The 238,241-nt window shown below is 42.5% G+C and overlaps 23 protein-coding genes across 27 annotated transcripts; 3 read left to right on the top strand and 20 right to left on the bottom strand.

Moving 5' to 3' along the window:
* Nucleotides 1-4,113: 4,113 nt before the first annotated feature.
* Nucleotides 4,114-6,267, bottom strand: LOC128757779 (amine sulfotransferase-like). The gene is made up of 6 exons (XM_053863305.1): nucleotides 6,126-6,267; nucleotides 5,858-6,063; nucleotides 5,324-5,450; nucleotides 4,535-4,629; nucleotides 4,286-4,457; nucleotides 4,114-4,223 (listed from the first exon to the last, which is right to left on the bottom strand). Exons 1-6 carry the CDS (start codon nucleotides 6,265-6,267, stop codon nucleotides 4,114-4,116), a joined length of 852 nt encoding a protein of 283 aa, XP_053719280.1.
* An 8,293-nt stretch (nucleotides 6,268-14,560) lies between these two features.
* Nucleotides 14,561-16,931, bottom strand: LOC128757762 (amine sulfotransferase-like). Its single transcript, XM_053863282.1, has 6 exons — nucleotides 16,790-16,931; nucleotides 16,522-16,727; nucleotides 15,982-16,108; nucleotides 14,998-15,092; nucleotides 14,749-14,920; nucleotides 14,561-14,670 (listed from the first exon to the last, which is right to left on the bottom strand). Exons 1-6 carry the CDS (start codon nucleotides 16,929-16,931, stop codon nucleotides 14,561-14,563), a joined length of 852 nt encoding a protein of 283 aa, XP_053719257.1.
* A 3,111-nt stretch (nucleotides 16,932-20,042) lies between these two features.
* On the bottom strand, nucleotides 20,043-23,611 carry LOC128757846 (amine sulfotransferase-like). The gene is made up of 6 exons (XM_053863425.1): nucleotides 22,775-23,611; nucleotides 22,507-22,712; nucleotides 21,828-21,954; nucleotides 20,496-20,590; nucleotides 20,247-20,418; nucleotides 20,043-20,186 (listed from the first exon to the last, which is right to left on the bottom strand). Exons 1-6 carry the CDS (start codon nucleotides 22,914-22,916, stop codon nucleotides 20,077-20,079), a joined length of 852 nt encoding a protein of 283 aa, XP_053719400.1. The 5' UTR covers nucleotides 22,917-23,611; the 3' UTR covers nucleotides 20,043-20,076.
* Nucleotides 23,612-26,331: 2,720 nt separating this feature from the next.
* LOC128757848 (amine sulfotransferase-like) lies at nucleotides 26,332-27,607 on the bottom strand. The gene is made up of 4 exons (XM_053863427.1): nucleotides 27,481-27,607; nucleotides 26,751-26,845; nucleotides 26,502-26,673; nucleotides 26,332-26,441 (listed from the first exon to the last, which is right to left on the bottom strand). The coding sequence occupies exons 1-4, from the start codon at nucleotides 27,605-27,607 to the stop codon at nucleotides 26,332-26,334; spliced, it is 504 nt and encodes a 167-aa protein (XP_053719402.1).
* Nucleotides 27,608-28,680: 1,073 nt separating this feature from the next.
* On the bottom strand, nucleotides 28,681-30,944 carry LOC128757844 (amine sulfotransferase-like). Its single transcript, XM_053863422.1, has 6 exons — nucleotides 30,801-30,944; nucleotides 30,533-30,738; nucleotides 29,986-30,112; nucleotides 29,111-29,205; nucleotides 28,862-29,033; nucleotides 28,681-28,799 (listed from the first exon to the last, which is right to left on the bottom strand). The coding sequence occupies exons 1-6, from the start codon at nucleotides 30,940-30,942 to the stop codon at nucleotides 28,690-28,692; spliced, it is 852 nt and encodes a 283-aa protein (XP_053719397.1). The 5' UTR covers nucleotides 30,943-30,944; the 3' UTR covers nucleotides 28,681-28,689.
* A 2,050-nt stretch (nucleotides 30,945-32,994) lies between these two features.
* LOC128757195 (amine sulfotransferase-like) lies at nucleotides 32,995-34,399 on the bottom strand. The gene is made up of 4 exons (XM_053862300.1): nucleotides 34,322-34,399; nucleotides 33,875-34,001; nucleotides 33,165-33,259; nucleotides 32,995-33,087 (listed from the first exon to the last, which is right to left on the bottom strand). The coding sequence occupies exons 1-4, from the start codon at nucleotides 34,397-34,399 to the stop codon at nucleotides 32,995-32,997; spliced, it is 393 nt and encodes a 130-aa protein (XP_053718275.1).
* A 177-nt stretch (nucleotides 34,400-34,576) lies between these two features.
* LOC128757845 (amine sulfotransferase-like) lies at nucleotides 34,577-36,916 on the bottom strand. Its single transcript, XM_053863423.1, has 6 exons — nucleotides 36,773-36,916; nucleotides 36,503-36,708; nucleotides 35,845-35,971; nucleotides 35,001-35,095; nucleotides 34,752-34,923; nucleotides 34,577-34,686 (listed from the first exon to the last, which is right to left on the bottom strand). Exons 1-6 carry the CDS (start codon nucleotides 36,912-36,914, stop codon nucleotides 34,577-34,579), a joined length of 852 nt encoding a protein of 283 aa, XP_053719398.1. The 5' UTR covers nucleotides 36,915-36,916.
* Nucleotides 36,917-39,400: 2,484 nt separating this feature from the next.
* LOC128757847 (amine sulfotransferase-like) lies at nucleotides 39,401-41,558 on the bottom strand. Its single transcript, XM_053863426.1, has 6 exons — nucleotides 41,417-41,558; nucleotides 41,149-41,354; nucleotides 40,588-40,714; nucleotides 39,822-39,916; nucleotides 39,573-39,744; nucleotides 39,401-39,510 (listed from the first exon to the last, which is right to left on the bottom strand). Exons 1-6 carry the CDS (start codon nucleotides 41,556-41,558, stop codon nucleotides 39,401-39,403), a joined length of 852 nt encoding a protein of 283 aa, XP_053719401.1.
* A 1,843-nt stretch (nucleotides 41,559-43,401) lies between these two features.
* On the bottom strand, nucleotides 43,402-45,754 carry LOC128757766 (amine sulfotransferase-like). Its single transcript, XM_053863287.1, has 6 exons — nucleotides 45,613-45,754; nucleotides 45,345-45,550; nucleotides 44,822-44,948; nucleotides 43,826-43,920; nucleotides 43,577-43,748; nucleotides 43,402-43,511 (listed from the first exon to the last, which is right to left on the bottom strand). Exons 1-6 carry the CDS (start codon nucleotides 45,752-45,754, stop codon nucleotides 43,402-43,404), a joined length of 852 nt encoding a protein of 283 aa, XP_053719262.1.
* Nucleotides 45,755-53,130: 7,376 nt separating this feature from the next.
* Nucleotides 53,131-56,247, bottom strand: LOC128757761 (amine sulfotransferase-like). Its single transcript, XM_053863281.1, has 6 exons — nucleotides 56,106-56,247; nucleotides 55,838-56,043; nucleotides 54,555-54,681; nucleotides 53,552-53,646; nucleotides 53,303-53,474; nucleotides 53,131-53,240 (listed from the first exon to the last, which is right to left on the bottom strand). Exons 1-6 carry the CDS (start codon nucleotides 56,245-56,247, stop codon nucleotides 53,131-53,133), a joined length of 852 nt encoding a protein of 283 aa, XP_053719256.1.
* A 1,120-nt stretch (nucleotides 56,248-57,367) lies between these two features.
* On the bottom strand, nucleotides 57,368-59,274 carry LOC128757745 (amine sulfotransferase-like). Its single transcript, XM_053863259.1, has 6 exons — nucleotides 59,133-59,274; nucleotides 58,865-59,070; nucleotides 58,499-58,625; nucleotides 57,787-57,881; nucleotides 57,538-57,709; nucleotides 57,368-57,477 (listed from the first exon to the last, which is right to left on the bottom strand). The coding sequence occupies exons 1-6, from the start codon at nucleotides 59,272-59,274 to the stop codon at nucleotides 57,368-57,370; spliced, it is 852 nt and encodes a 283-aa protein (XP_053719234.1).
* Nucleotides 59,275-62,010: 2,736 nt separating this feature from the next.
* On the bottom strand, nucleotides 62,011-64,477 carry LOC128757028 (amine sulfotransferase-like). The gene is made up of 6 exons (XM_053862005.1): nucleotides 64,311-64,477; nucleotides 64,043-64,248; nucleotides 63,279-63,405; nucleotides 62,480-62,574; nucleotides 62,231-62,402; nucleotides 62,011-62,165 (listed from the first exon to the last, which is right to left on the bottom strand). Exons 1-6 carry the CDS (start codon nucleotides 64,468-64,470, stop codon nucleotides 62,056-62,058), a joined length of 870 nt encoding a protein of 289 aa, XP_053717980.1. The 5' UTR covers nucleotides 64,471-64,477; the 3' UTR covers nucleotides 62,011-62,055.
* A 1,570-nt stretch (nucleotides 64,478-66,047) lies between these two features.
* Nucleotides 66,048-68,007, bottom strand: LOC128757026 (amine sulfotransferase-like). The gene is made up of 6 exons (XM_053862004.1): nucleotides 67,866-68,007; nucleotides 67,596-67,801; nucleotides 66,913-67,039; nucleotides 66,467-66,561; nucleotides 66,218-66,389; nucleotides 66,048-66,157 (listed from the first exon to the last, which is right to left on the bottom strand). The coding sequence occupies exons 1-6, from the start codon at nucleotides 68,005-68,007 to the stop codon at nucleotides 66,048-66,050; spliced, it is 852 nt and encodes a 283-aa protein (XP_053717979.1).
* Nucleotides 68,008-74,451: 6,444 nt separating this feature from the next.
* On the bottom strand, nucleotides 74,452-76,543 carry LOC128757029 (amine sulfotransferase-like). The gene is made up of 6 exons (XM_053862006.1): nucleotides 76,400-76,543; nucleotides 76,132-76,337; nucleotides 75,667-75,793; nucleotides 74,898-74,992; nucleotides 74,649-74,820; nucleotides 74,452-74,588 (listed from the first exon to the last, which is right to left on the bottom strand). Exons 1-6 carry the CDS (start codon nucleotides 76,539-76,541, stop codon nucleotides 74,479-74,481), a joined length of 852 nt encoding a protein of 283 aa, XP_053717981.1. The 5' UTR covers nucleotides 76,542-76,543; the 3' UTR covers nucleotides 74,452-74,478.
* A 3,957-nt stretch (nucleotides 76,544-80,500) lies between these two features.
* LOC128757025 (amine sulfotransferase-like) lies at nucleotides 80,501-82,733 on the bottom strand. The gene is made up of 6 exons (XM_053862003.1): nucleotides 82,585-82,733; nucleotides 82,317-82,522; nucleotides 81,719-81,845; nucleotides 80,920-81,014; nucleotides 80,671-80,842; nucleotides 80,501-80,610 (listed from the first exon to the last, which is right to left on the bottom strand). Exons 1-6 carry the CDS (start codon nucleotides 82,724-82,726, stop codon nucleotides 80,501-80,503), a joined length of 852 nt encoding a protein of 283 aa, XP_053717978.1. The 5' UTR covers nucleotides 82,727-82,733.
* Nucleotides 82,734-83,859: 1,126 nt separating this feature from the next.
* On the bottom strand, nucleotides 83,860-86,294 carry LOC128757754 (amine sulfotransferase-like). Its single transcript, XM_053863270.1, has 6 exons — nucleotides 86,152-86,294; nucleotides 85,884-86,089; nucleotides 85,056-85,182; nucleotides 84,279-84,373; nucleotides 84,030-84,201; nucleotides 83,860-83,969 (listed from the first exon to the last, which is right to left on the bottom strand). Exons 1-6 carry the CDS (start codon nucleotides 86,291-86,293, stop codon nucleotides 83,860-83,862), a joined length of 852 nt encoding a protein of 283 aa, XP_053719245.1. The 5' UTR covers nucleotide 86,294.
* Nucleotides 86,295-87,291: 997 nt separating this feature from the next.
* LOC128757740 (amine sulfotransferase-like) lies at nucleotides 87,292-89,628 on the bottom strand. The gene is made up of 6 exons (XM_053863247.1): nucleotides 89,487-89,628; nucleotides 89,219-89,424; nucleotides 88,491-88,617; nucleotides 87,713-87,807; nucleotides 87,464-87,635; nucleotides 87,292-87,401 (listed from the first exon to the last, which is right to left on the bottom strand). Exons 1-6 carry the CDS (start codon nucleotides 89,626-89,628, stop codon nucleotides 87,292-87,294), a joined length of 852 nt encoding a protein of 283 aa, XP_053719222.1.
* A 1,575-nt stretch (nucleotides 89,629-91,203) lies between these two features.
* Nucleotides 91,204-101,299, bottom strand: LOC128757394 (amine sulfotransferase-like). 3 transcript variants are annotated; one of them, XM_053862645.1, is made up of 6 exons: nucleotides 101,158-101,232; nucleotides 93,167-93,372; nucleotides 92,504-92,630; nucleotides 91,636-91,730; nucleotides 91,387-91,558; nucleotides 91,204-91,326 (listed from the first exon to the last, which is right to left on the bottom strand). In XM_053862645.1, exons 2-6 carry the CDS (start codon nucleotides 93,335-93,337, stop codon nucleotides 91,217-91,219), a joined length of 675 nt encoding a protein of 224 aa, XP_053718620.1. In that variant the 5' UTR covers nucleotides 93,338-93,372; nucleotides 101,158-101,232; the 3' UTR covers nucleotides 91,204-91,216. The 3 variants fall into 3 exon arrangements, with proteins under 3 accessions (XP_053718620.1, XP_053718618.1, XP_053718619.1); XM_053862643.1 differs by lacking the exon at nucleotides 101,158-101,232 and adding an exon at nucleotides 93,432-93,708; XM_053862644.1 differs by lacking the exons at nucleotides 91,204-91,326; nucleotides 91,387-91,558; nucleotides 91,636-91,730; nucleotides 92,504-92,630; nucleotides 93,167-93,372 and adding exons at nucleotides 98,985-99,094; nucleotides 99,155-99,326; nucleotides 99,404-99,498; nucleotides 100,345-100,471; nucleotides 100,890-101,095 and having other exon boundaries at nucleotides 101,158-101,299.
* A 3,160-nt stretch (nucleotides 101,300-104,459) lies between these two features.
* LOC128757067 (beta-2-microglobulin-like) lies at nucleotides 104,460-105,939 on the top strand. Its single transcript, XM_053862089.1, has 4 exons — nucleotides 104,460-104,612; nucleotides 104,750-105,022; nucleotides 105,601-105,637; nucleotides 105,720-105,939. The coding sequence occupies exons 1-3, from the start codon at nucleotides 104,546-104,548 to the stop codon at nucleotides 105,612-105,614; spliced, it is 354 nt and encodes a 117-aa protein (XP_053718064.1). The 5' UTR covers nucleotides 104,460-104,545; the 3' UTR covers nucleotides 105,615-105,637; nucleotides 105,720-105,939.
* Nucleotides 105,940-108,160: 2,221 nt separating this feature from the next.
* On the top strand, nucleotides 108,161-115,529 carry irak3 (interleukin-1 receptor-associated kinase 3). Its single transcript, XM_053863843.1, has 12 exons — nucleotides 108,161-108,306; nucleotides 108,562-108,765; nucleotides 109,825-109,886; nucleotides 109,973-110,024; nucleotides 110,124-110,284; nucleotides 110,358-110,422; nucleotides 110,499-110,613; nucleotides 111,475-111,593; nucleotides 111,919-112,117; nucleotides 113,205-113,267; nucleotides 113,340-113,507; nucleotides 113,669-115,529. Exons 1-12 carry the CDS (start codon nucleotides 108,204-108,206, stop codon nucleotides 114,017-114,019), a joined length of 1,662 nt encoding a protein of 553 aa, XP_053719818.1. The 5' UTR covers nucleotides 108,161-108,203; the 3' UTR covers nucleotides 114,020-115,529.
* Nucleotides 114,171-116,440, bottom strand: nopchap1 (NOP protein chaperone 1). The gene is made up of 4 exons (XM_053863844.1): nucleotides 116,329-116,440; nucleotides 115,138-115,212; nucleotides 114,644-114,777; nucleotides 114,171-114,566 (listed from the first exon to the last, which is right to left on the bottom strand). The coding sequence occupies exons 1-4, from the start codon at nucleotides 116,387-116,389 to the stop codon at nucleotides 114,402-114,404; spliced, it is 435 nt and encodes a 144-aa protein (XP_053719819.1). The 5' UTR covers nucleotides 116,390-116,440; the 3' UTR covers nucleotides 114,171-114,401.
* A 393-nt stretch (nucleotides 116,441-116,833) lies between these two features.
* slc41a2b (solute carrier family 41 member 2b) lies at nucleotides 116,834-149,557 on the top strand. The gene is made up of 11 exons (XM_053862185.1): nucleotides 116,834-116,986; nucleotides 118,277-118,931; nucleotides 120,208-120,315; nucleotides 123,118-123,189; nucleotides 123,445-123,589; nucleotides 125,808-125,954; nucleotides 131,952-132,099; nucleotides 133,273-133,352; nucleotides 144,304-144,435; nucleotides 144,628-144,776; nucleotides 148,660-149,557. The coding sequence occupies exons 2-11, from the start codon at nucleotides 118,398-118,400 to the stop codon at nucleotides 148,843-148,845; spliced, it is 1,701 nt and encodes a 566-aa protein (XP_053718160.1). The 5' UTR covers nucleotides 116,834-116,986; nucleotides 118,277-118,397; the 3' UTR covers nucleotides 148,846-149,557.
* A 13,233-nt stretch (nucleotides 149,558-162,790) lies between these two features.
* Nucleotides 162,791-236,181, bottom strand: chst11 (carbohydrate (chondroitin 4) sulfotransferase 11). 3 transcript variants are annotated; one of them, XM_053862406.1, is made up of 4 exons: nucleotides 236,030-236,181; nucleotides 187,291-187,376; nucleotides 165,325-165,554; nucleotides 162,791-164,467 (listed from the first exon to the last, which is right to left on the bottom strand). In XM_053862406.1, exons 1-4 carry the CDS (start codon nucleotides 236,130-236,132, stop codon nucleotides 163,843-163,845), a joined length of 1,044 nt encoding a protein of 347 aa, XP_053718381.1. In that variant the 5' UTR covers nucleotides 236,133-236,181; the 3' UTR covers nucleotides 162,791-163,842. The 3 variants fall into 3 exon arrangements, with proteins under 3 accessions (XP_053718381.1, XP_053718382.1, XP_053718380.1); XM_053862407.1 differs by lacking the exon at nucleotides 236,030-236,181 and adding an exon at nucleotides 235,442-236,005 and having other exon boundaries at nucleotides 162,793-164,467; XM_053862405.1 differs by having other exon boundaries at nucleotides 162,795-164,467; nucleotides 236,015-236,181.
* Nucleotides 236,182-238,241: the final 2,060 nt, after the last annotated feature.

Raw genomic sequence — 238,241 nt, 5'->3', positions numbered from 1 at the left:
ACACACATATATATATATATATATATATATATATCCATCTAGAGTGTTTTTAACCACTCTTTGTTGCCCTCTGCAGAACCAGACGAATAACGGCTTCCGCTTCTTCCTCTTCTGGTGCGTATTTTTAAGTGTTTTAAAATAATAATTGCACTTGTCTGTGAAGTGTACTGACATGATTTCCTGCATTTGTTTCAACAGGTTCCTTAAGAATTGGAATCACTGTGTGAAAGCAGACTGACTTTAACTACTATGAAAGTGACTGTCATTTGCAATGCAAGGCACTGTACTCCAGCTCGCTTTCGGGGTCTTCATTCAACATCCATCAGTCAAATGTCTCCTGTACTGGGGGATATGAATTCTTATTATTTGAATTGAAGTTGAATTTGTTTCTGCTATGTAATATATATAACTAGAAGCTCTATATTCTCATAGATGATTGACAGCAAACCAAAGTGTGAATTATCTGCTCTTTTTGCACCAAGGTCTGTTTCCCACCTGTCGACACGTTATTCAACATGACAGATATATTAGTTAGATATTGTTCACGGGAGTCTCAGCCAAGAAGATGGTCAATGCTGCGTGACATCTTGTACTGGTCAAAGTGAACTTTCACTGTGTGAGTTAATAAACATCTTGTAGTTGACCTCTGTCTACTTGTCATCCTTCAGTTCCACGAATCCACAAACACAAGATGGGAAGAGTTCTTTGTCCCTATCAAGAGTAGTAGTGAAAACAATCGTTGAAATAACAGCAGGATGAAAGTGCAGTTTGGAGGCACACAACTGTGAAGTATATTTGTAGTAGCAGTTGAGCAGTAATGGCCAAGATGGAACCATGTCGTGCATATTTTTGCAGATTAAACCTAAATCATAAAATGGCCTCTTTCTGGTTAGGTGTCAGCTAGAGTTAAAGGGGACACGACAGCCGTGAGTTTAGAGTTGGGGCCTGAAAGTTCAGCAAAAAGTTACAGCAGCCATATTCGCTTGTTTGTTGTTTGTTTTGCACAGTTCTTCACTATTCTTCTATACTGCACGACCTTCGAATTCATTTTGTATGATACCTTCTGTGTATGATTCTTTCAGTGAGTCAGTGATGTGAACAACACGTTGAACACATTGAATATCATTGAATAAATCCCCCCAAATAAATGACAATGTATGATGGACACATTTGGAAACAAGAAAGATAAAATGGCTGGTGGGGAAAAGGGCTTTTGAGTGTGATTCTGCTCCCTCAGGGTTCATTTCTTTGATGTGTAAACATTTCCTGTAAGTCAGAAACTAAGTCTTAAATGAAGCAGCCGAACGTGTTTTACCTCAGCTGACCTCGTGTTGCTGGAAGCACTGCGCCACCTGCTGCTCAACTATAGCACCGACTCATAACAAATCATTCATTTTCACCTCCATTCTACCATCTCCTAGCTCACTTTCAGTGGGAATACTGATATCTGGGCGAAATGAATACGCTCCTGAAATGTTCATCAGGTACTGAGGAGATCCTCTAAAGCTCCTCCAGGAACAGTGACTCTCCTCAGGAAGCTCAGATCATTGGGTGGAAACACAGATCTTCCTCTATCACTCATTCATAGAGGTGATTCTTGCACATCTGTTTATTCGTCTCCTGTTTTCATTCCATTACAGGACAAGACAGAATACGCTCACTTAACACCAGAGATGTCTGGTCCAAAATCCTTGGATGCCCTGTTAGATCCCTGGCTTCTTGTTCTGACCAAACAAACAGCAGGTCCACTCAGAGGATTCTACAGGAGCCCTCACACAAATTACATTTGAGTAGCTCCTTTAACATCTGTTCCGTGAGAAGTTCAGCTCAAAAACTATGATCCCTTCCAGTCTCATCTTCAATGTCCCCTGGTTAATAATGTCTAATGCTGGGTCAGATGACAATGATTGTGTGGTTCACCTATTTTGCAAAGAGAATTGGTGTTTTGCTTTTTGATACATGAAAGAAACAGCCTTTATCCATTCACTTTTTTTGGTTAAAGCACATTTCTAGCAAGCGTATTTGAGGTTTGTCAGAGAGAATATTAAGGACATTTTTGTTCATGGGTTTTTATAGAAATACTGAGAGAACAACATTGATGAAAGGTGAAATCATCTTGTGAATACACTGCAGGGAGCCGTCGTCAGAAATCTTGATCAGAAGCAGTCAGCTTTGCACAACATCAACTTGGCGTCATCAGCTTGAGATGAAGGAAAGTCAGTTGCAGTTGCAGCAGTGGACAGGCGGTGGCAGGAGCAGACAGACAGAGCTCGGAGTGAAACCACATGCACGCTGTCTTTTGCTCATTGTTTTCTCTGACTGAGTTCACCGTTCTGGCCTTGTGCCTGAGAAAGATTGTTTTACCACACGTGTATATATATATATATATATATATATATATATATATACAGGACTGTCTCAGAAAATTAGAATATTGTGATAAAGTTCTTTATTTTCTGTAATGCAATTTAAAAAACTAAAATGTCATACATTCTGGATTCATTACAAATCAAAAGCCACCAGTCACTGGGGTACTGACCATGGCATTACTGTCCTGGATTGGCCTGCCAATTCCCCTGACCTGAACCCCATTGAGAATTTGTGGAGTATTGTGAAGAAGAAGCTGAAAGACATCAGACCCAACAGTGCAATTGAGCTAAAGGCCGCTATTGAAGCATCCTGGGCATCCATAACACCTCAGCAATGCCACAGGCTGGTTGCCTCCATGCCATGCTGCATTGATGCAGTAATCCAGGCAAAAGGATTCCCAACCAAGTACTGAGTGCATTAATGGGCATTTTCAAATGATTGAATTTGGGTTTTTTTGCTGTTTTACATTTTTTCACTTGGTCTGAGGAAATATTCTAATATTTTGAGATAGGATTTTTTTGTTCTCTTAAGCTGGAAGCCATAATCAGCAATATTAAAATAATAAAAGACTTGCAATATTTCAGTTGATTTGTAATGAATCCAGAATGTATCACATTTTAGTTTTTTAAATTGCATTACAGAAAATAAAGAACTTTATCACAATATTCTAATTTTCTGAGACAGTCCTGTATATATGTATATATATATATATATATAAAACCAAGGAAGAATAGACATAAGAATGTTCCACTTTTTGGTGGCCAGGCCTGTGAAATTATACCATGGGCCAATAAAACCCGGATTAAAATGCAAAATCTTGCGTTTGATCCCTGCCATACGTTTATGTGTTGTTGTTTTTTGTTGTTGTTGTTGTTTTTTTATCAGCACATAACTCAAAATCACTCATGTGCACTTTGTTCCTCTGTATCATCATGAACTGGTTCATTAACCTGCTGCGTTTGACCTGCTGTTGCATGTACCTTACCCTGTGAGGCAGTTCATGAGATGGAGTTAATGATTTGCCTTTATTGGCTTTTGTCTCGCTGGCAGTGTCTTACTGACTGGCTTTTGTTGCTCCTCTTAGTCTTCTGCCATCATTGACACGCACGTTACATCTAAGAAGTCACCTTCGGCACACTACCTTATCACATGGAACAAAGATATCACAAAAAACATTACGCATCATTGTATTATAAAAGCAGAAATAAAATAAAGCGGCAACAATCTCCACTCAGCAGTCGGAACTGACACCATGCCAGGTCCCAGCCCGTCAGCTTGGTGGTGCTACCGATAGACTTCCTGAGTCCCCAGGGAAAGTTGCAAAAGACACCAACCATTCTATGAACCACACCACTCCAATCGATGAGTTGAATAGATTTTTAGTTTCAGACATTGTCTGATAGCGCACTCTTGTGACATGAAAATGCACAACAATATTTTGGACTGGCTCGTCTTTGCCTGCATCAATCAGATTCACCCTGTCACCCCAGTGACGGCTGGGAATCAAGATTTTTAGAAAATTTCTGCAATTGCTGCAGTGGACTATTAACATGAAGAGTTGTTTGAGAGTGTTTTCTGGCCCCCTACTTGACTTCAATGTTTAGTGTGCGTTTGGTCTTGGTGCTGTCCAGTGAATAGCAACAAAGATGAAGTACACAGAGTAAAAACACATGTCTGTTGATTCATTTTGCTTTATTTAACAGACGCTCTGGAGGACCCTGCTACTACAGAATAATCCCAGCATCACTCCCAGATGATCTTCAGTGGCACGTCACTGAGTCGTTCCTGAAGTAGACGATCGACTCGCTCACTCTGGGCCACAGTGAGAGTGGTCTTCCAGTCGCCGATTTTACCTGCAACACATTGGCTACAGTGAGACTCAATGTCTTTGAATGTGACTGTGTTGCAGTTCTACCTTTGCGCATGAAGTCGCCACTGATTTTGTCTTCTGGAAGAAACTTGTAGTTGGCTCGTTCATCCTTCTTCATGTTCTTGAACGTGGACTGATGGACGACCTGTTGGATCTGAGCATCACTCAGGTTCCTCCCCAGAAACTTGCAGATCTTCCTCACAGCTGCTTCCAGATCCTAGAGTAGAACCAGAAGAGTCCTGCTTCACTGGGACAGATGCATGTCCATCATAGTGTCGAGAGACCACCTCTTACCAACACCATGTCCTCGTAGCTCAACATCAGGATGTTGTAGTTGTCCTTCTCCTGTTGCCACGCTCTGATGTGGTCGAACCAGGATGAACAGACCACTGTCAAATCAGTGATCAGCCAATGAATATGTATTTAAGAGGCACTGTGCTTATTTGGTCTTTGGACTCTTTTGAGACTTCATGCCCAGTACACGGTTCTGATAATAATAATAGTGTTATGCAAAGATAAATTGCAGCTAAAAGTGTTGCCATAGTTTGCTTGAAAACATGACCATGCTATGATTTAGGATGTGACGTAGCTGAGATATAGTGGTCAGCCTGTGACTGAGAGGTGGCTGGTTTAATGGCTGGTTCCTTGAGCAAAACGCTCAACCTTGGTTGGCCTGACAGTTCGGAAGGCGCTCTGCGTCGCAGCCTACTGCCGTCTGTGTGTGAATGGGTGACCAAGTGTCAAGCGCTTTAGCTAACCTAACCTTATATCTACGGCCTTCCTCAAAAGCAAAGCCAGATGTTTTCATTTATAGGAGAAAAAGTGACTCGCTGATATGATACATCACGTCACACCCTGAGTTGCAATAGAGAAAAGCCAATGTATACGTTGGCAAGGGAAGTGATAAAAAAATTACAATGCACACTCGTTCTGTATCTTGCAATTCCAACCTTGATCGAAGCATCTGGCCTGTTCCTTTAATTTGTTTTCAGTAGACATCAAAGACATGCAGAACCAGCCTGGGTCTCACGACATGAACTGGCTCCATGATCACATTGAGATGAAGGAACGACAAGTTCTCACCATTCCCCTCTAAGAAGTCCTCCAAGAATCGGTCGAAGTTCTGAGGCGTTTCCAGGTCAGTCATGATTTTGGAGAAGTGGTAGAAGGACACAGCAACATCCTTTGGGTTTCGCATCACGTAAATGATCTGATGGGAAATCATTATCATACCAGCAAATAAGAAACATTGCTTTGCTTTTTTAAACAAGTTCAGTGGTTTTGGGAGTGGTTTTATTAAATGAAAAAAAAATGTACTCTGGATATAACTCTGGTTCTATAAGTCTGTGAGCGGGCGGAGCATGTTTGACAAAATATTACCAGAAAATAATGTAAAGAAGCCAAACACCAAGAAAATTAAATCTCAAAAGAATGAGTATGTTTATATACACTGAATGGAAGTATTTAGTGAAAAAAAACACACACACATATATATGTTGATTCATTAAACCTGCAGACATTAGTCTAAATATTGGAAACAGAATTTAACTTTGAAGTGAATTCATCGATTTAAGAATGTTTTTGTGGCCATATTAAAGCTCCCTTGTGTGCTCTGACCTTTGCCTTCTTCTCCTTCAGCCCTGGTGGCATGAGAGCTGGCGTCAGGTGAGAGCTGAAGAGCCTGGGTGATGGACGCAGGGAGTAAGGCTCCCTCTGCACCACGAACTCCAGCCATGGCATCTCTTCAGAGTTGTTGGGATATTCTTTTTTCTCACCATCGAAATTGATGATCGAGATTACGATCTGCTGAGTCCAGATTGTTCCTGGGTGACAACACAAACATCATCCAGCCTCTGCAGAAGGAGAAAACAACCTAAGATCTTACCTGATTTCGGATACGTCACCAGATATATGTCACTGTCTCGTATCTCAAAGTTCTGCAGCCCATCAATGTACTCTGCTGTCGTGAAACTGACCTGAAAATTGTAGTTTTTGTGCTTGAAGAGCTTCTCAGATGCCTGCTCCATATTGAAACCTGGCTTCACATGGAGACAGAAATCTGCAGACTTCAGCAAATGGCATCTTTTTGGGTGTGAGGGGTCAACAAAAAAAACTGTTACTCACTGTTTGCTATACCTCTCGAGGAACACCTTGACTCTTTCGTGCTTCCAGATGTAGCAGGTGAGTGACTCCGCTATCATTTGACTGGTGGTTTGGCATGGTGCTGCTCTGTATTATGGGGCCGCCCACCCAGGAAGTGGTGTCATAGAGCGATCATGATTTCAAGCTGTTGCTGGATCTGAGCACATTTGCGTTCACTCTCCTGCTGTGGTTTTATGTTTTTATCATCGGAGCAGTCCTCCACCAGGTCTGTAGCTGGCTCACCTCTCTGATCATTATGCCAGTCTGGCCGCTCCCGCACTGGTGCGGCTGTGTTCTGCAGGGCATATGTACAAGGCTGATGTGGAGACCAGTATTTCTCCCAGTAGACTTGTGCTTGCTCAAGTAGTTGTGGGGCTTCACTGAATGTTTTATTTTAGCAACCGCTGGCCTGTTTTAAGTGCCGTTGACTTGCCATTTGCTCCTCCTCCTGCCAGGTATTTATGATTTTATTCTGGTGATCAGGTGATCTACTCTCTTCTTTTACGGTTTATCTATCAAATTATACGAAAATGAAATAGAGATTACATTTTGAAATGATATATGCACATATCTCTGAAGAAGCAGAGAGGAAGAAAAAAACAAAAACACATTACATACAAAAATCAAACATTCTCCATAATGTTTAAGGATCACTTTGCTCCATTTTGTCCATCATTTTCACCCATCCCAGCTTTCATCCTTAAAGTATGTTTGAACTTTTTATTATTCTCTGCAGGCGTGTCAAGGCCTGAGCATGGTGTTGCAACCGGTGTTGGACTTCAGTGTCCAGTTGCCGGGAGTTTGTTCACCTGGATGAGCTCTAAATATGAGGCAGCACTAACTAGCATTTGACCACACTGAGATTAATTGGACATATTTCACTTGTGCGATTATGTTTATTTGCATCTTTATTTTACCACCTTTTGTGGTGGTCTTTATTGTTACCTAGTCTCTATATCACTTTTACCTCGTCTCAATTGAGGTTTTTGCTGTGCGTATGAGCCTTCATACCATGCCAGCTGTTGTCTGAGACTCTCCAGGACTGTAGCACTAGGTGGCACTAGTGGTGGTTTCACCCGCACCTCTGGTTTAATGGTGAGCTCACATGGGGTGTAGTGCGAACTATGGTACTTTCTCTCTGATAATGAAATTATGTCAGACTCATAAAATATTTATTTATGGTAATCGTGTGTGTTGTCTTATTTTGTACGGCTGGACTTGCAAATACTTTTATTTCCCAGGGTGAAATTCCCCTGGTGGCGTCATTGGCCTGTCAGTCATTGTAAATTTTATTACCCTCCCTGCTTGCCACACAGGCATTCTATTGCATGGCGTATTCAGAGGTGGGGAGGACTGTATTATGTGAATATTTATTGCAAAGAGAATGAGAGCACAAGTCCTCAGAGTCCATAGAGTTGATACTGATAGTGAGTCTGCTTTGTGATTCTGTCCCACCACTGATGAAGAAGGGCATTTTCCAAGCCAGAGATCACATGCGATTCGCGTCACTGGAAAACAGAACGCGTATCATAGACGTGGTCACGATGATGGTGTTTTCATGATTTTAAATGGAAAATCCTGAGTGAAACATCATAATAGCAACATGACTGGTTGCTATATCACGTCAGAGCGATGAGTGCAAATGACTTTACTGGAGGACGTTCTTGGGGTTCCTGCTTCACAATTTTATAAAATACATGAATTATATCGAATATGAAACTGACAGTCCAGAGTGACTTCCATGATCATTGATTTTCTGTCTTTGCAGTTTGCCGTATTGCATCCATCCACTTCACACAAGAATTGGAGACGCTGCAACAGTCTTGATAAGCAGAGAAAAACAAAGTACCTTCAATGAATTGAAGATGCCGTTTAATTGACTTACAATGAAAAAATGAAGAGATGAAGCTAGGTGAGGGAACAAACCGGAACTCTCAATGGTCCGGGTAACAACTGTCTGTCTTTTACTTTTTTACTTCACATGATAAACATACAGCGTCATTTTCCAAAATGTGTGCACAAATTGACGTATCTACCAAGCAAATGTTTGAGCAAAACCAAAGTTTACATTTACAAGATAAAGATGCAGAGAAAGTGACGTTACACCATGAGTCACAATTGAAGAAAGCAAATATATATATTTGGGGAAGGGAAAATGCCGCCGCTATGACGTCAGTATCTTGCAGCTGCAACTTTGACCTAAGCATCGGACTAAAGTCCTCTCATTTTGTTTTCTGTGGACATCAGTAAAGGTTTGTCACGCACACTAAGACAATAAAAGTCAGTTAAAATGTAGACTGACTTAGTTTCTCCATTTTAGAACGTGTCCTAAAATTTACAACCCACTTTTCAATCTTTGTCAGGCTTCCAGATAGAGTGATGAAATGTCCACCATGCATGGGCTTGAGCCTGTGCTTCAATATAAAAAGACGTTTTTGTGCACTTTTTTGTGCTGCCACTGCATTAACATCTTTTGGATTGCTCATTTTGGATCAGCTCGTAAGAGTCACTGCTCATCCCTTTGACACATGAAAATGCTCTATCACAAACACTTAAGATAACGATAAGGTACATGAGTACTTTAATGAACAACATTATCTGTATTGTTCAGTTTGTTTCCAAGGTCACTTTGACTCTCAGTTGTGATGTCAGCAGAAAAGCAAGACGCCATTAGCAAACTTCTAAAAGTTTCATTTATATTTTTGTGTGTACTGTATATGTAGTGAGAATTGTATTGTGTCCTAATGTGATTGCCGTAGCGACTGGTGACGTGTGTGTCAGTTTAGACACCGGAGCGGATTTTCCATTAGGGAGAAATCCACGTGTGCTACCTGTGAACTGTTGTGACTCAAATAAATCATTGAAAACCAACACGGCACGTCTCTTCTCATGACATGGTGTCAGAAGTAAAGTCGACACGGGAATATTGAACAGAAGATGGCAGTTTGGTCCTCCAGAGCCGTTTGATTTTTCCGTTCCGGTGGACTGGCCGATTTGGAGATTTCGTGTTGCCTCGAAATTGGACCGTGAGAGTGGGGAAGTCCAAGTTAATTCACTTCTTTATTCGATGGGAAGAGATGTGGAGCCTCGACGGTGTTTCCGGCTGCTTCCGAGGCAATGCCACATCCGGAGTATGACTTTAAAACGGTGGTGGAGAAGTTCGACGAGCACTTCGTCCCAAGGCGGAACGTCATCCACGACCGCGCGTGTTTCCATCGAAGAACACAGAAGACGGAGGAGACAGTGGAAGCCTTCGTGCGGAGCCTGTATGAGGTCGCGCAACACTGTGAGTTTGGCAACGCTAAGGATGAGCATATCCGGGATCGGATTGTCATCGGAATACGGGACAAGGAGGTGTCACAAAAACTCCAACTGGAACCGGATTTAACGTTGGAACGAGCAATTCAGCTTGCACGGCAGAACGAGCAAATTAAACAACAGAGTGCGGAGCATGTGGAGAGTGGATTGAATGAGGTGAGACACAAACAGTTCAGCAGAGCGAGGCGGAACTGCGACGTGACACAACAGGCGCCGGCACAAGCACGAGGACAGAGGTTCGAGGAGAGTAGGCGCTGCCCACGGTGCAATAGAGGCCATAGTAAAAGTGAGCAGTGTCCCGCTTATAATAAGAAGGCTATTGATGCGCCTCATGCGCTTTAACATTGTGGCTGAGCATGTTCCTGGGAAACAGCTGATCGTTGCAGACACATTGTCCAGACACCCACTGGAGGGAAACGACCAGTCAGACACAGAGAGTCATGTGGAAGCCTACATCAACAATGTTGTCAAACATAAGCCAGTCAAGTCAAGTAAACTGGAAGAAATACGGGAAGCTACAAGGGATGATGAGGAACTCCAACTGGTGATCTCACACATAAGAAAGGGGTGGCCACAGAGGATGCCTGAGTTTGCACCACTGCGTGCGTTCCATTCTGCCAGAGCTCACCTATCAGAACTGAGTGGCCTGGTACTTTACGATGATCGGATCGTTATTCCTAAAGCACTCAGAACAAATGTTCTAAAACAATTGCATGAGGGTCATCAGGGACTGACTAAGTGTAGGGCAGGGGTGGGCAATTAATTTTTATCAGGGGCCGCATGAGAAACCTGAATTGTGTCAGAGGGCCACCAACTTTCTTTCAATGTAAAATGCTCAAATTAAATATTTTGAATAGCTGATACTGATAATCAGAAGAATATAGCACTCTGTAAATATTTATATTAGGTTATGTGAAATTGTGGTGTATTGGTTAAATAAGAAAAACAATCATTGAACCAGTGCAATTTATTTTTAACTTGTTAATTTCCACAAACAATAACTTGTAATGTTCTCCACCTCCTGTTACCTCTTCAGTGAGAATAATCCAGTCTGTTCTGGGCTTGAACAAGGGCATTGAAATCTGGCGGAATGTCTGAAGTGGCTATGCGAAGGACAGCTGAGAGGTGGTCATCAGTCATAGAGGATCTATGTTTGGATTTGTTAAACTTCATAACTGAGAATGTCTGTTCACAATGATAGGTAGATCCAAAGAGGACTAGGATCCTCTGAGCATGCTTCCTCAGGTGTGGAAAGTTCTCCTCTTTGAGGGAGGAGTAAAAATCCAGCAGTGAGACTGACTTGAAGTGATCTGCCAGAAGTGTGTCAGACTGCAGATCTATGAGTTCCATCTGAATTTCACTTGGCGCATCATCCACACTGCAGTTGAAGGGAGAAGAGACCATGTGCATTTCACTCTCAAGAGTTTTGAAATCTTGAAATCGCCTTGAAAACTCTGCATGCAATGTTTCTAACATGGTTGAGTACTTTTGGAGGTGATCGCCTGATCTTTTGGCTTCCTTAAGTGTTGGCAAGTGGGTCAGAATGTTGTCCTTCACTTGGCTTGAGAGAAGCTGCAGTTTTCTCATAAAAGCCTTCACTGCACTGTACATCTCATGCACAAAAAGGCCCTTGCTCTGCAGTTTGACATTAAGTTCGTTCATTAGTGCAGTCACATCCACAGTGAATCCGAGGTCTGCCAACCAGTCTTCATCTGAAAGTTCTGAGACGTCATGACCTTTCTGAACACATAACTCCTGAATCTGGTCTCTCAGGTCCCAGACACTTTTCAGAATTTTGCCAAGGCTGAGCCACCTAACAGTGCAGTGATAGCTTATGTCACCATGTTCAGCCTCATTTTCTTCCAACAAAGCAACAAACTGTCTGTGATTTAAAGCTCTCGCTTTGATGAAGTTAACTATTTTAGTGACAGAATCAACAACATGTTTCATTTTTAACACTGTCTTACACAACACTTCCTGATGTATGATACAATGCAAAAATGTCAATTTCTGATCAGGGTTCATTTCTGTCACTTTATCCTGCATTCTCTTTAAAAGTCCAACATTTTTCCCGGTCAGATTTGGACAACCATCTGTTGTCACACCTGCAAGCTTGTCCCATTTCAGTCCTAACATGTCCATACATGCATTTACCTCTCTGAACAAGTCATTACCTGTGGTTGTCCCTTTTATTGACTGCATGGCTGCCAACTCCTCCGTGATTTGAAAGTCTGCGGTTATCCCACGTAAGAAGATGAGCAGCTGGGCGGTGTCACGTACATTGCAGCTCTCATCCAAAGCCAGAGAAAAAAAGTCAAAGTCGGCCGCTCTTTTCTTCAGCTGAAGCTCTAAATTTCCCGCGATGTCCTCAATCCGCCTCGTTACAGTGCGTCGGGAGAGTGAAACGTTCTCAAACGCGCCCTTTTTTTCTGGGCACATCAGCTCAGCAGAGTCCAATAAACACTCCTTAATAAACTCTCCGTCGGAAAATGCCTTACTTTTTCTGGCGATTTTATGAGAAATTACATAACTTGTCCTGACGGCTGCATCTCTGGAAGTGTGAAGTTTAGTGAAAAATCCTTGTTGGGTTTGTAGTTTTGCAAGCAATGCATCAGACTCCCTTGCACGCTCTTCACCAGACAGGTTTCTGTATTTATCTTCATGCTTGGTCGTGTAGTGGCAATTCAAATTATATTCTTTAAACACAGCAACCTGTGTACCACAGACTAAGCACACTGCTTTACCTTTAATTTCTGTAAAGAAATATTTGGCAGTCCATGTCTTGTTGAAAATACGGCATTCGTTATCAACTTTTCTTTTCTTGGGGTGTGCCGACATCTTGAGGGTACCCTGGCGAACAGTATCACCTTCACTCACTCAGGTGTATACGCGCGTGAAGGCGCTACGTCTACGACGTGTATATGTAGTCAAAATAAAATTTCAAAATAAAAGTTAAAAAAAAAATGTTTAATTTATGGTGTTTATGATTGGTCTTACGCGGGCCGGACAGGGACGTACAAAGGGCCGGATGTGGCCCGCGGGCCGTAATTTGCCCAGGTCTGGTGTAGGGAGAGAGCTAAGGCCTGGTGGCCAGGTATTGGAGCTCAGATAACAAAACAAGTAACATCACGTGACTTTTGTCTCAAGCACAAGCCAAGGCAGAGACGCGAGCCACTGGTGACAACTCCCTTACCTGAGGGTCCATGGCAGAGAGTTGGAGCTGACTTATGTGAGCTAATGGGAAAAACTACCTCATTGTGGTGGACTATTATTCAAGAGACATTGAAATAGCATCTCTCACCACCACATCAAGCAAACAGGTCATCGGCAAGATGAAACATATGTTCGTGAGGTGGGGAATTCCTCTAGAACGAGTCAGCGATAATGCAACTCAGTTCACATCAGCAGAGTTCCAGGATTTCAGAAAGAAGTATGGATTTACTCACATTACTTCAAGCCCTCACTACCCCCAAGCAAATGGAGCTGCAGAGCGGGCCGTTCAAACTGCTAAACGCACATTGAAACAGCCAGACCCCTGCTTAGCTTTGATGAGCTATCGCTCTACACCTACTGCTGCACCTGGTGCGAGCCCAGCGCAGCTAATGACTGGACGACAGATCCGCACCACAGTGCCAGCACTTGAAAAGACTTTACTCCCTCAACCAGTAGACAAAGATCTGGTCTCCCGGAAGGATACAGCTGCAAAGGAGGGTTACAGATTTTTCTATAACAGACGACATTCAGCCCGTCCCCTGACTGAGCTGCTTCCTGGCCAAAGTGTACGGGTGAGACGTGATGGACTGTTTGGTTAAAAAAGTTAAAAAAAAATAAAAAAAAATGGGCAGAATAATCCCTTTCAGACTGGGGGTAGTCTACCCCAATGATGTCTGATGTTCGAAAAGCACTATAGTTTAGTTGATGAGCATTTTAGGTTTGGTTTGAGTGAGTGAGTTCCTAATGTGATTGCCGTAGCGACTGGTGACGTGTGTGTCAGTTTATAGACACCGGAGCGGGTTTTCTATTAGGGAGAAATCCACGTGTGCTACCTGTGAACTGTTGGGACTCAAATAAATCATTGAAACCAACACGGCACGTCTCTTCTCGTGACAGTATATTACACCCCAAAAATCCACGGTGAGTAGACACTGTAAACTACAACATAATATGTTATTATTATGCAGTACAGGACGTACTTCCGTTTACTCTGATGACTTTGTTTTGCCTGAGACAATTTTCTGAGGCTGTTTGGTCTGTCAATTGACAGACGTTTTCCAGAAACCTGATGCTTTACTCTGAGACCTGAGGATGTCCGAAAATGTACACTGGACAGTGAGCAAAGACAAGCTAGCCAGCATGGGGCAGTGAGGCATGCACCATGAGCGCCATGTTTTCAGCTCCTAAGTCCCCATAGCTAGTATGAAGACGGGCATTGTTTGACTCATTAGTCAATCCTTTTTTTCGAGCCATCTCACACACTAGACTGGGTCCTGCTTAACAGCTTGTCTTTCAAGGTGGCTTTTCACTTGGCTTTGGCTCTGTGGGACACACAAGGGTTCGGCAGTGCCACCACAGGATACATACAAATGGGCTTTCCAGAAGACAGAACACGATGAATATGTTTCTTGCTTTCAGGCCATGTGGGAGCATTTCTTGAGGCTTTGACAGGCAGGTTCAGCTTGTCAAACACCAAACAAAATTGCGTGTTGTATTTCACTCACGGCAAGAGCTGGGGTGCATCTATAAGGTGGGTAGAATGGATGGCGCTATCCATGTCTGCAAATGTCTGGTAATTCATTGTACTTTATTTCACCGAAACCCTGGAGTACCTTGCTACTATAGCATTTTGAATTTAGCGCAGCATCACTCCCAGATGATCTTCAGTGGCACGTCACTGAGTCGTTCCTGAAGTAGACGATCGACTCGCTCACTCTGGGCCACAGTGAAAGTGTTCTTCCAGTCGCCGATTTTACCTGCAACACATCGGATTATAGGTTGACTCCTGATATGGGAGTCATGGGAATCATACAGCTGCTGTGTTTCAATGCTACCTTTTCGCATGAAGTCGCCACCTTTCTTCCCTTTAGTAATAAACTTGTAGTTGGCTCGTTCATCTTCCTTCATGTTCTTAAACGTGGACTTGTGGACGACCTGTTGGATCTGAGCATCACTCAGGTTCCTCCCCAGAAACTTGCAGATCTTCCTCACAGCTGCTTCCAGATCCTAGAGTAGAACCAGAAGAGTCCTGCTTCACTGGGACAGATGCATGTCCATCATAGTGTCGAGAGACCACCTCTTACCAACACCATGTCCTCATAGCTCAACATCAGGATATTGTAGTTGTCCTTCTCCTGTTGCCAAGCTCTGATGTGGCCGAACCAGGATGAGCAGAACACTGTCAAATCAGCGATGAGAAATTTAATATGTACGTAAGAGTCACTTGGTTTGTTGGGTCTTTTGGTTTTTGTTTTGACTACCTCACTTTAAAGCATTCAGCAGTGGCTACACAGCGGTGGGAACATCAGAGCCAGGAAGGCCACCACACCTGGACTAACATAACCAAAAATTCTGGTCTTTTTACTTTTCCTAAATTTATCAAGTTATTGTTTATCAATCGCTGATCAAGACATTAAAGGCGCTGCAACGTGTGTCAGCCTGTTTCAGCTGCTCCTGTCTTCAATGAGTTTTTTTGTGCTTCATTGTTTTCTTTTGTAAGTTTTTTGTCTTGTTTATTTTATTGTAAAATACTGGATTAAATATGGACCATAACACCTTTGAGTCTGGAGACCCTGTTCATCACTGCGATCCTGTGGTGTACACTCCTCATCATTATCAACTGCATCATTTGTTTGTTGTTGTGGGTCAGCTGATCGGTCCGCGCGCGTGATGTTTTTTCCGGCTTTTTTCGGGGGTGTTCGTGTTCTGGATTTTCGTTCGAAATCAGAAGCAAAAAAATCTCAAAATTTTTGTTCAAACTCCGATTTGTTCGAAGTCCGGGACGACAACCGATCATGAGATTTGTCTATATACTATGGGTATTTGTCTTGTGTTATTTGACAGCTTGTGACTTCACTTGTTTGTTGTATATGTTTAATGTCTTTGATATGTGTCAGGGACTTTGTTGCTTTGTCATTGGCTGCTGTGACCTGTTGATTATCCCCACTGTCCATTCTTTCCAGTGTAGATAGCTGCAATAACCAATCTGCTCATGAGCAGAACCAACCTGGGTCTCACAACTTGAACAGGCTCCAGAATCAGATTGAGATGAAAGAACAAGTTCTCACCATTTCCTTGTAAGAAGTCCTCCAAGAATAGATCAAAGCTCTGAGGCGTTTCCAGGTAGCTGACGATTTTGCCGAAGTGGTAAAAGGACACAACAGCGTCCTTTGGGTTTCGCATCACGTAAATGATCTGATGCAAAAAGACAACAAATATAAAAGAAAATCGAATGTAAAGACACATGTCACAAAAAAACAAGTATATTTATCATTATTGAGATGTAACTAAAATACGAAAATGTACTGTTACTGAGCAACATATTTTGAGGACAAAAAATATATTAAGAGAATGTAATATTTTCACAAATGTAAAAACAGATTAAATGTTTAGGCGATATATTTCTTGATATCAAAAGGTGTTTCATATGACTATTTATTTCTGCGTATGGCTATCACAATCTTTTTATTACATGCACCATTTCAAATATTTATCAAGTAAATATACAAACATAAAAATAACTGAACTTCTTTGCACAAAATTCATCAATTTGAGATATTTTTTTTTCCTTTCTGTGGTCAGAATAATGCATTGTTTTGAGCTCTGACCTTTGCCTTCTTCTCCTTCAGCCCTGGTGGCATGAAAACTGGCGTCAGGTGAGAGCTGAAGAGCCTCGGTGATGGACGCAGGCAGAGATGTTGACAATTTGCCAAGTACTCCAGCCATGGCATCTCTTCAGAGTTGTTGGGATATTCTTTTTTCTCACCATCGAAGTTGAGGATTGAGATTATGATCTGCTGAGTCCAGATTGTTCCTGGGTGACAACACAAACATCATCCAGCCTCTGTAGAGGGAGAAAACAACCTAAGATCTTACCTGATTTTGGATACGTCACCAGATATATGTCACTGTCCCTTATCTCAAAGTTCTGCAGCCCATCGATGTACTCTGCTGTCGTGAGGCCTGCAAGAAAATTGAAGTTTTTGTACTTGAAGAGCTTCTCAGAGACCTGCTCCATGTTGACGCCTGGCTTGAGATGAAGTCAGAGATACGGCAAATGGCATCTTGTCTGTGTGCAAAAGGTCAACAAAAAAACAAAGAAACTATTTTTCGCTGTTTACTGAAGCTCTAACACCTATGTCATGCTTCCAGGTATTGGGTCTACATGCAGTTGAACTTGCTAGTAGTTTTACTACATTCTTGTTTTGTGTCACTTACCAGAGGACCACATGCACTCTGGTCCTCGCCATTTACAGACGACCAAAACCTAGCTCAGAGATTTCTGAGATCATGTCACTTTTCACTTCATATTTTGAGAAAATACTCATGCTAGGCGACTTTAACTTTCATGTATGACTATAATGATGTCAGTAACTTCACACCCATCTCTAAACTTTCGTTCTTTGCTAAGGTCTTTTAGATCTGGATGCCGCACAGAGACCGTGCTTCTGTCACGCCTCCAGCTGGTTGCAGAACTTAGCAGCAAAGCTTCTAACAGTCGGCCGCACATCATTCCTGTTTTAGCCTCTCTGCACTGGCTCCTGTCCACTACAGAATCTATGTTGAGATTCCATTGACAACTTTTAAAGCTTGTCTTGGCCTGGTCCCTTACTACATTGTAGAATTCCTGAGCCCCTACGAGCCAGATCCTGCAGGTCTCTGCAAGTTGTCCTTAAGTCTAGTTTTCAATATACAGGCGACACAGCCTTTTTTGTCAGGGCTCCTCAACTGTGGAACAGCCTGACAGAAGAGATCCCAAACCCAACTTCAATCTCCACCCTTGAAACTCTGGTAAAACTCACATTTATATACTTTATGAAGTATTTTATGCTTTTATGAAATATCCTATCAAGTTTAACATGGTTATACATCACTGAGATATTATCCATCAAGCAAGTCCAAATATTCGATGCTGTTCTACCTGTATAGCACTTTGTGAACTGTGTGAATGTTCGGAAAAGAACATTTATTAAATTATTAAATGACTCTTTCTGTCTTTTGTACAAATAAGCACCTGGACTCCAGCAACGTGTGTCAGATCGACTTCATTTGTCTCTTGTGGTAAATTGACTCTGGCTAGTTCTCGTGCATTGACTTGTTTATTCGCTCTTTGCTTATTTTGATTACTCTTTCGGAAACCCTGGTGCCTGAGTTTGTGTTTTGTTCTTCTGTTTCCGCGTGCTTCCCAGTTTGTTCTGTGATTTACCACTTCTGTTCATTGTGTTTCCTCTCGGTTTGATCGATTTCTGCCTTGATTCTCCCGGTCAGGTGACGCTTTCTGTTGGACTCTTATTCTTGTTTATGGACTTCTCCCGGGTTGGTGATGCTTTGATTTTGGACATTTAGACTTTACTTTGTTTCTCCCGGTTCGGGGACGCTTTCTGTTCTGGTTTTATTGTTGTGAATTATCGAATATTGTACCTTGCTCCGCACCTTAACTCCTGTAAGTTACACATCACTGCACCGTGTTCCGAGCCATAACAGAGAGCCCCCAAATGACACACTTGCTACTCCCTAGTGCATGGTGGCTCTACATCTGCACCCTGCCTCGGCCACCGAGCCAAGACAATGTACTCGCCACCAGTTATGCACCGAAATATCGATATTCAAGCGACGAACTAAAGCCTGTCTAAAAGCAGTCTCCCTCCCCAAAACCCTGCTGCAATTGTGAAAGACGCCACACGAAGGTGCCACTTGGCATGATTCACATGACCGCTGCAGTAGAGCACTGTTTGTGGTGTTCTAGTCACCACTTTGTCTATGTTGTGTCGGTGTGTTTCACAATGGTAAAGCCAGAAACAGACAATTCGAGTTTTATATATAGCTGTTGTCACTCTACTGACAGTTCAGTTGGAAGGATTCAAGCGCTCACAGCAGCGTACTACGGTGGCCTGGAAGTTCAAAACACATTTACAAACTCTGAAACAAATTTACAGACTTCAAAGTTCGTGAATTAGTTTCTGAAGTCTGTAAATTTGTTTCAGAGTTTGTAAATGTGCTTTTGCACTTCCAGGCCACCGTACTACCCACCAATTACTGCATAATATGGATGTGTGTTAGGAATTACATTTGAATGTTCAAACATTGAAGTAATAGAGAGATAATGCCTTTAGTAGATCATTATAGTATGCTGGTGAGAATTCAGGTGTCAAAGAGCATCACAGAACAAGAAAGAAAGAGGTACAAGTGAGGGAACAGTTGAAGAGCATCTCACTGATGTTACAACTAACTTCATGTTCTCAGAGATATTTAACAGCAAACTAAAGACAGTTATCACAGTAATAGTCATAACAATAGTAGAAATAAAAACAGGATGAAAGGAACACAAATATGTAAAGTGTATTTGTAGTAGCAGTTGTAAAAGGCAGGATGAAACCCTGTCATTAATATTTGTATGGATGCTGAAAATCCACCTGAAATATAAAGCATTGCAAAATGATCAGCAAGAGTCCAAGGGACTCTTCATAGGACAGTCATGGAAACTGTCTTGATGTATGGTATAGAAATGACACAACTTTCTAATGTTGTGTCGTATTCTTTCAACAATAAAGACCATGTAATCTAATCAATAATCTAATCTAATAAGAGTAAAGTGGAAAGTAAATTATCATATTTGATTGAGCTGACCAGAATTCCTCCTGAATATGAAATTGGATGCCACAAAAAGGGCTACAGAAGTTGGAAACTATATGTATGAAAATTAAGATGTTGGTGAATGCCTTATTTTTACACTGTCCTTTAGCAAATGAAACAAATGTACTAAAGTCTGAATCTGGTGGATAATGCTGAACCACAAAAAGAAATCGAGGTGCAACCTCTTTTAAGTGTGAGTTCGTGTACTCCTCATTAATTTTAAGTCGACATGATTGCTGTGTGTCAGACATGACCTGCGCAGTTTTAAATGAAAGCAGCCGAACCGGTTTCTCCTCAGGTGACCTCGCTTTTGTTGGCAGCACTGCGCCCCCTGCTGCTCAAATACAACACCGACTAGTAGTCATAACACTGATTTACTCATCATTCTTTTTCATCTTCCTCTTATTTCTGCAGTAGTAAAACTATCCGTAGTAAAGTGTACTGACACAAAGTGGAAGTATGCAGAATAAAAACACATCTGGTCATTAATTTACTTTATTAACTCTTGCTACTACAGAATAATCCCAGCATCACTCCCAGATGATCTTCAGTGGCAGGTCACTGAGTCGTTCCTGAAGTAGACGATCGACTCGCTCACTCTGGGCCACAGTGAAAGTGTTCTTCCAGTCGCCGATTTTACCTGCAACACATCAGATGTAGTTTGACTCCAAATCATATGGCTGTTGTGTTTCAGTTCTACCTTTGCGCATGAAGTCGCCGCTGAGTCTTTCTTCTGGAATAAACTTGTAGTTGGCTCGTTCATCCTTCTTCATGTTCTTGAACGTGGACTGATGGACGACCTGTTGGATCTGAGCATCACTCAGGTTCCTCCCCAGAAACTTGCAGATCTTCCTCACAGCTGCTTCCAGATCCTAGAGTAGAACCAGAAGAGTCCTGCTTCACTGGGACAGATGCATGTCCATCATAGTGTCGAGAGACCACCTCTTACCAACACCATGTCCTCGTAGCTCAACATCAGGATGTTGTAGTTGTCCTTCTCCTGTTGCCAAGCTCTGATGTGGTCGAACCAGGATGAACACAACACTGTCAAATTAGCGATGAGAAATGTAATATGCTGTTTGTTGGGTCTTTCTGTTTTTGTTTATTCTGTGGAGACTTCTCAATATTTACGATACACGATATGACCAAAAGCATTTGCTCACCCATCCAAATCATCAGAATCAGGTGTCCTACTCACTTGGCCTGGCCACAGGTGTATCAAACCAAGCACCGAGGCCTGCAGTCTGTTCTGACAAACATTGGAGAAAGAATGGGCCGCTCTTAGGAGCACAGTGAATTCCAGTCATAGAATGCCACCTGTGTGGCCAGTCGTGAAACCTCCTCCCGTCTAAATATTCCACGGTCAACTGTCTTTGTGGACAGCCTTCCTGGAAGAGATGAAGCAGTAATAGCTGCAGAAGGTGAACCAACTGAACACTGTGGGTTAGGAATTGGATGGCACTTAAGTTCATATGCGAGTCAAGGCAGGTGAGCAAATACTTTTGGTCATATCGTGAAGGAACGCGGTTTCGATTGGTTTTTAAGGGGGTGTGGTTCATCTATTTTGCAAAGAGAATTGGAGCTAAATACGCTTTCAGTGTTGCAATGGTTAAGGTTTATGGTTATGGTTTTTGATTCCAAAAATATATCAAATTATTGTTTATCGATCGCTGGTCATGACATTAAAGGCACTGTGGTCGCTTCAGCTGCTCCTGTCGTCTGAGTCTTTTTTTTCCTTGTTTATTTTATTGTAACATACTGGACTGACGACAGACCGTAACACCTTTGAGTCTGGAGACCCTGTTCACCGCTGTGGTCCTGCTGTGTACACTCCTCATCATTATCAACTCCATCATTTGGTTATTTAGTATCTATTGATTATCTATTGATTTTATTTACTATTTACTTAGGTTTGCTTATAGTTTCTTTATTTTGCCAGGATATTTGTTTATATATTATGGGTATATATTTGTCTTATGTTTCGTCTTGTGATTTCACTTTTTTTCTTTTTGCTGATGCTTTGTGGACGTCTTTGATGTTTGTTGAGTTCCTTTAATAACTTTGATATTTGCCAGTGTCATTGTTGTCATAGGCTGCTGTGACATGTTGATTTTCCCACTGTGGGACTAATAAATACCATGTAATCTGATCTAATCTTATTCTTGTCATGTCATATTATGCCCGTTCCAGTGTAGATAGGCGCTCACGAGCAGAACCAACCTGGGTCTCACAACTTGAACTGGCTCCAGAATCAGATTGAGATGAAAGAACAAGTTCTCACCATTTCCTTGTAAGAAGTCCTCCAAGAATAGATCAAAGCTCTGAGGCGTTTCCAGGTAGCTGACGATGTTGGAGAAGTGGTAAAAAGACACAGCAACATCCTTTGGGTTTCGCATCACGTAAATGATCTGATGCAAAAAAAAAAAAAAAAAAAAAAAAAAACATTATTACCATAGAAACCATTTTTTAAGGGTGTGAAAAGTGGCTTTAAAACTTGGGTTCAGCAGTATGTAACTCTGGTTCTATGAGTGTGGTCAAAGGCTAAGGGATGGCACACTATGTTTGACAGAATATTACATAGATAAATAGAAGGTAAAGAAGACGATGTCATAAAAGGAGTATATTAATTGAATGGAAATATTGTGATGCAACGAAAGTACTAAAATGAAAACTTTGTTACGAGAGAAAATGTTTTGAGGACAAAAATTGCAATCTTGTGAAAATTTATAATTTTCACTAAAGTAAAAAACAGATTAAATGTTTAGGCGATATGTTTCTTGATATCAAAAGGCGTTTCATATGACCATTTATTTCCGCTTATGGCTATCACAATCTTTTTATTACATGAAGTAAATGTACAAGCATAAAAATAACTGAACTTCTTTGCACAAAATTCATCAATTGAGATTTTTTTTTTCCCTTTTCTGTGGTCAGAATAATGCATTGTTTTGAGCTCTGACCTTTGCCTTCTTCTCCTTCAGCCCTGGTGGCATGAAAGCTGGCGTCAGGTGAGAGCAGAAGAGCCTCGGTGACGGACGCAGGGAGTAAGGTTCTCGCCCCTCCGAGTACTCCAGCCATGGCATCTCTTCATAGTTGTTGGCATATTCTTTTTTCTCACCATCGAAGTTGAGGATTGAGATTATGATCTGCTGAGTCCAGATTGTTCCTGGGTGACAACACAAAGATCATCTCTCCTTTCTAGTGACAGAAAACAACCTAAGATCTTACCTGACTTTGGATACGTCACCAGATATATGTCACTGTCTCGTATCTCAAAGTTCTGCAGCCCATCGATGTACTCTGCTGTCGTGAAACCTGCTAGAAAATTGTAGTTTCTGTACTTGAAGAGCTTCTCAGAGACCTGCTCCATGTTGACGCCTGGCTTCAGATGAAGGCAGAAATACGTCAAATGGCATCGTGTTTGTGTGTGAAGGGTCAACAAAAAACAAAGAAACTGTTACTCGCTGTTAACTGTATTGTAGTTGAACTTGATAGTAGTTTCACTACATTCATGTTCTGTGTCAAGTAACTTAATCCTGGCCATTTACAGACGACCAATACCCAGCTCGGAATTTATTGAGTTTTATGAGCTCATGTCACTTTTTACTTCATATTTTGAGAAGGTCCTCATCCTCAGTGACTTAAACTTTCATGGCTGCTGACTGACACATGAGACAACCTCAGACAGGCAATACAAGAACCTACTCTCTCCATAGGTCATATCCTGGATCTAGTTTTCTTCTCTGGGATCAGCCTCACTGAAATCATAGTCAAGGCATGTGTGTCACCACGAAGCAATGAGGGCTTTTACAGTCTTTTAGATCTGGACACAGCAGGGAGACTGTGCTTTTAAAAGTAAACCACGACTTTCTCTTAGCAGCTGACACAGGTGAAAGGTATGTTTTAAATTCTCTTGCTGTGGTGTGCCACAAGGTTCTACTATTGGTCCCATTCTATTTTCATCGACATGCTACCTCTTGGACAAATCATCCAGCGTCACCATGTGTCTTTCCACTGCAATGCCAATGACACCCAGATTTATCTACACGCAAAGAATTCTCAAGGCATGGCTGCTGTACTGGCATGTCTTCATGATGTTACCAATTGGGTGGCACAACAATTCCCTCATATTATAGCTTACAGCTGATGGCTGCCTCTGTCACTAGCCCAGAAACATAACTCCTATTTGAAACTGCTCCTTCTTTGAAACTGTTTCTTTTGATCCTCTCATTAAAAAAGAGTCCAGACCCGTCGCATACAGTTGAAAATGATCTCTAAAATCAAACCCATGCTTTCACAGCCCCACTTGCAAAAAACTTGTAACTGTAACTCCTCACTGGTGTCAACAAGAAATCGCCAGCTGGTTCAGAACTCAGCAGCGAGCCTTCTAACTGGCTCTAACAGTCATCCCGCACATCACATCACTCCTGTGTTAGCCTCTCTGTACTCGCTCCTGTCCACTTTAGAATCCATGTTAATATTTCATTGATAACTTGATAAAGTTCTCTTGGCCTGGCCCCATACTACTGTAAATTGTAGAACTTCTCAGCCCCTCTGAGCCAGATCCTCAGGTGGGTCTCTACAAGTTGTCCTTAAGTCTACATTAGTTTTAAATAAGACACAGCCTTTTTTGTCAGGGCTCCTCAACTCTGGAACAGCCTGAGATCCCAAACCCAACTTGCATCTCCACCTCTGAAACTGTGATATAATAATAACAACAACATAACTACAACAACAACAACAACAACAACATAATAATAATAATTATTGTTGTTGTTGTTGTTGTTGTTGTTATATTTCCTGAATATGAAATTGGACGCTATGAAAGGGCTACAGAAGTTGGAAACTACATGTATTAAGATTAAGATGTTGGTGAATGCCTTATTTTTACACTCCCCCTTTAGCTAATGAAACAAATGTACAAAAATCTAAATCTGGTGGATAATGCTGAACCACATAAAGAAATCAAGGTGAAACGGCTTTTGAGTGTGAGTTCATGTACTCCTCATTCATTTTAACTGTGTGTCAGACATGACCTGCGCAGTTTTAAATGAAAGCAGCCAAACCGGTTTCACCTCAGGTGACCTCGCTTTTGTTGGCAGCATCATATAATGTCATCATCATAAACCTGCTGGTTGAACTGCAGCTGGCTGGTACCTTTCCTTGGGAGGCAATTCATGACATTCGATTAATGATTTCCCTTCATGGACTTCTGTCTCACTTGCTGTGTTTCATTGACCTCCTTCTGTTGCTCTTCTTAGGTTTCGACCATCTTTAAGACACGTGTAACAATGTAGCCAGGATTCACAAATGGAACACAAACATTGTCATGTGAAAAGAATGTCACAAAAATGTATTACCTCAAACAAGAAAGGGTTCTCCCCAGCACTTTAGCAGCGTCAGGGCCCCCAAGTTGAAAGTTCTCAGCTATTTTTGGCAAAATGTAGTGAAATAAGACTCCAATGTTAATGCTCCCATCGGTGGAGTAGGACTCTGCCTTTTAAGGTAGGAACTTAAGGAGGACTGTGGCGAACGTAAACTGCAAGGCACTCTGCTTTTGGTTGGTCCTGTTGGTCCTCTTTGTTTTCTACCATCAACACACAGGTAACAATAACTAGTCAGGATTCGCTGTAGTATTCAACCATTCTCATGTGGAAAGAGAAAATGTTACACATACAAGAACAACCCATGACTGGTTACCAAAGTGTTTTTGGTTCTGCCCTGGTTCTCATCGAACAGCCTTTGCTCTTACATGCAAATGTTTTCTGCTTTGTTTTGGTGTGAGGTTCAATAGACGTTTGATCGTGTGTTTGATTGAGTTTTTGAAGAAAGAAAGCAAAGTCTACTTCAGCAGAAAGTCTGAGACCGGTTCAGCTGCTTTACATTTACACTTAAAATGAATGAATGAATGAATCACACTTAAAAGGCTTTCCACCTCGATCTCTTCATGTTGTTTCGCATGAGCCACCAGATGTTGACATTAAATCCTGCAGCCAAGACCACACACTGATCATTTTAAAAATCCATAGTACTGTATAGTTGAGTTAAAGGTGCTTTCCCTGCACTGTTTCTGTTGAGTTTCAGTGTGTTCCTTGGACGTCTATTTGCCTGGAATCACAAGTGGTAGTTCATTTGGGGACGTCATGCAAATCATATTTTCTTCCTGAGTCATTCCTTGCCAGTCCCATTTGTACCACGCATTTTGTTGAGCTAGGCTCCACAGTTTATCTTTGAATCATTTGAAACACTGGCCTCGTGGTTTATACATGCTCTCCTTATTTCGATCTCCATAATCTACTTTATATGAGTGCTCACCATCATACTCAGTAACAGTAAGTGAGTACACTTTATTTGTATTACACCTTTCTCTGAGAGGACTGGCACAGCGTTTCACCGCTTAAAATGACGATGCAAAAACATAACTAGCAGAATCAAACTGACTTAAAATGAGTTATTTTCCATAGAGCTCGTATTTAGCGCTAGCTGTATGGCACGGAGGGCTACTGTTGGAATCCAGATGAAAGTGGGGTGTGGGCAGCTGGGGGGGCAGGATGAAATGTCACGTGATGTGGACTGAATGTTTGCTGCTAATTACATTTCAGTCCCCACTAGTGCTGGGGTTCCTCCACCAGGTGTGCTGACTCTGGGAGGCTGTGTGTCTGCTGTGTTGATGCTATCTATGTTGGCAAAGTGAATGGCAGCAAAAGGAAGTCAAAACTACTCTCGAGTCAATTCATTTAATTTGATCTCACAGAAACCCTGGAGTATTGAGGATAATCCCAGCATCACTCCCAGGTGATCTTCAGCGGCAGGTCACTGAGTCGTTCCTGAAGTAGACGATCGACTCGCTCACTCTGGGCCACAGTGAAAGTGTTCTTCCAGTCACCGATTTTACCTGCAACACATCAGATGTAGTTTGACTCCTAATCATATGGCTGTTGTGTTTCAGTTCTACCTTTGCGCATGAAGTCACCACTGAGTCTTTCTTCTGGAATAAACTTGTAGTTGGCTCGTTCATCCTTCTTCATGTTCTTAAACGTGGACTTGTGGACGACCTGTTGGATCTGAGCATCACTCAGGTTCCTCCCCAGAAACTTGCAGATCTTCCTCACAGCTGCTTCCAGATCCTAGAGTAGAACCAGAAGAGTCCTGCTTCACTGGGACAGATGCATGTCCATCATAGTGTCGAGAGACCACCTCTTACCAACATCATGTCCTCATAGCTCAACATCAGGATGTTGTAGTTGTCCTTCTCCTGTTGCCAAGCTCTGATGTGGTCGAACCAGGATGAACAGAACACTGTCAAATCAGTGAACCGCAAATGAATATGTGCCAAAGAGACAGTAGGATTGTTGGATCTCTGGGTTTTTTTACGTGACTTCAAAAGATTCATGACTAATAAAAGGGTAGTGATCGTGTGGTTCATCTATTATTAACAGTAACTGATAATGTTATATCATACCCAGAGTCGCTATAGATGACAGCAAATTGATACTTTGGGATACGAAATTTACAGAAATGGTAAAGCATTGTGACTTGGTCTGTATGTTGCTGTTTTCAACCAAGTAAGTGCGTCCTCTCTGAGTCAAACATTAACCAGGGTGCAAACTCTGACCTCAGCACCTCAGTGAAGTCACATCTGTTGGTTATATGAGGACATCAGTGAAGGTTTCACCCATCTTATCTAAGACAATAAAAGTCAATTAAAACACAGATTAACACAGTTAAAATTGTTCACCACATATCAGCTTCACTCTGTGCCTTCATTCAAACCCATTTTAGTGAAGTGCCTTTTTGGTGCCACTGCTGACTATTACGTCTTCTTACGCATTCTTTATCACCACAGAAAGTTCTATCACCTTGTAAACCATTAACATTGTGGGGTGTCAGAAGCCTCGAGCAGAAGCAGCCAGGGTTTCACAACAAGTTCTCACCATTTCCATGTAAGAAGTCCTCCAAGAATGGGTGGAAGTTCTGAGGCGTTTCCACGTCAGAGAGGATTTTGGAGAAGTGATAAAATGACACAGCAACATCCTTTGGGTTTTGCATCACGTAAAGCATCTGATGAAAATAAAACATTATTATTTTAGCAAATGAAAAAAAAACTTTAAAAGGTGAACAAACAGAAGTTTCTAACATGCAAGCTGTCTCATGTCGAAGCTCCGCCTGGGTAAATCTGTCAGCGTAGCTGCTCTAGCAGGTGGATTCCTGCACCACCACTAGGTGTGGGCCGGAGTCAGAAAGCAGGTGTCTTCTTCTGGTTGTTTGGCAGCTCTGTGGTCAAAGCCGTGCAGTGTGCGAGAGGTGCAACCACCACTACTGTGTATCAGTCTTGATGGCGATCTTCCTCACAGTGGCGTGAGGACCAGACCCACGACTGCTTTGGTAGTGGACATTTTGTGGGCCAGTCATTCACAGTGTACCTTTTGTTGGATTAATCCTCTGCCATACAGTTCCATGAGTGGTGCATGCCTTCTTTTGGAGTTGAGTATTCATCTGTCACCTTTTGGCCGTATTCAGCCTTCTGTCCAAATGTTCACTCCTCCTCCCTCAGTTCTCGAGTGATACTAGAATCCACTCTCCATTCATGGCTTGGCAGCATCTACAGAGCTCCTTCATGGTCTCTCTCCCGTGGACCTTTGCAGTGCCGCTGTTGAGCACAGCCTCGGCCTAACGTCAGGATCGTGGGCACTTGCTGTGTCAGACAGTTGCCCTGGGAGGCCATGGTGCATCGGGTCTGTGTTCAGCTGGGTGTACATATTTCAATAAGTCTTCGCGTGGTCATTATCCATACAAAGTCGATTGGAGCATGAAGTACAATCTCCAGGTCACAGAATGCAACCATGACTCTACGAATATGTGTGTGACGGCCTCTAAGCGTGCTGTCCATCGACAAAAATTCTATGAAAAATCATAGAATTTTTGTAGATTAATTTTGAACTCATGAAAATAAAAAAAAAAACTGAGTCTTTATTGTTTGAATGTAATGAACAATTATATTCAACAGGATGTTCAAGTGATCCATGCACTGTACAGGTACTTACAGAGAGGAAAAACACATTGATATAGGTGGATTCATTTTATTGTACTTCACAGAAACCCTGCAGGACTCTGCTACTAGAAGCTTTGGGTGAATCGCAGCATCACTCCCAGATGATCTTCAGTGGCACGTCACTGAGTCGTTCCTGAACTAGACGATCGACTCGCTCACTCTGGGCCACAGTGAAAGTGTTCTTCCAGTCGCCGATTTTACCTGCAACGCATTGGCTACAGTGAGACTCAATGTCTTTGAATGTGGCTGTGTTGCAGTTCTACCTTTGCGCATGAAGTCGCCACTGAGTCTGTCATCAGAAGCAAACTTGTAGTTGGCTCGTTCATCCTTCTTCATGTTCTTGAACGTAGACTGATGGACGACCTGTTGGATCTGAGCATCACTCAGGCTCCTCCCCAGAAACTTGCAGATCTTCCTCACAGCTGCTTCCAGATCCTAGAGTAGAACCAGAAGAGTCCTGCTTCACTGGGACAGATGCATGTCCATCATAGTGTCGAGAGACCACCTCTTACCAACACCATGTCCTCATAGCTCAACATCAGGATGTTGTAGTTGTCCTTCTCCTGTTGCCAAGCTCTGATGTGGTCGAACCAGGACGAACTGAGCACTGGCAAATCAGCAAATTAATATGCACTGAAGAGTCACTGGGTTTGTTGGGTCTTCGTGCTTTTTTTTTTGAGACTTCAAAGGTTTCATGACCAGTACATGGCTTTGATAACAGTTTTTGTGTGGTTCATCTATTTTGCAAAGAGAATTGCAGAAACAAAGATCTTTTGTCACAGTCCGCTTGAAAATGTGCTCTTACCACTGATTACAATCTTGTAAAGCAACTGAGTTATTCATGATTGAACACTTGATTTTAAAAGTAACTAATATAGATAGGTAGTTACATTCAACAGCTGCTGACAGCCTCCTCCTCCACCTAGACATATGAACGACCACCAGTATTGCCACTTCCATAGTTGCAGGTAAAATGTTCTTGGCACGTGAGCTGTCATGCCGAAAGAGTGACCCATCCCTCACGTGACATCATGCCCTCCATTGCCTAAGGTTTAGCAAGTTGTAGCTTCATCATTTTAAAATATATTTTAAGATTTACAAATTGCTTTTCTATCGCATCTTTGCCAGCAAATGGTCAAAAATGTTCACCACATACTGTATGGGCTTGAGTCTGTGCTTTCCTTCGAACGCACATTTTTGTGACCTAGCTTTCTGGTACTGCCACTGATTTTAGGGTCTTTCTGCTTATTTGTTAGCATCACTGCTGATCTGACTGAGACATTAGAGCACTTTCACCTTGACAAACAAAATTGAGGGGAGGCAGAAGCCTCAAGCAGAACCAGCCTGGCATCATCAGACCGGGATGAAGCAAAGACCAAGTTCTCACCATTTCCTTGTAAGAAGTTCTCCAAGAATTGGTCGAAGCTCTGAGGCGTTTCCAGGTCACGGGCGATTTTGGAGAAGTGGTAAAAGGACACAGCAACATCCTTTGGGTTTCGCATCACGTAAATAATCTGACAGAGAAAAATTATAAAATGAGCGAATAAGAAGTGCAGTGTTAAAAGGGAGTGAAAGAAAAGAGCTTTGCAACAACTGCTGGATGTAACCATGTTTGACGAAATAATATAAGAACTTAAAGAAGAACAAGGCCAAACGTCAAGAAAATGATGTCATAAAAGAAGTAGTGTCTTCATATTGACATTTGATGTTAACATTGACTGGTAATATCAGATTTCACAAACATAAAAAAAGAACGTAATTTAAGAAAACAAGATGTTTTTGTTTGTTTGTTTTTTGCCATTACATTTTACGGATTTACTACACGTATCATTTTATATGCTCATTCATTAACATGCAAAACTAAATATTAAAAACAGAAATTAACTTCTTAGGATTACATTTGACAATTTATTGTGATCTTTTTTAGCTCTGACCTTTGCCTTCTTCTGTTTCAGCCCTGGTGGCATGAGAGCTGGCGTCAGGTGAGAGCTGAAGAGCCTCGGTGACGGACGCGTGGAATAAGGTTCTCGCTCCTCCAAGTACTCTAGCCACGGCATCTCTTCATAGTTGTTGGGATATTCTTTTTTCTCACCATCGAAATTCATGATCGAGACTGTGATCTGCTGAGTCCAAATTGTTCCTGGGTGCCAGCACAAACATCATCTCTCCTCTCTAGTGACAGAAAACAACCTAAGATCTTACCTGACTTTGGATACGTCACCAGATATATGTCACTGTCCCGTATCTCAAAGTTCTGCAGCCCATCGATGTACTCTGCTGTCGTGAAACCTGCTGGAAAATTGTAGTTTTTGTACCTGAAGAGCTTCTCAGAGACCTGCTCCATGTTGATGCTTGTCATCTAATGGAAATTAAGCTTCAGACTTTGATTTATATGGCATCTTGTCTGTGTGTGAAAGGTCAACAGTAAAAATCCAGTGTCAATGTCCAACCCTTTTTGGGAATTGCGAGAGTTGAATGATGAGCAATGTGGTGCACCAAATAGGTGTATCATTAAAAGCATTCATCACAGTTACTTGTAGCATGTGGAGTAACATTAACAAAAATTAAATTATTGTTATTATTTAATGCAAGAGAAAAAAATTAATGAATTAATGCATCCAGAGAGGCAGTTCTTCAAAATTTAAAAAGAAAAAAAAATTATTAGCGGAATATAATGAGCACTTGTATTCAAGGAGGACTATGGCCAACCACCTCCCATACAGTCTATGGCATGTCGAAGAGCAGTGTTTCACTTTATTTCAAACTCGAGTGCGTCCTGCCGTTTGCTGGCGTCAGGCAGCATCCACTGAATCAAGCGATAGCCCCGTCCACCCAACCAAGCCTTAGGCCAGGCCTTGACAGGCTGTGATTGGTCAGAGCAGACTCCCGCCTCCAGTATAAATACCATCACTGCCTGTGACACATACTCTTGTTTATTCAACTCACCACTGGATGAGCAGCCTGACCACTTTCCATTCATCAGTTATGGATGACTTCCAGCAATGTGTGGATTGCTGTGCCTCTACAACAAAGAAGGATTCCCACTCCTGCTGTGTTCTCCAAAGGACCTGTTTTTTTGCACCGACTGCTCTTCTCTGCTGCAGACACAGAGCGGCTCTGTTCACTCCCGACACTGGTTCCACTTGTATTGCTTCTAAGCCTACAAGAAGGGACGTGAGTCAGTAAGTCCTTTGGGCAACAACAACATGGCGAAGGGAGCGGCTCAAGAAGCGGGACGGGTGACAGGTTTCTTGGTGGTAACTCATTGCCATTTGTGGCTGAATCTGACGCAGATGTCAGAGAAAGAGAGGAACAGGCTTCTCGATGCGCCTGTAACAACCTCTGGATTGTTTGGACCAGTGGTGGACGAAACCATGAAAGACTAGGAGCCAAGGCACGACTCCCGAAGCCTGAGAAGGGCAACAGCGACCCCCAGGTGGCGCTATGAGGTGCGGGTCAAAGCATCCCTTTTGTGCACATCCATGAGGGGACGGACGCAACAGAGCACCTGAGAATTTTCAGGGAGACACACTGTTGGTCAGTTGCTGCCAGCCAAAGCCACATGTTGAGTACACCACTCACAAGTACTACATGTCCCGAAGCTCCAAGTGGAGCCGGGACAAAAACACACACCTGACCAGTCACCCATGTGACTCTGGGTCCCAACAACAATCATATGACCCTAAAGCCTCCCAACAGTCAGTGCTCTCAGGGGTGGAGCACAAGAGTGAACACTACCTGTCTGTCTTCGCGTCTCAACCACTAGACCACTTCTCTGAAAAGCAGTGTGTGTCACTGCAGGTATTTTCTCGTTGCTCACTCCATCCAACACTGGACCTGAGAGAAGTCAACCAGAAGCTGAAAAAGCTTCCTCTCCCCATGTTAACTCACCATCGTCTGTTCAGGTCTGTACAGAGAGGAGATTGGTTCAAGTCAGTCGATCTAAAGGATCCTCACTTCCACATCCAGATCATGGAGAAGCACAGAAAATACCTGAGGTTTGCTGTGGAGCGGAAGTTTTGTGTTCTCCCATTCTGTCTCTCCCTCGACCGAAGATTTTTTTCAGTGATTGTAGAAGCGTCAGTTGCTCCTCGACATACTCAGGGCATCAGAGTCATGTTGTATCCAGGCGACCTGCTCCAGATCGCATACTCAAGAGAGTCATCGCTGGCTCAAACTAATGTTCTAAACACTCACCTTCACAAACTGTCTGGTGAGCTGGGAAAAAAGCAGAATGATTCCCACCCAAGAAACTGTATATTTGGACCTCATGCTGAATTTTGTGTCTATGAGAGTGTGCCTTACTCAGGAGAGACAGATAAGGATTATTACTGTTGCCCAGGTGCTATTTCAAAAGTACACCGTCAAGGCACATCAGATACAGTAATGACTCTACTCAGGTTGACAGTGGACAGCGACAGTGGATCTGAGCATCACTCAGGTTCCTCCCCAGAAACTTGCAGATCTTCCTCACAGCTGCTTCCAGATCCTAGAGTAGAACCAGAAGAGTCCTGCTTCACTGGGACAGATGCATGTCCATCATAGTGTCGAGAGACCACCTCTTACCAACACCATGTCCTCATAGCTCAACATCAGGATGTTGTAGTTGTCCTTCTCCTGTTGCCAAGCTCTGATGTGGTCGAACCAGGATGAACCGAGCACTGTCAAATCAGTGAACAGCAAATGAATATGTGCCAAAGAGACAGTAGGTTTGTTGGATCACTGGGATTTTTTATGCAGAGACTTCAAAAGATTCATGACTAATAAAAGGGTAGTGATCGTGTGGTTCATCTATTATTAACAGTAACTGATAATGTTATATCATACCCAGAGTCAAATTTATACTTTGGGATACGAAATTTACAGAAATGGTAAAGTATTGTGACTTGGTCTGTATGTTGCTGTTTTCAACCTAGTAGTGCGTCCTCTCTGAGACAAACATTAACCAGGGTGCAAAGTCTGACCTCAGCACCTCAGTGAAGTCATATCTGTTGGTTATATGAGGACATCAGTGAAGGTTTCACCTATCTTATCTAAGACAATAAAAGTCAATTAAAACACAGATAATAATGTTCACCACATATCGGCCTCACTCTGTGCCTTCATTCAAAAAACCCATTTTAGTGAAGTGCCTTTTTGGTGCTACTGCTGACTATAACGTCTTCTTACTCATTCTTTATCACCACAGAAAGTTCTATCATCTTGTAAACCATTAACATTGTGGGGAGTCAGAAGCCTCGAGCAGAAGCAGCCAGGGTTTCACAACAAGTTCTCACCATTTCCATGTAAGAAGTCCTCCAAGAAATGATCGAAGTTCTGAGGCGTTTCCACGTCAGAGAGGATTTTGGAGAAGTGATAAAATGACACAGCAACATTCTTTGGGTTTCGCATCACGTAAATAATCTGATGAAAATAAAACATTATTATTTCAGCAAATAAGAAATATTGGATGTTTTTCTTCAAACGGTTAACCAACAGAAGTTTCTAACATGCAAGCTGTCTCATGCTGAAGCTCCGCCTGGGTAAATCTGTCAGCGTAGCTGCTCTCGCAGGTGGATTCCTGCACCACCACTAGGTGTGGGCCGGAGTCAGAAAGCAGGTTTCTTCCTCTGGTTGTTTGGCAGCTCTGTGGTCAAAGCCGTGCAGTGTGCGAGAGGTGCGACCACCACTACTGTGTATCAGTCTTGATGGCGATCTTCCTCACAGTGGCGTGAGGACCAGACCCACGACTGCTTTGGTAGTGGACATTTTGTGGGGCAGTCCTTCACGGTGTTCCTCTTGCTGGCTTCATCCTCCGCCATGTAAGAGTCTTTATGGTTTGAATGTAATGAACAATTATATTCAACAGGATGTTCAAGTGATCCATGCACTGTACTTACAGAGAGGAAAAACACATTGATATAGGTGGATTCATTTTACTGTACTTCACAGAAACCCTGCAGTACTCTACTACAAGAAGCTTTGGGTGAATCGCAGCATCAATCCATGATGATCTTTAGTTGCACATCACTGAGTCGTTCCTGAAGTAGACGATCGACTCGCTCACTCTGGGCCACAGTGAAAGTGTTCTTCCAGTCGCCGATTTTACCTGCAACACATTGGCTACAGTGAGACTCAATGTCTTTGAATGTGGTTGCTGTGTTTCACTGCTACCTTTGCGCATGAAGTCGCCACTGATTCTTTCTACAGGCACAAACTTGTAGTTGGCTCGTTCATCCTTCTTCATGTTCTTGAACGTGGACTGATGGACGACCTTTTGGATCTGAGCATCACTCAGGTTCCTCCCCAGAAACTTGCAGATCTTCCTCACAGCTGCTTCCAGATCCTAGAGTAGAACCAGAAGAGTCCTGCTTCACTGGGACAGATGCATGTCCATCATAGTGTCGAGAGACCACCTCTTACCAACACCATGTCCTCATAGCTCAACATCAGGATGTTGTAGTTGTCCTTCTCCTGTTGCCACGCTCTGATGTGGTCGAACCAGGATGCACCGACCACTGGCAAATCAGCAAATGAATATGTACTTAAGAGTCACTGGGTTTGTGGGGTCTTTTGTGTTTTTTTTGTGCAGAGACTTCAAAGGTTTCATGACCAGCACATGGTTTTGATCGCAATTTTTGCAGAAATAAATTTCGCAGAGAATTGCTGGTAAAAACAAAGATATTTTGTCACAGTTGGCTTGAAAAAGCGCTCTTACTACTGTTACTACTACTAAGTAACTGAGTAAGTAAGTAACTAATATAGGTAGGTAGTTACATTCAACAGCTGCCGACAGTGTCCTCCTCCACCTTAACATGTGGAAAAAATGCAATTATTGAAAATTGTATTCAAGGTAGACTATGGCCAACCACCTCCCATACAGTCTATGGCATGTTGAAGACCAGCGTTTCACTTTATTTCTTATTCAAGTTCGTCCTGCCGTTTGCTGGCGTCAGGCAGCATCCACTGAATCAAGCGATAGCCCCGTCCACCCAACCAAGCCTTAGGCCAGGCCTTAACAGGCTGTGATTGTTGTTGATGTTGGTGTTGTCGGCAGCTTGGCACGTGAGCTGTCATGCTGAAAGAGTGACTCGTCCCTCACGTGACATCATGCCCTCCGTTGCATAAGATTTAGCAAGTTGTACCTTCATCATTTTAAAACTTATTTTAAGATTTACAAATTGCTTCTCTATTTCTTTATCAGCCCCTCGCTCAAAAATGTTCACCACATACTGTATGGGCTTGAGTCTGCGCTTTCAAGTCTCACCATTTCCTTGTAAGAAGTTCTCCAAGAATTGGTCGAAGCTCTGAGGTGTTTCCAGGTCATAGACGATTTTAGAGAAGTGGTAAAACGACACAGCAACATCTTTTGGGTTTCGCATCACGTAAATGATCTGACAGAGAAACATTACGATATGAGCAAATAAGAAGTACGGAACTAAAAATGATTAGTTCGATGATTAAAAAAAAGCAAATAAACAATAACTTCTTAAAAGGGAGTGAAAGAAAAGTCCTTTAAAATATATTTAAAAAAAAACTGCTGGATTTAACTCTGGTTCTATGAGTATGTACTGACCATGTTTGACAGAATAATATAAGAAATTAAAGTAGAACAAGGCCAAACGTCAAGAAAATGATGTCATAAAAGAAGTAGTGTCTTCATATTGACATTTGATGTTAACATTGACTGGTAATATCAGATTTCACAAACATAAAAAAGAGCGGAATCTAAAAAACAAGATGTTTTTTGTTTGTTTGTTTTATGCCATCACATTTTACACACGTTTACACATTTACGACACGTGTCATTTTATATGCTCATTCATTAACATGCAAAACTAAATATTAAAAACAGAAATTGACTTCTGATGATTAAATTTGACAATTTATTGTGATTATATCACTGTTTCATTTTGAGCTCTGACCTTTGCCTTCTTCTGTTTCAGCCCTGGTGGCATGAGAGCTGGCGTCAGGTGAGAGCAGAAGAGCCTCGGTGATGGACGCAGGGAGTAAGGTTCTCGCCCCTCCAAGTACTCCAGCCACGGCATCTCCTCCCAGTTGTTGGGATATTCATTTTTCTCACCATCGAAGTTGAGGATTGAGATTATGATCTGCTGAGTCCAGATTGTTCCTGGGTGACAACACAAACATCATCTCTCCTCTCTTATGCCACATTAAACAACGGAAAATCTTACCTGATTTTGGATACGTCACCAGATATATGTCACTGTCTCGTATCTCAAAGTTCTGCAGCTCATCAATGTAGTCTGGTGTTATGAAACCCATTGGAAAACTGTAGTTTTTGTACCTGAAGAGCTTCTCAGAGACCTGCTCCATGTTGATGCCTGTCGTCAGATGGAAATTAATCTTCGGACTTTGATTTATATGGCATCTTGTCTGTGTGTGAAAGGTCAACAGGAAACATCTACTGCCAATGTACAACCCCTTTTGGAACTTGAGAGTGTTGAAAATAATGATGTGCAGCGTGGTGCGCCAAATAAGTGTATGATAAAAATCATCACTGTTATTTGTACCATGTGGAGTGACATAAACAACAAAACATTAAATCATTTTTTGTTATTATTTAGTGCAAGATAAAAAAAATTGAAATAATGCGTCCACAAATGCAATTCTTGAAAATTGTATTCAAGGAGGACTATGGCCAACCACCTCCCATCCAGTCTATGGCATGTTGAAGAGCAGCGTTTCACTTTATTTCAAACTCGAGTTCGTCCTGCCGTTTGCTGGCGTCAGGCAGCATCCACTGAATCAAGCGATAGCCCCGTCCACCCAACCAAGCCTTAGGCCAGGCCTTGACAGGCTGTGATTGGTCAGAGCAGACTCCCGCCTCCAGTATAAATACCATCACTGCCTGTGACACATACTCTTGTTTATTCAACTCACCACTGGATTAGCAGCCTGACCACTTTCCATTCATCAGTTATGGATGACTTCCAGCAATGTGTGGATTGCTGTGCCTCTACAACAAAGAGGGATTCCCACTCCTGCTGTGTTCTCCGAAGGACCTGTTTTTTTACACCGACTGCTCTTCTCTGCTGCAGACACAGAGCGGCTCTGTTCAGTCACCTTCACAAACGTGCAGTTTCTGGTGAACTGGAAGAAAAGCCTGTTCAGTCCCACCTATAACACAATGTATTTGGGCCTCATGCTGAACTCTGTGTCTATGAGAGTGTGCCTTACTCAGGAGAGACAGATAAGGATTATTACTGTTGCCCAGGTGCTATTTCAAAAGTACACTGTCATGGTACGTCAGATACAGTAATGACTCTACTCAGGTTGACAGTGGACAGCGACAGTGCATCTGAGCATCACTCAGGTTCCTCCCCAGAAACTTGCAGATCTTCCTCACAGCTGCTTCCAGATCCTAGAGTAGAACCAGAAGAGTCCTGCTTCACTGGGACAGATGCATGTCCATCATAGTGTCGAGAGACCACCTCTTACCAACACCATGTCCTCATAGCTCAACATCAGGATGTTGTAGTTGTCCTTCTCCTGTTGCCAAGCTCTGATGTGGTCGAACCAGGATGAACAGACCACTGGCAAATCAGTGAACAGCAAATGAATATGTGCCAAAGAGACAGTAGGACTGTTGGATCACTGGGATTTTTTATGCAGAGACTTCAAAAGATTCATGACTAATAAAAGGGTAGTGATCGTGTGGTTCATCTATTATCAACAGTAACTGATAATGTTATATCATACCCAGAGTCGCTATAGATGACAGCAAATTGATACGAAATTTACAGAAATGGTAAAGTATTGTGACTTGGTCTGTATGTTGCTGTTTTCAACCTAGTAGTGCGTCCTCTCTGAGTCAAACATTAACCAGGGTGCAAAGTCTGACCTCAGCACCTCAGTGAAGTCATATCTGTTGGTTATATGAGGACATCAGTGAAGGTTTCACCCATCTTATCTAAGACAATAAAAGTCAATTAAAACACAGATAAAAATGTTCACCACATATCGGCTTCACTCTGTGCCTTCATTCAAAAAACCCATTTTAGTGAAGTGCCTTTTTGGTGCTGCTGCTGACTATAACGTCTTCTTACTCATTCTTTATCACCACAGAAAGTTCTATCACCTTGTAAACCATTAACATTGTGGGGAGTCAGAAGCCTCGAGCAGAAGCAGCCAGGGTTTCACAACAAGTTCTCACCATTTCCATGTAAGAAGTCCTCTAAGAAATGATCGAGGTTCTGAGGTGTTTCCACGTCAGAGAGGATTTTGGAGAAGTGATGAAATGACACAGCAACATCCTTTGGGTTTCGCATCACGGAAAGCATCTGATGAAAATAAAACATTATTATTTTAGCAAATGAAAAAAAAAATCTTTAAAAGGTTAACCAACAGAAGTTTCTAACATGCAAGCTGTCTCAAGCCGAAGCTCCGCCTGGGTAAATCTGTCAGTATAGCTGTTTAGCAGGTGGATTCCTGCACCACCACTAGGTGTGGGCCGGAGTCAGAAAGCAGGTGTCTTCTTCTGGTTGTTTGGCAGCTCTGTGGTCAAAGCCGTGCAGTGTGCGAGAGGTGCGACCACCACTACTGTGTATCAGTCTTGATGGCGATCTTCCTCACAGTGGCGTGAGGACCAGACCCACGACTGCTTTGGTAGTGGACATTTTGTGGGCCAGTCATTATGGTTTGAATGTAATGAACAATTATATTCAACAGGATGTTCAAGTGGTCCATGCACTGTACATACAGAGAGGAAAAACACATTGATAAAGGTGGATTCATTTTACTGTACTTCACAGAAACCCTGCAGTACTCTACTACTGGAGAATTTGAGGATAATCCCAGCATCACTCCCAGATGATCTTCAGCGGCACGTCACTGAGTCGTTCCTGAAGTAGACGATCGACTCGCTCACTCTGGGCCACAGTGAAAGTGTTCTTCCAGTCACCGATTTTACCTGCAACACATTCTCTACAGTGAAACTCAAACTCTTTGAACATGGCTGTGTTTCAGTGCTACCTTTGCGCATGAAGTCACCACTGAGTCTGTCATCAGGAAAAAACTTATAGTTGGCTTGTTCATCCTTCTTCATGTTCTTGAACGTGGACTGATGAACGACCTGTTGGATCTGAGCATCACTCAGGTTCCTCCCCAGAAACTTGCAGATCTTCCTCACAGCTGCTTCCAGATCCTAGAGTAGAACCAGAAGAGTCCTGCTTCACTGGGACAGATGCATGTCCATCATAGTGTCGAGAGACCACCTCTTACCAACACCATGTCCTCGTAGCTCAACATCAGGATGTTGTAGTTGTCCTTCTCCTGTTGCCAAGCTCTGATGTGGTCGAACCAGGACGAACTGGCCACTGTCATATGAGGAAATGAATGCACATGGTTTTGATCACAATGATTGGGGGGTTCATCTATTTCACAAAGAGAATTGCTGGTAGAAACAAAGACATTTTGTCACAGCTTGAAAAAGCGATCTTACTACTGATTACAATCCTGAAAAGCCACTTACTACTGAATACTTGATTTTAAGAGTAACTCCTCCACCTTGACATGTGAATGACCACCAGAAACTGAAAATGGTGACTCATCTAGGAAATGTGTGTCTCTCTCCTCCCTCCATTGTTGTTGATGTTGGTGTTGCTGGCAGCTTGGCACGTGGGCTGCTGAAAGAGAGACTCGTCCCTCACGTGACATCATGTTCTCTGCTTCATAAGGTTTAGCACATTCATCATTTAAAAATTTATTTTAAGATTTACAAATTGCTTTTCTATCGCATCTTTGCCAGCAAATGTTACTGTATGGGCTTGAGTCTGTGCTTTCCTTCGAACGCACATTTTTGTGACCTAACTTTCTGGTACTGCCACTGATTTTAGGGTCTTTTTGCTTATTTGTTAGCATCACTGCTGATCTGACTGAGACATTAGAGCGCTTTCACCTTGACAAACAAAATTGAGGGGAGGCAGAAGCCTCAAGCAGAACCAGCCTGGCATCATCAGACCGGGATGAAGCAAAGACCAAGTCTCACCATTTCCTTGTAAGAAGTTCTCCAAGAATTGGTCGAAGCTCTGAGGCGTTTCCAGGTCACGGGCGATTTTGGAGAAGTGGTAAAACGACACAGCAACATCCTTTGGGTTTCGCATCACGTAAATAATCTGACAGATAAACATTACGATATGAGCAAATAAGAATTGCAGAGTGGTTAAATGATGTGTTCGATGATTTAAAAAAAACTAATGAACAAGATCTTCTTAAAAGGGAGTGAAAGAAAAGTGAGGATGTAACAGGTTAAGACTGCGAGAGGGCGGGCTATGTTTGACAGAATAATACAAGAAAATAAAGTATTATACTCTTTCGAGATTTGATGTTCACATTGACTAGAAAAAAAACAACAACACAATTTAAGAGAACAAGACGTTTTTTGTTTGTTTTTTTCCCCCTGACATTTTATGAACTACCGGTGTCATTTTATATGTTCATTCATTAACATGCTAAAATAAATTTAAATATTAAAACCAGAAATCAACATCTTCTGATTAAATTTGTCTATTTATTGGGATTATATCACAGTTTCATTTTGAACTCTGACCTTTGCCTTCTTCTCCTTCAGCCCTGGTGGCATGAGAGCTGGCGTCAGGTGAGAGCAGAAGAGCCTCGGTGATGGACGTAGGAAGTAAGGCTCCCGCTCCTCCAAGTACTCCAGCCATGGCATCTCTTCATAGTTATTGGGATATTCTTTTTTGTCACTATCGAAATTGACAATCGAGACTGTGATCTGCTGAGTCCAGATTGTTCCTGGGTGACAACACAAAGATCATCTCTCCTCTCTAGTGACAGAAAACAACCTAAGATCTTACCTGATTTTGGATACGTCACCAGATATATGTCACTGTCTCGTATCTCGAAGTTCTGCAGCCCATCGATGTACCCTGCTGTTGTGAAACCTGCTAGAAAATTGTAGTTTTTGTACTTGAAGAGCTTCTCAGAGACCTGCTCCATGTTGATGCTTGTCATCTAATGGAAATTAAGCTTCGGACTTTGATTTATATGGCATCTTGTCTGTGTGTGAAAGGTCAACAGGAAACATCCACTGCCAATGTACAACCCCTTTTGGAACTTGAAAGAGTTGAAAATAATGATGAGCAATGTGGTGCACCAAATATGTGAATGATATAAATCATCCCAGTTACATGCACCATGCGCAGTCACATAAACAAACAAAAAAAAAACAATAATTGAATAATTGTTATTATTTAATGCAAGAGAAAAAATATTTTTGAAATTATGCGTCCAGAAAATTGGAAAAGAAAAAATGTTGATCAGCTGCTGCCAGCCAAATCCTCATGTCTAGTACACCACTCACATGTACTACATGCCCTACTTGTTCACACATGACCCCGAAGCTCCAAGTGGAGCCGGGACAAAAACACACACCTGACCAGTCACCCATGTGACTCTGGGTCCCAACAACAATCATATGACCCTAAAGCCTCCCAACAGTCAGTGCTGTCAGGGGTGGAGCACAAGAGTGAACACTGCCTGTCTGTCGTCATGTCTCCACCATTGGAAGAGCACGTCTTCCCTGAAAAGCCTGAAGCAGGGTGTGCGTTGCAGTTCAACCAGTCACCTCCAGGGTTCACTGGTGCCATTCAGATGGCTCAGCCAACTCAGACAAAAGAGGTCACTACTTCGTTGGAGAAGGGCACCATTCGCCAAGTAAGAGGTGAAGAGGATAACAGTGTGTTTTACTCCTCGTTCCCAAGAATGACAGTTGCTCACTCCATCCAACACTGGACCTGAGAGAAGTCAACCATAAGCTGAACAAGCTTCCTCTTCCATGTTAACTCACCATCGTCTGTTCAGGTCCGTACAGAGAGGAGATTGGTTCAAGTCAGTCGATCTAAAGGATCCTCACTTCCACATCCAGATCATGGAGAGGCACAGAAAATACCTGAGGTTTGCTGTGGAGCGGAAAAACAACAACTTTTGTGTTCCAACATTTGGTCTCTCCCAAGCACTGAAGATTTTTTTCAGTGATTGTAGAAGAGTCAGTTGCTCCTCGACATACTCAGGGCATCAGAGTCACGTTGTATCCAGGCGAGCTGCTCCAGATCGCAGACTCAAGAGGCTCAAACTAATCAGTCAACTTCACAAACGTGCAGTTTCTGGTGAACTGGAAGAAAAGCCTGTTCAGTCCCACCTATAACACAATGTATTTGGGCCTCATGCTATTTCAAAAGCGCTCCATCAAGGCACGTCAGATAATGACTCGGGTTGACAGCGGCTGTGTCACCCGTGGTTCCACTAGGTCTGCTAAAAATGTGACTGATGCAACATTGGTTTATAAATCAGCATGTCAATCTGAAAAAGGAGCTGTCCCGAGTTCTGACAATCTCAATCCCATGCCGCGAGACTTTTGTTTTCTGGTGCAATGCATTCACTCGAGGAATAGGTGACTAGAACTCCACCACAACAATGTCCTGGAGCTGGAGGCTGTGTGGCTGATGCTGAGACATTTTGCTCGCCTGGTGGGACGGAGACATGCTGTGATGTTTTTCTCTACACAATGGCCAGGGTTTCCATGACACTGAATGTACTTGAAATTCTTATAAAATTGAAATTCTTCTTATGTGATATATATCTGTCGCCACTAGTGCTGGGGTGTTTCTACGAGGTGGGCAGACTGTGGGTGGCTGGAAACAGTCAGTCTGCTCTCTTGGTGATATCCAGTGTATGGCAGTTAAAGGATGTAAAAATAATACTTTTCTGTTGATTTATTTTACTGTACTTCACAGAAACCCTGCAGTACTCTGCTACTAGAAGCTTTGGGTGAATCGCAGCATCACTCCCAGATGATCTTCAGTGGCACGTCACTGAGTCGTTCCTGAACTAGACGATCGACTCGCTCACTCTGGGCCACAGTGAAAGTGTTCTTCCAGTCACCGATTTTACCTGCAACACATTGGGTACAGTGAGATTCAAAGTATTTGAATGTGGCTGCTGTATTTCAGTTCTACCTTTGCGCATGAAGTCGCCACTGAGTCTTTCTTCTGGAAGAAACTTGTAGTTGGCTCGTTCATCCTTCTTCATGTTCTTGAACGTGGACTGATGGACGACCTGTTGGATCTGAGCATCACTCAGGTTCCTCCCCAGAAACTTGCAGATCTTCCTCACAGCTGCTTCCAGATCCTAGAGTAGAACCAGAAGAGTCCTGCTTCACTGGGACAGATGCATGTCCATCATAGTGTCGAGAGACCACCTCTTACCAACACCATGTCCTCGTAGCTCAACATCAGGATGTTGTAGTTGTCCTTCTCCTGTTGCCAAGCTCTGATGTGGTCGAACCAGGACGAACTGGCCACTGTCATATGAATGATAACAAGTTATTAAGTGGAAAGGAGACAGGTTTATTGAGTATTTCTGTGTTTTTTCATCCAGGCTTCAAGAGAGTCATGACCAGTACAGGGATAACGATCGTGACATGAATCTGTTATTGCTTGATTTAAAAAGTAACTAAGTTAGATTACAAGTTCCCTTGTAAGTGACAGGTAGCTGTTGCTGACAACACCCCCTTCTGCCCTGACATAAAAATGACAGTCAGTTTTATCAACATTTCTCATGTTCATTTTGGCTTCAGGTTTGGTCTCACACCTCCCACATTGCTCATGGTCTCGACTTGGTCTCAGGACACAAGTCGACATAACCACCAAGTTATACGTATATAGCCATAAATATGGAAATGCTAGAGATGACCAAATCACTTTATGCATAACTTTTTACAAAACATTATAAATACATACATTTGGAATATGAAAATGACAGAAATAGTAAAGCATGGTCACTCATCCTAGTAATGTGTACTTTTCTCTGAGTCAAACATTCACCAAGGTTTAAACTTTGACTGAAGCATTTCAGTCAAGTCATATCTCTTAGTTATCAGTGAAGGTTTCACCCATTTTATCTGAGACAACAAAAGTCATGTAAAACACAGATTAACGCAGAAAAAAATGCTCACCACATATCAGCTTCACTCTGTGCCTTCATTGAAAAACATATGTCAGTGAAGTGTCTTTATGGTGCTACTGCTGACTATGACATTTTAACCGTTCCTTATCACCATCCATAAAAAGATGAAAGTTCCATCACCTTTACAAACAATTAACATTGTGGGGAGGCAGAAGTCTCGAGCAGAACCGGCCTGGGTTTCACAACTCTAACTGGCATCATGCTGAGATTGAGATGAAGGAACGACAAGTTCTCACCATTCCCTTCTAAGAAGTCCTCCAAGAATCGGTCGAAGTTCTGAGGCGTTTCCAGGTCAGTCATGATTTTGGAGAAGTGGTAGAAGGACACAGCAACATCCTTTGGGTTTCGCATCACGTAAATGATCTGATGGGAAATCATTATCATACCAGCAAATAAGAAACATTGCTTTGCTTTTTTAAACAAGTTGAGTGGTTTTGGGAGTGGTTTTATTAAATGAAAAAAAAAAGTACTCTGGATATAACTCTGGTTCTATAAGTCTGTGAGCGGGCGGAGCATGTTTGACAAAATATTACCAGAAAATAATGTAAAGAAGCCAAACACCAAGAAAATTAAAAAGAATGAGTATGTTTATATGCACTGATTGGAAGTATTTAGTGAAAAAAAAACACGCACATATGTTGATTCATTAAACCTGCAGACATTAGTCTAAATATTGGAAACAGAATTTAACTTTGAAGTGAATTCATCGATGTAAGAATGTTTTTGTGGCCATATTAAAGCTCCCTCGTGAGCTCTGACCTTTGCCTTCTTCTGTTTCAGCCCTGGTGGCATGAGAGCTGGCGTCAGATGAGAGCAGAAGAGCCTCGGTGACGGACGCAGGGAGTAAGGCTCCCTCTGCACCAAGTACTCCAGCCATGGCATCTCTTCAGAGTTGTTGGGATATTCTTTTTTCTCACCATCGAAATTGACAATCGAGATTACGATCTGCTGAGTCCAGATTGTTCCTGGGTGACAACACAAACATCATCCAGCCTCTGCAGAAGGAGAAAACAACCTAAAATCTTACCTGATTTTGGATATGTCACCAGATATATGTCACTGTCTCGTATCTCAAAGTTCTGCAGCCCATCAATGTACTCTGCTGTCGTGATACTGACATGAAAATTGTAGTTTTTGTGCTTGAAGAGCTTCTCAGATGCCTGCTCCATCAAACAACTGTTACTCACTGTTTGCTATACCTCTCGAGGAACACCTTGACTCTTACGTGCTTCCAGATGTAGCAGGTGAGTGACTCCGCTATCATTTGACTGGTGGTTTGGCATGGTGCTGCTCTATATTATGGGGCCGCCCACCCAGGAAGTAGGTGTCATATGTTTTTATCATCGGAGCAGTCCTCCACCAGGTCTGTAGCTGGCTCACCTCTCTGATCATTATGCCAGTCTGGCCGCTCCCGCACTGGTGCGGCTGTGTTCTGCAGGGCATATGTACGAGGCTGATGTGGAGACCAGTATTTCTCCCAGTAGACTTGTGCTTGCTCAAGTAGTTGTGGGGCTTCACTGAATGTTTTATTTTCGCCACCGCTGGCCTGTTTTAAGTGCCGTTGACTTGCCATTTGCTCCTCCTCCTGCCAGGTATTTATGATTTTATTCTGGTGATCAGGTGATCTACTCTCTTCTTTTACGGTTTATCTATCAAATTATACAAAAATGAAATAGAGATTACATTTTGAAATGATATATGCACATATCTCTGAAGAAGCAGAGAGGAAGAAAAAAACAAAAACACATATACATACAAAAATCAAACATTCTCCATAATGTTTAAGGATCACTTTGCTCCATTTTGTCCACAATTTTCACCCATCCCAGCTTTCATCCTTAAAGTATGTTTGAACTTTTTATTATTCTCTGCAGGCGTGTCAAGGCCTTGAGCATAGTGCAGTAACCGGTGTTGGACTTCAGTGTCCAGTTGCCGGGAGTTTGTTCACCTGGATGAGCTCTAAATATGAGGCAGCGCTAACTAGCATTTGACCACACTGAGATTAATTGGACATATTTCACTTGTGCGATTATGTTTATTTGCATCTTTATTTTACCACCTTTTGTGGTGGTCTTTATTGTTACCTAGTCTCTATATCACTTTTACCTCGTCTCAATTGAGGTTTTTTCTGTGCGTATGAGCCTTCATACCATGCCAGCTGTTGTCTGAGACGCTCCAGGACTGTAGCGCTAGGTGGCGCTAGTGGTGGTTTCACCCGCACCGCTGGTTTAATGGTGAGCTCACGTGGGGTGTAGTACGAACCATGGTAATTTCTCTCTGATAATGAAATTATGTCAGACTCATAAAATATTTATTTATGGTAATCGTGTGTGTTGTCTTATTTTGTACGGCTGGACTTGCAAATACTTTTATTTCCCAGGGTGAAATTCCCCTGGTGGCGTCATTGGCCTGTCAGTCAATGTAAATTTTATTACCCGCCCTGCTTGCCACACAGGCATTCTATTGCATGGCGTATTCAGAGGTGGGGAGGACTGTATTATGTGAATATTTATTGCAAAGAGAATGAGAGCACAAGTCCTCAGAGTCCATAGAGTTGATACTGATAGTGAGTCTGCTTTGTGATTCTGTCCCACCACTGATGAAGAAGGGCATTTTCCAAGCCAGAAATCACATGCGATTCGCGTCACTGAAAAACAGAACGCGTATCATAGACGTGGTCACGATGGTGGTGTTTATTGACAACACAAATTTTCCATTTCTCTCCTGGCTGGTCAATTTGTCGTGCAAATTTTGAGAGCATGCCCCCCTTCAACTGTAGCAGTGTTTGAGGCCACTACGTCCAAAGTAGTATATGCGTGTTGTCTCGTGGTTCTTCAAAAAGAAAAGAAAGTAGATGAGGAATGATGGGGTTTTAAGCACCATTTTGGATCCCTCATAGCAAAATTGAAACCTCAAACCTCCATGATCATTGATTCGGAACTCTCAATGGTCCGGGTAACAACTGTCCGTCTTTTACTTTTTTACTTCAAATGACAAACATACAGCGTCATTTTCCAAAATGTGTGCACAAATTGACGTATCTACCAAGCAAATGTTTGAGCAAAACCAAAGTTTACATTTACAAGATAAAGATGCAGAGAAAGTGACGTTACACCATGAGTCACAATTGAAGAAAGCAAATATATATATTTGGGGAAGGGAAAATGCCGCCGCTATGACGTCAGTATCTTGCAGCTGCAACTTTGACCTAAGCATCGGACTAAAGTCCTCTCATTTTGTTTTCTGTGGACATCAGTAAAGGTTTGTCACGCACACTAAGACAATAAAAGTCAGTTAAAATGTAGACTGACTTAGTTTCTCCATTTTAGAACGTGTCCTAAAATTTACAACCCACTTTTCAATCTTTGTCAGGCTTCCAGATAGAGTGATGAAATGTCCACCATGCATGGGCTTGAGCCTGTGCTTCAATATAAAAAGACGTTTTTGTGCACTTTTTTGTGCTGCCACTGCATTAACATCTTTTGGATTGCTCATTTTGGATCAGCTCGTAAGAGTCACTGCTCATCCCTTTGGCACATGAAAGCTCTATCACAAACACTTAAGATAACAATAAGGTACATGAGTACTTTAATGAACAACATTATCTGTTTGTTTCCAAGGTCACTTTGACTCTCAGTTGTGATGTCAGCAGAAAAGCAAGACGCCATTAGCAAACTTCTAAAAGTTTTATTTATATTTTTGTGTATACTGTATATGTAGTGAGAATTGTATTGTGTCCTAATGTGATTGCCGTAGCGACTGGTGACGTGTGTGTCAGTTTATAGACACCGGAGCGGGTTTTCCATTAGGGAGAAATCCACGTGTGCTACCTGTGAACTGTTGTGACTCAAATAAATCATTGAAACCAACACGGCACGTCTCTTCTCATGACATGGTGTCAGAAGTAAAGTCGACACAGGAATATTGAACAGAAGATGGCAAAGTTTAGTCCTCCAGAGCCATTTGATTTTTCCGTTCCGGCGGAGTGGCCGATTTGGAGATTTCGTGTTGCCTCAAAAATTGGACCGTGAGAGTGTCCAAGTTAATTCACTTCTTTATTCGATGGGAAGAGATGCAGAGCCAATATATGCCTCGTTCGTGTTTCCGGCTGCTTCAGAGGCAATGCCACATCCGGAGTATGACTTTAAAACGGTGGTGGAGAAGTTCGACGAGCACTTCGTCCCAAGGCGGAACGTCATCCACGACCGCCCGTGTTTCCATCGAAGAACACAGAAGACGGAGGAGACAGTGGAAGCTTTCGTGCGGAGCCTGTATGAGGTCGCGCAACACTGTGAGTTTGGCAACGCTAAGGATGAGCATATCCGGGATCAGATTGTCATCGGAATACGGGACAAGGAGGTGTCACAAAAACTCCAACTGGAACCGGATTTAACGTTGGAACGAGCAATTCAGCTTGCACGGCAGAACGAGCAAATTAAACAACAGCGTGCGGAGCGTGTGGAGAATGGATTGAATGAGGTGAGACACAAACAGTTCAGCAGAGCGAGGCAGAACTGCGACGTGACACAGCAGGCGCCGGCACAAGCACGAGGACAGAGGTTCGAGGAGAGTAGGTGCTGCCCACGGTGCAATAGAGGCCATAGTAAAAGTGAGCAGTGTCCCGCTTATAATAAGAAGTGCAATAAGTGCCATAAGAAAGGACATTTTGCTGTGGTGTGTAGGATAGGATGATAAAAGAAGTCAGAGCAGAGTCGGTAATGGATTCTGACGAAGAGACATTTTTCATTGGCGGACTTTTCCAAGGAGGCGTGGCAAATTAAAACCCCACAATCATAGAAGAGTCAGGGTCAGATACTGATTGGGACGTTGAGCTGCAAGTGAATGGCTGCATGGTCGATTTTAAAATAGATACAGGGGCAGACACTACAGTTATATCAGAGAGGGCATATAACAAGCTACAGCCCAAACCGGAAAAAGTGCGGTCTAGGCAGTTGGTGTACAGTCCAGGTGGAAAAGTCACTTGTGTGGGGAAGTTCAGAGCTGAGACAAAGTATAAAGGAGGAAAATACACACATTGGATAACAGTCATCAAAGGGCCATTTGCTAGCAACCTGCTAGGGAAAACAGTGGCGAAGCAGGTGGGACTGGTGGCGAGAGTTAACGAAATAAAAAAATGTCTGACTGGAGATTTGTTTGGAGAAATGGGACTACTGAACAGTTAAGATAGAGCTGACCAGCGATGCTGTACCCTACAGCGTCAATACACCACGCAGGGTCCCCTTTCCGCTTCTCCCCAAAGTTGAAAAAGAATTGAAGCGCATGTTAGATTTGGGGATCATAGAGGAAGTGACTGAGCCCACAGACTGGTGCGCCCCAATGGTCCCAGCCCCAAAACGCAACAAAGACGAAGTCAGAGTGTGTGTGGACCTGAAGCACCTGAACAAAGTCGTGAAACGGGAGCGCTACATATTACCCACACTGGACGATATTACTCCAAAACTAATCGGAGCCAAAGTGTTCGCGACTCCGGATGCATCAAGCGGTTTCTGGCAGATTCCGTTGGATCCCAGCTGCTGGAAGTTAACCACATTTATCACGCCCATGGGTAGGTTTTGTTTTAAACGTCTTCCATTTGGGATTACTTCCACACCCGAAATATTTCAGAGACTAATGAGCACATTGTCAAAAGACCTGGATGGTGTGGTTGTTGTGATGGATGATGTGCTAGTCTTTGGCTCAAGTGAGGATGAGCATGACCGCCGCATGGATGCAGTGTTACAGAGAATTATGGCATCAGGACTCAAGCTCAACAAAGCTAAGTGTCATTTTAAAAGGAGTGAGCGACAGTTCTTTGGACATGCCATAAGCGCGGACGGTGTCAAACCAGACAAAAGCAAAGTGGAGGCTATTATCAGGATGCCCAACCCCACAAATGTAGAACAGTTACAACAAGTGTTGGGATTGATAAATTATGTTGGAAAATTCCTTCCAGGACTGTCCACAGGGGTGAGCCTCAACAGCAGGCATTCGATAAAGCAAAGGCAACGTTCGTCAGCGCGCCTGCACTTTGTTACTACAATGCAGCCCGGCCAACGGTGGTCAGTGCAGATGCGAGTCGCTATGGGCTGGGAGCTGCGCTGCTACAAGACCACGATGGAGAACTGCGTCCTGTTGCCTTCTGATCCCGCACCCTCACAGACGCAGATATTCCCAAATTGAAAAGGAGTGCTTGGCTTCGGTGTGGGCATGTGAACGTTTCGCCAGATATATGGGGAGTGTGCGACTGCAAACCGATCACAAACCTTTGGTGCCACTGATTAACACTTATGATATCGACAAGACACCACTTAGATGTCAGAGGCTATTGATGCGCCTCATGCGCTTTAACATTGTGGCTGAGCATGTTCCTGGGAAACAGCTGATCGTTGCAGACACATTGTCCAGACACCCACTGGAGGGAAACGACCAGTCAGACACAGAGAGTCATGTGGAAGCCTACATCAACAATGTTGTCAAACATAAGCCAGTCAAGTCAAGTAAACTGGAAGAAATACGGGAAGCTACAAGGGATGATGAGGAACTCCAACTGGTGATCTCACACATGAGAAAGGGGTGGCCACAGAGGATGCCTGAGTTTGCACCACTGCGTGCGTTCCATTCTGCCAGAGCTCACCTATCAGAACTGAGTGGCCTGGTACTTTACGATGATCGGATCGTTATTCCTAAAGCACTCAGAACAAATGTTCTAAAACAATTGCATGAGGGTCATCAGGGACTGACTAAGTGTAGGGAGAGAGCTAAGGTGACGGTCTGGTGGCCAGGTATTGGAGCTCAGATAACAAAACAAGTAACATCATGTGACTTTTGTCTCAAGCACAAGCCAAGGCAGAGACGCGAGCCACTGGTGACAACTCCCTTACCTGAGGGTCCATGGCAGAGAGTCGGAGCTGACTTCTGTGAGCTGAATGGGAAAAACTACCTCATTGTGGTGGGCTATTATTCAAGAGACATTGAAATAGCATCTCTCACCACCACATCAAGCAAACAGGTCATCGGCAAGATGAAACATATGTTCGTGAGGTGGGGAATTCCTCTAGAACGAGTCAGCGATAATGCAACTCAGTTCACATCAGCAGAGTTCCAGGATTTCAGAAAGAAGTATGGATTTACTCACATTACTTCAAGCCCTCACTACCCCCAAGCAAATGGAGCTGCAGAGCGGGCCGTTCAAACTGTTAAACGCATATTAAAACAGCCAGACCCCTGCTTAGCTTTGATGAGCTATCGCTCTACACCTACTGCTGCACCTGGTGCGAGCCCAGCGCAGCTAATGACTGGACGACAGATCCGCACCACAGTGCCAGCACTTGAAAAGACTTTACTCCTTCAACCAGTAGACAAAGATCTGGTCTCCCGGAAGGATACAGCTGCAAAGGAGGGTTACAGATTTTTCTATAACAGACGACATTCAGCCCGTCCCCTGACTGAGCTGCTTCCTGGCCAAAGTGGACGGGTGAGACATGATGGACTGTTTGGTTAAAAAAAAAAAAAAAAAAAAAGGGCAGAATAATCCCTTTCAGACTGGGGGGTAGTCTACCCTGATGATGTCTGATGTTCGAAAAGCACTATAGTTTAGTTGATGAGCATTTTAGGTTTGGTTTGAGTGAGTGAGTTCCTAATGTGATTGCCGTAGCGACTGGTGACGTGTGTGTCAGTTTATAGACACCGGAGCGGGTTTTCTATTAGGGAGAAATCCACGTGTGCTACCTGTGAACTGTTGTGACTCAAATAAATCATTGAAACCAACACGGCATGTCTCTTCTCGTGACAGTATATTACACCCCAAAAATCCACGGTGAGTAGACACTGTAAACTACAACATAATATGTTATTATTATGCAGTACAGGACGTACTTCCGTTTACTCTGATGACTTTGTTTTGAAGCCTGAGACAATTTTCTGAGGCTGTTTGGTCTGTCAATTGACAGACGTTTTCCAGAAACCTGATGCTTTACTCTGAGACCTGAGGATGTCCTAAAATGTACACTGGACAGTGAGCAAAGACAAGCTAGCCAGCATGGGGCAGTGAGGCATGCACCATGAGCGCCATGTTTTCAGCTCCTAAGTCCCCATAGCTAGTATGAAGACGGGCATTGTTTGACTCATTAGTCAATCCTTTTTTTCGAGCCATCTCACACACTAGACTGGGTCCTGCTTAACAGCTTGTCTTTCAAGGTGGCTTTTCACTTGGCTTTGGCTCTGTGGGACACACAAGGGTTCGGCAGTGCCACCACAGGATACATACAAATGGGCTTTCCAGAAGACAGAACACGATGAATATGTTTCTCGCTTTCAGGCCATGTGGGAGCATTTCTTGAGGCTTTGACAGGCAGGTTCAGCTTGTCAAACACCAAACAAAATTGCGTGTTGTATTTCACTCACGGCAAGAGCTGGGGTGCATCTATAAGGTGGGTAGAATGGATGGCGCTATCCATGTCTGCAAATGTCTGGTAATTCATTGTACTTTATTTCACCGAGACCCTGGAGTACCCTGCTACTATAGCATTTTGAATTTAGCGCAGCATCACTCCCAGATGATCTTCAGCGGCACGTCACTGAGTCGTTCCTGAAGTAGACGATCGACTCGCTCACTCTGGGCCACAGTGAAAGTGTTCTTCCAGTCGCCGATTTTACCTGCAACACATTGGGTACAGTGAGATTCAAAGTATTTGAATGTGGCTGTTTTTCAGTTCCACCTTTGCGCATGAAGTCGCCACTGAGTCTTTCTTCTGGAAGAAACTTGTAGTTGGCTCGTTCATCCTTCTTCATGTTCTTGAACGTAGACTTATGGACAACCTGTTGGATCTGAGCATCACTCAGGTTCTTCCCCAGAAACTTGCAGATCTTCCTCACAGCTGCTTCCAGATCCTGGAGTAGAACCAGAAGAGTCCTGCTTCACTGGGACAGATGCATGTCCATCATGGTGTCGAGAGACCACCTCTTACCAACACCATGTCCTCGTAGCTCAACATCATGATGTTGTAGTTGTCCTTCTCCTGTTGCCAAGCTCTGATGTGGTCGAACCAGGACGAACTGGCCACTGTCATATGAATGATAGCAAGTTATTAAGTGGAAAGGAGACAGGTTTATTGAGTATTTGTGTGTTTTTTCATCCAGGCTTCAAGAGAGTCATGACCAGTACAGGGATAACGATCGTGACATGAATCTGTTATTGCTGATCGCTTGATTTAAAAAGTAACTAAGTTAGATTACAAGTTCCCTTGTATGTGACAGGTAGCTGTTGCTGACAACACCCCCTTCTGCCCTGATATAAAAATGACAGTCAGTTTTATCAACATTTCTCATGTTCATTTTGGCTTCAGGTTTGGTCTCACACCTCCCACACTGGTCATGGTCTCGACTTGGTCTCAGGACACAAGTCGACATAACCACCAAGTTATACGTATATAGCCATAAATATGGAAATGCTAGAGATGACCAAATCACTTTATGCATAACTTTTTACAAAACATTATAAATACATACATTTGGAATATGAAAATGACAGAAATAGTAAAGCATGGTCACTCATCCTAGTAATGTGTACTTTTCTCTGAGTCAAACATTCACCAAGGTTTAAACTTTGACTGAAGCATTTCAGTCAAGTCATATCTCTTAGTTATCAGTGAAGGTTTCACCCATTTTATCTGAGACAACAAAAGTCATTTAAAACACAGATTAACGCAGAAAAAAATGTTCACCACATATCAGCTTCACTCTGTGCCTTCATTGAAAAACATATGTCAGTGAAGTGTCTTTTTGGTGCGACTGCTGGCTATGACATTTTAACCGTTCCTTATCACCATCGATAAAAAGATGAAAGTTCCATCACCTTTGCAAACAATTAACATTGTGGGGAGGCAGAAGTCTCGAGCAGAACCGGCCTGGGTTTCACAACTCTAACTGGCATCATGCTGAGATTGAGATGAAGGAACGACAAGTTCTCACCATTTCCAAGTAAGAAGTCTTCAATAAATTGATCAAAGGTCTGAGGCGTTTCCACGTCAGAAAAGATTTTGGAGAAGTGGTAAAATGACACAGCAACATCCTTTGGGTTTCGCATCACGTAAATGATCTGACGAAAAAACAAAAACATCATTAAATTCAGAAATATTGGATGTTTTGCTTGAAACACGTCCTAAAAACAATGCCTTAAAAGGGAGTAAGTTTCTGAAAAGACATTTGCTTTTCAAGATTAAAAATTATTCTCAGCTGGACATAACTGGTTCTATGTGCATGTGCTGTGAGAGAAATGGAATGTGATAAAAGAGGAAGTACCATCATCGTATTTATTGCATGGAAATGTTATTCACATGTAACAAGCCAACAGTCTCACTGGGACAATATGTCAGCAAGGCTGCTCTAACAGGTGGATTCCTGCACTGCCACAATCAGGTTTCTTCTTCTGGTTGTTTAGCAGCTCTGTGGTCAACAGTGTGTTGGGTGCGAGTGGTGCACCCACCATTACTGCGTGTAATTCTTGATGGTGATCTTTCTCGCAGTGCTGTGAGGAGCAGTTGGGCAGACCCAAGACTGCTTTGGTAGTCGACATTTTGTGCCGGGTTTTGTTTGCCTTTTACAGATCTCTTCGTAGGTCATTGCAGATTGTTTTTCTGGGTTTGGCCAGTTTTTGCCCAAGAGTCACCTGTTGGTCATAAGTATTTTGCACAGAGACTCCGTCCACCAAAAGATCATTATGTCTTTTTAACGTCTTATACGGAGGCCCTATTGCCAGCCTTGGCCTCCGCAAAGCGGTTTGGCGAGCAATACACACTTTTATTCAGGACTTTTACAGTTCGACGTCCTAGTCTTCCATGCTCTTCCATTTTCCTAAGACCTGCACCCCGACTGAGGCTCAACACGTGGGTCATGTCTGCGTTCAGCTGAGAATACGTTTATTCTCTACCCTTGATTTTAACCCATAGTAAAGTCGGTTAGAGGGCAGAGCACACATGAAGCAGAAACTCCAGGTTACAGAATGCAACCATGATTCCACGAATATGTGTGTGACGGTCTCTGAGCGTGCTGTCCATCTGACCAGCTTTCTCTGAATCAGTTAAACTGGAGATTATAAGAGGTGGACCCCTTTTATTGCGGAGGGTTATGCTGCCCCTGCTGGGTGACGTGAGCTTTCTCACTGCCAAAGCATTGTTTTGGAAGTAACACCCATAGCAAAGCCCATGAGATGGTGTCACACATTCATGTATCACTGTTTCATTTTGAGCTCTGACCTTTGCCTTCTTCTCCTTCAGCCCTGGTGGCATGAAAACTGGCACAAGGTGAGAGCTGAAGAGCCTCGGTGATGGACGCAGGGAATAAGGTTCTCGCCCCTCCAAGTACTCCAGCCATGGCATTGCGTCAAAGTTGTGGGGATATTCTTTTTTCTCACCATCGAAACTGACGATCGAGATGATGATCTGCTGAGTCCAGATTGTTCCTGCGTGACAACACAAAGATCATCTCTCCTCTCCAGTGGGAGAAAACAGCCTAATATCTTACCTGATTTTGGATACGTCACCAGATATATGTCACTGTCCCGTATCTCAAAGTTGTGTAGCCCATCAATGTACTCTACTGACATGGGACCTGCAAGAAAATTGTAGTTCTTGTACTTGAAGAGCTTCTCAGAGACCTGCTCCATGTTGACGCCTGGCTTCATGCAGAGATCAAACTTCGGACCTTCATTTATGTGGCATCTTCTCTCTGTGTGAACGGTTAACAGGAAAAACATACTGTCAATGTACAAACCTAATGTAACCGCAGTTCTATGAATATGTACATGGCCCCAGAATGGCCTTCGCTATTGATCAATCCATCTGGAGGCACTGACCTCGGAACAGCGCTGTCTTGCAGTCCACAAGGAGGTGGATGGCGGCAAGCAGAACCCAAGGGTTTCCCCTAGCAGTGGGAGCCCCTTGGTGTCGTCCACACCCACCACAGTGGAGTACTGCCATATGCTCTGGAAGACGCACAGATGGAGAGAGGAGACTCCAAGTCCTTGGCCCGAGTGTCTCCAGAGCTGCACTATTTTGGGACACACAAAAACAGGCTTGAGGCCTTCTTCTGTGTCTTCATGTAAATTGAAGACGAAAAATCCTCCTCCTCCATGGCATCTCATCCACAGGGAAGGCTGTCGGTGCCGACTCCACTTGGCCAACGTATGGTCAGATGATGTGACCAGATGATATTTGGGAAAAACTCAGCGAATCCACACGACGATCCATGACTACGAACCAAAAGCACTGATGGTGATCAAGACTGTGTGGAAAAGGAGCAAAGTGGTGGGGGAGAAAGGGGCTTATATGTGGTGGGAGGTGCCTTCCTGGATGGACAGCCAATCAATCAAAGTCTGAAGCCAAGGCCAGTGGCTCGAGGTAACCAACAGTGAAGGTCATGAGAGGAGCACATGTGGCATAGAACCCTGTTTGGGACAACAACTTGAGAAAATGATGAATTATTTGGGAGATTAAAATGATCCCAATACTTTTCACTGAATTTAAAATAAGAGTCATGGTGCCTTTGATCGTAGAAGAAAAGATGAACGCTGGAAATTTGTGTGTATTTGTGAGCGAATAAGGGAGAAAAATAGCAAGTTGAAGTAAAAACATAATGAACTCGTTTCAGAATTCTACTCAGCGAGCTGTTCAGTTGGACAATGTAATCACAGAAAGAAGAATCACATTTCTCTTGATACAGTTGACTTTATTTCACAGAAACCCTGCAGGACTCTACTACTGGAGAATTTGAGGTAAATCCCAGCATCACTCCCAGATGATCTTCAGTGGCACGTCACTGAGTCGTTCCTGAAGTAGACGATCGACTCGCTCACTCTGGGCCACAGTGAAAGTGTTCTTCCAGTCACCGATTTTACCTGCAACACGTCAGATGTAGTTTGACTCCAAATCATATGGCTTTTGTGTTTCAGTTCTACCTTTGCGCATGAAGTCACCACTGAGTCTTTCTTCTGGAATAAACTTGTAGTTGGCTCGTTCATCCTTCTTCATGTTCTTGAACGTAGACTTATGGACAACCTGTTGGATCTGAGCATCACTCAGGTTCCTCCCCAGAAACTTGCAGATCTTCCTCACAGCTGCTTCCAGATCCTAGAGTAGAACCAGAAGAGTCCTGCTTCACTGGGACAGATGCATGTCCATCATAGTGTCGAGAGACCACCTCTTACCAACACCATGTCCTCATAGCTCAACATCAGGATGTTGTAGTTGTCCTTCTCCTGTTGCCAAGCTCTGATGTGGTCGAACCAGGATGAACCGAGCACTGGCAAATCAGCAAATGAATATAGAATCAACCCCCCAACCTCCACACACCCCTCCTGCCTGACATGTTACACTTAAATGGAGGTTAGGCTTTTGAAACTGTTACTGTCCCACCAGAAGAAACTGACCAGCTACAGACACAGTGCCACACATGCCTGACATTTTCAAGGTGGGTCACTTCTCATGTTGTTTCCTGACTTAACACTGCACTCATCCCCTTTCCAGCAGATGGTGTGTGAATTTGTAGGGAAACCTTCTCTGCTCTGCGTGTCAGAAACCCTTCCCTCCCCTCCTGGAAATCAGGAAAAGTCTAGATGGCTTAGATTATTACTATTTTAGATTTTACTTTGCAAGATAAGTCCTTATATTGTCCCAATTTTGTCACCTGTCACGACACAAGCCCAGAATATTGACTGTAAATGATCAAATTACCTTTCTCAGTTTTTTGGAGCTACGGATTTTAGGGCCTTTTTGCTTATTCGATAGCATCACAGCTGATACATTTAACTGAGTCATGGAAGCTCGATCACCTTCACAAACAATTAAAAAAGCCTTGAGCAGAACCAACTCGAACTAAAGACATGCTGAGATTGAGAGGAAGGAACGACAAGTTCTCACCATTTCCTTGTAAGAAGTCCTCAAAGAATTGATCAAAGGTCTGAGGCGTTTCCAGGTCAGAAAGGATTTTGCAGAAGTGATAAAATGACACAGCAACATCCTTTGGGTTTCGCATCACGTAAATGATCTGACAAAAAACATTATTACATTAGCCAATAAGAAATATAGAATATTGTGGTTTAAAAAAAAGCTAATAAACAACAACTTCTAAAAAGGGAGTGAAAGTAAAGTGGTTTTAATGAAGAAAGAACAATTGTACTCTGTTTTTGTTTTTTGCTTTCACATTTTGTGAACTACATGTCTGACGATGTTCATTCATTAAACATGCAGAAAATAAGAATCTTTTTCTTTATTTTGAGCTCTGACCTTTGCCTTCTTCTCCTTCAGCCCTGGTGGCATGAGAGCTGGCGTCAGGTGAGAGCTGAAGAGCCTCGGTGATGGACGCAGGGAGTAAGGTTCTCGCCCCTCCAAGAACTCCAGCCACGGCATCTCATCATAGTTGTTGGGATATTCTTTTTTCTCACCATCGAAATTGATGATCGAGACTGTGATCTGCTGAGTCCAGATTGTTCCTGGGTGCCAGCACAAACATCATCTCTCTTCTCTAGTGGCAGAAAAGAACTGAAAATCTTACCTGATTTTGGATACGTCACCAGATATATGTCACTGTCCCGTATCTCAAAGTTCTGCAGCCCATCCATGTACTCTGCTGTCGTGAGGCCTGCAGGAAAATTGTAGTTTTTGTACTTAAAGAGCTTCTCAGAGACCTGCTCCATGTTGAAACCGGGCTTCAGAAGGAGACCAAACTTTGACCTGAACTTATATGGGATCTTGTCTGTGTAGGGGTAAGGGTCAACAATGAAATACACAGTCAGTGAAAAACCCTTTTTGGGAAAAAGTTGAAATAATTATGTGGAATGAGGTGCACATACATATATATATATATATATATATATATATATATATATATATATATATATATATATATATATATATATATATATATATATGCAATTTTTTTTTATTTTTATTTTTTTTTTGCTTGATTGGAGAAGTTTCCTTACTTGCAGTGCAATAGAAAAACCTTGAGTTTTATTGTTTTAATGTTGAAATGTATTCAATTGAACAAATTGACACAAAACAGGCACGTGGTCTTCAAGGGCTTCGGCACAGACCTTTTGTTTAAATCAAAGGATAGTCAGCCAATGAAGCAGCCATTCACTCATGCAATACCGCGCCTGCACTCTCTTCTTCACCTGTCCACTTCTCTGAATATTGGCCCTAAATACTCTTCACCGCCGCTATTCCCTCATCTTCAATCTCCATTCTGCTTCTCCCTCCTGCAGCACTGCGCCCTCTGCTGCTCAAATACAACAAGGACTAAGAGTAACAACAGTGATTTACTCATCGTTCTTTTTCGTCTTCCTTTTATTTCTGCAGCCGTAAAACTAGTTGTAGTAGTTGGACGCAACAATATCTTCCTGACAAATCTGAGGAGCAGTGATGGACTGGTCTCATGGTCAAGAACACAAGCAAAATACAAGTAAAGATTATTTGTGCCAATACATATTCAAAAAAAAGACCTGTGATGAAGGCCTTGCAGACCATGTGCCTATTCTGTGTCAATCTTTACAGCAAAAAAAAAACATTTCAACAGCAGTAAAAGCTCTAGCATCTGTTAAGCATTTTCATCTACCCTCATCAGGACACGAGATTCACTTTGGTATTCAATCATTTTCATATGAAAAGAGGACGTCACAAAAATGTTATACCACATACAAGAACAACTCATGACTGGTTACCAAAGTGTTTTTGGTTCCGCCCTGGTTCTCATCGAACAGCCTCAGGTCTTGCAAATGCTTTCTGCTTTGTTTTGGCATGTCCTTTCTTTATCCTGGTTTGTAGTATAATAGAAGTTTGATCATATGCAAAGTGGGAATTTTTGAAGAAAGAAAGCAATGCCTACTTCAGTACTTCAATACGACTGCATGCATATCATATGTCAAGCTATATGTCCATGGCGCTGTCAGGAATGTTAAAAGTCAATTTGAATTTAGAAATGTTGTGTGCATATTTGTGATATTTGGGTCATTTATTCCCAGTAATGTAGGGCTCCTCAAGACTTTTTAAAGCAAAAATTCAGCCAAAATAACAACTAACAAAAGAGTCCTCGTCGCAACCAAACTGCTTGGACTCTGAGAACATCTGACAGCTGAGAACATTGTGTCACCTGAGGTGAAACCGATTCACCTGCGTTACATTTACACTTAAAATGAAGGCAGAGTACAGGAAATCACACTTAAAAGCCTTTTCACCTGCATTTCTTTTTGTTGTTTCGCATGAGCCACCAGATGTTGGCATTAAATCCTGCAGCCAAGACCACACACTGATCATTTTAAAAATCCATAGTACTGTATAGTTGAGTTAAAGGTGCTTTCCCTGCACTGTTTCTGTTGAGTTTCAGTGTGTTCCTTGGACGTCTATTTCCCTGGAATCACAAGTGGGAGTTCTTTTGGGCACGTCATGCAAATCATATATTCTTCCTGAGTCATTCCTCGCTAGTCCCATTTGTACCACGCATTTTGTTGAGCTAGACTCCACAGTTTATCTTTGAATCATTTAAAACACTGGCCTCGTGGTTTATACATGCTCTCCTTATTTCCATCTCCATAATCTACTTTATATGAGTGCTCACCATCATACTCAACATCAGTGAGTGAGTACACTTTATTTGTATTGCACCTTTCTGTGAGAGAAGCGGCACAGTGCTTCACCGCTTAAAATGACGATGCAAAAATATAACTAGCAGAATTGTATTCCTCCCCTCCACAAAATAGGGAAACCCCCCATTCAATGGGGTGTTTACATCCACATAGGGTGTGAATAGCCGCCCTGCCTTGCTTGAGGGGTGTGAGTACCCGTCCAGTATGACGGACAGTATCAGTTGAGACCCCACGTAAGTTGTATTGTATGAACTGAACAATGAACCACTCCAAACCGTCGATGCTCAAGGAAGAAAGTGGAGGATGGAGGGAAAATAATGTGAATAGAAATGTATTTATTGATGAGCATTGCTCAAAACTGTGTTACCGTGCTAAGCGGCAGGCCAGGTTGAGCACCTGGTGGCAGGGCATGTATCAGGTGCTGTGGAGGAGTCCTGCCACAGGATACATACACATGATCTTGTCAGAATACACTGAGAACTTGGAACACAAATGATGACCACGTTTTTTGCTTTGAGAGAGGACAAGAACTATAAGTCACTCAAAGATCTTCATGACTCGCTGTAGTTAAGTTCACGCCGGGACATTTCTGGAGGTTAGCCACGGAAGTCCCGCTCGTTGATCACCAAATAAAATAATGTAATACAGTACATTTCAGTCCCCACTAGTGCTGGGGTTCCTCCACCAGGTGTGCAGACTCTGGGGGGCTGTGTGTCTGCTATGTTGATGCTATCTATGTTGGCAAAGTGAATGGCAGCAAAAGGAAATCAAAACTACTCTCAAGTCAATTCATTTAATTTGATCTCACAAAAAGAATTGAGGATAATCCCAGCATCACTCCCAGATGATCTTCAGTGGCACGTCACTGAGTCGTTCCTGAAGTACACGATCGACTCGCTCACTCTGGGCCACAGTGAAAGTGTTCTTCCAGTCACCGATTTTACCTGCAACACATTGGCTACAGTGAGACTCAATGTCTTTGAATGTGGTTGCTGTGTTTCACTGTTACCTTTGCGCATGAAGTCGCCACTGATTCTTTCTTCTGGAATAAACTTGTAGTTGGCTCGTTCATCCTTCTTCATGTTCTTAAACGTGGACTTGTGGACGACCTGTTGGATCTGAGCATCACTCAGGTTCCTCCCCAGAAACTTGCAGATCTTCCTCACAGCTGCTTCCAGATCCTAGAGTAGAACCAGAAGAGTCCTGCTTCACTGGGACAGATGCATGTCCATCATAGTGTCGAGAGACCACCTCTTACCAACACCATGTCCTCATAGCTCAACATCAGGATGTTGTAGTTGTCCTTCTCTTGTTGCCAAGCTCTGATGTGGTCGAACCAGGATGAGGCGCCCACTGTCAAATCGGTGGTCAGCAAGTTAATAAGTAGGTTTGTTTGGATCTGTGTGTTTTTTTGTCCAGACGTCTTTGTTTGCTATGGTCTAGGTCTCGACTCTGTTTTGGACGAGGTGGTCTCAACTACAACACTAAGACCGACTTTAATGGAATGGTGCATTTAAAAGTCAACAGTGTCTGCTGACATGACACACAAATTTAGGTCAGGTTTTTGAAGCAAGGGAACACAACAAACCTGTACTCTCTTCAGTCCAGTTACCTACAGTACATGACAACCAAGTTATATGTGCAGTATATAGCAATTAATATGGAAATGCTAGAGATGCCAAAAGCACTTAGTGCGGCTCTTTTTACAAAACATTTTAGGTACATATATTTGGGGAAACGAGAATTACAGAAACAGTAAAGCATGGTGACTTGGTCTGTATCTTGCATTTTTCATCCTAGTCGTGTGGACTCCTCTCTGAGTGAAATGTTCGCCAAGGTTCAAACTTTGACCTAAGCACGTCAGTCAAGTCATATCTGTTGGTTATATGAGGACATCTTATCTAAGACAATAAAAGCAAATTGAAACACAGGTAAAAAAAAATAAAATGTTCACCACCTCTCAGCTACGGTCTGTGCCTTCATTTAAAAACACATTTCAGTGAAGCGCCTTTTTGGTGCTGCTGCTGATTGTAACATCAACAACAAGAAGTTCTCACCATTTCCTTGTAAGAAGTCCTCAAAAAATTGATCAAAGTTCTGAGGCGTTTCCACGTCAGAGAGGATTTTGGAGAAGTGGTAAAATGACACAGCAACATCCTTTGGGTTTCGCATCACGTAAATGATCTGAGGAAAAAAAACATCAATATATTCAAAAATATTGTAAGAAATTTGCCAAAAGGAAGTAGATTTCTCAAAGGAAATGTGCTCTAAAAGATAAATCGGGGTTTGGCCGGTTTTCACTCAAGAGTCACCTGTTGGGGAAACATTGCTCTGGCACCGTTGTGCATGGTTACACCAACTATTATATTTTTCCTTGACATGATGTCAGGACCACTGGAGCTCATCCAGTTAGGTGCCTGATTTCCTCAGACCTACACCCTGACTGATGTGCCACGTGTGGGTCTTGCAGTGTTCAGCTAAGAATACATTTACCAACAAGTCTTTGCTTGGTCTTAACCCATCGCAAAGTCGGTTAGAGGGCAAAGCGCATAGAACCTCTGGGATACAGAATGCGCCCTTGATTCTTCGAATGTGTGTGACGGCCTCTGAGCGTGCTGTCCATCTGACCAGCTTTCTCTGAATCATTTGAACTGGAGACTATAAGAGGTGGACCCCTTTTATTGCGGAGGGTTATGCTGCCCCTGCTGGGTGACATATGCTTTTTCAGGGCCAAGACATTGCCTTGGAAGTAATACCCATAGCAAAGCCCATGAGATGGTGTCACACATTCATGTATCACAGTTTCATCTTGAGCTCTGACCTTTGCCTTCTTCTCCTTCAGCCCTGGTGGCATGAAAGCTGGCACGAGGTGAGAGCTGAAGAGCCTCGGTGATGGACGCGTGGAGTAAGGTTCTCGCCCCTCCAAGTACTCCAGCCATGGCATCGCGTCAAAGTTGTTGGGATATTCTTTTTTCTCACTATCGAAATTGATGATCGAGACTGTGATCTGCTGAGTCCAGATTGTTCCTGGGTGACAACACAAAGATCATCTCTCCTCTCTAGTGACAGAAAACAACCTAAGATCTTACCTGACTTTGGATACGTCACCAGATATATGTCACTGTCCCGTATCTCGAAGTTCTGCAGCCCATCGATGTACTCTGCTGTCGTGAAACCTGCTAGAAAATTGAAGTTTTTGTACTTGAAGAGCTTCTCAGAGACCTGCTCCATGTTGACGCCTGGCTTCATACAGAGACCAAACTTTGGACTTTGATTTATATGGCATCTTACCTGTGTGTGAAGGGTCAACAGGAAAAACACACTTTCAATCTGCAAACCTAATGTAACTGTCCCTTTAAGAAGCTGCGTCATGATGTCACCAGGGTTTTTTTGCTCAATTTTGCGGCTGTATCCAGTGTTCAATGCCAGAGGGAATTGCATGCCAATGGGCATCCACATAAAGGTTTTGCAAAACGTGAAAAATTTATGAAAGTGCAATATGTATACAATGTTCTTTTTTTGTGTTTTGCATTGGCTAGTAGATACTGGAGTTGCGCTGGGGTTTAGCTTTTTGGTGTCATCAGTGTTTATTTTACAATTTACTTTACAATTCAAGACACGTGTCTAGAATTGTAAATGCTGATTTACATGTTTTCCCGTGTGTGTTCATCTGTAGTTATTAGTCAGGCGCTGTATCTAAATGTGTATTGCTTCACTGTAGAACTGGCCTGGAATTATCATGTGTGTGATTTTGCTTATTTTTGTGTTTTGATGGAGCATCCACGCATTCTTACACACGGCATCAGTGATGAATATCAGGGCTATGACTTACTACCAGTATTTTTGGTGTCAGTTTCGAAGTGTGGAAGAGACTGAGAAGGAGAGGGAAACGTGCGCTTGTTTGCCTTCCTGGGATAATCCTCTCCAACGTCCGCCCACTCAGTAATAAGATGGATGAACTGGCGCTGATGTTGAGAAGGACCAGGGACTTTCCACCCTCTTGTGTTTTGTGTTTCACGGAGACATGGTTGGGCGATTTCATGCCGGACACTGCGTTTCATCTGGAGGGATTCCAGCTTCACCGCACGGACCGGGTTCCGGAGCTCACAAGAACCAAAACCAAAGGTGGAGGAGTGTGCTTCTACATCAATGATCGCTGGTTAATGGACGTGACGGTGATTTTTCAGCACTGCTCTCCGTCTCTGGAATGTCTTATAGTGAAGGACGTCTATGAAGCTCAGTAGGTGCTCCCGGATCAGGTCATGCATGTGGAGTGATTTTTCCCGGACTCCACTGTGATTGTGCTTGGTGACTTCAACAAGGCGAATCTGAGCGAGGAGCTTCCCAAGTACAAGCAGGTTGTAAAATGCCCCACCAGAGAGCAGAGGGAGCTGAAGTAAGCTAAAGCTGTATACTTGACAAACCAACAGCCAAGGCCATGAGAGGAGCACATATGACATAGAACCCTGTTCTGGACAACAACTGAAGAAAATGGTGAGGACTATGCAACAAATTATTTGGGTGATCAAAATGATCCCAATCTTTTTCACTGAATTTAAAATAAGAGTCATGGTGCCTTTGATCATAGAGGAAAAAATGCATGCTGAAAATTTGCATCTTCAATATTCTCCAGTGTATGAAGGGAGATAAATAGCAAGAGGAAGTAAAAGCATAATGAACTAGTGCAGGAATTATATCCAGCGAGCTGTTCAGTTGGACCATGTAATCACAGAAAGAAGAATCACATTTCTCTTGATACAGTTGACTTTATTTCACAGAAACCCTGCAGGACTCTACTACTGGAGAATTTGAGGTAAATCCCAGCATCACTCCCAGATGATCTTCAGTGGCAGGTCACTGAGTCGTTCCTGAAGTAGACGATCGACTTGCTCACTCTGGGCCACAGTGAAAGTGTTCTTCCAGTCACCGATTTTACCTGCAACACATCAGATGAAGTTTGACTCCAAATCATATGGCTGTTGTGTTTCAGTTCTACCTTTGCGCATGAAGTCGCCACTGAGTCTTTCTTCTGGAATAAACTTGTAGTTGGCTCGTTCATCTTCCTGCATGTTCTTAAACGTGGACTTGTGGACGACCTGTTGGATCTGAGCATCACTCAGGTTCCTCCCCAGAAACTTGCAGATCTTCCTCACAGCTGCTTCCAGATCCTAGAGTAGAACCAGAAGAGTCCTGCTTCACTGGGACAGATGCATGTCCATCATAGTGTCGAGAGACCACCTCTTACCAACACCATGTCCTCATAGCTCAACATCAGGATGTTGTAGTTGTCCTTCTCCTGTTGCCAAGCTCTGATGTGGTCGAACCAGGACGAACAGAGCACTGGCAAATCAGCAAATTAATATCGACTCAACCCCCAAGCCTCACACCCCTCTCCACTCCAACATGTACACTTAAATGGAGGTGGGGCTTTTGAAATCTTTAGAATCTACTTTAAAATGAACATATTACTTTTCTGTCAGAGTTTTGTATCCAACTTTTTGAAACTGCGGATTTTAGGGTATTTATTCGATAGCATCACAATTGATCCCTTTGACTGACACACAAAAGCTCGATCATCTTGACAAACTATTAAAAACAAAGGGAAACAGACACCTCGAGCACAACCAGCCTGGGTCTCACAACTTGAAAGCGCACCATGATCAGATTGAGAGGAAGGAAAGACAAACTCACCATTTCCATGTAAGAAGTCCTCCAATAATTGGTTGAAATTCTTGGGCGTCTCCAGGTCGCAGAAGATTTTGGAGAAGTGGTAAAATGACACAGCAACATCCTTTGGGTTTCTCATCACATAAATCATCTGACAGAAAAAAAACAGTACTACATTAGCAAATAGGAAAATGTAGTTTAAAAGTCAAAATACTCAGAAACAACAACTTCTGAAAAGGGAGTAAAAGAAAAGGGCTTTTAATGGAGAAAGAATAATTGTAGTCAGATAGATGTAACCCTGGTTCTCTGTGTTATGTTTTGGGTTTTGTGTGCTTTTATTTTGTTATTTCCTGCTTTCCTGTGTGTTGTTTCCTTTTCCTTCGCTCTGTTCAGCTTCACAGCACAGAAGACTGGAACTCAGGCATAGAAATCAGTAAGGCTTGATCAGTGGATGGGATCCAGCTGCGCTGCTGTGATGCTGAACAGAACAAAGGAAAACAAAAACCGAAACATAACACTGAGTTTTTGCACATTCACCAAGTAAATGTCATAAAAGAAGTAGTACCTTTATATTCATTTTTGCCATCACATTTTGTTAAAATGTCTGATGAGGCAGAAAATTTAAAAAAAAAAAAAAAACGTTTAAATATTGGAAACTCTTTGAGAATGTTATGTGGTCCTATTCCATCTTCATTTTGAGCTCTGACCTTTGCCTTCTTCTCCTTCAGCCCTGGTGGCATGAAAACTGGCACGAGGTGAGAGCTGAAGAGCCTCGGTGATGGACGCGTGGAGTAAGGTTCTCGCCCCTCCAAGTACTCCAGCCATGGCATCTCTTCAGAGTTGTTGGGATATTCTTTTTTCTCACCATCGAAATTCATGATCAAGATTATGATCTGCTGAGTCCAAATTGTTCCTGGGTGACAACACAAAAATCATCTCTCCTCTCTTATGCCACATTAAACAACGGAAAATCTTACCTGACTTTGGATACGTCACCAGATATATGTCACTGTCCCGTATCTCAAAGTTCTGCAGCCCATCAATGTACTCTGCTGTCGTGTAACTTACAGGAAAATTGTAGTTTTTGTACTTAAAGAGCTTCTCAGAGACCTGCTCCATGTTGTCACCAGGCTTCAGAAGGAGACCAAACTTTGACCTGAACTTATTTGGCATCTTGAATGTGTGTGAAGGGTCAACAATAAAAAATACACAGTCAGTGAAAAACCCCTTTTGGGACTTGAAAAAGTTGAAAAAATGATGCAGAATGAGGTGCGTCAAATGGAAATTGGATTATAAATGTATACTTTTTTTAAACTTTTTTTAAAAATACTTTTTTGCTTGATTGGAGAAGTTTCCTTGCACTTTCATAGTGTGCTCTACTTGTGGTGTGATAGAAAAAGTTTGAGTTTTATTATTTTAATGTTGTTGAAATGTATTCAATTGAACAAGTTGACACAAAACAGGCACATGGTCTTCAAGGGCTTCGCACAGACCTTTTGTTTAAATCAAAGGATAGTCAGCCAATGAAGCAGCCATTCACTCATGCAATACCGCGCCTGCACTCTCTTCTTCACCTGTCCACTTCTCTGAATATTGGCCCTAAATACTCTTCACCGCCGCTATTCCCTCATCTTCAATCTCCATTCTGCTTCTCCCTCCTGCAGCACTGCGCCCTCTGCTGCTCAAATACAACAAGGACTAAGAGTAACAACACTGATTTACTCATCGTTCTTTTTCGTCTTCCTTTTATTTCTGCAGCCGTAAAACTAGCTGTAGACCACATGCCTATTAAATGTGCATGGCTGGCATCAACACAGCAGACACACAGCCCCCCAGAGTCTGCACACAAGGTGGAGGAACCCCAGCACTAGTGGGGACTGAAATGTACTGTATCACATTATTTTATTTGGTGTTCGACAAGCAGGACCTACTTGACTAACCTCAAGAAATGTCCCTACGTGACCTTAACTACAGCGAGTCATGAGGATCTTTGAGTGACTTATCATTCTTGTCCTCTCTCAAAGCAAAAATCATGTTCATTATTTGTGTTCCAAGTTCTCAGTGTATTCTGACAAGGTCATGTGTATGTATCCTGTGGCAGGACTCCTCCACAGCACCTGATACATGCCCTGCCACCAGGTGCTCACGCTGGCCTGCTGCTGAGCAAGAGTGACATCATCCAGGTCCTGTTCAAGCCCATGAGTCATTGCTCTCCTTCCCAAGAAAGCTTGCTAGCTACACCACACTTTGCAGAGCAACAGACAATCACTTATGACCAGTTACATCATTAAAAACAACACAATTCTGAGCAATGCGCATGAACAAACATAGACATCTATATAGGGCTTTTCCCTCTTACTCCTTACTGCTTTCTTCCTTGAGCACTAGACGGTTTGGAGCGCTTGACTTTTCAGTTCATACAATGCACCTTGCATTCAATCACATCAATTACCTCTCCAGACATATCACAAAATCATGTTACCTCTTGACCACCAGTCGTCGGTACATTTTGCTCAGTCATTTCTGGAATCTCTAGGCAACATACTGTTGCACCAGGGGTCTTAAGGTACTCAAACCCCTCAAGCAAGGCAAAGGTGGCTATTCACTCGCTGTATGGATGTAAATATGGGTGGTTTTCTTATTTGAGGAGGGGAGCTGACCTCCATTGTAGTCTGAAACTGTTCCGAAATGTGCAACTAGTAGTATTCTTCTCTTTGTCTTTTTTCATTTTCATTCTTAGATTCATTTCATCCATCTTCTTTAATGTAATTAAACCTTCAACAGGTGCTTTTCTCCAGAATGCGGCTGTAGCTGTGCCTTTGATGTTTGTGTCCACTCCACAGTCAGGTGGCCAGAATGACTCTATCATCTCAGAGGTTTGAGGTTCCATTCCTGCTGTGGTGTCTAACCGTGCTCCAGTCTTCCTATAAATGGAACGAGCTTGTTATTACCCGCTGCTGAGGGAATCAAAGCATGAATTATGACATCATCATCTGGAGCCGTACTGATTATACATAATTGACGTAACGTTTTAACAGATGTCAGGTTCAGCATGGAATGTGTGGATGTTCCAAACTGACTTTCACATCTGTGTTTACAACGTTGTTTAATGAAAGAGTAGCTGAAGATTTGGCATTAATATTTATCATGGACAGAACAGCTGGAGTTGAATGAGTTGCATTCTGTAGTTTGATGTTATTGCTGTGATATGACAACTTTTGTGAGAAAGTCAAGACACACGGACAGTGATGTCATTGTTTCATGTACGTTGCTGATCTGGCTTAAGTTGTGTGCAGCGAACATGTTTTTTGTTTTTTTTTTTTCTCGTACGAACAAGATAATATATAAATAAATTACCATGACAGTTCAGAGCATCTGTATATTTGTACTGTATGTAGCAATTAATATGGAAAAGTTAGAGATGCCAAAAGCACTTAGTGTGGCTCTTTTTACAAAACATTTTAGGTACATATATTTGGGGATACCAGAATTACAGAAACAGTAAAGCATTGTGACTTGGTCTGTATGTTGCTGTTTTCAACCTAGTAGTGCGTCCTCTCTGAGTCAAACATTAACCAGGGTGCAAACTCTGACCTCAGCACCTCAGTGAAGTCATATCTGTTGGTTATATGAGGACATCAGTGAAGGTTTCGCCCATCTTATCAGAGACAATAAAAGCAAATTGAAACACAAAACGCATTTTAGTGGAGAGCCGTTCTGGTGCCACTTTTTAATTGTTCTTTTACACCGCAGACAAAAACATGAACGTTCGACTTGACAAACAATTAACATCGTGGTGAGGCAGAAATCGGCCTGGGATTCATAACTTGAACTGGCAGCGTGAGATTCATCTCATGGGATTGAGATGAAGGTGTCATGATTAATTCTCACGGTTTGGTTATGCATTATGTTGGACTCTTCCCTGTTCAGTGAGGCTTTGGAATTGATTTTCTGTTCACTTCTCTTGGTTCAGTGACGTCTTTTGTTGTGTCGTTTGCATTATTTATTAAACCATTGTATTTGACTCGCTTTCTGCCTCCTGTGACTCTTGCATTGCTGCAACTAGGTTACGATCCGCATCTCGAACATAACAGAAGGAACGGCAGCTTCTCACCATTTCCAAGTGAGAAGTCCTCAAAGAACTGATCAAAGGTCTGAGGTGTTACACTCCACTCCAGAAAAGATTTTGGAGATTTTGGAGAAGTGGTAAACGTTCAACGGTTGTGTTTTTCTATTTCCTGTCCTGCTTCGCACCCCTCCTCCAGCTTCACAGCAACACAGTTGACCAACAGACTTAAGAACTCCTTTGTACACCACGCCATCGTACTCTACAACTCCTCACTTGGGGGGAGGAAGTAGTAGGGTACACCACGCTTTACCACATAGAAATGGACACCTGCTCTTACAATGTGCAATACCCATCTCAATGTGCAATAACCATCCCTACGGTGCAATAACCCTTTTTAACCTAGTTTAATTTTTAACTTTTTTATTTTATTTTATTTTATTTTATTTTATTTTATTTTATTTTATTTTATTTTATTTTTATTATATATATATATATATATATATATATATATATATATATATATATATATATATATATATATTTTTTTTTTTTTTTTATCTTATTTTATTTTCAATTGTATTTTTACTTCCAGGTTATTAGTATTATTATTTTTATTTCATTTGTATTTTCTTTCTTATTCTCTGTGTGATGCTCTTCCTAACTGCATGCCCTTCCTTGCCTCTATTGTCACTGGAAACGTAAATTTCCTGGAGGGAGTCATCGCAAAGGGATCAATAAAGTCAAGTCTAAGTCTAAGTCTCTAAGTCTAAGTCACAGCAGGGACCACTTCCGCAATCAAGCCTTGCTGGGCAAGCCTAACACCTTGGTTCCAGACTGTGTTGCCAGGTGGTCACTTCGTGTCCACTGGAAAAGTTCTTCCTCTCGTGCCATTGTTTTCCGTGTGATTGATATATTTGGATTGTGCGTGCATGTTTGTTATCTGCCACCTTCTTAGTTCATTCCTCGTTTTGTTTACTGCTGTTTGCTGTGTATCGCGTGTGAGTGTTTTTGCTGCTCACCTTGTCATGATGGCGGAGGACTGAACCCAAGTGCAGTCAGTGTTGGTCGACAGATGACACAGGACATGTGATTAAACTCCAAGATTTAATCGATACAAATAAATAGACAAATAACTAACAACTAAGAGCGCCAGGCACCAAAACGCGGACCGGGATGAACACACAGAGACTCGGGTAGAATCTGGAAAACAAGAGAGGCGGATTAGAATCTCAAGCCTGACAACTGGGACAACAGAAAGCACAACCAGAGTTAAGCTCAACGAGGTGGCGATAAACTGAAAGCCCTCAGTGGTGGTGGCTACTCACGCACACGCACACGAGGGATAAACTAGACAAATATATAACTAAAAAGTGAGACTAAATAACTGCTCACAAGCGGAATGAATGGAAGTTGGGAGGTTAACGTAAGCGGAATGAGGAACAAAAGTTGCGGGCAGAATTGGAATTCGTGCGTGGAAGGAATTTAGAAAATGTGAGGGTCCTACTTCAAACCACTTCACAACACCTGGCACTCGGGCCTACGACGGCAGCGAGGGAGCCAGTCAACACACTACTGCAGGTCTCTGTGGTACCTTTTACTCTTGGCTTGGTGGCTTCTACAGAGCTCCTCACTGTTGCACTGGTACACAATACGATTTTTTTCCTTGACATGTCAGGACCACTGGAGCTCACCCAGTAAGACGCTTAATTTCCTGAGACCTGCACCCTGACGGAGGCTCAACATGTGGGTCATGTCTGTGTTCAGCTGAGAATACATTTATCTACAAGTCTGCGCTTGGTTGTAACCCACAGCAAAGTCGGTTAGAGGGCAGAGTACACATGAAGCAGAAACTCCAGGTTACAGAATGCAACCATGATTCCACGAATATGTGTGTGACGGCCTCTGAGCGTGCTGTCCATCTGACCTGCTTTCTCTGAATCAGTTAAACTGGAGATTATAAGAGGTGGACCCCTTTTATTGCGGAGGGTTATGCTGCCCCTGCTGGGTGACGTGAGCTTTCTCACTGCCAAAGCATTGTTTTGGAAGTAACACCCATAGCAAAGCCCATGAGATGGTGTCACACATTCATGTATCACAGTTTCATCTTGAGCTCTGACCTTTGCCTTCTTCTCCTTCAGCCCTGGTGGCATGAAAACTGGCACGAGGTGAGAGCTGAAGAGCCTCGGTGATGGACGCGTGGAGTAAGGTTCTCGCCCCTCCAAGTACTCCAGCCATGGCATCTCGTCAAAGTTGTGGGCATAATCTTTTTTCTCACCATCGAAACTGACGATCAAGATGATGATCTGCTGAGTCCAGATTGTTCCTGCGTGACAACACAAAGATCATCTCTCCTCTCCAGTGGGAGAAAACAGCCTAAGATCTTACCTGATTTTGGATACGTCACCAGATATACGTCACTGTCTCGTATCTCAAAGTTGTGTAGCCCATCAATGTACTCTACTGACATGGGACCTGCAAGAAAATTGTAGTTCTTGTACTTGAAGAGCTTCTCAGAGACCTGCTCCATGTTGACGCCTGGCTTCATGCAGAGATCAAACTTCGGACCTTCATTTATGTGGCATCTTCTCTCTGTGTGAACGGTTAACAGGAAAAACATACTGTCAATGTACAAACCTAATGTAACCGCAGTTCTATGAATATGTACATGGCCCCAGAATGGCCTTCGCTATTGATCAATCCATCTGGAGGCACTGACCTCGGAACAGCGCTGTCTTGCAGTCCACAAGGAGGTGGATGGCGGCAAGCAGAACCCAAGGGTTTCCCCTAGCAGTGGGAGCCCCTTGGTGTCGTCCACACCCACCACAGTGGAGTACTGCCATATGCTCTGGAAGACGCACAGATGGAGAGAGGAGACTCCAAGTCCTTGGCCCGAGTGTCTCCAAAGCTGTACCATTTTGGGACACACAAAAACAGGCTTGAGGCCTTCTTCTGTGTCTTCATGTAAATTGAAGACGAAAAATCCTCCTCCTCCATGGCATCTCATCCACAGGGAAGGCTGTCGGTGCCGACTCCACTTGGCCAACGTATGGTCAGATGATGTGATCAGATGATATTTGGGAAAAACTCACCGAATCCACACGACGATCCATGACTACGAACCAAAAGCACTGATGGTGATCAAGACTGTGTGGAAAAGGAGCAAAGTGGTGGGGGGGAAAGGGGCTTATATGTGGTGGGAGGTGCCTTCCTGGATGGACAGCCAATCAATCAAAGTCTGAAGCCAAGGCCAGTGGCTCGAGGTAACCAACAGTGAAGGTCATGAGAGGAGCACATGTGGCATAGAACCCTGTTTGGGACAACAACTTGAGAAAATGATGATTGTGCACCATATTATTTGGGTGGTCAATTCAAGAAGCAATGAACAATTCTACTCAGCGAGCTGTTCAGTTGGACCATGTAATCACAGAAAGAAGAATCACATTTCTCTTGATACAGTTAACTTTATTTCACAGAAACCCTGCAGGACTCTACTACTGGAGAATTTGAGGTAAATCCCAGCATCACTCCCAGATGATCTTCAGTGGCACGTCACTGAGTCGTTCCTGAAGTACACGATCGACTCGCTCACTCTGGGCCACAGTGAACATGTTCTTCCAGTCACCGATTTTACCTGCAACACGTCAGATGTAGTTTGACTCCAAATCATATGGCTGTTGTGTTTCAGTTCTACCTTTGCGCATGAAGTCACCACTGAGTCTTTCTTCAGGCACAAACTTGTAGTTGGCTCGTTCATCCTTCTTCATGTTCTTGAACGTAGACTTATGGACGACCTGTTGGATCTGAGCATCACTCAGGTTCCTCCCCAGAAACTTGCAGATCTTCCTCACAGCTGCTTCCAGATCCTAGAGTAGAACCAGAAGAGTCCTGCTTCACTGGGACAGATGCATGTCCATCATAGTGTCGAGAGACCACCTCTTACCAACACCATGTCCTCATAGCTCAACATCAGGATGTTGTAGTTGTCCTTCTCCTGTTGCCAAGCTCTGATGTGGTCGAACCAGGATGAACCGAGCACTGGCAAATCAGCAAATGAATATAGAATCAACCCCCCAACCTCCACACACCCCTCCTGCCTGACATGTTACACTTAAATGGAGGTTAGGCTTTTGAAACTGTTACTGTCCCACCAGAAGAAACTGACCAGCTACAGACACAGTGCCACACATGCCTGACATTTTCAAGGTGGGTCACGTTTCCTGACTTAACACTGCACAACCTTTTGCTCATCTTCATCACCTTTCCAGCAGATGGTGTGTGAATTTGTAGGGAAACCTTCTCTTCTTCTGCGTGTCAGAAACCCTTCCCTCCCCTCCTGGAAATCAGGAAAAGTCTAGATGGCTTAGATTATTACTATTTTAGATTTTACTTTGCAAGATAAGTCCTTATATTGTCCCAAATTTGTCACCTGTCACGACACAAGCCCAGAATATTGACTGTAAAAGATCAAATTACCTTTCTCATTTTTTGCTAATAAATTTTTTTTTTTTTTGCTAACAGTTTTTTGGAGCTACGGATTTTAGGGTCTTCTTGCTTTTTCGATAGCATCACAGCTGATACATTTAACTGAGTCATGAAAGCTCGATCACCTTAATAAACAATTAAAATAGAGGCGAGGCAAAAGCCTAGAGCAGAACCAACTTGAACTAAAGACATGCTGAGATTGAGAGGAAGGAACGACAAGTTCTCACCATTTCCTTGTAAGAAGTCCTCAAAGAATTGATCAAAGGTCTGAGGCGTTTCCAGGTCTCTGACGATTTTGCAGAAGTGATAAAATGACACAGCAATATCCTTTGGGTTTCGCATCACGTAAATGATCTGACAAAAAACATTATTACATTAGCTAACAAGAAATATAGAATATTGTGGTTTAAAAAAAAGCTAATAAACAACAACTTCTAAAAAGGGAGTGAAAGTAAAGCGGTTTTAATGAAGAAAGAACAATTGTACTCAGTCTAAGTTTTTGCAAACGCTTCGAGAGGGTTGAGCGTGTTTGACAGATTGTTACAGGGAAATTTTGTAGAAAGAACCTTAATAGTATCTTTATATTTGTTTTTTGTTTTTTGCTTTCACATTTTGTGAACTACATGTCTGACGATGTTCATTCGTTAAACATGCAGAAAATAAAAATCTTTTTCTTTATTTTGAGCTCTGACCTTTGCCTTCTTCTCCTTCAGCCCTGGTGGCATGAGAGCTGGCGTCAGGTGAGAGCTGAAGAGCCTCGGTGATGGACGCGTGGAGTAAGGTTCTCGCCCCTCCAAGTACTCCAGCCATGGCATCTCATCCCAGTTGTTGGGATATTCATTTTTCTCACCATCGAAGTTGATGATCGAGACTGTGATCTGCTGAGTCCAGATTGTTCCTGGGTGCCAGCACAAAGAGCATCTCTCTTCTCTAGTGGCAGAAAAGAACTGAAAATCTTACCTGATTTTGGATACGTCACCAGATATATGTCACTGTCCCGTATCTCAAAGTTCTGCAGCCCATCGATGTACTCTGCTGTCGTGAGGCCTGCAGGAAAATTGTAGTTTTTGTACTTCAAGAGCTTCTCAGAGACCTGCTCCATGTTGAAACCGGGCTTCAGAAGGAGACCGAACTTTGACCTGAACTTATATGGGATGTTGTTTGTGTAGGGTTAAGGGTCAACAATGAAATACACAGTCAGTGAAAAACCCTTTTTGGGAAAAAGTTGAAATAATTATGTGGAATGAGGTGCACACACACACACACACACACACACATATATATATATATATATATATATACAATTTTTATTTTTTATTTTGCTTGATTGGAGAAGTTTCCTTACTTGCAGTGCAATAGAAAAAGTTTGAGTTTTATTATTTTAATGTTGTTGAAATGTATTCAATTGAACAAATTCACACAAAACAGGCACGTGGTCTTCAAGGGCTTCGGCACAGACCTTTTGTTTAAATCAAAGGATAGTCAGCCAATGAAGCAGCCATTCACTCATGCAATACCGCGCCTGCACTCTCTTCTTCACCTGTCCACTTCTCTGAATATTGGCCCTAAATACTCTTCACCGCCGCTATTCCCTCATCTTCAATCTCCATTCTGCTTCTCCCTCCTGCAGCACTGCGCCCTCTGCTGCTCAAATACAACAAGGACTAAGAGTAACAACACTGATTTACTCATCGTTCTTTTTCGTCTTCCTTTTATTTCTGCAGCCGTAAAACTAGCTGTAGTAGTTGGACGTAACAAGATCTTCCTGACAAATCTGAGGAGCAGTGATGGACTGGTCTCATGGTCAAGAACACAAGCAAAATACAAGTAAAGATTATTTGTGCCAATACATATTTAAAGAAATGACCTGTGATGAAGGCCTTGCAGACCATGTGCCTATTCTGTGTCAATTTTTACAGCAAAAAAAAAAACATTTCGACAGCAGTAAAAGGTCTAGCATCTGTTAAGCATTTTCACCTACCATCATCAGGACACGAGATTCACTTTGGCATTCAATCATTTTCATATGAAAAGAGGACGTCACAAAAATGTTATACCACATACAAGAACAACTCATGACTGGTTACCAAAGTGTTTTTGGTTCCGCCCTGGTTCTCATCGAACAGCCTCAGGTCTTGCAAATGCTTTCTGCTTTGTTTTGGCGTGTCCTTTCTTTATCCTGGTTTGAAGTATAATAGAAGTTTGATCATATGCAAAGTGGGAATTTTTGAAGAAAGAAAGCAATGCCTACTTCAGTACTTCAATACGACTGCATGCATATCATATGTCAAGCTATATGTCCATGGCGCTGTCAGGAATGTTAAAAGTCAATTTGAATTTAGAAATGTTGTGTGCATATTTGTGATATTTGGGTCATTTATATCCAGTAATGTAGGGCTCCTCAAGACTTTTTAAAGCAAAAATTCAGCCAAAATAACAACTAACAAAAGAGTCCTCGTCGCAACCAAACTACTTGGACTCTGAGAACATATGACAGCTGAGAACATTGTGTCACCTGAGGTGAAACCGATTCACCTGCATTACATTTACACTTAAAATGAAGGCAGAGTACAGGAAATCACACTTAAAAGCCTTTTCACCTGCATTTCTTTTTGTTGTTTCGCATGAGCCACCAGATGTTGGCATTAAATCCTGCAGCCAAGACCACACACTGATCATTTTAAAAATCCATAGTACTGTATATTTGAGTTAAAGGTGCTTTCCCTGCACTGTTTCTGTTGAGTTTCAGTGTGTTCCTTGGACGTCTATTTGCCTGGAATCACAAGTGGGAGTTCATTTGGGGACATCATGCAAATCATATTTTCTTCCTGAGTCCTTCCTTGCCAGTCCCATTTGTACCACACATTTTGTTGAGCTAGACTCCACAGTTTATCTTTGAATCATTTGAAACACTGGCCTCGTGGTTTATACATGCTCTCCTTATTTCGATCTCCATAATCTACTTTATATGAGTGCTCACCATCATACTCAACATCAGTGAGTGAGTACACTTTATTTGTATTGCACCTTTCTGTGAGAGAAGCGGCACAGTGCTTCACCGCTTAAAATGACGATGCAAAAATATAACTAGCAGAATTGTATTCCTCCCCTCCACAAAATAGGGAAACCCCCCATTCAATGGGGTGTTTACATCCACATAGGGTGTGAATAGCCGCCCTGCCTTGCTTGAGGGGTGTGAGTACCCGTCCAGTATGACGGACAGTATCAGTTGAGACCCCACGTAAGTTGTATTGTATGAACTGAAAAATGAAGCACTCCAAACCGTCGATGCTCAAGGAAGAAAGTGGAGGATGGAGGGAAAATAATGTGAATAGAAATGTATTTATTGATGAGCATTGCTCAAAACTGTGTTACCGTGCTAAGCGGCAGGCCAGCGTGAGCACCTGGTGGCAGGGCATGTATCAGGTGCTATGGAGGAGTCCTGCCACAGGATACATACACATGACCTTGTCAGAATACACTGAGAACTTGGAACACAAATAATGAACATGATTATTGCTTTTAGAGAGGACAAGAACTATAAGTCACTCAAAGATCTTCATGACTCGCTGTAGTTAAGGTCACGTAGGGACATTTCTGGAGGTTAGCCACGCAAGTCCCGCTCGTCGATCACCAAATAAAATAATGTGATACAGTACATTTCAGTCCCCACTAGTGCTGGGGTTCCTCCACCAGGTGTGCAGACTCTGGGGGGCTGTGTGTCTGCTGTGTTGTCATCAACATTTTGACTATCTAAATCATTGACTTCACTGCCCTGTTTTCTTTCCTGTTTGGTAGTGGGGCCTTGTGCCTTTGTGCAATGGCTCAGATGGTACCAAGTGGCGCTGCCTTCGACTTGGACAGCTGTTGGTGGTCGCCGGGTACCACCAAATGCCCGACCTCACGATCGGCCTCAAGCTCCCGTTTTCTCTCCTGCAGATAGATAGTCTTATGGATAGAAGTTAATTGCTTCATATAACTTCTAAGTTCAGATTGTAGTTGCTCAAGTGGAGGCCCCTTGTAGGGTCCCCTCAAATGTGGTGCTGGCATCGGCCGTCCCGTCAACATCTCATGTGGTGTCAAATGTGTGCTTCGATGAGTTTGCATGCGATAACTCATCAGTGCTAATGGTAACGCATCAACCCAATTTAGCTTCGTGCTTGCACAGATCTTGTTCAGTTTCGCTTTCAGAGTTCCATTTATCCTCTCAACCATTCCCTGACTCTGGGGGTGATAAACGGCACCCAATCGTTGTTTGATTCGAAGTTGCTGCAAGATGCCCTTCACAACCTTTTGTACAAATGCAGCACCGTTGTCTGAGCTTATTTCTGATGGAATGCCAAATCGAGGAATGATTTCTCTGGTCAGGAATTTGATTACTGTTTCAGCACTCAAGTCTTTGGATGGTGCTGCTTCAACCCAGCGGCTAAACCGATCAACTACCACCAACATGTAGCGTTTCCCTTGAACCGTTTTTATCATGTCAACGTAATCGATCACAAGATCTTTAAATGGACCTTCTGGGATTGGAATATGACCTATTGGTGTCTTGATGTTTTTTCGTACATTGTTTTCTGCACAAATCTCACATTGATTCAGCACTTCATCTGTTGTTGTCTGCAAAAATGGGGACCAATATCCCTGCTGTCTGATTTTCTTCACCACTTCCCCCCTTGCACAGTGATCTGCACTGTGCACCTCAGAAATCAAGATGGTCAAAAGTGCAGCTGGAGCTACGAGCAGGCCTTCATGTGATCGCCAGAGACCTTTATTGTCCACAGTAGCTCCTCTTTGTTTCCACAAAACCTTTTCATTTTCGTCTGCATTTTCTTGGATCAAGATTATGTCTTCAGGTGTGACTGTGGGTTCTAATGTCACCATAGGTGACAAAATGGCTGTTTTGCACCTTGACACTTCTTTTGCTGCCTCGTCTGCCGCATTGCCTTGTTGTTGATGCTATCTATGTTGGCAAAGTGAATGGCAGCAAAAGGAAATCAAAACTACTCTCAAGTCAATTCATTTAATTTGATCTCACAGAAAGAATTGAGGATAATCCCAGCATCACTCCCAGATGATCTTCAGCGGCACGTCACTGAGTCGTTCCTGAAGTAGACGATCGACTCGCTCACTCTGGGCCACAGTGAACATGTTCTTCCAGTCACCGATTTTACCTGCAACACATCAGATGAAGTTTGACTCCAAATCATGTGGCTGCTGTATTTCAGTTCTACCTTTGCGCATGAAGTCGCCACTGAGTCTTTCTTCTGGAATAAACTTGTAGTTGGCTCGTTCATCCTTCTTCATGTTCTTAAACGTGGACTTGTGGACGACCTGTTGGATCTGAGCATCACTCAGGTTCCTCCCCAGAAACTTGCAGATCTTCCTCACAGCTGCTTCCAGATCCTAGAGTAGAACCAGAAGAGTCCTGCTTCACTGGGACAGATGCATGTCCATCATAGTGTCGAGAGACCACCTCTTACCAACACCATGTCCTCATAGCTCAACATCAGGATGTTGTAGTTGTCCTTCTCCTGTTGCCAAGCTCTGATGTGGTCGAACCAGGATGAGGCGCCCACTGTCAAATCGGTGGTCAGCAAGTTAATAAGTAGGTTTGTTTGGATCTCTGTGTTTTTTTGTCCAGACGTCTTTGTTTGCTATGGTCTAGGTCTCGACTCTGTTTTGGACGAGGTGGTCTCAACTACAACACTAAGACCGACTTTAATGGAATGGTGCATTTAAAAGTCAACAGTGTCTGCTGACATGACACACAAATTTAGGTCAGGTTTTTGAAGCAAGGGAACACAACAAACCTGTACTCTCTTCAGTCCAGTTACCTACAGTACATGACAACCAAGTTATATGTACAGTATATAGCAATTAATATGGAAATGCTAGAGATGCCAAAAGCACTTAGTGCGGCTCTTTTTACAAAACATTTTAGGTACATATATTTGGGGAAACGAGAATTACAGAAACAGTAAAGCATGGTGACTTGGTCTGTATCTTGCAGTTTTCATCCTAGTCGTGTGGACTTCTGTCTGCGTGAAATGTTCGCCAAGGTTCAAACTTTGACCTAAGCACGTCAGTCAAGTCATATCTGTTGGTTATATGAGGACATCTTATCTAAGACAATAAAAGCAAATTGAAACACAGGTTAAAAAAAATAAAATGTTCACCACATCTCAGCTACGGTCTGTGCCTTCATTTAAAAACACATTTCAGTGAAGCGCCTTTTTGGTGCTGCTGCTGATTGTAACATCAACAACAAGAAGTTCTCACCATTTCCAAGTAAGAAGTCCTCAAAGAATTGATCAAAGTTCTGAGGCGTTTCCACATCAGAGAGGATTTTGGAGAAGTGGTAAAATGACACAGCAACATCCTTTGGGTTTCGCATCACGTAAATGATCTGAGGAAAAAAAACATCAATATATTCAAAAATATTGTAAGAAATTTGCCAAAAGAAAGTAGATTTCTCAAAGGAAATGTGCTTTAAAACATAAATCGGGGTTTGGCCGGTTTTCACTCAAGAGTCACCTGTTGGGGAAACGTTGCACTGGCACCGTTGTGCATGGTTACACCAACTATTCTATTTTTCCTTGACATGATGTCAGGACCACTGGAGCTCATCCAGTTAGGTGCTTGATTTCCTCAGACCTACACCCTGACTGATGTGCCACGTGTGGGTCTTGCAGTGTTCAGCTAAGAATATATTTACCAACAAGTCTTTGCTTGGTCTTAACCCATCGCAAAGTCGGTTAGAGGGCAAAGCGCATAGAACCTCTGGGATACAGAATGCGCCCTTGATTCTTCGAATAGCGAAGCCTGTTTGAAGGTGATGCAAACATTCATGTATCACAGTTTCATCTTGAGCTCTGACCTTTGCCTTCTTCTCCTTCAGCCCCGGTGGCATGAGAGCTGGCGTCAGGTGAGAGCAGAAGAGCCTCGGTGACGGACGCGTGGAGTAAGGTTCTCGCCCCTCCAAGAACTCCAGCCATGGCATCTCATCCAAATTGTTGGGATATTCTTTTTTGTCACTATCAAAATTGACGATCGAGACTGTGATCTGCTGAGTCCAGATTGTTCCTGGGTGACAACACAAAGATCATCTCTCCTCTCTAGTGACAGAAAACAACCTAAGATCTTACCTGACTTTGGATATGTCACCAGATATATGTCACTGTCTCGTATCTCGAAGTTCTGCAGCTCGTCGATGTACTCTGGTGTTGTGAAACCTGTCGGAAAATTGAAGTTTTTGTACTTGAAGAGCTTCTCAGAGACCTGCTCCATGTTGACGCCTGGCTTCATACAGAGACCAAACTTTGGACTTTGATTTATATGGCATCTTACCTGTGTGTGAAGGGTCAACAGGAAAAACACACTTTCAATCTGCAAACCTAATGTAACTGCAGTTCTATGAATGTATGTAGTCCTCTAAAGGCCTTTGCTATTGGTTAATCCACCTGCAGGCATTGCCCTCGTGACAGCGCTGTTGAGAAGAAATATAATGTCCTTGTCAATCTAATGTTGCAGTTCAATGTAACTGTCCCTTTAAGAAGCTGCGTCATGATGTCACCAGGGTTTTTTTGCTCAATTTTGCGGCTCTATTGTGTGTTCAATGACAGAGGGAATTGCATGTCAATGGGCATCCACATAAAGGTTTTGCAAAACGTGAAAAATTTGTGAAAGTGCAATATGTATACAATGTTCTTTTTTTGTGTTTTGCATTGGCTAGTAGATACTGGAGTTGCGCTGGGGTTTAGCTTTTTGGTGTCATCAGTGTTTATTTTACAATTTACTTTACAATTCAAGACACGTGTCTTGAATTGTAAATGCTGATTTACATGTGTGTTCATCTGTAGTTATTAGTCAGACGCTGTATCTAAATGTGTATTGCTTCACTGTAGAACTGGCCTGGAATTATCATGTGTGTGATTTTGCTTATTTTTGTGTTTTGATGGAGCATCCACGCATTCTTACACACAGCATCAGTTGATGAATATCAGGGCTATGACTTACTACCAGTATTTTTGGTGGCAGTTTCAAAGTTCGTTCACCTTTCGGCTGAGTGGAAGAGACTGAGACAGAACCCTGTTTGCGTTCTATGTCATATTATTTGGGTGATCAAAATGATACCAATCTTTTTCATTGAATTTAAAATAAGAGTAATCCAGGTGCCTTTGATCACAGAGGAAAAGATGCATGCTGAAAATTTGCATTTTCAATATTCTCCAGTGTATGAAGGGAGATAAATAGCAAGAGGAAGTAAAAACATGATGAACTAGTGCAGGAATTATATCCAGCGAGCTGTTCAGTTGGACCATATAATCACAAAAAGAAAAATCACATTTCTCTTGATACAGTTAACTTTATTTCACAGAAACCCTGCAGGACTACTGGAGAATTTGAGGTAAATCCCAGCATCACTCCCAGATGATCTTCAGTGGCACGTCACTGAGTCGTTCCTGAAGTAGACGATCGATTCGCTCACTCTGGGCCACAGTGAACATGTTCTTCCAGTCACCGATTTTACCTGCAACACATCAGATGTAGTTTGACTCCAAATCATATGGCTGTTGTGTTTCAGTGCTACCTTTGCGCATGAAGTCACCACTAAGTCTTTCTTCTGGAATAAACTTGTAGTTGGCTCGTTCATCCTTCTTCATGTTCTTAAACGTGGACTTGTGGACGACCTGTTGGATCTGAGCATCACTCAGGTTCCTCCCCAGAAACTTGCAGATCTTCCTCACAGCTGCTTCCAGATCCTAGAGTAGAACCAGAAGAGTCCTGCTTCACTGGGACAGATGCATGTCCATCATGGTGTCGAGAGACCACCTCTTACCAACACCATCTCCTCATAGCTCAACATCAGGATGTTGTAGTTGTCCTTCTCCTGTTGCCAAGCTCTGATGTGGTCGAACCAGGATGAGGCGCCCACTGTCAAATCGGTGGTCAGCAGGTTAATAAGTGCCAAGGGGACAGTAGGTCTCTGTGCTATGGTCTAGGTCTCGACTCTGTTTTGGACGAGGTGGTCTCAACTACAACACTAAGACCGACTTTAATGGAATGGTGCATTTAAAAGTCAACAGTGTCTGCTGACATGACACACAAATTTAGGTCAGGTTTTTGAAGCAAGGGAACACAACAAACCTGTACTCTCTTCAGTCCAGTTACCTACAGTACATGACAACCAAGTTATATGTGCAGTATATAGCAATTAATATGGAAATGCTAGAGATGCCAAAAGCACTTAGTGCGGCTCTTTTTACAAAACATTTTAGGTACATATATTTGGGGAAACGAGAATTACAGAAACAGTAAAGCATGGTGACTTGGTCTGTATCTTGCAGTTTTCATCCTAGTCGTGTGGACTTCTGTCTGCGTGAAATGTTCGCCAAGGTTCAAACTTTGACCTAAGCATGTCAGTCAAGTCATATCTGTTGGTTATATGAGGACATCTTATCTAAGACAATAAAAACAAATTGAAACACAGGTAAAAAAAAATAAAATGTTCACCACATCTCAGCTACGGTCTGTGCCTTCATTTAAAAACACATTTCAGTGAAGCGCCTTTTTGGTGCTGCTGCTGATTGTAACATCAACAACAAGAAGTTCTCACCATTTCCAAGTAAGAAGTCCTCAAAGAATTGATCAAAGTTCTGAGGCGTTTCCACGTCAGAAAGGATTTTGGAGAAGTGATAATATGACACAGCAACATCCTTTGGGTTTCGCATCACGTAAATGATCTGAGGAAAAAAAAACATCAATATATTCAAAAATATTGTAAGAAATTTGCCAAAAGGAAGTAGATTTCTCAAAGGAAATGTGCTCTAAAAGATAATCAGGGTTTGGCCGGTTTTCACCCAAGAGTCACCTGTTGGTGAAACGTATTTTACCCAGAGACTCTGTCCACCAAAAGGCCGTTGTGTCTTCTCGAGCAGGTCCTGCTTTTGCTCTGGCACCGTTGTGCATGGTTACACCAACTATTCTATTTTTCCTTGACATGATGTCAGGACCACTGGAGCTCACCCAGTTAGGTGCCTGATTTCCTCAGACCTACACCCTGACTGATGTGCCACGTGTGGGTCTTGCAGTGTTCAGCTAAGAATACATTTACCAACAAGTCTTTGCTTGGTCTTAACCCATAGCAAAGTCTGTTAGAGGGCAAAGCGCATAGAACCTCTGGGATACAGAATGCAACCTTGATTCTTCTAATGTGTGTGACGGCCTCTGAGCGTGCTGTCCATCTGACCTGCTGTCTCTGAATCATTTGAACTGGAGACTATAAGAGGTGGACCCCTTTTATTGCAGAGGGTTATGCTGGCCTTGCAGGGTGACATATGCTTTTTCAGGGCCAAGACATTGCCTTGGAAGTAATACCCATAGGGAAGCCTGTTTGAAGGTGACGCAAACATTCATGTATCACAGTTTCATCTTGAGCTCTGACCTTTGCCTTCTTCTCCTTCAGCCCTGGTGGCATGAGAGCCGGCGTCAGGTGAGAGCTGAAGAGCCTCGGTGACGGACGCGTGGAGTAAGGTTCTCGCCCCTCCGAGTACTCCAGCCATGGCATCTCATCCAAATTGTTGGGATATTCTTTTTTCTCACTGTCGAAATTAACGATCGAGACTGTGATCTGCTGAGTCCAGATTGTTCCTGGGTGACAACACAAAGATCATCTCTCCTCTCTAGTGGGAGAAAACAACCTAAGATCTTACCTGACTTTGGATATGTCACCAGATATATGTCACTGTCTCGTATCTCGAAGTTCTGCAGCCCATCGATGTACTCTGCTGTTGTGAAACCTGCTAGAAAATTGAAGTTTTTGTACTTGAAGAGCTTCTCAGAGACCTGCTCCATGTTGACGCCTGGCTTCATACAGAGACCAAACTTTGGACTTTGATTTATATGGCATCTTACCTGTGTGTGAAGGGTCAACAGGAAAAACACACTTTCAATCTGCAAACCTAATGTAACTGTCCCTTTAAGAAGCTGCGTCATGATGTCACCAGGGTTTTTTTGCTCAATTTTGCGGCTCTATCGTGTGTTCAATGCCAGAGGGAATTGCATGTCAATGGGCATCCACATAAAGGTTTTGCAAAACGTGAAAAATTTGTGAAAGTGCAATATGTATACAATGTTCTTTTTTTGTGTTTTGCATTGGCTAGTAGATACTGGAGTTGCGCTGGGGTTTAGCTTTTTGGTGTCATCAGTGTTTATTTTACAGCATTTACAATTCAAGACACGTGTCTTGAATTGTAAATGCTGATTTCCATGTGTGATCATCTGTAGTTATTAGTCACGCGCTGTATCTAAATGTGTATTGCGTCACTGTAGAACTGGCCTGGACTTATTATGTGTGTGATTTTGCTTATTTTTGTGTTTTGATGGAGCATCCATGCATTCTTACACACGGCATCAGTTGATGAATATCAGGGCTATGACTTATTACCAGTATTTTTGGTGGCAGTTTCGAAGTTCGTTCACCTTTCGGCTGAGTGGAAGAGACTGAGACAGAACCCTGTTTGCGTTCTATGTCATATTATTTGGGTGATCAAAATGATACCAATCTTTTTCATTGAATTTAAAATAAGAGTAATCCAGGTGCCTTTGATCACAGGGGAAAAGATGCATGCTGAAAATTTGCATTTTCAATATTCTCCAGTGTATGAAGGGAGATAAATAGCAAGAGGAAGTAAAAACATGATGAACTAGTGCAGGAATTATATCCAGCGAGCTGTTCAGTTGGACCATGTAATCACAGAAAGAAGAATCACATTTCTCTTGATACAGTTAACTTTATTTCACAGAAACCCTGCAGGACTCTACTACTGGAGAATTTGAGGTAAATCCCAGCATCACTCCCAGATGATCTTCAGTGGCACGTCACTGAGTCGTTCCTGAAGTAGACGATCGATTCGCTCACTCTGGGCCACAGTGAACATGTTCTTCCAGTCACCGATTTTACCTGCAACACATTGGCTACAGTGAGATTCAAAGTATTTGAATGTGGCTGTTTTTCAGTTCTACCTTTGCGCATGAAGTCGCCGCTGAGTCTTTCTTCTGGAAGAAACTTGTAGTTGGCTCGTTCATCCTTCTTCATGTTCTTAAACGTGGACTTGTGGACGACCTGTTGGATCTGAGCATCACTCAGGTTCCTCCCCAGAAACTTGCAGATCTTCCTCACAGCTGCTTCCAGATCCTAGAGTAGAACCAGAAGAGTCCTGCTTCACTGGGACAGATGCATGTCCATCATAGTGTCGAGAGACCACCTCTTACCAACACCATGTCCTCATAGCTCAACATCAGGATGTTGTAGTTGTCCTTCTCCTGTTGCCAAGCTCTGATGTGGTCGAACCAGGATGAGGCGCCCACTGTCAAATCGGTGGTCAGCAGGTTAATAAGTGCCAAGGGGACAGTAGGTCTCTGTGCTATGGTCTAGGTCTCGACTCTGTTTTGGACGAGGTGGTCTCAACTACAACACTAAGACCGACTTTAATGGAATGGTGCATTTAAAAGTTAACAGTGTCTGCTGACATGACACACAAACTTAGGTCAGGTTTTTGAAGCAAGGGAACACAACAAACCTGTACTCTCTTCAGTCCAGTTACCTACAGTACATGACAACCAAGTTATATGTGCAGTATATATCAATTAATATGGAAATGCTAGAGATGCCAAAAGCACTTAGTGTGGCTCTTTTTACAAAACATTTTAGGTACATATATTTGGGGAAACGAGAATTACAGAAACAGTAAAGCATGGTGACATGGTCTGTATCTTGCAGTTTTCATCCTAGTCGTGTGGACTTCTGTCTGCGTGAAATGTTCGCCAAGGTTCAAACTTTGACCTAAGCACGTCAGTCAAGTCATATCTGTTGGTTATATGAGGACATCTTATCTAAGACAATAAAAGCAAATTGAAACACAGGTAAAAAAAAAAAAAAATGTTCACCACATCTCAGCTAAGGTCTGTGCCTTCATTTAAAAACACATTTCAGTGAAGCGCCTTTTTGGTGCTGCTGCTGATTGTAACATCAACAACAAGAAGTTCTCACCATTTCCAAGTAAGAAGTCCTCAAAGAATTGATCAAAGTTCTGAGGCGTTTCCACTTCAGAAAGGATTTTGGAGAAGTGATAATATGACACAACAACATCCTTTGGGTTTCGCATCACGTAAATGATCTGAGGAAAAAAAACATCAATATATTCAAAAATATTGTAAGAAATTTGCCAAAAGGAAGTAGATTTCTCAAAGGCCGTTGTGTCTTCTCGAGCAGGTCCTGCTTTTGCACTGGCACCGTTGTGCATGGTTACACCAACTATTCTATTTTTCCTTGACATGATGTCAGGACCACTGGAGCTCACCCAGTTAGGTGCCTGATTTCCTCAGACCTACACCCTGACTGATGTGCCACGTGTGGGTCTTGCAGTGTTCAGCTAAGAATATATTTACCAACAAGTCTTTGTTTGGTCTTAACCCATAGCAAAGTCTGTTAGAGGGCAAAGCGCATAGAACCTCTGGGATACAGAATGCAACCTTGATTCATCGAATGTGTGTGACGGCCTCTGAGCGTGCTGTCCATCTGACCTGCTTTCTCTGAATCATTTGAACTGGAGACCATAAGAGGTGGACCCCTTTCATTGCGGAGGGTTATGCTGACCTTGCAGGGTGACATATGCTTTTTCAGGGCCAAGACATTGCCTTGGAAGTAATACCCATAGCAAAGCCTGTTTGAAGGTGATGCAAACATTCATGTATCACAGTTTCATCTTGAGCTCTGACCTTTGCCTTCTTCTCCTTCAGCCCTGGTGGCATGAAAGCTGGCGTCAGGTGAGAGCTGAAGAGCCTCGGTGATGGACGCGTGGAGTAAGGTTCTAGCCCCCCCGAGTACTCCAGCCATGGCATCTCATCCAAATTGTTGGGATATTCTTTTTTGTCACCATCGAAACTGACGATCGAGACTGTGATCTGCTGAGTCCAGATTGTTCCTGGGTGACAACACAAAGATCATCTCTCCTCTCTAGTGACAGAAAACAACCTAAGATCTTACCTGACTTTGGATATGTCACCAGATATATGTCACTGTCTCGTATCTCGAAGTTCTGCAGCCCATCGATGTACTCTGCTGTTGTGAAACCTGCTAGAAAATTGAAGTTTTTGTACTTGAAGAGCTTCTCAGAGACCTGCTCCATGTTGATGCCTGGCTTCATGCAGAGACCAAACTTTGGACTTTGATTTATATGGCATCTTACCTGTGTGTGAAGGGTCAACAGGAAAAACACACTTTCAATCTGCAAACCTAATGTAACTGTCCCTTTAAGAAGCTGCGTCATGATGTCACTAGGGTTTTTTTGCTCAATTTTGTGGCTTTATTGTGTGTTCAATGACAGAGGGAATTGCATGTCAATGGGCATCCACATAAAGGTTTTGCAAAACGTGAAAAAATTTATGAAAGTGCAATATGTATACAATGTTCTTTTTTTGTGTTTTGCATTGGCTAGTAGATACTGGAGTTGCGCTGGGGTTTAGCTTTTTGGTGTCATCAGTGTTTATTTTACAATTTACTTTACAATTCAAGACACATGTCTTGAATTGTAAATGCTGATTTACATGTGTGATCATCTGTAGTTATTAGTCAGACGCTGTATCTAAATGTGTATTGCTTCACTGTAGAACTGGCCTGGAATTATCATGTGTGTGATTTTGCTTATTTTTGTGTTTTGATGGAGCATCCACGCATTCTTACGTACGGCATCAGTGATGAATATCAGGGCTATGACTTACTACCAGTATTTTTGGTGTCAGTTTCGAAGTGTGGAAGAGACTGAGAAGGAGAGGGAAACGTGCGCTTGTTTGCCTTCCTGGGATAATCCTCTCCAACGTCCGCCCGCTCAGTAATAAGATGGATGAACTGGCGCTGATGTTGAGAAGGACCAGGGACTTTCCACCCACTTGTGTTTTGTGTTTCACGGAGACATGGTTGGGCGATTTCATGCTGGACACTGCATTTCATCTGGAGGGATTCCAGCTTCACCGCACGAACCGGGTTCCGGAGCTCACAAGAACCAAAACCAAAGGTGGAGGAGTGTGCTTCTACATCAATGATCGCTGGTTAATGGACGTGACGGTGATTTTTCAGCACTGCTCTCCGTCTCTGGAATGTCTTATAGTGAGGACGTCTATGAAGCTCAGTAGGTGCTCCCGGATCAGGTCATGCATGTGGAGTGAATTTTCCCGGACTCCACTGTGATTGTGCTTGGTGACTTCAACAAGGCGAATCTGAGCGAGGAGCATCCCAAGTACAAGCAGGTTGTAAAATGTCCCACCAGAGAGCAGAGGGAGCTGAAGTAAGCTAAAGCTGCATACTTGCCAAACCAACAGCCAAGGCCATGAGAGGAGCACATATGACATAGAACCCTGTTCTGGACAACAACTGAAGAAAATGGTGAGGACTGTGCAACAAATTATTTGGGTGATCAAAATGATACCAATCTTTTTCATTGAATTTAAAATAAGAGTAATCCAGGTGCCTTTGATCATAGAGGAAAAGATGCATGCTGAAAACTTGCATTTTCAATATTCTCCAGTGTATGAAGGGAGATAAATAGCAAGAGGAAGTAAAAACATGATGAACTAGTGAAGGAATTATATTCAGCGAGCTGTTCAGTTGGACCATGTAATCACAGAAAGAAAAATCACATTTCTCTTGATACAGTTGACTTTATTTCACAGAAACCCTGCAGGACTCTACTACTGGAGAATTTGAGGTAAATCCCAGCATCACTCCCAGATGATCTTCAGTGGCACGTCACTGAGTCGTTCCTGAAGTAGACGATCGATTCGCTCACTCTGGGCCACAGTGAAAGTGTTCTTCCAGTCGCCGATTTTACCTGCAACACATCAGATGTAGTTTGACTCCAAATCATGTGGCTGTTGTGTTTCAGTGTTACCTTTGCGCATGAAGTCGCCACTGATTCTGTCTTCAAGAAGAAACTTGTAGTTGGCCCGTTCATCCTTCTTCATGTTCTTAAACGTGGACTTGTGGACGACCTGTTGGATCTGAGCATCACTCAGGTTCCTCCCCAGAAACTTGCAGATCTTCCTCACAGCTGCTTCCAGATCCTAGAGTAGAACCAGAAGAGTCCTGCTTCACTGGGACAGATGCATGTCCATCACAGTGTCGAGAGACCACCTCTTACCAACACCATGTCCTCATAGCTCAACATCAGGATGTTGTAGTTGTCCTTCTCCTGTTGCCACGCTCTGATGTGGTCGAACCAGGACGAACAGAACACTGTCAAATCAGCATATTAATATGGACTCAACCCCCAAGCCCCACACCCCCCTCCACTCCAACATGTACACTTAAATGGAGGTGGGGCTTTTGAAACTGTAACTAACCCACCAGAAGCAGACATTTTCAAGGTGGGTCACTTCTCATGTTGTTTCCTGACTTAACACTGCACAACCTTTTGCTCATCTTCATCACCTTTCCAGCAGATGATGTCTGAATTTATAGAGAAAGCTTGTCTGCTCTGCTCTGCAGAAACCCTTCCCTCCCCTCCTGGAAATCAGGAAAAGTCTAGATGGTTTAGATTATTACTATTTTAGATTTTAGTTTGCAAGATAAGTCCTTAATATTGTCATCTGTCGTTAAACTCAGAATAGTGACTGTATTTTCAGCTCCCTCCATTGCTGTTGATGTTGGTGTTGCTGGCAGCTTGGCATGTGAGCTGTCGTGCTGAAAGAGTGACTCGTTCCTTACGTGACATCATGTTCTCCATTGCATGAAGTTTAGCAAGTTGTGGCTTCGTCATTTTAGAATCTACTTTAAAATGAACAAATTACTTTTCTGTCACATTTTTGTATCCAACTTTTTGAAGCTGCGGATTTTAGCGTATTTATTCGATAGCATCACAATTGATCCCTTTGACTGAGTCATGAAAGCTCGATCACCTTGACAAATTAAAAACAAAGGGAAACAGACACCTCGAGCACAACCAGCCTGGGTCTCACAACTTGAAAGCGCACCATGATCAAATTGAGAGGAAGGAAAGACAAACTCACCATTTCCTTGTAAGAAGTCCTCCAATAATTGGTTGAAATTCTTGGGCATCTCCAGGTCGCAGAAGATTTTGGAGAAATGGTAAAATGACAGAGCAACATCCTTTGGGTTTCTCATCACATAAATCATCTGACAGAAAATAGCAAATAGGAAAATGTAGTTTAAAAGTCAAAATGCTCATAAACAACAACCTCTGAAAATGGAGTAAAAGAAAAGGGCATTTAATGGAGAAAGAATAATTGTAGTCAGATGGATGTAACCCTGGTTCTCTGTGTTATGATCTGGCTTTGTGTGCTTTTATTTTGTTATTTCCTGCTTTCCTGTGTGTTGTTTCCTTTTCCTTCGCTCTGTTCAGCTTCACAGCACAGAAGACTGGAACTCAGGCATAGAAATCAGCAAGGCTTGATCAGTGGATGGGATCCAGCTGCGCTGCTGTGATGCTGAACAGAACGAAGGAAAACAAAAACCGAAACATAACACTGAGTTTTTGCACATTCACCAAGTAAATGTCATAAAAGAAGTAGTACCTTTATATTCATTTTTGCCATCACATTTTGTTAACATGTCTGATGAGGCAGAAAATAAAAAAAAATAAAACGTTTAAATATTGGAAACTCTTTGAGAATGTTATGTGGTCCTATTCCATCTTCATTTTGAGCTCTGACCTTTGCCTTCTTCTCCTTCAGCCCTGGTGGCATGAGAGCTGGCGTCAGGTGAGAGCTGAAGAGCCTCGGTGACGGACGCGTGGAGTAAGGTTCTCGCCCCTCCAAGAACTCCAGCCATGGCATCTCTTCATAGTTGTTGGGATATTCTTTTTTCTCACCATCGAAATTCATGATCAAGATTATGATCTGCTGAGTCCAGGTTGTTCCTGGGTGACAGCACAAACATCATCTCTCTCTAGTGGCAGAAAAGAACTGAAAATCTTACCTGATTTTGGATATGTCACCAGATATATGTCACTGTCCCGTATCTCAAAGTTCTGCAGCCCATCAATGTACTCTGCTGTCGTGTAACTTACAGGAAAATTGTAGTTTTTGTACTTAAAGAGCTTCTCAGAGACCTGCTCCATGTTGTCACCAGGCTTCAGAAGGAGACCAAACTTTGACCTGAACTTATTTGGCATCTTGAATGTGTGTGAAGGGTCAACAATAAAAAATACACAGTCAGTGAAAAACCCCTTTTGGGACTTGAAAAAGTTGAAAAAATGATGCAGAATGAGGTGCGTCAAATGGAAATTGGATTATAAATGTATACTTTTTTAAAACTTTTTTTTTTAATACTTTTTTGCTTCATTGGAGAAGTTTCCTTGCACTTTCATAGTGTGCTCTACTTGTGGTGTGATAGAAAAAGTTTGAGTTTTATTATTTTAATGTTGTTGAAATGTATTCAATTGAACAAATTGACACAAAACAGGCACGTGGTCTTCAAGGGCTTCGGCACAGACCTTTTGTTTAAATCAAAGGATAGTCAGCCAATGAAGCAGCCATTCACTCATGCAATACCGCGCCTGCACTCTCGTCTTCACCTGTCCACTTCTCTGAATATTGGCCCTAAATACTCTTCACCGCCGCTATTCCCTCATCTTCAATCTCCATTCTGCTTCTCCCTCCTGCAGCACTGCGCCCTCTGCTGCTCAAATACAACAAGGACTAAGAGTAACAACACTGATTTACTCATCGTTCTTTTTCATCTTCCTTTTATTTCTGCAGCAGTTAAACAATTTGTGGTAGTGGAATATAACAATATCTGTCTGAGGGGCAGGACATGACCAGAGGACTGGTCCCATGGTCAAGAACACAAGCAAAATACAAGTAAAGATTATTTGTGCCAATACATATTTAAAAAAAGACCTGTTACATAGGCCTTAAAGACCACGTGCCTATTAAATGTGCATGGATGGCATCAACACAGCAGACACACAGCCTCCCAGAGTCTGTACACCTGGTAGAGGTCATGTGTATGTATCCTGTGGCAGGACTCCTCCACAGCACCTGATCCATGCCCTGCCACCAGGTGCTCACGCTGGCCTGCTGCTGAGCAAGAGTGACATCATACAGGTCCTGTTGGAGCCCATGAGTCATCGCTCTACTTCCCAAGCGAGCTAGCTAGCTACACCACACTTTGCAGAGCAACAGACAATCACTTATGACCAGTTACATCATTAAAAACAACACAATTCTGAGCAATGCGCATGAACAAACATAGACATCTATATAGGGCTTTTCCCTCTTACTCCTTACTGCTTTCTTCCTTGAGCACTAGACGGTTTGGAGCGCTTGACTTTTCAGTTCATACAATGCACCTTGCATTCAATCACATCAATTACCTCTCCAGACATATCACAAAATCATGTTACCTCTTGACCACCAGTCGTCGGTACATTTTGCTCAGTCATTTCTGGAATCTCTAGGCAACATACTGTTGCACCAGGGGTCTTAAGGTACTCAAACCCCTCAAGCAAGGCAAAGGTGGCTATTCACTCGCTGTATGGATGTAAATATGGGTGGTTTTCTTATTTGAGGAGGGGAGCTGACCTCCATTGTAGTCTGAAACTGTTCCTAAATGTGCAATTAGTAGTATTCTTCTCTTTATCTTTTTTCATTTTCATTCTTAGACAACTAAATGAAGACGTGATCAAATTCTCCTCGGTCATCTTCTTTAATGTTGTTAAACCTTCAACAGGTGCTTTTCTCCAGAATGTGGCTGTAGCTGTGCCTTTGATGTTTGTGTCCACTCCACAGTCAGGTGGCCAGAATGACTCTATCATCTCAGAGGTTTGAGGTTCCGTTCCTGCTGTGGTGTCTAACCGTGCTCCAGTCTTCCTATAAATGGAACGTGCTTGTTATTACCCGCTGCTGAGGGAATCAAAGCATGAATTATGACATCATCATCTGGAGCCGTACTGATTATACATAATTAACCATTTAACAGATGTCAGGTTCAGCATGGAATGTGTGGATGTTCCAAACTGACTTTCACATCTGTGTTTACAACGTTGTTTAATGAAAGAGTAGCTGAAGATTTGGCATTAATATTTATCATGGCCAGAACAGCTGGAGTTGAATGAGTTGCATTCTGTAGTTTGATGTTATTGCTGTGATATGACAACTTTTGTGAGAAAGTCAAGACACACGGACAGTGATGTCATTGTTTCATGTACGTTGCTGATCTGGCTTAAGTTGTGTGCAGCGAACATGTTTTTTGTTTTTTGTTTTTCTCGTACGAACAAGATAATATATAAATAAATTACCATGACAGTTCAGAGCATCTGTATATTTGTACTGTATGTAGCAATTAATATGGAAAAGTTAGAGATGCTAAAAGCACTTAATGTACACCTTTTTACAAAACATTTTAGGTACATATATTTGGGGATACCAGAATTACAGAAACAGTAAAGCATGGTGACTTGGTCTCTATCTTGCATTTTTCATCCTTGTCGTGTGGACTTCTCTCTGAGTGAAATGTTCGCCAAGGTTCAAACTTTGACCTGAGCATGTCAGTCAAGTCATATCTGTTGGTTATATGAGGACATCAGTGAAGGTTTCGCCCATCTTATCAAAGACAATAAAAGCAAATTGAAACACAAAACGCATTTTAGTGGAGAGCCGTTCTGGTGCCACTTTTTAATTGTTCTTTTACACCGCAGACAAAAACATGAACGTTCGACTTGACAAACAATTAACATCATGGTGAGGCAGAAATCGGCCTGGGATTCATAACTTGAACTGGCAGCGTGAGATTCATCTCATGGGATTGAGATGAAGGTGTCATGATTCATTCTCACGGTTTGGTTATGCATTATGTTGGACTCTTCCCTGTTCAGTGAGGCTTTGGAATTGATTTTTGTCTTTTGTTGTGTCGTTTGCATTATTTATTAAACCATTGTATTTGACTCGCTTTCTGCCTCCTGTGACTCTTGCATTGCTGCAACTGGGTTACGATCTGCGTCTCGAACATAACAGAAGGAACGACAGCTTCTCACCATTTCCAAGTGAGAAGTCCTGAAAGAACTGATCAAAGGTCTGAGGTGTTACACTCCACTCCAGAAAAGATTTTGGAGATTTTGGAGAAGTGGTAAACGTTCAACGGTTGTGTTTTTCTATTTCCTGTCCTGCTTCGCACCCCTCCTCCAGCTTCACAGCAACACAGCAGGGACCACTTCCGCAATCAAGCCTTGCTGGGCAAGCCTAACACCTTGGTTCCAGACTGTGTTGCCAGGTGGTCACTTCGTGTCCACTGGAAAAGTTCTTCCTATCATGCCATTGTTTTCCGTTTGTTATCTGCCACCTTCTTAGTTCATTCCTCGTTTTGTTTACTGCTGTTTGCTGTGTATCCCGTGTGAGTGTTTTTGCTGCTCACCTTGTCATGATGGCGGAGGAATGAACCCAAGTGCAGTCAGTGTTGGTCGACAGATGACACAGGACATGTGATTAAATTCCAAGATTTAATCGATACAAGTAAATAACAACTAAGAGCGCCAGGCACCAAAACACGGACCGGTATGAACACACAGAGACTCAGGTAGAATCTGGAAAACAAGAGAGGCGGATTAGAATCTCAAGCCTGACAACTGGGAGAACAGAAAGCACACCCAGAGTTAAGCTCAACGAGGTGGCGATAAACTGAAAGCCCTCAGTGGTGGTGGCTACTCACACACACGCACACGAGGAATAAACTAGACAAATATATAACTAAAAAGTGAAACTAAATAACTGCTCACAAGCAGAATGAATGGAAGTTGGGAGGTTAACATAAGCGGAATGAGGAACAAAGGTTGCGGGCAGAATTGGAATTCGTGCGTGGAAGGAATTTAGAAAATGTCAGGGTCCTACTTCAAACCACTTCACAACACCTGGCACTCGGGCCTACGACGGCAGCGAGGGAGCCAGTCAACACACTACTGCAGGTCTCTGTGGTACCTTTTACTCTTGGCTTGGTGGCTTCTACAGAGCTCCTCACTGTTGCACTGGTACACAATACGATTTTTTTCCTTGACATGTCAGGACCACTGGAGCTCACCCAGTTAGACGCTTAATTTCCTGAGACCTGCACCCTGACGGAGGCTCAACATGTGGGTCATGTCTGTGTTCAGCTGAGAATACATTTATTTACAAGTCTGCGCTTGGTTGTAACCCACAGCAAAGTCGGTGAGAGGGCAGAGTACACATGAAGCAGAAACTCCAGGTTACAGAATGCAACCATGATTCCACGAATATGTGTGTGACGGCCTCTGAGCGTGCTGTCCATCTGACCAGCTTTCTCTGAATCAGTTAAACTGGAGATTATAAGAGGTGGACCCCTTTTATTGCGGAGGGTTATACTGCCCCTGCTGGGTGATGTGAGCTTTCTCACTGCCAAAGCATTGTTTTGGAAGTAACACCCATAGCAAAGCCCATGAGATGGTGTCACACATTCATGTATCACTGTTTCATTTTGAGCTCTGACCTTTGCCTTCTCCTCCTTCAGCCCTGGTGGCATAAATACTGACACGTGGTGAGAGCTGAAGAGCCTCAGTGATGGACGCGTGTATTGGGACACAGGATTTGAGGCCTTCTTCTGTGTCTTCATGTACACTGAAGATGAAAAATCCTCCTCCTCCGGTTCAATGTGTCTCCCCCACCGACTTGAACAAGCATCTCATTCACAGGGAAGGCCGTCTCTGCTGACTCCACTGGGCCATACTCACCTTCCAACACTGAACGCATGGTGTCGGCGACGTCTTCGTGAAACACTGAGGGCAACCTCCTTTTCATGGAAGTGCTGGCCATCTTCCCCTGTCAAGTCAGCCCAAAGGAGCTGGTTCTGGAGCTGGAGAACCGGACTCAGCCACTGTGGGGGAAGTGCCAAATAGGAGTTAAGTAGCTGCAAGTGAGCTGCACCAAGACGTGTGCTGTTCAGCGACATCAAACAAACCCTCTCCCAATCCACACGACGATCCATGACTACGAACCAAAAGCACTGATGGTGATCAAGACTGTGTGGAAAAGGAGCAAAGTGGTGGGGGGGAAAGGGGCTTATATGTGGTGGGAGGTGCCTTCCTGGATGGACAGCCAATCAATCAAAGTCTGAAGCCAAGGCCAGTGGCTCGAGGTAACCAACAGTGAAGGTCATGAGAGGAGCACATGTGGCATAGAACCCTGTTTGGGACAACAACTTGAGAAAATGATGAATTATTTGGGAAATTAAAATGATCCCAATACTTTTCACTGAATTTAAAATAAGAGTCATGGTGCCTTTGATCGTAGAAGAAAAGATGTACGCTGGAAATTTGTGTGTATTTGTGAGCGAATAAGGGAGAAAAATAGCAAGTTGAAGTAAAAACATAATGAACTCGTTTCAGAATTCTACTCATCGAGCTGTTCAGTTGGACAATGTAATCACAGAAAGAAGAATCACATTTCTCTTGATACAGTTAACTTTATTTCACAGAAACCCTGCAGGACTCTACTACTGGAGAATTTGAGGTAAATCCCAGCATCACTCCCAGATAATCTTCAGCGGCACGTCACTGAGTCGTTCCTGAAGTAGACGATCGACTCGCTCACTCTGGGCCACAGTGAAAGTGTTCTTCCAGTCACCGATTTTACCTGCAACACGTCAGATGTAGTTTGACTCCAAATCATGTGGTTGCTGTGTTTCACTGCTACCTTTGCGCATGAAGTCGCCACTGACTTTGTCTTCTGGAAGAAACTTGTAGTTGGCTCGTTCATCCTTCTTCATGTTCTTGAACGTGGACTGATGGACGACATGTTGGATCTGAGCATCACTCAGGTTCCTCCCCAGAAACTTGCAGATCTTCCTCACAGCTGCTTCCAGATCCTAGAGTAGAACCAGAAGAGTCCTGCTTCACTGGGACAGATGCATGTCCATCATAGTGTCGAGAGACCACCTCTTACCAACACCATGTCCTCGTAGCTCAACATCAGGATGTTGTAGTTGTCCTTCTCCTGTTGCCAAGCTCTGATGTGGTCGAACCAGGATGAACCGAGCACTGGCAAATTAGCAAATGAATATAGAATCAACCCCCCAACCTCCACACACCCCTCCTGCCTGACATGTTACACTTAAATGGAGGTTAGGCTTTTGAAACTGTTACTGTCCCACCAGAAGAAACTGACCAGCTACAGACACAGTGCCACACATGCCTGACATTTTCAAGGTGGGTCACTTCTCATGTTGTTTCCTGACTTAACACTGCACTCATCCCCTTTCCAGCAGATGGTGTGTGAATTTGTAGGGAAACCTTCTCTGCTCTGCGTGTCAGAAACCCTTCCCTCCCCTCCTGGAAATCAGGAAAAGTCTAGATGGTTTAGATTAATACTATTTTAGATTTTAGTTTGCAAGATCAGTCCTTATATTGTCCCAATATTGTCATCTGTCACTACACAAACTCAGAATAGTGACTGTATTTTCATCTAGGAAATGTGTGTCTCTCTCCTCCCTCCATTGTTGTTGATGTTGGTGTTGTTGGCAGCTTGGCACGTGAGCTGTCGTGCTGAAAGAGAGACTCGTCCCTCACGTGACATCGTGTTCTCTGTTGCATAAGGTTGAGCAAGTTAGACCTTAATCATTTTAGAACCTATTTTAAAATGAACCTATTTTCTATCTCATTTTTTGCTAACACATTTTGTAAACAGCATTTTAGAGCTGCGAATGTTGCTGCTTATTCGATAGCATCACTATCACTGATCCGTTTGACTGAGTCATGAAAGCTTGATCACCTTGACAAACAATTAAAATCGAGGGGAGGCAGAAGCCTTGAGCAGAACCAGCCTGCGTCTCACATCTTGAAATGGCTCCATGATCAGACTCAGATGAAGGAAAGACAAACTCTCACCATTTCCTTGTAAGAAGTCCTCCAAGAATTGGTCGAAGCTCTGAGGCGTCTCCAGGTCACAGACGATTTTAGAGAAGTGGTAAAAGGACACAGCAACATCCTTTGGGTTTCGCATCACGTAAATGATCTGACAGACAAAACATGATACATTAGCAAATAAGAAATATAGAATATTTTGGTTTAAAAAAAACATAAACAACAACTCCTAAAAAGGGAATGAGAGAGAAGTGGTTTTAATGGAGAAAGAACAATTGTACTCAGTCTAAGTTTTTGCAAACGCTTCGAGAGGCTCGAGCGTGTTTGACAGATTGTTACAGGGAAATTTTGTAGAAAGAACCCAGACATCAAGAAAATTATCTCATAAAAGAAGTAATATCTTTGTACTGATTTTTGTTTTTTTGCCATCACTTTTTGTGAACTACATGTCTGATGATGTTGAGTCATAAAACATGCAGAAAATAACAATAGGTTTCAATATTAAAAACTGATCGTATCTCTCTGAGAATGTTATGTGGTCCTATTCCATCTTCATCTTGAGCTCTGACCTTTGCCTTCTTCTCCTTCAGCCCTGGTGGCATGAGAGCTGGCGTCAGGTGAGAGCTGAAGAGCCTTGGTGATGGACGTGTGGAGTAAGGTTCTCGCCCATCCAAGTACTCCAGCCACGGCATCTCATCGTAGTTGTTGGGATATTCTTTTTTCTCACCATCGAAACTGACAATCGAGACTGTGATCTGCTGAGTCCAGATTGTTCCTGGGTGCCAGCACAAACATCATCTCTCTTCTCTAGTGGCAGAAAAGAACTGAAAATCTTACCTGATTTTGGATACGTCACCAGATATATGTCACTGTCTCGTATCTCAAAGTTCTGCAGCCCATCGATGTACTCTGCTGTCGTGAGGCCTGCAGGAAAATTGTAGTTTTTGTACTTGTAGAGCTTCTCAGAGACCTGCTCCATGTTGATACCTGTCGTCACGTAGAATCTTAGTCGTTGGACTTTGATTTATATGGCATCTTGTCTGTGAGTTAAAGGTCAACAATAAAAATACAAGTCCAGTGTACAACCCTCTTGGGACTTGAAAAAGTTGAAAAAATAATTATGCAGAATGAATGCAGAGTGTGCTCTACTTGTGGTGTGATAGAAAAACTTGGAGTTTTATTATTTTACTGCTGTTAAAAGGTTTTCAACTGAACTGGCACAAACCTTGTGTTTAAATCAAAGGATATATATTGGCCACATTTCCCATTAGGGCTTTCCACAGCCAGTCAGCCAATGAAGCTACACTCGTTTTCTAAAATCAAAATCTGGTTGATAAAAGAAATAAAAATAAAAATAAAGAAATCGAGATCAAAAGGCTTTTAAGTGAGATTCTGTGTGCTCTGCATTCGTTTATTTTAAGTGTCAACTTTTCCTGTGTGTCAGACACGACCTGCGCAGTTTTAAATGAAATGAAAGCACCTCAGGTGACCTCGCTTTTGTTGGCAGCACTGCGCCCCCTGCTGCTCCAATACAACACCGACTAGTAGTCATAACATTGATTTACTCATCATTCTTTTTCATCTTCCTCTTATTTCTGCAGTAGTAAAACTATCCGTAGTGGTGGGACCACACATATCAGGAGCACTAGTGATGGAATGGAGGCATTTTAACTGTGGACATAGATTTGCATTATGGTCAATACTCCAGACATGCAGCAAGTGCTGTAGGTCCCACGTTCATCTGGAGTTTAAGCCAATGCTCAGTCAGAGGCAAACCTGGACATAGATGTTTGCTGGTAATATGGTGATTCCCTGGGACAGTAAAGAGGAGGAGGAGGAGGGGAAGCAAAGAAGAGGAGAGAAGAGGAATGAAAATCAGTAGAGAACTAGACAAAATACATGAGTGTGAACAAGAGAGGGGCAGGAGGGAGATTGAAGATGAGGGAACAGAGAGAGGGAACAGGGAAGAGATTTAAACAAAGGGTCTGAGACGAAGGCCTTGAAGACCGTGTGCCTGTTTGCTGTCCATTTGTTCAATCGAAAACTTTTCAACAACAGTAAAAGTGCTAGCATCTGTTGAGCATTTTGATCTGCCATCATCAGGACACATGTAACAACAACTAGCCAAGATTCACTTTGGCATTCAACAATTTTCAAGTGAAAAGAAGGCATCACAAAAATGCATTACCTCATACAAGACCAATTCATGACTGGTTAGTAGTGTTTTGACTACGCCCTTGATCTTGCAGAACAGGTTCACAACTTACTTGCGCTCACAAACTAGGAAGTTGGAGACAAATATTTACAAATATGTTTGCCTTTGTTTCGCTGTGTCTTTTATATTTTCTGGTGACATTTAGAGAGAAGCTTTGAATGAATGAATGTTTATTTAAATCTCACATGATATGTTTGTGTGTGTGTGTGTGTGTGTGTGTGTGTGTGTGTGTGTGTGTGTGTGTGTGTGTGTGTGTGTGTGTGTGTGTGTGTGTGTGTGTCTGTGTGTTATAGTCCTTGTGTTGCCAACCTTCATTTACTTTGAAACTTTATAGTCTCTTCTCCAGAGAAACCATGCAGTTTCTGTTTCAGATACATCTTTTAAAAAAAACCTCATGTTATTTTCAGAGTTTCAGATTTTCACTCCCACTATTGTAGTGCACATTTACCTGATTTTGGATACATCACTAGATATATGTCACTGTTGTGTCTTGAAGTTCTACAGCCCATCTGCTGTCGTGCAACCTGCAAAAAAATTACAGTTTTTGAGGAGCTTCTCAGAGACCTGCTCCAAGTTGACACCTGGCTTCAGATGGAGACATGAACTTTGATATATATCTTGTCTGTGTGTGAAGGGTTGACAGTAAAAGAGACTGTAAGTGTAAAACCCTTTTTGGGACATTTTGAAAAAAAATATAAGGAATGAGCAACATGAGAGGCACCATCTCCATTTGACATACAACATTAAAAGACAAACAAACAACAATTACACACTGATCTGCTCAGTAAGGCCTTCTGTTAAGGGCTGCCATGGCAGTGGTGAAAAAGCTTTACCCAAATCAGGCTCTTCTGCACCAGTGGAGTGGGACGAGGCAAGTATTTAGTGGATGTGTGATGCACTGTTCAGTTGAGGTTGCAATACGTGTAATGGCCCTGTTGTTTAAATCTGGGGGGTTTGGTGATGGTAGACTAGAGTTTGGATGGGTTGAACCATGTTTTGATATAGCAGCACGAGGCGATAGGGGGCAACATAAAGTCCTTTCAGTTTGCGGATGGCTGACCGTCTTTGATGGCTTCTTTTTTGGATGTCACAGGTGCGATGGTGGAAAGAGAGTTTGTTGTCCAATGTAACTCCAAGGTATTTAAAACTGTCAACTGTTTCCACTGCTTGGTAATTGATGAAAATGGAGTGCTGTGGTGGGAGGGCACTAAATGACGTCAGTGTGGTGTAAAGGAATGGGCTCATGCACACAGCCTTGCGGTGCTCCAGTGTTGGTTGCCGTGAGTGGTGATGTGGTTTTGTCTACCCATATTGATGGCAGCCTGTTGCTGAAGAAATAGTGGATGAGATGGATCAGACAGAAAGGGGATGATGAGCTGGTGTAACCTGTGGATCATCAGATGTTTTTGAATTGTATTAAAAGCAGAACTGAAGTCCATGATGAGGATCCTAACAAAGTGACCTGGAGAGTCCAAGTGTTAGGGAGTTCAGTTCAGTGGGGTCTGTTTTTATTTTTTTGGTTTGTTTTTTGGCTATGGATTATGGTAGAAGTTATGCAGAGAGTGAGCATAGTTGCAGTCCCGTAATAGTCACTAGTAAGTTGATGAAATTAGGAGCAAGAAGCCACAGGATCAATTCCAGTAGGGATGTTCCTGTGTTCTGACGTGGGTTTTCTTGCAGCACTCTGGTCCACACACTTATGATCCTACTGAAGGAATCAGTGGAAGAAAGTAAATGGTAAGTATAACACACACGTTTCGTGTAGCTATAAAGACAAGGTTTATACATGTTTGCGTTCAGTGAGTTTTTATTTGATAAGACGTTAGTGAAGCCAAGCTGATAGTGCTTCTGCCAGAACTCGTTCGGATCAAAATGGGTCGGGCGTCCTGCTTGAAATTGAACAACAAGAGGAGTTTACTTTCAGTTTCAGATTGACGCGCTCCAGAGCGGACGCGTCTGTGCGTCGTCGTCTTTCTTGTCCGTATCAACGGCTTAAAGCAGGCTGGAATCATGAAGACCTTCCTTGCTGCCGTCCTCTTCTTCGATCTCTGTCTCGTGTGTCTCTCTACAAGACCTAGTGAGTATTATTAAACTCGTTTTGTTTTCTGAAAACACGGAAGTGAGGCCCGGAATGGCGCACGTGTCCGACAAAGAGGAGCACATTAGGGGATAGTCGTCCTTTTGTTTCACTCATTTTGTTGATCATCTTCACAGACGGCCCCATGGTTCAGGTGTACAGTCGGGGCCCGGGTTGGATGGATAAGAAGAACGTCCTGATCTGCCATGTCAGCAACTTCCACCCACCAGAGATCAGAATCGACCTTTTGAAAAACGGTGAAGTGATTTCTGAAGCCGAGCAGTCGGACCTTTCCTTCGAGGACAACTGGCAGTATCACCTCATCAAGCACGCAGACTTCACCCCCACCTCGAGTGACAAGTTCGCCTGCCGGGTGACTCATGAGAAGACAACAAAAGAGCACACCTGGGGTCAGTATTCACAAGGGAACTATTCCACTCGAGTTTATACAAACTGGATTTTCCTATGTGTTTTATACAGTGCGTGGCCGAAATAACCATCATCAGCATATGTGCTGACCTTTGATACCAAGTCAGCGATAAAATCTTTTTTATCTTATTATGGAGGCATTAGCTTGAATACGTTTTTTTCCACTTAGCTTTTACATGTATATACAGTTGTTAAACCTGACCTTGCATTTTACTTAATTTTTTTAACCGTATACATCAAAAGTAAACAATAAAGAACAAGTATTATGCAGACACCTTTTTTGCTTGAATGAAGAAGGGAGTCATTCTGAATTGGAGTAATAATTATCCCTGAAAATGGAAGAGAATGTTTGAATTATTGGCGCATTCCTGGTGGGTGCACTACTTCTGGTATGATAAAACAATATGGTCGTATTGTTGGATAATTTGATATGTCATAAACATTTTTAAAAAAGTGGTATAAATTTGAGAAATTGATCACCAGTGAAACAGATGCGAATCAATGTTGAGCCACTTGAAAGCGTTTAAGCACTAATTTAACTCTTTGTCACCTTCTGCAGAACCAGACGAGTAACTTCTTCCTCATCCTTCTCCGTGGTGCGTATTTGAATAAAAAAAAAAAAAAAGACTTGTCTGTCAAGTGTGCTGACATGACTCATCGCTTTTTTTTTTTTGACAGATTGATCAAGAAATGAAAACCAATCTGTGCTGAAGTGAATGAACAAAATGACTGTTGTGTATACAGAGGGAAGAGCCTCATTCAGTCTTCATTCAAAATGCTTTGCTAAAAATCTCTCCAGTACTGTGGGACTCTAATTGTCACTCTTAGTACGCTCTTAAAATGCAGGGCTGTGGTGTGCAAGATCAATTTTGGGACTAATAAAATGTTGGGAAAATAATGTTTGTTTCATTATTTATATAAAATGACAGTTTTACAAAATCACAGTAAATCCAATTTGACATTGTCAGAATCCACAGTGGCTGATGGTTTTCTTAGATTATTTTAGATTGGCATTATTCTTCCCACAATCTGGAACTTGTACTTGGGTCAACAAGATGAAGGTTGCATGATAGTTTCCAGCTTGAGGCCCCTTCAGGTCCTAGTGGAATTGACCAAGTGCTCCGCCCATGTCCCTCATGAGGGAAAACACATCAGAAGATGTATACATTTTTAGGAAGATGTTGGCAATCCCATTACTATTGTTTACACTCACAGCTCAAATTGAAACATATTAACCCATTTCTCAGTATGAGTTTTTCCTAAAGGCTGGGTCAAGGTCACACTTGAATGTATCTGAACTGAAATCAAGTTCATATCTGCAGCTGCACTGTGTGGTTAAATTAAATCATTTTATATTGCTTCCTTGTGTTGTTATTATTAGCTGTGAATTAAGTTTATCAGAGCACAATTCTGCTAATGTTTACAACTGTTTTCTAGCCTGTGATCAGTTCCTGTCCAAAATGTCCCAGACACAGGAAACAGGTTCACATGAAGATGGTAATATTTATACCTGTGATATCAACTAACTGGACTACTACCGTGCAATATGGAGGTGTAGTGGGGTTTACATTAGGATATTCAAAAATGGATCAGGTAATTGTGATGAATCCAAAAGTTAAATAGCATCACAGAACAAGAAAAAAGAATTGATGGCACAGTTCAAGAGCATGTTATAGAATCACGTTGAGAACAAGGTGGTGTTAAGTGGCTAAAAATTAAGCAATTAAAGACAATGAAAAACTGAAGAAGCAAACATGAACTTAAGTGAAACACAACAAGCCACAAAAACATTAACATGAAACGAAACTGAAGCTATGGTGATGAAATGACTCATAATCCCTGCGATGTTCTTGGACAAACGCCAAAATAGGAATTGTTGGTTGGTGAGACAATGTCACAATGCACCAAAAATTGAGCGTCTGAAATAAAAAAAATGTTAAACAACATGGAGAAATAGAGGTAAAAGGCGTCTGGAGCTTGAAATTGTTTGCTCTCCATTGATTTCATTTAAATGTAATTATTTCCCGTCAGTCAGAACCTGCGCTGTCGCTGTCTTACAAAAAGCAGCCGAACCCATTTTACCTCCGATGACCTCGTTTTTTTATTTATTTTTATTTATTTTTTTGCTGCTCAACTTTAGCAACGTCTGGTACGTATATATACAGCTCTCAATATTTCAATATCAAAATTGTATTTTTCATGAGATCAATTAAAACGGATGTATTTTAAACACAAATGGTTGAGGATGTTCAGCCTTGCACTCCGTACATGTTGGGCCTCCTTTTGCACAAATCAGTGCATCAAGTCATAGTTGTTGTCATAGTTGAAATACTCTGGTAGTTGAAATAGTTGCAATAGAAGTTTAAATTGTGTTAGTGAACTGCTAGTAGCAGCAGCTATAATAGAAGCAGTGAAAGCAGTAATACCAGCAGGGGCAGCATAGAGGTGCTAGAAGGAAGTTACAACAGAAGGAGAAGAATTCAGTTATAGTAAGTGGAGTTGCAGTTGCAGTTGGAGTTTGAGTATAAATGAGACAGATGGGAAGCAGTTCTACAGTAGTTGAATATAATATGAAATAGGAGAATTGAAGTTGTTGAAGTGCAGTAGCAGTGCAGCCAGAAATTGGGGCACTATTAAGGGTTCTCAAGTGCTCGAGCACTGGATCTAGACCGTCCACCGTCGAGTCAACCACTAACGTCAGTAGTTGTACAGATAGATGCAGTGAAATAGTGAGAAGTACTTCAAATGCTGGCGTGCTTCCTCTCTGTGATAACACTGACATCTGCTGTCCGTGAATGGAATTGCATTGATCCCTAATTTAATTCACAACTGGAGAGAAATTGAATGTATAATAATGTATAAACTAAATTCCCTCGTTTGTGGACTGTTGACATACGGAATACATACATCAGGGCTGTGGTTATTTTGTTGGGTGCGAGCTTAACACTGTTATTAATGTGGCGTCAACTTTATTTTCCCTATACCATTACGCATCGATGATGTCACAAACCGTGTCTTTAACATCGGAGCATTAGTTTCCAGAGGTGAAAACCCCAGGATGAAGACATCCGCCACTGAGGATGTGGGCGAGACTCAGGGAATTTCCGCGTTTGCGCTGATAATCTCGACACCATAGTGCGCGCTGCTGCCTCAGAAGCACGGATGGACTCCTCCACCAAGCTCTACGATGTTCCTCCCGTCTTCATGGAGAGCTTGTGCCGCATCTTGGACAGCGGCGGCGAGCGCTTCGGCTGGCGAGGACTCGGTAAGTCTAACTTGTTATTTTGGGCAGGAAGTTCCGAGGCTTACGAAACCGTTATAGAACCAAACGGACTCACGCGTCTGATCCCTGCACTTGAACACATAAGTAACGGTGAAACGATGTGACATCCCACCAACTCCCGGCCGACACGCTGGATGAGGAGCGCTCCATCCCTCTCTTCCATCTCTCCCCATTCGTACTGCTCGCGGACAACAGTTTTCTGGCAAAACTAATACATAAATAACCCCTTGTCTCCAGCGGTCAGAATCTTCCCGACTATATCAGAAGTGCGGTTGTTGGAGCGCACTGAGGCGGTGGGTCGAAGTCCAACTCGGGAGCTCTTGTGGTCCTGGGCACAGCAGAACCCACGCGTGCAGGATCTAGTCAAGGTCCTGCAGGATATGGATCATCAAAGAGCCATTCAGCTTGTCCAGGATCATCTTCAAGCACCGTCAAATGCAGGTACAGGGGCGCATTAAGACCCAACAAAGCGGGGGTCAGGACAGGTCGAGGTCTCCAATATTGGAGACAGGTGCATTTGTCCCACCCCCAAAAAATTATCTGGTATGTTCTCAACACGAGATTTTATTTTAAAAGATCAAAACAGAGTCCTGTCTCCCCTAAAGTTGTCAGTGAAGGCACTATGTTTGTCTATTAAATGTGCCAGTATTACTTTTTCATTTATTTTTTGACCAAGCCGTTGCCGTGGTTAATAGACGCACTGTAGTTGTGTAGGCCAAACTGCTGTATTCAGTTTCAAACTGAGTTGCCCAACTGTTAACATTATAACATTAAGGACAACACATTTCTTTGTGTTTTAAACTGTTATTAAGAGGTGCATCATTTGTTTTTGACGTTACTTGTGTTGTTGTTTTCCACATCAGAACGTTTTTCAAGAACCAGTTCAATTGCCAGTCAACCTAAGGAACTAATATCAAATTGATTTTGGCCAATAAGCATGATAAACCATGTGTACAGTCCTGGAATAACAGAACCACTGTGCTTTGATTAAGGACTCGAGCCATGTTGTCCAACAGGAATGGGGAGGAATAGTTTTTCTGTTTGGTTTGACCACATTGTAAAATCAGAAAGCATATACGTACAGTTATGCGGATGTTTCCAATTTTGAAGAAAAAAAAGAACAGTAAAGAGCAAAGGATCACTCAGAATTTTGTGAATGTTTTGCGACGTAGTTAACTTGACATATTATTTTTATTTCCAATTTGTGTTCCGCCCAATGTTAAACCCGTTCCCACACCATTGCCTTTGCCTTTCATGTGCATCCTCACTGGCCACGTGATCAACATGAACAACCAGAGTGAATCTGTCACGCAGTATGACACACGAGTGTGTGAATCTTGTTTTAGAGATGAGTGATCTCTCTTTTTTTATTTGACTTTGATCGATTGCGTTTCATGTTGATTGCGTCATGAATTTAGAAGCTGTGTCAGTACGGAAGTGCTGAATCATAAATATTAGAGGAAGCTGTTCTTCTGTATCCACGCTGGTTTTTATTTTCAGAACCACGCTTGTCCTCGAACGCCCCACACACCTTTGATCAGAAGACGTCCTCCCCTGTTAAGGTGAAATGTTTACTTCTGTTTTACATGAATCTAAAGTATAAAAGTAAGACAGACATCCAATATTGCTCCCGGTCCACCTAATTTAGGAGAACTCCATCCAATTTGAGGTCATCTCCTCAAGTCCACACACAAGATCTTGTGAGTAAATCCTATGAGTGTATCAATGCAAAGCAGGAACCACACTCTTAACAGCAGAAACACTGTGTCAACTCAAAACTGTTTTTCGTCTTCTGAAAGTGTATCCAGCGGAGAGTGTCCTCCCAGTGGTGTCGTACCAGGACGTCATTGAGGGAACCAAAGATTTTCATCAAGAAACCAAAATATCAGAGGGGAACTTTGCAGACATCTACAGAGCACACATCAGAGATCAAGCATTTGCAGTGAAACTTTTTAAGCAGGTGATTCATATGTGACTCACACGGCCAGTAGAATGGAATAGTAGAGCAGAACTAACTCCCCGCTATTCTCCAGACCGAGAGGGCATCGTGGAAGAAGCTCTGGGAATTCTTCAGAAAAGAAATGGAAATTCATCACTTGTACTCAACACTTTCATTTTATCTGATCATACTACAGTTTCACTTTGACACACTTTGTCATTCTTACTTGTTTCAGGTACAAACATCCTAACATTATAGACTTGGTGGGATGTTTTTCGGATGAAATCCGCTACTGTCTGGTCTACCCATATTTCCCCAACGGATCTCTGTACAACAGACTTCATCATCTGGTAATGGAAAGTAGATCGAATTAGAGAAACATTTCACACGAGGAAGCTAATGTTTAAACTCAGACACTTGTTTCAGGGAGGAAGTAAAGTGAATTCTCAATGAAATTTGTTTCAATGCAAATGATTGGTCATGTCCGAATACATCCATTTTGGTCTACACTATTGTGTGGAAGCAGGGATTACAATAGGCTTAATCGAACATGCGGTTTGCAACATGACATTACATGTACATTAGAGGAACAATTGATCCGACAATGGGGAAATTCTCCTGTTTCAAGAAGTGAAAAGGTTACAGCTAAGTCATTGGCAGTTCTCTGAAACCATTCTGATTGATGTTTGGCAGTTTTGTCTGAAATTCATTACGTTTGAGTCTAAAACTGCGGTTGATACAAGAGACAAGAGACAAAGACGAAACTGAAAACAGAACAAACTACTAGTTGGTTCCAATGAATGCATTTGAGTTCCTCATATATATATATATATATATATATATATATATATATATATATATATATATATATATAATGGTCTTGTTGTTGGTCTCTCTGACACAGTCTTGACCCATTTGCAGACATAACGCAGCGGAAGTGGTTCGTAGTTTCAGGATATGTTCCTTTGAAGATCAAAGGTTTAGAATGCCAAGTACTGTATCTCAGGTTGTTGCGTGGTTGGTTGTCTCACCCATTATCTTAACCACACACTAAGGTGTAAAATCTTCGGTTAAGTGAAGTAGAACACTGACTGTTGTGCAGGTCATATTTTTTGTCCCACAGTGTAAGTTTTCACAAATTATGTTGTCTTTCAAAGGTTCATATCAAACATTCAGTACGATGTTCTTCTGTTTTTCACTCTGCTGGAAAGGATGGCGAGCGCCCCCTCGCCTGGCAGGACCGTCTGGCCATCTTGAAGGGCATTGCCAGAGCCCTCCATCACCTCCACTCAGCACAGCCGTGTGCAGTCATCTGTGGAAACCTTTCCAGGTGCAAAATCCGCTTTTTATTTTGACTTTCTTTGGTCTACCATAGAGCTGGGGTTTCCAAGGAAGGGTGGGGATGAAAATAAAAGAGCAACGTGCTAATTCAGTGGTTAACATGTTTGGTATAAAGCAGGAAGTGAGAAGGTTGGTGTCACTTTTTACTCTTTGACATGCATTGTGTCTTTCCTTGATAAATTGACGTAAACATGATCAAATAAACCGCACTGGAAACTACATGCCCAACAGCCCAACACTGTTTGATGTATGTTACAGTGAAAAGAAGTAGCTGTAATGACTAATGTATTTCCTCATCTCTTCTGTCTGCTCAGCACTAACATCCTCCTCGACGAACATCTGCAACCCAAACTGTCTGACTTTGGTCTGGCCCGGCTTCGCCCTCATTCTGCCAACCACAACTGCACCATCACCATAAACACTGGTTGTCATAGCAACCGGGCTTACCTCCCCGAGGAGTACACCAGGGATGGCAAACTCTCCCTCAGTGTGGACGTCTACAGCTTTGGAATGGTGACGTGAATGTTGACTAGTGCATAATGTGCAGTGTGTAACTGCGTGTAATGTATGGAGAAAGGTTTTCGGACACCCTATGCATTCTACTATGTGCTAATGGCACGACAATAATTCATTTTTTTAGGTGATTTTTTTTTGTTTTAAACACAGTATCTGTTACCCGTTGACCTAGATGCCAACCTAATTGAGTAGTGACATTGAAACTAGGGACAAGAATCTTTTACTATCTCACGATTCAGGTTGCAAATGTTTGTGCACGGGAGTATGTGGCTGACTGCTGCGTGCCTGTGGTGAGGCTTCGCTATACAAGCCCGGTCATGTTGTGTCATCGACGATTGTTTGCATACTGTCGTCCAGCTTGTTTTTCTCTCATTCCCAAAATGATGCCAAACTCTAGCCCCTAGCAAAGATGGAGCTGGTAGGATCTCCTCATCCGCCATATTTGTTCTGGTATTGTTCATCCAGAACAAAGTGGTACATTTTTAAAAGCTTTTTTTAAAATCGATTTTAGGACTTTTTAAACCGATTCTGAATGGTAGCAGTTGAGAATTCCGATTCTTATGTCTCAAGAGTATAGTCTATCTTTGAAACCAAAAAATATTATTGATATATTTGTATTTTTTTGTGTTGAACAATGCAGTCATACTTTCTGAAACCCAAGAGAACGTTTGTGATAAATTTACCTCGACCGTACTTGTGCTGCCTGAAGCATTCATCTATTTATTTTACTTTGTGCTATTCGTTTCATGTCACACGTATGAAAATATCCAGATATTAATCCAGAAATGTATTAAATTCAGCAACATTTACACATGTAACAAAAATGTTCTGGAAATTCTCTTATCTGTCATTTATTTAAATAATGTTTGTTTTCTATTTTAGGTTAGCTTTGTGGATGACAACATGAATAACTAGTGAATTAGTTCACTAATTTATAACTTAACTATTGAGTATTATTATTATTATTGTTAAGGACAATTATTGTTCTTATATGGTTCTATGAAACTTATTTAATAATAATAATAATAATAATAATATAATGGTACTTTTAATTCAATCAAAAAGCATTGTCTCTTAATTGCAGGTTATGATGGAAACTGTAACAGGTCGAAAGGTGATGGAGGATTCACCAAAGCCAACCTGTCTGGTGAGTGACAGTCACATTTTAAGACTTATTTACCACCTGTTTGGCCTTCATGCCTGTTTCACCTGGTGTCAGAGAGAGGTGCTGCTCTGCGAGGTGGAGGACAGCAACGGTGTGGATTCCTGTCTGAAGTTTGTGGACGCTGCGGCCGGACGCTGGGTGACCACTGTGGCCCTCAGTCTCCTGCGTCTGTGTATGGAGTGCACCAGCAGGAGGTATAACACCAGGCCCAGTATGGAGAAGGTACAGTCATGATTGCGTCAGATGCTTGTGTCTGTGACTTGGTTCTTTTAGTTCAGTGCAGTTTTTGGGTTTGGTGACCTCAAGGTCAAGTGTAGCTGGAGCTAGCATCTGCTATACAACGTGGGATGTTCCTATTTAAAAACACGCATCTCTGCCTGCAGGTTGTGCAGGAGTTGAGTCAGCTACTCCCGACTCCTCGCTGTCCTTCCCTTGAACATCCACGCAGTCTGGACGACGGCCTCACCGTGGGGATTGACAGAAGTTTGTCGTCCCTCCCAGAGGAACACGAGTTCCAGCGCAGCATCTCGGGTCCGTGCGAGTGCAGTCAGTCTGAGGTGACCTACCTGAGCGAGGTCATGGCGACTGAAGTCAAGGAGGTAGCGGAGGGGCCGGTCAGAAGTTGGCCAGTCCAGTGCAGCTGCCATGGCGAGACTCAAGCTTTATCCTGTGAGGACTGCAGAGCCAACGGCTTCAGCTTCAGCCACACCGACACGGTGGAGAGTGAACGTTAGATGAACCGTCTCCATATGTCAATGCATTATCTCAGTTTTTTTTAAACCGAACTATGAAAAGTGTACATGCTTAGCCGCTAAAATGTGGATTGATGGTGCTAAAGAAAAAAATTCAAGCGACAAGGGGTCAGTAAATATCATTTTTCTACACAACATCATGCTGTGGAAACATGCAGTAAACAAGTATTTAAGCTTTATTATTTACAAAACAGATTATAGTTCCTGTCATCTTTCAAATCTTATTAGACAGCATAGTGACAACAAATAGGAAAAAACAAAATGAGTTGTTCCAGCACATTCAAGTTGGACTTTAAATCCTCAAGTTGTGGTAGATGGGACGTTTTCTCTAAATTGTCTTTTTAAAAAATAGGTCCTGCTCGTTCTACTTGTTCTCTAGGTCCACGACCTGGATGCTAGGTTTGTTCTTCGACCTTTTGTGTCCAGGCAGCTTTAGGTTCTGCTCTGTGATGCTGCTCTCATCCTCAGAAGACTCTGTTGAATCTTCATAGTCACTTTCTGATCCACTCAGCTCCACCAATGCTACATCCTGGAGACATTCACAAAGTCATGAAGCTATGAGCAACTTTGAATTTAAAAACAGAATCCAAAGGAAACACAACTCACCATCTCAATTACCCTCTTTGCATCTTCAACACACTCTATGTCAAACTGTCCGTTGGGACATTCTGCAATCTGCTGCTTTAGTCTCTCGTTGGCCTCCGCCATTTGTGGAAGGAAACTCTGCAGCCGGCTGAGAACTAAAACACAAACAACACAGTGGTTCTTTCCTCGCTCAAATTTATGCCAGATACCACAAGGAGGAACTGAAAGACTGTGCAAGAGTCTCGTGCTTTCACTTCATGACAGACTTCTGCAAAGAAATGAACCTAATGCAGCCGAGTCTCAACTTATCAGCTCTTTTAATCTCCATTAGTTACGCAAGACATATTTGTTCATCAGTGTTGGTGTTAGAAATATTCAATAGAACACATCTGATACACATAAGAGGCTGAAGCACCATGGATGTGTGCGGTCCTGTTTTTTTGCCTTTTTTTTAAACAACAACAAAAAGTATTGTTAAACAGAACCAGGAAAACAAAACAGAAGTCGGAGCTTACCACTGCTCTGAGGGATTCTTTCAGTCTGTAATGTTTTGGCTGTAGCAGGCTTCAATAGCAGTTTATCTTTGAGACCTAGCAAGAATAAACAACACTAAGGTCATTTCCTGACAAAACTGCAGTAGAGTTTCACAACGGAAACATCCAGATCTACCAAACCCTATGAGAGATGAAGCAAAGGTGTCAAACTGAATCCCAAAAGGGCTTAGTGGGTGCAGGTTTTCGTTGCAACCGATCAGGAACACACACCACAACCAGTCAGGTGTGTAATCGGTTGTTAGTCAGTTTGTTTCAGCTGACACCTGATTGGTCAACCTATATGTTGAAAAATGTCATTGAGAATGGGAGACAGAAACACTCGATGATACAAAAAAAAAAAAAAAAACTCAAAATAGCCTTTTATGTAGTCTCATTATTCTTTCCGGGTTTTTTTTTTTTTTTTTAAGTTTTCCTTTTTTCCTCTGTCTTCATTGTCAATTTGATGCGGTTGCTCAAACTGTACAAAGTTTTATGTTAACTGTACTTTTCTTATTCTTTTCCTATCGCCAATGCATAATGCAAAATTAAATATGTATATATATGTGCTGCATATTCACCAGCTGTTTCCAGACTGCTCAGGTCCATGTGCGTGAGATGTCCGTGGGCCGATTTGCCAAATATTTGATGTTAAAACTTCAGAAACGTTTCCTCTGTTATTTAACATTCGGACAAATCAGTAGCAGTCAACGCGATCGTCCTTGGCTGTTTCTTTGACACGTGACACACATTCACATGATCTGAAACTGTCATGACGTCACTGCTCACCTGTAGAGTTGATGTGCACCGTCAGACCCAGTGATGCTGGGAGCTGCAGCTTCACCCTCACCAGTGATACAAAACTATTCAAACACTTGCATATTCTTGGGGGTTTTTTTTCAACGGATAAAACGTTGTTAAATTATTTCAGAGAGCGTCTCGTCGCACCTCCACTGAGAAAACTTGATGCAAAAATGTACATAATTTCAGTCTGCTATTATATTATTGTCATTATCACTATTAAATACGTCAGAAATATTGGATCAAACACGTCTTATTCTCACAATAAATGGCGCAAAATGTGCTTACACACTTTAACTACCGACTTTTAAACGATGATTTCTCTTTATCTTTATCTCGATATCTTTTCTGTCGACGGTACACAGTGAAACAAACCTGCACCACTGCCACATGTCAGTAAATCCTGCGAAGTCGTTCTTTTGGAGTTAGATTCCATATCACACTGTTGCAACAAACGTGTAGACCTCTCAGACTTTCGGGACAAACATCCGGTTCAGAGAACTAAATGCGGTCAACATTTGTTTGCGCCCCCTACAGGTTGGAGGTCTACTCGATTGCGCGGTTGGACACAAAATATTTTAATGGGTTTGCATGATTTACACTGACAGTTGGTGCAAGGAAAAATACAAATATCACACTTTTAAAAATAATTTTGACAAATAAAAGGGGTTTGAGACCGTGTTTGCGCATGTGCACTTTGATCAAAACGATGTTGGACTTACAGAGGTCTCACTTGTGTTTAAATTCACGCGCTGACATCCGGTGTTCGCAACCCGCGACTTTGAAACCACATGGTTCCCCCGCCTCTCACCCCGTGCAGCTGGGAGGGACTCCAAGCTCCTGCAAAGGCGATTGGCAAGGCAAAATTACCCGCACCTGATCACTTTTCGGCACCCGATAGTATTTTGATGTATTTACGTGACAGAGTGGTACGTCTTCTCAGACTAGACTATCGCCAGTGGCAGGCTGCGCTGTGACGCGGCGCTCCGGCTGGAGGTTGTCAGGGAGGAACACTCGCATCTCTAACCGAGCCGTAAGTTCAGAAAAAAAACACACACTCGCATATTTTCACTCAAAGCAGCCATCATTGTATATCAGGAAAATCACTTTATTGAGCTGATATGTGAGTCTTTGACGCGGGCGCTGGCATCCGAGTGTCCCACCGTTTTGACTGACACTGCTAGCTTACGTAGCTTCTCCTAAAATACAGTCTCATCCTTATAGCGGTTAATTCCGAGAGCTAAACTCCACCGTGAATGTGTTTTGCTCATCACAAAAATGATGTGTGGGTTAAAGGTGTCGGACTGAAGACCCTAAACAGCGTGATGCTTCTTGAAGTGGTGTATTGAAACATACCACATGAATGTTTGCTCCAGTCTGAGAAGTCAGCTCATTCTCTTTACATTTCTATCTTCACGCGACCTTTATGGTTGAACTGGAACTCGATGAACCTAAAAGATATCACGTTATCTATCTCTATTTTTTCCGGCTTAATTTCGCCCCAAACAACCACTGATCATACAGGAAATGTAAGTTAGTGAACTCTGTTTACGTTCGTTTTCAAATTCGACGAGTCGGTTCATGCCTGACTTGTATGAAACGGTCATGGCGCCAAAGAGTATTATTCTAGACCGAAAAACAGTAATGCAGAAGCGCAAAGTATTGTAGTATTATTATGTGCCTTAGGGTGGAATTGGAAGGACGTAGATTTCATATCATAATTTTGCTTTTTATTATCTGAGTTTACCTAAAAGTACCCAAGGAACTTTGCCCTTAACTTGTAGTAGAAACGGCAAAAGAACCATCACCCCGATGTTTATATTTGAAAACTTTAGACCTGTAATAGTTTGAAATCCTGCCTTTAGCTGAGGATAATAGGTTATTATCTTCAGCTAAAGTCATTGTCAGTGTGTTTTAATGTATTTTCAATCCCGTCACAAATGTGTTTTGAAACAAAAATCATACTCATTCAAACTACTTCATATTTTCAAATTACTGCGATGACCAGTTTGCAGCTCGCCAATTTCATTTTTTATGAAAAAAGTACAATTATTTGTTGAAGGCATTCAATTCCAGTTTAACTGCAAGGACGCACAGTCCTTGGACATCAACAAAAACAAACAGTTTGTGAATGTCATGCATCCTTTTCCTCAATATTTGGTTTGTCAATGATAATTATTTGCTTTCAGGAAGAGCTTAGCTCCTGGATGGTGCATTTGTGCACCACAAATGTTAAAACTATGTTTCAGCTGCTGGCTAGTTAAACAGACACTTAATATTTAATGATGTTTAATAATTTGGCTTCTTTTTGTTGCTGAACCAGGTGTATGGCTCTCCAGCCAATGATGGATTCCTCACCTGAGCCGATGTAAACAGATTAAGTTGTTGACATCAGCCTCAGACTGGAGGACAGGAGATGAAACAGTGCGGTTTCAGACAACAACATGAGTATTCAGAGTCTAGGGGGAGCGATAGGCGAGTCCCTGGGCTCTAGCCTGTCAGTGCGTATGAGCGGAGGTGGCGGCTGGAGTTCCCTCGCTCTCAAGTCTTCTGGACGGATCACCTCTCTGCTCAACACCATGGTCCCCACTGGCTACATGAAGCTGCAGGAGGAGCGGCTGTCAATGGTGGATCTCGGACCTAAACCGGAGTCCAACCTGCACCAGAATGGCTACAGACAAGAGACTACCCACATAGACAGCCGCCGGATCCTGGACCGGGCCTCTAGATCCTCACTGTCATTATCAGACTGTGGGGATGGAGCTTATTCTGAACTGGAGCCCATGTTGGCAGAGAGGAGGCTCTCTGGGGAGGAAGCGGATGAAGAGGCAAAGGAAGATGAGGAGCAAGGGCTGGCGACCTCGGAGCCCAACATGCCAAAGGAGTCTCCACTTGCCATGGCTTTGCAAATATTGGTGCCTTTTCTACTGGCTGGATTTGGGACTGTCTCTGCTGGGATGGTGCTGGATGTAGTTCAGGTAAATATTGATCGCTTAAATATGTTTTTCACTTTTAGCGCTCGGTTTTTCACGAGTGTAAAATCTTAAGTTACATCAGTGTACTGGTAAGTACTTAAGCGACTATATCAAGAGACATATACGTATGTGTTAGGGTTTGGTAATAATCGTGGAAAATCTCTTGACTCAGACTGTATTGATCTTGACTGCCAGAAGTCACCATGTTCTGAACATGACTGATGATGGTGATGACGTGCCTGTCCAAATTATAGTGTGTATTTACAGTTTCACAAGAGCATCATCTAAGTTCTTGTCTTGCGTGCGTGTGCACATGACTATTTGAGGGGTCTGATGCTAACTTTCGTTTTCATCTGATTTCACAAGTTTTCTGCTGAGTGTCCGCTTTGGAGTGTGTTGAATGTATGGTGTAGTTGACCATGAGTGTTGGGGTGGCGACATGAGGGCTCCGGGACAGACGACTGTGTAAATAATTGTGGACCTGTGGGAATGAATGGGACAATTCATGTCGATGTCAGTGACCATGTGTAACTTGCGTTCAAGTCTGGTGGGTTTTTAGAGAAATCTCGTTGGACCGGGCCCAGATGTCCGATAATGCGCCCAAACCAGCAACCGCAGCCAACAGATCAACAAAGCAGTGAATGTGATCACCGTCTCAAAGTCTGAAGTGCAGTTTACTCTACGGCAGCGTCATCGCACTGTCGCCCACAGCATCGCGTCATCCTTGTATCATCTGACACATTTGAAGTTCCATTTAATATATATGTACATGAACTATGTTGTTGGTATTTCCGTCTAACAGCAGTAGCTATTTGTTTCCTGGAGTCCCACAATTATCACAGCATTTATGGTCCAGTCTGCCCAATGATCAGTGACATCCACGACAGGATTGTGTTTTTTAAAAAATAGGAATTTTATTAAGGGTAGCCTTTTACAAATTGTAGAGTTTCTATTTTATTTACGAACTTTATTCTATTTTGCTAATATTTGTCCATAAACAAATTACACAAAGGGCATTTTTCGCCCCAAGAAAATTGAAATAAGTCAACATTGTGATACATTTTGAGAATCATCATCCCCTGCCGCCTTGTCTAAACAACCCCCTGTATTGAAAAAAATTCCTGGGGAGAATCCTGGGGTGATGTTTAATTATTTTTTATGCGGTACAATGATTGGATTAATTTTTAATAAGAGGATGTTGCAGCTGTAATTATCAGAGGGGAGTATATGTAACTCACACTGAATGTATAATCATTATATCAATGTGTGGTTTGTGCAGCACTGGGAAGCGTTTCAGTACATCACCGAAATCTTCATCCTGGTTCCGGCGCTGCTCGGCCTGAAGGGAAACCTCGAGATGACTCTGGCATCCAGACTCTCAACAGCGGTTAGTAATGTTCTTATATGAATCACAACCACTTCAGCTCAGAGATATGACACTCTGTTTAGCGCAACAGAAAGTAGTTGAGATGAAGGACATGTACACAATGAAACTCTTTATCTCACGTCGCCGATTGTACGTATGAAAGCCTTTTTTTTTCTTCATTTGAGTCACTCTTTAGCTTTCATGCTCAGCCACCGGGGTCATGCATTGGCACCGTTACAGGATAGGTGATACGATACATTGCAATATATTGTGACACCATATGCTCAGAAATATATTGTAATAATTTGTGAACAAGATCCATCATTTTAAGGGGGAAAACATCAGATAATGCAGTACAACATTGTGTGCATGAAAAGTTAATAGCAGTAAGTCTGTCCAAGTACTGCAATATCTCAGCATATCACTGTTTTCTTACACCCCTTACAGCCGCACTACTGTCTCTCCAAATGATTGACATGGATATTCAAGTCAGACTCACACATGTACACACAGGGTCTTGACAACATGAACTAAATACAAATTATACAAAAACCTTATAATAGTAAACAAGCAGTACCATCAGCGCACACGCAAGTGCTCCATTTCCTACACAAACATCTGACGATACGAATAAACTGAAGTGAACCATCTCTGTTATCACAGACATACACGCACGCACTAGATACAACATGGTGTGTCAACAGCCATGCATTGGATTGCACAAAAATACTAGAACACAGAGTCTTCTTTTTGGTGACAATCTGCATGATTGCGAAAAAGGAAAGGAAAAACAAACAGACAAAATAAACTCATACTTGTTTCTTGCCTAGCCTCTAACCCTTAACCTAAGCATCAAAAACAAATGTCTAATCTAACCATGACTCTTAACCAAGCTTGAACCCAATTATAATGACGTTTCGTCCCTCATAACCTTATGAGGACAAGCCAAAATGTCCTCACAAGATTGGTCTCTTGTCAAAGATCGGTCCTTATAAGAATATTAATACACACACACGCACACACCAACACGTGGCTGTCATCTTGCAGCGTCTACACATGCTTGCTGCTCGTCCACATTTCTCTCCAGATGACATGTTTCATTCTGCTGTAATGAGATGGCTGGAGTCCAGCTCTCTGCTGCATCGACCGCTCCATTCTGATTGCTTCTTTCTTTCCTTTTCCACCTATCCATTCTAATTTACACCCGGCTGCAGCTGCATGGACTTTGTTTTGCTGTATTGTTGAAAAGTTTGTCTGCGCTTTGATTGAAAGTCTTCTCGTCGCTCTCCTCATCCTGAAGTGACCCGTGCTGTGTGGATGTGTATGTATGTTGTTCTGGACTTGAGTAATTTCATGGGCCGCCATAGTCTAAAAGGAAGTAATAGTTTTCACTCAGGGCATAACATTATGAACAAGTGTTCAAATGGTGTGTCAAAGATTTGCAGTTTTTTCCAGTCTGCTGTGGTCAGTAAGCAACTGAAGGTAATATGTACACAACATTACTGATTGCCAACCTTTAGGTTTCAAAGAAGGGTTTGAGTACAGGTCGGTGCGGCTGTTCTCTGCTCTCTATAACCGCAGGATGGTTCCGCACGCAAAACTCACAGATATAACGATGTGCGAGGGACCTATAATATAGCTGTCCAGCCTGCATTGAACAGTATAGGATCGTAGGGCATCATCGCTCGGGACTCGTGTGCAAGTGTCAGTAGACACTGGGGTCCTTCCAGCAAAACTCCTTTTTCACTTATGAAGCACCTTGTGCCGAACAACGTCATTTAAAGTTCTTTAAATGGGTTTTAACAGACAGTAATCTGGGGGCCGCACCCCTGCTATAGTCGTGGGGCCATTGCGTTGAGTCCTGTGGGCCGCAAGTTTGAGACCCCTGATATAGAGGAGTACAGATGTATGACATACCTACAGACCTTTGGTGTTGTGGTCTGTGTGCAGGTTGTCACAAATGGTGTCAGTCGTGGGATGGTCATATGAGGTCATCAGAAGCTTATGAAAGAAAGAGATGATCTTGATGATGATCTTGTATGATGGGCTTATGATGTGAAGGATTAAGGAAGTTCTTTTCAGGACACTGTTACAGTAGTGGCTTTTAGACGTTTAGATCTGAGTACTGAAAGTAAAGTGGCAACGGTAGGAGGTAGGTTTCAAAATACACTTGGTGTTAGAAAAGGGGTAAATGCTGCTGCACACATGAAATAATGCCCGTTAAAAACATGTCTTAATGTTCTTAATCCTTACATTAACAGTAAGGTTAACTGTGGTGTCGGCACAGATATTTGTTATGCTCCAGCGGAGCTCAGCAAGAGGGAAAAGAAGCAGAAAAGGGATGAAGGCGAGTTTGTTTTGGCTCCTCCCTTCAGTCTTTTTACAAGTCTACTCCACATTCCCGACTCTGTGTCAACATGCAGACCACACTGTTCTTTTGTGAGCTCATTACCCTCCCTGCTGCTCACACTAAAACACAACTGTCTTTTAATATTGCTATAGTTAACTGCCATTAAAACTCAGAACAGCTGTCATCTAAAACAATTGAGGTGTAGATTGTGGTCCTCGCTGGCTAATAACAATGTTACATTGATCTGTCTTTAAATTGAAAGAAAATCGAATTGAATTTCACTCATTTGATTATATTTACAAACCTGTTTTCTGACTCGAAAAGCGCTTGGACTATAAAAAAATAAATATTTGTAACCTTTTTTTCTTGGGCACAGCAGTATTTCATTGTGATAATGAATTGAATTAGTCTTTTAATTAGTGCTGTGAAAGACTAAATGAATGAATCATATTTTGTTCTCACATCTAACGCAGGTGAACGTTGGCAAGATGGATTCTCCCATCGAGAAGTGGAATCTAATAATAGGCAACCTGGCGCTGAAACAGGTAACAGCTTTTATCAACAATCTTTTTATTTGTGAATCATTAACTCACTGTTTGGGAACGCACACACACAAACACACACAACGTAGAAACAACTCTGTCACTACCTGCAAGTTGGTATGTGTTGTCAAAGGGATAACACAATCTCTGTTGAACAGTTCTAAAGCCACATGTTGTGACATTCTGCTGGTGCGTCACCAAACCCGACCCGGTCGGTAATAAGCTGTTTTTACAGCAACTGTTCCTCGTGTCCTTCAGGTCCAGGCCACTGTTGTGGGCTTCATGGCAGCTGTAGCAGCTGTGGTTCTGGGCTGGATCCCAGAGGGGAAGTTCCAGATGAGCCACGCAGTGCTGCTGTGCTCCAGCAGTGTGGCCACGGCCTTCATCGCTTCCATGCTGCAGGGTAAACGCACACAAGTAAACACACTCTCACAGATACACGCTAACTGCCGAGTTCAAAATAAACTCTTATTACGCCCCTGCGGTGGAGCGGAGTCACTTCTGTCTGCCTTTTAGAACTTCCTTCTTGTTATTCCCCCAAATCTTGTCTTTAATGGCTCTTGGCTGCTCGGCGTCGAGGCAATTTTACCTGGAGAGCTTAGAGATGCAGTTGAGACTCCCGAAGTGTCATCATCAGGCTATTTAAGAACCCAATTGTGTCACAGGAGTGCCCGCTATTGCGTGGAATTGATGTTATATGACTGTTTTCTTGTGTTTACTGACTTTAACTTCCTTTTTCGGTTTGTGCTAATTGCAGCCGTCTGTATTCAGGCATCTTTTCATTCGCTTATATGGGAGCCGTAGTCCTAAGAATGGAGCTTGGAACTCCTCCACTTCTCACACTCATGTGTTTCTGTTCTCCTCTGTGGAAGAAAATGTAATAAAAATGTGGCCTTTGCTGTCTAGAATACAGTCATGGAAGACTGGAAATAATTACTCATGTTTTTCAATTTTAAATAAGATAGTATGTTAGTACAATACTTTACGCTGTATTTGTGATTTATCACGAATAGAAATTTATTATATTTGATTGACAGATAAGCTCATATTATTTTGATTTATTTGCATGGAATCATGTTTTTGGTTTATTTTTTGTATTGTGTATACATTTTCTGTCATTTTTCTTGCCCCAAAATATTGCTAGTGGCTGTTTCTTCCAACCTGCTGGGACTGCACAACAGAAAACATGTTTATTAATTATCAGTTATTCCCTTTGGAACACTGCTGAATAGTTTACTATTGTTGTGATTAGTAATTTGAATTTTCCCGTGGGGGCAGATTTACGCATGATAGAACACTTTTATTTAACACCTGTTGTGTGTGCGCATCAACCGCTCATACACATAGAGCAGTAATCCCCAATACACTTACGTGTCTGTCATCACAGTCAGAGTGAGAGACAGAACTGAGCCAAGGCTCTGTCATTTCACCAGTATTAAACTTAGAATCAGTCATTATCATTTTTTGAGACAGACTCTATTATCTACGTTGCTGTCTTGTCCTTCACTCATGGTTATAAGATTAGTTTGAGTCCAAAGTGCACCGGTGACAGTTCTCCGCTCCACTAAACCAGGAGCTACATATATTTTCATCTCTGAACAACTAAGCGCGCAGAATGATGAGGAAGTGAGGCTTTGGCTCTGAGAGATTTGGACTTCCAAATGGAGAGTTTATATGGCATCTAGTTTGGCATCATCATAAATGGCATCATCCGCAGTGTGAAAAGCCCCTTAGAGTACAGTGAGCCGCTCCTGTTTGATAGCTGCTGTCAGCAGAGGCAGGCTGAAAGTTTCCATCTGACCAATCACAGAAGATTGGCATTGCTGGGGAGAATGAAAATTCAGTCTCAGAAAACTAAGTGCTTTCAATCGGCAGGGCTCATGTGCATTTTCTAATGTAAATATTTCAAATCATAGAGAAAGAAAGTGGCACATTTTAATACGCGCAATTGATAGATAAGTTCTTTAAAATTAAACATTTGCCAAAAGAGCATGCTCTGTCTGCGTCTTTCCACTTCTGCAGCATCGACTGTAGAATTTTAACTGTTTACCAGTGACTTGGTGTATTCCAGTAAGAGGTGGAATGTTAATCATATATTTTGTAATCTCTCGACTGCATCTTTGGACGTAATCTGTCATTTTTATTCATGTTGTCCAAATAGGGTGACCATACCACAGCGCAATAGTATGAGCGTCCTAGTATATCACAGTGTATTGTCACTGTGTTTAGTATGCAGTAGTGCACACTATCTTTAATAACAGTCTTTGTATAACCTATGTTATATCATTATCCAGATCCCCTCTACCAAGTTATCCGTTTCAGTGACTATCATTGTGAGGGAATAAGGAGTTGATGGTGCATTTATTTCCACATTTTTGTGCTTTGATTAAAATTTAAAATGCATTTTCACAAGAATAAACTTACCTTTTCAGATGTTGGTTAAGTAGAAAAAGAAAATAAAAATTTAAGCAGTCAGTTACTGCAAAAGAAGATTTTTAATGAAGCACAGTTTTGTGGAGTTGAAATCATATCCCTGAATATTTTATGGACCTGATGTATCATGATCACAGGTTCAGTGATTTACTGCTTCACCAGTTAATGAAAGCTTATCTTATCTCCAGGGTTCATCATGGTGGGTGTGATTGTGGGCTCCAAGAAGACGGGTATTAATCCAGACAACGTGGCCACACCCATCGCGGCCAGTTTCGGTGACCTCATCACTCTGGCCATCCTGGCCTGGATCAGCCAGGGACTCTACAAGTGCCTCGGTAGGTGAAACAGCCTGTGTTTAAAACCAAAACCACCACAGCCAATGACTGTGATTTCCTCAGTTTGGCGTCATAAAGCTGCAAATGTGCAGTAAACAGTATTTATCATTTTGGGAAACAAACAAGTCTGAGTGGGGAATTCTAAAAGGCTTTTGCTGATGATTCTGACTGTATTGATGATTAGCAGTGATCATCACAGTCAAATAAATAAAGCTGGAACACAAAACATTATTAGAAACTATTATTGGTAATGTACACTACCTGGCTTCTTAATTTCATGTAATACATCTGCTATGTGAAAGGAAGTGTATCTTGAATTTGTAAGGTTTACATGTCATGAAATCATTTGAGTTAGTTGCGAAAACAAATGTCATTTGACTTAACAAAAATATTTGTGCTGTTGTTTATCGCAAGTGTTGTATTTGGGCTTTTCTTTTTTACATATCCTTGTCATTACACATTTTAGCAGTTTTTATTAATTATATTTTCCTCCACTGTTTTCAGCAAAATATTTCAGTGACCAGCATTGAATAAAAATGATGACTTAAAAATGCAAAAATGCAAAAAAAAGTGATCTGATTGATCCTGACTTTTGTGATGTGTTATAATGTTATTATATTAATTGAAAAATATGAAATGATGCAATCGAGGTGAATGTAAAGCTAGATGTATCTATTCATTTCGCTATCTGTGTTATTAAGTTCAGCTTTTATGTGAATTGCAACGCAAAGTGCATCAACATAAGAACATAGCAGCCTCTTTCACAGTGTGGAAACCTTTTTAGTTCTGGGGACAATCTGGAGCAACCAAGAACGATCATTACCCCCTTCTTGGATGCAGTCGCACAGGCTTTAGAGGGGGCTGAGGGGCGTCACCGCAGCATTACAGGATCATTGAGACACACACAACTAATATAACTCATAACTCATATGAGAACCGTAGTCTGTTGTCTTCGATATTAGATGTTGTTTCATGTATTAAATATGTGATCATGAACCACAGTCCTCATGACTCTCCGCGCGGCCCTTTTGTGGGTGTCTGCTTTACAAAAGTTGTCCTGTGATGAGGTGCTGTAATGCTTCCATAGGAATTCAAGAAAAGGCCCTGCAGTGGAACTGAAAAGGTTCCTAGAAGCGTTGGATTTGGTTCCTGGTACCTGCTGTGCGAATGCATACTTGAGCCTTTTAATCTGCGAAGTGGTTCATGGAACTGAAAAGGTTCCTGCAGTGTGAAAGAGAGTAATGAAACTATGTCTCTAGTTTTAATAAAACATCAGTTTTAGAAGTATTAACGTAATCTGCAATCCAGCCAAGCAAAAGTGTCTTCATTTAAACTACTTCTCGGAACGGTCACCAGAGGGCACCCACGCTTCAGTCTCCCTCTGGAATCCGATTTTAGCAGCAGAACAAACCATCTCTTTTCCTCTGGCCACACATTCCACATTCATGTCACACCCAGACATGTTGCTGCTCCACCTTCCTCTACTCTGTGAAGCACACAGATATGCCATCTCCTCTGAAAAGTCCCTTTATTCGGACTGGAGCCTCTTTTTGAAAGATAGATATTGCATTATAAAAAGAAACGACTAAAGCCGAGGGCTTAAACTTCCCTGAATCCCCCTGTCAGTTCATATTTTCAGAGTCGTGGGACAGTCTGTGTGGACAGTGACCCTGTTGTTTGAAGAGCTTTAGACAGTCAGCCTTTCTGTAAAATCGGAACAAATGCCTGATTCTCTTCCCACCACGCAGTGACCCAAACAGCGAACACTGTAATGTCTCTAATATGAGTAATAATGACTGGTGCATGAAGTGGGCTAAACCATGTCTTGTTTGTCTGTGAATGTCTGAATTCTTTCAGACATAAATGGTCAGACAAGACAAAACACAATAATGAGGACTTGAGTGAAAACTGTTTTGGTGCTGTGTAATTTCCTGTGTAATCCACATGAGAATGGTGTTTTATGATGTGGACAAATGAGCACAAGTATCTGGCTGCTGGGATAATTGTTCACAGACATTATATCGCTTTTTCTGTCATGTTGTTATACGTTTTTAGCATTTGGGATTCAAGCTACTAAGGTGCCTGCGAAATAAATGCTGCATTACGTTGCTATTGATCAGTTTTGTACATGTACATGTAGACAAATGTAAATTTCTCTGCTTCAGAAAATTCATACCGCAGGCCAAGTGCGCTGCAGTGATGTCTCTTAATATCATAGCTATACGTGGAAACACTGTAGGCTGAATTGTTAATATGATGCAGCAAAGAGATTCGAAATCTGGAAACAAATTAACCTTTGATGTCAGAGATTAGCATTATAACAGATAGAATGATTATATGGCTCCCAGCAGAAGACACTCGGATCTTAAACTTCAATCAAGTGGTTTAGCTGCAGTCACTTGGTTTTAATTTGCATTTCAAATCAAATGTATGGAGGAAATCATTTATGAATCACATCCACCCACTAATCTTTGTTGTTGACGTGGCAAACCATCTAAAAGCAACGTACGCAATTCATTGTTTTTTCAGTCTTTACTGGGGGTGAAGGATTCAGGGTTTCCGCTACATGTCAACCAGGGCTGTCAAACTGATCCACAAAAGGCTGCTCAGGGTGCGGAGTCTTGTTCCAACCCTACAAGCGGACATAGGGGAACCAATCGGGTGTCAGGTGAAACAAACAGCAGCAGACTGACATCGACTGTTTACAGCCTTCAGACACCTGATTGGTTGGAACAAAAGCCTGTTCCCACTGCAGCCCTTTGTGGACTCGTTCGACTGTTGGCGATCGTGGCGCATTGCCACAGCAGAAAATGAGTGAGTTCAGAAAAATGATCTCTTAATATCATGTGATCAAAAGTATTAAAACAAAGTAGAAACGTCAAAACAAGAAAGCACAACCCATAATGGAGGTGGACATGATAATGTTGTTTTTTTTACATGTTTTTAACAGAAACATTCAGAAAGAAACCTCGGAATGACAGATGTCAGTTGCAGATTCCAGCTAGACGTATGAAGAGACACACTGCTGCTGATTGGAGAATTGGCGAGAGATTTACTTGTCATGATTAAAAGCTAAAACTAAGTTTTGATTGAATCAATGATAATAAAAATGCTAGCTTTTAATCTTGTGAATTAAATCCCACTCCAATCTGCACCTGCTATGATGTGTCTTTTAGGATTTTTCCTTTAAAGACACTCCTGAAACCTTCATAATTATGACTATTTCCATGTCGTGTGTTGCGTTTTCTGCTTGTTTTGATGTTTCCAAGTCATTTTAACATCTATCGACAACAAGGTTTGTCAGAATCGTGAGGTATTCCATGGGTGCGAGTATGTTTATTTGTGCGTCTTCTCCATAAAACAGACAGGGAGTGAAGACTCAATTGTGCCTTTTTTCTAAATTATTTGCAGAACGGTGTCATATTCCAAAATGTGCACAGATGTAGAGTTCATATTTGTAACATCCAAAAAAGGATTATAATTCTGAAGGTTTTTATTTTGCCATAGCAATGTGCCACATTTGTTTTCATGTAGTGGAAACCTTGTCTTTTCTGGTCTTGTCTCTTTCTTTCCACTATGCCACAAGATGTTAGACAGTGTGTCAGTCCTCGTCTCAGACAGTTGCCCTGCTTCAACCCTTCTTGTGTCGATCTCCCTGCAGCCAGCACCAGGCCATACAAGCCTTCATTCATTCTCTATCATCAGCCGATGATGCTTGTTTATAGGGTACAACCTGTAGGGTGGATTGGTTTTTCTGTTTTTGTGGTCTTATCTAATTTGCCAGCATCCAAGTAAACCGTCCACCTCTGAACTATGACGGGACACGACTACCATTTCTGTTGTTCCTTTTGCTTGGCAGTCACTTAAAATGCCACCGATATCTACCTCTACTGGTTTATTATGAGGGATGAGAAAAATTAGTTTTCATCCCGTCTATACAAAAAAAATTAGCAGAATTTTGTTTCCACTTACTACCATTAAAAACATTGTGATTTTGACAAGGTTCTCATAAGTGGGCTAATGGCCGCCGCCACCTAGTGACGTCACTGGTGGCTCTGAACACCAGCGTGCGGTGCACTGAAGTGGTGGAAGTAGCGGCAATATCAACAAATAATGAGGGATTTGTCAACGGCTTTTGAGGCAGAAGAGAAGGTTAATGTAAACAGAGGATTTTCTTTTTATTTGTACCATGTCGTTGTGACAACTACTGCTGTTGTGAAAGGATGAAGTGTTTCAACGTGAATGGTCAGAGACGGAAAACAAGACTGAAAGGTTGTGTAAATGTAATGTTAAACTCTCTTAAGAAAAGTCAGTAGTACAAATAATGCGTTTCATTAAACAGAGGAGCTTACTCTGTCTTTTACCTCCAAGTATTGACACCTCCTCAACTTTGCTGCTGATTGCTTCTCTGTGCTGTTTTGGATAGAGTCGGTGTCATCGCTAGCCTCATGTTTACCTTCAAAAACCACAGGCATTTGCAGTCAGTTTCAAAACCCATTTTAGGTAAACCGTCTGAGTAAAATAATTCTGCAAAGCTGAAATGGTTTGCCCATCGCCCCTTCACGTATTGCTTCACCTACTTCTCATGACGCGCTTTGTCTTCATATTGCATATTTATGCATTGTTTGAGAGGTGTGTCGGTGACTGAGTACAAGTTACATCCTCCTTAATCTGTGGAAAGGAGTCATACAAAACCCTGTTAAATGACTGTTGAATGTTATTTAGAACTCAGAATATGCATGAACGTATCCTCTTCCATTTAAACATGAACAAAACCCTACAGAAGGCACTTGCACGCGCATTCTTCATGTTCAAAAATAACTTAGACCAAAATAGCATCACAACATTTGTCAGTGAAAGGCGGTACTTGGCAGCGACTGCCTAGCGTTTTAGAAAAATACATTCCAGTCTGAGTCTGAAAAATCAGTTGATCTCATATTGATTCATTAGCAGCAAGGACACTCAATGACGAGGCATCAGGTTCAGTAAACAATGGCCCTCGGCCAAGTTTAGCAGGGAGACGCCGCGCACAACATCACTCACTTCCCAAACATTTGCCCCATTAAACGGACTGGATATACGTTTTATTCACCTCATATTTGGGCAGCAAAGGTGTGTTGGTGGCCATTATAGCGCCACAGTGAGCCGCTTCTCTCCTCCAGCGATGAGAATTTTCAGATATGAATCTTGGACTGCTTCCTAATGACAGTTATTTAGTGTTTGGAGCAGAATGGTGCTGCAAACATCTGGCTGCAGCTCCGAGCAGGTGCCTTCGTCTAATTACTCTTTCAGAAAGAGTTGTATTGTGGAACTACAGAAATGTAGTTGTCATTGCCCAGTGTGGACTTTTTGGTTCTCCTCAGCAATGCAGTGAATCGATTATACTGACGTTCACTCTCAAAATGTTCTCTGAAGAAGGTCACTCGCCATCCTGTTGAAGAGGAGGAATTCCATTTCCACCTGAGACTTCCAGGTGATGATCCTCTTCTCTGCTGCTCCACACCGGGTTGAAAACCAATCCTGTGAGAGCTGCAGGTCGCTTACCGATGGATCCATCTAGCTATTAATCCTCGTGTCGCCAAATAGCACACCTTTCTCACAGCAACTGCAGCGTGTGAAAATTGACTATTAGGTTTGTGAGGAGGTAAAACAAGTCAACAATTCCCTCGTGCTGCCGCGATCCTGAACACAACACCGCTGGTGTGATTGGGGGATGATTGGGTTGTCCTCAGAAGAGAGACCCTGCCATCCACTGTGTATAAACGCAGTGTTTCATAGTGTCAAATGAGTTCAGACAGTGTGAATTAAATTCCACCTTTATTGTTGAATTACTGGCTTCATCTAGGTGCTGCCCTCAGTGAGTTATGAAGGTAATGTTGTCAGTGTTTCCCAAACCTTGCAGCACGTCCTCCTCTCTGGAACATGTTGACATTTCCCATTACAAAGTGGAATTGAGGTTTTCTGGAAGAGCTGAGTGGACTTATCCTTTCCCTGCAGATTCCTACCCGTACGTTTCATCGCTGGTTTGTGCCTTCTTCATGTGTCTGACCCCGCTGTGGATCGTCGTCTCGTCTAAGCACCCGGCCAGCCGCACCCTGCTCTACTCCGGATGGGAGCCAGTCATCACTGCCATGCTCATCAGCAGGTGAGTGTGTTAGTATCTGGGTGTGTGTGTCCACTCTTCAAAGAGGACAGAGCAGCAAATGTGTGTCTGTCTTTCACACTGTCTGGTTTGTTTAATGAGTCATACCCTGAAGCACTCTCTTGGAGCACCTGAGCACCCTTAGGTCCTCGGGAGCCTGGCAGCCTCAAACGTACAGCCAGCAGAAGCACTCACTCACTCCACTGTTAAAAAGTACTTCTCCAGGGTTTAATAAAGGAGCTGTCAAAATCAGGATCTGGCTGTGGGTACTCTAAACTGTGCTCCACTGAAACAAGATCATCCTTTTTCATCCGAAACACATTTGTGTCTGGTGTATTTTAAAAGATGAATTAGTTTTGCTTTCATTCATCTTCTTACCCATTTCCTAATTGCTGTTACAACTTGTCTGTAAATTTTCTTTTTTTCTATTTTTATTTCATTATTTTTCTTTACTAATTTATTTTCTCGTTTGTTTTGTGGCTGTTCTTTTTTGTGTTTAAATTCAAAACTGTCTTCTATCTTTATCTTTTGCTTTTATGTATAATTATTCTGTAATACTCATTCCATTTGGAGTTTATGATACATATCTTTCAAAGTCTTTCTTTTTAGATTTTAGAAGTCCAAGTTTCATTTGTTCGTCACATCTTACATCTTGACTTTGAATCTATCACCTTGAATTCACTTCCAGTTGAAGTTGTTCATTTTTTTAATGGTTCAGCAGCATTAATGGAATTAAGTGTCAAAGTAAAATATTAGTACACTAATATTTCATGTCGATCTCACATTTATATAATTTTCTATTAACATCCTGACAAATAATTTGGCAATAATCTTTTTAAATGTGTTTTTTCCATTTTTATATTGATTGGTTTTCTCTCATTCTTCTATTGTACATTGTCCGCTCACAACTTGTTTTCCTACTATTTTTTATTTATTTCTTTGTCTCGTATTGTATAGTGTTTTACTGAAATGTATTTCTTCATATTAATTTTAAGAGTTCACTTTTTCTCTCCTTAGCTCTCAATCACTACCATTATGTTTTATCGTATATAGATATTTAAACTTGATTATGTTGATTGAATTCTGTTGGTGTTCAAGCTTCCCAGCCACCTGTTTACCTGATGACAGAGCAAGCAAGAACCAATTTTACTGAGCTAATTGTGTCACTTTTGGCAGCATTGGAGGCCTCATCCTGGACAAAACAGTGTCCGACCCGAATTTGGCTGGAATCGTGGTGTACACTCCAGTAATCAATGGTGAGTTTTCTGTTGCTTCAAGGCGCCATTTGTCAGTGGATGGATGTTGCAGCACTATTAATTTGCACTCCATTAAACGTTTGAATAATTGTGTTTGTCATCAGGCTTTTCACATAATAGCCTCTTTTGTGTCGGCCCACTTTTTCTTTGTGGCAAAACAGCTTGAATCGCTTTTTCAATTGAAGCGAGCTTGCTGATGATACAAGATGGAATCATGAGCAGAAATATGTTATGCATAATATCCACATCACAGAACTGAGTTCTGGGCGGCATAAACAATTCTTTAGACTTGAAGGAGGGAGTAAGATGATGATAAGCTGCGTGAGAATGCCAATGCTTTATGGAGATGCGAGGTAGGTATATTTCCGAAAGGCCATGTCTAGGTCATTTCATCAGATATTAAAATGGTATCAGACCCCAGTGGAGCGCAGAACTCTAACCTGAAAGCTTGGTGTGGTGGGATTTTCAAATCCCGTCCTGAACCACAACTAATCTGTTGCTCTTGAGCGTGAATCTGCTTCACTCATGCATGTGAGTGAGTCTCTGTGGCGGGGACCTTGCGTTGTTTCTCTACCTGTGAGATGACACAAAACATGTTTGGCTTGGATCAGATAAATGTGAAAGACTGACCTAACCAACTGCGATTTGTGCCCATGTTAACATTCTATCTGAATGACTTTCCTCCGTCTCGGCTGGTTTGAGAGCATTTCCTCTTCTCCAGATCGATGAAAAAAAAGTATTTCGAAATAAGACTGTAATCTAATCCTCAGCCTGGGTGATTTGTTTGCGTCATGGTGTTTTTGTTGTAATTCAAATCTGTCACTGCCATTGTTTTCATGATTCTGAATGGATAGGCAGCTCCAGCTGTTGAATGGAGCCAGTCTTTGCTACTACAGTAATGTCTCGTACTTATAATGATGATATTGGTCAATGCATTAAGATTCAGCAGCGTCTGGGAAGCAATTTGAGATCGGTGTCATTGCTAATGACGTTGGGTTCAGCCAACACAACTTACAGTTCTGACGTGAGAAACCGGTCAGTGTCCTCACACCTGTCCATTGAAGTTTATGGAGTGGAAGTAAAATTAAAACAAATACACATCACAATGTGACTTTTGTACATGTGTTTTGTCCAAGAGTTTGAACTATTTTGACTGATGCATATGTGGAAATCTTTAAAGTGCCGGTGAGTGCCCTTTTGAGTGCGAATCTCCCATCCATCTTCAATCCATCTTCATTTGAATTCATGCTATTTCAACTGAAATAAGTTGACAGATTTTCTCCACTCACTTACATTCAGTGGACAGAGCTTTTGCAAACAATGGATGCAATGCTAAAGCAGCGCTCGCTATTATTGTGATGGAATTTTCAGTGGTCTCCTGGGCAAGTGAGGTGACTTACGTCTGCCATTTGTGACAACTTGTTTAAAGAAATTGTAGTCACAAGGTAATCGACTTTTTCTGTTGTTCTTTGACTGAAGCGCAGCGCAGTGTTGACTCACCAGCAGATGAAGCTTCACAGAGTCTATTTGTCTTGTGTCACCACACTCCCAGGGGTGAATGAATGAATGTGAAAACAGGAGAAACAAGAGCATTCAGTCAGCAGCTGCTTGATAAATGAAGGCCGCTGAATAAGACTCAAAATGCTGTGTGTTTAAAAAAAAAAAAAAAAAAAAAAAAAAAAAATGAGACCCGCTGAAGTGTCCTGCTGCTGTCTGACTCCCAACATGTTAAGGCACCGGTGTTTCATCTTCATCTCGACACCCAGTTCCTGCTGCTAATGGTCTCAGCTACAGTTGCCGGAGCTCTGACACCTTCACAACCAGAGCTGGGCTTTTAATTAAGAGGCACTAATGAGAGACATTTAACCAGATGGACGGCGATTCTGCCTCTAATTGGTTTTTAGACAAAACACATCATGCGCACAGGGAGGTTCTGACAGCTGGGAAATTCATGTGTCTGTCTGTGTCAAAATAGCTACTCAGTAAGCTATTCCTTTTGCCGGCATGGGCCAAAACAAAAGAATGTTTTGTCAGTTAATACCTCCAGCATTTTTATTTTGCATTGCCTCTGGGAATTTAATATGGAATATCGTTCTTTTTTAATGCAAAACATCTGATGAAATCAAGCAAAGAACTTGAACCGCATAATAAATGTAGAGATATAAGTAGACCGCAGTATGCTAGGTTCCTGATACGACGGAATTTGGAACGGAATCCAACTATTTAAGATGCGAGAGAAGCAATGAAACAGAGGTTTTGACATTCATTGAATTTTTAACCATGAGAAGTACCAACTTTCAGTCATTGTGATGTTTCTGTGAAAAATGCGCCGAAATCAGTCATTCACGTCCACATCCATGATGCGTTATCCATTTGTTTCACTGTCTCCACCAGATGTTTTAAAACAGTTTTTTCTGGGGGTGCGGCGGTTCTCATTTCAGCCGTGGTGGTGCGCCACGTTCATTTACATGTAGCAGAGACCCTGGCGTAATAACACCATCACCTGGTGGAGGTGGAAGTATTAGGCTTTTGGGGTGTTTCTGTCATGGTGGCGAGTGGATGGACCCAAGTGCAATTTGTGTTGGTTGACAGGTGACATGAACAACAAGATGAAATTATTCAATTTAATCGTAGATGGAGTAAACGATATAGACAGACAAGTGCTGGAAACTAAGGGCGCCGGAAGCCAAAACGCGGACCGGGATCAACACACATGGAATGGGGAGAATCTGGAAAAACAAGTGAGGCGGATTAGAATCAACGTCCTGCTGAAATTGGGAGAACAGAAAAGCAAACCCCGGTGGCGGCAAACTGAAAGCTCTTGGCGGTGGTGACTACACACACGCACACGAGGGTTAAACTTCACAGAATTATGTAACTAAAAAGTGAGACTGATAAAACTGCTCACATGCGGACTGAATAGATAGAAGGGAAACGAGAGTGGAACGACGAAGAGCGAGGGAAGAAAGTTACGGCTGAATAAGGATTCAAGTGTGCAAAGAATTTGGAGAGAACAGAGTTTGGAGCAAGAACATGGAAGTCTTGGGAGAGCTTTAACTGAGTGGAGACAAAACGCTACCATCTGGCACACGTAGCTGGCGTCGGGAAGAATATCTCCATGGAAGGAGAATTAGCGGAATGTGCGCCAGCTGCGTATCCCTGTGAAGGTAGAGGAGATACAGGAAACAGAAACGAGGGAGAATAACAAAGTAAAGGTTCGTGGAAGGAGCGCGGAGGAAATACAACAGATATAGAAACAGACGGTGCAAACATGACAGTTTCTCTGCTAAGAGGAGCAGGTCAGCCTTGTCACATTGAGGGTTAGATGGATGGGCCCTTATGCTGTAAGGGACAACCTCCTCTCAACCAGGAAACCTCAAATTGGTTGTGGATGGATTGTCCTGCACGACTCCAATTATACTGCGCAGGCGACAACGAAACAATACATTAAAGGTCCTGTAGTAGGCGAGGGAAAATGTGGATGAAGCAGCAGCATTTAGTTGCTGATTCAAAACCTGAAAGATATGGCGAGGATCTACAAAGAGGACTGGTCCAAAATTCCACCTCAGATGTGTACAAACGGGCAGGAAAGTTTCTCCACCGATTACCAAGTATTGTTTTGATAGAGGAGTATAGAACTCCCCAACTCACACCAAGCGTGGTTGCAGCACGGCGCTGTCATTGCTAGAATGAATGCAAGTCAACCAAGGCAAACCTGTGCCGCTGCCACTCATGGCGATATAAGGTGTTCTATTATTTGTAGCCTGCCGTTGGAATTCAGGTCAAGTTGGAGTTGAGTGAGTTGTTCATGCAGGAAAGCGGTCCATAACATTAAAGTGTGTCTGGCAAGGTTTCAAAGCAGAACAAAGCCGTATTTGTGGACTTTGAATTTTATTCTGTTACTGAAGCGTCACCAGGCGAGATGGGCCAGGCAGAACAGGCACCCATCCGTCAAATGAAAGAGGATCTCACTTGCTTTCTGACGTCAGTGGCACAGTCTATGTGACAGCAGGTATCCGCCATAGTCTGAACCCTCTAGGAAGGTCGCTGATTCCTGTGAACAGTCTTTAAAAAATGTAATTCGGGGTACAGCATTGAGTCTGATGAATGATGAAAAGCAAGTTGGCAGTGCACAGGGGACAAAGTGCAGCTCCTTATTATAACTGCGAGCAAAATCAGCAATATGTCACTGAGTGAAAGTGTAGTTCTTTTGTTGCAACATTAAACTAAACACTAAAATAAACATTAAAATGATACGCCTTACATTTCTCCTGTGGGCGGTCAGTAGTCCCCCTCCACAGCTCGCTAGGTTCCCTCAGAATCCATCAAAAATACGAAGCTAATGATGTTGCAACGATCACTTAAAGTCAGTGAGATTCTTGTGGCAGGTCCTCAGAACGATAGCTGCTAGGCGCCTTCAGTTAGAGCACCTAATGGCATTTGATGTGTCCCTTCTAATTGATGGGACGGCGACCTAATTTAATTGTCTTCAATCGATGTAATTGCATTTGTTTGTCATCACTGATCCAGTATGTCACATTAATAGCAAATACAATTACAAAGGAGTCACTTCAACATGAAGATGTCCTCATTGATGCAGCACCCTTGAGCTGGTGAGTGGACCCCAAAAGAGATGTGCCGCTAGCGGGGATTTAGCGCTAACTTCATTGGACTTGTCTGTCAGGGTCAGTGTGACGGATGGTACTTTCCTCTGTTCCTCCGTCTTATTTACAAGCATCTCATTTTGGTGTGTTGTGTGAAATGAATACATTCTTACACAATGAAATGAATGAAAAGAGCTTTCATTTCCTGTTTTCTTGTCTCTCATATTTCCTATTCATATAGCCATTCTCCTTCCTGTTGGTACCGTTGAGTTATAAAGAATGAGTTTTGTCCCATAACCAAGGAGATCTGACATATATTACAGCACTTTATTTTTGTTTTCGCTTCACATCACGCATCTTTAAATCCTGACTCGTCACTTTTGTGTATTTGCCTTGTTTTGCGCTGTCTGCCTTCCCATCTTTGTGCTGCACATCTCATCTCCTTGTGTCTTTCCATCACCACGCTTAATCTGGTGAATTTTTCATGTCACGTCAATTCCTTCTCTCTTAGGGGGCACGTACCCCCCAAATACTCAAATAGCCTGTAGCTTTACTGAAGCCCAGACATCCTCACCCTCCTTATCCTTCCCCGACTGTCAAACCCAGTGACCTGAATAAGCCAAATCACCCTCAAACCTCTGCTGCTGTACTGCCACGCCCCTGCTGAGTGTGTAGTAGTGTCCCCCATTCACCCCAGACAGCAGTCAACCCCCAAGAAAGGACAAGGTCAAATAAAGTGTTGCTATGTGCTATAACAGTCCGCCAGGTATTTTGTTCAGAGTTCTCCTAGATTTTGGACCACCCCACGGGAGTCCAAATCGCCCCTTTGACCAAAGTCAACTGTGATAAAAGCCTGCATGCCGTGGTGCAGACCCCTCTTTATCCAGAACTGGGACTTGAAAGTACCTAAATTAAATATGACTTGTGTTATCACATTGTGATTAATTTAATACCTTTTGCAAAAACCTTCCGCTGAAAGAACAAAGCCCATCCATTCTTCCATCCATTTATTCCATTTGTTTTACATCAGGTCACGGTGTGAAGAGAAAATCCCTGAAAATCCCCTCTCGTCTTATAATAATCAATATATTTATCAGTTGCTGGATTTAAAATAGACTCTAGACAAAGCATAATCCTGGTCTGTGTAATTTACATCCATCCATTGTATTTTCTGTTTTATCTAAGGTCACGTTTGGCGGCAACTGGCAAAGAAAACGGACACCCAGTATTCATTTATTGTAGCAGACCTGAATTTCCTATTGGTTTCGGCGCTCAAACTAGAATATTCTTTCTAGGTGAACTATAAACATCGCTTTCTTGGGCCGTGAACCAACACGCTTTTGTGGTGCAGCAAGTGCTGTGGTGCTTCATCTGAAACACTTTGAAATCTGGAATACAGATATGTGCTTGTTTCCAGTATTCAGATGCCCAGGACTACTTCTACTTCCAGCAGGTTGATGACTGTTTTTACAAAAACAAGTTGGCCAATAGCAGCAAGACTGTGATGCTCCAATAAAACAGGGCGATATGACTGTAGTTTCTGGGTCTTTTTTCGTACAGATGAAACTTATGCTCCATATATACTGATATCAAAAAAAAAAAAATGATTATGTGCTTGTCTACTGGTTTGTGCAAAGCTTTTATAGTATATTATAAGTTTTTTTTTCCCTTCATAGCATAGAATGAATGAAGTGCAGTGCATTACTGGGTCCAACACTTGCAACTTTAGATGGATGACTTTATCTACTCATTTGAGGCCTTTTTCATTTTTGGAAAAACAAACATGAAAATGCGTTTATGTGGGGATTGAAATGAAAGCTGAAACACGGCTCACCGGGGAATGAGCCATTCTGATGCAATGAGGTGAAAAAGCATTTGGCCGATTCTACATTTTCATGATTAGATACAATCAAGTCCTCTCATTCATGCACTCTCGGTGAATGTTGACATGGAAGACAGGAGGAAATTAAACAGCAAGAGAGTAATTGAGAGAACTCACGTCCTGGCGTCTTAGAAGTCTGCTGGAGAAATACAAGAAATCTGCTTCTTTTTTTTTTTAGAAAGCTGTGTGTCGCTGCACAGAAAGACACGAGGAAGGGCATGCCTCCTGGTCATCTTCATGTTGGAGATTTTCCAGGTTTGATCATCTAAAACAAGACTACGGGGATGAATCCCTTCTCAATTCCTGCTGGGGAACGTTTCATATACTTGCAGTTCAATATACCGTGGGCGATATTGAATCAGATGGGACAGAAATGGGTAGGGGAACCAAATTTAATGAATGAATGGTCTTGTTTTGTTCAGCGTAAGTTTCGGCACTGTAATATCTTAATAGCTTCACTGGCTCGTGGTCTGCTTTAGATTCATTTTGAAATCGAAGCCTCCGCGACTCAGCAAACTTCTCCTTCCCAACACACCCTCTGTAGCTAAGGTTCTCATCTGGTGCCCTTCTCTCAGTTCCACCTGCCCATCTGTCCACCATGGGACTACAATCTTTTAGCTTCTCTGTCCACCGACTCTGGATCACACTCGTACCCGGACATTTGTTACTCTAAATCCTGATCTGTAGAGCACACCAGAATATTAGCCGCACCCACTAAATTTGTTCATACATATGCTGCATCATCTAAACTTGTTTTGAAAATAGGGTCCAGCATCAAGACTGACTCATGAAACAAACCCAGCAATGTTCTGAACTTGAATCATGAACTTGTCACGTCATTTATTGACATTGGAGTCCTATTAAAGTTTAAGTTTTTTAAAGTTCCAACACCACTGCCGGTCTCAGCTGCTGCTTCTCGTCTCCAGTCCTCCAGGAGATCGGCTCTGTTGGTTGTGAGTTACGGACCCGCAGGAGCATATAGAGCATTTTAATAAGGTATATAAGACGCCTGTCATTTCATCGGTTTCATGTGACAAGGCTCAATATTTTGGCAGCAAGACGCTCTTTTGCCTGTCAAAATCCTTATATTGTTGTATGAGCTGCAGGGTTCAGACCACGAGAAGAAAAGCAGCGGTTTATAGTCCGGAAATTACGGTACCTCTAAAACTATCCAAGCTACCCACTAAAGCAACCCAGGATGGATAGACAAAACTGAAATTATGACCAAATTAGATTATTGGACTCACATAATTGTGGGAGAGCAGAAAACACACAAAAAAAATCTTTCATTCAAAACTGTCATGAATAGTCAATAAGTGGTGTTTATTCAAAGGCAAGCAACAAACTGAGCCTTGCAAAGTGAGCGTTTAAACCTAACCCCCTTCATGAGCCTCAGGGGTGGAAGACATCACAGGTGTGTCTGGTGGGCCTCACCTGATGTGCCCATAAAACCTCCCCCTTTTAAAAATGAAAAAATATACAGTGTAGTCATAGCTACAGATGCATTCATGTATGTTCTTCTGTTTGTTTGTTTTAAGGTTGGCACACAAAAAAATGCTGGTATTACCTGGATAGATAGATAAATGGAAAGAAAATCTTCAATTTAAATACACAAAATTCCATCCAGCCCATTACAACTTATTCCAAAACGTATTTCACTATTTCAAATGGTTTTAATGTATTTATAGCTATACATTTAAAGTGCGTACTGGTCATGTTGCAGCATTAAGGAATAAAATACAAGGTTGAAATTGAAGAATTAATCACATTCCAACACCTTATGAAGCACTATGAAGTGTTTTTGTGCGGATGTTTATGTGAACCATAGGTCTGTCAAATGCTACAATATGCGATGCGTGGAATGTTATGAGATATGGACTCCCAGTGTAAATTAAAGCCCTATTATGACTCTGATATTACTCTCCAGTAATGAATGTTCAGGGGACGACGTTGCTCCTGTAAAATGTCAACAGACGAACAAAGACCCTGGCTAGATGAACTGAAGTCGACACTCCCTGCAGGGGCTCATGCCTCTTATCCATCACACTCGCCGCACTAATTGCTCTTGATGGTGTCGGCGACTTTCATTTTTATGATCCGCTCTTATGCGGCTTCCACCTCACTTCTGCACCGCAGTCGTTTCATTTATGCCTTTTTTTATGGCGCGTAATAAACAAATCTATTTTCAAGCATCGCTCAGTTCCACCCCGAGCAATTTTAGATACACAAACGCACCTCGCCAAAACCTTTTGTTGTTTGTCAGAGTTTCTCTGTTTTCTCTGTCTGCTGCTGCTTGTTGGTGTCAGTGTTCTCCAGTTTCCTCCTGCGGAGCTTCGTCACCAGACTGTGGCAACACGGATGAAAGACGCAGGAATCCGCTCTGTGTTTTACTTGCTAAAGGGAAAAGCGTGATCAGTGCAGCATGTGAATGTAACACGGCCGGTGTTTTATCAGGGCAGATGGCGTCCCACATTCTCCTGACTGCTCATCTGCTCCATGCTAATTTAATTCTGACACCGAGGAAATTAAACTTCCAGACTACCAGAAGCTGAGCTTGATGTATGGTGTAACGTCAGAGTGGAATAACAAGAGTATGTCTCCATTCTTATGATGCGAAAGGCATTTTAGCAGCGTCCTATTCCTGTCACTTTTGCTGAGTCGAGCTTTTTCCACCTTTTTTTCCAGGTTTGAAATGTTACAATTCAGGGAGCGCTGGGGTAGCGAGAAGGTTGCAGGTTTGATTCCAGCTTTAAAACCTCTCTCTGTGGAGTTTGTACACTCTCCTTGTGCGTGCGTGGGTTTGACTCCCTGTGGGAACAGCTTGTCTGTGTTATCTGGGTCCCTTTTGAACATGTTTTTTTGTGTTGCTGGTCCAGACTCGGCTTTGTATATTCTGTTTGTCTGCCTGACACTGAAGGGGACTTGCATTGTTTGAGCTTTCTGACAGAAACTCTAGTGATGTGTTGATTTTGATGTGCAACTTGATTCTTATTTTAATCTTCAACTGTTCATGCAATAGTTATTGATGGAAGATCAGGAATTATATATTTGAGAATTTCATTAAATTAAGAGGCAGATACAGAGTTCTACTTACAATTGTATTGTATATATATATATATATAGGATTCGATGGTGGGATTCGATTACTTAATTTCAATTAATCGCAGTTTAATGGTATAAAAACATTTGCCACAAGAAGCCACATTTTTCAATTTGAATGAATTTGGTATATTACTGAATCAAATGATGGACCCATACATGCATTTAAACAACAAAATATTGTTTATTTTGCCTCAGTTTGACACAATAAATCACGATGATGGCTATATTCAAGTTTTTATATCACCTGATTTAAACTAAAGCTCTTTTAATGTCTTGAAAATATTTGTATAAGAATTTCAATGTTATAAGACTTTCAAGTACATTCAGAGTAGTGGAAACCCTGGCCATTGTGTAGTGAAAAACCTCCCTGAACAAAAGCAAACAGATGCTTTTAAAAACCGGCGCCCACTGTGGCCGTTTTGTGGATCAGACCCCACACAACAAAACTGAAGAAAAAGCCTTTTTTACCAAGTATTCGTTCCAATAATGACAATTTACTACTTGTTGGTTTTGACTGGTCTTGAATAGAAATGCAGAGTCCGCTTAGTCTGAGACCAAGACAAGACTGTGTTGAAATGCATTCCAGACAAAGACCAGAACAAGGCACTAAAAAAATGGTCTTCAGACTGGTCTTGAGACCGAGGCCATTCAAGGCCGAGTACTACAGCACTAGTCTGGGTGACTTGGGTTCACAGTTATTGTTTTAAATGTATTGTTTATCAAGATACCCTCCATAATGATGCTGCTGGACTCTGAGACTCTGAGTCAGTGTTGGTTTTGTTGGATTGCGTGGTCCAAATGTGTCTGCAAATGTGGTTGTCTGACTTGGATCATATCAGCGATCGACACATGCAGAGATTCCCGCAGAGCTGCCTCTCAGGCAAAAACTGCTCCCTGCCTTGACTATGTTCTCCTTATTATATCATCACAAGGCAACAATGTTAACAGATGTTGATCTTACTGGGAGTATTCACGCAACATCTCCGCCACATCTTTCACCAGCCACTGTAAAGCTCCAACCACCTCGGAGCACTGTCTCACAAAGCCACAGTTCAACCCCAAAATAAAACTGACAGATCACAGTCTGTGAGGTCACAAACACGACAATGTTGCCCATCTCTACACTGATATGTAAACACAAACATATATGAGGCTTTATTTCCATAGTGCTTTTTAAAATGATGTGTATTGGTGGTGGACTCCCATAATGCAAAACCGAAGGGATTTCAGGAGAGAATGTGTTCCGCTAAAAAAAATCATGATGATTTTTTTTATGGCTATCAGCCAAATTTATCGGGACAATTGTTTTATCCCATGCTGCCCAGTATAATACAATGGCCCCACTAATATGTCTGTCATCCAGGTATTGGAGGAAATCTGGTTGCCATCCAGTCCAGTCGGATCTCCACTCACCTCCATTTCCACTGTGCTCCTGGAGAAGTCCCAGACGAGGCCAAAGGCTGCTACTATCCCTGCCGCACTTTCTTCGGCACAGGTCAGCACAACATCCTCCTTTATGACTGCAGGAGCAGTGTGTGAATAAACTTTGATGCACTGGAGCTTCTTGAACGTGAGACACTGTGGTTGAATAAGCCACAACAATGATAACATATTCATAGACAGGAATATTCAGACAATAATAACATGAAGGTTCTCAATTGTAACTTTTCTTTTTTTCTTTTTTTAGGTGCTAATCATCGCTCGGCCCAGGTTCTCCTGCTTCTGGTCGTTCCCGGGCACCTGATATTCCTCTACACCATCCACCTGATGAAGAGCGGACACACCACGCTGACTCCCATCTTCATGTCCGTTTACCTGGCTGCTGCTCTGCTGCAGGTGTGTCTTCACCTTTCCTCCCCCAACACAGAACCTCTGACCCTCCTGAGAGTCTTCGAGCGTTGCTCACTCTGTGGGCTCGGGAAACGGAGTGGTCTCATTATCTGTGAAGCACGGACCGGTGGGTCGATCCGTTCAGTCGGCAAGTGTCCTTCAACACAACACAAATTCACTAGTGGCTGCTGACGGGCTACTTTCTGTCACCACTCCAGATAATGTGTAGTTACCTTGGTAACAGTAAATGTCAGAATAATAACCAGAATTATTAAGTGGCAAAGAAAAAAAAAAAATTTCACAGTATGTTTATTTTTATATTTTGCACCGACTTCATTTACAGTCAGTGTTGTCACTCATTTACATGTCCTTCATTTCATTCTTCTTTGCTTCCTCAATCCATCAATGATCCCCTGAATGAAGCTCTTCCTGGGTACTGTGAATTATAATGCTGAATATTTGCAGTCGCGTTTGAGATGCTTATTAGCAAATGAGCAACGTGATGATCGGGTATGTTTCTCAGCGCTGGCTACTGACTTCTGCTCTCAGTGTCGTGTGTGTGTGTGTGTGTGTGTGTGTGCGTGTGCGTGTGCGTGTGCGTGTGCGTGTGCGTGTCCTCACCTGCAGCGACACAACACGCACCTTGTGCCTCCAACAAGGCAAATAAACATTTCTGTCACTCTCATTATCCGGTCCGACCGTCTCATCCAACCAATATTTGACTGTTTCAGGATGTGGAGTCGAGGCTCGTGATTCTCCATGGCTGACATTTCATTTAATGTGCCAGTTAGCCATGTGTGCGGTTATGAAAATAGTGGGAAATAAATCAGGAAGCTTATTAAACGGCGACAGACGGCTCTAATCGACAGTCTGGTGAACTGATGTCGTTTTGTCCCGTGAATCATTTCACAGCCACGACTTTTATCTGCCGCTGTAAACAGAGACGCTCGCAATTGGTTGTGAACTTTTAATCATCCATCAGAGAGAACAACGTTATAAATCTGCCTTAAAATGAAGACGGTGGTTTGATTAAAAAGGGCTTGCTGTGAATTTTAATCCGTTTTAATGCGGGTGAAATATTGGCACCTTAAAGTAGCACTTCGTAGTTGGTTTTGGTATTTGGCGCCTCAGCTGGCAAAAGTGTGTCAATGCTAAATGCCTCCAGTCCCACCCCACATTCCACAAGTGCATTTATTGACAATAAAGTACCACTGACAGCCTGCAGTGAAAGTTGTCTTCACCTTGACCTGGACCTGAAGGTTTCAGAACACATTTCACAAAATGCTTGACAGACAGAAGACAACTTAAATAACAACATTAGAGCTGTGTATTGGCAGCGATAAGGTGTGACAATACGATTTATCGTGATCTTGTGTGACAAGTAGTATGTCAAGTATGACAATATATTTTATAATATTTGTGCACAATAGCCATTATTTCAATGGAAAAAACACAAATATTCATTCCAAAGTTCCCTGTGTAGCATCCACACTCGGTCTGTATTAGGTGTTAGCTGTGATGCTACATTACGGTAGCACTGAGCTCATGGGTTTCATTGTGTTCCATGAGTATTTAATTTGAGTGTTGGCACATCTGATAAACAGCACAGCTCATGTCTTTCTTGTCCTTTGAATACCATGGTTAACTTTGACGTTCTGTGCCTGGACACTCACGAGGTCTCTTTGTCTGCTGTAGTGGACAATGACTACTTTTATGGTTTTATATGTGTGTATGTATAATATATACATATTATTATTATTATTATTATTATTAGTAGTAGTAGTAGTAGTAGTAGTAGTAGTAGTAGTAGTAGTAGTAGTAGTGGTGGTGGTGGTGGTGGTGGTGGTGGTGGTGGTGGTGGTGGTAGTGGTGGAATAACTTTATGTAATTGTGTCATGATATTTTGTTTGTAGCATTTATGTATTTGTCTAGTGTTTTTGTTTTTACAGCATTACATGTTTGTTAATCTTTCATGTGTAGCGTTCGTCTTTTATATCTTCAATAATTCCCCCACTGTGGGACTAATAAAGGTTATCTAATCTAATGTAACATGTATTTAAGAATCAAGCATCCTCACACAGCAGACCCAGGTCCCTCTAAATACAGAGTGAGGAGGTCAGCCATCTTTTATTTCACTTCTATTCATGGCCACACAAAAGGGTGGGCACTTTCATTTCCTGTTCCAAAATATATGAAGGGATAAACAACAGGAAGCAAAGCTACTTACCGCTTGTTCTTTTCATATGGTTGTTGGTTTTCTTTTACTTAACATCAGCTGTTGTGCAGCTAATATCTGTGGCTGACTCATGAGAGATGAGAAATGGAGTGCGTCCACGTCCCTGCCAACCTGACAGCGCCACTTTGCATGCAAATGCTCTGCCGAGTTAATATTCCGGACAGAAAGTTGCTCGCCGTGAATGATGTAGTGCTTTTCAGGGACCAGGTGAAGTTGCAACAACTAAGGGAGCGTTCAGCCTGTCGCTGTGATTTAAAGGCAAAACACAGACGCGCTGGCTTGTGAAATCCTCAGTCAGAGTCTGTGCGCTTGTGTCGTTCGTGTGTCACAATGACTCTTCTGCTTCACTTACGCTGATGGTGATGATGTGCCATTGTTTTTCTTGTTGAAATGCTTTTTAGTCTTTTAATGGCTGATTTGGTTTGGCTTTGGTGCACATGACTTTCATCTGACTTCCTTTTCATGGTGCGTTGAAATTCTTCTTATGGTCATTTTTCTATATCAGATTGGTTCTTTGACTAATAACAAGTAATATTGCTCTTAAGATTCTACAAACCTGAGCATTTTTCCTTCAGTAAATATTAGAAGAGTTTGCTTGTCGACGTTATTTATTGTCTCAATTCAATATCACGGGTGTGTTTTATACCTTAGGGGCCAAAAAGAGTGTCACGTTGTTCAGGGAGAATAAATACGGGGAAATGTTACTCCCTAAATTACACAATATGGTTTTATATATTTTAAAATATATATATATTCTGTTACATGGAATATTGCCACCTGGCAGTTTTTCAAGTCTTTTTTTTCTTGTTTTAATTCATGAGTTTAAACTTCAGTGACGCCAGTCCTCAGGGATTGGAGGTAAGGCAGACTGCGTTTTCCCAGACTGTCACTGATCCAACTGAATCATGTGTCAGGAAGCATTAGCAGTTAATAAATAATGACCTCATCGTCACAGATCTCTCTCCTTCTCGGTGAGATTCTGCTGCTCATCATACGCACAAAGCCTTCAACACTCCTGGATCCTCTTTTTTTTTTGGGTTTGTTTTCATGTGGTGGGCTCTTCCGGCCTGGGACGGCTCATTTTCACTGTAAATTATAGACTCGTCCTTATCTTTTAATAGACTTCTCCTTCTCTCTCCGCGCTGATCTGCTCATGCATGCAAACGTATGAATCACGGAGTCGCGGCTCGGCTTCATTACTCCTCCTCATCTCTGCTCCTGCCACAATAAAGCGATATCGCACCTGTGAGAATGCACTCCACCAAAAGGATGTTTATTCTCGGCCCTTCTGCCGACTTGAAACAGAATACGACGTTATGAAATTTAAGCACCAACTAAACTGCCTTGAGGTGTCCCAAACTCTTCAATGGGACTGTTCCAGGCCACGAGCAGTTTGAAGAGTACTGCAGTAGTTGGAGTAGAGGCAGTGACAGGAGGCAGGAGTAGTAGTTGCAGTTGTTATTGTACTAGTTTCTATCATTGGGAGTTATTTTAGTGAGTCATATTAGCATTAGCAGCAGTAGTGGTCAAAGTTGGTTGGTTCTAGAAGTGGCTGCAGCAGCTGTAGTAGCAGAGGTCTGGACTCCAGTATTGAACATCCACTAAATGTTCAAGTTCACCTGGACTGAAGCGTCTTCCCCACCTGTCCTGCAGGTGTTGCTGTTGTTGTGCATCGCAGACTGGATGGTCCACTCCATGTGGCGCAGTGGAAAAGACCCGGACAGTTTCTCCATCCCCTACCTGACCGCGCTGGGGGATCTGCTGGGCACCGCCCTGCTGGCCCTCAGCTTCCACTTCCTGTGGGTGATCGGCGATCAGGACAGTGACGTGGGAGACTGACGTGACACGTCCGCTTCTCTGCGGATGTGGCCGGACTCTGTAGCACTTTTCCGTGCTGTTCCAAGCGCATGACGGTTTTGGATGGACTTGTTTTTTGTTTTTTTTTCTACTCTGCACAGACTCTGATCCCACGAAGACTCTTCTCATTTGAGATTTAATCTGCGTCATTTGCACCAAAGGCCCTTTTATTTATTCCCCTGGAGCAGGATGACACCAGCAGACACGTCGTCTCCTCTGTAGCATCGTCTCTACCAGCAACGAAAGGGAACAAGAGCATGACTTCTTTTGGTGGGATTATCACTTTGTTTATGTTGTTATTAAACTTGGAAACACATGTGTGAAGTTATTTCTGGGTTCTCATCCAGAGGTGTGTTGAGGTTTTGGATTCTTCAAGTCTTTTCTCTGTACCGATAGGTGAGGTCTGGTGAGACAAATGACTGACTGGGAATGGTAACGCAGAAGAAAAATAATTGTAACAGCCTTCAAGTTCTATTTATGTATAACATTTGTCTTTGATAGTGACATTGTATAAACTTTTTATCCTACAAATAAGAATTATTTTAAATGGTCTGAAGATTACAAATTGTATAAACAAATTTTTAGAAATCCTTTTTTTTTTAAGTTTAAATACTTTGAGTTGGTACCAAATATATTCTCAACATACAAAGATGATGTTAAGAATTATATATTAAGAGCAGAACTGAAGTGTTTATACTTTAAATCTAGATACAAACAGCCCATTGTACACCATTGGTGTTGAAATCGTAGTCAAAATATTAAGTATTATGAGGAAACTTAAAATGCCAGTAGAAAAACAAAATCAATTTGGATTTTGAAAAAGAACTGTTTCTTTTCTCTTTTAATTTTTTCTGAGGCATTTCTTTCAAAACTCATTTATTTGTTTTTGAGTTATTGAATACGGAGGGATATTACTCTGTATTATTATCTAATTTATTTTTTGTTCTAAAATCAGCACTTCCTTTCTTTTCAAATACTTACAAAATTTAGTAAAAATGAAACCTAAAAAGTGGAAGCAATGGGGTCTGGAACGCCAAAAAAAATAGAGTCAGTGGTTTCCAGCACAGTGCACACAATGCTGAAGAATAACAAATCCGGTGCTGATGAAACGTTTGCATGTGACATGGAGACAGTGTGAGTCACAACTTTTGGCAGCTCATAACAAGACAGACATGAACATTTCAAATTTCCTGTCATGCTCAGTGTTTACAATTTGAGTAACTCCCTTATCGTGCATATCTACTATGAGAGGTAGTTAGTCGAGTAGCTCACAGAGCTAAACAACCCCATCCTGCTTCACCAAAACGTCTCACATGTTTGGTATAAAGGATTTTCTCTTCTCGATCTGCTGAACTGTGGCTGATCAGCCGACATTCAAACTTCATGTCAGGAGAGTTATCTACCGGTCTGTTGTTTCGCCGTCATCCCTAACGTGACCGGTATCGAACCAGCAACCTTCTCTGTTGGTCCAATGGAGACAGCAACTCCCTCCGTGTTGTCATAACCTTTTCATTTTCCCCGCATAACTGTATTCCTGCTCTGAAATGAGATCCAAAGGTCAGTGATTCTGATTTAACAGCTTGATAATGAAAGCGATCTGTCAAATTAAACCATCGCTGGCATTAATAACAAGGACCTAAATGATGATTCAGCAGCAGATTGTGCACATCTGCCCGGAGCTGGAGACTCCATTCATCCTCACAATGAGACTCGGGAGAGTCGCCGGTTCTCTTCCTGCTCACTTTTCTCACTTTGGAGACGAGGCATTGCTCATCGCAAGCTTCGCATGGCTTCTAAACAGAGAGATATTACAGCAGAACTGCTTGGATTTATTGCCACGGGAAAGATGTCCCAACAACAGCTTCGATTTCTCATGTCGATGATGCGTGATGGAGAATCGTCTCCATTCAGTAGGGCACACAGTGGAGAGTTAGTGGGATTTCAACATTTTAGTGTTCATTGAAATACATTTGTTTTCATCATAGGATTAAGATAAAAGAAGACAATTTTGGCTGATACATAATAGCTACAATTGATTTCCTTGACAAAGAAACTTTTTTGGATTTGAATTCAGATTTGGTGAACATTTCCAGGAGATGTCTATAATGAAACATAGTGAAGAAACATAGATAGTGTGCAGAAGTTCTGGATCTAGACACTTTTTGAAGGATTCACTTCACGGTAACTGATCTAGTGGTCCATGGTGTCCAACCACGTCAAGCTCTTTGCTTTCGCCGGTGTCTTTTCTAGCTTTATTACATTTGACATATGACTTTCAAAGTCGCAAGTATAATTTCACTACTTCATAGCGCAAAATATATTTTTAAAGACATTGATTTACAGCTTGTTTTTGAACAAAATTTTAAAGTAAAGAAAATGTTAAAAACGTTTGCTTTTATTATTTATTATTATAAAACGCAAACCTAAAAGTAAAAGAGATCATGAAATGACAGACAACAATTAGATCAGATTTGCTTAAATCTGAGCAAATTTGACAGTTTAAAGAAAAAGTAATTCATTGTAATTCAGAAACAGAGAAAAGGAAAAAATGTAAATTAAATTAATACAAACTATTTGATGAAAAATATGAGGCATACTTCAAATCATGACTAGGAGCTATTAGAAGCAGATTCATTGCATCATATACAATAGGATTTTAAAATAAGTAAATGAATAAATACGTGCTCCGTTCCCAGAATTTGTTGAACACGCAGGCCTAAACATTTTGGCAAAGCTTTGCTTCACTGCTACTGTGATGTCAGTCGTGATTCCAATCTGTCAATATTTCTCATTCAAAATGACTGATCCTTCAGAAATACAAACTGCTACTTACTCATACACACCTCATGTTCTTGCACCCAGAAAACTTTGATTGATTTAAAAGAGTGACCCCTCTTGGTGGTCAGTGGTTAGCATGCCAGCTTTTCAAAGCAGGGCTGGAGTTAGTCAGTGTATTTCTGCCGTCCACCCAGAATCCTGCTGTCTGTTATTCTCCAGAAGAACAGGACCTCAGGTGTGAGATCTCTGGCTCAGCCGTCTGATAGATGATGATGTGAAGAATTTGGAGGGAGGACTGGCTGCTGGACTAATTTGGCAGACTGAAGTGTCTCGCTGCTGCTGCTGCTGCTGCTGCTGCTGGACATAAAAGCATCTTCAGAAGTTGTTCTGGATCGATTGAGTGTGGCGGACAGCGCGGCGTGACCTTTACGAGCCGGTAATTGATAGACGTGCCTCTCAGAAAACAAGCTGGCCGACACGGCAAGGAGGCTTCAAAGCGTCGCGGCGCCGCCTCACGCGTCCTCCATTCAAAACGAAGGTTTGTATAACTGATGGATTTCCGATGCACCTTTGAACGTGGTGAGCGTGGTCCCATCGCTCTTGTCTGCTTTTCATCATCATCACATGGGTTTTCTCACCTCGCGGGTTATCAAACACGCAAGATGGATTATTAATGCTTATGGATTCCTGCGGCAGATGAGAGAATCGGTTATCTGGTTCAAAGGAATCTGTTTCATGAGGCGAGAGGTTCCGATCAAAGACAGGAGCGCTACAGTACCACTCACCATTTTAATGCTCCTCATCAAGGAGCCAGAGATCAGAAAAAAAACATAATGATCGGCGACTTGTGAAGGAAATACTGAGGCGCGGTCACGGCCATTTTCCTCCTCTTGTCCGAGGTCGGGTTGGAGGCGCCTTTCCAATCTTCTGTGGTAAATACATTGCGACCGCTTCTTCTGTGCAGTGTGACAAGGCTCTGCCTCGCTGCATCCTCCTGTTAGCACATGCCGTACTGCACCTGTCCGGTAGGCCTCCTGACAAGAAGCCCAAGCCCCTTCACCTGGCTTCGATTAGGGCAAGAATCCTCATGGAATTAGGTCCGGTCCTTATGGTTTTAGTATTTGGGGTATGTTTCAGGAATTTTAATAGGCATAAAAAACCTGTTCTCTCAGGGTAAAGGGTGGAATGGCCTCTCCAAGTTGGATATCCATCCTTACAGTGACAGAGCTAGACTATGTGGTGACCGTTGACCACCCACTGGCCACCAGTACCAGCAATCGTGCTGCTGACCTTCAATATCAAATTCCGTGAAAGTTCACCACAGACACCATCCTGTTCATCTTTACCTTCCTCTGGCTTGTGTACCGTATCTGAGACGAGACGATGTTATCGTATGTGTTTGATCCCTTTTTAAAAAAGTATTGTAGGTCAAGACCCTTACCTCGATCTGACCTCTGAACCTAAACCTTAAGACCCCATCCTGGTCGTCTTTTCTACCTGTGGCTCTTCTTTGCCGATCGTCGTCCCTCTCTGGCCGCCGAGCACATTTTCCTCAGGCTCTCTCGCCTGCAGCCAACATCCCTGACTCTCTCAAATTCAAATGCCACACAGCATCGTGATCCTCTGTAATGGAAGCGGTGATTAACAGTCGACCCTTGTTAGCGCCCGCCTAATTTCCTCAACAGGGTTAATCCAATCCGTCCTCAGTCCGATGCCTCAGCAGCTCCAACCCAGACACAGCCAAAGGCCTCGTGAAAGCCGGCCCGCCCCCTTTCCTCAGTCATCCCTTGGGGTGGTTGGCTGTCTGTCAATATGGAGTCAGCAGGCAGAGGAGGTGGGGGGGGGGGGGGGGGGGGGGGGGGCTCCTGTAGCTCACTGCCACATGCACAACAATAGATGTTTCATTGGAACAGTAATTGGAAACATATTTCTGGGGAGGTCTGAACCGGCCGGGGGGTTCAGGCTGACGTTGGGATTCCTAAACTGCAGCTCAGCTCCTCTAATGAGAGCTGCCATGTGAATGGAGGTCCACACTATCAGAAAGCAGTTGTGGGATAATGTGTGACACGATGATGGAACACAGTGAAATAGAGACATTCAGTTTAAAACACTTGGACTCAGTTGGCCCACGTCAGTTTAGAACACAGAAACTGTGCCTGTACCCCAGAATAGAGGTCATACAGTGAGTTGCTCCTGGAGGCACCAGCTGATTCACAGTGTTGTGTGTCCATTACTGCAGCTAAACCTTGCCACAGTGACACTCCAGTGTTCTCCTCCTTTGAGCTGAGGTTGTTTCCTAGGTCTGTTCTGATCCACTAGGCCTTAACACTCAGCCTTACCGTTTACTGTTTAGCCATGCATATACACTGCAATACCACAATGTGCTGCCCACAACTAGAATGTGTTCCTCTGACATGGTCCTGCTTTGTGCCTCTTATTTTAGCTGCGAGACTATGTCGCTCCAGAGCGGCACTAGACTGTGATTTGGATTTGTGTGGCCCCACTGTGTTGGCAGTGCCTCCCACACGCTCGACTGTTCCGTCCATCACACCACCCAGTTCCATATTAAACTTTAAACTGTGAACCTCAGTTATGCTTCCTCAACCTGCCACACCATCGTACCGCTCCCATGTGCCGCTTCTGCGCTCGTCTCTCCATAAGTCCACTTTCCATTATTACAGTGGTACCGCTGTCAAACGTCCCGGAATTTGAACAAATCGGAGTTCGAACAAAAATTTTGAGATTTTTTTGCTTCTGATTTCGAACGAAAATCCAGAACTTGAACACCTTGGAAAAAGCCGGAAACACCATAACGTGCGCGGACCGATCCGGATGTTATTGTGTATAACGCAGCCTCTGTATGCAGACGTGTCCCGTTAGCTACATTTACTGGCTGTTTTTTCTTCATATTGAGGTGTAAAACCTTTCCTGTCTCCGCACTGGACCGTGGTAGAGTGTCACAGGGGAGGTGCTCGCTCTCCACACCTCCGAGGCTGGAGCGCACACTCCAGGGTTTGATGTCCTGTTGTGGGCTGGAGCTGGGACAGGGATGAGGCGAGTCTGGGACAGAGCGTGACTTGGTTTATGACTTTGTCACAGCCAAACTGCACAGAAGCGCACATTCAGAGCTGGACACGCACCGGGCACCTCTTCACTTCTGGAGAGACGTCACTCACTCGGCAACCCCTCCCACATGCAGCGGCCACACACATAGAGGAACAGCGCACCTGCAGCAGACACTCTACATTCACTCCTACAAAAGCCTATTTTAAGGCTTGGAACGCATTGTTTCTTTTTCCATTCATTGTAATGGGAAAAATCGATTCAGATCTCGAACAATTCGCTTCTCGAACGGCCTTCTGGAACGGATGGTGGTCGACAACCCAGGTACCACTGTATAGGGAAGAACAAACAACAGCATTATATTACCAGTGCGTTACTTCAAAGAGAGCAACAGGTTGCATCACAAGACGTCTGACACTCTCAATGTAATGATGTAATGCAATACTCAATTGACATGTTGGGCAATAACAAGCTTTTGACAGAAGATACTAACAGTCATCGTCATTGTAACTCCTAGATGGCAAACAAAGCCAGTCTATGGCAACGATACATTGTCAAACAAGTTAAAAAAGAAGGCAAAATATTGAGAAATCGGACAGTTTCCCTTTTCTCCTGGTGCTATTGAAGGAGTTGTCTTTAGCACAACATGGTGGCATGTACTAAGGCCCTCGCACATCCGTTCTGCATGTTTTCATCCTTTAGTTTACCATCTTTTATTGGAATCAACATGTTTGACGCAAGACCATATGGTGCGCTATGTTCTGGTGTCCCTCCAAAAATGGAGAATAGATGTCCAGACTGAGTCTGCACCAGACACAGGATTTTAAAAAAATGACTCTCCATCCGCATTACACTGGAAATATGGCTACACTCACACTGGCCGCTACTTCCGATTTATGATACAAAGTCAATGGAGTTGGGGCAATTGACGGCGCTCAGCGGCTACATGACCACGACACTCCTGGAGGAGGGGGTTAAATTCACTCATGTGGGGGCCTCTGGCGACATCTCTTTTTCCATATTTTTACTAAATAAATAGCAATAGTTTGAGCACCGGCAACAGCAATGTCAGTCCATCGTCCACAACAACTTGGGGACCACACCCCTCGGCGATTGACCTAATGTGGCGACGTGGCAAAAGTCAGGCAGGAGACTATTTATCGTAACTTGAGCAAGCGACCAGCTACTGACTGGGGCTAGCACGACTAAAAACTAGGCGGTGGTGTAAACGTACTTTAATGTGGGTGCTATTTAAAACACCAAAAAGTGATGTCCTTTAGAAAACAATGATCATGACGCAGCCTTGAAAACAAAGGGCGTCAGAGCGCACTGCTCTTCACAGCCATGGAAAAATGATCTGAGAAGTGTTCAGACGCAAGGTTAACAAGAAAATACCAAGCGGCTCCAGTGGCCAGTAAAACCCAGACTGGGACAGTTGAAGCACGATCTCACTGGGTAAACTGGAACGGTCTCGGCAGGTTCAAGTGAAATTCCTCCTGCGTCACAACGAACATACCATGAAATCTGACAATTCAGATATGACCCTCATAACAGCCCTAAAACTCACATGCCCATGTTGCCTTTACTGTGTGGCTCTCGTGAGGAGCGCTCAGGCAGCGACCCCGCGACCTCTACGTCCTCCATCTTCTCCGTCCTGACAGTAACTGTGGTGTTGACAGATCGATGGCAGCGTTGGCCAAGGTCGGATGACTCAGCCTTCTGCTGGAGTGAAACGCCAGTCGATTCGTCTTTATTTATGTGCTTATCAATCTGGCTGGCAAGGAAAACACTGAAGTGAGACGATGGGAGGCTGAGTGCTGGAGCATCGCCGTGGTCCTTCTCCTCACCTCCAGGCAGTGAGAGCTCACCGCTTACCAGTGCACAGCCAAATCTAGTCTGGTGTACAGACGTGAACTAAAGATGCTTGAACTGTACAGGGAAAGACATATCACTGTCATTCTGTTCTGAGCCACACACACACACGTACAAATTGAGGCTTAACCTTGTGGGGTCCAGTCAAATGGTCCCCACATTGGCATAAGGTCCTCACTGTCAAGAACTGGTCCCCACAAGTGAGGATCAACCACTCACACGTTTGTCTTCCTATCTTAGTGAGGACCATCATTGACATACATTGACATAACCCTTTCCTCAGCCTCTCCCCCTAAACCTCTAACCATCTAAAACAAATAGCTAAACTTAACCTTTACTCTTAACCAAACTAAAACCCAATTATAATAACCCAGCTATTTTGTAGTTTTAACCCTCAAACTGAGGCTTGACAAAGTGGACTGGCCAAAATGCAAAAATGCCCTCACTCTGTTGCTTAAAAAGTCATACAGGTCCTCACAAAGATAGAAGTATGACAACACACACACACACAGACACACACGGAAAGATATATCCTGAAAGTCGCCAGCTATGGACAAAAGCATGAAGACAGCTGTTCAGATGAAATGTGTTCTGACGCTCAGAGTGATTGAAAAGGTAACTGTGACGTCTGCAATGCCATTATTTGAACCTTCCTTGACGGATTTTACCTTGAACCCTCTAAGGAATCAGCCCCATGACTTTCACCAGCTGCAAATTGAACTCCTCCCCTTTTTAAAAGCAGCGGCTGCCTTGTCGAACCACAACTCCTGAAGAGTCTTAATGGCCCTGAATTTATTCCCAGTCTTCCACACGGACTCACGTTGGCTCCTCAAGGGACCTGATTATATACCAAAATAAAAGAGGTTCTGCCTCAGAGGCACAAACTCCCCTCAACTTTCCGGACGTAAACACTTATGTGACGCGTCCATCTCCAGATGCGGAAGGAGCGTCCGCCCAGCCGACACCAGCGGCGTCAGCGGCTTCCAGCTGTAAGGTGTCTGAGCGTGGACAGCATGATTGACAGGCTCGGAGCAGCCTGGAGGTGGCGAGCCGAGCGTTTCAGCTCTGACCATCATTATTCATGCTGGATGTGTTTCCGTCCATCTGTGTCTCCAACCGGCAGCTTGTAAGTTAAACAGATGAGCAGTTTCACACTGGAGCGGATGGAGACAACTTCATTTTAGTTTGTAGCATCAGGATGAATTACGAGTGGCATATTAAAAGACAAGTCACATCTGTGTGTTGAAGCGTGCGTGTATTTCTGACAAATTTAAGTTTTAATTTCGTTTTCATTTGCTGAATTTTTCTTTGTGTTTTTTTTTCATGTTGTGTTTATAAGGTCTGCTATTTGGATGTGTTCTCTCTGATGATCGCTCTGGTTTCTTTGATTTAGAGTTCCTTTTTCTGGGTGTTCGGTTTTCGGGATGGTCAATCATTTTTTAATTTCTTTTTGATACTTACTCCTTTTTTTCTCATATTGTTTTTTTCAAGGAACTTCCACTTAGCTTATTTTCTACTCACTTCTGTTACAACTACCTTAACTTGAAAGTCTTCTGTCCGCAAACATCCCTTTTTGACAATTAATACACACTATATCAGGACAACAATTTTGTTTTTCTACTGTCTTTCAACAAACTAGTTTTCAATTTTGTTTTGTTTTCGTATTCAAGGTTTTTTTTTTCCAATCCAATTGAATAGCAAAAGATGTAGTAAGTTGCTGTTTGTGCATGTATACAGACAAATAATAAACATGGACAGAAAACTATGCACACATGTGCACATACCTCCAGCATGCTTCCCATCTTTTGTTCATTTTTGCCACTTACCTTTGTGCAGGCTGAATTCTGGCGCAACACTAGCAATTGAAATATAAACACTCACTTGTATATAACAGTCTGATCACTGGCTCAGTCTGAGCTCTGAAGTCGGACTCATAAATATTAATCTAGAATCGCACAAGAGTCCATATTCTTTTGTAAAACGGATTATGTTTCACAACAGTCAGCACCTTTGTCCTCCTTTTCAACCTTCTCTCGAGCTTCTCAGCCAGCCTTTGAAAAATATTCAACGTAAATCAATCCAGTGGAAACCAGCGGCGGCTTTGTCAATATGAGAGAAGCGCTGGGATGCGCACCATCCTCCTCAGTTATTTATCATTTCGTCAAGCCACGTCTGAAAATGAATTGATTTTAAAGAAACAGCGAGGAGCTATCGGCGGGAAAGATATGAGAAAGAGTGTTGCCATGGTGACAGAGCCATGAATGAGATTAGTGAGAATAAGTAAATAAGGAGCACCTGTTTGAAGGATCCACGTGAAGATGCCTGTAAAGACCTGTTTGTTTTGTGCCTCATTATTTCTTCATTTCAATCCAATTTCTGTTTGACCTCATCCATCCCCATTTTTTCAACCTTGCCTCTCAGGCTGTCACTCATTTCCTGCGAAGACGTATTACCACGCTTCTGCTCCTCCATCTGTTTGGGCATCTGACTTTGACTTTGTGAAATCGATGGGCGCACAATTCAGGACGTGCGCTCACCAGCTGCATCAGCATTGATTCTCTTCTAATGTTAAGAAGACTATGTAAAGAGAAGTGACTGATAGAAGATGGTGGAGGTATAAACCTCCTTCAAAGTCACAAGTCACGACTCCAAATCTATTCCAAAGGAACTTCAATGAATGAAATCAATTCACGACGCGTCCAAAGGTTGGACTTGGCTTCTGAGGATGATATAACCTTGCTCTGCACTGAGGGGACCACATTAGGAGTTGAGTCTGCGACAGCCAGGATAGTGTCAGAAGCATTGAAATAGAGCCAGAGAGCACTGGGTTGTTTTTTCATTCATCTTGTTGCCCTAAGTCTCTGAATTGTGTCGTACAGTCCATCGTAGGAGAGAAACACAGAGGACACTCTGGTCCGGTCTCCAGCCATCAGAGACGCTCCGACAGTCACTCATACCTGCTGACAATTTAGTAGGTTTTCTCAGCGAGGAAAGACGAACGTGTAGTGGACCTGAGCTGGAGTAAAAGCTCAACTCCTTATTTAGCTGTCGAGCACGAGCTTGTCCTTCAGAGGTCACACAGGGTCATTGATTTCAATCCATCACCTGACGATGAGGCAGAGAGCTATGAGAGGAAGAAGTGGCCATTCCTGTTGATCAATCTGTGCTGGTGACGGCTCAGGCCTGTTCTTGTATTTTTTAATAGGGATGGGATTCGATCAAAAAATTATTACATACATTTAAACAACAAAATATGTTTAACAAAAATATTTATTTTGCATCACAATAGCACGATAACTCACGATGGTGGCTATATTCAAGTTTTTATATCACCTTATTTAAACAAGAGCCCACAGATGCTTTTGTTTGCTTTTGTCCAGGGATTCATCCATGTTTGTTGTTGTTGTTATCATCCTAGCTGCCACGTGTCTTGTGCATCAGTGTGATCAGTGGACCAGGAACTCCTGCACTTACAAAGGTTCCCTGTTGTCTGGAGAGCAAACTGTTCAATTAAATTATTTGTATTTAAATTTCCTTTTATTTCTGCGTGAATTTTTGTTTCCTGCCGGTTCCCACTGTCTTAATGATGACATCCCTCAAGGTGTCACCCACCCAGCTGCAGCTTTGAGCCTGAGATCTCTCCTCACAGCAGTTGCGTCAGAGTAGCAGTTCGACCTTCACTTCAAGAGGCACCTTTGATTCTGTTGTTTGTGTGTTATATGTGGTATGTTAGGAACTTGGTGACGGTGAAAACAGACACCATATGTAGATGCTACAGTACCAGAGAACATGGTACAAACCAACCGAAGAACTCAAACCCAAGTAGCTGCTTGATGTCTCACTATTTTACTTACCGTCGTCTGAGCTTCATCTGTCACAGAGAGAAAAAAAAACATTTTGGACAAACTCCCTCCCAGCACAACAGCGAATGTTTTATTCAATCTGATAACAGCTGTCGCTACAAAACAACATAAATCAGCCACCGGCAGGAATTTCAATGTTAGAAGAGGATGTTAGAAACATTGGATTTATGTGGAACCGCGTAGCTTTCCAGCAGCTCTCTTAGTTGTGGAAGTCTCACCTTCACCATCACTAGCTTCCATGTCTCCGAGCATGAGACTCAAGGAGTCAATGATGGGAAATCCAAATGTCTCGCTCCCAGTCTCACTTTCCTCTACAATCAGCCTCTCATCTGACAAAAGCCTGTTTCCTCCCATTTCTGCTGAGTAAGTTTCTCTGCACCAGGAGCTGCGGGTCTCAGTAGGTCGCCTTGTTAAGAAGGCATCCGTTGTTCGCGGTCGGGGGCCACGGGTCAGGCCGTCGGCCCTTTACGAGAACCAGATGTCTCTGTCAGGTTAAAGATAGAAAGCCAGTCTGTTCTCTCATTACGAGCGCACACGTGCCCGTGCACAGCTCCATATATATGATGACTCATCATGTCACTGTAGACACTAAGTCAACAGAAAACTGAGATTTGAAATTGAACCAACAACCTTTGCGCATCAGCACTCACATAAAACTTCAAACCACTTTGGGAACAGATTTCCATAAAGCTCTCCACGGAGTAAAGTTTGACAATACGAGTTATTTATAGCCACCCAGCGAATGTTTGTTCGATCGATGACTCAGCATGTTATGGACCAACAAAGCACGACCTCAACCTTCAGCTGTGATGTTGCCGCTTTAGAAATGTGTATTTGCATCTCAATGTAGTTTCTCCTTTCACCCGATCTTCCTCGTGGTTCATGTCTACACAACAGACCATAATCTCATTGGCAGCGTGATGCAGAGGCTGCAGTTATTAACCTTGACATTGCTGCGCGTCGCTCTCATTAATCACATTACCGCGGGAGATACAGTCGCTGAATCAGTGACGTGGGCAGGCGGCGGCTGGCGCTAGGTTATCGCTGCGCGTGGGTGACTGTGGTAAAGACTTGTATTGTGTTTTAACAGAAGATGGAAACTGGTCAGATATTCATGATGCTTGAAACACACACTTCTTCTATGATGACCACCTTCCAGTGTTGTGTAACCTGCTGCAAGGTTGTCAAAACGACAGCTTTCTGGGGGCCTGCAGTGGACTGTTTTTGTCCAGTGAGATTCACACTAACACCTCAGAAGAGCAGCTGTGGGTTCAACTTTATCTTAACATTTGGATGTATACTCACTGTTATTGACTCACACACAAGCACAAGGCTAAGATAAAGAATACACGACCTGTATTTCTATGTTTTTCTTTTAATGTTGTTCCTCAAAAAGAGTTAAGAGTTACTTTGGAGTTTCTCGCCATTGAATTTAGGGTTTGGATCATCTCAGATGGGTTTCCATGACCCTTGGAGTGGCACAAAATCTAGGTGGTGCAATAATAAACTGTTCCCTCCTTTAACATGGGTGTAGTGTTCTGAGGCCACCTGCGATAGTAGAAAATCTAGGAGCACCGTAATGTAACCTTCTGGTTTTGTTCGTGTGTTAATGTTTGTTGAAGACTGGGGTCTACAAACTGGCCGTCTGAAGGCTGACTTGGAGCAGGTATTTGATCCAACCAAGACCTCGGAAGATTATTGCAAAAATCCTTGGAGGGAGAGAGCACTATAAATGGAAACACATGAATTCTCAACTAAACTGTAAATTATTGCTAGAAGTTTAACGTTCAAGTTGGTGTTTAAGTTTAATATTCAATGAGGCAAATAAGCATGAAACAGTGAAAATCCTTATTCCGACCTCCAAGAGATCCTTGGCCTTTTCCAACCATATGGACTTTGCTTCTGCTGTCTTTGTTCTAAAAAATAACTTTTGAAAAACTGGAATGAAAATTGAGTTTGAGAGTCTTAATGCAATTCAGAACACTGCAAACAACTTACACATGCTGCTGTTAATATCTAACTGATGCACAGCCATAAATCAAAGCAGTGAACTAGGGGTGTTGTTTTTGTCCAGCTACCAGCTCTACCCCTCTACTTTCATGATACAGATGACACCATTGTGACGTGATCTCAAGCCAAACTTCTCACAGGGAACTGATCAAAGGATAGCGGCAGAACAGGCTACGCTAATGGAAGCTTGCAACTTCCTCTTTGCTTATTTGCGCACTGTTCCTGGAGTCAGGAATTGCCTGTCTTCTTCTGAAAGCAGCGGAACTTTCAGCTCTCAACTGGAAGTCCCAATTCTAAGTTGTTGCCTAGTTGTCGCGAGAAGACATTAGCGGGTCTTGGTTCTTGTGAATGAAGCGACAAAGATGAGAAAAAGTAGCTCTGTCCCATAGCAATAATAAAATAAAAACATCAGTCCAGAGACAGACGTATTAAATCATTCTTATTTAATCAACAATTCTTAAATAATCCTTTGTCATTGCTGCTCGCAGCAATGTTTTCAAAAGACAGCAATAACAAAATCAGCATGAAGACAAAAGGATTTAAGTTACTGAAAGTCTGGTTGGATCATCAGAGTGTGGGGAGTCGGGGGAAGACAGGACAGGGTAATGAGATCCAGTGCCTTTTAAACCTTCACAAAGTCGAGAGAGCCCAGTCTCTGGCGGGGGGGAGGGGTGCACCTCGCACCCTAAAAACATACATTACGCTGCTTTAACTGTTAAGGATGCTCGGTGATGCAGCCGGTGAACGGTACAGCAGGATTCTCATCTCACGGTCCTTGAGGTGGAGAGTAAAAGGCATTTCCATTCAGATTAAATTTAGCATCCCACAACATGTCTGGAGGTCACCCGAGGTAAACTCAATCGTCGTACGGGGGAAGCCTCAAGGCGGCAGTCGAGCCAGTTCCAGCTTCAAGGCCGTTGTGCACCAACACCCCCGGCTGTCAGGGAAGGTACTGGACATGAAATGTGTTGTACAATTTGACGGTGTTCCTCTATTGATCAGGATAATGGGAGATTAGCTGAGTTCCCACGATGCATTGGGGTCAGGGCGCGTGCAAGGCTGCTCTTTGCTTTGCAGGATCTGAAGCAGCCTAATTTATCAGCAGTTTGTTTAAACAAGGGGGGGGGGGCAGAAGAATCCCCCCCCCACTTCAAGTCTGTCCTCTGAGAATAACTTGCGACACCCTCATTGAAGACCTGCTTCACTCCACGTTTCTCTGCATGCGTTTGGTCCTTTTCATCCACCATGAACCCTCCTCAGTCTGGGTCCACTGTCCACCTCAGCATCATTTAAATATCGAAATCAGACCTAACGCCTGTAAGACCAGAGGACAGTTCCTAAAAGATTCGCCTGCAACGCATCACTAACGCCGATCTAGGAGTCCTGGCTTGGCCTAGTCCAGCCGCAGGTAGCTGGGTGTGGAGTAGTTGAACATTTGGAAGTCCAACTTGTAAAGCTGGTAGAGTTGGAGTTGCTGCTGTGTGCTGATGTTGCTGAAAAACTGGGCCGTCATTGCGTCTGTGGTCCTGGTGGACTTGGCGTAGCTCGGGAAGCGCAGATTCTCGCCGACGCCCACCAGCCGCAAAATGTAATTGGCGTCCTCCTCCAGCGTTTCATACTTCCCCACCAGGTCGTAGTGGATGTGGCACGGGTGGCAGAGCTGGTAGACGGTCTGCCAGTGTTCGTTGAGAGGACCGTCCCGCTGCGTCGCCGGGTCCACCAGATACTCTGCAAACTCTTTGAACTTGACATCGGCGCCGTTCACCAGAGCTTCCTGCGTGGCGTTCTTGCGGTAGCGACGCACGATCCGGGTGCCGAAGCGCTTATGAAAGGAGGAGTTGTACTTGAGGGTGAACTTGTTGCGGTACGCAGAGACCAGCCTCTCGAAGGGCTCGCGGACGAAGAGGAACTTCAGGTAGCTCTTGAGGCGGTGGTTGATCTCGGCGATGCTGTACTGGTTCAGCGTCTTCAGGTTGGAGGGGATGTGAGCCTCGTTTGAGGGGATTTCCATCGGGTCGCTGAGGAGCGTAAACAATAAAATAATAATGTCAAAAGACGGCCACGATCAGATGAAGTGGCACAACATCAAAAAAGCTTTGAAATATTCATTCCCGGTGAGATGCAGGAGGAAGAAGCACATGAGAAGTGCATTTTCTCCCAAAAATTGTATTTGCACAATTGTTGCCCTTTATATAGAGGTTAATAATTTTCATCTAAACATATATCCACCTTTATCATTTCCAATATATTATTTTCACATTAATGTCCTACTACTAATAGCTACTAATATTTAACATACAGTCGTATTTTTTGTCTTTATTTCATTTTATATTATTTTTATATTTATATTTTTCATTTATATCTTGTGATTTCTGTCCTTATTTGTCATTTAAATAACTTTTTAATAGGTATATATTTGAATTATTAATATACTATATTTCACTGAATTTCCAAATACTTTTACCTCATTAATTATGTTTTATTATTCATGTTTGTCACGTGTGAACAGTTTAGAATATTTATTTGTAATTCATGACTGCAGTCGCTCTCTTCTCCGTCTCTTTCTTTTTTATTTCACACAGAACCTCTTTGTAGTTTGGCTCATTTGAAGCTCCTGACTCGCTCCGCTCTTCTGGTTCTGAGTCTGGACCCTCTTGGTTTTATGCTCTTATTCTCCGACACTTTGAAATAGAAGTGACTGCCAACTGAAAGTGAGTTTTGCTTGCCGAGCGAGTGACTCTCTTAAGTGAAGTGTGATGAATTAATAACCTTAAAACATCAGGTTTAATCACAGTCCTGAGAAGTAACTACCAAAAGTCAAACAGCAGATAATGCTGACAGTGTTGTCTGAAGAGAGAATGAGCCTCGCAGTTACCTGTATTTGCCTCGGCCTGTGAGCACCATCATCACCCTCTTCCAGTTGGTACAGGCCACCTTGGGGACGTAGCAGTAGATGAGCTCGTGGTCTTCGTCCACCACGAGGTGTTTGAGGTCGGCCGGTGTCAGCACTCGCCGCTTACGACTGGACGCACTGTTGACTCGACACGCGTCCACCACCTGGTCTCTCCTGGTCTGGTGGAGGATGGCGGCTCCTGAAAACTCCGGCTGTAACATGAGAGCAGATGGAAGATGATGTCAGTGACTTGAACAGTTGATCTTAGCACCACTGAAGTGCTTGTTCAAACATTCCAGTGCATTTATTACGGTAAGTACATGTATCGCAAAGGTACCTCAATATAGAGTTTTACACTTACATACAGACAGTGTTATTCTTTCTAAGCGTATTCAGTATCCATGTGTTTCACTGTGAATGAAAGTGTCCCCAGTCTCATTGAAATGCTCCACACGTCTAGATTTTCTTTGGGACTCCATGTAAACCTCCAGAGAGAGCGAAGGAGACTTGAGTCTCACATTTGAAAAGTCGGAATGTTTTCTTTCCCCCTTGATTATTTTGCCCTCTGGGTGTTCTGTTTCCCTTCAGGGCTGTTCCCCTGCTTCCTCCAGGAATCTTAATTGACTGTACGTGTGTCTGCATAATTCCTCCCTTCAGCCACTCAGTGCCCACAGTCGATCAGGAGAGTCTTCAAATAGGTGCAGCGCCTGGGACAGCTGGGATGTTTGTCTCCAGTGAGTCACATCTGGCCACATCAGACCAGGCGGGTATTAAACAGCGCTTCAACGCTGGTGATCACACAGTTTCTGTGGGAAGAACTAGAGCGTGGAAATACGTCACAACTGGTGACAGCGTCACATGACCAGCGATTTCAGATTCGATTGGCTTTGTGAAGTACTTGTTGTTGGCCTGATCATAAACTACAATGTACTGCGCTACTTCACAGTACATTGTAGCGGTGGTGGTGTCTGACTGCAGACTGGTTTTGGATCTCTGCCTCCTGACGCAGTAAATGGTTTGGCATCTTGTGTCGTCCTGCCAAAGCGGCGCCTGCATGCCCAACCATGCCTACTCTGTTTGGACTTTCAAGTTATATTTTAAAATGTGCCATACAAAAAAATCACGAAAGCTTGGTTGATTGGTGGAGTATTGAGTGTTAGTGTGAGAGGAAAGATGTTTCAGTGATGCAACAGATACTGGGGTGACACGTCCTGTCGAAGTATTCAGAAGAAAGAAAGTCAGATCCATAAGTCCACACAGGTCTGATATGGTTTAAAACTAGCCATTTCTTACATGGGTACACAATACACCTAGTTATTTTGTTTGCCACAAACATTGCAGGAAATTTCCAGTCTCACTCAAGATGGATGCAGATAAATATCTCGCAAGGCTTCAACATCAACTCCAGAGTTGGTCCTTCGTATCGAAGCACCTCTTGTTTTCAGGATGATCGAGTGCCATTTTTAAAATGGTGTGCCATTCCCAAAGCTAAACAGAGACAATATCAGATAGAAGTAAAGAGTTTCCCCAGCACTGGCATGACTCCGCCTTTTAAGGTAGACCGTTAAGGAGGCCCATTAAGGATGTTCGTTCTTTTATTTGCCCATGAATACAGACGATCTTCACCCTGTTATGACCAATAACTTTCTCCACAGCGCACAACTGATGATTCCTATCTCGTCTCGGGTCTCACGTGTGCCTCAGATCAACTTGACTAGCAAGAAAAGCCACACCAGGAAGGACTAAAGCAGAATCAAACTACATCCTCTTGACTACACCTAGCACTGAGAACCCACGACTCTGGTTGGAGAGTCGACTGCAAACTGCTGAAGAAGGAACTAGCCAGCTTGTTAGGACATTAGGACACTGAATGTGTCCCTATTCATTCACTAGAAAACAAGTTAATGCTAAATCGCAACTTTGAATCACTGTTGAACGGTGTATAGCACCAGAGTTAACACTAGCAAGCCAAAGAACCAATGCAACAAGGTTTGTCAGCGCACCATGACTCAACAGAGAAACATTGGATAGGGATAGAAGAGATAGAGAGGGGTTCTAACCATAACCTGAACTCAGCAGCACAGGGCTACAGGGGGATCTGCCATAGCACGAAATATGAAAACAGGAGATAAACTCTTGCTACGATTGATGCTGGAGATAGAAAACAGTGGAAGGGATTTCACAACAACTCTTCCCGGGGAGTGCCTTTACGTGACAATGAGAGGTTGGCACGAGCTTTCTTAGATTCAAACGTACACAAGGACACTGCAGTGACTGAAAGAGCACAGCCAGACATCACATCTTCAACCTGTAGCACTCTTACATTATCACCTGTTTTCTGCTTTTTTTCCTCCATCATTTTCCATCAAACGCCGTGGCTGGCACGTCGACAGTCGCTGATGGACCATGATGGATCACAAGGGTCCGTGCGTCGACTCCGCTCTCTTACCTCTCTTTGTGAGCTCCCCTCTCATTTGTATTCACTCTCACGCCGACACATCAAAAGACGAGTGAAAAGCAGCTCTTTGTTGATGAAAATCTCCCATTTTTCACTCCGGCAGAAGCATCATTCACCCGAAACCATGCGGCGGGATGCACAGTCATTAACATGAGAATACAAGAATTGTGTATCATCCCACCTAAAATCTGATTTCATCTCTCTGAACCGGCCAAATCTGGTGTTTACATCTGCGGATGTTAGGAGAGGATGAATGAGAGCGGTGAAGTGCCGATGCAATCGGCGAGCGGGTCGTCGACCTCTGGACACGCACAGCAGTTCCCACGAGGATACGCGTATCATTAGCAGCCGATCTCATTCGCGCTTCGCCATACTAATTCCCGGTGGTCATGAACTGGCATCAGATCAAGTGAGCAGGAGTCATAAAGGCAATGAAAGTAGTTAGAGGCTTTACATGTCACGGGCTATTTGGTTTGATCTCCTCACATCGGTCAAGGTCCAGCAAGGTCTCGCGCTGCTACAAGGCCTGAGAAAAGACACAATCTATGATTCAGGGTGAAACCAGCAAGATTTCCCTTTCCCTGGCCACCAAAGTGTCTCAAACAATGTGACCTTCCCTCTGGTCTCAGGTCTGCCACGTGGGCAACCTTCCCCGTGTCTTTGACCTCAATAAATATCCACGTAGACTCGAGAGTTTGCCTTTAGGCTCTGCTTTTTCTTTGTTACACTGATACATTTTAATATATTTTCAAAACAATACAAATGAAATATACCATTTACCCATGGTTTTATATTCTCAAAATATATCTGAACTATGTTAACAGTAAGACAGTAGGTGTATATATATATATATATATATATATATATCGTTAATATATATATATAAACAATAATATAATTATGCCATCACGCAGCAGGAAGGTTTGACTCAAGTCAGATTTCAAAATTAAAGTCAAAATTTTATTTTATTATTATTTTACATTTTATTTTATACTTAAGGCCTACTTCAATTACTTCCTCTTGAGAAGACAAATGCTTTTCTCCCTCTCAGTAAATTATTAGTGACACAGTTAGTCGCTCCAAAAAGGCACTGTGACAGCACCATCCTCTGCCAAGCTGCTCATTGCCACCCCTGTTGTGTCTGTTTTGATCAATATTACAAAAATTTGTATCTCTATAATTAGTTTTATGTAAATATCCAGGGTCTAACAAACTCAGTCAGAAGCACTTGGCTATCTATCTATCTGTCTGTCAGTCTGTCTGGACTACCACAATACACAAGGAGAATATTCAGTTTAATACTATATTTAGAACTTTAAGTTAGATATTGCAACCTAAAATATGTATCCTATAGTTGCATATGCATATAGTTTGTAGGACTTGCTGTTTCACAAGTCTGTGAACAGTCAGATTTATTTGTGACAAGGGTGAATTTATTTTCGAAAATCTGAGATGTATTCAAATTTGTTTCCTCAAATACAGATCTGTCTTTACACTCTGTTGTGTGTGTTTGCATCAGCTGCTCTCTGTGAGCTAAAAGACTCAGTGGTGGGAGATCAATGAAATTCATCAAAGCAAAACTCACACACATACACACACACACACACACACATGCATGCGCACACTGAAGCCAGCCTGTCTCTTTGCTTACAGACTCACATTCATAAGAAGATGCAGGAAGAAAGCAGCCAGTGTAACTCACTCAACCCAAACACTGTGGAATTATTTGTGAGTCTGTGTCAGAGCAGTGAACACTGAGACCTTCCATAAAAACCCAACAATGTTGACAGTAGCGCTCCGTCCTGTCCACATTCCATCTGATCAGCTGAGGACCACCTGCGCTGCTCCTGGAGAGACCTGCTGAAGTGTTTGTTTAACTTGTGAGTCGGAAACAAGCTGCTGCTGTTTCATATTCATGGGGCTGGAAATAACTCTGCACGCCCACAGACGTCTGCTGCAGGAGCGCGCCCTTACAGGAGGGACAGAGAACTATTACAGGATGGAAGTTGGAGCCGCCGATATTTTCATGCAGCTGTGACTTTGTGCCCTGGCAGCAGCACTGATTTTAATGTTTTAAAAGAGGCAGCTGAGGAGAGTTTGGCAGCGCCACCACGGTGGACAAAGGCGACTTTATGATGGCTGTAACTGGAGCGCTCCATTAGCCGGACCGGGCCAGTCCAGGTCACCAAAACCAAGGTTACGATCTGCAAAATGTTTACGCTCCTAAAATCTTTACCATTTCAAACGCAAATGTAGGAATATGACCACTTGCTCTCTTACTGCACATTGAGTGGTGAGAAGTTCTCTACTGTCCTCATTCATTCAAGGCCACGGAGGGCTGAAGCCCATCCCAGCTACCCCAGGCACGAGGCGGGACACACCTTGGTCAGCTCAACAGTCCACCACATCGTGCAGTCAAACAACCCCTGAATCTCTTTTGGAATCTTGGAGTTCTGCAATCCAATGCGGCATCTTGTCCATTCATTGGCAAGTAATGGCTTGAAAGCTTCAGGAATTCCTGAACCATCTCGTGCCCTAAAAGCAAACATTCTTCTGTGATCGGTTCCTTTTGATTCTGATGATGTTTGACACTGCGATTACAGATCATTTCAAAAGCTCCGCCTGCTCTTTGGTACGGTTGAATCCAATGATTCATGAAGTCTGATGAATGGACTCAGTGTTGATACCCTCAACATTCCTGCGAGATGGCTGAACAAACAAGCGCGACGTCACCGCGTGTATGAAGTGATGCTTTAAAGCTTTGAGTCAGCATCCCTGACAGAATTTTCTGAGATGACGCTCACTGGCAACAGTCGCTGTTGAGCAAACAGAGATGATAATGAGGAGCAGATTCTAGCCTAGAGATTTCACTGTTAACACTGTGGTGGAACTGAGGTGTCGCTACACATGACAAGTCGGCACGTTCATCGAAGAGTGTTCAAGTGTCTTAAGTGTTTCTTTTGACTGGGAGTCTTACTCCCAGGCAGAATTCAACAACTTAGTGTGACTTTCAAATCTACTGATCTCAACTTGCTTGAGAATTAACATCTGAAACATCTCCGGGCGTAGTGTTCCACCACCACGTCAGGTCACCCTGGGAAATATGGTGGTCTTCTTTGCTGATCTGAGTCTGGCCTTGCTAATGCTGTCTTTACACTGCACTACATCTAAACTTTCAAGGCCCCCAATAACAACCTGAGCATCTTCATCCCTGACACTTCCTAACTCTCTAAAGCAGTTTTTCAACCTGTGTGCCGTGGCACACTGTCAGGTGGAAACATTAAATGAACAATTAGAACTGGGTGACGGTCTACCAATGTGAGGCGATGACATGGGTTCGGTCACATTCTTTCTATGCACCATAGATCTATGCTGACACTACTTGTCCATTGCAATGCTCCTGTTCCTATATACACTCATGGCTAAGAAGTTGGTCACGCGGAACATCAATGCGCCTCTAACGTGACCACACAACTTCTTGACCGAAAGACGGATTGTTCCTGGTCGCAAAAGACTGTCTGCGCCACAGAGCTCGACAGCTCACTTCAAAAGTGAGATGTCACGTTACTGACACTTGTGGACCATCAAAGTTTAGGTTTCAAAGTGGGCAAAAACTAAATGTAGAACGAAATAAACACACTCCAAAATGTGATTACAGAAAGAATCACCGTTGCTATGAAGCAAGCTCAGGCAAAATAATGTTCAAGATTTGTCTGGAAATTTCCCAAACTACAATTAAATCATGCAAGGGATTGTGATAAAATCAAAACAGTTATTTCAAATAAATAAATTATGATGTATTTTTGCCATATTTCCCACCTCTTTCTGGAGACATCTTTAAACAAATACACGTGCTGCAGTTTGTCTCAGTAGCTAGACTTTTTCACAAATTAAAAGGAATTTTCTACAGGACTTCTGACTGAACACAATCGTGAGGACACTCTTTTCTTCACCTCCCTCAATCGTTGCCCATTGCCCTGGATGATTGAGCCCAAATCCTTTAACTGTCTCACCTCCTCGACTTCCTCCATCTACACTCTCCTGCCTTCCTCTTGCTCACACACACACAGTATTCAATTTTGCTATTGACTTTCATCTTTTATCTTCCTCTCAAAAGACTGCATGTCATGCCAGTGTTTATTACCTTGATCAGGTAGCCCACATCCCCCAAAATAATGGCGCCACTGACTGGCGATCCCCCATCTCCCCCAAGCAGGTAGAATACAGACACACAAAGGTGCAGATTTAGGCCAATAAAAACACATATGGGCCTTTTAGGTTCTAGTTTTCACTTTTTTTCCTCAATGTTTTAACCAAAAATAAGCAGTTTTGTCATTATCCCTTTTTCTTTATTCGTCCCCCTGACATGTTCCACAACCGCAACCTAAATAATCAGAAAACCATGGGAGCAGAAACAGCTAGAATCGTGGTCAGGGTCACGAATTGTGTTGCATTTAACTGTGCCATATGTAGGATGATCCATGTAAGTACCAAGTAAACTTTACTTTGCATGACAGAGATCGATCCCACCTCCTCTGACAGTCACGCATATCTGACAAAATCCTAAAGTGACAATGAGCGTCTGCAGCAGAAGGAATGAAACGTCTTAACCATTCAGCTGTAATTGTGCCGCAGCACAAGCGTGCGCAGAGGTCATTGTTCCCAAACTCGTGTCAGAACTCTCAAAAGAGCAAAGCGAGGGAGTAATTATAGCGCCTCAGACGAGATAATAACAGGCTGCTCAAACTTTCCCTCAAAGGAATCAAACTTTTTCTTCCTTCTTCAAAGCACTTCACCCTTATCCTATTTGGCTGCGCTCAGTCTCCTGAGGGGTCAAAGATTCAGGAGGAACATGTTTTACAAGTTGTGGAATCCGTGCCCTCAGACAGCGGCGCGAAATAATCCGACACAACACGCGCTGAACTGGTGCCTGTAAACAGCTGGAGGAGGATTCTTGTCTCCGCAACCCGTTACTGTGTTTTCACAGCGAGATTTCAACGCAATGATCGCTGAAGTCAAAACAGAAGTAGCGGGAAGCTGCAGAACATTTGGTGCGAGTCATTTTAAAACAGATCATTAGTGGTTTCTACCCAGACAGTGCGAGTTCAAGCTAAATGAGTCCCGCGGCCGGGTGAGCCCGCCGCCCAATTACGAGCGACGGTCAGACTGCAGCTTCAGCCTTAGAGGCGATGTGATGTCTGTATGAGCAGGGTATGACTGACATGAATGCTGGGGTTGGGTACATTGTGTAGGGCACAAAAAAAGGAAGATAAGAACAGTGTTATTGCCATATGAAGATGATGAGGAGGAATCCAATGGAGCAGACAGGTTGTAGCAAGAGGGGTTAAAAACACATTTACGGGAGTTGGTGACTTGTTAAATTCACAGACAATCGTGATAAGAGAACAAGTCAGGGCAGACGTTGCGGTCCAAAGGAAATATGATCATGCATTTTTCGACAGGTATGATCTGTATCACATGGTGGCTGAATTTTAGGTATTTTATTTTAGCTAAGTCTATGCTTGCCCAATTCAGCAACGGAGAGGGTAGGACTTAACTTACTTAACATAAGGAGCAAAGGAGTTTTCATTTCTACCATGATGTGATGTAGGACTAGAAGCTTGCTGTGGAGAAGTTACTCTCCTGCATCAAACAGAGGTTTATTTGTATTTTATTGTTGTGACTGCAAGCCAACAATTCCAACAAATGGTGCTGTCGGGCGCTCTAAACAAAATACGTAAAACGCGTCGTCTAGCATGTTCATTTATTGGGAATCATTCATTCATATGAAACATACACACATGCACAAAGATGCATCAACTCGTCCAAGATCGGGGAAGATCTTATTTCATTAAGGAATATCGATGGCGCGTGCCTTTAAGCACTACAACAGCAGGGAGTCCTGTCAGTTTTCAAAGGTTGAACCTCAAACCTTGAAGTGAGAACATCTTCAGTTAACCAACCAATTGTGAAAATGTCACGGAAATCCATTCACAACTTTTAAGCAAAGGGGTTGACAAACAAACCCCGGCAGAACCGTAGCACTTGCCCCTGCTTGGCGGCGGTAACAACATTTTAACCTCTCTAAAGCTGAGACATGTTTTCTGATCAGCTCCGGGATCTCATGTCCTTGACAACACACGGATTTTGAAGACTGTGCACCTGCCCACTTACTTTGGTGAACACTGTGAATTTTTCATGACGGCAATGAAACGACCTTGTAAAGTCAAGATCTTACAGCGAGACAATTCATTTTGGAACGTGACGCAGTAGGACAGTTCCCTGTACATCCTCTCTCTCTCCTCCCTTTTTCTCTCTTTCACCTCTTAAGTCCCCAGAGACAATAACACAGCAAAGCCTGCTTGAAATCCCTTTGTCTTGTACTTATCCTGCAGTGCACATGCACAAACACACCTGAGGTCTGGCACGCTGGTTTGAACTGGAGAGCAGAAACCAAGGCTGCTTCTTTGGTCTCTATACTGGCTGTTAAAGGTGCTTTCAAGCCAGAACCAGTACCAGTTTTGGCATATTCTGCCACTGGTGGAAAATACAGGACAGAAGGTTGAGAAAAAAAAATAGTGAAGGATTTGGGAGATACATCTCCAGCTGATGAAACGTCCTGGTGAGTTATTATCCATCGGTGCAGACACCTGCCGTCACTTTGCTGGATGAATTCATTTATGAAGCGCTGGATTTATCCCTCCCACCGCAACAAGATGCATATTCGGAGCTTTGATGATACGCTTGTCACTTTTCTCCCGGGATTTGTTCAACTGTCACAAATTTGCATTTTAAACTAAAGCGCTTGTGCGAAAATCAGTTGTCAGATTTATAGGCGGACTGTGAGGCGCCCTTCGGTGACCCGGGAGGCATTGAAACAAGAACACTTTTGCTGCAGTCTGCCTGAATTTATTACAATTTTGACGGTGCTTTAATGGAAGCGTGTGCCTAAAGAGACATACATCCTTGTCTCCAGAGAGACAATCGCAGCAACCTCAGCATCAAACATCCATTTAACTTCACTTTATAATGTTTGCGTGGGACTCTTTGGTCACGGAATGGAGTCTGGCAATTGTATGCATTTTGTGAAAGTACACTTCTTTAAGTCATTACAATGCATGCAGGGTTTTAACAAAGACACGCCATTCGGCGGAAGCTCTTCTAGTTGCTCCAGCTCACCTTGTCCACCATAGGAAGACTTTGATGATCAGAGCAACGCATGTTTTTCACAGTAAAGACACATCAAGTACACAATTTTCACATTATGGACCATTAGTTTTGCCGGATTTTAGTCGGCAAGCTCTCAAATACAATGTACTCCTCTGAAAATGGTGCACCTACGATGCATGAATATCTGCACGCTCATATGGACTTACTGCTGTAACTGTGAATGCGCTGTCGTAGGCTGTTGTGTAGGATGGCTTCACAATGAATAATTGCATTGATATGCATGTTAATTAGGTCGTTCACAGGAGTTATATATACATATATATATTGATGACGGCAAAAATGATTTGACTGCTCACTAACAACGTAAACAAAAAGTTACAATGACTTGAACAAGCCAATGAGATGTGACCTACGTGAGCCAGTGTGGCAGGAAAATGAAACTTTCAGTTGAATCTGGATGAATTGTTAAAACAGCCAAAGCACAACATGGATGGATCCAACTATGTCTAGTCTGTCTGTTGTGCACCACTTTCCATTCTCACACTGCTGTGAGTTGTGGTGGCTTTAGGGGGGCCAACCAAGTGAGATGTTGTAGGCAGGTCCAACGAGGGCATACCGTGCGTTTGTCTAACAGTCATATTTAATGTCATGTTTAAAGTTTGTTAGCTCAATGTCTTCTCCTTGTTACACCTGACGCCCACCAAAGGTGGTTTAGTGAATTACAATGGATGCAAAATACACAGAGCAACGTTGCCAAACTGTCCTGCGGCACATGAAATAGGATTGAGTTCTATTTCAAAACTATTTACGTGCACTGCTCCTGAGTGTTGCGTCACTTGTTTTGGCCTCCATATCGTGGCTACAGCTTTTAGCGTGAGTCACAGCAGGTTGCGACACCACGTGGAGTTGGCGCAAACCATGACCTGTTTTGACACAAGTCTAGGGTAGCTCTCAAATGTGGAAGTGGTAATCATAGTCTTTGAAAAAATACTAAACTTAAGTTAAGTTTGACCCAAAATAGTGCTAAAAACAGCTCAGATCAAATATCAAATGCGAGGTTGTGAAGCCCTTTCAGTGTCTTCTCACTGACTGGTTGAATGCCATCTCTCAGTAGCTCCTCGCCGAGTCACTGCTTACTTCCAAACAGCCCTCTCCCCACTTAATCATTAGCAAGTTCAGCATCGGTTTGCATTCATCGGTTTTAATTCACCATTGCCAAACAATTTCAAACATTAACAACATATCATATAACCATTATTATTCACAACACAGACTCATTCATTGTAGATGCTCCGGAAATGTTGTGATTCAGCAGTCCTCCTCATCTAACTGAGTGACTGTATACTTTGGGTGGATCAAGGGAAAGATGGAAGTCTGGGGAACTTTAACTGACTTCAGCTCAGCTGAAGAAGATGGAAGGATGGAGGTCTCTTTGGTTATCATTGCCTGAGTTATCAGTGAGCTGGAGCCACTTGTCGTACTTGTATATCTCTGGATAAGACATCTCAAAAGGACTGGATCAAGACAGACAAGCCTGAAAAACACCCACACTGTTGAAGTTATTAACTTAAATGTTGAGGAAGGGACAATCCGTAGAAGAAACAGTCCTTTACTCAGCCTCTTTTTTGCGGTGCCGCTCTTATTTGTCAATCAAAATCATGCATGGTCCTTACTGGAGTTCTAAAATAAGAGCAGACAGAATTACATCTGAAATCCTAATTTTAACTGGTGTAGCAGGAAAAACCCAGAGACTTTGAATGCATTAAAGTCGAAAGCAATTCACATCCTCCAAAGACGCCTGTTCCAACTACTGAGGTATTCTCATCACATCTCCGAGGCGGAGAGAAGTCCTCCAACTGCCCGGAGGTGTTAAGCCGAAGATCCCATCAGCTTTTCCAACGTCAGGCTTTCACATAGAAAAATCACACGGCTGGTCTCGGCAGAACATCATGTCCAGACTTTCGCCCTCCTAAATTTCATACCACAAAGTTGCCATTAGCTGAAAGGAGTTTTTTCAGTGCCCGGCAAGATGAAGTGTAATTCTCTTGAGAAAGGAGGGACTAGCTTTTTACCAGGCACATGTTTCTTTGTGAAACCAAACTAGAGCCTCAAAAATTTTATTTCAGCTGGTAGCTGGTAGATATCAGTCTGCTACTGCACACACTACCCAAACTGAATAAACTCGTCCAGTAAGTACAGTACATGCTGTTGCAGTATGTTTCTATACATCAATCGTCAGCTAGATTTTTCTGCCGCTTTTGGAGAGTCCAGAAAGGATGTTTAGTTTTATTTGATTTCATTGGACTATTAATGTTAAATACATGGGTGGCTTGAGTGTCGCACGTAAGTTAACGCATCAATCGAGGCACCTCTTAATGATATATTTTGATATAATTTTTTTAAATCTAATGAATCATAAAAAGTTATATGACAAACAAAACACCAAAATGAGACCAAAAATCTCACAAAGTCCAGAACTGAGATTATTGGTTTTTTTTTTCTGTGTTGTTGAGTATAATTCTGCCTGATGAGAATATTATATTTATTTCCAAGAAAATCATCTCATCTCTAGTTCTGATCTCTGAAGCCATACCTGCCTTGAAAATAATGCCGTGGATGTGTCAGAGTGTGATTTCTTTTATTCCCACAAGGGGAGGAAAGCAAACCATTTTTTTTTGGTGGATATAGAGAATATTTAGGAACGTGTGACTGCACTTAATGACCCCTCCTGGGGCGTTGCAATTGCACACATTCATTTTAGTTCTGATTCATTTGTTACCAGCTCAAAGCAAGCAGAGAGTCATTTTTTCTGCAAATGGACGCAACCATTTCAAGAGAAAGATTTGTTTTCTCTTGTGTCTCAGGGGTTTTTATGAGTCTGAAATCATCTGATCATTACTCTCTCCTTGTATAATGAGTATCTGGACTTCAGGAAAAGAATGCGATCACATTTTGCTCTAGATGTGCATGTGAGAGTTCAGTATTTGGGGTCAACCATCCAAAGTATTCAACAGAATCAAAGAAGATGAAGAAGAGAATTCGGAAGCGGTGCAACTGGTGGATATGACTTAGATGACTGGAACAGAAGAGAATCGTCATGAGTGACGGGAAGCTTTGTGGAACCGTGGTGGGAGCTGAGCTTCCATGAGGCCTGGCTAAAAGATTCAACCGCAAAGACTAGGCGGCGACTTATAAGGGGCTGAGATGAATGACTGAGGCTTTCATTGGGAGAGACAAGGAAAGACAGTGAAGTTTGGAGACAGATAGATGGCAAAGAAGTAGAGGTGGCAACAGTCGTGTGTATCTCAGTTTTCAAGCGTACAGTAATGTTTAATGCAGCATCACTGCCTTTTGCTTTTTGGACCTCGTATTGGTACGTTATTATAGAAAGCCAAATTGACTAACCCACCGTATATACTGTATGTCTGAACCATTGCTATCACTGCTGCTGCCACCAGCTGACTGACTGCTGTCACAGCTCCTGTTTATGATTTTCTAGGTACAGAGTTATTATGGTCTCATAGCCTCAGGATCGTGTTACTGTTTTAGCTTTACATATGATGTGGTCCTGGAAACCATCATGGAGCCGGTCATTATGAAGCAGCTGGATTGAGAATTATCCCTTGCAAGACCAGCAGTCGGGTGGAACGCCTATTTCAGGAGGGGAGTTCTTTATCTGCATGTCTGGCAGTAAGCCAAGACTCTGACTGAAGTTACCAGCCTCTATGTTTTTGACTTCACGTATGGTCTTAAGCAGGGTCCAAAGAAACGAGACACATAAGAAGGAGAATTCAGTTTCCCCCATGTCCAAATCACATTCAAAGTGGATCTTCAAAAACAAAAAAATAATTCTCTTTCTAGAATCAGCGCATAAATCTTTCCTTGAGATTTCTCCCAGACGTACATCATCGAAGTAAACATGAGAAACTGAACAGAAGAAATGTTCCTAACTTCACTGAATTCTGACTGTTAGGTTTGACTCAAGTTTTTCAGTCCAAAGATGAATTGGAAAAATGATTAAAGTCTATCACACAGCTTAGTCCATAACACTATGTGAAGATGGCAGTATTGGAAGCATGTAGCCAACTGCTATAAAGAGTAATAACTACTGGTGCACCAGGCTGGATCTAAAGGTTGAGTGACATTTTATATGAGTAAAGACATCGTCATGCTTGCCAATACACACTGAACTTGAAGGGTGCGACTGGGAGATATGACCATAAGTGAATATCACAATAAATTGTTGTTTACCTCAATAACAATAAATATTTGATAAATGCCCCTCTCATTGTTGTACATATTGGAAAGCACGGTTTACAAAAAAACATGATGGTGTGGTGTACAGGAGATGCACCACACCATCGCGGTACAACCTTGGTTTCAGTCCATGCAATAATCTCAGGTTTATTATTTATAAAGAGAAGAATTTACTCTTTCGACATGCACAAAGCTGTTTATGTGCCACAACCTGAAAGTAAACATTTGGAGTCAAACTGCAGTAAACATTTGGGGATATATGGTTTCAGTAAAGACATCCCTCTACTCATACAAGCAGAGTGCACCAGAAACCAATTAGAATCTGGATTAAACCAACATCCAACCAATTTCCCCAAGACAACCTTCAATCATATTGAGGGTGCACAAGTCCATGGTACACATTGCCTCAAGTTATTTTTTGATTTGGGTCAAAACTAATCCTCTGCTGCATATATTGAACCTCCGAATGTATGTGTGATGCCTTCAAGAGATGTTAGCAAAAGCCAGGCAGTCGATCAGCAGCAAGCATGAAACAAGGTTTGTGGCTGGCCAGTGTTTCAGCTCCATTTTGAAGGGAAAGCCACCGTTATTTGTTTCTATTACAATACCAAATTTACTGACATGGGCAAACTGATGTCAGTTATTGCAGTAAATTTCGGTTATGGCAAAATTTCAGTATATCGCACAGCCCTACTCTGTAAGTGCCGCAGGCCATTTCAGCCATGATGGCAGTTGAAAAGTCATTGTAGAGAGATGAGAAGACCAAATTAGAAAATAAGAGTTTGACTGCTGTGGTGGCTCACAGCGTTTGCAGCACAACTACTAAAGAGTCATCAGTGACCTCTGTATATTTTTGGACTCTGGGAGGAAATAGGAGCACCCAGAGGGGAAAAAAAGCGGTGACACCTGCATAGAAAACACCAAGGTCCAAAGTTGTCTTCCACCGCATTCCTCAGGGAGTGAAGGGATGGTCGTGTCACCAAAGGCTAATGCTAAACCTGACATTAAATGTATTCAATGAGACAAAAATACATCCTTCACCTGACAGCCTCCAAATAGCACCTTCTTCTGTGTGGACATAAAATCACCTCACATACGTGCCTCTCTTGACCTCAAGCACCGTGCTGAAGTTTACCCTCGCTGCAGAAACCCACCCTGTACACACAGAAACAAATCAATGGGACTCCACATGAGCGGTCGGAAAAATCCTCCTCGGAAAATGAACCTGGGGTGAGCGAACGTGGGGAAAGCTCAGCCCCCAAAAGAAACGGACTAAAAGCGCCCTTCAGAAACGGTGCCCGGTGATAGATGAGCAGCTGAGAAAAAGCAACCAGAGAACGTGCCAAAAGAGCAAGACAGGAAATATAAAAGACGGACGAGAGGAGACGGGCACACTCGCACAGAAGAAAGAGGTGGGCTGACAGATATGGAGGAGGACAGGGACCGGAGCAGAGAAACGATCCATCAGGCTGATAGCATCACCTTTGGCGGTGCACTCGGCTCCTCGCCCCTCTCTTCAGCTGCTGCACTGATCCTCGCGCAGGATTCGAAAGCCACAGAAACACCAGCAGCTATTCTGAAGTTTAACAAACGATTCCTACTGAGAACTCTAATCTGATGAAGAAATCTGCCTGTGAGACATCCACATGGTCTGCGGCACCTCCAAAGATCATCTGCAATCTTGGTAATCATGTCGCTGGAGGAAAACAGAGACTTGTTTCCTTTATGTGAGCAACAGCAACGTCGTGAACCATCTGCGAGTTTATTACTCATGAAAGTGCTTTCCATGATCAATTATTCAAAAAACAAAGGCTCACTGCACCAAAACAGCTCGCGCCTGGTTGTTAAGCGTGACGATGGTTCACAGCTTCCCAGGTTTTGGAGTGGAAGTGTGCGACATGAACTACGAGTGTGATGCGTCATGAACATTCACAATCCAGGTGCTCTCCTCTGAAAGCCCTTTGGAAGAGGTCAAGAGAAGCTCGACAGCTCTCATGGGACAGGTGCCATGGTGGACTGGAGGCTGAGACACTTCACTGTTATATGTGAGGCTCAGTATATATTTCATCAAATAACGTTTAATTGATTTCTTATCAATTAGCATTGATGGCACAGAAGTCATCCACTTGTGTTGCACGTTCATGCATTAGGCTTTCAATCCAATCACACTCATCGACCTCCTGCGGCACTTGCAGTACTGATGCAGTCGGCAGTGCCAAAAGAAGACAGTTGACTATGATAACGCCTGAAAAATGCGGGACGATACGACCAACTCCTTGCTGTTGATCTATACGAGCTTCTGTTCCACAAAAGAGGAGAGTTTTTCGTGTGTTTCGTTCGCTGAAATAGACACACTCATCTGCATATGTCATTTTGAGAATTCTGATAATGATAATAATGTTCTGCAGATGTGCCAAAAGATCAAGTACAGTGGAACCTCGGATTTCGAACATCCCAAACTTCGAACAAATCGGAGTTTGAACGAAAATTTTGAGATTTTGTTGCTTCTGATTTCGAACGAAAATCCAGAACTCGAATGCCCCTGAAAAAAGCCAGAAAAAAACATAACGTGCGCGGACCGATCAGCTGAGCCACGATGCGCTTTGTTATTGAGTATAACGCAGCCTCTGTATGCAGACGTGTCCCGTTAGCTACATTTACTGACTGTTTCTTCTTCATATTGAGGTGTAAAACCTTTCCTGTCTCCACACTGGACCGTGGTAGAGTGTCACAGGGGAGGTGCTCGCTCTCCACACCTCACACTCCAGGGTTTGATGTCCTGCTGTCGGGTGGAGCTCAGACAGGGATGAGGCGAGTCTGGGACAGAGCGTTACTTGGTTTAAAATTTCTGCAATTTCCGGACTACAGCGCTTCTTGCCATCCAGACAAAAAGCCTTGTGACATTAGACCAATAAAATGAAGCGCTCAAAGCACTGTTTGTCCGTGTGTATCCTTACCCAGGCAGTTTCCACCAGTCCTCCAGCTCAGCAGTGCTTCAGACCGTCCGCCGAGAGACACCACTACACACACAATGGAACGAACAGCAACTAGAAGAGCTGCTATTGGAAGTGAAGTGGCTGATGTTTCAGAGCTAATTTCTCTTAAAGTCACTCCCGGATGGTCAAAATTTGCCTATGCACTGAGCCAATTGGGGCGACGGAGTTAAGCAGAGGAGAGAGTGAGAGAGAAACCAGAGAGAGGGAGAGAATCGTTGCAGTGCAGGTTTCAGACAACAATACACTGAGACTACACACTAGCCAGGTGAGGAAATTAACAGTGTAGTCAGCCTGAGCCATACAGGCTCACTGTTCCATGACGAGGGGTCACAGAATACACTGGCCTCAAGTGGACATAATTCTGTCTCACAGCAGATGGTTTCATGAGTCTTATCAATCCGTTTTAGAAAGTATAACTATTTGTAAAAGTTGTTTGAAGTTCTTTGATATCCAACACCCTCGAACTCCCCTATAGTTTAATGTGTTCAACTTCAATGACTAGAGTTAGTTTACTCCCCCTCCATGAGTTGTCTACAGCTCAACAAATCGCAAAGGCAGACAACAGCGGAAGTGAGAATGTGTTGTTTGAGAGGCACTGAGGTAAAGCATGGGAACAACCATCGAGTGGGAGAGTGGGTAAAGCAGTGATTGGATGGTTGTTAGTGGGAATATTTTTAAGGGTGCAAGCGAAGCTCCTTTGGAGACTGAAGAAGAACAAGAAAATGAGATTGACAGACCTTGAAAACAATGATGGGAGTTCAGGAAAAGAGCTACGACTGGCTAAAGCGAGGTTCACAGAAATCACTGAGCGTGCACATTTTAATTGAATTCCAGTAAAATTTGTGCGCCCCATTGCTCTGCTCCATGTAAACACAGGGCTTGGGGCAAAAGCAGACCCACAAAGTTGCACAAAAATGTGAATTTTCAGGATGATCAGAAAAAAGCACATCAGATCAATGCACTGCAGTAATCCATAAAGATCAAAGAGTGTGCTTCATAGTTATTTGTTCTCTAGAAATTGCACAGCAACAATTTTCCAAAATGAATTTGATGAAAGACTAGAAAGTGGATGAGTGCTTCTGATCAAAGGGGGGAAAACACGTGTGCCTCTTATGTCAAAGTCTGCAGCGACATCAGGCAATTATTACATTTTGAAAGCAAAGACTCGTATACAAAAAGAGAAGGAAAACTGATATTGCAGTGTGATCAACTTTGTCTTTTTCATAAATGATTTTTGATAGTCATAGTTAGCCATAAGAAGTACTGGTGTATTGTCAATACAGTGGAGGAGGTTAGGTTTGAGTGAATGACAACAGAATACTGCCTTAATGAAATTGATCCCATGGCATTTGGAAAATTAAAAAAAATAAAAAATAATGTACTCTTCTGTACAGGCTCCTCAGCAACACAAACGGATGAGTTGAAATTGGAGAACGCTCCACCTTTGAAGCAATTCACCACGAGCTGTCAGGGTGAAAAATGTAAATGATTCAAATGAAGAACGGCTATCAGACCGGCACAGCGACGACTGTTCCCCAGCGAATGCACGACTGACAGTAAATCTGCGTCCGTGGAGCCATTTGGGGCAGACAGCTCGCCAATTATCTCCGTCATTGTCTGATTTGTGGTTGCTGGTATCTTTCCAGACACATGTTCCCTTTTATTTTTTGTTCAAATCTGAACCTTCCTGCAAACATATACAAAATGGCCTGGTAGTGACTGAATGGTGCCCTGCAATGAACTACGACGTGAGAAGTGTGTGGGACGTTGGGGATTTTGGTTGGAAATAAAGGATTGAATTGTGCGCTTCCGCCTACAATGACCACAACGTACGCCACATTCTTTCTTTAGATTCAGAGAAGCTGCCAGTGGTTTTTGTGCACTTCCTGCATGTACGACTGCCTTCACGTGTACATCCTTACACGGATCTCCCTCTCTGCGTTCGTTCATCTTTCAGAGTAAAATGCTCAAATGTTTTGATTCTGAAATTTCTGCTGTAGTGGCGTGTCAGAACCATGGAATCTGCACATTACGTGTGAAACCCAAGATGGGATTTGTTCCTATCTAAGATTTCACATTGTGTTCTACATGTCAATGTAACCCAACTGTCATTTACATTTGTGCGATCCAGCAGATGGGCCCAAGTATGAACTCTAAACTAAACACATATGTATATCGCAATCTGATATTAAAGTCTCTTTCTTGAAGTAAAATCTTTTCATTCTTTTGTGTATGGATGGATTTCTCTTTTAGTCCAATTCCAATGTTTTATCCATTGCCCCTCACGTTAAATAAAATGCACTTAAAATGAATAAAAGTACTTTTTTTTGCAGACCGAGTACAAGAATGACTAGTGACATTTGAGTACTTGCCAGTACGATTCCAAATAAAAGTATTTAATATTATAATAACAATTTAAAAAAAATTCTGCACATGTTCGCTGAACAAACATGACATCACTGCCACAGACTGAGCAAACTACGTATATGCTGATGCAGTATATACAGTAGCATATAAGATCCTAAGGGTATACGTGCTGGGACCAGACAGGAGAGATGGAAAAAGTAGCAGCTCAGTGGTAATGCAAGCCCTGGTTTGTGCAGATCATCAAATAAAACAGAGTCTCCACAATTAATAATGTCACTGTTGAGCATCTTTTTTAATTAAACACGTTCAATACTTGAACATGAAAATAAATCCTCCAGCATCTTAGATGTTGCACTGCATCTGGAGCGACAGACATCAGCTGATCAAAGACAGCACCTCTGCCATGTGATTGGGGCAGACGCACGAGTGGATATAATCAATTCAACAGTGTCAACTGTAAAGTTTCTTGTGTCAAAAGTACAATTAAACCTGCAGTTATGATCTTGTAAAAAATATGACCAAAGCGGAGTGAGGTCTGCCACAAGTGCACCGAGTCGGGGAGCATATTGGCATCGTGAGCGAGTACAAGAGTAATGATGCTGGTATTGGTTCCAGAATGTCCCCAGTTATGACATTTTTTTTAATGCGGTGGCATAATCACACTGCATGTACTGAGTGTACATTTGATCTTTTTGTCGTTTGTTTTCTCCATGTTACTTCACTGTTTATATTTTATAATTTCTTTATCATATGGACACTCTTGAATCTAACCTGCCCCCACTACATGCTCACCCTGCTCAAATGCATGTTGTAATGCCCAAACGTCTCCACAAAAAAATAAGTACAGCGAGGTTCTGCAGTGTCTAAATACATAAAAGCTTGATTTTCAAACATCAGTACAAATCCTCCACAAACCGAATTCATCAACACTGCAATGATCATGTACTGAAGTGCCTGTCTTGTTGGTTGAGCGGAGCGATTTAACTCAGAGCAGTAATGAAGTGTAGCCTGGCAAGCTGTGGCGACTCTGACAGCGCAATGACAGTGTATCACCAAGCATCAAGCACACTCCCCGCTGAGGGTCTACGTTTTGTTCCGCAGGAATTTTTGCCTCCTTGTTTCTTGATTTTAAATATGAGTAAAACATCTGTTCCTCTCCTCTTTTGTCCAGCTGCAGAGAGAATTGAGGCATTGTTCCCCGACAGTTTGTCACTGTCACGATCGTATATAAATTAAAAATTTGCTAATGACAGTGACCCAGTAGACTAATGAAATCCTGTCTGACTCAATCACTTTTTTTCACACATATATGCATCTCAATATGCAGAACCTAAACTTTAGCTGTCGAAGGAGTACTTCTTTAACCCGAGTCTAACCCGCCGCACTCTCCAGCTCCGCTGCCTTTGACAGGCGACACCGGCGTGTGACAGCCGTGGAGAGTGTGGCGGACTTTGGTTCACGATCGTAGTTTTTCATTTATTTTTAAAACAGGGAACCTTTGATAATGACAGTGGTCGACACCGAGTCTCTGGATCTGTGTTTATTGTATTAGAAGGAGTGGTCCTGATAGGTTCTCTGACGCGGTCGTCTGCCTTGGTTCACATCAACACATGCAGGTCTCCCGCTGCGCCAAACACCGTGGTGAAAATAGTTGGATATTGGATGGACATCCGCTTCGGTATTGGTGGGGGGATCCGCTTCTGCGTCCCCGATGAGGGTTCACTGATCGCAGACACACTCTCACAGGCAACACTAATGCTACGACCCGGCATCAGTTAGGGACCATCAACAAATACTAAAACGTTCAAAGTATTCATGAAATGTTAAACAAGGCAAAGACAAACAATCATTTTAGGAGAGAGAATTGTGAAAATGTTTTTCATCACACAAGCGAAAGGACTGACAGTTTGTATGATGATTTTGTGAAAAAAATATGACTAAATGATGATTTATTGAGATACAGCAGACAGACGGCTCAATTTAATCCCTAAATAAAACGACAGGGTTCAACGAGAGACTCATGAAACATTGAATTTCTCATCTCTACACTTGGTTAACTATTATATTTTTTCAATGTTTGTGTTCACTTGTGTTTACTTTGTTTCTGAAGACCAAAAATCATGTTGCTAAAATGTGTCTTGAAACCCAAGTCAATAGTGTTGTTATGTGTCTCCATAATGTTAAACAACCTTCCTTCAAATAATACGTGCTGACACACCAATGCACTTTCTATGCTCTGAAAATGAACAGGAAAAGCATCATCCTGACTGTTAAATAAGATCTTAGATCAATGTCATGAATCTCAAACGTGAGACTCAACCGCGTGTCTTGAACACATTTATAACTGCTATGATGAAAAAGTAAATCAGACACTGAACCTTGCTGTATTTCTGTGTTCTTTAACACATTCCATCGATTTTTGTCGACCTGTGCAGCACTTTGGAGACACTTACACATTTGTGCACCCCAATTTGTAAAGCCTTTGTCACACTAATGGCCCTGCGAAGCAGGGGCTTAAAACAAACACGCAGACACATCATGCAAATCCTGCTGATGTCAGCAAAATCAAACGGTCTTGTTGGGACAGAATTTGACAGCGAGCTGAGTGAGAGAACAAATGGCAGCAGATGGGGGTCAGCACAAATCCACACAAGGAGAGAGGGAGAGAGTGAGAGAGGACCAAGTGTGGGAGGAGTCTACCTGAGTGGGGTTGTAGAGCTCCTGCAGGGCATTGCGGGACCCTTTCCGACAGCAGCCATCCACCACGAACGGGTTCCTTCGCATGACTGCAACACAAAACACATGTAATAAATAATTGTAACCATCTTAAACAGCGTAACAATTGTGCAACAATGTGTTTTATTCATCTGTTCCACAGCGGGCCACAGCACAGATGTATTCGTGTGCCAAACTGGCTGAAGAATGGTTCGCAGGTGGGTGGAGGAATCGCTCGCTTTGCCAGCTCTCAAATGACAAACCCTTAAACCAAGACATAACCTCTGGCAATTTACATTCTCTGGAGAGCACAAAACCCAACTCTCAGGAGCATCATCGATCGTTACAACCTTTTGCCTGAATAGTAAACAAGTCAGTGAAAACAATTTCAGATTTATTATGTTCATTTTCAAGGTTATTTGCTGGCATGTCTTTATTGCAGCGTGATTCCATCTTTTTCATTAGCGCACCGCGTGTATTAAACACAACGGGCCCTTAAAAGCAAATAGGATTTTATGGCTCAGTCTATCAGAGCGGTGTAGTGGAAAGAGGCGAGAAAGAGAGAGCACATATTGTCTCAGTGAAAGTGAAGAGGTCTGAACCGAAAACAAACATCCTGATCGCTTATTGCAGAGAAGCATTGTCAAAGCGTCTTTCCAGCTGAAGAGACTGACGTTAAAGTCACCTGCGCAGAAGCAACATAATCCTTGAATACTTTATCTCTTTCTTTGCCTTATTCGTCGGCCTAGTGCAACTCTTTGAAGGTCAACGTTTCAAAATCTGTCCTGCTCTAACAGGGATGCCAAAGTGGTCTTTAGGTCTTTAGGAGATCAGCCGATTCAAGCAAAAAGCCGAAGGGATAAATAAGTAGCGCCGTGACACTATGTCGAGGAGGAAGCCAAGGGTCAATAGATATTTGGCCAATTATTTACACAGGTTGCCAAAGGAATGCTGGCAAGCGAGTGGTCAGTTCTGGACAATAACCAAGGGCTCTCGCCCTCTTGGCCAGAGGTCAGAGAAGCCTGAAATAAGGAATAGATAAGAGATCAGAGTGTTGAGACCTTTGAGAGATATTTGAACCAATTGTTTCTAGGCTTCAAAGATTGCATTAAATACATTGTTAGGCTATGTAATGTTTAAGAACGCAATAATACGATATTATGGGGCATTTTTTTTGTCTCGGGTTGTAGAGATTCTGACTCGCCATCGATCAAGAAGCTCGTCCTTCAAGCCAGAATTCTTGTGTGCACACGTAAAAAAAAGTGGGAACATCACAATATACATACATGCATCTTCTGTTAACCACCACTTAGTCCTGTTCAGGCTTGCGGGGAGTGCTGGAGCCTATCCCAACAGTCATTGGGCGAGAGGCAGGTCTACACTCTGGCCAGTCTGTTGCTGGGCACACACACACTTAAGGGCCATTTTAGAGGGTCCAATGAACCTAGCAAACATGTCTTTGGGCAGAGGGAGGTAACCAGAGCACAAACTCTATCATGAAAGTTCCAGAGCTAGATTCGAACCATGAACCGCTGAGAGACGCCAGTGCTAAGCAGGCGTTCCAATACAGGAGCATATCCACTGCTGTCTCCAGACACCTGAAGGTTGCAGGATGGAGAGAGTCCCTTTAGTTTTGGTATAATTTTGCAACTTCCTTTTGATACAATGCTAACGCTAACGCTTCTTACGACCCACAGCACTGAAACTGGAGCGGAGGATCCAAATGATTCTTACTATCAGAGACATGGGTTGCTTATCGCACCCAATAAACATTAGCATCTAACCGTGACAGAGGCTGATATAGCTGGCGATTAAATATAATCATGACAGTTATACTAAATTGAATCCCACTTGAGCTTCTGACAGAGCTGACTAAGGCTAATCAATTGTTGCGGCTGTACAATCGACCACTCATGAATCGTTCGGGCTGTTAGGTGAGAAAGCGTTCAGGTCAGCGGGACAAAAACACATCAATATAACGCCTATCTGGGATCCAAACTCTACTAAAGGGTGAGTGATTTTAAATCCCGCTGTGTGTGTGTGCCAGCAGTGGCGTGTCTTTTGTCACAGCAGCGTAAAAGTGCTGAAAACCAAGACTTCAGCACCGACAAGAAAATTATTTACCACAAAAAAGACGATATAAACACAACACAGTGTTATCACTGAATGAAAATAGAATTGGGCTGAAATGTCCAATAGCAGAAAAGGTTAAAGTATTTGTTTTTTAATGTAAAGGGATATTATGTATTTTAAAAAATGACAAAAAAAACAATGCTACAGCCCATACCTCAGCCAAGCTGCTTGTTTTCTGCCACACTGTCATTGTTTTTAACTTAAATCAGTCCTGTTTGTGCTGGAGCTGGTCACAACCAGGATCCAACCAGCCCAGAAAGTTATTCAGTTTACAAATGAACAGAATGTTAATAAATAACATCTGCCAAAATTGATAAAACCCTCTGCATTGAGTTCAGAATTACAGTGTTCCGTTATGGATCACTACAATTGTGGCATGGTACAATACCAACTGCATGACAACCACCTCCCACCGGACCCAAAAGTATAGTCACCAAGTTGCTCAAGCTCAGTTCCATTTCCCACTCCATTTGCAGAGACGCTTTTACATGTTGGCGCAAACACCTTCTGCATTTCCTCCTGGAAGATTAAAATTCTGGTTGTTTTCAATCTGCATTTTTCAAACCAACATCAACATTCCGCTCCACACCTGCTGTACAATCTGCTGCCGGTTGTTTTTCCAGCACAAACAACGGCATGATGAAGACGTCGTTCTCCATCATCATTTCCATCCTTTCCCATTTTCCTTGCCGCGTTTACCTCGGAAAGTCAATAACAGCGATGATCCTTTTGATCCCAGCGCTCGCAAATGATTTATATTTCTGCTGGCTCATCTCTGATGGGTGAGCTGTGAACCTTTCACTGCAGGTACAGCGGCAAAACCCCAGAGAGGCTTGTTAGCGCAAGAAGCCCAAAGTGGCGACCTTCGGCTGCAGCGGGATGGATTGAGAGGGGAGACTCGGGTTCAATGCCCCTGACATGGACAACTAATCACACACACACACATGCATGGGGATTGAGTGATAACGTTGTGGCGGCTCATTAATAATGCAGGCAAACACTTGACGGTGTAAACAGTCAATTACGTCTTTCTTAGAGGACGAGAAGTCTCTTCGTAACAATGCAGTCATTGAATATTTGCACTTGCACACGCCAGCTGGCTAAATAAGCAATTACCTTAGCTCGAAGTGAAGTCGGTGTAATGAGGATTGGGTTCTTGTGCGAGTGTGTGTGCGTGCGATAGTGCAGAATGTCACTCATGGGTCACAGAGCCGCGCTGATACTCATCTGCTAGCACCAGCGAGCTGGCCGCTAATGACCACGGATGCCAAAATAAATCAAGTTGAAAGCTCGTCTGCGCCGAGTGTGAACCGCAACAATGTCAGTCTTGCAGGCATCCGTCCTTCCCGCCAGGGACGCTACAGCCGCTGCATCGGAATGAGATGTTTGGCTCGGCGGAGAGCATTTATCAGTCAGGATTTCAATGGGACGGATCATTTTTAATCTCGGTCGATGTCTTCGCATGATTCAGTAGCTTTATTGGGTGTCTGAGAGCACAAACTAGCAGAGAGTTTGATACATCGATGGAACGCATCCTGACATTTCCATAAATTCTGGTGGATTGATGTGAGACGATGCACTCACGCAAAGTGAATCACCGCCGCAGCTCACACCAGGCCTCAGCCCACACTAAATATATCAGACTAACTTCTGTCAGCCGTCCACTCACAGGTCACCTGGCTGGTGTCCCCTGCTCTCGACCATGAGGGTGTCAAACAAGAACAGGTCTGCTCTGCCGCAACACATCGAATCAAGCATTAAGGTTTAACTGGACGCACTTGGTTTTAAAACTCCATCCACTTGCTCAAAAACACACTTACAGTTGTCATTGCATCTTTAGTTTTGACTTATCTGCGATTGTGGCATGTAAAATTGCCACAAGTCGACATGTAAAACCTTTACACATCTAGTTTTTTCCAGGATAAAATCTGAAATTTACAGATTTTCTCAAAATAAGACCTACGACTGGGATCGGTTCCAACCAACTGGTTGTAAGTCAGATTGGACGTAATTCGAATGCCATTCAAAATAGCCAACACGAGGGTTATAGGTGCTACTGTAGTGGTAGATGGCTGTGTGAGAGTTAGATACTAGATACTAGATACTGTGCTGCCGTAACTGTCCTACGCGATGCCTGGCTGCCACTTGCTGCGGTGCCAGACATTGAATAAAAATAATAAGCATCTGCTGGCCGTGGTCGTAAATATGGGTGGACGTAAGTCGAGCAGGTCGTAAGTCGGATGTTGCTTGTACTGACAGAAAGGTTTTACTTACCAAAAGGGTTGAATCCATTCTGATCAGCTTTGAAGTTCACCAGGGAATCTTCAAACTCAAAATTTCATGCGTAGGTTTGTGTCTATGATGCCACTGCTGAGTTTTTCTTGTATAATCCTATTGTCCACGCACACACACACATGCGCACACACACTTAAATGTCATTTAAACATGCCCACACAGGCTTCATCTCCGCGCTTCGGTCTGCTTCACTGCCTGTAGGTATGCATGCAAACATAAAATCCAGCTCGCACCAGACAGTAGTCAAACTATTTTTATGATCTGAGGACTGCGGTTCAGCCCACACAGGAGGAAGTGGTGTGACAAAACTATATAAGAGCTTGATTTAGCGCGAAAAGAATGTTTGCCCACTTTGGTGATGAGGACATCAGCTCAACACTTCAGTCAAGAATGAGTTATGACTTTCAATCATGATGAAATAACTCTACAACCTTTGATGTTCTCTTTTGGGATAACATAAAAACTGTGTGAACCATTTAAAATGACAGATCATTCACTTTCTGTATAAGGAAATTGCACTTGATTTTACCCACAGAAAGTGCGTGAAGTGTCACCATACTTGTTAAGACAAACTGGTGCACCTGAGTTGGCTGCTCCAAGCTGAAGGTCATGAGCAGGGATGGAAGTTATCTAGAGAACAGGCTGCTGCCCGGGGTAATTTCAGTAGGCTCTCTTTGAGTTTCTCCAATATTTCTGCCAATGTTCTTTGTTTTTTTTGCTGGGAATCCTCGATAATATTTTTATTTTAACCAGCCATGCTTGAATGACTCCCACCCACATCCTTATTTTGGGTCAAATCTTTAGTTCTTTATTTTGATGGATTTAGTGGGCGGCATTGCAGTGACTTAATCCCTTGCCATTTTTCTGAAACCCTTTGTTCGCACAGTATCTTGGAGGGGTAACAATACAAAGTTCCATGTATGACTCCACAGAGGAATATGAGCTAACAGCTTCTTTCATGCACATCCCCTCAAACCTTACTGGCCTAATATCTATTTCCCCATGTAGCACGACCTGAAACAACTTGGTAGTTTGGGGGAGTTTTATAAATATATTAATACATATTAAATATATTATGACAATGTCTTTGGCTCAAGAACCCAAGAGTCATGAATCTGTAATCACGTCAAAATTGTCACAGTTTATGCCCATGAGGTAAGGAGCTCTTCCATCTGCAAAAGGCTTGGTCGCTAGAATGCGATTTTTGAATGACAAAGGCCGCGATTTGAAAAACGCCGGTAGAAAATCTGGCCACTCCATCAGAAGCCGCTCCACCAGTAACAGAGGCGTCGGGCTGTAACTACAGCAGCGACAGCACCATCTGATGTCCAAGCAGGAGCAGTTAAACAACAGTCAAAGATTATCTGGACTGTCATGTTTGCTTTTTATTTGATTACGTATATTGTTGTCTGTGGTGTCAAAAGTCTAGTGTGATTCCAAGTCTGCATACTCTATAGTGAAGTCTAGATGTGAGCAGAAGTAGAATCCCTGTGTGTCTGTGTTTTGAGGGTGGGGGTGTAGCTTTAAACCATATGACTGTACAATCTAGTTTCAACTTCTTCAAAGTAGACATCCTTTGATTCCTGTAACAGATTGCTGACTGGGAAAAAAACATTCTGTCAATTTTATATGGTTTGGACTGGGTTATGGTTTGCATACTGTTCCTAATTTACCATGTCTTGCATACATTTATGATATTTTTGTGGAGCTGACAGTTAAATATTTGACATTCATTCGCTCAGACTGTTTCATAAAAGTAGCAGCTTTTTTGAGTGTTTTCAATAAGTGTCAATAAAGGTTTCAAAAGACATCACGTTAGCAGTTAGTACTGTTAGCACTGAGGTGCAGACAGTCTTTAGTATCACAGGTCAGACAAGAAAACTCAGCATCAGCATAGATCTATAGTTTATATAATGAGACAGATCTTTGGCAGATTGTCAAACAACCTCTATTTGTAGCTAGTTTTGAGAGAATCATGTATTTCTATTTGATCAATGTAATTTCCCCCACCCAAAAAAAACAGATGCCGAATTGCAATATTTCTAAAATAAATCACCCCCTCCATGAGTTCACCTAGTTTATAGTAGTGCGTTGAGTCCAATGGTGCATTCATCCAGTCAATATATGTTGTTTTGATACATTCATAGGAATCAAAAGCCACAAATTTTGTTTCTCACAGCGACCAAACTGAGATGGAACTTCACCACTTGATCTAATGCCAAAGAAAAAAAGCAGACCGGAAGCACATTTGCTTTTGTTGATGCAGACATGACATGCAGCAGTACGACTTCAAGTGTTGTCAGTCAGCACAAACACTGTGGAGCCGCAGGCAACCGACGGAGAGTCCTGCACAAACTCAAACCTTTCAGCTTTCATAACCATTCACACAGTCACACGGCTCATTGTTAGCATCACCCTGCAGGTAAGAAAGAAAACATTTCCATTTTTAATTTATCACCCTCTCTTAGCCTACTGAGAGTGCCTGGGTGGCTTCCAACTCGCAACAACCAACACACCTCCCTGTCAGCCACTAAGGAACCAGAAGCAGCACTTAAGGCGTAAAAACTTAAAGGCTCCCAAATGCCTCTAAATTCAGCGGTGCCTGGAAAGGTCAGAAATAGACAGATTTCACAACCCACTTGAGGCATTTAGCTAAATGTCTTTCTTGGCTTCTGAGAGTTAAAAAGGACAAAGAATTGACACGCCAACCCGAGCACCAACAACAACACGGCTGCCAAGATTTCAGGAAAGTGACGTCAGAAATCCTCAAGGCCACACACTTGATGAGCATCAAGTGTGTCAAGTGAGCAGCTCATTTGTTACCCTCCTCGATGCAGATTTGTCTGTGTGCAGCACAGAATGTTCCCAATGCTGCCTTCTTCAATACAGATATTTATTTTTAGCTAATATCACATAATTGCTTTTTGTTGATGAATGCAGCCCAAATTTGTTCAATTACCCTCCTCCCTTGACTTTCTTCCGGGAGCTGTTCAGCTGCTTTTGTATCCGAGGCGGTGGGTTTTGTGCTCGCCCACTCGGTAATTACAAAAGTGACCCCACTTACGCCCAAGTGCTTTGTGGCCAGGCGGACAAATAGGACGCAAAATTAGCGCAATCATCAGAAACAGAACCACAAAGAATCCAATTTGAATTCATACTGGAGTAGCTTATTTCAAATTCAATAGCTGGATATGTTTGAGGAAGACAGGACACTGCTCACACCAGGATTCCTTCTATTCATTCTCCCAAACTTGCTGCCTTTGGTACTGATCTTTGCCTGCCCACGTGATCTTGTTCTCTCCATCCCTGGACACCTGTAGTATTTGCCACCTCTTCTTCAGTCAGCTCCTCAGACCTTCCCCTTTTCCTGCACCTATGCATTGTTCCATTCATTATCCTGCCATGAAACATACCTGGTCTGTAGCGCCACTTCCTGCTTCTCTTGTGACGCTCTTGGGTAAACCTGCAACCTAGTGACAGTGGTGTGTAAAAGTCATTTCCAAATGTGTCACATATGCAGCCGTTACATTTGCAAAATGCCCCACCTTAAATCAAGGTTTGACCTCATATGGCAGTAACCTCACAATTTAAAAAAATCCAGCCCCATCGCCCTCAATCTGGAGGAACCTAGTGCCTGCCAAGTTACAGAGAACTGTATTGAGTCAAGCTGACAGCATCCAAGTCAGCAGAGGTCAAGCATGCGGCAACACTGGACTCTTTAGTACAATACACTGATCTTTGTTGCTGCACTTGAATAACAAGACCTTGCCACAGTTTTCCATTCCTCTTCTTCCCTGCCTGTTCATGGACCAGCCAATAGCTGACCTCAGGCTTGGACTAGTTTCCTGCTGTGAATCCCCTTGTCGAGGTCACTGCAACATGTAGTCTCAAGAACGAATGACCTGATTCGCATCTTGCTCTGAGAAACGGGTCTACGCCACCTCTGAGTGATCTCGCCAAAACTCAACAGTGGAAAGAGATATCCTTCAGCACTGCTGGTGTCATTTGGCACCGTAACAGCCGCACCATTCTCACTGTCACGGACAGCTCCGACATTCAGCTCAGGGACGTCTACAGTTGAGACTCGCTTCAGCATCGCACCAACCCTCACCAGGAAGGTCAGGATGAAGAAAGTAGAAGACACATCAAGAACTAACTTTTGTTTCGTCCCACTTGCAGCATCCGTAAACAACAAGCTGGTTCTGCACATGCTCACTTTAGGCTTAACATCACGCACAACATCTGCCACCGTCTATCAGCAAAGGATTATGGGGCGCTGGAGGAGGATTAATTTGTCACTAATCTTACCTTCACAGTGGGTGAGGGTGGAGAGCCACTTCGCACAAATCAGGCGACACACTTGATTGCGACTAAACTCTGAAATGAACTTTAGTGTGGCCGTGTGTGTGACTGTGTCTGCGTGCGAGGCTTCTTATCAACCAACAGCAAGTAGATGTGCCGCAGAATAAATGGGATTAAAATTTACAATGCAAGCATGTAGAGGAGAGCGGCAACAAGTGATTAGCCTTGTCGATACCACAGCAGAAAGGAAAGTTCTCATAAGGACTTGGAGGACGCTGTGTGTGTCTGTGTGTTTGTTCAGCCCAACAATTCCATAAGAAATGTTTGCGATGTTATTTTGTTTATTTGTCAAGTTGGAAAACGTGTCCTGCCTAAAATCCATGTGGTATGTACATTGATAGTGTCAACACTATCAAGCCCATTTCATGATCATCAAACCCTTAACGTTGCCAAATGATGACACAAGTCTCACTATTCCAAATGATCTGCACACTTAGAAACAAACACTCAACAACCAGCTGCTCAGATATCACCAAAAATTAGGCCACCCAGAACTCAGATGTCGAATGCTGAAATTTCAATAGTGAGAGCAACTGCTGTTGCACCTATTACATGCTGGACAGCCTCAACACAAAGAGTGCTTCTTTGCTGCAGCGCAGATCATGAGCTCCAAGCGACAGTCACGTTGAAACAGTGGGACTGAGCAGAGAAAGCCATTTCTTCTTCCTGCCCCCCTGAAGAGACCAGCTCTTCCGATGCACCATTACCAGACACCAGTCCTTTAACTGTAGCACTAAAGGTTTTTCTCAGCTATGAGGTGGAGGTGGACCAAGCGGTGAAACCAATGAGAAGCAGACTAAGTCTGTCAACACGCTGAGATCTTTCAGATCCTCCTTGACTGTATTTATGAGATAAATATTGGGTGGCATAATAAAGAAGCAGGCATGGATGCAGCCAACAGTTACCTGTTACCGGTGAATGTTACTACAGTTCTATGAATAAATGCAAAGTAGTGATGGGTTAATGAAGCTTCATCAAATGGTGTCCAAATTTTCAGAGGTCAATAGGTGTCGCGCTTGGTTTACAAATGATCTAGGTTAAATTGAAATTGTTGAAAGCCAAAGATTACACTGCCATCTTGGGGTCTCTCAAAATTATGGCACTGTTTCATGAACATTCCAGTGAACCAGTGGACTTCCAAGAAGCCCTCCCTGCCATACTGAACAAAATGACTCTACAGACCTGAAATATTACATCAATCTACTCTCTCTACCTGCCTGTCCATCTTGACACAACCACTTACAAATCCTGCTAGATGTAACTACCCTGTAGCAACTCCCCAAACTAAACTTTTTGACTTAACAAGTCCTTCAAACAGTCCCAAATGGACCTCAAAACATCACTTATCTTCATTTAAACAGTTCCGACTTTAACATCACAACACAACCCACAATGCACAATGACTTATCCTGGCCAACGTTACTTCACAAAACCAAACTCCCTAAAGCCAAATAACAAACCAATAAACCCTAGACCTACTTGTCAAAATAACCTTACAGGAAGCCTTTTACCAACTTCTAAGAACCAGGCAGAACAAACAATATTTTTAGTGGGTTGTTCCCGCCAAAAAATACCGAGCGGGGCTGCCACTCAACCTGACCAGCTAACTTTTCTTGTCAAAAAAAGAATTAATTAATTTAAAAAAACACTCCGACAAATACTCCCAAGCAATCCTATTCAAATACAATGTACTTTGACCTTCAAAAAAGTAAATAAAACTAGACTGGTGCAAAAACTATAAATGCCTAACCTTTCAAAGGTTGAAAAAAAAGCTACTCACTATCTTTCACAATTCAACAAAGAATTTAAACAAACGTTTCCTCACATTCCTGCAGCCTACCAGAGTCATCTATGGAAAAAAAGATCATAAGGTCATCCTGTGGAAAATAACAGCACAATAACAACTATAATTTGCTTTTTTGAACTCACTTTAAAACACTTAACCTTTCGGCGAACACACTGAGGCGTGAAACACAGCAGGTCAGAGGGTCAAAGGATGGATGAGCTCACATGATCTCACAGCACAGACAGAGTTTCAATCCACTTCTCTCTGCCCCTAGCTTCCATTCATTTAACATGAGCCAGTCCATTATTGATGCCTGCGCCATTATACTGCAGTAGGAAGTCCTCAATGTAAAATACAGTAAGGGTGCAACAAGAGACCTGTTCCGTCTGTTTTAACAGTCATCCCGTGCTGCAGTCACAGTCCTTCCTCTCTGGTCTGCCAGAAGCTTCTTTAAAAGTGCTCTTCATTACCATGGAAATGTCAGCGTAATATGGAACTCTTTCTCTCTCTTATTCATTGGCTTAAGAAGGATACGGCTCTTATTGAAACATGAGAAAATGAGGGATTATAAGTAAACAGACAGGTTTCAGTCTTGTGGCTCCGATGTTTTGGAGTGCTTCCCTCTTGTTGTATGTCTCTTCCCTTCAGCTTCTCCATCCTGTTAAATTATGAATGGCTGGAGTCCAGTTCAATGCTGTTTCATAACTATCTATGTGAGTTAGAGTTAGAGTCTGCATGCTCCTTCCTCAGAAGGTTATTGATGATTCCCTGTTTTTGGGAGATGTGGGTGTGCAAGTGGCTCTCTGTTGTATCAGGAGTCACCGTTCTTTTAGCAACCGCAAGCTACTCCAAGGGCACCGTGTGACCCGGTTCAGGACGCACTTCTGAAATCACAATATATAATGGAGGATAAATAATATTCTTCTCAAATACTGCTGAGTTTTCACAGTTTTTTACGGCCTGTGGGCTACTCTCTTGCTCCCTGCGGGCTACCGTGTTGGTGACCCCTGGTTTATATGTTCCCTGTGATGGACTGGAGACTTGCCTATCGCCTCTCATCTTAGATTGAATAGGTTCAGTGAAGGAAATATGCAAATGAATGTCCAACAGGATGGTTGTTTTTGGATTGTGTTTCACACAATGTCTGTGTTTTCAAAAACGGAGCTCATCATCCAGTCATGGTTCGTGCACACAAACAGAATTTTGTATGAAGAAAAGTTATCTATCTAAAAGTAGTAGCATAATTACAGTTGCAGTTTTGAAAAATGGAAATTAATGAAAGAAAATGAAATCAGAATATTAGATGACAAAAACATGTACAGAAGTTTTAAGAACCTCAGTTCACAGAAAAATCTTTCAGATATATTTCAGATTTTTTATATTTTACTTTTTAAATGAAATGAAACCCCTGCTGCGAGAAGAATAAAACCAAGTGAGTTTTGTGTTGGATTGAAATAATGAAGCCTTAAAATAAAGCTTGTCGGCAGCTACGACATTTGTGAACTGGATGTGAGTTTTGAGCCGCTGGGGAAAGACATTCATTGAAGTCCAGGACAGACCTCAAACCAACTGGAACCGGCCGTGACATCATCTCTCACAAGAGTTCCACCAAGTCCTAATTGGCATTTCCGTGACTCACCGTACCCGCCGCTGCAAAGTTCCATGAGATAGGAACCAGCACAGATGTTCATCATGAGTCATGTTCTGCGCGTCTGGCTCTGATCGTAAGCCACAGTGGATCCAGAAGTAAAGAAAACCTGGTCACTGAATCACTTCAGTTTATTTTTAGACCTGGCGCGTGTATAAAAAAAGGTATGAAATGAACTTGAAAAGTTTTTTTCTATACGATAAAACATTAGCAAAAGGCTTTTTTTATCCCAAATTCTCTGAATTGCAAATGACTGATGGCGACTCAGTAACCAAGATCTAATCCACCAAGTATATTTATTACTGTCTGACTTCCTGTCTCTCTGATGGTCTCTGTTTATTTATATGTGAAAGCAACTATGTACACAGTGGAGAGAAAGACATTCCATCACTTAAATGGCAAGTAGACAGAAGTAGAGCGTGATCTTTAATGGTCGGCAGGAAGTGGCTGTTTATGTGGAGACGCACGCTCACAATCTGGTAATGGAGCTAAGGTGAGCCGCGGTCAACTGTAGGCTAATTCTCTCAGAAGGTGATCAAGCGTGGAAGAGACACGGTCACATGAGAACGGGCCACTGGGGAAACCACAACAGATGCTGGGAGAACCACGAGACCGCAGCAGGGGGGAGTCATGAGGACGGAGAGAGCGAAGGACGACATCTGCCTGGAAACTACCTCGTTGTGTGACAACACACCATTCAACAACATGACAATGGGATGAGAGGAGGAAACTGAAGGGTTTAGAGCCAAAGCCACAGCAACCGCATGAATACATAAATTTATTAGACTGTATATGAGATTAGCATCTTATATTTTGTGGCTCATTTAGCTAAGGCAGCTGAAATAAGTATTTCCAAAATCTTTTGAATGTGAAGAATTTCATTATAATGTGTTAATATGTTATATGTTATGTTAAACAAAGATCTGTGCAGAATTTGGACATGTTATTCCATGTCATATTGCATATTACATCACAAAAAAGTCTGAATAAATCAGGTTTGTCATTGTAAACAATGAAAACTGACCAATGACTCAGTCAAAACATTATGACCACTAACAAAAACAAATAAATGAATTGCTCCTTCGAGAGACAAATTTCATTCTACGCGTCGGCTCCCTCTGAATATTTGGTGGCCAGTATGTCACAGGGAAGAAACATCTGGAGAGGACCAGCCGGAGAAAAAAAAAATGAACTCACTGAACCTCTTTGCACACGCCCCGGGGGAATCACACACACTTAAAATGTGTCTGAATGAGCAGCCGCACCTCCTAAAGTAAAGACTGTCAAAAGACGTAAGGAAGAGAAGCACGCTGAGATCAGACAGAGGAATCTGAAATCCCACTGAGAGTCAACAAGCCAAGCTGTCATGCCGAATCCATCAGAGATTCAAGTGGATGAAGACGATGTGCTTGGAGGAGAAACAGACAATTCACTGTAGCAGCAGGGACACTTTACTTGTTACTAAGTACAGAGAAAGTGATCTTTGGCGAAGCCAGGCCTCCTCAATGCATAAAACATCTGAAGTCGACTGGTGGTTGTGAGTAATTCATGAGCTCCGGTCACGAGACTTCAAGGAAGAATCTTGAACAGTAATGATGGAGACGAGCTGCCAGTTCTGTTATGAAGATACAGTTTATGGGGAACAGAAACTTTTGCTCTTCGTTTTAAGGGGTTTGGAAGCTTGAACTCAAACTTACAAGTAACAATATAATAGTCATGATTCACTTAAATCCATTACTGTCCTGTCACTTCCACTTCCTCTCACCGCTCTGTTGTTTGAGCGTTTCCACGGTAATGGCACACGGTTACTGGCTGGTTTGCTTCCAACTTCACTTTCAAGTTATGGATCTTTTCTCGTATGTGTGTGTTCCAATCACTGCATGTTTTCTGTTTTGTCTTTGGTTCCTCCTTCTTGAGTACGTGTAGATGTGGGAGTGACCACTGCGGGGTTTTTTTTAGTTTCTAAGTCTGTGCTCTCCTTTCTCTAGTTTTGATTTCCAGACATGGCAATACTTTCTGTTGGACAGCAGCTCGCTTTTTGTGCTGTGTGTGCCAGCTTGTGTAGCTATTACCTGTGGGAACCAATTCTTGGGAACCCACCTCTTTGTGGGTCCCCACAATATTCAGGCTCAAGCGTCTGGATGAAGACTTCAGAACAACTGGTTTATTACAATTGAATTTCATGTCAAGATTTGGGTCCTGGTTAAGGTTAGCCATTTGCTTTGGACGGTTGGGTTTTGGGTGAGAGGCTGGGGGAAGCATAAAAGTCAATGAAATGCTACAACAAGACGCTCACCACACTCACCTGGAGTTTTTTCCTTTTATAAGTTGTCTCCTCTCTTTTCCTGGTACAGTATATCCAACCCCAGCACTCTTCGTCCAGCATGCCCCCTGTGTCCCCTCTACACATGCCTTCCACAGCAGTCTAACCTGACTCCTGACTCTGACTCATCTCTGATCCTGTTCTTTTGATCCAACCCCCAATTACAGCCTCGGTAGCTTCACCTCCGGCACTTCTTTTGGCCTCATGAGATTCAGAACCCTTGTGTGCAAATCATGAAGTTACCTTTAATACCTTGATAATAATGAGATGTGTTCTTCAACTCCCTGTTAGCGTGAATATTTCATGATTTAATGGCCAAGAGGTACAATTGGAAGGACACTGATTAATTATTGAGCTGTTATTAAAATCAGGTTTTCCAGTTTCATACATCATAGATTGCTTTCAGAACATTTTCTGTGATTTCAAAGTTTGAATAAACAAACATTTGGGATTTCTAAGTTAATCAAAGGCAAAAATGTGGAGTCACAACACCTCAAAGAGGATGATAGCTGAGGACAGCATGGCGTATAAAGTGTGACTCGATGGTTTCACTCTTTAAAAGTGATAAGGTTTAATAAAGTACAGAAACACTAAGAGGGGGAATCCACCAGCAGGTAAAGCAGAGTGACTGTTATCATAGAAGCGATAGTCAGTTAACTTCAGCAGAAAGATGATTTGTGCAGAAAGAAATGAAATAAAATTCCATTTTCTGTCTCAGCCTGCAAGAAGTCAACTAAGTCAATTTCAGGATCACACTTCTCAATACGGCAGATATTCAATTATTGGATTAAACCTGAGGTCACTTCACGTCCGCAGCAGAGAGGAGGCCGGAATACAAATGGAACTTTCGGTTCAAAACCCTTGAGTGCAATTTCGCTCCGGTAACATTTAGAAAACTCTTTCACAAAGTTTGCTGCGAGACCGGAGGCGTGAAGCCTGAGGGGATTTGAAAAAATAGAGCTGCTGATGTGTTCACATTATATTCCAGCTTCCGAAAAGGACTTCTGTAGCATTTAACAAAGCTTTCAATCTAAGAAAAGGCAGCCTTTCTTTTTTGTCAGAAAGGAACCCGCAGTGTTGTGGTCAAGTCCTCAGGGTAGATGATGACTGAGAGACACAGACAGATGAGGAGGAGAGGCCACCAGGCACTTGAATGGAGGATGACAGACTCTTAATCTGAGCACACAACCAGTCCATGCTGGTCTGCGGTGCCAAACACAGTTGATTTGAAGGTTAAAATGTGTTTTTGAAAACTGAAACCATTACATTTTTGCGAAGAAAGGGACAGTAGCAAGCATCCTGATGTATGACTGCAAAAGAAGAGACAGTAGAGATACTGTATAGATATAGACTGACTATTGACAGATGATTCATAAAGACTCCAAGTCAAGAAACAGTCGCACAGACATGAGAGTGAAGTCCAGAGGAGCCGAAGCAACAACGCCGCTTGTTTCATCACACCTCACTTTAGATTTTAATTCCACCCTCCCACCACCATTAACACCCTTCCCTTCACCTCCATCCACCCCCTACTGTGTTGCCAGAGTGGATCAGGCCGGATGATTGCATCCGCTGGTGTGTAATGACTGTTCTGCGGCCCAAATGATTTTACTTTTAAACTTGACAATTAAATTGGAAACATTCGCCAGCACTTTCATCCGCAGGAGCGGGGAGCTATTTTTAGCCAGCGTGGCCTCGGTGGGATTGAAAAAGCAAAAGCTTCAAAGTGTTTGTTTGATACCTCCGATAAATATTCATAACATAAGGGTGCGAAAGCAACACTAAATATGGGAGAAGATTTGGGAGGGAATAAACACTTGAACGCACAATCACCTGCAATGATCATCGAACTGGAATTCAAAGTTTCAGCTTGATTTTATGATGTTGTTTCCCAGAACAAGCCGCCAAATGAGGTTAGTTGTCAAGTCATTCGTATTTGTTTGGTTGGCTTCACTGCTTTTTGGAATGTGGACTGAGTTATGTTTGTCGTTTTGGACTACACTTTGCATTTACCCTTTTCTTCATGGATTAATGTTTATTCAATACTGGGAACCTTCATCATTCATGTGACTGTCCTGCGCTGAAATGTCCCGTCACACACGCAGCTGATAGTGCTAAGGTTTGTTTTGCAAATTGTAAAAAAGGCAGATCTTATTCACCAAAGTTCTGTTGTATGCATCTAACATTTTCTTGTATAGATGTGGCAGAAATAAGAAGTAGAGTAGAAAGACTTCAAACAATTTTTTGACACAGCCACTAAAACATGTACCAAAAAACGTCTCTAAAATCTCCTCTCATTGGTCTACTTCTTCATCCACATAAAAATACTGGCTGGGGCGGGGGTTGACACTATTTTGTTGTTTTTACATAAAAAATGCACATCACCTTTAATGTACTACGCCCCCCACTTGCCACCCCAAAGTTTTCCAGTGGCTCCTCGCACCCCCCATTGACACTTTCCATCGATGCCACTGTGAGTCGTTCGTCACAGTATAAGATTTTGAGTCATTAACAGCTACTTTCATGGGACTTTCCCTCCAGATGTGCTCCACTAATCGACCCTGGCACGTCCCATTTATCCTCTTAACCTCAAATCTGCAAACTTGGCTGCCGGACCGGAGTTGGAGGATTGACCTTTTTAATCTTCTACGAACTTGAATTACACAGTGAATTTCTAATAATGCAACCAACGAAAAAAAAAAAAATGTTTTCCTTCTCCAAGTCTTAAATTTGATCATGTTTGACCACCAAACGTGCTCGAGCGCAACAACTTAAAAGCTGTTTGCGACTTTTTCCAAGCACACTGGGTAAAAACCTCAGTCATCAAAGGCACTCTAAATCTGTATTTAAGGATTCTGCTTGTGATAAAACGGAGGATTAGAAGTTCTAAAATGTGTATAAACTGTACATACATTTGGTTATTATGATGTGGTCACTTGCACTTAACATCTTTCGAGGTTGCTCATGAGCACTTTCAAGTCCGCAGTCAAACCGGGTCTACAGTATGGGTGAATCAACTTTTATTTATTGAAAACTAAATCAAAATAATTGATTTTAGGATTTGGCACAGTTGTTCATCCAGTGTCTACAACCATGCTAATCATGCGAGCATATACAGCAATGAGTAGATTTGGCCATGAGTCCTAGGTATACAGTACATTTGACACCAGTTTTTCTTTGATTTGGGTTTGAAAATAATATTTCCTTCAATGTTAAACTTGTATTCTGACTGGCTGCTCAGTTGAGCATGGTTCTGAGACACGATGGAGCTTGTCAAGCACTCTGTTTAACCAGTAACGGATATTACGTCACCTCATTGCCAGGGGAAAAAAAAGTGGGCTATACAGGAACAGATTTTTTCCCCCACATCCCTAGTCAGAATCACGTCTTGTCTTGTACCTAATGTTGCTGGGTCTCCATCTGACCACTTCCTGTTAGCATCTAGAATCACATGGATCTTTAGTCTTTAGACTTGAATGGCTTGGAGCCACTTCCTGTCTTTAAAATCCGATCACAGTAACCCACTCACAGATGATGGGGTCAGCAATCACATCAGCTCCTAAAAAGTTCTTCCAAAGAGTGACCAAGGTCTGAGGCAGGTTTGCGAGCAAAGGAAAGTCTGTGAGTCTCAGCCACTTCTTTGCTTGCAATTCAAGGTGAAAGGAAAATGATATATTGCTTGCCGACCTTTTCAAGGTGTGCAGCGCCACTCACCCTGAGAAGGTGAGATCATTTCCAGGCCCCTGCGACCCCATTATGGGGACGAGCAGAAGGGAATTGATGAACAAGTGCTGTTTGACGTACAGTGATATCAAACATTAAATCAAAATCTGTTTGTCTCGGATTGATTTGAAGAGAATATCAGCTAAATCATTTTAAGTTCCGGTTGACCTCCATCGTGAGCTCCCTCCGTCCGAGCCAGAACCCAACGTACTGAATGTTCCGTTGTAAAGAGCCCAAATGCCTCCAGGAGCTTTTCTCTCCCCAGACTCATTTTCTCTGTAATTAATTGGCTGTATACAATATTTAACAGGACGGGGTTGAAGCGGAGCCCACTCCCCTGCAGCCAAACCTTCCCCACTGTGATTCTCTTCACACATACACAACAACACTGCCTCCATATCCTCCAGTTTTCTTTTTTTCAGTTGTTGTTCTTGCCTTCATGTTGTCACCAAGTTTATGAGGCGTCTTCTGACGTCAAGAGGTGCTTTTTAAAACACAATTCCTTGCCGATAGCCATGAACTCACATGTGCGTGTCGCTACAGACAAGAGGAAGATTGTGTTTGAAATTCAAATATGATCCCTCCTGGTGTTTTAATCACGGAGGCAGACATGTAAAGGAAGTGAGCTGCATGTAATGAATGTGCAAACGCAAATGTCAGCGATTCTTTAAAAATTAGCTTTGCAACTCATCTAACCTATTTAACTACCAAAAAAAGGCAACACTGAAACGCAGACGTTGGCTAAACAAGACTTCGTACTAATGTGTTGAGTTAAAAACAGATTCAAAATGGTGACTAAATTAGCCGTGTCTTTCTTTCACCACAGGGCCTCGATGTTACAATCCTGACTGCACTTAATCACTCCAAATAACCGATAGCTTTGCAAATGTCAACAGGCTCATTTACTCAGGTGCTGACATGGCAACACCACTAATATTCAAACATTAAGTAACTGAAAGCTGTCGGAGAACTGCCTCATTTAGCAATCTTCTGAAGCAGTTGTAGTGCTAACATCGAAGGGTGCAACAGAATTTTGTGGCACGATATTTTGCGATATAAAAAGATATGAAATAAAATTCGAAGGCGCATGAAATAAAACATAGCTGTACACGTCTTCCTTTATTTGTTTTCTAGACTTACTTCTGGGTCTGCCGGACACGATGATGACTCACGATGCTCTGACAGCTGTTTCTTTTCTTCAAGCAGTCTCTCCTGTTGCAGTTTTTGAAAACTGTTTTTTTTTTTTTTTTATTAGCCATTCGCCCGGTAAAATATTTCTGCGTACTTACACCGGTGCCCATCTTAGCGACTAGGGTAGAACAATATATTGTCATTGTATCTCTACTGCTATATTTCTATATCTATACAAGTAACATCCGACTCACGACCGGGATTGGTTCCGACCAACCGGTCATAAGTCAGATTGGACGTAAGTCGAATGCCATTCAAAATAGCCGACGGGAGGGTTTTAGGTGCTACTGTAGTGGTAGATCGCTCTGTGAGAATGAGATGCTGTGGGACTATGCTGCCGTAACTGTCGTACGCGTTGCCGGGCTGCTACGTGCTGCGGTGCCAGACATTGAATTAAAAAAAAAACATCAGCTGGCCGTGGTCGTGAGTACAGGTGAACGTAAGTTGAGCAGGTCGGAGGTTACTTGTATTGATATGAAAAACACAATCACAAAAACAACAATATCAAATCTACCCCTGCTTCGTCCTGAAAAGTACAGCAGAGAGAGTCTCTAAGGGCACAGCTGTGCCTGCCCTTCAATGTGCAGCGTCGACCAGCCAACCACAAACCTCTGTGGCAGGTCAGAGAGAAAAACTGAACTTAAAATAGAAGCAATTAAATCCTTAGTGGACACTTTTGTTTTTTCTACGTCATCACCGGAGGTCAACTGTTTTAGACAGTCCTATATTGTCTCGATATCAAGACATCTGGCATGCAATGTCGAGATATGAAATTTGATATGAATCACTCAGACCTAGTCGCAACAAATCTGATCCTGAAGTGAAGTCACTTTCATTCAAAGATACAGGGCTGCGATGTTACAATCCTGACTGCACTTAATCACTCCAAATAACCGACAGCTTTACAAATGTCAACAGGCTCATTTACTCAGGTGCTGACACAACACCTCTAATATTCAAACATTAAGTAACTGAAAGCTGTCGGAGAACTGCCTCATTTAGCAACCTTCTGAAGCAGTTGTAGTGCTAACATCGAAGGGTGCAACAGAATTTTGTGGCACGATATTTTGCGATATAAAAAGATATGAAATAAAATTTGAAGGCGCATGAAATAAAACATAGCTGTACACGTCTTCCTTTATTTAATACAAATCAAGAATGAAATATGTTGTTTTTGTTCATTCAATTAAAAAATCAACGGGAAAAAGGAAAAAAAAATATGTACAATGTTTTTAATGGAGTCAAGTTAATGTTAAATCCTCAACGGCATGTTGAGTAAGCACCGAGAAGATCGATGTTTTACATCTGTTTTACCATGTTTGAGGAATATATCACTTCATATTTGCTGTGTCCTTTTTTTTGGAGAAACAAATCCATCACTGTGTATGCGCCGGCAAGTCAGCCAGCTCCAAAACACACGAGCATAAATCAGTGGCAGTCACAGGCCGGTGAAAGTCACTGGATTTTCACTTTTAATCAATTGTCTCTTGGCCTCCAGTCGTCTCTCCTACAACATTCACCAGAAACACATTCATCAGTTCGGCAAAAGTCGGCACCAACAGCCGAGCGGCCCAAAACAAATTCATTAAAGAAATGGAAGTTTCATTGATTTCAGTCGGGCTTTGCTTAAATGAGCCGTCTTGTTAACCTGAATCCACAAAGTGAATTCAATAACATAAGTAGCTTCGCGGCAGCTTTCTTCTTGCCAGTGATATTCTTTGACCTTCTAGTCAGTCTCAATTTGCCGTCGCTCATCATCTAATTACAGCCACTTATTAAGGGGTAATTACGACTGAGGCCAGTTAATGTGTGATGGAATTTGACTCGAGAACAATAGCTTCATTATGATGCTGTTAATGTGACGCCATGTTACTTCACTTTCAAGACAGTTGAGGAAAGTTACGTAAGAAATGAAAAGGGAGATAAAAGCTTGGGGCCCAGCCATTCTACCAGACATTCTCTGAACCCGATTTATGAAAGACAAGTGAAGTACTTCATGAAAATTGCACTGAGAACAAAACTCTTCAACAAAACTTGCTTCTGCACTTCAACACAGTAGCTTGACTTTGTGCTAAACACTTGCCAAAAAGAGTTGATGTGAGGCTTAAACAGCTTTTGTGCTTTGCAACAATCATCCTGGAGAGGCAAAAATATTAATTTCCATCATGTAGTGGGCAACTGAAAATGTAATCAAGGCCCACAACTGGCCCCTGGACCAGACGTTGGACTTGGAAAATAAAAAAAACATTCAATTTTGTTTCAATAATAAACAAGTTGGTTGGAGAGTAATAGATTCACCATCAGGGAAAAGCTCAAACTGTGGCAAGTGAAAACTTAATTATTAATGGGGAAAAATCATTAGCAAGCACCAGCAGGTAGCACCTGACAGGAATCATTTGAGGGAAGCTATTCTCATGGCGTGCATTGAATTAATAAAATCGGTGATACATTAGTCGTCTCTTTCATGTCTGTGATTGGATCAAAAACTCATCATTTACAGAAGCTGCCTGCAGTTCACTTTAACAAGGCCTTTTTATTTGAGCTACAATCATAAAATGTGTGTGTACTGCATTTACATCAATCCATTGAGCTTTATGACGGGCACCCCACCACAAAGTGCGCTCACTCAACCAGACCCCTGTGGTGGCGCAGGGGTTCAAGAACAGACAGCCGGGAAACGCCGAGCCAGCAACATTGATTTTTTTCAGAAGCATTGTGGTGAGAAAGCAGCTCCAACTTCAATCCCAAGCATCAACCAAACACTTCAAAAGGCCCCTTGTTAAAGGTGTAAGTGCTCTGCTGCGCCGTCCATTAAACAGCAGATATGATTTAGCCTGTAAAATGCTCCGCAGGGACATCAAATATCCCATAATATGGAATGGCCAGGAAGGTCCATGACTTCAGGAATATTTAATGAGGAAGACTTTTATTCATGCGCGCCATCGTTTCCCCTTCAACCTCCCCTTGAGATATGACAGGCTGTCAGAACTTCAGAAGACTGAGTGTTTAAAATTCTTCAAAAGAAAAAACTGTAAAAGAAGAACAAAAGAAACGTTTTTTAAAAGTAGTTATTATCAATTTTTCACCAGCAGAGAGTGTTCATAAGCCAGATAACATCATCATTCCTGCAGACATTCACAATCATCTTTCCTGAAGTCAAACTGGGACAGATCACATTTTGCAGACCATCCTGCATCAACCTTGGACTAACTACAACCTCACTTACTGTGTTTTTATTGTTTGTTTGTTGTTTTTACAACCTGGTGTCTCAGGTCTTTATTTTTGTATATTGTTTGTTTGCAAAAAATGCACATCACAATAAAATGTATATTAAAAAATGCTGTCTTCTTCAGCATGTCTGATCCCTGCAACCAACCTCGTCTTCCCTCTGTCACACTGAACTTGCTTCCGATTACTGTGCTTGCCTGCGGATCCTTGTCATCACCCTGTCAGACTTTTATATACCTTGGCATATGTTCGTCCAACTGTTCATGACTTAGTCTCAGTCCATGCCCTTCAAAAAATTGCTGGTGCTGTGAGCTGACCTTAACTTTTGTGGTTCAACCTTCGTGGCTTTCACTCAGACGACCAGCTCCACTTGCCCACCTTCTTCAGGTAATGGGTGCTCACTAAAGGGACTGAAAACCTCCCATGTTAGTGACGAACAATTTCAGAATGAATGTGGTTACTTTCACCAAATAAAAAGCTTTTTTGTGTATAGCTCACTGTGATCCCTGTGACCTCCACTATTGGTTCTCTCAATAAAATGGCACCATTATTTCAAGCTGTTTAAATAACACAAATAAATCAACTTCACAAACTCATAAATGACCGTTTTTCATTAACTGATGTTACACAACCATCATGTTTGCATCTTCAGCCATCAACTTGTGCCAAATTAAATTACAGTAAAATACCTTCTAAATAAACTGTCAGACCCACAAACTTGCAGGACAAACATCGGCAACAGCACAAACACAGCGGAGTCTATGAGCTGCCTGTTGCGTCGACGTCTTCATCGCCGCAGTGTTGACACAACGCCTTCATCGACGTCACACAGAGAGTCTTTTGAGCAGACACGGATGAAAGGGAGACGGAGGCGGTGGAAATCACGAGTCAGCAGAAAAACGCCGGGTGAAAAATAGCTGATGAGTTTCTGACGGTGCACAAGTTTGTGTGTGAGTGTCAGAGCGCTACAAGGATATGAAGAATGCAGTTTATCTCTCTGTCAGGACCCGAGCGTCAAGGTCAGCTCATAACTTGTTACTCTCCAGTCCACAGCCTTGTATCCAGCATGTGTGCGTAAATGGAGCTTTTCTCAAGCTCCACAGCTGAGCCTCCAGCTATCGTCGGTTTAAACAACCGATATTGATGAGCCGGGAGGTGGAATTCAGCCTGTGAGTTCAGATGACTGTTTGAGTTTATACTGAAGTCATTAGCTCTGCCGTGACCCATCCCTACCTTCTCAATGGTACCGTTAACAGCTACGGTATACAGGGAAAAGAAACAAGGACATGGTGAGATAACTACAGATCACTCAAACGTTACTTGCCAGTGTAAATTTGTGAATGAAAAGTCACAGAAAGAATGAAATAATATCTGTCATCTAAACCCCAGTAAGCAATACAAATAAAGTCAAATATAATAATCTTTTAAGTGACTGAAATTAAGGTGTTTGGCTTTCTTTGCATGTCATCTGAACTGAGCTGAAAATGAACTTTAAGGAAAAGTAAAATACTCAATTAAAAAAACTCATTAAATATAACTGCTTAATCTAGTAGTTTGGCGTTTGTTTTCTGTCCAAAGTTGGCAGCTGCTTTCTTACTGTTTATGTTATTTTTCTACACATCTATTTTACACTGAAAAATAAACACAGACTTTCTTTTTGCTGCATTTCTTTCATTTCTGGGTTCCATAATTGTTTCTCTGTGGCTCCTCGGGTAAACCAGGAATTTAGTTGGTGTTTGAAAATAAAAGCTGGTCACGACTATCAAAGCTGTGTGTTTGATTGGCTGCTCTGTTGAGCAGATGCACTTGAGCTCTGCTGCTGCCTGATCGGGTCTGCTTGCCCGATGTGGTCTGGAAGCCAGTAACACGGGGGCTAGGGACCAGAATCAAATGAGTCAAGTGTGTTTATCGCATAATGATGTTGTCGCGTTGACACAGTCGAGTCTGTCGCCGCCTGATCTGGTCTGTCATATACATATACAGTCTGTAATGAATCACAAGCAATGCATCATATGTATTGGAGGATTGGATTAAAAAATCAATAATATCAGATAAAAACATGCAATTTACAGATTTAAATGTTAAATGTAGACTATTTTATAATAATAAAAATAACAATAAATAAAAACTTGCGCGATATAACCATGTGAGCATGTGCAGTAAATGTCAGTTGGTAGAAATCGTGCATGTGTGTTACTAATTTCCGGTTCCAGCACCAGAATTTCCAGACCACATCGGGCAGGTGGACCAGATCAGGCAGTGAGAAGCTCAGCTTCCCAGCTGTTTACCAGGAAACGGATATGACGCTGTGTCTTGCCGGCGTCATAATGTGGGAACAAAATAGATTGTGGGCAGAAATATTGCTATTGTCAAAAAATGTGATATATTGGAGAATCATATTTTCTCCCCAGCCCTAGTTTTCCTGCCCATTATTTGGCTGAAAAGATGTTTGTACAAGGAGTACCATGTCTTTTAAACCATCATTGCACTGGCCCAACACTGGTTATTATTTGTGGGCCAAGTTCTCCATTAAAAAAAAACCACCTGCTTCTTCTACTTGGAACATCTCGCTACAGTGGAGATAGAGCTGGTATTCAGCAGTCAGAGAGGGAAAGTAATAAAAGAGGGCAGTTTCTAGATTTAGCAAAAAACATTTGACATGAAAGTCTAGAGGGTCCTCATTAAAGGATGGCTCGGAACCAATTAGGCAGCTACAAGCCTTATTATAATCGCTAAATGACAATACACTCATGTGAGCAAACAGGCTTTTGCATCCATAATTGCAGTCCTGCAAGGGAGAGCATTGATGTGCGACGGCTTGATATCATGTTTGGAGCTGACTGGCCTGCTGTTTTTGCTCAGAGCTGCTTTTTGTTGGCGGATTATTTTTAAAAAAGGACCCTGTTCCGTCGTGTAATTTCACGACTTAGTTACAGGCGGTCAGTCATGGACATGCACGGCGCTGCGTCCCAGCCAAGAATGTTCCTGCTCCTATAAACCAAACAACAAGAGATGGCTGTTGCAATCTGTGTTCAGCACCAGTCTGAAAATAAGATTGCAGCAGGACGTTAATTAGATGTTTTCTGCTTTGTACTCTGACTTAAGATCTTTTCTGCTCCCTTTTAGCAGCATCCCATTCATTCGTCTTCTCTCTGGGGTGCGGCTCGCGCGATTAAGGGTTTTTGTGGAAAGCCGAGTCCCAGGCGAAGGCTTGATCTGACTCGGGAACCACAACTGGGACTAAATATAGAGGAGAAAAGCTGAGGGATTGGCGACCCAGTGAGAGACAAGGAGGCGGGAGATGGTTGCAGATAGATAAATCTGGAGTTACGAGCACTAAAATATGATCGTGAGAGGGGTTGTTACTATCCTGACCTCCATGTTGGATTGCAGTGATTATCAGACACAGCAGGGAAGACCCAAGTTCTATTATGAAGGCTTTCTGGCTCGAGGCAAAAGCACTCTCCAATAATAACAGCAATAACAGCCTCAAAGTTTCTCAAGGAAAAAAAAGAGTTTCTTGCAAATAGGCATTTCAGTTTCATCAAGGGGAACAGACTGCGCTGGTCTGATGAAATAGCTTGTCAGTCCATTCTATTTTTATTGTTGCTTAGAATCAAACGTGCGTATTTGGAGAACTTACCAATTACCTGCAAAACGTGCGAATGGTGCCATGTGATGCGATCAAGCACAGTGCAGCGCAGCATGAACGATGATTTTCTTTTCTAATAGACAACGATGAAATAGAATGTGTTCTGGCAACCCACTCAATTTTTGAAGCGCCTAGAAAAATCTGGCAACACAATCCTCCACTTTCAGCGGTGACAGCACCGACTCCGCGGCTCGCTGTCCAGTCGGCTGGTGACCGAACAGGAGTGGTTCAACACAATGATTTTGACTTTCCAACCCATGTCTTACACATTTACTTTTTCTTTGATCATTTCTGCTTGGAATTCCCTGCTACTAGCACACTGTATACACAGTAGGGTGGAACCTCGGTTCTCGACCACAATCCGTTCCAGAAGGCCTTTCGAGAAGTGATTTGTTCAAAATCTGAAACGATTTTTCTCATTTCAATTGATGGAAAAAGAAATAATGTGTTCCAAGCCTTAAAATAGGCTTTTGTAGGAGTGAATGTAGAGTGTCTGCTGCAGGTGCGCTGTTCGTCTATGTGTGTGGCCGCTGCATGTGGGAGGGGTTGCCGAGTGAGTGACGTCTCTCCAGAAGTGAAGAGGTGCCCGGTGCGTGTCCAGCTCTGAATGTGCGCTTCTGTGCAGTTTGGCTGTGACAAAGTCATAAACCAAGTCATGCTCTGTCCCAGACTCGCCTCATCCCTGTTCCAGCTCCAGCCCACAACAGGACATCAAACCCTGGAGTGAGCACTCCAGCCTCGGAGGAGAGCGAGCACCTCCCCTGTGACACTCTACCACGGTCCAATGCGGAGACAGGAAAGGTTTTACACCTCAATATGAAGAAGAAACAGTCAGTAAATGTAGCTAACGGGACACGTTTGCATACAGAGGCTGCATTATACACAATTACAAAGCGCGTCGTGGGTCAGCTGATTGGTCCGCGCCCGTTATGTTTTTTCTGGCTTTTTTCGGGGCGTTCAAGTTCTGGATTTTCATTCAAAATGCAAAAAGCAAAAAAATCTTGAATTTTTCGTTCGAACACAGATTTGTTCGGGACGGGACGTTTGAAAACCGAGGTTCCACTGTATTTCATTTCAATTTGAGCCAACAACACATTTGTGGACCACATACAAGGACTTTGAGTTTGACTGTCAAAAATCCTCCAATCTTGATGCAATACTCAGGACACAAAATGCTGGTTTGATCACAGGTGATCCATCACAATGATAATTCAATACACATATGGGCAAGTTAAAAGAGATCTTGCACGGTCATAAACCAGGAGGTTTCAGAGGATGATCGGGATCATAAACATGAAAAAATGATAGGGTCCCTTTGGGCCAAACATGGTGAACATTAAGATTGAGCAGTAAGATGAAGTTGGAGCTGAGTCAGCACTGCAATATGACCGACGCTGCTGTGGCATCCGGGGGACAAAAACAACGTGAAATTGGTAAAAAAAAAAAAGCAAAGAAAACCTTGAGAGGTGATGGAGTCGACATAAAGAGGAATGAAATTGATTTTACAGTAAGAATGGCTGAGCAGCACTGTAGTAAGAGGGGGAGGCGAGGTAGAAGGGGTTTAAATTGGCCACTAAACGTCCACATGAGCGACTGATGGTGATCGAAGAATTTGCTGCTGGTCAGGCAGGTTCAGGTTTGACCTGCGGTGCCAGGACTGTGTGTTCATCATGTTAATCAATAGCAGGACAGCCGTGTCAACACACCGCCAGTGTTTGCGCTGCGGTAATGGAATAAAGGAGAAAGCTTAGGAGGAGGAAAACATCAAAGTTCGGACTAAATGGAAATACAATGACAAACGGAGCAGGAAAATGACGCATAAGGATGTAGCGAATGTACCCTGGCAGGAAGCACTTGAGGGATGTGACAGAGAGTTACAGGTGAGGGAGGTTGGTGTGTGAGATTGATGGATCAATCACTGCAGTGAGACAAGGGCTGTACGTTGTGTGCTGGCTGTTAGAAGGCACTGTTCTGCATCCTGTGAGTGAAGGGTCTGTTTTTAAATGTGTTTGGGAGTTAAACATTTGAACAAAAGCAGTGCAGCAGTGCAGCAGGTTTGCTGTATTTTACCAGCGCTTGTGGGGAGTCTGTCTAATTTGGGTAAAAATATAAAGAAAAGGAAAACTATAAAGTTAATGATGTCATTGGGATGGTATAGTCAGACTAATGCCTACACTAAAAATATGTTCATAGTATTTTTAGTTTTGGGGTATTGACCTACCTCCCTGTGAGTCCATCAGCCATGAATGGACAACATCGTCGTCTATGCAATCCAATTTCCACACCCTTGTACCACAGTGTCAACCGCTGTCAGGTAACTGTTGTTAAGAAGTGAACACAACATCAAGTTGTCACTCTATTCTCAGTTATTGACGCCACATTTTCCATTCATATAACTTAGGCCTGGACGATTGTACGACAGACCTGGGCAAAGAGCAGCCCGGGGGGGCATATGCAGCACTTTGCCTGTGTTTTTGCAGACCTCAGGAGGTCAGACTAAAACAATACAACTGATAAGTTATTTTCTGTTAAGTTTTCCTTTTTTTAAATCCTGTTTGTGTTTTAGCCAGTACTAGTTCAACAGTAAATACAACACATCTATGACTAAATTTCTTTTGTCATTTTATTATTTTCCTCAAAATTTGTTGAAAGAAAATTCAAAATATTTTTGGAAATGAAACGCCTTTTCATCTTCGATGTTTGGTCCATAGTTTTATTATTGCAATTCAAATAAAATGCATGTAAAATTATTTTTTATAGGGTTCATGCTATATTTACACTTCTTAATATCCTTGCTTCCATTGAACCTTTTATGGTTCATTTTATCCTTGTTACTTAACATTTTCTTCACAGTCATCACCGTCTTTCTTTTGGCATGATGGGCACTCACAACAGTCACAGTTTATAATGTGGCCCTTTAGGAAATTTAACTGCCTACATCTGTAACACGGCATGAGTGATGACGGTGAAGATTGGAAAATGTGTCAATTCAAAATATAGCATATGCATTATGACATCACAAGGGTAAGCTCTCATAGATGTACATGACCAAAACTCAAGTAATCTCTGACTCTGGAGTGTTTTTGGCAGCTATAACTGAGGACTGAGGACTAAACGGTTACGACACAGCATGATGTCAGCTCCATTGACTGGATCTCAGTCTGCTGAGTGGAGTTATGTTCATATTATATTCATGTAGATTGCTTTGTAGTTAAAGACTGCATCATAATATATGTTTTTTTTTGTGGAGTAGAGATTGTTGTTACGTTATTATATTTCTTAAAAATGTATTTGGCTTGTTGTTTGTTCTTAATAGTCTGTTTAAATAGCTTACTTCATTTCGAAAGTTTTCAACAAATTTTGCTGTTTAAAAGCATTTTAATTGACTATAGTCGAGACTGAACATTCAATAAAATTGAATCATTTTATGACCACAACGCCAAGCCGTAATATAACTGCGCTTGACATGAGATAGTAGCAGCAATAAAAAGAACAGTTTCTTGTTTCTCTTCAGCGAGTTCATTAACTGGAGGAGGCGTTTTACACAGGTCAGTAAGCGCTAATAATATATACTGATGATAACAAACCGGCTAATTCGCCGATAGGAGTATCATGTATTGACTGTCACCTAAGTCACTTGTAACAGATGTTTGTTAGCAGATCATAATAAGCACGAGGCAATTGGTGTGAACACCACATTATAGATAAACATGTGTTCGCTTGTTTCGGTCTCTCTCAGTGCGCTTGGATACTTTCAGTGCCGACTGGGCTCGCAACACTGCGTTTATGCGCCGTTAAATTATAGTGTGTGTTTTTTCCAGGACTGCAAGTCATCCTAAAATAGACAGCGGTGGAAATTATGGTCCTGCGCGCCCATGTGTGTATGTGAGACTCAACGCAGGCTGACTTCAATCAACTCTCGCTGACCAGCTGGAGTTTGGGAATCGATCCGGGAAAAGAGAGGAAACGTGTCAGTGAGTAGACAGAAAAAAGCTGGAAGAGATATATGATGTTAGGAGGAGAGTCGTTTATGGAGGAGGAAGAGATACTGTGATGGGAGGACATAAAACACACGCGCATGGAGCGCAGTTTCTTTGATGAATAACCGAAAATAAATATTGACCTGTTTGGCTGAGTAGAAGAACATTATTGTCTCCAGCACCTTCACACATCATGTGTGGTGTCTGTCGCAGTCATCCTACTTGGGTTGGATTCAGTTACTGATGTACATTCTTTCTGTCAGCTTCCTTTTGCTTAACTTATCCAGAAGACAAGGAAACATTACGTAGTGACACCATGGACAAGGGATGTCAGAAGAGTCATGGGCTTCAAGGACGATCTTGACAGGTGAGACAGGGTCACAGGAATATGTCGATTTGGAAAGGTGATATGTGAGGACACCCTGGTGAGGAGATGCAAGGGCCTCCTGGACAGGTGATGTCAGCAAATCTGGAGAGAGTTAATAACATGTTATGGAACCTGGAATACATTCTGCAGTGGAGGGAATATTGATATATATTGAATATATATGATATTTAACGACATGGAGAAAACAAGTCATCATACATTGAGATGACCTGAAAATGTTGATGCTTTGTGAAGAGGTGGTGTAATGGTGCATTTAGTCCAAAGCAAATAACAATTCTGTAAACATTTCTGCTGCTATTTGGATATCCCCACATCCTCTTATGCTCCCAGCAAACCAAAGCCAAATAAATCACCCTTAAAAACACCCAAATGGCGGTATTTAAAAGAAGAAAGACTTTTAATGATTTTACTCAAACCTCATTTTGTTTCACGGCCATGATATCACCAAGTGGAAATCTCCAAACTCTAAATTTATTCCTCGAAAAACCCTAATTAACAGATTATAAAGTCCTCAAGGGGATTAGGAAAATTACACACGCTCAGGCGAATGCAACCCTTTTCTAACCTCTTTGGATGAAGCTAAAAACACAGCGACGCAGTAAACAACCCTGAGACGCTCAGGCGTGAGGGTATTTTAACGGGTAAATGAAGAGGCAGGTACTTCTGCTGAATCTCTTTTACAAATTTGGGCTCACACACCAAACGCAGTAGGCGAAAATGGAAAACATTGCTCTTCATGCTCTCATCTTATTGAGAATTCTCACTTTTACACCAATTCCATCAAAAGCAGACCCTGGCCAACTGGGACACAAGTGTATTCCAGACTGCCATCGCCATGACAACAGCATCCCGCCTGCACAGTAGCAGCTGACAGAGGAGTAAAGTGAGAAGCCCCCCATCAAGCCTTTGTTGTATTTTTTTTTTTGTCTCCCTGTGGTTTTTCCATCCTCCTCCACGTCAACCAGGCTGCAAATTAAAATAACTCATCGCAGTAAATATCAGTTAATCGCCATTTGTTTTTCAGCACAGAGATGAAACGGTTGATTAGCTGGACCGCTAATGTATGTGTGCTGCAGCAGATGGAACCATTACGCCAAGTGCTTCCTGGTTCTCATGGGGGACATAACAGAAGATAACAGAGTGAAAGAATGTATCATCTGGCTCTCTTTCATGGAAAGATGAAGGGTGGAAAACCCTAGAAAAAACTTCTATAAAATTTGTAAAGTGAAAAGCACTATGTAATATAGATTTTTCATGTTCCATATGAAAACTGAAAATGCCCATGGCTATGAGTGTGGCTTAGGAAGAATGCTGGGAGGAATCTCAAGCAGAGGACTGATGGAATGGGTGAAAGGTCTAGGCTGCAGGGCACTTTGTAGCCTCTACATCAGGTCACGGGGCTCCCAGGGATTTGTGGACTCCACTGGCAAAGACAAATCAAAAACATATAGGAAGCAGGGGCTCCGGTTGAGGCAGAGGTCGCGTGGAGAACTGTGCTACCTGGATACTAGTCGGGCCTGATCACCCCCAGCGGGGTCACTTGTAACCTGTGCATGCTCAAGTCACACTGATTTTTCAAAGAGGTACTGAACATTAGAAATATGTAGTTAAACATTTCATTCCTGAGCCTTGTCACATTTTGTAAGCCATCAAATAGAGTATTGCCATATTTTTGTCAGCTTATTCACTTAACACCGGACAGCCTCCAACTCCAGCCTGGACCCTGGACATCGATTTAGGTCAAACTAGGAATTGAAATAACTTGATCTCATTTATGTTATTTTCTAGTTTATTTTATAATATCAACCAAATCCATATAAAACTTGAGTTCACCTTCTCGGGATAAAAACAGAATAAATTTAAATTTCTGATGACGGTAAAGTAGCACAAAAACACATTTTCAACAGCGCATGACAGCATGATAGGAACCCAGGCACACAACCTCCGCACTGTAGCGCTCACAATTCTACCACAATATTTCCCTTCATACCCAAACCACCATTCCATCTTCAGACTTCTTTCAGAGGAAAATGTGTTGTGTGCTTCTTGCTGAGTCAGTGATGAGTTTTGTTTGCTGTACTATGCCAACATGTCCTCGATGACCTTCTTTGGAGGCAAGAGAGAGTCTTGCCAGGACAGCGGCAATGTCCCATAACTCCTCCAGACGAGTTGGCCACGCTGGCACACGGACTGTGGCTGGAAAAATAGAGACTCCTGGATGCAGAAGGAGGGTAATGAGGAAAAGAGATGCACGCAGAGGTGTGAGTGAGCTACTTCAATTCTAATAGTCATTTCAGCCAGAGTTATTAAGAGAATGCACGAAACAGTATCTCGCAGATTAGAGGTGGATTAAATCAGAAATGTTGAAGTCCATAAAAAGTGTTTTTCCAGTACATCTGCACCACGATAGACCAGATAATGTGTACTTCAGACTTGGTACAAACATTCTCCACATTATGTTCCTCGACCCACTTATGAGGAGCTCCACTAAACACAGCGAGCACACACCAAACAACTCACACATCGCATCATAATGTGAAACTTTATTTTGCACCAGGTTTCAGCCGTGTGTTACGAGAGTGCGTCCCCTAGTTACCTCTGCCGACTTCACCAAACGTACCATCATACCACAGAGGAGGGAGACCATAGCCGAGATTGAGGGCTGCATCAGAGTTTGAATAATTCTGTTTCAACTTGGATCCACGATATGGACATTTGGGCACTTGAGAATACCATGTGTTGAGTGTGTCTGTCTGCGGGCCCCTTCAGCTGTCACTGCAGGAGAGGAATGACACATGGACGTATAAATAGCATCAATAAAAAAAGTTTTTAGTTGATTTAATAAAAGAACAAGTCAAAGAAGTTTGGGACAGTGAAGATAATATTCAACAATGTTGTTATCTTCTTCGGAATTAAATTAATTTGATCCTCCAGGAGGCAGGCTGAGGCAATGGGAGGGTGCAGCATTGTGAGGAGTAGTGCTGGACTCCTCCTGATTTTGGTCTGTCTTTCACCATCACCACCAAGAAGGAGCTCATTCAGTCCTACTCTCACATGGAATCCATCCGTCACTCACATCTCCACCGTCTCATAGTTCTCATACAGGTCCTGCACCTCCCTCACATACTCAGAAACTCCTGAAACTCTGTCAAAAGATTTCCCCTGCAAAAGATATGTATGAGGTGCAGAAGGGGTCTCACTAGTGGAATCACCCAAGTGTAATCATCGATGGATCATACACACTCGTGTGAATCTTGGTGACTTGGCAGGGAAGACGGCAAGTCGCTACTCAGTCACGCAGACGTGATCACACCCACCAGCACTGAAGCACACGACAATGATAATTGCTTCTTAAATGACCATTAAACAATAACATAACGCTAGTAAATGATGGTCAATAAAATCCTCTAAACAGTCACATTAGAAAATCATTATTCTAAATAAATGAAACCTAATAATGACTCATGACGTGACGTGTCATTTACTGTGGCATGAAAAGAAGTGATATTCTGGGAGGCAGGTCTCAGTGAGAAGCAAGTGAGCTGGAGTGGCTGTGTTCGACCCACATTGATAAGTGTATTGTGGCAGTGGAAGCGCTCCCTGTGGTCATTATGCACATTAGCTGCTCTCCTCCACCGACCCTCCGGACCGGGCGGGAAGTCTAATCACAACACCGCTGATGATTTATATCGACGGGGTTATTTGATTCTGTTTCCCCGCAAGGCGCAGTTGTTAAGCTTTAAACAAATCCAAGTGTCAACAGCAGAGGAAACATGGCCGCCTCAGTCGGTGTTTACTTTTCTATCCAGCTCTTCTCTATAGGAGGTCATGTCGAGGAGAGTTTGTTAAACAGAGCTTGAGCGTGTGCGTTTGTGGACGTCGACAACTCAGTGTAACTGAAGTGAATCATAGCTTTAATTAAGAGGGGAAGGGTTGAGTCTCATTAAAGGCCGGTCGGAGGAACATTTAAACGCCACAGAAGCTCCTCGGACAGCTGGGATGGATTTTTCCACCTCTCCTCTTGGTCTTGGCCTCTACACACTGGCACACTAGCAATAATTGGCCCTCAGATACTTTGGAAACACCTGTAAATGTCATCAGTGTTGGTGTTCAGGCCTTTCAGAGCAGAATTGTGTGACTAAGTGCTTCTATTAGCTGTTTCAGTCGACCACTTTTAGCTAATGTGAACTGTCTGGTTTCAGTTCAGAAAACGATTTTCTTAATAGTAGATGAGCGACAGCCCTGATATAGCTGAGTCAGCAATATTACAGTTGGCGAAGGTGCAGTCAGCGTCGTCCGTTCTTAAGCCGGAGAACATTTCTCATGACTTATGAAGTACGTTTTAACTGGCTTTGGAGATTTATACGACGGCGCAACTGAGGCGAGAGAGGAATCACGTGACACCATCTTTAGACGACTCTTGCTATCTGGCAGGATTATCAAAAACACGAGCATGAATGGACTTGTTTCAGCAACAAATGTCACTTGGTTATCCATACATCTGGTGCAGGCTGCAACATTACCCAATCAGAGATCTGCTGGTCTCTCAGGAGACGTGTGCAACTTACAGTTGAGTGGCTGTTAACGTTCCCTCGGCTCTTTTCCCTCTCTGTAGCGGCACACACAGCAGATGTCCCTTTAAAGCGTGAAAGTTGCACAAATGGCTGCCATGCTTCACTTTAGTGGTACCCTTGATTTTCACATCAAAACAAGTTCTGCCACTTTACGACATACAGACGGCACATGCCGGGGTCAATGCCGCTAACTATGACGTTTCCCAGTTAATGCCGCAGAACCTGAACTCACGCGGAGATGCAGGAAATTAAAGCAAATTAAAAATGTCTGCCAGTGACTTGACCACTGACACTTCTGGAATGTGCCGTGTGCTGCGGTTGCCATGACAGGTTGGTGAGAAGGAAACAAATAAATGTTGTCAACACTGGTTTTGCTACAATTGCTCATATTTATGTCACATGAGAACCAAGTTTATCCAGTATTCTGACAAGAGGTTCATTCATGCAAAACCACAAGAAGCTTTTTATTAATCAGAGCATGTCTGTTAAGAAGTTCAATTTCACAGTCACTGTGGTTGTTCTTTGACGTTTCATTTGGCCTTGAACGGATCTGATTTTTTTTTATTTTTGCATTATACGTTATTATTATTATTGCATATTATCATTATCATTATTTCTATACTAAACAGGGGTGCACCATCCACCATTTTTTTGGCCGTTTTTTTTGTCAATTTTACATTGTGATCTTAAGTTTTAAAGAGTGACAACATTCCTTCTCATACCTTATTAAAATAAATAAAAGAAATCATAACAAATCGGCTTATATTTGTCATGATTGGCAAATCATCCATATCGGTGCCGATAAATTGGCCAGCCAATTGATCGGTGCAGCCACTACTACTTACAATTTCAATCAATTGCTTTTCAAGCTATTAAAAAATCTATTATTATTTTATGTCTAAAACCAAAAGTATTTATTAAGCATTGACACAGCTCTCGTCTTGCCCGCAAACTCCACCTCGTAAAATCTTTTGTGCAACCTCACCTGCTTTCCTATGCCCCTATAATACGCTCACAATCTGCCAGATCTTGGGCAGTGTGAAAGCCTGTCCAGACTCAGACTGAGCCCAGACTCATTTTGAGGCAGACTACTTCTTGCCTACCTGTTTTGCCTTTGTTCACTAGGAATCAATCTGTCATGTCTTCAGTTTTGTTAGCTGGTTACTGGCAACCAGCCTCACCTCTCACCAAGACTTGAGACTATATGAAACCTGAACCAGGCTTTGGCCCGGACTTGATTCTGGGGAGGAGTCAACATATATCAACAACACAACTAACATCTTTGAGATGTTGCTATCTGCGATCTTCTTTGTTGGTGAAAAAGTCACACTCTCAAACAGGATATACTGCCCCCAGCTGGCAGAAGTTAGTACTGAGAAAATGGGGCACACCAGTGAATTGCTAGGTGAGTACCGGTACAGCTGGGAGTGAAACAGACTTGTTAAGTCATATTTGTCTCACAAACTCTTCTTCTGCCAGCATGACAGATGCCACCAATCCCCGCAAGCAGCAGTTTTTCTTGCTAATCTATGACTGAATGTGAAAGAAATTGGTGCGAAGTATAAGTTTGTCATCATGATCCATTTTCTCCTCATGAATCTTTTAAAATGGCGAATAAGTAAAGAGATGTCAGCCTTGGAGAGTAGACGGAACCCTGGGCACCTCAAGCTTTTTGTCTCTGTTACGACTCATCCCTTCGCTGTGCAACAAAAAGCTCCAACAAGACGGTCTCAAAAGCTCTGTGCTAATTATACACCATCAGATGAGATCACTTAAAGCAAGGAGACTTTTCGGGTGTAGTGGAGGCCACAGTGACTGTGCTTTTCCCCGAGCGTCTGCAGTGAGAGGTTGAGTGAGGAGTCTGTGATTCCCCTCAGAGCGGACAACTTCTATTACGCTGTTGCAGTTATCGGAGATGCAGAACTGGAGTTGTGGATCTCTGTAGGGGATATTACTATCTCTCTCAGCGATACCACACACGTTTGCTCAGGAACCCCGCAGGACACTGATGTCTATTGTCTCCTTATGAAGTCTGCTGAAGTTAATGACTAATAGTGGAAACAGTGTGTGTCTGTGTTTGTGTGTCTGGATCCTGTCAGAAAAATGCCTGAACCAGTGATGAAATCTTTCCCTTTTTTGGCTAAAGCAGAAATTGCTGTGGGTCTGCCTGGTGACGTGTTTCCAACAGAGGGAGCACTAATTGAGGGGTTTAAATATCCAGACCATTGCAACAAGTAAAACGGAAATCACCACAGTTACCAGACAGTAGTTCAGGAGGTTTAAAGCACAGCGTCGGAGAGCACTGAACAAGAGGAATGCCACTTGAATCATTTTATATGACATTCTCAAAACAAAGTTGTCGCATGGAGAGGCAGGACAAATGAGGGCAATGTTGGATGAAGAAGGTTGAGATTGAGGGAGGAAACGTGGATGAGAAAGATAACCTATGAACATGATGAGGCTAGGTGTGACAATGGAGAAGGCATATATGGTGCATGATTTACTCTCTCCTCCCAATGTGAAATAAAAAAGATTAAGTACAGAGATTATAGCTTTCTGCTGAGGGAAACATCCCAACCCTGTTTAAACAAACTTCATTAGGAAATGATGGGTGGGTGGTGGTAATGTAATGCTATTCTGGATGCTAAGATAAGAGACAATCAGAAACTTTCAATTTGAAACTAGAACAACCAAAAACAAGGCGAAAAACAGACTGAAAAATCCAAACCTGTGTGTTTCATGGTCTGTCAGAATAACATGTTTTTTCTTCCAACCAAACTGACAGCAGAAACGTCTTGTCTCAGGTGAGTTCAAATCAATTTGTGTGCTCAAGGGATGTAAAATAATCAATCAGGAAGCCACTGAATATCTTCCTATCTATTTCAGCCAGTTTTAAGAAAGTAACATACACAAGGACTTGAACCTAAACCAATTGTAACTGTAAACATATGGAACGTGAAACAAGTGTATTCTCCTCTTTCTAGGCAACTGAGCCACTTGTTTTTACAGCTCAGTTGGCCCCAAATTGTCACAGCAGACAAAAGAGTATATAATATATTCTTTTATAGTAGTATAATATAATAATCATATTAAAATAGGGCACAATGACCACCATTAGAATATATATCTATAAGCTGTAAATACCCTAGTGATGTGTTTCGTGGTGCATTTACAGTTTACTGACATGATCACAATGTAACTTTAACTTTTCGTTTAAAGGCCTACTGTACATGTTGACTGCCACATAAGGTAGCATTCAGGCGTTTTTTAAGCATAATTCAAAAATAATGTGAGCAATCGAGGTGGACATAAAAAGAAAAACAACTGTCCAGAGTGAAACGGTTTTATCTCATCTTTATCAAGTAACACTAATCTCTGAAATGATTTTTTTCATTTGTGACGAACCATTCAGAAACTCAGTAATGACGTCCAGGCGCTCTCATTCGACTCAGAGGAGTCCGACTCCCTCGGCCCTAGAGCTGCTGACTTACCCGAACCAGATGGTCGGGCAGTGGAGTCAATCTGCTGTGAATTACTGAGTGATTATTGAAACATATGAGGCTATTCAGCGAGGAACAGACCAGACAATGTTCTAATTATGAAGGCAGTTTTGCCTAATAGATTCTTGGAGAGTTTCAAACAGAACTGTCAATCATTTTGCATTTTTTATTAGACTTGTTCAACTCATTTTCATGGATTAATATGCTGCTATTTGCTACTGTAGGTCATGCACACATCTGTGTTATCTCATCATCTCGCTCTGAGCCCAACATGTGCTCTGCTACAAAAATCCACCTACCCCTAACCACACCAGGGAGCGCAACTTTACAGTTTACATCCATCATTTGTCTTCTGTTTCGCAGGGGCAGCAGTCACAATAAAGAGATCCAGACCACCTCCAGCTCCTCCTGCGCTAAGGGAATATCAAGGCATTTTCTGGCCAACTGCGGATTCAGATGCACTTCAAAATGTAGTTGCCTTTCATTTATATCGTCTGATGAAAATGAAACCCTCACAACTCACTGCCACACTGAAGATTATATTCAAATATGATGCCTCTGTGACTGTTCAGTAGTGCTTAAAATATGGTCTACATTGGTAAAAATATGTACCCCATCACCTCTCTTTATGCTATTGCCTTCAACGGCCAATTTCACAAGTGTAGCCTTTTCAACCATTGTACAAGATTCATCGTTCCAACGAGCTCAATGAAACCCACTATTTGATCCATGTCCCGATAAATGAGTCGGGCTCAGCTCACCATGATGGTTGTTCCTCCCCCCTAACACTCCGGAATGTTTGATCTGGGATTTAGCAGCACAGCTGGGCAGGAAAGAAGGATCACACCAGGGGACATCCGGGACACTCTCTCACAATACACAAACGGACGAGACTGCACTGGGCCGCCACAGCTCAGTCCGGGAGAGTAGGCAGCTCAAATACCGCCCCCCCCGCAACCATCATCGCCACCAGCCACCCACCCAGCCGCTCCACAGCAAACAAACACACAAACAAAAGCTATCTCTAAGTCCATCTCTCCGGGGTCATCTCCTCTTTCAGCCACTATCAAACACACTCTGTCACAATGAGACCGTAAAAAACAGGAATTTGGGGTCATGACTGCTTTTATATCAGCCTCCCCATTATGAGAGCTGAATGATGCTTTCAATGTCCAAGCAAGCTCATTTCTTCATCAAGGAACATAGCCTGGTCTGTTGCGGCAAACTATGATGACACACTCACACTAGTACATTAACATTTTCCTTTTTAAGAACCATTCATGCGTCGCATCATTATGTAATGAACCCATTCAGACGCATCAGACGTACTGTGTTTCCAAAGATAATTAGCCAGTAATTACCATACCACACTGCTACTCATTACTACTGTTCAGTAAGTTAATGCCTTAGCAACTGGAATTAAAACTGTTTGAATTAGAGGCTTTGATTCTAAATTTTACTTAAACAAAAATGAAATAATTGATGTGTGTATTTTATTGATTGATTTTCTTGTCACATCTTTGGAAACGTGTCTTATGACTATTCACGATTAAATGAAAGTTACGCTGCTAAGGATAATAGCAGAGTTAAAACCAAATGCATGTTTGCAGTGGTCAGTACCAGCCGCCTGCTCAACACAGCACAAAAGTGCTGACCACAGACTGAGCTCCCCTTTAGTATAATATACAGGTAGAAGCAAAAGAAGAGTGACAACAGAGTGGACGGCTTATTGCGTGGCCCTGAAACCATTTCTGCGACCTCACGACAGAACCTGGGCCCTCGTGAAGTCTCCAGATTCATTAACATTGTGAAAGATTGATATTTAATGACGTTTCTTTGCATTTGGATTCACAACTATAAATTTAAGCAGCAGCGCGGGACATTAACATTTAAATGAGGGCCCATTACTTTCATTCCGATCAGCGGCCAATAAATCTCAAACTTTCTAATGCATTTTACATCAAGAGCCAATGATTTGTTTCCCCCGGGGGACGAGGAGATGAGGGGGTGCTGGTGGGGAAATGGAAAGTTTGAGGGTAAACCCCCCGGGTCGCCATACTTCACTGAGGTGCTGTGCGTTGCCATCATCATCAAGGAAACATTTCCACCTTGTCGCTTGCTGCTCTGCTGTAATTCGCAACGCTGAGCTTCCAGAGACGACAACTTCTACAGTATTTCATTTTTACAACAAACTAAATTGCTGAGCGGACAAATATATGAGCAGTAAAAAATACTTCAGAAAGTGGTACAAAAACAACATTTGTTACGTTGACTTACACGATGGACCGTTGAGTGAAAGGTGTACAATGCGCTCTGTCATCGTCATCTCCCCAACACCCAACATCTATTTCCTAGTCAATTAATTTCAAGGCTCATTGACAAGATTTCTTCTCAAGATAAATCATTAAGATGACATTTACATCATTTATGTAAATGTATGGTAAGCTGACATTTATTGCAGCAGGACAATAGAGCATCATTTGTCACCAAACAATAGTTTCTGAGCGTACATGAGTATGAAAATTGTTGGTGACGTGAAGATATCATTTGAATTCAAGAAAAATATGAGTAAAACTATGTAGTCTGTTTGCTTTTACTCAACAGAGGACAATCTGCAATCGCGAGCGTCCACTCAGCATTTACATCTTACAATGCCTTCTACCAAAGGAGGTGAGGAATTTCAAGGCGCACTTCAAAATTCCTGCCAGAAATATTTTCATTCTTTCGAACGACTTTCCCATCGTGTCATTCAAGGCATTTTGTTTTGTTAGCCACAAGGCCTTTTAAATAGGTGAAGACAGAATAAGGAATAGAAAGAGAAAATAAAACCAGTATAATTCTCTAAAACAAGGTGCGTTGCACAGAGGGAGCACTACGTTTCATCTCTAGCTGCCTTTGTGGAAGCGATACCCACGAGCCGGTGTAAAACAAAACACAAATCACCGCTCCGGATTAAAAAGACAGACGCGTGGGGAAACAAAGCTGTTGTGTCAGCACACTCCCAGACTCCAAAATATCCCAGAGGCGTTTCACAAAGAGACCAAACAAGCAGCCCATGGCGCAAACTGCCTTATTAACCGGGCTAAGGTTGGCTAGATACAATGGTTCTACACGAAGATGTTGGTTGTAATGACACCAGAGCCAGATTGGATAAGAAATCTGAGTTTTCTGTTGACTGGTCACTGCTAATTGTTGAAACCAGGTTCCAGTAAAGATTTGGAAATGACAGTTCTTGTTATAGACATGCTTTTCTAAACTCTTAACCTGAAAGTTTTCACAGCCCAACATCAAGCTTTTGTACACGTGTGCCATGCCCAGTTTTGGGGAGACCTAAACCACATGCAGTAGAACTCCATAGCTTATGTACAATTTGCACCGCAGTCCTCATGCGGCATCAACGCATCCATCAAACTACCATCTATAATACCAATAAAATATAGTGGTGTATATATATATATATATATATATATATATATATATATATATATATATATATATATATATATATATATGTTATATCATGTACACACGTGTTGAATTCTATAATGATAAATTGGTATGAGTAAAAGTAGTAGCTTAAAGCACCTTTTTTGGCCGTACTTTTACATACAGTTTCTCTAGTGACAGAAGTATACTTGGTTTTAACTGGCTCAGCTTTTCAAGATACAGTAGCAATGTAGCTTCCGAAACACAGGCCACACCTCCATTTTTTTGTCTGTGTGAGCATTATAACGCCACATACAGGCCTGGCATTTGCTCTCCATCACTAGCAACGTTTTCATGCCACGAAGCAACATTTTTGAAAAACTCTAAAAGATCAAATACGAAAATATAATTTCGTGACGACACGGCCTAAAAGGACGGATTATGAGGAGCATATGATAAGTCGCAGACACTCAGTAGACAGACGTAAACAGGAGGTGCGACCAACTCCATTTGTTTCGTCTGCGGAGGTGTTTGAATTTGCACACTACAGGCAGAAGGGCTAATTTGGGGAATCGCCTCACTGACGTCCATTTGTTTTGGGGATTTAATTGTGGCAAAAAAGGCAAGAGTGTATCACATGTAATGTCTCTCACCGAGCAATGGCGGAGATAAATGGCTATTCAGAGAGGCGCAATATACCAGCAAAGACGCAAACAGCATGGTTCATGACAGTTTAAATCATTAACATAAAAAAACATTCGTGCACCGGGCTCTCAGAAAAACACAAGTTTCACACAATGACATGAAAATGGAAGTTGTTACATTGTGCTACACCAAAGACAAGTAATAATAAATAATAGCCAGAGTGAGCGACAGTGGACTGGAGAGCAGGACAGCTGATGCCAGGTGGTCAGATACTATGAGGAAAATTGGCATCTCAACGTCGGTTGTGTTGCGGTGGTTTTTGTATCTTCGGAGTCACAAGCAGCAATATACTACGGTTTGTGAGCTGTGTCAACAGCCACTGGTGACAAAAACGGGCTGCACTATGTATCGTTTTAGCCGTATGAAGACACATTACATCCAAATGATTACTGTGCAATCCTGGAGATTCGTGAAGACTCTGCTGAGCCTGCGCTTGCTTTCTCAATTTTAATGTCAATAAAATGATACAATAACTTTCACTCGTTCTCCTGACAGATGCGTAAAAAACTGTCATTTTAAAAACAATGTTTAAAACAATAGTAGAGAATAATCGAAATAAATATCGAACAATATAAAATATGATATATTCTTCTCATACCACCTTGCTCAGGTCTACACCGAGTCTGACATGAAAGATAAGAGGGTTCACTTTGTTCACCTCCTGTCAGCGGGAGAAGATCGACAGAAGCAGCCGAAGAAATGGGAGACGAGGAAATTAAACAAGTGAACATGCGCATGGCAATATTGAAGCCGGCAAAGGTTCATTTTTTAAAACATTATTCGATTCATTGACTTATTGATTATAGTGACAGGCCTAGCCTCAGCCTCCCACAACCATGCATGAGGCCAAGGTTTGACAGTCGCTGATCTTTCCCCCTCACGCTAGCCTGCCTGCACTGCAGTGGAAACAGAAATGCTCAGCACACATTTAAAATGTCTCGGGTAATTCCTTCAAACAAACAACCAGAACAAAAATGTAGGCTTACGCTCAGTTTGCCACATAGATCAACGCAAAACTACCATCGCATTTTGATTCATTTTGAGAGTTGTTTTTTTTTCCTGCCAACTCTCACACGCCTTGAAAAGAGCAACAAGCAAGGCCGACAGTTTGATAACGCTAAAATCTTTAAACAGTAATAATTCAGTATCCAGCAGACGGAGCATAGATTCAATAATTTCTTCTCTCAGCAACAAAAAATGATTTCAGAGTTTTCCAACACTGCCAGCCTTATTCCCGATTCGATGTGCACAGAAAAAGAATACAGCCCACTCGCTTGAAGGAGGGACCCTGGAGGGAAGTCATGGGAACAGACAGTTCGACTGCTATAAATGAAGCAATCGTTAAAAGTTATTTGTCTGGGGTCCGTTTTGCCCCAACCCCTGACATTTAGCATGTAGAAGATCTTTTTCATGTGCCGCGGGCCTCCGAGCTCCACTCAGAATGTGTTAATTAAGGCCAGTGTGTGATACCGCTACGTCGACCCTCCTCTGTCTTTTACAAGAGGTCATGACCCTGCAGGTTCTAGAAGACGGGTGAGAGTTTACATTGTGGGGGGACACAAGAGGTGGGGAGGCGGGGCAGGATTCTGCTTAACATGCCTGAACCAGGGAGACAAGAATATCATCAGATGGCAGTGTGGGTTGGGGAGAGAAGACAGGAAATCATCCAGACAGATTTTGCATGATTTGAGAAGTCAATTCGGGAAAACGTTGAGCGTGTTACAACAACACACAATCACCAGAGCGGCGTATAATCACACAGGAAGACAAACTGCATTAAAAAGCTTTAAAACCCATCCCAGCCTCTGTACACAAACACGCTGCCGCCTAAGATGTCTCCTCTTCAATCAGGACGCCCCGGATGCAGCGGCCTATCATCATCGCAGAAAAATACACTTTTTGATCCCTGTGTGTGTGTGTGTGTGTGTAGTCCAAGGGTGTGTGTCAGAAGCTGATGCAAGGCTCGTGGACATTGGCAGCACTGAAGGGGGAATTGAGACGAACTTTAATAGAGTCTTGGCTCAAATTATTTAAAGTCAGCTCCCTCCTTTAGGATGATGTGCGGCCTCCGCTCAGGTGGGTGATCCCTGGGGCGGGATCTGACAAAGGTCTTCTTCAATTGCAGCTGGAACCATTGTTTGTTACCATTCTGTCTCAACACCAATCAAACAAGAACTACTTCTAGGGATCATGAAGTGATCTTCACAGTCACCTACAAGACAGTCCTATGAGCCTCCAACGTGGTGCCCTAAACCAATATCAGTTATACCGTCCCTGTACCAGAGAGTACTTCCTAAGGGAGACAGTAGGGGGGTAAGAAAATATTGATATGCTCAAATATCACAATGCTTAACAGTGCAATATTTTATATATCTATATCAATATTTAATAGATAAATACAGAGCATTTGTAACATGTTTAATAGTCATGTTTTCTTTCTGTACGCTGTAGTCATTTTGTTGGTTAGCGAGTCATTCCTCTGTTGGAGTGCAGAATTTAACTGAAAATCTAACTAAAACTTAAACCAGATGTGTGGCCGTCTTTGGGGAAGATGTGGCCTTCCACAATCTATGCAACCATTCTGTGTCAAGGGTGTTCTTAAGAGGTTTTAGCATGAAGGAGCAGCTCCCCAGTGCTCCTGACCGTAGTCTTTAGTATTCTTTCCCTCGTTTACAGTCGTAACTCCCCTTGGACCATGTGCCCTTGAACGATCAAGCCGATCCCCATTATCATTCTGTGCTCTTGGTCTCTTGCAGACCCCTGCCAGAAACACACCAGGGGATACCTTTTAACAAACGCTACCAGACCTTTCAATACTAACCATAAGCCGACTGATGTCCAACTCTCTCACCCATAGCGTACGTCCTTGGGGACCATGTGTCCTTCAGTGATCAAGCGATCTGTGTTGTCATCCCATGTTCTCTGCGCTCTCGAACATGGAGGTTGACTGCTTTAACAATTTCCAGACTGAACTTTGTCCTCGCTCTGTATCTCCTCATGGATCATGTGCTCTGCAGTGATGACAGTTCGATCATTCTATGTTCCTAATCCTTTTAGAATCTCCCAGGCGACATCAACATCACCCTTCCAACATAAGTAAAGAGAACCTGTGGGCTCTTTACCAATGTCTTTGCTACACCCCCTTTGACGCAGACCCTCTCTCACAGATGACTGTATTCTCCCTCAAAATAACAAAGGTCACCCCTGGAGCACCTTTTAACATAATCGAACCAGAATATAAAAACATACTGATGCCCTTGACCAAGGTCTTACTCCACCTTCTCGTTGGGGATCTCTTTTGGGACTATGCAGCATCAGAGATTAAGTAATCTATACAATAAGTCCATGTTCTATGTTCTTGGAAGACAAGTGTCTGAGCTCCAGAAGAATGCTGTAGAACACTGGCTTTGAGTCGGAGTCAGAATGGCGAAATGCTTCACAGGATGTTCTTGAAATATCTTAAACAGGAAGTAGCTCAAGTAAACTCCAAAAGATAAGACCTGATGAAGAGTTCCGGTGAAGGAAACTCAATCATTAAGATTTCCTCTGGACGCTGTTTGGACCTTCCTTAGTCGACTGCAATCTATGTTTAATCTGAGAGCAAACTCCTAAAATGACAGAACCAGATAATCATCTTTTGACTCCACACGGGTGAAAATCCAACCCCATATAAAGTAAGCAAAGCTGAGATCCACTTTTTCTTTTCTCACCAATTCCTGAATTAACTTCATAATTTAATGCAGTTGCAGTGGAGGTGAGCCATGGGCAAGACTGATGCCATCAGCAAACACAGAGCCAAAGCTTGTGAAAGAAATGAGAACGCAAGAAATCATCAGTCAGTCTTCTTTTCCAGACTAAAACATGATTAAGCCAGGGAACGCGACAATAACAGCAGAGCAAATGTCAACTAAAGTCAAGGGTGCCACAAAGGTGCATAATGAAAATTGGGCATCATGTGGAGTTTAAGAAGTCGAACTCAGGTGCATGATCTCCTTGGCAAGCACTTCGAAAAAGGGGAGAATGTTAGCCAAGTCATTATTGACTTGTTTGAGTATGCAGCCCCTTTTCCCCCCTTGTTTCTGCTGTCCATTGTGTTCACTCACAATTTCCAAGTGCTAAACTTTATTGTAACATATTAAGACGAAACAAGTAAAAAAATAAATAGCTAGCAGTTCGAAGCTGAACAGCAACCATCTACTGACATCAATGACTTGTGACTACATTTTAATATTTCATGGAAATTGAATACTTGATTATCTATTCTTTGCTCACGGCTTGCTGCTTTTCAGATCGATGCAGCTCACATTGGCCTTTGTATGTTCTTTCAGCAAAGCAAAGCCTCACCACGACTTCACATCGACTCTGTGACTTTCAAAAATTAGGAGGACAGAGCCAGTGTGACTTTTTTTCTTTTGCTAATTGATTCAGAATTATTGTTAAATGTTTTTGTATTTTAATATTTCCGAACACGTAAATTAATTTTTTAACAAATCTCTTCATTAGAATGACACATCTGCTGTTAAACTCATATGTGTTATTGATATTACTTGACATCATTAAACAGTTTTTAGGTTCTCAATCACAACATCAAACTCTTACCTTGTAAATATTGCTGTTATAAAATATTAGATGCACTAATCTACTCCAATTTACATTTCTCATAAATGAGCCCACTAAATACTAAAGTTATTTTTCTAGTTCGATTGGAAACAACAGCATACTTTTCTTGGAAATGTTTCCGTAATTTCACAGAAACCTATCTGTCCCATTTTTTATATTTGGCAGAGTTTGTGAAATGAAGCTTCATCATGCTCAATAATCTTGGACTTCACCATTCACCATTTTCATGAACATTCCCAAATGAAAATTGTGCTCACACTATTGCGCTCTGAAAGATCAGACAGCCTAATTCTCCATGATCAATATTATATACTGAACCTCCTAAGTCAAATCTCACAAAGTTGACTGATCGATGTTATGAAATAATATATATGTTATGAAATATATGTATAAATAGCTCAAATTGGTTCATATATTAACCTAAATAAAAACATGTAACCCCAGCCCCAGGTGATCAGAACAAAAAGCTGGATGAAAAAGTCAAGACAGTTCTTGGTGAAGTGCAAAGGAAAGCCGATAACTTCTCAATAATCACATTAATTCAAATCATGACAAAGATTTACAAGAAGACAAGTGTTCCTCGCCCATGCGCACTTCCCTACCGCACGACTTGACGTCTTGCACTGTACTCCTCAAAGGGTTGGTTGCTCATCATCCAGGCAGGAAACTGCGAGGCTTCCAAACCTCATACAGGAGCTTACAAAGATACACTGGCATCAATTGTGACGATCTCCAGAAGCAAAGTCACACTTAGAACACGAGAACGAATTCGAACAATAAAGCGTTTTCAGCAGCAAAACTCACTCAAGCTCAGGTCTTCCATATACTGGAGCCCAGACGTAACCGTAGTTATAGTGTACATAGACTCGGGAAAGTGTGTTCAGATAAATATTTGGAAAGACTTCCAAGTTTTGGGATGGTTGTTTTTACATTGTACTGCGCCAGTCTGGCTTCGTGGACCAGTTTCCCTCACACAGCCGCGTTAGTGGAGACAAAACCGATGCCACTTGTCGGATGAAACTCCTATAGGCGCAAGTCATAAAAGTAAAACACAAAGACAGAATCACGCCGCGATGCATATCAGACTTGAGGTACAACTTGCGTTTGAGCCGCGAGCACGAGGCTGCCACTCATGATGCCATTCATTGGAGAGAAAGAAGCGAGAGACGTCCTACCTGGCTGGAACATACTTTGGAAATAGAAGATGACGAGAATAAACGATCCCAAACAAGTGGCAAATATCATCCGGCAAATCCTGCTCATCTTCATCAGATCGCTCAGAGTCTGTTTCATGGCGAAGAAAAGCTGCTTTGTCGGGGGGAGAAGGGCTGGAGCACCGGGGCGCTGCTGGTACTGATGTGGACTGAGAGCCCGTCAATGAGCTGAAGGCAGCCGGCGCGGAGGGAACCAACGCCGGCGTGAAAGGGGAGGAGAGAAGTCCCCCCCTCCTGGTGCGAGTAAGTGAGCCGGCCCAGATGTGCGCTTGCTGTGGTGAAGAAGGGAGGCGAACAGGGTCACAAATAACAAACAATACTCAATTATTAACACCCTTTTCCCCACAATTCTGCACACATGTCTCGTCTGTGTCATTGAGCCATTGGGGGCGTTTGAGCTACATTAAGAATTACACAAATAGTTTGTTTCCATGAGCTGCTTGCTCACCTGCTTTCAAGTCGCAGCCAGGTTCATGAGAGCAATGGCAAAGGACAATGTGATGGTTGGGCATCTGTGGGACTATGTGGCTGGTGCAAGTCATGGAGCCATGGCTAGCGGCGCATTGGACGGCTTCCAGGTCTTGCTCCAAGGCTTCTCCTCACCTCCGGAGACAGTCGGTCCTTCCCACCCACTGCTGTTGGGTTGCACAGTGGTGGACTCACTGTCTTAGTTGGGCATTTTGTTGTTGCATTATTCTTGTATTTTATGGTATTTTCAATTCTTCCCACCTCAGTGATCTGGTGTCTGTCTGTATATCCAGGATGTCTCTCACCCCATGCAGCTTGGAGCCAGCCCATGGTAGACCACCAGATATTTCATCCATGCTATATGTCTTGTACTGTAGCATATTTGACACTAAAGTTACCTTACCTTACCTTACAATAGTAGTGTCAGAAACTAAACATATAAACCCAAGCATTTAAAAACAAACAATGGTGTACTGACTAAAACAACGAGGAAAAAAACAGCTCCCACGACAAACACCTGAACACAGTGAAGTAGCAAAGTTAATGTGCAAGCACCAACTTATCTGGCAAACATATTGGAAAATCGTGTTTCTTACACATGTCTAACGTGGCTTGACCTCAAATAGAAATAGCTCACTAGGCTGTGGACAGAGAGCTTTGGAAAAGAGAATGGTGTCTTCAGTTCTTCTGTGCTCACAGACTGCAGAGTAAGTGGTGTCAAGTTCACACACTGACATTTGGGCCAGTAACAAAGCCTGATACTATACCACCAAGTGCTCAGGTGACATTAAAATGTCAATCTAGACACTACTTTGCAATGTAGATTATGTCAATTCATTCAGTTAACTCACAATTTGAACTCAACTAAGACTTTCTTTTCTTTTTTGGAAGAGCATTGAAAAAACTGGAACAAATCTTGACTCATTTCACTTAGGTTTGGCTGTTACACAACTCATACCTTAAAAACATTTTTATTATGCCATCAAATGGGCCTGATTTTAAAAATTATATCATGTGGTTTTCCACACTGGCAGTTGTGGCGGCTTATGAACGCCTTTCATTTGGACTTATCAACCGATGTGAACGATACAATGATAAATGCCGAAAATATTTTTCCTTTATTAATAAATCTTGCCCTAATACTCAGGTACTAAATTAGACCAATTTATGTCTGACATCGTAAGTGACTGAATGTTCTCAGCATCTGCCTATTTCTATCTATTCTATCTATACAGATAACTGTATGTATGTATGCTGGTGTGTATATCATTTTTTTATGTTGTTGTCATTGCCTTTTTTGTGTTGTGTCCTCCTTTATTTACTGTTATAATTGTTCCACTGAAAACAATAAAAAAAATGGTGGATATATATATATATATATATATATATATATATATATATATATATATATATATATATATATATCAGGCGATGCGAAATATTGAGTGAAAGCTGTTGACCGTTGGATGAGCGATGGAGGAGCAGCTGATGAAGCAACAGCGGCGCCTAGTGGTGCGAGCGTCCCCGCTGTCTACAGGTCGACGAGGGCTCCCGGGCAGTGATAGATGCACCGCCGGCCGGAATATTAACCTTGTGAGAACTGGACAAAGTCACAAAGACTCCATCACGCAGATGAAATTCTATTCTAATGGCACTTTCATACACAAGCCAGTGGAGATTCATGCGCACTCTTCCTTAATTAGGGAGTCAGTCTTTCTTG

Source organism: Synchiropus splendidus, chromosome 4, assembly GCF_027744825.2.
Source record: "Synchiropus splendidus isolate RoL2022-P1 chromosome 4, RoL_Sspl_1.0, whole genome shotgun sequence".
In the NCBI taxonomy this organism is placed as follows: Eukaryota; Metazoa; Chordata; class Actinopteri; order Syngnathiformes; family Callionymidae; genus Synchiropus; species Synchiropus splendidus.
The sequence above is the reverse complement of the archived record's forward strand: the minus strand, read 5'-3'. Positions and strand labels throughout refer to the sequence as shown.

Excerpts from the sequence above, each read along its gene's own strand:
- LOC128757195 (XM_053862300.1), bottom strand. The coding sequence starts at position 34,399 with ATGGCGGAGGATGAAGCCAGCAAGAGGAACACCGTGAAGGACTGCCCC. Across the intron at positions 34,002-34,321 it reads CACTACCAAAGCAGTCGTGG|ATTATTTACGTGATGCGAAA; the intron begins GTCTGGTCCTCA and ends TATTTTCATCAG. Across the intron at positions 33,260-33,874 it reads GGACTTCTTACATGGAAATG|TGCTCGGTTCATCCTGGTTC; the intron begins GTGAGAACTTGT and ends CTGATTTGACAG.
- LOC128757762 (XM_053863282.1), bottom strand. The coding sequence starts at position 16,931 with ATGGAGCAGGTCTCTGAGAAGCTCTTCAAGTACAAAAACTTCAATTTT. Across the intron at positions 15,093-15,981 it reads GGACTTCTTACAAGGAAATG|TGTTCTGCTCATCCTGGTTC; the intron begins GTGAGAACTTGT and ends CTGATTTGACAG. Across the intron at positions 14,921-14,997 it reads GCTATGAGGACATGGTGTTG|GATCTGGAAGCAGCTGTGAG; the intron begins GTAAGAGGTGGT and ends GTTCTACTCTAG.
- LOC128757394 (XM_053862643.1), bottom strand. The coding sequence starts at position 93,627 with ATGCCAAATAAGTTCAGGTCAAAGTTTGGTCTCCTTCTGAAGCCTGGT. Across the intron at positions 92,631-93,166 it reads TGAAGGAGAAGAAGGCAAAG|ATGATTTATGTGATGAGAAA; the intron begins GTCAGAGCTCAA and ends ATTTTCTGTCAG. Across the intron at positions 91,559-91,635 it reads GCTATGAGGACATGGTGTTG|GATCTGGAAGCAGCTGTGAG; the intron begins GTAAGAGGTGGT and ends GTTCTACTCTAG.
- LOC128757754 (XM_053863270.1), bottom strand. The coding sequence starts at position 86,293 with ATGGAGCAGGTCTCTGAGAAGCTCTTCAAGTACAAAAACTTCAATTTT. Across the intron at positions 84,374-85,055 it reads GGACTTCTTACTTGGAAATG|TGGGCGCCTCATCCTGGTTC; the intron begins GTGAGAACTTCT and ends CCGATTTGACAG. Across the intron at positions 84,202-84,278 it reads GCTATGAGGAGATGGTGTTG|GATCTGGAAGCAGCTGTGAG; the intron begins GTAAGAGGTGGT and ends GTTCTACTCTAG.
- LOC128757740 (XM_053863247.1), bottom strand. The coding sequence starts at position 89,628 with ATGGAGCAGGTCTCTGAGAAGCTCTTCAAGTACAAAAACTTCAATTTT. Across the intron at positions 88,618-89,218 it reads TGAAGGAGAAGAAGGCAAAG|ATCATTTACGTGATGCGAAA; the intron begins GTCAGAGCTCAA and ends TTTTTTCCTCAG. Across the intron at positions 87,402-87,463 it reads CGGCGACTTCATGCGCAAAG|GTAAAATCGGTGACTGGAAG; the intron begins GTAGAACTGAAA and ends AATGTGTTGCAG.
- slc41a2b (XM_053862185.1), top strand. The coding sequence starts at position 118,398 with ATGAGTATTCAGAGTCTAGGGGGAGCGATAGGCGAGTCCCTGGGCTCT. Across the intron at positions 133,353-144,303 it reads GTACACTCCAGTAATCAATG|GTATTGGAGGAAATCTGGTT; the intron begins GTGAGTTTTCTG and ends TCTGTCATCCAG. Across the intron at positions 144,436-144,627 it reads CCGCACTTTCTTCGGCACAG|GTGCTAATCATCGCTCGGCC; the intron begins GTCAGCACAACA and ends TTCTTTTTTTAG.
- LOC128757848 (XM_053863427.1), bottom strand. The coding sequence starts at position 27,607 with ATGCTTTACGTGATGCAAAACCCAAAGGATGTTGCTGTGTCATTTTAT. Across the intron at positions 26,674-26,750 it reads GCTATGAGGACATGATGTTG|GATCTGGAAGCAGCTGTGAG; the intron begins GTAAGAGGTGGT and ends GTTCTACTCTAG. Across the intron at positions 26,442-26,501 it reads TGGTGACTTCATGCGCAAAG|GTAAAATCGGTGACTGGAAG; the intron begins GTAGAACTGAAA and ends GATGTGTTGCAG.
- LOC128757847 (XM_053863426.1), bottom strand. The coding sequence starts at position 41,558 with ATGGAGCAGGTCTCTGAGAAGCTCTTCAAGTACAAAAACTACAATTTT. Across the intron at positions 39,917-40,587 it reads GAACTTCTTACAAGGAAATG|TGGCCAGTTCGTCCTGGTTC; the intron begins GTGAGACTTGGT and ends CTCATATGACAG. Across the intron at positions 39,745-39,821 it reads GCTACGAGGACATGGTGTTG|GATCTGGAAGCAGCTGTGAG; the intron begins GTAAGAGGTGGT and ends GTTCTACTCTAG.
- LOC128757779 (XM_053863305.1), bottom strand. The coding sequence starts at position 6,267 with ATGGAGCAGGCATCTGAGAAGCTCTTCAAGCACAAAAACTACAATTTT. Across the intron at positions 6,064-6,125 it reads GGTGACGTATCCGAAATCAG|GAACAATCTGGACTCAGCAG; the intron begins GTAAGATCTTAG and ends GTTGTCACCCAG. Across the intron at positions 5,451-5,857 it reads TGAAGGAGAAGAAGGCAAAG|ATCATTTACGTGATGCGAAA; the intron begins GTCAGAGCACAC and ends ATTTCCCATCAG.
- LOC128757026 (XM_053862004.1), bottom strand. The coding sequence starts at position 68,007 with ATGGAGCAGGTCTCTGAGAAGCTCTTTAAGTACAAAAACTACAATTTT. Across the intron at positions 67,040-67,595 it reads TGAAGGAGAAGAAGGCAAAG|ATGATTTATGTGATGAGAAA; the intron begins GTCAGAGCTCAA and ends TTTTTCTGTCAG. Across the intron at positions 66,390-66,466 it reads GCTATGAGGACATGGTGTTG|GATCTGGAAGCAGCTGTGAG; the intron begins GTAAGAGGTGGT and ends GTTCTACTCTAG.
- LOC128757025 (XM_053862003.1), bottom strand. The coding sequence starts at position 82,726 with ATGGAGCAGGTCTCTGAGAAGCTCTTCAAGTACAAAAACTTCAATTTT. Across the intron at positions 81,846-82,316 it reads TGAAGGAGAAGAAGGCAAAG|ATCATTTACGTGATGCGAAA; the intron begins GTCAGAGCTCAA and ends TTTTTTCCTCAG. Across the intron at positions 81,015-81,718 it reads GGACTTCTTACTTGGAAATG|TGGGCGCCTCATCCTGGTTC; the intron begins GTGAGAACTTCT and ends CCGATTTGACAG.
- irak3 (XM_053863843.1), top strand. The coding sequence starts at position 108,204 with ATGGACTCCTCCACCAAGCTCTACGATGTTCCTCCCGTCTTCATGGAG. Across the intron at positions 108,766-109,824 it reads TCAAGCACCGTCAAATGCAG|AACCACGCTTGTCCTCGAAC; the intron begins GTACAGGGGCGC and ends TTTTATTTTCAG. Across the intron at positions 110,285-110,357 it reads CAGTGAAACTTTTTAAGCAG|ACCGAGAGGGCATCGTGGAA; the intron begins GTGATTCATATG and ends GCTATTCTCCAG.
- LOC128757029 (XM_053862006.1), bottom strand. The coding sequence starts at position 76,541 with ATGGAGCAGGTCTCTGAGAAGCTCTTGAAGTACAAAAACTACAATTTT. Across the intron at positions 74,993-75,666 it reads GGACTTCTTACAAGGAAATG|TGCTCGGTTCATCCTGGTTC; the intron begins GTGAGAACTTGT and ends CTGATTTGCCAG. Across the intron at positions 74,589-74,648 it reads TGGTGACTTCATGCGCAAAG|GTAAAATCGGTGACTGGAAG; the intron begins GTAGAACTGAAA and ends GACGTGTTGCAG.
- LOC128757766 (XM_053863287.1), bottom strand. The coding sequence starts at position 45,754 with ATGGAGCAGGCATCTGAGAAGCTCTTCAAGCACAAAAACTACAATTTT. Across the intron at positions 43,749-43,825 it reads GCTACGAGGACATGGTGTTG|GATCTGGAAGCAGCTGTGAG; the intron begins GTAAGAGGTGGT and ends GTTCTACTCTAG. Across the intron at positions 43,512-43,576 it reads TGGCGACTTCATGCGCAAAG|GTAAAATCGGTGACTGGAAG; the intron begins GTAGAACTGAAA and ends AATGTGTTGCAG.
- chst11 (XM_053862405.1), bottom strand. The coding sequence starts at position 236,132 with ATGAAACAGACTCTGAGCGATCTGATGAAGATGAGCAGGATTTGCCGG. Across the intron at positions 187,377-236,014 it reads CCAAAGTATGTTCCAGCCAG|TCATGCGAAGGAACCCGTTC; the intron begins GTAGGACGTCTC and ends TTTGTGTTGCAG. Across the intron at positions 165,555-187,290 it reads AGCTCTACAACCCCACTCAG|CCGGAGTTTTCAGGAGCCGC; the intron begins GTAGACTCCTCC and ends CTCATGTTACAG.
- LOC128757067 (XM_053862089.1), top strand. The coding sequence starts at position 104,546 with ATGAAGACCTTCCTTGCTGCCGTCCTCTTCTTCGATCTCTGTCTCGTG. Across the intron at positions 104,613-104,749 it reads GTGTCTCTCTACAAGACCTA|ACGGCCCCATGGTTCAGGTG; the intron begins GTGAGTATTATT and ends TCATCTTCACAG.
- LOC128757844 (XM_053863422.1), bottom strand. The coding sequence starts at position 30,942 with ATGGAGCAGGTCTCTGAGAAGCTCTTCAGGTACAAAAACTACAATTTT. Across the intron at positions 30,739-30,800 it reads GGTGACGTATCCAAAGTCAG|GAACAATTTGGACTCAGCAG; the intron begins GTAAGATCTTAG and ends GCTGGCACCCAG. Across the intron at positions 28,800-28,861 it reads TGGCGACTTCATGCGCAAAG|GTAAAATCGGCGACTGGAAG; the intron begins GTAGAACTGCAA and ends AATGCGTTGCAG.
- LOC128757845 (XM_053863423.1), bottom strand. The coding sequence starts at position 36,914 with ATGGAGCAGGTCTCTGAGAAGCTCTTCAGGTACAAAAACTACAGTTTT. Across the intron at positions 36,709-36,772 it reads GGTGACGTATCCAAAATCAG|GAACAATCTGGACTCAGCAG; the intron begins GTAAGATTTTCC and ends GTTGTCACCCAG. Across the intron at positions 34,924-35,000 it reads GCTATGAGGACATGGTGTTG|GATCTGGAAGCAGCTGTGAG; the intron begins GTAAGAGGTGGT and ends GTTCTACTCTAG.
- nopchap1 (XM_053863844.1), bottom strand. The coding sequence starts at position 116,389 with ATGGAATCTAACTCCAAAAGAACGACTTCGCAGGATTTACTGACATGT. Across the intron at positions 115,213-116,328 it reads GACATGTGGCAGTGGTGCAG|GTCTCAAAGATAAACTGCTA; the intron begins GTTTGTTTCACT and ends TATTCTTGCTAG. Across the intron at positions 114,778-115,137 it reads AAGAATCCCTCAGAGCAGTG|TTCTCAGCCGGCTGCAGAGT; the intron begins GTAAGCTCCGAC and ends TTTGTGTTTTAG.
- LOC128757745 (XM_053863259.1), bottom strand. The coding sequence starts at position 59,274 with ATGGAGCAGGTCTCTGAGAAGCTCTTTAAGTACAAAAACTACAATTTT. Across the intron at positions 59,071-59,132 it reads GGTGACGTATCCAAAATCAG|GAACAATCTGGACTCAGCAG; the intron begins GTAAGATTTTCA and ends GCTGGCACCCAG. Across the intron at positions 58,626-58,864 it reads TGAAGGAGAAGAAGGCAAAG|ATCATTTACGTGATGCGAAA; the intron begins GTCAGAGCTCAA and ends GTTTTTTGTCAG.
- LOC128757761 (XM_053863281.1), bottom strand. The coding sequence starts at position 56,247 with ATGGAGCAGGTCTCTGAGAAGCTCTTCAAGTACAAGAACTACAATTTT. Across the intron at positions 56,044-56,105 it reads GGTGACGTATCCAAAATCAG|GAACAATCTGGACTCAGCAG; the intron begins GTAAGATATTAG and ends GTTGTCACGCAG. Across the intron at positions 53,647-54,554 it reads AGACTTCTTACTTGGAAATG|TGGCCAGTTCGTCCTGGTTC; the intron begins GTGAGAACTTGT and ends TTCATATGACAG.
- LOC128757028 (XM_053862005.1), bottom strand. The coding sequence starts at position 64,470 with ATGAAGCCAGGCGTCAACATGGAGCAGGTCTCTGAGAAGCTCTTCAAG. Across the intron at positions 62,575-63,278 it reads GGACTTCTTACAAGGAAATG|TGGGCGCCTCATCCTGGTTC; the intron begins GTGAGAACTTCT and ends CCGATTTGACAG. Across the intron at positions 62,166-62,230 it reads TGGCGACTTCATGCGCAAAG|GTAAAATCGGTGACTGGAAG; the intron begins GTAACAGTGAAA and ends AATGTGTTGCAG.
- LOC128757846 (XM_053863425.1), bottom strand. The coding sequence starts at position 22,916 with ATGGAGCAGGTCTCTGAGAAGCTCTTCAAGTACAGAAACTACAATTTT. Across the intron at positions 22,713-22,774 it reads GGTGACGTATCCAAAGTCAG|GAACAATCTGGACTCAGCAG; the intron begins GTAAGATCTTAG and ends GTTGTCACCCAG. Across the intron at positions 20,187-20,246 it reads CGGCGACTTCATGCGCAAAG|GTAAAATCGGCGACTGGAAG; the intron begins GTAGAACTGAAA and ends GATGTGTTGCAG.